Source organism: Oncorhynchus nerka, linkage group LG18 (genome assembly GCF_034236695.1).
Source record: "Oncorhynchus nerka isolate Pitt River linkage group LG18, Oner_Uvic_2.0, whole genome shotgun sequence".
Classification (NCBI taxonomy): Eukaryota; Metazoa; Chordata; class Actinopteri; order Salmoniformes; family Salmonidae; genus Oncorhynchus; species Oncorhynchus nerka.
Window position 1 is genome coordinate 56,632,712 of NC_088413.1, and position 266,512 is coordinate 56,899,223.

General features: G+C 42.9%; 13 protein-coding genes, 2 long non-coding RNA genes and 1 pseudogene across 21 annotated transcripts in view; 10 read left to right on the forward strand and 6 right to left on the reverse strand.

The window, feature by feature from the left end:
• LOC115146176 (sushi, von Willebrand factor type A, EGF and pentraxin domain-containing protein 1-like) overlaps positions 1 to 7,755 on the forward strand; it is an 8,337-nt gene extending 582 nt beyond the window's left edge. The window contains exons 2-9 of the mRNA XM_029688080.1: positions 3,508 to 3,756; positions 4,241 to 4,379; positions 4,467 to 4,555; positions 4,865 to 4,928; positions 5,270 to 5,358; positions 5,643 to 5,755; positions 5,865 to 6,021; positions 6,424 to 7,755. Coding sequence (XP_029543940.1) covers positions 3,508 to 3,756; positions 4,241 to 4,379; positions 4,467 to 4,555; positions 4,865 to 4,928; positions 5,270 to 5,358; positions 5,643 to 5,755; positions 5,865 to 6,021; positions 6,424 to 6,581 — 1,058 coding nt within the window. The 3' untranslated portion in view covers positions 6,582 to 7,755. The remainder of the gene's footprint in view (positions 1 to 3,507; positions 3,757 to 4,240; positions 4,380 to 4,466; positions 4,556 to 4,864; positions 4,929 to 5,269; positions 5,359 to 5,642; positions 5,756 to 5,864; positions 6,022 to 6,423) is intronic.
• Positions 7,756 to 9,134: 1,379 nt separating this feature from the next.
• On the forward strand, positions 9,135 to 10,622 carry mrpl35 (mitochondrial ribosomal protein L35). The gene is made up of 4 exons (XM_029688084.2): positions 9,135 to 9,235; positions 9,503 to 9,665; positions 9,942 to 10,086; positions 10,204 to 10,622. Exons 1-4 carry the CDS (start codon positions 9,205 to 9,207, stop codon positions 10,390 to 10,392), a joined length of 528 nt encoding a protein of 175 aa, XP_029543944.1. The 5' UTR covers positions 9,135 to 9,204; the 3' UTR covers positions 10,393 to 10,622.
• Positions 10,623 to 11,916: 1,294 nt separating this feature from the next.
• On the reverse strand, positions 11,917 to 20,112 carry LOC115146177 (receptor expression-enhancing protein 1). Its single transcript, XM_029688081.2, has 9 exons — positions 19,453 to 20,112; positions 19,199 to 19,347; positions 17,417 to 17,489; positions 17,153 to 17,229; positions 16,810 to 16,930; positions 16,181 to 16,294; positions 15,890 to 16,061; positions 13,788 to 14,029; positions 11,917 to 13,223 (listed from the first exon to the last, which is right to left on the reverse strand). The coding sequence occupies exons 2-9, from the start codon at positions 19,228 to 19,230 to the stop codon at positions 13,149 to 13,151; spliced, it is 906 nt and encodes a 301-aa protein (XP_029543941.2). The 5' UTR covers positions 19,231 to 19,347; positions 19,453 to 20,112; the 3' UTR covers positions 11,917 to 13,148.
• Positions 20,113 to 20,144: 32 nt separating this feature from the next.
• Positions 20,145 to 23,976, reverse strand: LOC115146178 (charged multivesicular body protein 3-like). The gene is made up of 6 exons (XM_029688082.2): positions 23,784 to 23,976; positions 23,080 to 23,140; positions 22,698 to 22,877; positions 22,328 to 22,449; positions 21,918 to 22,029; positions 20,145 to 21,779 (listed from the first exon to the last, which is right to left on the reverse strand). Exons 1-6 carry the CDS (start codon positions 23,832 to 23,834, stop codon positions 21,646 to 21,648), a joined length of 660 nt encoding a protein of 219 aa, XP_029543942.1. The 5' UTR covers positions 23,835 to 23,976; the 3' UTR covers positions 20,145 to 21,645.
• An 8,997-nt stretch (positions 23,977 to 32,973) lies between these two features.
• Positions 32,974 to 45,661, forward strand: LOC115146180 (heat shock 70 kDa protein 4L-like). The gene is made up of 19 exons (XM_029688086.2): positions 32,974 to 33,346; positions 34,773 to 34,830; positions 34,971 to 35,111; positions 35,373 to 35,495; positions 35,656 to 35,755; positions 37,175 to 37,308; positions 37,585 to 37,829; positions 37,926 to 38,002; positions 38,144 to 38,295; positions 38,459 to 38,565; positions 38,693 to 38,826; positions 39,386 to 39,582; positions 40,359 to 40,433; positions 40,521 to 40,664; positions 41,248 to 41,373; positions 41,504 to 41,611; positions 41,808 to 41,927; positions 44,168 to 44,329; positions 44,448 to 45,661. Exons 1-19 carry the CDS (start codon positions 33,240 to 33,242, stop codon positions 44,628 to 44,630), a joined length of 2,493 nt encoding a protein of 830 aa, XP_029543946.1. The 5' UTR covers positions 32,974 to 33,239; the 3' UTR covers positions 44,631 to 45,661.
• Positions 45,662 to 45,897: 236 nt separating this feature from the next.
• Positions 45,898 to 55,451, forward strand: LOC115146181 (serine/threonine-protein kinase PLK4-like). 3 transcript variants are annotated; one of them, XM_029688088.1, is made up of 14 exons: positions 45,898 to 46,089; positions 46,833 to 46,928; positions 47,360 to 47,455; positions 47,610 to 47,724; positions 49,360 to 50,338; positions 50,451 to 50,542; positions 50,670 to 50,980; positions 51,083 to 51,187; positions 51,300 to 51,402; positions 51,957 to 52,106; positions 52,249 to 52,477; positions 54,416 to 54,509; positions 54,642 to 54,892; positions 55,059 to 55,451. In XM_029688088.1, exons 1-14 carry the CDS (start codon positions 46,060 to 46,062, stop codon positions 55,156 to 55,158), a joined length of 2,751 nt encoding a protein of 916 aa, XP_029543948.1. In that variant the 5' UTR covers positions 45,898 to 46,059; the 3' UTR covers positions 55,159 to 55,451. The 3 variants fall into 3 exon arrangements, with proteins under 3 accessions (XP_029543948.1, XP_029543949.1, XP_029543947.1); XM_029688087.2 differs by lacking the exon at positions 45,898 to 46,089 and adding an exon at positions 46,425 to 46,656; XM_029688089.2 differs by lacking the exons at positions 45,898 to 46,089; positions 55,059 to 55,451 and adding an exon at positions 46,292 to 46,656 and having other exon boundaries at positions 52,249 to 52,325; positions 54,642 to 54,757.
• A 2,219-nt stretch (positions 55,452 to 57,670) lies between these two features.
• Positions 57,671 to 97,147, reverse strand: LOC115146182 (inositol-tetrakisphosphate 1-kinase-like). 2 transcript variants are annotated; one of them, XM_029688091.2, is made up of 11 exons: positions 96,866 to 97,147; positions 96,151 to 96,339; positions 87,318 to 87,342; positions 74,256 to 74,381; positions 70,745 to 70,862; positions 63,702 to 63,800; positions 63,132 to 63,172; positions 62,403 to 62,568; positions 59,984 to 60,051; positions 59,718 to 59,880; positions 57,671 to 59,126 (listed from the first exon to the last, which is right to left on the reverse strand). In XM_029688091.2, exons 2-11 carry the CDS (start codon positions 96,243 to 96,245, stop codon positions 58,792 to 58,794), a joined length of 1,236 nt encoding a protein of 411 aa, XP_029543951.1. In that variant the 5' UTR covers positions 96,246 to 96,339; positions 96,866 to 97,147; the 3' UTR covers positions 57,671 to 58,791. The 2 variants fall into 2 exon arrangements, with proteins under 2 accessions (XP_029543951.1, XP_029543950.1); XM_029688090.2 differs by having other exon boundaries at positions 96,811 to 97,147.
• A 2,836-nt stretch (positions 97,148 to 99,983) lies between these two features.
• Positions 99,984 to 109,950, forward strand: LOC115146183 (putative E3 ubiquitin-protein ligase UBR7). Of its 2 annotated transcripts, XM_029688093.2 has the most exons (13): positions 99,984 to 100,017; positions 102,585 to 102,689; positions 105,816 to 105,933; positions 106,176 to 106,309; positions 106,456 to 106,516; positions 106,613 to 106,708; positions 106,911 to 106,964; positions 107,102 to 107,207; positions 107,488 to 107,621; positions 108,518 to 108,715; positions 108,934 to 109,099; positions 109,227 to 109,288; positions 109,509 to 109,950. In XM_029688093.2, exons 3-13 carry the CDS (start codon positions 105,817 to 105,819, stop codon positions 109,581 to 109,583), a joined length of 1,203 nt encoding a protein of 400 aa, XP_029543953.1. In that variant the 5' UTR covers positions 99,984 to 100,017; positions 102,585 to 102,689; position 105,816; the 3' UTR covers positions 109,584 to 109,950. The 2 variants fall into 2 exon arrangements, with proteins under 2 accessions (XP_029543953.1, XP_029543952.1); XM_029688092.2 differs by lacking the exons at positions 99,984 to 100,017; positions 102,585 to 102,689 and adding an exon at positions 105,308 to 105,430.
• Positions 109,951 to 110,047: 97 nt separating this feature from the next.
• LOC115146184 (BTB/POZ domain-containing protein 7-like) lies at positions 110,048 to 144,331 on the reverse strand (annotated as a pseudogene).
• A 4,079-nt stretch (positions 144,332 to 148,410) lies between these two features.
• LOC115146634 (uncharacterized) lies at positions 148,411 to 150,045 on the forward strand. Its single transcript, XR_003866188.2, has 2 exons — positions 148,411 to 148,652; positions 149,590 to 150,045. It is a non-coding gene; the product is annotated as an uncharacterized LOC115146634 (long non-coding RNA).
• A 1,076-nt stretch (positions 150,046 to 151,121) lies between these two features.
• Positions 151,122 to 201,231, forward strand: LOC115146185 (protein unc-79 homolog). Its single transcript, XM_029688102.2, has 51 exons — positions 151,122 to 151,214; positions 152,660 to 152,780; positions 156,466 to 156,770; positions 157,444 to 157,614; positions 157,862 to 157,957; positions 158,113 to 158,168; positions 158,304 to 158,433; positions 158,563 to 158,627; positions 163,506 to 163,594; positions 163,981 to 164,021; positions 164,868 to 164,896; positions 170,098 to 170,327; positions 170,492 to 170,663; positions 170,862 to 171,092; positions 171,337 to 171,527; positions 171,808 to 171,931; positions 172,457 to 172,600; positions 173,043 to 173,258; positions 173,526 to 173,753; positions 173,888 to 174,038; positions 174,359 to 174,438; positions 174,582 to 174,730; positions 174,952 to 175,109; positions 182,914 to 183,095; positions 183,344 to 183,545; positions 183,755 to 183,934; positions 184,448 to 184,516; positions 184,962 to 185,299; positions 185,466 to 185,648; positions 185,864 to 186,026; positions 186,131 to 186,280; positions 186,428 to 187,705; positions 188,408 to 188,524; positions 188,953 to 189,069; positions 189,186 to 189,288; positions 189,406 to 189,546; positions 189,669 to 189,707; positions 189,894 to 190,006; positions 190,109 to 190,194; positions 190,680 to 190,853; positions 190,947 to 191,015; positions 194,412 to 194,522; positions 198,160 to 198,264; positions 198,372 to 198,449; positions 198,560 to 198,649; positions 198,906 to 199,081; positions 199,255 to 199,438; positions 199,564 to 199,767; positions 200,227 to 200,304; positions 200,397 to 200,438; positions 200,548 to 201,231. The coding sequence occupies exons 1-51, from the start codon at positions 151,193 to 151,195 to the stop codon at positions 200,734 to 200,736; spliced, it is 8,160 nt and encodes a 2,719-aa protein (XP_029543962.2). The 5' UTR covers positions 151,122 to 151,192; the 3' UTR covers positions 200,737 to 201,231.
• Positions 201,232 to 207,874: 6,643 nt separating this feature from the next.
• On the reverse strand, positions 207,875 to 227,268 carry LOC115146186 (proline-rich membrane anchor 1-like). Its single transcript, XM_029688103.2, has 4 exons — positions 226,290 to 227,268; positions 225,176 to 225,317; positions 221,727 to 221,853; positions 207,875 to 210,120 (listed from the first exon to the last, which is right to left on the reverse strand). The coding sequence occupies exons 1-4, from the start codon at positions 226,470 to 226,472 to the stop codon at positions 210,021 to 210,023; spliced, it is 552 nt and encodes a 183-aa protein (XP_029543963.1). The 5' UTR covers positions 226,473 to 227,268; the 3' UTR covers positions 207,875 to 210,020.
• A 9,649-nt stretch (positions 227,269 to 236,917) lies between these two features.
• On the forward strand, positions 236,918 to 238,030 carry LOC135561899 (protein FAM181A-like). The gene has a single exon (XM_065004212.1). The coding sequence runs from the start codon at positions 236,923 to 236,925 to the stop codon at positions 237,754 to 237,756; it is 834 nt and encodes a 277-aa protein (XP_064860284.1). The 5' UTR covers positions 236,918 to 236,922; the 3' UTR covers positions 237,757 to 238,030.
• On the reverse strand, positions 237,845 to 243,245 carry LOC115146188 (ankyrin repeat and SOCS box protein 2-like). Of its 2 annotated transcripts, XM_029688104.2 has the most exons (9): positions 243,163 to 243,245; positions 242,763 to 242,988; positions 241,311 to 241,480; positions 240,953 to 241,108; positions 240,578 to 240,823; positions 240,213 to 240,384; positions 239,533 to 240,127; positions 239,266 to 239,419; positions 237,845 to 239,089 (listed from the first exon to the last, which is right to left on the reverse strand). In XM_029688104.2, the coding sequence occupies exons 1-9, from the start codon at positions 243,179 to 243,181 to the stop codon at positions 238,926 to 238,928; spliced, it is 1,902 nt and encodes a 633-aa protein (XP_029543964.1). In that variant the 5' UTR covers positions 243,182 to 243,245; the 3' UTR covers positions 237,845 to 238,925. The 2 variants fall into 2 exon arrangements, with proteins under 2 accessions (XP_029543964.1, XP_029543965.1); XM_029688105.2 differs by lacking the exons at positions 242,763 to 242,988; positions 243,163 to 243,245 and adding an exon at positions 241,816 to 242,195 and having other exon boundaries at positions 237,846 to 239,089.
• A 5,445-nt stretch (positions 243,246 to 248,690) lies between these two features.
• LOC115146635 (uncharacterized) lies at positions 248,691 to 250,820 on the forward strand. Its single transcript, XR_003866189.2, has 3 exons — positions 248,691 to 248,872; positions 249,164 to 249,198; positions 250,672 to 250,820. It is a non-coding gene; the product is annotated as an uncharacterized LOC115146635 (long non-coding RNA).
• A 2,016-nt stretch (positions 250,821 to 252,836) lies between these two features.
• LOC115146636 (ubiquitin thioesterase OTUB2-like) lies at positions 252,837 to 255,876 on the forward strand. Of its 2 annotated transcripts, none has more exons than XM_029688700.2 (6): positions 252,837 to 253,121; positions 253,246 to 253,323; positions 254,444 to 254,562; positions 254,679 to 254,763; positions 254,905 to 255,096; positions 255,390 to 255,876. In XM_029688700.2, exons 1-6 carry the CDS (start codon positions 253,119 to 253,121, stop codon positions 255,594 to 255,596), a joined length of 684 nt encoding a protein of 227 aa, XP_029544560.1. In that variant the 5' UTR covers positions 252,837 to 253,118; the 3' UTR covers positions 255,597 to 255,876. The 2 variants fall into 2 exon arrangements, with proteins under 2 accessions (XP_029544560.1, XP_064860285.1); XM_065004213.1 differs by having other exon boundaries at positions 252,837 to 253,116.
• The last annotated feature ends 10,636 nt before the right edge of the window (positions 255,877 to 266,512 follow it).

A 266,512-nucleotide genomic window follows, 5' to 3' on the forward strand; every position in this document is an offset into this window, starting at 1 on the left:
GGCAAACAACACTGACTGCTTTTTAGCAACCTATGACTGAAGACAGTTCTACATGGGATTGTTTGAGGTACTCACCCACTAGTGCAACTGTGTAGATCTTTTTCTGTTTATGAACTTAGGCTAGACTTTTTCCTTAGGCACGTCATTCAATTTATCATTCACAATTCTGATTTGATTTTTAAAAGTTTTACACACCGTGGTATCCATGGTTTATTCTCTGATTCAAAACATTCTTAAATGACTGAATGCAACATTAACATTACACACTGCTTTGCAACAATGCTGCATAAGTGCAGCATTTAAAGTTAATGTTAATCAACATTCAACTGTTATTGTAAGGTGACATTTGTTGGCCTTTAGGACCTATTCATCAAGCCCTGCAGTTCATTCTAGTAGTCAATTAACACACATTACCCAAGCAGTTCCCCATGCTCTGGCAATCTAAACTCAATAGAATATACGGTACAGTATAAACAGAGGGCCCTGGCCAACTCTGAGCATTTTGGAGTATAAACCAGGTGAAATCTCATGACCTGTTTTTGAATAATTGCATTTCTTGAAGAGGGTGTCGTTCTCTCAGTAAAGCAGCTCGGCTCACTGCTAATGTGATTACTGCCACAATAACGTCTCTGTGTGCTGCTGCTCTCTTTCCCCAACTCACTGTAGGTCAGACACCATGATATCTTGTGTTAAAGGTGTTTAATAGTGTCACATTACACACTCCACAAATGGCTACATATCCTAAAGAAGACTTACTTTGAAATACTTTTTGTGAAACATTGGCTACCTCATTGTGAAATAGATCAGGTGGGTGTGATTCAGAATGGCAACATTGTTGTAAGATATCAGAGGAATGAGCAAGTAGACATCTAAAATCTTTCATGCTGGAACGTTTTGCCATTCTTTGATCAGGAACAAGGCTTTTCATTTATACTCCTGCCACAAAGGCCTATTACTGGATTTTCCTCAAACACTAAGGGTTGAAATCTGTGGATGTCTACTGAAAGATAATCTGATTGTAGTGAGGGGAAGGTTAGGTGTCACATGATGTCTGCAATAGGTTACGCCATCAAATACCAATCACTGATTAACTTTTGGTCTTCTGAACCATACTAATCAGTGTTTTGACCCATTAGGCTATATGGGTTCTGAATATCTAGCTTCCCAGGTCATGTGCTCTATTTCAGGGGAGTCAGGAACCAATACACACAGTCAGTTAGGAAGGCAACGGCTAGCTTTTTCAAACAGAAATTTGCATCCTGTAGCTCTAACTCCCAAAAGTTCTGGGACAATGTAAAGTCCATGGAGAATAAAAGCACCTCCTCCCAGCTGCCCACTGCACTGAGGCTAGGAAACACTGTCACCACTGATAAATCCACGATAATCGAGAATTTCAATAAGCATTTCTCTACAGCTGACCATGCTTTCCTCCTGGCTACCCCAACCCCGGCCAACATCCCGCACCCCCCGCAGCGACTTGCCCAAGCCTCCCCAGCTTCTCCTTCACCCAAATCCAGATAGCAGATATTCTAAAAGAGCTGCAAAACCTGGACCTGTACAAATAAGCTGGGCTAGAAAATCTGGATCCTCTCTTTCTAAAATTATCCGCCGCCATTGTTGCAACCTCTATTACTAGTCTATTCAACCTCTCTTTCGTATCGTCCGAGATTCCTAAAGATTGGAAAGATGCCGCGGTCATACCCCTCTTCAAAGGGGGTGACACACTAGACCCAAACTGTTACAGAACTATATCCATCCTGTCCTGCCTATCTAAAGTCTTCGAAAGCCAAGTTAACAAACAAATCACTGACCATTTTGACCATCTTCTGACCATCTTCTCCGCTGTGCAATCCGGTTTACGAGCTGGTCACGAGTGCACTTCAGCCACGCTCAAGGTCCTAAACGATATCATAACCGTCATCGATAAAAGACAGTACTGTGCAGCCGTCTTCATCGACCTGGCCAAGGCTTTTGACTCTGGCAATCACCGTATTCTTATTGGCAGACTCAACAGCCTTGGTTTCTCAAATGACTGCCTCACCTGGTTCCCCAACTACTTCTCAGACAGAGTTCAGTGTGTCAAATCGGAGGGCCTGTTGTCCGGACATCTGGCAGTCTCTATGGGGAAACCGCAAGGTTAAATTCTCGGGCCGACTCTTTTCTCTGTATATTTCAATGATGTTGCTCTTGCTGCGGGTGATTCCTTGATCCACCTCTACGCAGACGACACCATTCTGTATACATCTGGCCCTTCTTTGGACACTGTGTTAACAAACCTCCAGGCGAACTTCAATGCCATTACAACACTCCTTCCGTGGCCTCCAACTGCTCTTAAATGCTAGTAAAACTAAATGCATGCTCTTCAACCGATCGCCTGCATCGCTACTCTGGATGGGTCTGACTTAGAATATGTGGACAACTACAAATACCTAGGTGTCTGGCTAGACTGTAAACTCCCCTTCCAGACTCATATTAAGCATCTGCAATCCAAAATTACATTTAGAATCGGCTTCCTATTTCACAACAAAGCATCCTTCACTCACGCTGCCAAACATACCCTCGATAAACTGACTATCCTACCGATCCTCGACTTCGGCGATGTCATTTACACAATAGCCTCCAACACTCTACTCAGCAAACTGCATGCAGTCTATCACAGTCCTTTATCACAGTGAAAAGCCCCATATACCACCCACCACTCTCGTCGGCTGGCCCTCGCTACATATACGTCGCCAGACCTACTGGCTCCAGGTCATCTATAAGTCTTTGCTAGGTACAGCTCCGCCTTATCTCAGCTCACTGGTCACCATAACAACACCCACCCGTAGCATGGCCTCCAGAAGGTATATCTCACTGGTCATCCCCAAAGCAAACACCTCCTTTTGCTGCCTTTCCTTCCAGTTCTCTGCTCCCAATGACCGGAATGAATTGCAAAAATCGCTGAAGTTGGAGACTTCTCTCCCTCACTAACTTTAAACATCAGCTATCTGAGCAGCTTACCGATCACTGCAGCTGTACACAGCCCATATGTAAATAGCCCACCCACTCTACCTACCTCATCCCCATATTGTTTTTAATTACTTTCTTGCTCTTTTGCACACCAGTATTTCTACTTGCACATCATCATCTGCACATCTATCACTCCAGTGTTAATTTGCAGAATTGTAATTACTTCGCTACTCTTGGCCTATTTATTGCCTTACCTCCTTATTCCATTTGCACACATTGTATATAGATTGTTCTATTGTGTTATTGACTGTACTTTTGTTTTTCACGTGTAACTGCGTTGTTTTTTGTCGCACTGCTTTGCTTTATCTTGGCCAGGTCACAGTTGTAAATGAGAACTTGTTCTCAACTGGCCTACCTGGTTAAATAAAGGTGAATAAATAAAAGATCCACTGTAGCATTTGCATATCTAACACATTGCTACTTAGAGAGAGGCTGGGAATGTTTAATTTTCTCCTGTTTCTAGAACTATTTCTCTGAAGGTCTGTCTTGTTAGAACAGGTGTGGTGGTGAGCACGACGACGGCTCCGAAGCTCGCTCTTTCTGTGATGAACACCACATTCATTGAGAATGTGACAGAAACAACCACATTCAGTGAGACCCCTACAGTCAGTGAGACCCCTACAGTCAGTGAGACCCCTACATTCAATGAGAAAGTGACAGCATCCCCCCATATGATCCTCAGCACCACGTCCCCAGGCTGCTCTGCCCTCTGTGAGGCCTGTGTCCCAGGGTCCTACTCCGACAAAGGTGAGTCTGAACTATGGGCCTGCTTACCCAGGCCTGGCAGAGAGAGGGAGACTGAGAATTAAATAAACCTCCTCAAAAGCTTTTTATTGTCATTGTGTTTTGCCGTAGTAGAGAACAAAATGTTAGCTCACTGCTTTGAAAAGTGCTCTTTTTGTTAGCTACAACATTTCAATAATTTTCCTGTGTAGACTTTTATATTTATCACCACAACCTATAAATTAGGTAGAAACACACCACAGGCAATTGATGCAGCACTGTAATGTAGTTTTTACCCATGTGACATCTATTTTTAACACCAAGGATGTTTGTTCTTATGGTATGCTAAGTGGACAGCTTTGCTGTATTATTTGACTACTGCCATTTGTCTGGCCTGTGGCCTCTACAGAGTACGTGAAAGATAATATGGCTAAACTGTAAAATTAAGATGGTAAATCTTGCAAACAGCGCAGCCTGTTCAATAATAGACTTCTGATCCATCCCCCAGACACCTTCCTGTGTTCCTGCTGCCGTGAGCCAGGGTTGTGTCTGTTCACTGGGGCTTGCCTCCCATGTTCCAGAGGGTTCTTTCAGAGTCTGGCTGGACAACAGCGATGTCTGCCCTGCAGCCAGGGTTTTTACACCAAGTAAGTCTCTGTCGACTGAGGGCACAGCCGATTCACAAACATTCTGTAGACCACTGTTGCATTGATCCTCTTCCTCTTCTCTTGCAGTTCCACCGGCAGCCCTGTGTGTCAGTCCTGCCCTGCAGGCTCCTACAGCAACAACACAGGCTCCGACTCCTGCCAAAGTTGTTCTCCAGGTATTTATATCAATATTTGTTCTGTTTTGGTTGTATAAGCATTTCAATAATTACTTACTTGTAACTATTACTGTGATTATATTATAGTGTTGTGAATTTTTGTTTGTTTTGAACAGCCATGCACATAGGCAGAGAGAAAGTTAAAGGAGTGAATACAAAATGTGTACCAACTGATGAAAACAATCAGCTCTACTGCATAAGAGCTGGACTTCAGTTATTTGTTGCACATTTAAACAAACCAAGACCTTAGAAATATTTCATTTCCTGTGTTTAAAAAAAAAAAGAAGAAATGGAACGTTTTATTTTCAGGTTTCTATATGTCTCAACAAAATGCCACATTGTGCAGTCCATGTCAACGAGGAACATTCTGCAAGTATGTTGCCCTTCATGGTCACCTTAGATCTGTGGTTCCTAAACTAATGTGGTTATGCACTGCAGCGGGATCTGCATGAACTCTTGATAATCCACACAAACTGTTGCTTGTCTGCAGATCTAACATCGCATGCTCCCCTCTCATGCTAACGGTCTTACTTCCCAAAACACCTACAGACACACAGACTGACAGACTCATAGGTTTATTAATGGGCATTGAATATATTATTATTGTAATAGTTCAGTGATCAGACACGGGTGGTGATAGCCAGCGGTATGAAACAGTATTTCTAAATAAGTTCTTCCCTATTCATTGCAACCTTGTGGCTGTCACTCCCACAGCGCCTCCAGTTGTGCTCTGTGTCAGATCTGTCCTGCTGGTACAGAGTCCCTCCAGGCTGCTGCCAAGGAGTGCACACCTTGTCGTCCAGGTAACTGCCAGTGCCAGCCAAAAATATCAACTGTGCTATTCAGTGTGTTAAAATATTAAAATTGTGGCTGAGAATGTTCCATTCAATCTAATATCAAGTAAATCTTTAACTATGTCTGTATAGTCTATGACTGAAGTAGCTCTATTTACAGAAGGGTTATCTGGCACTAAATGGATTACATCTATAAACAGACTAAAGGAAGGCATGCATGTTCTAATTTGTGAAGGTAGTACACCGTAATAGCAGACTCAGACAGTTTTAAATGGATGATTGGTTTTGGACAGGCCTGCACAAGGCTCCCCGTCAGAGTATGTGTCAAATCTGCAGCAGCGGCTTCTTCCAGATCCACTGGGGCCAGGAGACCTGTAACCTCTGCCCCGAAAACCACTACTGCCCAGTCAGTACCACATCCCTTACTCCCAGTAAACACCTCTAATACTGAAACTATCCCCAAGGGATTTCCTGACCAACTTTAATGACCAGGGCTCACTTCATCTGTTCCACAGAGTCCAGACGTGAACCCCATCCGGTGCCCTGGCGTTGCCTTCTGTCCTGAAGGCAGCACTGCTCCAGGTTACTGCATGGAGACCTTCTTCCGCAAGGCAGGGGAGGACTGCGAGCTGGCCCCTATCACCATTGCTCTACTTGTCATTGGAGGAGGGGGTATGTCTGAAGACACGTTAACATTTTGGTGTAGTGGGAGGAAAGTGGTTTGAACTTTAGGCTACCAGTTAGATGTTGAAAACCCTTGTCAAGCTGTCATAATGAAATTCACATATTTACTTGGGGTTTTAGTGACCCTTTAATCAAGAAAAGTTGTTCATTGACATGAACATTGTTTATTTCTTCCAATTACACTACTTTTATGCACTTTCTCTGCACTACAAATATCAAAATATTATTTAATTATGCTTATAGGTCATTTGATCTCGAGGCCACATCCTGTAGAAAAAAACTAGGTGAAATATATAAATCATGCTGAAGTAATCGAGTAGTAGTAAGTGACCTTTTTAGTATTTTTGCATACACTATTGATGTGTTGTTTCTCTCTTTTCTCTGGTCCAGTGGCCCTACTCTTTGTCATCCTACTGGTGTTGTGTCGAATGCGAGACACAGGTGGAGAGCTTTCCCTCGCGCGACAATTTCTGTTAACCAAAGAGAGGCCGCAAGGTGTATACTACGGGATCCCATGTGATGCCGAGCCAGTATATGCTGGTTGGTGAACATGTCCCCACCCTCATCTGATACTTCCTATTATTGGGGTGAAATGTCTGGCTTTTAGAGCAGAATCAAGGGAAGTCTATGTGTCTCAGTTGTGGACTAATGGACCATAAGAGAAAGCAGAAACCAAATCCTAGCCATGGTTTACCGAATGTCCATTTGAGTACTTTTGATAACTCACCAGCTTTCCTGCGATTTATATCTTCTAGATGTATTTTTAACAAGCAGAAGTGTTTTTCATCTGTATTCTGTGCCTTAGTGATGGTGGATCCCGTTACATTTGTTAAAAATAAGAAAAAATGTCATCAATTGAATTGACCTTTGCATTCCTTTAGATGAATTAGGTAAATGGTTTAAAGAGGCACACACTGGATGGTTTAGGAGGGTTGAAAATGGAGCTCGCGGGCCTCTATAAGGACTTGGTGGAGACCTTGTGTTATGAAAATCACTTTTGTTGACGTTTGTAAATGCATTCAGTCATGGTACATCGATGGGTGTTTAACTTATGCTTTGAAGATTGTTTTAAGTAAATGTTCCCCTCTGTCACAGAAATAATCTATTTGCTGGTTATACATATGAATCATTTTGGTGATCTGAGGTACTATGTGTTATATTTTATTTTCTGTTTGAATGGCATCACATCTATGTTCATCAATAGAAATGTTTTTGACCTATGCTATTTAAAAGAAAATTATATTTGTATGTTTTAGAGAAAAACACTGACTCTGACTGGAATAAAGCATAGCCATGCACTACTCTCAAGTGAAATTCTGTTATGATATAATTACTAGCGTATAAAACAGGATACAGACCGAAGTTTTAGCTTTCCCGACTTCAATGATCTTTTAAAAATTGGTGGTGTCATCAGCCAATTGTAAAATTTGATCTCTTTATCTTGTATCAGAATAGCCCTAAAGCGATCCTTATTGATGTGAAGTGCCATTACTTGTGTGACCAATAAAAATAAGATAGGAGAAGTTGGGAATCCTTGTTTAATTATGCGTCTAATATTTATTCTCTGTGAGGTTCCATGGGATAATTGAACAGAGCTATTACTATTATTATAAAGTGTCTAAATTACACTTTGAAAATATTGACCAAAACCAAATAATTGTGTTCAACTGTATCAAAAGCTTTGTAAAAGTCTACAAATAAAATAAAGCTATCTTCTAATAATGTGCTCACTGTAGTCTATCAAGTCCAATACTAGTCGGATATTATTACATGTCTGCCCTTCATAAAACCAGACTGGGTCCTCTGGGTGTAAACTCTGTGGATTTGTTAAGTAGAAGTGCTCCTGAGTAGAATGGACCCCCTTTTTACTTTGAATTGTTTTTAAATAAACAAATAATTCACATATCTCATAGAAATACTTTACATTATTTTATAACTAGTAAAAATATATCAATAATTGTGCACATTTTCCATTATTTTCACCCTAATTATTCATGATTGGCTGAGAGAAATGTATGATATAACGATTGTGGGGGCTGTTTTGTTAGACTTCATACATCATTGCCTGCTGCTGGATAAACGTATGTGTTATTATGGCTTTACACCCCGTGCTATATTGTGGATAAAGACTTACTTGTCTATCAGAACACAGAGGGTGTTCTTTAATGGAAGCCTCTTCAACATAATCCAGTTAGAATCAGGAATTCCCCAGGGCAGCTGTCTAGGCCCCCCTTTTCAATCTTTACTAATGACATGCCACTGGCTTTGAGTAAACCGAGTGTGTCAATGTATTGGGATAACTCAACACTATACACATCACCTACTACAGCGTGTGAAATAACTGCAACACTTAACAGTTGAGTCAAGGAATACTTTTGTTTTGTTGCACTTGGACTACTGTTCAGTTGTGTGGTCAGGTGCCACAAAGAGGGACGTAGGAAATTTACAATTGGCTCAGAACAGGCAGCACAGCTGGCCCTTAAATGTACACGGAGAGCTAACATTAATAATGTGCATGTCAATCTCTCATGGCTCAAAGTGGAGAAGAGATTGACTTCATCACTACTTGTTTTTGTAAGTGTTGACAAGCTGAATGCACCGAGCTGTCTGGTGGAATGTCTTGTGCATATCCCACAAGACATGCCACCAGAGGTCTCTTCACTGTCCCGAAGTCCAGAACAGACCACGGGAGGCGCACAGTACTACATAGAGCCATGACTACATGGAACTCTTTTCCACATCAGATAACTGATACAAGCAGTAGAATCAGTTTGGAAAAAAAAGAAGATAAAATACACCTTATAGAACAGCGGAGACTGTGAAGAGACACACACACACACACACAAACACAGGTATAGACACACGCTAGCACACGCACTCAACACACACGTACATTGTAATATTGTTGTATGGTTGTATTTTGTATTGTAGTGATGTAATAATAATAATATGATGTACAGTTTTATATTTTGTTTAATGTGTGATTGTACGTGCCTTAATGCGTTTGGACCCCTGAAAGACTAGCTGCTGCCTTGTGGGGATCCCTAATAAATACAAATAAAGTACAAAGTATACAGGTTGGAACTCTTATTCTGAAGGATTCCCCAAAAAAAACGTGACCCGGAAGTGCTTTGTTATTATTGCCTGCTTCACAGCGGCATTACAAGAAACATGGCAGCCATCATGGCCAGGAACGTCCCTGGTATGTAATGTGTTGCTACATCATTGAGCTTTTACCTGTAAGGAATTCAAAGTTTTGTGTAGATTCTATTGATTATATACCTAGCTAATTGCTTGCCTAACGAGTCGTCATTCGTGGTTATTATTAGCGCAGCGCAGGCTAAGGTTATCCAATGCCAGCACATACTCATGGTGCTAGCTGTGTAACTAGCTATGTAGCTAGTGTGGTGATACTGAACAAGATATAGCTTACCTAATTTTAGAAATGTATTTATTTTTGCATGGACAGGCTTGATGAGGCCGTTGACTCTGTTTGCCAGGGGGCAGCAGATATGTCGGTTCTCCACCATAATCAATCGTCAAACTGTCCAGAGGTCTCTGGTCACTACTCCTGCATGGGCTTCTCTGTCCGCCAAAGGCTTCCAGACACCCAAGCAGAGCATCCTGCAACGGTGAGGGCTAGGCATACATACTGCTCATCAGATTCAGAAAAGTCATATCGTGCTGATTCAATTCCATCAAGTGCGATTAGCTTTTTTCTAAACTATTAATTTAGCTAGCTAGACAGCTTTTGTTTCAATTGTTTTTGAAAGATGCATTAATCAATTAAATTAATAAGATGAGAGTAATATCCCCAAGCTTTGTTTGTTTGAATGACATGAAACATTAAAACATTTTTAAAAAACAACAATTGTATTACTAATTTGGGTGGGGCTTGATTCTTGCAGGGTTGCACCTCTCATTCCCAGCCTGGTCCAGCAACCAAGCAGAAACCTCACGTACATCAGTGTGAAAAAAGGGAAGAGGAAATCTGTGAAGTCAGTGGTGAAGAGGTTCATGCGTCTGCACTGTGGCCTGTGGATTAGACGCAAGGTAATGTACAAGTCTCTCATTCTGTTTTCCTTAGGTTCTGAAACGATAAAGGTTGTGGCGTTGGCGATCTGTTTCTCCTCTGTCTTCAAATTGACACTTACTGCTGATTCTCAATAGGCTGGATACAAGAAAAAACTGTGGAAGAAGTTGCCTGCCAGAAAGAAGCGTTTAAGGGAGCATGTGTTTTGTAACAAAACACAGAATAAGCTCTTGGACAAAATGACCACAAAATTCTGGAAGAGGAGGAACTGGTTTGTCAATGATCCCTACAAGAAATATCATGAACGTGTCAACCTAAATGTCTAATGGCTAGAATTGTCCTTCCCACTCTGAGATGTGTGTACATTTGCAATTGATTAATCAAATTTCATTGTACACAAGAACATTGTTCACAGCATCATTTTGGTCAATGTAGAGTGAAATGCAGATTTGGGCAATTGATGAATAAAATGATCACTGTATTGTTTGTTGTTGAATAAATTAACTCAAATGTATTGAAATCTATTACATTTAAATATAATACAAAATACATAAGCCATGGTGTCACATTGTCTCATATTTATTGGCTGTTATCAATTCACCAACAGAAACACTGATGATGCAGAGAAAGCACATGTCATTTTAGCTCATCCCGGTCTGTCATCTTTTTTCAGAAATTCACAAAGGTTTGAGCATCATGGGAGATTCTGGTCTGCCAGAAGGTACTTTTTACTCTGAGGCCATCAGTCAGACATGTTTCTCATGTAATTTATTTGACTCAAGGTTGTGGAAACATGTATTTTGTCCATGAGAATAACTCTCCTGACCTTGCCACAAAGTGCTTCAAAAGAATATTGAAAAAAATATTCAGCACTTCAGAATCATTGTAAAATCGGCAAGGCAATCACTGAAGCAAATAAAAACTAAACTAATTCACCCAATGCTCTGTAGTAAATCATTTTCATATGATGACTTTCATTTATTGATCTGTGTGCTGCTAGATAGCAACAAACATGATTAACTTTATTTTGATCCATTTTATTTGAAAGGGCAATCACATTCCAACACAAAAACGACTAAAGTTGCAACAAAGATTTTAAAAAATTGTGCCACATGAAAACTGCCCATTAGAAGGAACCTCTTTCTGATAATTCCATGTGCAAACAAGTGTATACCAAAATCTTTTTTTTACCAGAAAGTGATTGAATTTGATGTAAACTAAACACACACCTGAGAAGCCTTAATTTATGTATTGAGAACAGTGAACTAAAATGAATTCTGCCCAAACCCCAAGTATAATTCACAGATTCAGTGATGTATTGTGTAATAGCCAAGAGGGTTCAATCTAAGTGAATTCACATACCTACAGTGCAGAAACGTTCATTTAAAGACCATATGTCACTCACCTTTGTTACTACTATTGGCAAAAACACTCCCGATATTCATGTAATTTACAAAAGGTTAGGAACCTGCCCAACTATAGTGTAATTGCTATGCCCTCATAGATATAGGCAACAGGCAGGTCGTAGAGAATAATTAGTCATCTGTTCATAATGGCTGGGAAAAGACAGGTCGACAGTTGTGGCTACATTGAGAAATGAGGTTTGAGTAAGAAGTGTGAGTTGACAATTTCTCAGTGAAAGCAGAGTATTGCACAGTGTTTTTAGACTCTGAGAAGGACCAGAGTATATAGCTCTCGCCACTGGCTATCTTTTGTTATACAATAGCTATACACTTCAAATCATGTTTTGTGTGCTAAACCGGAAAATACTCAAATGTATAGTGATGTCTATAAGGCATGAATAACACAAACTTTTACAAAACAATTGAATGACAGACTTGAATGCCAGATAAGTTATAATGAGATTGAAAAGTCGATTGCCAACATTTCTACCCCATAGAGCAATATCTTTATTTGAATACTAACTAATCCCATATAATAATCATTTTGGTAATGATAAATAACATGGTGATCAGTGAACTAAAAAGGAAAACATTTTTTTTACATTTCTGAAGTTCTTTTTTGTTGCCATTTCATGGTACTGGAACAGTTGCAGTAACTCTGAACATAGTGGATAGTGCCAATAGTCAATGACAGTCATAGTTATGTTTTTCATGATGTTTTAGTGCTCTTTGCAAGAAATACAAGTACTGATATTACTGTTTCTGTAGTACCAGGTACTCAATGTTTTATTTGAATGATTTAAGGCTTTATAATCAAATGTAAAGAGCTCTATTCAATCTGTATCGTGGAAGTTCAGCGTTACAGCGTGATTTAAATTTAAAGACAATGTTCCCACGTTAGTCAAGACTTTATTCGGCTCAATCAGATATTCCCTTCACATTTCTATCGCACAATCTGTAATGCTTCAGCGATACAGACTGAATAGAGCCCTTACATGCATTTGATGAATAATAATCAGCATTTTTAAAGTCCTACCACTGCTATTTTATCTCATAAAAATAAATACCACCTTTGAGGAGTTATACTAACCTGACAGGACAATTCATTTCAATATTCTGTGTCCTGTTAAATTGTCAGTACAGATTGTGTTTGCCAGGTTAAAGCTCTTCCTACAAACCCAAGAGAGGGAGTGGACAACCATATCCTTCATTACGGAGTATTTCACCCTGCTACGCTCCTGATGACTGATGCTACCTCAAACAGTGACCAAGTAGCCACAAAAAGATGTAAGTAACAATACATTCTGTTTTATGACACTAATGACCAGAGACACATACATGCATTTGTCTTTAAACATAGTATATAAAAAAAACTATTAATGATAAATACACACACTTTACATACATACAAAAACATATTCAATGACCGACAAGTCAATCCAAATGTCTGTAAGGTATGGAGCCCACTCTTGAGTGCTACCTTGATGGCACCCACCATCTGTCTCCTTTACAGTACAGTATGTGCCAGATGTCATATATATTAAGATAGAGGGTCACAAGTCACTTTGGTTTCCTTATTCTAAAACAAGGCTGCTTTATGCATTTAGCTTTTAGCCACATTTCCTTATTTACCCTCTTCTCCTTGCAGCTAAAGTGGTCTTGGGAGCGTTCACACAACATCACATGGCTTCTCTGTTTGAAGGCAGCTCGGCAGTCCTGGATCTTGTGAGAGGTCGTATGTCCCTAGGAGGAGGCTAGAAAGACAGATGGAAAAAAAGAGAGATGGGGCACGGATTAACCATAACGGTTCTGAAAGCAATAAATGACACATTATTCCTGATTTGTGGTCTGACAATGTTTGTCTTGTCTGTCTGATATGCATGCTCTGTATATCTATACTGTCAGTTTGGGCACAAGATTAACACTTAGTACATATGAGTTGACACATGGTAAAGAAAGCAATCCTGGAATGTTCTTTTCAGAGGCCTGTTCCAGCTTGTTTTCTATGGAAATTGGGAAATCAATACATGCAATCAAATCAATACTTCCATTACATTCAACAGCAAAGTCATATCAGCAGTGAAACAATACTGCAAAACAACATCAATTCATACAATTATCAGTCCACTAAAAATAGAAATGCATATTAGAAACTAATTTGTATCATAACGGTACAACTAATTTCAGCCAGAAAATGATCTTCCGTCCTCATTTTTGCAATGGTACCGTGCCACGAGGACCCAGTGTGTTAGTCACCACAGTCCAGTTCAGGGAAGTTAGAATCACATGCCAGTAGGCCAGCCAGTTTAAAGGAGTACCTCAGGCGCCTTCCTCTTAATCAGCCTGAGCTGTGGGGTGCTTGTTGACGTCCCCCCCCCCATGTCCTCAGTCTGCTCTGGTGCTGGGGGTGCAAGGGATGGAGGTGGAGAGGGCTGGGGGGTCAGGGAGGGTGAAGGAGGGAGTGTGGGTTTGGGGGGCGTAATAGCGTGGGACAGCAGCTCCTTGGTGTCACACTGGTCGAATCTCAACACCTCATACTCAGTCATGTCCAAATCCTGCCCTGCACCGTGAGAAGCAACGGTGGTGAAACATTAACAGACACACATCCGAATGTACACTGAAAGCAGCAGTGAAATGTTGTACTATAATTATTGAAGTGCTGTAGCTTCACTACAGAGAGGTTGTTATGAGGTCTAAGGGGCAGAGTAGGGTGGTTGTTGTTCTCTACACAGAGCACCGGAGCAGACATCAAAAGGACCATGTGTGCAGGCAGGGGAATAAGGACTAGAATAACGCTGAAAGATATGGGATTCCCTCTCTCACAGGGCAAACAAGCATAACAATGCTATACGGACGAGCACTCCTCTTCACGGCCCTTCATTTAGTCTCTGCAGAATCATGTTGAGTACACTGGATTTCCATCTCATCATTCAATATGCCATGGAAATGGAAAACAAAAGGCCAAAATAGCCTTTCATAAACCAGCTCTTTCAATATGAAGGATGCTGGTTGACCTATCAGCTAATATCATGTTGTTTTCATGAAAACACAGATAATCACGTTGTAAATATTCCACAATAAGTGTGTGGTAAGTAAACAAAACACGTTTTTCAAACATAATTTGAAAATGTGTTAATGATCCACACAGTACAGCCACTTACAGGAATAGTTACAGTCCTCCACAACAACATTTTTTAACAGAGCCATGGTGCAAAAGCATTCTTTTTCACCTTGTGGTTATTATTAACCTCTTGGAAGGTTAATAGACTAATCAATCCAAACAAAGTGAATCTCAACGAAACTTTGGGACTGTACAACACATACTGTATAATGAGACATGGACCACTGAACTGGTATGGCCACCGGAGAGCAGGCTCTGGTCATTCAATGATAAAAGCTAAACGTGAAGCATTCTCAGGTGAGTCTAGAACATTGATATTCAAAGTCGGGGGAATTGCAGTGGGGTTGCAAATTTTTTTTTTTCCATGGAACAATATCATTTTGTTGTTGTTGAGAAAAATCATTTGAAAAATACAATTTCAGTGAGTAAATGTATTTATTGGTTCTCTTCATTTTGATAGGAGAGAAAATGTAATGAATTGAAGGTTATTTGTTGATGTGAAAAGGTAAATGGACTGATTTTAATGTTGTGTGGTCAGATTTGGGATGGGGTCCCAAATGGTAAAGGTTTGAATAGCACTGGTCCAGAGCCTGCCTGGCAGCCATGTGGAGACTTACCTGCAGTCAGATACCACAAACAGGATATGTGGGATTAGGGGGACTAAGGAAAGTCAGGGCACAGAACTATTATCTCCAGGCTTAAACAGGAAAGAGGCCATATGATCATGTTTGTTTAAGCAGAGGAAACAGACCTGTTTTCAGGAGTGTCAACATTTCTAATGCCTTTCATTTGAAGCAATGAGCGATACTAAGCAGTAAGGTATTTAAGTTACTAACTATGGAGTTAAACTGTACTCATTGTTTTCACTAGTGCTGTGGTAAAACCATTATTTGCCCAATATACCATAATATGGAAACAATGAGTACAGTTTAACTCCCTAGTCAGTAACTTAAATACCTTACTGCATCATATTGCTCACTGCTTCAAATTAAAGGCAAATTAGATACGATTGGCAATGTGTATACCTCTAGCATGTGTACTAGTAAATATTTACTCTATTAGTCCGTACTAGTAGACATGCTAGAGGTGTACACAAATTGCCTATTGTACAGTATATACCCTTTTCAGTGTTACCATATTGCTACTTAGCTACTACATGGTAGTTACCTAAGAGGTGATCAAATTGTATTATGGAAAAATTATGTGCAATAGGATAATCACATCCCGAACCTGGCTGTGTCATTCATTCTGTCTGTATCCTGGTTAGTGATGTAAGTGTATGTGGCAGTATAGTCTCACCCTTGGTGTAGCCACTCTCTGACTTGCTGCGCATCATGTTCCTGGCCCTCTGTTGTCCAGCTGCAGACTGACTCGGGACAGATCCAGAGTCCACCTCAGTTGGGTCGGACTGGTAGGCAGACAAGTCATGCATGCTGAAACTTCGTAGTCTATCTGACAGTACTCCTTGGCTCTGGGGTGGGAGACAAAATACACGAACACTATGAATTATACATATATGTACACAGAAAAACATCACTTCACCCCACCATTCCCCCAGGACACATCAGAAATGGAAATAGTCAGCATTACCTTTGTCGCTGCCAGGACTGCAGCTGTGGCTGCTACATTCAAACCTTTCCTCCCAAAAGTCACCAGAGTATCGTAGCTTTTGTCCTTTGCTTGGCAGAGATAGTCATCAATATCCTGGACAGAGAGAAAAACACACATATTAATTGTGTTTTTATTGGCAGGCCATGTGAAAAACACACTCACAGATTTGATGTACTGTATGCAAACAATACATGTTGTGACTATTTGTAATGAACATGGTCGCTATCTGTCTTGAGATTGCTCTTTAGCAACACACGTTTCTTCACACATAAAGAGTGGACATGTTGATTGTCTTTTGGAATCAGTGCTATTGTTCATTTTCATCTGACACTGGGTCCGATGGTCCCCTCTCAACTCAGATGTGTTTCCTGACCCCAAAATAAAGTCAAAAGGAAAGGAACAGAAGGAAAAACCATGCCGTTTCCTTATGCCCCTCCACCCAAAACATGACCAGCTTGGACAATCCAACCTCTCCTTCGGATAATAGATCACAGCAAATCCTGTCATTAAAATGATTAGCAGCGCATTTAAAACATATATAGTATAGAAGACACCTTATAAAACATTTCAAGAGGACAAAGAAAAAAGTACTAATGCACTGGTCTCACCTTCTCTTTTGAAGATAGTGTCGGGTGAACAAACTTCCTGTATAGAACACTGGACCCCTTTGTGTAAGGAGACAGTAACCATACCACAAAGGCAATCTTCAGCTCATAATAGAAAGGAACCCTACAGTGAAGGGAAGAATAATACAGTGATCAGAGCATTCAAAAAATCTACTCCCCATTACAATACCATCATCAGTCGTGACTATCCTATGTAGGCCAATGTTATGTGACTCAGTACTATTGCAGAACAATATTTTGGACTTCATAACAAATTATATGAAAACAAGTGAAATAATACTATACATAAACAAAACAGGTATTTTATAATACAGCATTAACTTACCAACAGATAAATATATCCGTGATGGTTTCCATGGTGGTGAATAGTGCAAATATGATCCAGTACATCATCCATTTCACCTTTAAAAGCAAAATAACTGTCACAGTTAGTCTGATACATAATAGTTCAGGAATATTAAACTCAATTCTTATTAATCCTGGTTCATGTAATTCAGTCCACGATTTGGCTGGGTCTGTGAAACTGGCCCATAATAAACCCAGACTATGGTTTCATTGTCGCTTTTTTCATAATGTTGCTAATACTCACATATTCCTTCACATCCTTTGACTTGACAGCTTTGTATGAGGAGTATGCAGGATATAGTGTGCCAAATACAAGCCTGGAAAACACAAAACACGTCATTAGCTTATGCAATAAGTGCTTGTCCAGCACATCCACACACATTTATGGGGCTAAAAGCAAATAAAACTCACTGGTAACAACTGTCCAAAAAACAAACAACTCTCTATTTGTATAACTTTGATGTATAAGCTATACTATCTTGGCCTGGTCTCAATTGTAAATGAGAACTTATTCTCAACTTGCCTACCTGGTTAAATAAAGGTGAAATAAAATAAAACAATATGTCATCCAACTCCGCAGTAATGGGTATTGGGTTTCTGACGAATTTACTGTGTTAAAACTGTTTTAGATTTGATTGAATGCATAATGTTTATATAAACAAATAATACATCAACAGGGAGTGGCTCATATTCCAAGAAATGAGGAGAATCTGAGAACAGTCCCATGCGCACTTCCTTTGCGCCAAAGTCCCATTGCAATCAAAGAGGCCCCGCTAGACAAGTCAGAGTTTTACGTGCGCAACTATTTTCCAATTCCGCTCATATTGTTGAATGTGTAATTGACATGAAGACACTCATATTTTCAACAACAATTAAAACTAATGAGTGAGCAGAAAAAGGTGCACATTTAAAATTCGAATTTACTAAACAAGGCCACATGAGGACTACACCTGTGTATGACTATAACAGACAGGGGGACCCCTTGGCTTGAAGCAACAGTATGGCAACAGTTGTGAGTGTGACCTGCTCAAATTACTGACCTACATAGGCCTGTATAACCATACAGTTGTTACACACACAAGGTCACTCAAAACAAAATGCACTCAGTGTTTCTGCTTAAGACCTCAGAACAACAAATAAAATGTGTTGGATAGTCTATATAGAGCTTTGAACGCCAAGTCAGAAGACACTTGGAGCCTCACGTCTGAAACAGCAATGTAATATGATATTGTAACCTAAATTTAATTGACGTGCTATTTTGAGATTTGGCTAACTCCAAGTCTAAATGTTGTGAACACGTTTAACCATTTCGCCATATTACAACACAATAGAAATGACCAGTGGAGTCTATAATTCTGCTTCCATACATTAACGTGCTTAAATATTCGGATGACTCAGAACATTTGCGGCAATTGTCTTAGAAATATATACAACACTTTTATTGTAACCTGAGAGGGGTGACCCATCCCTTTGTTTTCCAAATAAAGGACATCAAGTATCATAAAATAGCTCTGCTTACCACTGCTCTGTGCTTTATAAAAGCATTTTATTATATAGTTATATTTGAATTTACTGTATGAAATCCCCTATCGATTACAGCATTATTGTTGCTTGATCATTTTCAACATGCATAGCTCTGCATGAGCAGACATAGAAATATACATATTTAATTTGGGCAATCACGTAATTCTTTGTCTGGAATTCAATGAAAACGCATGTAAATACATAATAGTCTAAATAAAATATTCACCGACCCTTTAAATGTGTTATGACTATTAAATTTAAAAAAAAAATGCCTTATTGAAATAAGGAATCAATCATAAACAGAGCACAATATTCTGTCTCGCCTCAAACCCCAGAGTCACCGTCTCTGCTCAGAAATAAGACGTAGCCTACATAGGCTATAAAGCGGCCACTGCGGTCATGCATCTTGTGTCACGGAAAAACGCATATTTACAGCAAACGGCATTATCTCGAGGTGGGATTTTTTTATGAAAGAAGAATGTGATTTAAAAAAAATACTTACACCACAAGTCTAGAGATTATCCAAGAAACCATTGCGCTGAGAAGGGGACGGAACGTGCTGTCAACAGGGAGGAGTTTCCTTCTTGAGCGTTGGCAGTTGCCATTTGACAGCAGCGTCAGCAAGGACCAACCACGGCGTCAAACGTTGCGCTGCACGCAGACATGAACGTGATACAGAATATTTTTTGTCTATTTAAATAGTTACTGGCCTAACTAACTGATGTGGATGTTCATTTTTAAAAATAGAACACTAACTAGGAAGATTGTGAGGTTGTAGTGACAACACCAACACCTTCTGTGAAATAGAGGGCCTGGATCTGGAAAAAAAAAAGGTGAGCAGACCAGGCAGGGTAAATGCTATTCAGAATCATTGGGAAGTCACTAGCCTAAAGTCACTAGCACCATTTAACATTTAAACTTCAATCAGGTTAACTTCAGAGTTGAAACATCTCAAGGATTCCTGATAGCATGGAGGAGGCAGTCTGGATTAAACATCTCAATAGTATACTATGATTGCAATACACCTGTAAATGCTCAGTTTCAGAAACAATAGTAATTCAATATAATCCACTGCCATTAGTTGAGGCTTGTAAATCATTTTGGGAAGTTTTTCCTAAAACATGAGACCGCTACAGTGCTTTTTTGGACTGGTAACATACATCAACAGAGGACAGAGATAGGGTTTGGTTACATTTGGTTATAAAGCTAATCCCTTTGAAGCCAAGGGAAAAGCAACCCAGACGAAAGATGCACTGTTTCGCTCTAAGACTCTCTCTCCTGAATGTGTTTTCACAGATGTTGCCCTTTCCCATAAAATAAAGCAACAAAAGTAAAGTGACCTACCAACCGAACGAAACACACATTTGTTCACTTTTTCCCTTTCATTCTACTCATCCATTTTCCTGAACTTTCAGGTAACATTCAAGTATTGAGAGGCCAGGCAACAGTAAAATCATTCATTTTTATTTCCATAATTTCCTGGCCACATAAAAAACAAAAGTATGCACAGAAAAAAAAAACCCCATAACACACAGGATCTGAAATGAGACTAACCAATCAGATTTTTTACTGAATAAGCAGAACAAATTTAAGAATTTAACAATAGTTAAAGAAGCACGATTTCAACATCCAAAATCGGTTAGAATTTGCATTCCTTTTTTTACCCCTCCAAACAACATTATATAAAGAAAATAGATATATGCACTGTACAGATAACTTTGCTTTTTACATCCTGTGTTTCAAATGCTGAAAGTAAATGAAATACATTGATTGTACAAAACATTAAGAACACCTGCTTTTCCATGACAGACTGACAACGTGAATCTAGGTGAACGCTATGATCCCTTATTGATGTCACTTGTTAAATCTACTTCAATCAGTGCCGATTAAGCGAGGAGACAAGATAAATAAGGATTTTTAAGCCTTAAGACAATTGAGACATGGATTGTGTATGTACGCCATTAAGAGGGTGAATGGGAAAGACAAAATATTGAAGTGCCTTTGAACAGGGTATGGTAGTAGGTGCCAGGCACACCAGTTTGTGTCAAGAACTGCAATGCTGCTAGGTTTTTCATGCTCAACCGTTTCCCGTGTGAATCAAGAATAGTCCAGCAACCAAAGGACATCCAGCTAACTTGACACTACTGTGGGAAGCATGGAATGTTTTCAACACCTTGTGGAGTCCATGCCCCGACAAATTGAGGCTGTTCTGAGGGCAAAAGGGGGGTGTAACTCCTTATTAGGAAGGTGTTGCTAATGTTTGCTATACTATTGTTTTACATTTTAGATTTCAGAACTAGATCAGAGTAGTGATGGATTAAAGTTTCATGAACACTAAAATTTGATGAGTCACTCATTTAATGTCGCAATGTAGAGCAAGACATTTCCATTACGGATTAGATATGTCAGTGACCGGCTCAGAGTAAGTCTCCGCCCACTGGGCACAGATGTCAGCTCGACTATCTATTCTATGTTGGTTCATCGTAATTTCATTGATTAGATCTAGAAACAACGTTGATTCAACCGGTTTTCACCCAGTGGGTGGTTAATCCACCCTATTGCAGGATGAAGCCTCAGCTTCCCCAAAATAATCAGACCATGCTCATCACTTTAGATAGGCATGAGCATTCTTTCAGCGATCTTGGGATTAATATAGATTTTCGCAACATTGGGTAGGTATACAGTCACCACACTTTGGGTGATTTCTGGGTTTACCCAGATTATATGCAAGGTCATAAAAGCCAACTTTCATAAGAACAGATCTGATATGTTATTTAGCCCTAAGCATTCAAAAGTTCTCAGCCCAAAGCGAATCATAAACAATAATGTGAAAGAAAGAGACAATATGTTTGAGAAGAGACTAGATTAACCCTAGACCAAAATTGTCTTTGTTCATACTTGAGCAGGCAAAAATACTTTAATGGGACTAAAAGCGGTCAAAGCTCAATCTTAGCTCCTTAAGGCTGCCAGTCTAGACTGCATCTCCTCAATGTCCTCCTCCGACTCATCCTCTGAGGCTGCGGCAGGAGGCTCCATTTCAGGTAGGGCGTCTGTGACTTTGCTAGGCGCTTTGCCAAGGGCGCCTAATATGGAACAAACCACCAGGGGTCAGCATGTACAACATTACATTTTTTACCATCAGCCCCCACCAGACAGGTGAACATTTACAGTCCCAAACAACTTTTTGAGACCAGTTTCATTGCCAGAAGGGCCATCTTTACCTGCTGTGATCTCAAAGAGGATCCTATCAACTTCTGCCTCTGCTGCCTCCTCCATCTCATCATCCTCCATGCTTTCAAAGGTATCCTCCAGCATCTCCTCTATGATACCAGCCTGTGGGACATACATGGCACCAAAAGGTTTTATCAATAATCAAACAATATTTACTAATTTATTCTTCAATATAAATTTGAACATAGTGCATAATATTGTTGGTTATATGAATTGTATGCTTGTAGCTTCGGATCGTAGCAGTGGTTCAAAACTGGACGGCTTCCCTGAGTCTCTCTAAAGAGGGTTTCACACCGGTATGTGACGCAGCAGCAATAGAGCAATGCACATGAGCAATGATGGATTTATGTACCCAACAGTAACACAGAGGCCACAGTGTGTCAGCGGATATGTGACTGACCTTCATCATCTCCTTGGACAACTCCCTCATGGTGCCCTGGATCTCTGGGATCTTCACTAAGCTCTGCATGGCTTTCATGACCTCTGTGCTCTTCTGAAGGGCGCCAGCTACACGCAATACAGCTGGACAAATAACAGCAGAGTCACATACCAGACACCACCCCTTTGTAATGTAACACGCAGCATATTACATGTGCAGTACATATTCATATTAGGGCCATGACTTGACCACTTGGCCTGACCAGGAAAAACTCTGCACCCCTACTAGCTTCCAGTGTTACAAAGCATTTCTATTCATTTGTCATCAAATTAACTTATCCTGGGCATTTTGTAACTGGTGATGCTACATCAGTAGTTTCCTTCACACTCACAAAGCTGATTCTTCATGCTGAGGAGTACAGAGTTCATTTGGGCTTTGGAGGCATAAAGTTTGCTGACTGCACGCTTCGACTGGACCATCTCTTTTGCAAGAACCACACATACATCCCTGTGTCCCTTTTTAGCAGCATCTTTGATGGATCTCTTTACCTTCTCCTCCTCCCTCTGAATGTCTGAGATAGAAGAGGAACAATGAGAGAGCACTAATATAATGTAATAGAACAAACTAATGTAGAACATGACAGAAGTTTGACAGCAGCTTTCCTTGGTGTTTATATTATTATAGTCTATTGTTTTTGCTCTCTGACATTCTTAAACCAATATTGGACTAGGCTTCACATAGCCTTAAAGTAGCCTTAAAGTACTTCTTCTCACCTCGAATTTGTCTGTCAATCACTCTCATCTCTTTCCTGATTTTGAGTGACCATTCATTTACCTTAATAAATGACAGAAAAAAGTGAATTAAGCTTCAACAAATCACTAGTAAAATATTACACTCAGATGTGTCATTCACTGTCAAGCTTAAGGGAATGACGTGTAAACAATGTTTTCTTCTTTCGTGTGAATTTGAAGCATGTACAGTGACGTTAGATTGATGGTCGTTTGTTTACATCCAAAGATAGTGCTGGCTGCTAGTGTGTAAATGAGCAACAGGCCAGCAGCCATAGGATTTGGGGGAATAAAGTTTGTAAATATAGGCTACAAATGATTCCAATGCAAGTAACTAGCAAACAAGCACGACTTATATTGAAGGCCATAAACTAGCTAGCAAGTTAGCTACTGTGTAGCTAACAATCAAACTGAAACGGTAATGTTAGCAACAATTGGCTTACGTTAGCTAACTCGTAAACTGCCGTAGTAAACGTTAGCTAGCTACATTAAAATATGATATTATTCGATTCAAGTTTAAATAAGACGGAGATCGTGATGAAAGGTATTGGATAAACGTCGCCATTGTTACAGTGCCATAAATAAACAGAGCAAGCTAGCCTAGCTGTTAGGTTCTGTACCTAGCTTAGAATGAGTTGTTTAGCTAGCTGTCAAGCTCGTGTCGCCCCTCACCAGAAGCCTTCACTTACCAAGTCTTTTGGTGGTTTATCTTGTGTTTTCCCGAACAGTCCCATTTTCATTACAACGATTACGTCAGCTAACCTAGCTAAACTGGTAATACAGAACACAACATAAACATTAGCATACACCTTCTACCACTTTCGGATCCCAAGCTACGCCACTTCGCCTCCCAGGCCACGTTCCAATACGTCAATGCTCCACCCTACTGAAGTGATGGGGAAAAGTACCCAACTGTCATACTTGAGTAAAAAAATACCTTAAGATACCTTAATAGAAAATGACTCAAGTAAAAGTCAATCAGTAAAATCTACTTGACTAAAAGTCTAAAAGTATTGGGTTTAAAATATACTTAAGTATCAGATGTAAAAATATAAATAATTTCAAATTCCTTATATTAAGCAAACCAGCTGCCATTTGGCAAAGCATTTGGCATATAGTGAGTCCGCCAGATCAGAGGCATGACCAGAGATATTCGGTTGAAGTGCGAGAATTTGAGTATTTTCCTGTCCTGATAAGCATTCAAAATGTATCAAGTACTTTTGGGTGTCAAGGAAAATGTATGTAGTAAAAAGTACAATCTTTTCTTAAGGAATGTAGTGAAGTAAAAGTAGTTCAAAATATATATAGTAAAGATATATATTTTAAAAACTACTTAAATTGTACTTTGAAGTATTTTTACACCACTGCCCTACGATGTCAATCAGATGCATCAAACTCTTTACGTACTTGGCGGAAGTCATTCATTTTCAATAGAGCAGTCCGGAACGCTACGTTGGGGTGCCGCGGTCGGCTACGGTGCGTTATGTGTACCATATGCGTTCAATATGTTCTACCTGTGCATTGTTTCACTGTGGCGAGGTACAAACAAAAGTACACACACAGACTCCAACTAGTTCGTTTTTAGCAAGTTGAAAAGCGAAGCACATACATACGCCAAGTACGGGGAAATGCGGTCAAAACGTATATGCGTCCTGTGGGCATGAAACTTGTTGCGCTAGTTTATTAAATATTTCCAAATTATGAATAAAAGGATAAGGTCGTACGTCTACTTAAATCAATAGACCCTGGCCAAAGCATATAACTAAATCAGAGATAGGCGAGGTAGATGTACGCCAATTGTCACACGCTGATCTTTACTTGTTACTTTTATTACTTATCCGTATTTTTTTTAACTGCATTGTTGGTTAGAGGCTCGTAAGTAAGCATTTCACTGTAAAGTCTACTACACCTCTTGTATTCGGCGCTTGTGACTAATACGATTTGTTTTGTTTCACATGTCTTGTGCTTGTCTCCACCCCCCGCCAGGTGTCTCCTATTTTCCCAATTATCCCCTGTGTATTTATACTGCGTTTTCTGTCTTGTCAAATTGTCCTAGCGTGGTTTCCGTGTGAAACAAGTTCTTGTTTTCGAGTCTTCCCGGTTCCGACCTTTCGGCCTGCGTTTCTGTTTCTTTTAGACTCTGCCTTGTACTACGAGCCTCTACCTGCCCTATTACCTGCTCCTTTGTTATAATAAATATTCTGAGAACCGAACCATCCGCCTCCTGTGTCTGCGTCTGTGTCATATCCTGAGTCGTGATTCTGTGTCAAATCTAATTTTATTTGTCACACGAGCAGAATACAACAGGTGTAGATTTGAGTGAAATGCCTACTTACAAGCCCTTAACCAACAACGCAGTTTTAAGAAAAAGAAGTGTTAGGCAAAAAATATAAAATTAAAGTAACAAATAATTAAACAGCAACAGTCAAGTAACAATAACGAGGCTATATAAAGGGGATACCGGTACAGAGTCAAGTTGCAGGGGCACCGGTTAGTGGTAATTGAGGTAATATGTACATGTAGGTAGAGTAGCAGCAGCGTGAAAGAGGGGTATGGGTAGCCCTTTGACTAGTTGTTCAGGAGTCTTATGGCCAAATCTTTTCAGTCTCCTGAGGGGTAATAGGCTTTGTCATGCCCTCTTCATGACTGTCTTGGTGTGCTTGGACCATGTTAGTTTTTTGGTGATGTGGACGCCAAGGAACTTAAAGCTCTCAACCTGCTCCACTACAGCCCAGTCGATGAGAATGGGGGCAGTCCGGGATTCCTCCGATGGCATTGAGGAGTACACCACATCAGTCACTGGCTTCATCAATAAGTGCACTGATGACGTCGTCCCCACAGTGACGGTACGCACATACCCCAACCAGAAGCCATAGATTACAGGTGTCCAAGAGGCTTCTAAACAGCTTCTACCCCCAAGCCATAAGACTCCTGCACATCTAATCAAATGGTTGCCCAGACTGTTGCACTGACCTCAACCCCATCAAACACCTTTGGGATGAATTGGAACACCAAATGCAAGTCAGGCCTAATCGCCCAACATCAGTGCCCGACATCACTAATGGTCTTGTGGCTGAATGGAAGCAAGTCCCTGCAGCAATGTTCCAACATCTAGTGGAAAGCCTTCCCAGAAGAGTGGAGGCTGTTATTACAGCAAAGGGGGGACCAACTCCACAAAGTGAGGACCAACTCCATATTAATGCCCATGATTTTGGAATGACAAGTTCGACAAGCAGGTGTCCACATACTTTTGGTAGAAACCGCAGGTACACATTCAGCACCATGGACAGTGACATGATGAGCGCAAACTAAAACTAAGGACTGGGGCGTATTCATTAATCCGATTCTGTTGCAAACAGATCTTTGGAAATACTGTTCTCTCTTTGGTACCAGTTGCATACCTTGTGTACCTAAAGGCTGCACCTGTTCAATTTAGGCCAGAACACATTTTGCTCAACGCATATTCTCTAGTCCACTACAGTGTTCTTGAGCTTTGATTGATTTGTTTACAGCCTCCATAATACTTTTGGCTTTGGTATGTATGAACATTGAGGCATGCTAGGCTAGGCTTATGTAACCAATGTGAAATGGCTAGCTAGTTAGCGGTGGTGTGCGCTAATAGTGTTTGAGTTGGTGACGTCACTAGCTCTGAGACCTTGAAGTAGTTGTTCCCCTTGCTCTGCAAGGGCCGTGGCTTTTGTGGCGCGATGGGTAACGATGCTTTGAGGGTGGCGGTTGTTGATGTGTGCAGAGGGTCCCTGGTTCGAGCCCAGGTAGGGGTGAGGAGAGGGACGGAAGCTATACTGTTACACCTACATATTTGTATCATGAATGATGACATGACACTAGGGGCTCTATACAATCCGTAATCGTGGAAGTTCTGCGTTACAGCGTGATTGAAATTTAAAGGCAAAGGCAAAGTCACGCGTTAGCAGAGAATGCATGAAAGAGAGGGACCCACCTCTACTATTTTACTGGTTTGTGACCCACTGACACCACTCCCAGTTAGAGGGGAATAAGGCAACCCAAGAGTTGACACACACAGACGCCTTACAAGTCCTCAACTGGCAGCTACATTAAATAGTACCCGCAAAACACCAGTCTCAACATCAACAGTGAAGAGGCGACTCCGGGCCTCTGGCCTTCTAGTCAGAGTTGCAAAGAAAAAGCCATATCTCAGACTGGCCAATAAAAAGAAAAGATTAAGATGGGCAAAAGAACACAGACACTGGGCAGAGGAACTCTGCCTAGAAGGCCAGCATCCCGGAGTCGCTTCTTCACTGTTGACGTTGAGACTGGTGTTTGCGGGTACTATTTAATGAAGCTGCCAGTTGAGGACTTGTGAGGCGTCTGTTTCTCAAACTAGACACTCTAATGTACTTGTCCTCTTGCTCAGTTGTGCCACCGGGGACTCCCACTCATGATGATGCTGATGCTCCAGATACTCAACTAGTATAAAGAAGGCCAGTTGTATTGCTTCTTTAATCAGAACAACAGTTTTCAGCTGTGCTAACATAATTGCAAAAGGGTTTTCTAATGATCAATTAGCCTTCTAAAATTATAAACTTGGATTAGCTAACACAACGTTCCATTGGAACACAGGAGTGAGGGTTGCTGATAATGGGCCTCTGTACGCCGATGTAGATATTCCATTAAAAATCTACCGTTTCCAGCTACAATAGTCATTTACAACATTAACAATGTCTACACTGTATTTCTGATCAATTTTATGTTATTTTAATGGACAAAGATATTTGCTTTCATTACAGTCCCAACGGTGTGATTTGTTTGATCGTAGCTAGCTACATAGCTAGCTACATAGCCGTCTTTGTTTCAAAGATAATTGTGTAGTCTAGAGCGATTTTCTAGGTTAGCTAGCCAGCTATTGTCGTTCTCCTAACGCAACGTAACGTAACCAACACTGCTAGCTAGCCAGCTAGCCCCCGAATAGCAGCATTGTAGAAACTTCACACTCAACGGAACGACTTGATTAGGGTAGTGTCAACAACGCAGCTAGCCTACCTCAGCAGTACTGTATCATTTTAATCATTTTAGTCAATTAGATTCTTGCTACGTAAACTTAACTTTCTGAACATTCGAGACGTGTAGTCCACTTGTCATTCCAATTTCCTCTGCATTAGCGTAGCCTCTTCTCTAGCCTGTCAACTATGTGTCTGTCTATCCCTGTTCTCTCCTCTCTGCACAGACCATACAAACGCTCCACACCACATGGCCGCGGCCACCCTAATCTGGTGGTCCCAGCGCGCACGACCCACGTGGAGTTCCAGGTCTCCGGTAGCCTCTGGAACTGCCGATCTGCGGCCAACAAGGCAGAGTTCATCTCAGCCTATGCCCCCCTCCAGTCCCTCGACTTCTTGGCACTGACGGAAACATGGATCACCACAGACAACACCGCTACTCCTACTGCTCTCTCTTCGTCCGCCCACGTGCTCTCGCACACCCGAGAGCTTCTGGTCAGCGGGGTGGTGGCACCGGGATCCTCATCTCTCCCAAGTGGTCATTCTCTCTTTCTCCCCTTACCCATCTGTCTATCGCCTCCTTTGAATTCCATGCTGTCACAGTTACCAGCCCTTTCAAGCTTAACATCCTTATCATTTATCGCCCTCCAGGTTCCCTCGGAGAGTTCATCAATAAGCTTGATGCCTTGATAAGCTCCTTTCCTGAGGACGGCTCACCTCTCACAGTTCTGGGCGACTTTAACCTCCCCACGTCTACCTTTGACTCATTCCTCTCTGCCTCCTTCTTTCCACTCCTCTCCTCTTTTGACCTCACCCTCTCACCTTCCCCCTACTCACAAGGCAGGCAATACGCTCGACCTCATCTTTACTAGATGCTGTTCTTCCACTAACCTCATTGCAACTCCCCTCCAAGTCTCCGACCACTACCTTGTATCCTTTTCCCTCTCGCTCTCATCCAACACTTCCCACACTGCCCCTACTCGGATGGTATCGCGCCGTCCCAACCTTCGCTCTCTCTCCCCGCTACTCTCTCCTCTTCCATCCTATCATCTCTTCCCTCTGCTCAAACCTTCTCCAACCTATCTCCTGATTCTGCCTCCTCAACCCTCCTCTCCTCCCTTTCTGCATCCTTTGACTCTCTATGTCCCCTATCCTCCAGGCCGGCTCGGTCCTCCCCTCCCGCTCCGTGGCTCGACGACTCATTGCGAGCTCACAGAACAGGGCTCCGGGCAGCCGAGCGGAAATGGAGGAAAACCGCCTCCCTGCGGACCTGGCATCCTTTCACACCCTCCTCTCTACATTTTCCTCCTCTGTCTCTGCTGCTAAAGCCACTTTCTACCACTCTAAATTCCAAGCATCTGCCTCTAACCCTAGGAAGCTCTTTGCCACCTTCTCCTCCCTCTTGAATCCTCCTCCCCCTCCCCCTCCTCCGTCTCTGCAGATGACTTCGTCAACCATTTTGAAAAGAAGGTCGACGACATCCGATCCTCGTTTGCTAAGTCAAACGACACCGCTGGTTCTGCTCACACTGCCCTACCCTGTGCTCTGACCTCTTTCTCCCCTCTCTCTCCAGATGACATCTCGCGTCTTGTGACGGCCGGCCGCCCAACAACCTGCCCGCTTGACCCTATCCCCTCCTCTCTTCTCCAGACCATCTCCGGTGACCTTCTCCCTTACCTCACCTCGCTCATCAACTCATCCCTGACCGCTGGCTACGTCCCTCCCGTCTTCAAGAGAGCGAGAGTTGCACCCCTTCTGAAAAAACCTACACTCGATCCCTCCGATGTCAACAACTACAGACCAGTATCCCTTCTTTCTTTTCTCTCCAAAACTCTTGAACGTGCCGTCCTTGGCCAGCTCTCCCGCTATCTCTCTCAGAATGACCTTCTTGATCCAAATCAGTCAGGTTTCAAGACTAGTCATTCAACTGAGACTGCTCTTCTCTGTATCACGGAGGCACTCCGCACTGCTAAAGCTAACTCTCTCTCCTCTGCTCTCATCCTTCTAGACCTATCGGCTGCCTTCGATACTGTGAACCATCAGATCCTCCTCTCCACCCTCTCCGAGTTGGGCATCTCGGCGCGGCCCACGCTTGGATTGCGTCCTACCTGACAGGTCGCTCCTACCAGGTGGCGTGGCGAGAATCTGTCTCCTCACCACGCTCTCACCACTGGTGTCCCCAGGGCTCTGTTCTAGGCCCTCTCCTATTCTCGCTATACACCAAGTCACTTGGCTCTGTCATAACCTCACATGGTCTCTCCTATCATTGCTATGCAGACGACACACAATTAATCTTCTCCTTTCCCCCTCTGATGACCAGGTGGCGAATCGCATCTCTGCATGTCTGGCAGACATATCAGTGTGGATGACGGATCACCACCTCAAGCTGAACCTCGGCAAGACGGAGCTGCTCTTCCTCCCGGGAAGGACTGCCCGTTCCATGATCTCGCCATCACGGTTGACAACTCCATCGTGTCCTCCTCCCAGAGCGCTAAGAACCTTGGCGTGATCCTGGACAACACCCTGTCGTTCTCAACTAACATCAAGGCGGTGGCCCGTTCCTGTAGGTTCATGCTCTACAACATCCGCAGAGTACGACCCTGCCTCACACAGGAAGCGGCGCAGGTCCTAATCCAGGCACTTGTCATCTCCCGTCTGGATTACTGCAACTCGCTGTTGGCTGGGCTCCCTGCCTGTGCCATTATACCCCTACAACTCATCCAGAACGCCGCAGCCCGTCTGGTGTTCAACCTTCCCAAGTTCTCTCACGTCACCCCGCTCCTCCGCTCTCTCCACTGGCTTCCAGTTGCTGAAGCTCGCATCCGCTACAAGACCATGGTGCTTGCCTACGGAGCTGTGAGGGGAACGGCACCTCAGTACCTCCAGGCTCTGATCAGGCCCTACACCCAAACAAGGGCACTGCGTTCATCCACCTCTGGCCTGCTCGCCTCCCTACCACTGAGGAAGTACAGTTCCCGCTCAGCCCAGTCAAAACTGTTCGCTGCTCTGGCCCCCCAATGGTGGAACAAACTCCCTCACGACGCCAGGACAGCGGAGTCAATCACCACCTTCCGGAGACACCTGAAACCCCACCTCTTTAAGGAATACCTAGGATAGGATAAAGTAATCCTTCTCACCCCCCTTAAAAGACCTAGATGCACTATTGTAAAGTGGCTGTTCCACTGGATGTCATAAGGTGAAAGCACCAATTTGTAAGTCGCTCTGGATAAGAGCGTCTGCTAAATGACTTAAATGTAAAAAAAATGTAAAATGTATGCTTTTTTATCGAAAACAATGACATTTCTAAGTGACACCAAACTTTTGAACGGTAGTGTACATGGGGGTGAAAAGTGAGAAAGGTCGTGGTTTTTGGGCATGCACACTGTCCCACAAGTCCAGAGATATGAATGAGTCCAGTTGTTGACAGGCAGAGAAAACAATATTGCTCTCCGCCACTGCATGAGGAAGACTGCAAGTATATTGTGACCTGTATAATCAAGACAATTGGTAGATGTCTGGGCCCCTAGTAACCTTCCTAGAAACATATCAGGTCACACAGGTCAGAGAGAGTTTGAGAGGCAGGTTTATGGTACCGCCTAGACTCTGAGGCTCAGGTCATGGGAGATGGGGAGTGGAGTGTGCAGCTCATGGTTGTGAGGTGCTGATGTAACAGTATAACTTTAGTCCGTCCCCTCGCCCCGACCCGGGCGCAAACCAGGGACCCTCTGCACACAGACAACAGTCACCAACGAAGCATCGTTACCCATCGCTCCACAAAAGCCGTGGCCCTTGCAGAGCAAGGGGAACCACTACTTCAAGGTCTCAGATCAAGTGATGTCACCGATTGAAATGCTATTTAGCGCGCTAACTAGCTAGCCATTTCACATCCGTTACACTCACCCCCCTTTTGACCTCCTCCTTTTCCGCAGCAACCAGTGATCCGGGCCAACAGCATCAATGTAACAGTGTAGACTTTATGTCCGTCCCCTCGCCTCGACCTGGGCGCGAATCAGGGACGCTCTGCACACGTCAACAGTCACCCTCAAAGCATCGTTACCCATCGCTCCACAAAAGCCGCGGCCCTTGCAGAGCAAGGGGAACCACTACTTCAAGGTCTCAGAGCAAGTGACGTCACCGATTGAAACGCTATTTAGCGCGCACCACCGCTAACTAGCTAGCTGTTTCACATCCGTTACACTGATAACAGTCATCGACAGGGACTTCGTAACGCTGCATTCACGGTGAACTCTGCATATGTGGGTTTAATCGGAAATGATCTTTACATTTCTATTGTGCAATCTGTAATCTGGACATGTCCTCCCCACATACTGAAATTGTGTTTTATCCGCCACAGTGTTATCATTGGAATGTGATACAAAACGAGGCAACAGTGTGCTTTAGAACCATGTTGATGCCTTGGAGCTGTATGGTAGTCTGTTTGGAGTGTATATCCAATTGGATAAAAAATATATAATCATAATATTATGTCCCCCCCACTTCTAAAACCAAAATTGCGCCCCTGATATTAAGGACAGGTAGTGGAAATAATTCTTATACTGTAATAATTTACACCAGTAGCCAAACTATATGTAGTGGTCTGCAAATTGCATTTACATTTTGCCTAATGGCATGCTTCTCATGGAAACTTCACTTATCCCTATACCAGCAGACAATGCCCTACCTACACTGTCACTCATGATGTAAAGGCTGGTTCTCTTTCTAGGATTTCTAGATTTTTCTTTCAAGGATTTCTAGATTTTTCTTTCGTAGATGCTCTGTCGCACCAATCAAATTCACCTTTGGTGACATGTAACCAATAACAGATAGCAGAGGGCGGGTTCTATAGAGGCCTTCGCGACTGCTCTTTGCGCATGTTTGCTTGGATTACCGGTTGTTACGATTGAAATTGAGAGAATCCTCTGGACATTTTTCCTCCCTGGGATTAGGTTGAGTGAGTTGGCTATAAAGATTTGCCTTACATAATAGCTAGTAGCCTAATTCAGTTAGAACTGTAAGAGCAAACTGTCTCAAATATATGCTGAAAACGAAATAAATAATTTAAAATAGCCTACAGTCTCGCATAGTGGAATATTTTATTTTCTCATTGGAAAGGTGTCAAGTGTCAATCGTTACGGAAAATTGCGCAAACTAACAGCTACACTCATTATGTCAGTAGTAGGTATTGATGTGGGTTTCCAAAATTGTTACATTGCTGTTGCGAGAAGCGGCGGGATTGAAACCATTGCCAATGAATACAGCGACAGATGTACACCGTAAGTATACCATTGACATCGATATATAGAATGTGATTTTGCTACATAATGTTTGTGACTGGATGCTCGCTGTAGCATACCCTGATGGCGTAGTGATAAAAAATGCTCCAACAATGGATGCTTCATGTGTTATGATGAATATTTTACATTGGATGACATTACATTGGATTGTAATTTTTTCTTCCATGTAAATTTTTAGTAAAATTTGCAGTTTTGGTTATTACTACGTTATAACGTCTCCATTGTCAGAAGTCTTTGTTGCATGTTCATTTACCTAATGACCTCTTAATAATTGCAGCCGTCTACGTAGTGCATGGAATGTGGCCTTTTTAGTTTCATTTGACACTTTTCTATCATATTCTGTGATATGATATTTAATGCATCGTCATAGCCTATATCGACATTGACCAAATTGTTCAGTATTAAAATATATTGTATTAAATCTCATGTCATATAGTTTTTTATAAATGAATATCCCTGCATTACTCTAGTTTTCAAGTAAGCTTTGTTGTGTTGTACTTTTTTATTCAAAGCGCATCAGCTAAATGTATAGCTCATTTTATTTCTTGCGTGTGTCATTGAATTTGCTGGGAATTGACTGCTGTCATACATTTTTTGCTCTCAGACTTAAAAGTACTGTGTTACAAATTCCCATATCGACAGAATCATTTGTACAATATAAATATAGACTATAGATGGGCTGCTTGTAGGCCTACTGTATGTAGCGTATGTGAATATGACTATCACACACAAATGTTTTGACATTGGATTAGGTGACTGTGAATACATGGGCATTTAGTTTACACCAATTCCTCTCAAAACTGCAATCTTCCCCTGCTCCTCCTAACAGGCCACTATGCAAGGTGCACCAATACTCTGCGTGAGTGAGAGGGAATGTAATGACCTGGGTTTTTATTACAGGATGTTCTTGCTCAGCCTCATTCACAACTCATTTTCCAAATAACTTAACATCTGACATCAGACCAACTGCATAGCCCACAATCACAATGCCAATTGGGCATAACCTCAGACATAACATAGCATTGCAGTGTACAGCTCTTATAAAATTAATTTGATGAGGAGGAGAAGGAGGGGGAAGATGGGTAGGTGGAGCAGAGTAAGACCTTCAATACCAGTTGACGGAATTGAGCCTTCCATTCAAGGAACCTGGATCACTCTGTGTCAGCAAGACAATGCAATGAGCTGATGGAGGAAGTGAGTCAGTTAAATTAGTTTAAAAAGTGATATTTTAAATGCAGATCTTCCTTACACTTTGAAGGTGAACTGTTCTGTCTTACTGTCCTAATTTGTCGTTTCTTCATAGAAATTCACTTAATAATCTGCAGATGTTCAACCTCCATTGCCTACTCTTAACCATTAGGCCTATATTATATTTTTGATGTGTTTATTTGTTTTGGTTCCCCAGGGCTTGGGTGTCTCTGGCCTCCAAAAACCGAACCATTGGAAATGCAGCCAAGGGTCAAGTAAGATGATCAAATGAGAACAGTTTTTATAATGTAGTAGTATTATTGTGCAAATGTAATTTTGCAGATCACTACTTTTTTGGAAATGGTCAAATTGGTCAGCATCGGATCACATGACTAAAAAAAACGATTTATTTCAGATTATAACCAATTTTAAAAACACAGTCCATGGCTTCAAGAAGTTCCATGGCAGAGCGTTTGACGACCCATATGTCCAGGAGGAGAAGCCCAAGTTGCCTTACAGCTTGCACAAGCTGGCCAGTGGCAACACTGGAATCAAGGTAACACCACTGTAGACTTTTCCACTGTGTTCCCTTTTCACTGCACTCCATTTTTAACATGTTCCCTTTAGCTCCATCACCCCAAGCTCCATTGTCATCATGTAAATTACTGTTGTTATTTTGCTCAATTGTTTGTATTTTCCAATGTGTTTGACCTCCAAACCATCTTTTTTAACCAGCACTGACACCATCAAACCTCTGGTTTCAGCTGGTTTTCATATTGTCTAAATAGTCTCAACTAAAACTGTGTCCTATTCATAGGTCCGTTACCTGGATGAGGACAAAGTGTTCACAATTGAGCAGGTAACAGCAATGTTGCTGACCAAGCTGAAGGAAACTTCTGAGAGCTCCCTGAAGAAGCCAGTTGTGGACTGTGTGATCTCTGTGAGTGACAACAATATATATATCCTGGAAAACACTGCAAATGAAACTAGTCAACGTAGTATCAATATGCTACACGTGAATATACCTTGATATTAGCCAAAGTTGTTTTTTTCATCCCATTGCAAATGTATAATTTTCTAACAAGAGTTTTGTTTCACAGGTCCCAAGTTTTTTCACCGATGCAGAGAGGAGGTCTGTGATGGACTCCACCCAAATTGCAGGGTTGAACTGTCTGCGTCTGATCAATGACACCACGGCAGGTCAGTGATTCCCACAGAGTCATCAAGGTCATATTCTGTGATGGATATGTCTATAGCACAGGAGGTTGGTAGCACCTTAGTTTGGGAGGAGGGGCTCGTGTTAATGGCTGGAGCGGAATTAGTGGAATGGTATCAAATACATAAAAAACATAGTTTCCATGTGTTTGATTCCATTCCATTTGCTTGTTCCAGCCATTATTATGAGCCGTCCTCCCCTCAGAAGCCTCCACTGGAGATTTATTGGTGGGAGTTGGAGTTCCCTAGAGACAGCTGTTTTTCAAGTCGTTGTTTTCTCACCTGTAATCAGCAGGCACTGACATTCACAAAGTGTACTTGAAAATGCCCTTTGTAGGAGCAATGTATAGGCCTATAAGCTGCACAGACATATCATTGTATAAAAAATATATATATTTTATTGTCACATACACTGGGCAAGTGCATTGAAATGTGTTGTTTTACAGGGTTACCGTAGTAGTACAGCACCTCTAGAGCAAATTAGGGTTAAGTGCCTTGCTCAAGGGCACATTGCCAAATTTTCCACCTTGACAGCTTGGGGATTCGAACCACTCTAACCACTAGGTAACCTATTATGTTATATTAGGTTTAGGCGACCAAAATGACTTGATAACACATACATTGCTTCTAGTAATTTCCATCCACTAAAATGCTCTTATTCATGCAGTGGTGTAGGGTTAGAGCAGGTGTCCCCAATTACATTCAGCCGCTGGCCGATTCTTTTCTTGAGCGGATGGTCGGGGGGCCGGAACATAATTATAAATTATTTGTACACTGCAAATTGACTGCAAGAAACTCCAAACAGATATAATATTTGACAAAAACATAATAATTTCAAATCTTGATTACATTGGGATACGATCACATGTAATAATAATAATAAAACAAATACATTTCATTTGTATAGCGCTTTTCATTAGTGTTCTCAAAGCTCAAAACAAATAATGATAATAAAACAAAATACAATAAAAACATCCTACATTTAGAATCAGGGCATAGCAATAGTAGGCTAGGTGCTAAAATGACTTTGCAGATTAGGACTATAAAATAGTCTGTAGAAATGTGTTTCAAGACCCGTTTTAGAAGTTCAAGTTGATGGAGCGGCTCACAGATGGTCAGGGAGAGCAATCCATAGAGGAGGGGCAAGGGAGTAGAAGCCTCACTCCCCATAGTACAAAGACGTGTCTTGCGGACTCAAAGTAGTATGCCTCTATTTATGCATGGGAATACTTAGGAAAATATTTCCTCAATTAAAATCCCTTTACGCTCATTTCCTGGTGATTGTACAGTCTTTTATGTCCAAGAACATTGTTTTTATTTGATGGATTTTTTTACAAAGTTTGCCTCTTTTTGAGGAACCCTGCATTAGAGTGTCTGTCTCAATTTGTTGTTTCTAAATGGCAGTGGCCCTGGCATATGGGATCTACAAGCAGGACCTGCCCACCCCAGAGGAGAAGCCACGCAATGTGGTGTTCGTGGACCTGGGACATTCATCATTCCAGGTCTCCATATCAGCCTTCAACAAAGGCAAACTTAAGGTGGGTTCTTCTTCCTAAAGTAGCAGAGGCAGTCTATCACTATTTATCACTATTTCTCACCTGTATTTTTCTTTATCTCTTTTTTTTCTACTGTGTTATTGACTTGTTAATTGTTTACTCCATGTGTAACTCTGTGTTGTCTGTTCACACTGCTATGCTTTATCTTGGCCAGGTCGCAGTTGCAAATGAGAACTTGTTCTCAACTAGCCTACCTGGTTAAATAAAGGTGAAATAAATAAAAAAATGTAACCCCTAATTGTCTGGTCAATTAACCAGGTACTGGCCACAGCCTTTGACCCCTACCTGGGCGGGCGTAACTTTGATGAGGTACTTGTGGAGCACTTCTGCGAGGAGTTCAAGGCAAGGTACAAGCTGAACGTGAGGGAGAACCCCAGGGCTATTCTGCGGCTGTCTCAGGAGTGCGAGAAACTGAAGAAGTTGATGAGTGCCAACTGCTCTGACCTTCCCATTAACATTGAGTGCTTCATGAATGACATTGATGTGACAGGCAAGATGAACAGGTACACATATGGATTTGTGACTCCTTTGTTTAGCTTCCTATCGAGATGTATATGCAATAATAATCATTCCACTTTCCCCCTTCTTTTCTTTTTCAGAGTCCAGTTTGAAGAACTGTGTGCCCCATTCTTGACGAGAGTAGAGGCGCCATTGAAAGCAGTTATTGAACAATCAAGTATGTCATTTTTATCAAATCTAATTTGATTTAGTTGATGAACATTCAGTGATAGAGGCAGTACATTTTAATTCAATAGTAAAACTGAAAATGTATTATTTGACCCTCTCTGTGTCTGTGTGTGTGTGTGTTTTGTGTCAGAGCTGAGCCGGGATGAGATCTATGCAGTGGAGGTGGTAGGAGGAGCCACCAGGATCCCTTCCATTAAAGAGAGAATCTCCAAGTTCTTTGGCAAAGATGTCAGCACCACACTCAACGCAGATGAGGCTGTGGCACGGGGCTGTGCTCTTCAGGTGCTCACCTCCCTCTCCTCTTACAGTGTTTGAAACCTCAGCCATCAATTTTATATGCAGCTGATGAATAATTTGCTGGAATATTTGGTGTGTAACAAAGTGATTGTGTGTTTGTGTCCTTGTTTTGGTGTGTGTTTGTTTATGTGTGTGTGTGTGTGTGTAGTGTGCAATTCTGTCCCCAGCGTTTAAGGTGCGTGAATTCTCCATCACTGATGTGGTTCCCTTTCCCATAACCCTACGCTGGAAGTCCCCCACAGAAGATGGAGTCGGGTAAGGGCACATACTGAGCTGGCTCTATAGAAAGAAACGTTCATTTGTGGGTACTGTGTTGTTTGTAATAAGATGCGAAGACATTACAACACAGGGTCCTCATTCAACACCACTGTCTGTTCTACAGAGAATGTGAGGTGTACAGTAAGAACCATGCAGCACCCTTCTCCAAAGTCATCACCTTCCACAAGGACGAGCCCTTTGACTTGGAAGCATTCTACAGCCTCCCACAAGAGCTGCCTTACCCAGACATCAGGATAGGTACACCTGCTTATTCAACTAAGCCCTCTGCAGTTCATAGAGGTCTTCTTTCATCTTTGATGTACCTGTTCAAGGAATTGGAAGGCGGTCTCACTGAACGTAAAATATTTAGCTGTTACACCCTGGCTGGCACTTACTGTAGCTATTCTGCCGTGAGATCCCCTTACAAGACAGCTACTATATGTCTGTCCTGTGGTTGGCCATTTGCAATTGTTTCTTGGTGGCCTACCTGATGACGAACATTTAAACCATATAGTGGGGGTCTCCTACCTGGCTGATAATTAGGACAGGCTTAAATTTCCCATGGAACACTGCGTCCCTATGACTCACGGGAGTCATTTACAGGGCAGAGCTGTGTGTGTGTGTGAGAGTATGTGTGTATTATAAGGGGGTCTCTCAGGTGCGATTTCAGTTTGAAAGAAGCTCAATGACTAGCTAATCAGATCTCATCATCCTTCCCCTGTCAATTCTCCAGTGTGTTTGTGTCATTTCATGTGACTCCATCAGGTGTGACATTTGAATGTCTCTCCACCTGCCTCCTCCTCTCTGGCTTTCTCAGGGCATTTTTCTGTTCAGAATGTGGTGCCCCAGCCTGATGGAAACAGCTCCAAAGTGAAGGTCAAAGTGCGCATAAACGTGCATGGCATCTTCAGTGTTTCCAGCGCCTCCCTGATCGAGAAGCAGAAGGGTGAAGGAGAGGATGTTCAGATGGACATGGAAGCCACTGTGCAGAATGAAGGAAGGCCAGAGGACCAGGTAACAGAAAGAGAATGAGTGTGAAGTTTTCACCTGAATTTCACACTCTATTTTAAGATTTAAGAACGCATGTCAAAGAAGCCGTTGTTTAATCTTCCCATTTGAATGTCTTATGTCTAAGACATAGAGCACTGATATGACTTCATGTCTTTACCTGTGTGGTTATTTTTACTCAAGTCCATTTTCTCTCTATTCCTGGCTCTTGAAGCTGCATCCCTTTCCTCCCATTGAAGATGACATCTATAACGATATGAACTATATGTGGGAGGTTTTGTGGTCTGGTCTCATCTGTGGAGCACTGGTCTCATTAAGGTTCATCACATTGAGCCTGAGAGAATGTGTATGTTTGTATAACCGGGCTTGGCAGTGTGTGACGCCAAAGGATACATGGAGCCAGTGGAATAGCTATTAAGTTGAAAATACTTTCCACGTCTTCATAGCTCTATCCTTCATAGGCTGTGCTGTGCCTGTGTCTGCTATAAAAATCATCCTCCACTCCTTTGATATGATCAGTATGTCAGTGTATTTGAATGTGTTACTCATACAGATTATAACATTCTAATTGGCATCCTTGAATAGTAGATCGTTTGATTACGTTAACAGGAGGGGTGTGCTGCTTGAAGTAAGCTGATTTATATAGACGTAGGTGTAACATTATTAATTACATTACTAAGGTGTTCCATAAGTCAAAGCTACTGTAATTAGAGCAGGAGAGCAGCCAAGCGTTGATTTTAAGATTCAGATGATGTTGCTGTGAGAGTGTCCTACTGTCGCAGACTAAAATGCAGGTAGACCAGGAGGGTCAAGGCCAGGGGGACCAGCTGAATGAGGACGCCAGCTCCTGCAGTAAGGTGAGTACGTGAATCATAAGAAAATATAATTACACTTCAACTTTTATGTCTTGTGAAGCATAACACATTTTACATTTCCCAACAAAGAACGGAGTCCCTGGTGAGAAGCAGGACCCAGCATCAGGGGGAAGCAAGCCTAAAGTAAAAGTGAAAAGCACTGACCTTCCGATTCTGGCCAATACCATCAGACAGCTGGACAGGGGGGTGCTCAATGACTTTGTGGAGTATGAGGTAAGTCACTCTGAAGGCCCCGACTCCCCAGCAGCTGAGTCAGATTCTCATCGAACCAAGAGAAAAGACTTGCTGTAATGTAAAACTTACCTGCCTTGTTTAGTTCAAAGACATAAAACACAAGTAGTAAGGGTTTCTGTAGGAAGATGAATCATCTGCAGCTTTGGAACTGTAAAGGCATGTTCTACATTAGTTGTCTCATTCACGTTTTATCTATGTTGTATACTTCTACAAAACTGGCAGATGATGTAGCTAACGTGCCCTATATTTATGTGTGGCCGCCTGGGAGTGGGTATTAGAGGAAGCGGAAGGCTGATTTTGGCTCTCATTGTTGCCGACGTCAGTGTGCTGCTAACAGTTTAGCCTCCTTCACTGTCCCTGTCCCCATACCGGGCTTGATCCTCTGCTTCACAGCACACATGACAGCCCTCCTTTAAAAGATGCTAATCATTTGAGCTATACAAAAGGTACCCATTGGACATTTCAAGCTAGCTGTGTTGTGAGCTTATGGCATGTGAGAGTGTCCTACTGTGTCCTCTGTTACACGTGTCTCACTTTGTCTCTTCCTCTCTGTGTCCCTCAGGGCCAGATGATCGTCCAGGATAAGCTGGAGAAAGAGAGGAATGATGCTAAGAATGCTGTGGAGGAGTATGTGTACGACCTGCGGGACAAACTGTGTGGCATCTATGAGAAGTACACCACAGAGGAGGTAAGAACCTAGATGAACAGTTTCCTTTTAACAAAGAAATAAATACGGCCACATTGAACACAGAATAAGTCTTTGCAATACATTATGTGTTTGCTGATACCTGTTTTGGCCTTTCTCACCTTTCAAAAAGGACAGTAATCGTCTGACACTGATGCTCGAGGACACAGAGAACTGGCTTTATGAGGATGGAGAGGACCAAGACAAACAGGTCTATGTGGACAAACTGGAAGATCTCAAGGTTAGTGTTCATTTAGCATAAAGGATTTATATTTCTAGCCTCTGCCTGCACCAGTCTGCTATTATAGCAGTTCTGAAATCAGGAGAAAGAAACATGAATAATAAACAAATATATTTGGGGCATTTAGGTGAACAGCCTGAAGGTTTAGGAACGTGACTTGATTTGAGCGATTTATTTGACTGATGTCCTTTTCCAGAGGTTTGCCCAGCCCGTTCATGACAGGCACAGGGAGCAGGAAGACAGGCCGAGGGCATTTGAAGAGATGGGCAAGAAGATCCAACTTTATATGAAGGCTGTGGAGCTTTATAAACAGAAGGTAAAAACTGGAATCTTTTTATCTTATAGTTCAGCATCCTTTCATCCTTGAGCATCTTTGAGATCTCTTCGGTTTTTGGATAGTACTGAAAGGCATTGAGGGAGTTATTTTACGCTGCCCGTGTTGAACTGGGCAATGGCCCGTCATCAGGCGATAGCGGGGAGGGAGGAATGCGCTTCTCAAATGGAACAGTAATATGTGCTGCTTGGTCATGTTGTCAACAAGGCAGTATGGTGCAACTTCCAGAAACATACACCTCTTTTCCATAAAATAAATGTTTGCATTTTCAAATTCGTTTTTCAATGAGAAGACAGATAAACTGTTTTTCTCAAAAACAATCACTTTTGTGTGGGAAAACAAAGAATCCTATTAAGTAGTGCACGTGCTTAATTACATCAATTTTGTTTTAAGCCGACTTCACCATCAGACAGAGCGGGGCACCTGGCTCGCGCCCAGGAGGCAGCCTGGTTCCAAATCTAACGCAATCAACTTTCAGCCATTGCATAATACATCTACACAGGCGCCTGGGTGGGATTAATCGAACCCCCTCCCACTTTAGAAACATTTAACCCATTCTATGATTAAAATGGTTTTGCTCCTCATTGGGAACATGGTTTCTGTGGAGTGATGTCATTACAGCTCAGTATAAGACACTAAGAGACAATTTATGCTTGATCAGAAAATGTGGTCAGAGGCATCATATGGATGGTGTGACGCAGTTGCGGAGCCTCCAGAGGTACGCAGTACTGCATCGCCGTGAGCCTCTCAGATCTTGTAACAATGCGGAGGGCTCCGTATAGCTCCTCATTGTCTTGACCGGTTGACCGTAGGTGAGGGCGCGAGTTCCTGTATAAACACAAACTCACTTCCTTGACAACTTCCTTCACCACAGCTCTGCACTGCTCGGCGAAGCACAAGAAATATGAATGCCCTGACTTCTGCACAGACCATATCACCGTAAATGCTGCATGACCAATGCAGACGTCAGATTGACCATGCAGCGCCTTTAAAGCTCAGTGTGAGATGCAGTGAAATGAAGCTGAGCCCATTTACAATACCTCTATTTCTCTGTGAACTACTACAGTCAAGTTTTAAGAATGACACAAATATACATTTTCACAAAGTTTGCTGCTTCAGTGTCTTTAGATATTTTTTGTCAGATGTTACTATGGAATACTGAAGTATAATTACAAGCATTTCATAAATGTCAAAGGCTTTTATTGACAATTACATGAAGTTGATGCAAAGAGTCAATATTTGCAGCGTTGACCCTTCTTTTTCAAGACCTCTGCAATCTGCCCTGGCATGCTGTCAATTAATTTCTGGGCCACATCCTGACTGATGGCAGCCCATTCTTGCATAATCAATGCTTGGAGTTTGTCAGAATTTGGCTTCTTTGCTGCCCTTCTTGACACCAGGCCATCCTCCAAAAGTCTTCGCCTCACTGTGCATGCAGATGCACTCACACCTGCCTGCTGCCATTCCTGAGCAAGCTCTGTACTGGTGGTGCCCCGATCCCGCAGCTGAATCAACTTTAGGAGACGGTCCTGGCGCTTGCTGGACTTTCTTGGGCGCCATGAAGCCTTCTTCACCTTGGCGCTTCTTCGAACTCAATCATTATAACAGAGTGATCTCCAGCCTTGTCCTCGTCAACACTCACACCTGTGTTAACTAGAGAATCACAGACATGATGTCAGCTGGTCCTTTTGTGGCAGGGCTGAAATGCAGTGGAAATGTTTTTGGGGGATTCAGTTCATTTGCATGGCAAAGAGGAACTTTGCAATTAATTGCAATTCATCTGATCACTCTTCATAACATTCTGGAGTATATGCAAATTGCCATCATACAAACTGAGGCAGCAGACTTTGTGAAAATTAATATTTGTGTCATTCTCAAAACTTTTGGCCACGACTGTACACCGCTGCTCTGTTGGGATTGTGCTAATTACTTTCCTATTCCATATTCAGGACACCTCTGATTTCCTTGTTTAGTCTTATCAGTCCCCTGGGGCCTGTACACACTTTTCAAAGCTAGTTAGGTCATTGTCATAGTAAAGTAATTGAGCAATTGTAACACTATTGTGACTTAGTCTGTCTCTGGGTTTAACCCAGGATGTATGTAATAAACCATCTGTGACATTTTTATTAATTGATTTGTTTGTGAGGGCATAGACAAGGTGATTTACTTAATGAGACAGAGGTGTGCTATCTCTAATTGTTTTGTTTCCTATCTACACTCAGGATGAGCGTTACCAGCATCTGAATGCTGAGGAGATGAGAAACGTGGAGAAGTGTTTAAATGAAAGCATGGCCTGGATAAACAGCAAGATGAATGCCCAGAGCCAACTCACCATCGCCCAGGACCCAGTCGTCAAAGTAGCAGACATAATTTCTAAAATACAGGTGTGTGATAAGTGTGAATGATTTGACCATATTACATACTATTGGCCCATCGTCACCAGGTACTGATTATTTGACTAATACTGCATCCACCTATCTTCCACATATACCTATACTTTAGGAACTGGATGAAGTATGCAACCCAGTTGTCAACCGGCCGAAGCCCAAAGCAGATGACGTGTCAGAGGAGAATGACGAGAGCAACGGGGCCCATAACAGCCCAAGGCAAGGAGCTGGCGGGAGGGGAGTGGCAAAGGGTAGCAACCAGACCAAGCCTCCTTCAGCAGAGATGGAGATTGACTGAGCCCCTTTGCCAAATATCCTCTGCTACCAGCACTCTAGCTCCCATCAGACCATTTTGACAAGGTCTACCCAAACATACAGTACAAAGTGTATCCGGGACCATTTTTCCATGTCCACCACCACTCAATGGACTGTTTTGTGCATTTGTGTTCAGAGTCCCCCTGTTCGATTTAAAAAAAACTTTCTCTACTATGTTACAACTGTGTGCTCCTCCCTCAGAGGTTAGAAAATACCTTATATAGTCATTAACTGTAAGATTAGATATAGATGAAAACAATTCTGGCTCTCCTGAAAACAGTTTTTCCCTAACCATACGTGTTTGCATTTCAAAAGGCCCATAAGCATCAGATCTCTAAGGTGACTCTTACTGCACATAAGCTTGTAGTGGAACATAAGTAGAATTACTGTCTGAACAATCGCTATGGCTAATTAAACTATTAGTAAAATATGTATGCAATAATACATATTATATATATTTGTATTTAATATATGAATTTGAAAGGATGTCTGTATGCCTAGATACTGTAAATATTATTTTAGTAATTTAAACTGGCCAGTGCCTATAGTTGTGTATATAGAGGATACATTCCTAGTGTTGTTAGCAAAGAGAGAAGAGCAATGGGCTGGATGCCTATTCCTTTACTTATTTTCATGCATTTCCATATTTTGAGTCATGAGATTTAAAGATGAAAGTAATAAATGTATAAATAAATAAATGTATGCACTCACTAATGTAATTCGCTCTGTATAAGAGTGTCTGCTAAATGACTAAAATGTAAATGCATTATTTGTCTTTAAGACAAACATTGTACTATTTCATTCCCGAGAGGCGCAGCGGTCTAAGGAAATGCACCTCAGTGCTAGAGGTGTCACTACAGACCCCTGGTTTGATTCCAGGCAGTATCACAACCGGCTGTGATTGGGAGTCCCATAGAGCGGTGCACAATTGGCCCAGCGTCGTCCGGGTTAGCGTCATTGTAAATAAGAATTTGTTCTTAACTGACTTGCCTAGTTAAATAAAAAATATACATGTATTTGACTAAAGTGCTAAAAAAGTGTACTCAATGATCTTCATATTATTTAAGACTTTTATGATACAAAGCAACTTTAAATGTCAAGTTACTAGATGAGAAAGTTGTTTCCACAGGAGGACCCCATGTTATTTTAAGGCATCTAGGTGCTTTTTGTTCCCGAAAGCTCTCCTTAGCTCGAGAAGGCAACATTTGCGTGTTTTTATATGACGTGTATAGTCACGTGACCATGAGGGTAACGGGCGGATATTTTCAAAATGGAAGAAATACTAAAGTTTTGGAGGGGCAACATTCATTTGATTTTATCAAAGGTCGTTTATGGCCGCTGATGAGTTTACCTGGATGAACATGTTTTGAATAGGAATTTTGTATCGATTGGGAAGACAAATAATAAGCAAGATGAGTGTTTCAATCGGCGATAAAATCGAGGTGAGTTGTCGACCTAGCTAACGTTAGCTGGCTAACCCGCAGCTAGCAAGCGAACGTCAGTTGTCTGTAAACGTTACCAACTTTGCATAATTCGTAGTCGGCAACGTAGACGAGTAACTGTTATTTAGCTAGCTGGTGGCTAACGCTAGTAGCACTGGCTACTACAGCCGAGTTGTTGTTGATTATTTTGACTGAGACATGTCCCCTGCGATTTACCGCAACAGTTTATTGTTGCCAGGTGACGGGTACCACAACGCCTGCTCATTAGCGGGAAGAGAGCCGGGATAATTAAAGGTTTTGGTTGGCTATATGACAGAGACAGGTGTTTTGATGTTTTACTTCTGACGGTTGGCTAGCCATAACGACCAAATGGTAACGTTAACATTAGCCACAGTTGGTGTAGTCTAGTACTCAGTCACTGTATGTCTAGTCGGCTACATGACACATATCAGAGAGAAGGTGTTCGACAAAGTTTTAAATTATTTATTTCAAAACCTGACAACTAAATGCAAAGTCAGTGAAGATGAGGAGCGAATCTTATTTACAGCTGGGGACCTAAAGATTGAGGTATCACATTAGAATCATCCTCTGTCAAAAACAGCTGACAGCCAAATCCATTTCTAGGACATCGGCATAGCTATATGACATATTCTAGTCATATTTGTTGCAATGTAAATATTAGTTTATTGATTTTGGATTTATATATTGCATATATGTAAAAATGTTTTCATTCTCTTTTTCAGGATTTCAAAGTTCTCACCCTCCTTGGTAAGGGCTCCTTTGCATGTGTTTACCGGGCAAAGTCAGTGAACACTGGCTTGGAGGTGGCGATCAAAATGGTAAGAACGTATAATAAATTTAAAAAAGGTGCTATACAGTCCACATCCAAATACTTTTATGATGTAAGCTTGTTTCATGCTGTTCCTGTATCATGTGTTAAAAACACATGTAAGAGCTCAATCAGCACACTTTTTGTCAAGCGCAAGCAGCCAAATCACAGGTTTAGAAATGTTGACAGGCTACACAGTGAAGACTTAACTGCTCATCATCACCATCTCACTACCAGATGGTGTTTAGCAGTTTTGTATTTTTTCTAAGCCCCCCTCCCAGGGGTCACCTGGGGACTGTTGGAAGTGTAGACAGTCTGTTCTGTTCCTGGATAGCTCTCACTCTCTTTGTGGAAGACTAATCGTTTGTTTACCACAAGACTAAAGCAGTGTATTATAATGCTCACTGTATAATTATCTCCATCGTTCCCCTCTCTGCTCAGATTGACAAAAAAGCCATGCATAAATCTGGTATGGTCCAGCGCGTGAATAACGAAGTGGAGATTCAGTGTCGATTGAAGCATCCGTCAATACTAGAGGTAAGCATGGTTGAACTTTGTTGGGCCTGTTTTGGCATATCTGATCATTGTTGTGCTGAAATTGGTGCTACTTTAATAAGGTCTTATTTACTAATTTACATAACTGCGTTAACCCCGATATAACATTTTGGCTTGTAATTTTGCTATTTTGCAGCTATACAACTACTTTGAAGACAGTAACTATGTGTACTTGGTGTTGGAGATGTGCCATAATGGAGAGATGAGTCGATACCTGAAAGACAGGAAGATGCCCTTCTCAGAGGATGATGGTCAGTCTCATTGTTTACCTGAGAGTGCATTAGGCTTGGGCAATCTACAGTTTATACTGGGGTATTTTGAAAAGTATGATTTTCAATTCTGTTTAAAAATATACAATAATAAAAAAGATATACTTTTTTTGTTGGGGACTTTGCGTTAAGTATAACTAAAAGAAATCTTACACCGAACATCAAACCGGCTGCACGCCATCGTGCACAAATTGATTTTGTCCCCCCACACCAAACGCGATCACGACACGCAGGTTGAAATATCAAAACAAACTCTGAACTAATTATATTAATTTGGGGACAGGTCAAAAAGCATACATTTTCTGGCAATTTAACTAGCTAGCTTGCAGTTGCTAGCTAATTTGTCCTGTTTAACTAGCTTACTGTTGCTAGCTAATTTGTCCTGGGATAAAAACTTTGAGTTCTTATTTTCTGTACAGCACTTTGAGATATCAGCTGATGTAAGACGGGCTATATAAATACATTTGATTTTACCTGAAATGCACAAGGTCCTCTACTCAGACAATCAATCCACACATAAAACGGTAACCAAATTGTTTCTAGTCATCTCTCCTCCTTCCAGGCTTCTTCTTGGGACTTTATGGCAATTGGCATCTAACTTTCTTAGTTACCATGACCACCGACCAAATTCAGTTAATCTTTCAATCACCCACATGGGTATCTCCTTCTATACACCAATGAGGAGATGGGAGAGGCAGGACTTGCACTGCATTCAGCGTCACACATAGAACTGACTTCTATTTTAACGCTTGGCAACGCATTTCGCTCGTTGGCGCATGCACGAGCAGTGTGGGTGCAATAATTGAATAACATGTAAGTTTAAATTTATTTTGCAATGCGAGCGGTGTGGTCAGCATGTAAGATGTGTAAAATAAATTCTATACAGCTCAGGACGCTAAGTGGCTGTTGCCTAAATTGTTTTGTGCGCCAAGGTAATTGTTAATTAGATTTTTTTTTACTTCATTTTGTAAAATTAGCATAACCTTTCAAACCATACCCTGGTTAACTTCTCCTCTATTACAGTAACATTATGTCTCTGTGAGTTTTGGTATCCATATGACTCAAATGCAAATAGCGAGTTGAAACTGTTTGTCAGAGAGGAAGAAGTGATCTCTCATCTTTGTTGTTTTGAGTGGTAGGGTTCTAATAAGCCCTGTGCGTTTCTATGCGCTTATTTTGAACCTAAGCTTGTCGCCTGCCTTCCCGCCTTTGGGACAATGACACCCATTGTTAGGGCGGAAACATGAGCATCTCGTCATTATATACAGATCTCTGGTGTAAATGGGAAGGTGCACAGCACAGATGGAGCAGACAAGACCAAAAAGCGGACATAAACGGTCATAAAAAATGTATTTACAAAAAAACTTGATTCTACAATTCAGGCATTTGGAATATTGCTCAAAAACATAAATTAGAATTAATGAAATGAATTTGATATATTGCCCACCCTACCCCGGTATGGTACCAAAACGGTATGACAATCTGGATACCGCCCAACCCTAGAGTGCGTCAGTGATACATCTCTTAACTTATGAAATCTACATTAACATGTCTTGACACCTGTCCTCATTTCCTTTTATAACAGTTGCTTTCATTTTTTTTTTTTTCATGTTACAGCGCAGCACTTCATGCATCAAATAGTGAAAGGTATGCTGTACTTGCATACACATGGCATCATGCATCGGGACCTGACCTTGTCCAACCTGCTGCTGACGAGCAATATGAACCTTAAAATAGCTGACTTTGGCCTGGCCACCCAGCTGAAGCTCCCCAGCGAGAAGCACTTCACCATGTGTGGCACACCCAACTACATCTCCCCAGAGGTGGCCACCCACAGTGCCCATGGCCTGGAGTCTGATGTCTGGTCTCTGGGCTGTATGTTCTACGCCTTCCTGATGGGCCGGCCCCCATTTGACACAGACACAGTGAAGCACACCCTCAACAAGGTGGTTCTGGGGGAGTATGACATGCCCAGCCATGTGTCCCAGGAGGCCCAGGACCTTATCCATCAGCTGCTGAGGAAGGACCCTGCGCAGCGGCCCAGCCTGTCTGCCGTGCTTGACCACCCCTTCATGACCCAAAGCCTGCTTGCCAGGACCAAGGAGCTGAGCCTTGGTGAGCCAGGCTCCATGGACAGCGGCATCGCCACCATCTCGACAGCCTGCACCTCATCCACCTCAGGCAGCAGCCGTCTCCAGAAGAGAGCAGCCAGGCATGTGATCGGACCTGCCCTGCCCAACCGCATGGCACATATCCCCACATTGCCCCGGCCGCCAAGCAGCGCCTACTTTGAGGGGGTTGAGCAGTGGCAGCAGCACTCCGACAGAGTAGGGAGGAGCAGGGCAGTTCTGGGCTGGGAGAGTGGACGGCCCCACTCCCGGTACCTACGGAGGACTCACTCCTCAGACCGGTCTAGCTCCTCTGTCACTCCAGCCCAGGGGATGGGGCAGGCAGAGCTGGAGAGATGCCACTCTGAGGAGATGCTGACTGGGTCGGAGAGACTGGCCTTTCCCATGTCCTCCAGCTACAAGGACACTCCACAACCCTTCACAGAGCATGGAAGGCTCCCATCGGTGCCTGTCAAACAGACAGCCAGGTAAGATGTGACCCCAGTGTGATGTAATTAATATATAATGTTTATTTTTATTTTTAAGATGGCTGCGTCTGTCTGACTAACTGATACATGTATGTACCCTTTATTTCCTCAGCTCAGGATGTTCATATTCCATACAATCACCACATCCACTAAACCTGCAGTTACAAGAGTCAGAAGGTGTACAGAATTGGTTCAGTAAAGAAGGTATAGTACACCTACATGTGTCTTTGCTGTATCTTAATCTTATATCCCAATGTAAAGATTTAAAAGCTCTAAAATAAAGATTTTCTCACAAGCTTGACCACATTGTTTGTTCATCCTGCCTCACTAGGCCAGTTTCCGAGGCCCACGGATGTCACCTCTCACAGCAGCAGTGTCAGTTTCCATAGTGGCAGGGATCCTCTAGGTGTACACAACACCTGGAGTGACAAACCGGCAGGCAGAGGCACCAGTCCTCACCTCCACTGCAACACCTCAAACACTGACTCCTACAGGGAGAATGGGCAACCCGGTCATGGGGAAGAGCTGCAGAGTCTATCCAAACCAAGTGTAGAAAAGGAGAAAAAGTCCCTGAGAAATGTGCTCCCTCCTTTGTGTGCCTCAAGACTGAAATCCATCAGACAGAAGACTAAAAACGCTGTGGTAAGACAGACGTACACCCTAGTTATCCCCCTGTCTATTCAACTGATCTGCTTTCAATGCCTGCCTGCCCTACAGCTGTGGCTTCCGTCTCCTTCTCCCCAGGTGAGCATTCTGGATACAGGAGAGGTGTGTATGGAGCTTCTCAAGGGCCAGGGCCCCCAGGAGAGGGGCAAAGAGGTCCTCAGGATATCCTGTGATGGTTTGATGGTGAGTTTTAGGAATAACACAACACTTCATAACCTTCAGAGAAGATGTATCATGGTATGTCTGTGAAATAATGGCAAAACACTAATGTCACCCTTTGACCATGATCCTGTAGGTCACTATTTACCAGCCCAATGAGGGGAAGGGTTTTCCTGTGCTAGACCGCCCCCCTGCTCCCCCTGAAGACATCTTGATCTGCAGCTATGAGGACCTACCGGGTACACCTCAATACCAGACAGTGACATCTCGCAGTGACATGATTTAAAAAACACAATTTGGGGTCTCCTGAGTGGCACACCAGTTTAAGGCACTGCAACGCATGCAGTGCTAGATCCATTACTACAGACCTGGGTTCATTCCTGGGCTGTGCCACAACCAGCATTGGCCGGGAGTCCCATAGGACAGCGCACAATTGGCCCAGCGTCGTCCGGGTTGGGGGAGGGTTTGGCAGGTGGGGCTTTCCTTGGCTCATCGCGCTCGACTCCTTGTGGCGGGCCGGGTGCCTGCGGGCTGACTCCGGTCTCCAGTTGAACTGTGTTTTCTCAGACACATTGGTGCGGCTGGCTTCTGGGTTAAGCTGGCGGGTGTTAAGGAGCGCGGTTAGGCGGGTCATGTTTCGGAGGACGCATGCCTCTCCCGAGCCCGTTGGAAAGTTGCAGCGATGAGACAAGATCGAAAAAAGGGGGTAAAATAAAAAAAGATCTAAAACCACAATTCGATAAATATGTTAGAAATCTGATTTCAACTAACCTTTGTCCTCTGTCTTCAATAGAGAAGTACTGGAAGAAATACCAGTATGCCTCCAAGTTTGTGCAGCTGGTAAAATCCAAGACTCCCAAAGTTACCCTCTATACCAAGTATGGTAAATGTATGCTGATGGAGAACTCCCCTAATGCAGACCTTGAGATGTGCTTCTACGATGGTGAGGATCATTTAGAAAGCATCAATTATATGAAACATAATGACCTTGAAGGATAAGGTGTATTTTCCTTCTGAGATTGAAAAGTTGTTGTTGCACAGTTAAACTAGATAATCCTGACCTGTGGTCCTCTATGCTGTGACAGGAGCAAAAACCCACAAGACGTCAGAGCTGGTCCGTGTGGTGGAGAAGAGTGGGAAGTCGTACACGGTGAAGGGAGAGGTGGGTCTGAGTGGCCTCAGTCCAGAGAGCAGGCTGTACGTGAAGCTGTCTGACGAGGGCCACAGTATGTGTCTGTCTCTAGAGACGGCAATCACTGCAGAGGAGCAGCGCTGTGCCATGAGCACTCCCTTCTTCCCCATCACCCTCGGCCGGTGAGCAAGAGAGCCATGACTGTCTGTTAATGCAGGACATTGTCATGTTTGGAAGCACTTAATTTCTAAAATGTTCAACTTCATATTGATCTCCAGTACCACCCCAACATCAACATATGTGAAAATGGTGCATTTCTATGTTTTGTAGTAAAAAAGAGAGGAAGATGAGTGTTTCCAATGACATCATCAACCAATTAGACAATTAGTTGGTTAAAATTACATGAAGCTCATTGATGTAATTGGAAACACTTATCTTCCTCTCTTTTTTTACTACAAAACATATAAACGTTCCATTTTCACATACATATGTTGATGTTGTGGTAGTGCTGGAAGTGATGAATATGAAGCTACATTCTTTTGACATTTCCCTTTAAAGAAAGCACCATGTTGCAGAATGCAGACACTATTTCAGTTCTAATCAGTCAGCCATACTTTGCCTCCTAATCAGTCAGTTTGTTGAGATATCCAGTCACCTGTCAGTCAAATCAAATCCAATTTAATTTTTCACATACACATGGTTAGCAGATGTTAATTCGAGTGTAGCGAAATGCTTGTGCTTCTAGTTCCGACAATGCAGTAATAACCAACGAGTAATCTAACCTAACAATTTCACAACTACCTTATACACACAAGTGTGAAGGGATGAAGAATATGTACATATAAATATATGGATGAGTGATGGTACAGAACGGCATAGGCATGATGCAGTAGATGGTATCGAGTACAGTATGAGATGAGTAATGTAGGGTATGTAAACATTATATTAAGTGGCATTGTTTAAAGTGGCTAGTGATACATTTTTACATACATTTTTCCATAATTAAAGTGGCTGGTGTTGAGTCAGTATGTTGGCAGCAGCCACAGAATCTTAGTGGTGGCTGTTTAACAGTCTGATGGCCTTGAGATAGAAGCTGTTTTTCAGTCTCTCGGTCCCAGCTTTGATGCACCTGTACTGACCTCGCCTTCTGGATGATAGCGGGGTGAACAGGCAGTGGCTCGGGTGGTTGTTGTCCTTGATGATCTTTGTGGCCTTCCTGTGACATCGGGTTGTGTAGGTGTCCTGGAGGGCAGGTAGTTTGCCCCCGGTGATGCGTTGTGCAGACCTCACTACCCTCTGGAGAGCCTTACAGTTGTGGGCGGAGCAGTTGCCATACCAGGCGGTGATACAGCCCGACAGGATGCTCTCGATTGTGCATCTGTAAAAGTTTGAGTGCTTTTGATGACAAGCCGAATTTCTTCAGCCTCCTGAGGTTGAAGAGGCGCTGCTGCGCCTTCTTCACCACGCTGTCTGTGTGGGTGGACCAATTCAGTTTATCCGTGATGTGTACGCCGAGGAACCTAAAACTTTCCACCTTCTCCACTACTGTCCCGTCGATGTGGATAGGGGGGTGCTCCCTCTGCTGTTTCCTGAAGTCCACGATCATCTCCTTTGTTTTGTTGACGTTGAGTGTGAGGTTATTTTCCTGACACCACACTCCGAGGGCCCTCACCGCAAACTTGATGATTGAGTTGGAGGCGTGCATGGCCACGCAGTCGTGGGTGAACAGGGAGTACAGGAGAGGGCTCAGAACGCACCCTTGTGGGGCCCCAGTGTTGAGGATCAGCGGGGTGGAGATGTTGTTACCTACCCTCACCACCTGGGGGCATCCCGTCAGAAAGTCCAGGACCCAGTTGCACAGGGTGGGGTCGAGGTCCAGGGTCTCGAGCTTGATGACGAGTTTGGAGGGTACAATGGTGTTAAATGCTGAGCTGTAGTCGATGAACAGCATTCTCACATAGGTATTCCTTTTGTCCAGATGGGTTAGGGCAGTGTGCAGTGTGGTTGCGATTGCGTCGTCTGTGGACCTATTTGGGCAGTAAACAAAATGGAGTGGGTCTAGGGTGTCAGGTAGTCCCAGTCCTTGTCACTAATCTTGCACCTCTGTTTATCCCTCCCAGAAGACCTGCCAACCCAGACTCCCCCTGCCCCTTGGGCGGTGTTGCCCCTGTAGATGTGGCATCACCGCCCAAGCACCTACACATTACTCCCTCTGTGAGTTTCTCCTGAAGCAACATTTCACATTCTATCAACTAAGCTATTTATTCCATCCATTTTTATTTAGGAAGTGTAAGATATTTCTGTTTTTTTTTTTTGTTGAATCTTTTTCTCTTCTCTAATCTTCAGATGATCTCATATGATGGGTCTGACTTCACCTCGGCTAGCGTGAACAAAAACTGCTCTCCGCTGTCGGTCAAACAAGACCACACAACCAACACAGGGAAAGTGCTTAAGTCCGTCTTTGTGCCAAACATTGGTTGGGCCTCACAGCTGACCAGTGGAGAGGTGTGGGTGCAGTTCAACGATGGCTCCCAGCTGGTGGTGCAGGCAGGGGTCTCTTGTATTGCCTACACGTCCCCAGAGGGACGGACCACCAGGTACTGAACACTTACACAGCACACTGACCCATGACTTCACCACCCTTTCATACAGTGCTATGTCAATGTCCATCTTTTGTCATTTTGATATAAAATGATTCTCTGTATTTGAGAAATGGTAGTTGTCAACCCCTTTTTGCTGACATGTTCCTGCTTGTTGCTCCAGGTATAAAGAGAATGAGAAGTTGCCAGAGCTTGTGAAGGAGAAGCTGCACTGTCTCTCCACCATCCTGGGCCTGTTAGCCAGTCCAGCAGCACGCCGCTGAATCAAACAACCTCAGCAGCATTGCAACGTCCCAGTACAATGCTGTTACAGGGAGGAGACACTATTATAGGCTTTATACCATGACATACATACCTCTCAAGTGTGCTTGTAAATAGTGTTTTTATGTACAGATGACAAAATTATGAAAATATATATTTTATAAAGTGCCCATGTTGTACAGTATAATCTTGTAATTGTAATTTTCTACGTTGTCAAACCATAGTCTCCATGAAATGTCAGATGCATAAAAGCTGAAGCAATAAACATCTGCAGGCTGGGTAGAGTTCAGTCGCACTTTGGTGTTCAGGGGTCTTTTATTTCTCACTTGCAACAGCATGACTGGGTAAATGTTTACAACAAACTAAAATATTAAAGGATGAGCTGTTATGTTAGCATACCTTACTGGTGTATGGTATTGATATGCAGGACATGAGGCCTATCAAGTGTGAGAAACCCAATACAACATTGTGGGAATGAATTTAATAACTTAGACTGTTTCTCATTATCTGGGCTGAAGTACTAGAATAGTAATGGCAATTTCTCAACGATATTGGTTATTTAAAAAAGGGGATTATTTTTTCCCCTGTTGGTTTAGACATTTAATAAAGTAATTGTTTTGAATTAGTTTCTTTAAAGAACTGATACATAACATTTTTAAATGAAAGCACAATGACATTGTCAGGGTGAAAAAATGATAAAGGTTGTAAGTAGGGGTAATATTTATTTCCCATTTAGAAGCACAATGAAAAACAATGTGAGACACAGTATAGTTGTGTACAGAAATGTCAGTGTTTTCACAACATACTGGGCATGGCTTGGTTAAGACATCCTCTCCTTTGTCACTGTTTACAGGGTTGAGGATCTGTGTCTTCACTAGGAAAGGCTTTAGGAGCATTGCTACTCAACGTTAGTCCCGGAGGGCTGCAGGTGGAATGGCTAAACGGTTTAGATTGTCAGTCGGCCATTGGGGCTAAGTAACCTCTGTGTCGATTCAATTTGCTAGCCTACTTATTCTATGTACATGCTGAAGGACTAGGAGCCTGTGCTCAAGTAAATGCCCTATTGTTTTTACATAGAGTTGGCAGCCCTGTACTCTTTTCCTTGCACTTCAACTGGATGCTTACTAAGGGTGACGACAGTGGCAACTAAGCTGCTTGGTCTCGAAGTTCTGAAGATAGTTTCATTTGCCAACCAACTATTTCACTACTCATCTGACAAACATCCATTGTTTGTTCAACTTGCTCACTCTCCATTTAATAAAAAAATAATTTCCCCCCATAAAATCGCTAAATAAATTGTTCTTAGGAAATCATGACAAAGATGTTAACATTTACATTTCAGTCAAATAGAAGTAAAAACTAAATGGTTCTCTCACAGTGAACATTAGGAGCAAATGAGATGTTCTCTCTTATTTTGTGTCACCTCAAAAGGACACAGTAGCTGGACAATAGGATTCATACAGGGAGTTTGGCGTCTGTCGATACCAGTTATACAAGAGAGCGCAGCAGGTGGACTACAGGGTGTTTCACTGTTTAATAGGTGCAGGAGTCTGCTGTCAATAAGGCTGAAAGTAAAAACAAAAATATCCTTAGCATTGTAATCAAGAACAATTAATTTAATGGTCACAAAAATAAACTTGCCGATTTAGTGTGTTCAATACCAATTGAACATACCGTTTTTAAAGAGGCCCAGACGTTCCATTGAGTCGTAATGGAGGGAGAGTTTCCTGTGTCCAGTCATTTCAAGTCCATAAAACAGTACTGTGTGACAGTCAGGTTATTTTCACTAAAGCATTGGAATTCTTCTCGAAAACACCCACATATACAAACGGAATGTGATCCTCATCTTTCAGCTGGAGGAACGCAAATCAAGTTGAGAAGCAGGGACATGGACTTCTTAGTACTTGCATAAAACACCTGTATAAACCTCAACCACATCTGACATAAACACTCAAAGGCCTTTATAAACATTCCATATTTAACTTGGTCACATGAAGAGATTTCTTTTTTCCCCCTTTTACTGCTGACAAATGTTTATAATCAGGTGTGATCAAAAGGATTATTCAGGCATTTTCAGACTTTCGTGCTACATATATCTTGATATAAAATCTTTTCTGTTTTCTGTAGTTGTGAAGACTATGAAATTGACATGACAAGAGCCTTGCCAATAAGATGGCACACAAGAAAGTAAACAGCGTTCAATTTAAATTGTAAATTGTATCTAATGTAGGGCTGGGCAACTTGGCCAAATCCCGATTTTGATGCTATGGCGGTATTTGGCAGAATTTTAGTTTCTGAATAATGAAAGTTCTGAATATGTTTTATGAGTAGTGCATGACCCTAGGATGGCAACCAACAAAAACATTTCTCCATGCTGATTGTTATATAGACAACCAAACTAGGACAACACTGATAGTGAAGTAGTCCCAAATTTTCATTTATATAGCACTGTATCAACAGTTCGTTATAGACCTTCGGTGTCAAACTCATTCCACAGAGGGCCAAATGTCTGCCGGTTTTTCCTTTCAATTAAGACCTAGAAAACCAGGTGAGGGGAGTTCCTCACAAGGGGAAAGGGGGATACCTAGTCAGTTGTAGAACTGAATGCCTTCAACTGAAATGTGTCTTCCGCATTTAACCCAACTCCCCTGAATCAGAAAGGTGTGTGGGGGGGGCTGCCTTAATCGACATCCACGTCTTTGGCTTCCGGGGAACAGTGAATTAACAGCCCTGCTCAGAGGCAGAATGACAGATTTTTTACCTTGTCAGCTCTGGGATTCAATCCAGCAACCTTTCGGTTACTGACCCAACACTCTAACCACTAGGCTACCTGCCACCCCACTACTAATTAGTGACCTTAATTAATCAATCAAGTAAGTACAAGGGAAGAGCAAAAACCTGCAGACACTCGGCCCTCCGTAGAATGAGTTTGACGGTTTTGTAAAAATCCATACTGGTATGAGGATCCATACCGGTATACCTTAAAAGACGATAGATATCGCCCTAATCTAATGTCCACCAAGATCCCAATGACTTTCTTGCAACTTTGGAAATGACAGAGTGGGCTCTTCTGCTTTAAGTCAGTTAGCACAGGCAGCTGGTCCAAACCAGTGGAGGAGTATTAGAATACAGACAAACCTCTAACCATACATCCCTTCTACCCTAACCACACATGACAGAGTGGCATTCAGACACACATCACTAGTGAGTTTAAATGCAGGAAATGTGTGAACGTGCCTGTGTGCCTGGAGCATATGTTTAATTGCCCTTTTCTTTACTGCTGCAGTCAAAGGTCAGACATGGCTAGTCCCCCAACCACCTCATGTGGACCACTTGATTACAGAGATTTCACAGAGAGAAACTAAATCAGCAACTAAGCAAGCAGAGTTCCCAAAAGTTCACATTACTGTAAGTCTTATTAAACCAAACAAAAAAAATCCAAAAGGCAGAAAAGAAAAGATCAAAGACCCAATCACCATCAAGATCTACATAGAAAAAGTTGGTTTTAGATTACAGATATATTATACTTAATATCATAATTATTATGATTATTATTCATTATCGTCACCATTATCATCATCTGTTTTTGTTCGTGGTTAGAACAGGGTGGGGGCTAAGGGGGAAGAGGATGGCAGTCATTGGGAGGAAGCCTTGGTGGCTATCGTGGACACACAGTGTTGCTGGAAGTTGGGGGACATGGCTGAGTTACAGCCCAGTCTCTGGCGGGGGCCCTTCAGGTTCCCATCCCCCTCCACGATCCAGGGGTTGCTGCTGGCGTCCTTCCCCAGCATGCTGCAGCAGCCTGGGGAGTCCGGGGTCGGGGCTGTGGGCACCGTAGCGATGGGGGTATGACTGGATGCCAGGCTTTTGGGCTGCCCGCTGGCTGGGGGGCTGTCGGGGGAGTGAGCCTGAAGCACACTGGTTATGTGGGTCAGGAGGTCGTTGAAGAACTCTGGGACACCCTCGTAACCTGGAGAGAAGAGGGTGAGCCTTGAGACATGGCTTACCGATGCTTATATCCCACCTCCAATACAGAGGGCAGCTGATGGTAACAGTACAGTAGAGGTAAATGAATGAAAGACTAAAGAATAAAATGGTCTTGTAGTTATTTTAGGACTTCTTGCTTGTATTTTGACTGCCTAGCTTCTGTCCTTGAGGCACAAAGGGTGAATGTTTGTGAGAGTAGGGATTAGCTCAGTACCATTCTCCTCACACTCCAACCGTCAAAGGTGGCAACAGAGTGCAACCCGAGAACAGTGTTACCATAGCGACGGCCCTAGTCAAGAGAGGCATGCTAGACTCGCCTCTGAGCGTGCTCAATGCTCATTTAAGACTGCTGATGACATCATTGTTGAGCTTACTCTCTCCGAGACACCTAGTCTCCGTCTCCAAGCAAGACCATGTCACGTAGGCTATCAATGCCTTAAAGCAATCTCTCAAAGACTTGAGATGACATACTGGTAGAGATGGTAAAACTGAGTATGAATCCCCATCCATCGTAGACTTCAACAGAAACACACATCTACTCCTACTCCCTACGGCAGAGGAACAAACCACTCACCAGGGAATGCATTGATGTCGATGACGGCGTGTTGGCCCGTGAGGTTGTTGATGATGACGTCGATGCCAAACAAGGACACGCCCAGCGCCTGTCGCAAAGACCTGGACAGCTCTCTGATGACATCATCACTGGGTGGCTGGGACACCCCCTCCACGTTGTCCCTCTGTGGCAGGAAGAAAATTAAGTCTGAGTCTACTGAACTAGATAACTGGTTTTAAACAGATATAGGTGATTTGATTTTAAGTATGTTAATGTATTGTACTTACAGAGGTCAGGTCTGAAGAGGACTCTGGCTTTGATACATTATGACTGTTGAAGAAAATTGCTTTTCTGTCTGTAATGGAGAAAACATGTACTTTAGTCAGATGACACATTACCTCTACTGAACTATTTGTTATGGGTGTACAGTTCTCATCTCAGGCACTAGGAGGTAGCAAAAACCCATTTGAGCGACAAATGTCCAGCAAAGTCCACTGGTTGATGGAAACAAAGGCACAGGAGCAGCCATAAACAATGAATGAAGTGGTACCAGTATCACATTCAAGTTCAAGTGCACTAATGGGAAGATACCGCGCAATAAAAAAATTGACAGCGATGTTAACATCAAATAAATTCTAGGCTTGCGTATATTAGCTGCCGTTGGCCTTGCGTGCATGTGTCCTTAAGATTACTTTACCAGAAATCCCATGAATAATATTTTTGTTTGAGTGTTAGAGGGGTGCTCTATTCCCTCCAACAAGCATGCAAGATCCTCACATGTATCCACATGTGCTGCTCAATTATCTTAACCATCTCTAATCATTATAAAAACAAACACTAAAGCCAAAGTAAAGCCTAATGAAGAATTTGGATAATTTAACACATGAAAATAAACTAAATGGTCTGGCAAAAAAATACATATCTTACGCACACAACTCCTACTTGGAGTGATGTATGACCATTACATCACTCCATTTCAATGGCCTTAATAAACTGAGTGTACTAAACGTTACAGACTCGTTCCATGACAGACTGACCAGGTGACAGCTATGAACCCTTAGAGGTCACTTTTTAAATCCACTTCAAACCGCAATGCTTCTGGGTTATTCTCGCTCAACAGTTTCCTGTGTGTTTCAACAATGTTTTGTACACAATGTATATCCCCATTACCGGTCATGTAGCTGGTAATAGGGATATGGCTGGTAATTTGGTCTGACTCAGCGCAGGGGTTTCCCTCAAGCAAAAACAGACAATGATTACAAATGTGTGCCTTGTAGCAAAGGTTCTAACAAGACAAATGGATTACTCCCTTTACATTGGGTAGGGCTGGAAATCAATCTAACACCAAGCGATGGCTTTATAAAGAAGGAGAGGAAGGATTGAAGTAAAGCAGGACTTTGTCCGAAACGAGCCCAGGGCCTCGGACTACCAGGGTGTGGTAATACTGGAAGTGTTAGCTACACAAATCATTCCCAGGAAAGCTGAAGGAAAGACCCCTAGGCACATATCACCTCTGCTGGGAGCGTGGGCAGTGGGATGGGACCTTATCTTCTGACACCAGGCCCTCTTTCACAACACTGAGGTGCTTAAACACCCAACCCCTCTCTCCTTACCTAACACAGTCCTCCCTTCTCTACCTCCCTTTGGTCTGCTCTATATATAGTGCGGGTTCGTTTTAAATCCGGCCAACGCCCTGGACGGCACTCTGTGTATACAGTAGCATAGGTGTGGTGCGTGTGTGGCAGGTCGAGTCACTTTACTGCATGTTTCACTGTGCTGCAGCACACAGGGATGACCCTAGTCTCTTTCAGAATGTCACTTTACTGCATGTTTCACTGTGCTGCAGCACACAGGGATGACCCTAGTCTCTTTCAGAAGGTCACTTTACTGCATGTTTCACTGTGCTGCATCACACAGGGATGACCCTAGTCTCTTTCAGAAGGTCACTTTACTGCATGTTTCACTGTGCTGCAGCACACAGGGATGACCCTAGTCTCTTTCAGAAGGTCACTTTACTGCATGTTTCACTGTGCTGCAGCACACAGGGATGACCCTAGTCTCTTTCAGAAGGTCACTTTACTGCATGTTTCACTGTGCTGCAGCACACAGGGATGACCCTAGTCTCTTTCAGAAGGTCACTTTACTGCATGTTTCACTGTGCTGCAGCACACAGGGATGACCCTAGTCTCTTTCAGAAGGTCACTTTACTGCATGTTTCACTGTGCTGCAGCACACAGGGATGACCCTAGTCTCTTTCAGAAGGTAAAAGCCGACGATTCCACTGAAGCCCAGACTGGTTTGCATGAGGGCTTTTACTGTAGTGGATGCAAATGGTGCAGCTTATTCTGTCACAGAAAAGGGCCACATTCAGATTACTTCAGCCTAATCAATGTTCTGATTGCCTCATGACGTTTGGTATCGAAAACAACTGGTTGCCATACAGGAATAAGATATGACTGTACACCATGCTCTTCCTCTAGAGAATGAAATCAAATAAAGAAAAAACAAGTTGACCAACATTTATAAACAACCAAATCCACTGCACTCCCTTTTTTCCAAGAGAGTGGGAGTCCAGTCTTGAAGATGTTTAAAAGCCTTTATGAGGTATTTTATTGGGCCTGTTAGGAGGACAGCAGTGCTGTAGGCTTTCCTCAGAAACGGCACGCTGTGTGCCCATAAATAGACAGTCTCCTGGGTCCTCCTCACCTGCTGGTCCAGCGGGGAAGTTCTTGAGGGAGGGTCTCTCCACCAGTGTGTAGGACTCCCCCACCACAAACACCTTGTAGAGCACCGCGTTGTGGTTGATGAAGCTCTGGATCACACACGGAGGCTTCACATCCTTCAGGTCCTCCTCACTGAAGATGATGGCCATCTGTGGAGAGGGAGAAGAGGTCATCAATACAGTTCATCTCATTTAATTCATAAACTTGTCCATATACCATAACATCCATCTAACCCGTTTCCACTGACTTGACTGGTTCAATGACAGAAACATGTATGAATGTTAACCATATGGGCGGACGGAGAAGCGGCTATTGATTGGATTGACAGAACTGTAGAGTGTTTGATGTGTTAAATGATTATCTAGTTCGAGACACTAATGGATTACAGGGATTTAGCTAACGATCGAGGGTGTGATTAATCTGTGACCCTAAGCGCAGGTTGCCTAGCGATTAAGAGGGGCTAGTAACCGAAAGGTCTGGTTCGAATCCCTGAGCTGGCAAGGTGTAAAAACATATCTGCCCCTGAGCAACACAGTTAACCAACAACTGTTCCCCAGGCGATGATGACGTGGAGGTCGATTAAGGCAGCCCCCCCGCACCTCTGATTCAGAGGGATTGGGTTAAATGCGGAAGACACATTTCAGTTGAATACATTCAGTTGTGCAACTGACTAGGTATCCCCCTTCCCCACCATGACCCTGGTGGCTCTTACCTCGTGGGAGTTGGTTCCATGGGCTACTCGTGTTTTGCAAACTGAGAGATGGAGAGAGAGGAAGAAGAACAGGTTGAAAATGTTTGTGAGGAAACCACACTTCCCCAATGGCATCCGTAGAGAAAAAACATGACCGTCACAAGATGACAGCGGGTTATTTTTACATTGACCACAACTTTCAAAAGCCCCTCTCCATAAATGGCTGTCTGCAGACAAGAAAGCTAGGTAAATTGGACATACAAGGTGGCTTAAAAATAGAGGGTTTGAAAATAATTAAGCTAAAAATTAACCTCGAGAAGTTAAACCAAGATATTTATAGTTCAACACTGAAAAGTAACATCAGGATTAAACCACACCACTCTCCTAAATAATAAACTAATTGCGGTGTAGCTAATGTGTGGATACTAAAACCAGGTTGTTGTTTTTTTAGAGTGTTTGGCAGTTTCCCCCTCACTACAAATTGTTTCCTAATGTCAACCCCTACAAAGCTAGGAGGACGGACCCTGTGTAATCATCTGGGTCAAGTGACAATTCCTCTTCCTCTATCAAACAGGAAAGGGAGGGACTTACTAAATGGGAAAGTGAGTCCATGCTTCTCAATCTTCTCCAGTGTATCTGGACCACACTCTGTGTTCAGAACCATGAACGGGGGAGAGCAGATTCTCTCATCTAGTGAGGAAGGGAGATGAAGAGAGGGAGGGGAGACAGAGGAAGGAAAGGAGATGAGTAAGAGAGTAGGAACTAGGAAGGAAACCCCCATCTTAATATCAGAGAATCTGTTGAAGGAAAATAATATATAAGCATGTCATTCAGAAGTCCTTCTTTGTTTCAGCCTGACTATCCAAGAACAGACTCTCACGCACACAGAAACTCAAAACACACTGACTGACGTATTCTCTCAGATGGCTAGTTTTTTTATATATATTTTTTTACCTGTGACACCAAACATACCCTACTCACACAGCCAAAACACCGACAAGAAAGCTACTTGTCATCTGATAACAGAGGCAGAAGGCCATCTAATTTTAGACACAAACACTGGATTAGGGAACCCCAAAACACACAGCTGCCACCTGAGGGAGGAGCAGAGGAGGTAGAGAGGAGAACAGGCTCCTGTTCAAATCAATAAACAATAAAGCTGCCAACTCTGTCTGGCCTGCTCCGCCCAGAGACGCCACAGCACCAGACAACACATAGATCAGGACCAGACAGAAAACAAGAAAGACTACTAGACCGACAGACAACATACAACAGACAAGTCCACAGCTCTTCCAAAACCAGACAGGTGTACATACAGTACATGCACAGTACACATACTCAGGATGGGAGTGCTTGTCACCCAGACTGTGTAGCACTTTGGAGAATTGAATCAGAGCATCATTCTCATTGTTTACATAGTGGCCTGCAGCGGTGGCTGTTTCTCCATCTCCTCTCATAAGACTTGAAGTAAGAGGTTCTGCCATCCCAGGAAGTGACGGACAAACATCCTGCAGGTAGAACACAGTAAATCTGCCCTCGTGTGAGCCGATACAGCGATCCAGACTAACGTTTTCCCCTGGTGGCACCAGTACATTATTTGGAAGCACCTAAAAACATTCTCCTGGCGTAACGCAATAGATCAAATTAGTCATAACATTTTTAAAAAGTAATCCATGGTGCTTTATTGAAAAAAATACTACGGAGTGATTATAGTATGATTAAATAAATAAATAAAATTGTCAAACACATCCCAGGAGGAATGTATGATTGAAGTATTTTTATGTGCAACATAAACCAGTGATTGACATGAATTTTGGGTTGACAATTAGGCTTTTGTTGCTATATTTTTCTGTCAAAAAGGGCTCCAGAATTTTCTGATTTTGCAAATGGCCAATGTGCAGCTTGCGTGCGCCACATCTCAAAGACATACCAGAAACATCCGTTATTTAAAAAAAGGTGTTCATAATATGATTATAATAATACCCCTAATAAAGCTGAAACCCTCCTCTCTTCAGCTAGAAAACAGCATACCTGTTTTCAAAACTGTGTTAGTGTTTTACCCACAACTTATTTCTAAATAACGCATTTCTCTCACCCTTTTAATAGAGTCCACAGCTGGAGGGAGAGGGAGTGAGCCACAGCAGCCGGCCGGCCGACCACGGCAAAACGGGCACTGCAGGGGCAGGGTAGGCTCTTTCATAGCAGAAATTAAAGCACTTTATTTTAGGTGTACTGTTTGACCAAAATCATAGTTTTAACTTGCACAGCCAAGTCAAAGGGTCGCAAAATGTGACTAAATGGTCGCAGTCTGGAGCTCTGCTATATTAAAGTTCTGGGGCTCTGCAGTAATTTCCTGGCTATCGGAGATAAGGCAGCTCGTTTGACACAGAAAATCAGTGTCCGGGCCAAACCAAGCGCTGGCATATTGCTGCTGATGCCAAAAACACAATAGAAACACTACAGTGTTTGTGTTGTGTGGGCAATGTGATGTCGGTGCTTCCGGTGAGTTGTGCTGAGGTCAGGAGAAGCCCACAGGACTGTATTACACTGGCTAGTGGCTATACCACTGAATGCTGCTGAGCTGTGGTCGCAGATAGGCTGCATAGACACACAGCTCAATGATCACATTGTGGATGTGGAGAGCATACATCAAATACAGAAAAGGTAGACAAATCTCACACTTTTCTGGTTCATACACAGTCAATGAACTATATTTTTTTCAACAGTAAACAACTTAATTTATCCACCATCTTTACATACACTACACAAGATAACTTGCGCTTCAGACCAGTCAGGGAGTGATCACCCAGGTAGTCAAGAGCAGCTGACTCAGGAGGGGTGGAGTGATTGGAGGAAGTAGGGGGATCACCAAGGTGTCAAAGCCATGGGTCTGCTTCCCATTTTGCCAGCATGCGATTTGACCAATATGTAATGTAGCCAATCACAATCCCCTAATACGGATAGGGTAGGTTCTTATCAAAACAAAACCTTAAAAACAGGCTGTCTTTTGTTAGAATAATCAACAAAAAGGAAGCAATAAATTACCAACAGAACATTTAATAACAATAGAAGGATCAACTTAATGAAATACAAGTTAAAAGAAATGCGTAAGTATAGAACGCTTTCAGACTGATTTTAAGGTAGCTAAACATACATTAAAAAATTACCTAGGCACAAACAAACATCACTTGATTGTTAATACAAGACAAAATGTGATTGTACTCTGTGCTCCTTAACTTGTATTTGTCTGTGGTGCTCCTGTTCTGTCAGTGACCATCAATGGAGACGTGGCAGCAGCCTAGGAGTGTGGCGTGATGAGTGAGACAGAGGCCTGGAGGGTTTACCCATCACCCCACTGAGCTGAGCTCAGAATTCACACTCACACTGCTGTTGTTGTGGGAGGGGATAGTAATGTCGGACTAACGTCACTCAAAAGCAATCCAAAGACCCAACATGTGTTTTATCTGTGAGAACAAAAACGGACTTTAAATCCAAAAAGAGCGCCATCACATGTTCCCATACCTGTGGATCGTGACTTGAGCAAAAAAAAAAAAAAAAAAGGCCCATTTGAAAGCATCAGGCCCAGATACAGAGAGATGAGAGGAGATATGAGGATGGTGAGTGAAGCACAACGGTCTGTGTGTTATGCGTTGGCGTCGTGCTTGGCCCTGGCCGTTTGGCTCTGAGTGCAGGGGATCAATCTCCTCCTCTGTCTAAACACTGTGTGCACTCAGCAGACGTTTACGGGACGTCAGTCCGACTCGAGGCAGACAGCATACACTACTGGCTGGCCTGACGCTATGGAACCGCTCAGAGTTTGGGGATCTGGAGTAGGACAGTACTATACCAGACCCAGTACTACCATGACAAAACACCCAATTAAAATGAGAGATTCTCATCTTAAAAGGATGTTATCAATAGGGTTTGATCCTTAAAGGAAAAAACAGGACAGTCTTAAGGAGGCCTGGCTGATTGGAATGCTCATACCGGACACTGGTGAACTCTTTCTATAAAGGCAAGCAGCCACAGGTGAAACTGACCTTCACATTTTCTTTGCAAAAGTTATCAGCAGCATTATCAAAGGATTACCAAGTAGACCTATACTGGTACAAATCCAGTGTTAACAGTAGATTGAAATCTAAATGTTGCTATTTAAGGCTACATTACTAGTATTACCAGCTCCTCTTCTATTCCCTTGCTCAGAGCCAAACCAGGGATGTTTTCAATATTTCAAATTGAACTCCAAACTCTGTGTGCCCTGCAAGTAAACCCATAATTCTCCATATCCCGCTGTAAGGAGTTTACAGTGAAAATAAAATGAGCCATTAATCTTTGTGAGAGAACAACATCTTCAACTCGGCGTCGTAGAGCACCTCCGCTGACGTCTTGATTAACTTCATCAGATCAATCGAACAGAACAGGTCCATAAAGTAACAGTGAACTGCTTTAAAGGCAGTCTATGTAAGCAAGGCAATCAATCTCAGTGGTTTTTATTCAGCCCATGCTGACTATTCTGTGCTGGGGATGGGCCTGGATGTGTCTGTGCGGTCCTCAGCAGTCCCTCCACAGCTCTTTTTCTTTCATCTGATGAGCCTTTGTATAAAGATTGACTTATTGCATCAGCAGGACACTTGTTATTGTTGGTCGCGTTTGAACCACAGAAACATTAGATTTATGTGGACACCAAATACTCCCCACATAACAAAGCACTACCATAATCTGGTTAAACAAATACCTCAAGAGTCTGGTTCAGTTTGATTCCACAAAAACATCTGTTCATTTAAGGTTGTCCTAGTCCCAGTCCCTTTCTTTTGAAGTGGAAAAGAAATACCAAGACGAAGAGCACCCTGAATGAGATCCTTCACGTTGTACAGCCTGACGACTGTTGCCATCTTTACAAACACCAAGTGAAATATCGAGGCAGCAAGGCTGACTTCTAAACGGGAAAAGAGTGGATTCCACCACCTAAAGTAAACAACCGCCCTGCCAAAACAGACTTCGACAACACTCTGGAAAGCTGATGAGCGGAACAATGAGTCATGTGGTGTAGAGGAGACTAATGGGACCAGGAAGACTAACCCCTGTGTAGTTAGGCAACCCCTGTGTAGTTAGGCAACCCCTGTGTTCTTAGGCAAACATTTCACAGGGCTGTCTACTGATCTCCAAGTACAGTTATAGAAGTTTAACATGTATCAGCTTACACACAAACAAGCACAAAGCTCTAGTGTTTCCTCCCATTGAGTACTATTCTCAGCCACTCAGGCAGCCCTCTGACCATGGCAGGCTCTCCGCAGCCTCTGGTACTGGGCAGCCAGCACTGCACTGGGGCTACATGGTCTCCACTGATAAGGAGGAGGAAGTGGCCGTGCCAGAGTGTGCACTTTGGACTTTCCACTCTCATTACAACCAAACAGGAAGAGGAGAAGAGGTTTCACGCCAGACAAAATCTGTCTACGAAAATAAGATCACAAAGTGAGGAATTTTTTGTAGAGGTCCATGAGTGTCCAATTTGGTAAACAAAAAAATGTAATTTCTAATTTGCTACGTGAGGCTTATTTGGTCAAACAGAAGTTCCGTAATGGTTTGGTTGTTACGAATGCATTGATAAGTAGACGCACCAACTGTACATCAGCGTTGTGCTTGTTGTTCACATGCGCATCTGCCCTCTCATTGGCTAGAATGGTCCCACCTGATCTTGCCTCCACCTTCGAGGACATGCATTTCATTTCCATTGTTAGAGCGGTCACAACTATCTTGTCAATATAATAGAAAATCTTTGCTACAACAACCCTCCCCTCCCTCCTCTCCTCTCCATGCTCCCACCAGCACCAGCCACGGTTGTTGACGACCAGAGCGGAGTCATTTTAGGTCACTGGTTTTGGCTCGATTATAAAATAAATAAATCACGGTTTTCTGTAAAAAAATGTGTTACATTAATTGCACTGTGCATTATGTGGGTTAAATGTTGTAATACTGAATAAAACAATAAAAGTCCCATGGTGGTAATGACTGACCATTACGGCATAATGTATTCACATTACTTAATCAAAAATGTGTTTTATTTGATGACTTTTATGACTGCTGAATACCAACTACCAATCACTTAGCTCATGTATTTTCGGGCTCGCGAAGCAACTGCTTTCTATCCCTCTCGATTAAGTGTTCACTCTTCTCTCAGTATCTGCTCCTCACAGAGCGGACAAGTTAAAGCAGCCACGCGAAGGATTATGGTCATTGTAGTTAATTACCACTTTTATGCACTAAACTATGTAGAATATTGGCCTGTTGGAAACTACAATTCCCTACATCGCACAGTTCAGACTAACTGATTTCTCTAAATAAACTGCATATCGAGCTAAATGGAATTCTAATAACTTAACCGATGGTCAATTAGTAAAAAAACTAAAGAATAACCTACATTTCGGTCAATCGCTCAGCACTATTGACTACAGAAACGAACACTTTAATTCACGAGTTTTCTTCTTGTCATGTTGTAATGCGATCTGACGGTTTACATTTCAACATCCCAGTCCAACCTTCCAGAATCTTCTGGGTGAAAACCACAGCATCAGAGTATTCAAAAGGTTCACCACTTCAGTCACTCAATAGCAGATGCATCACATCATTATAGCAGGCCCCTTATCCAACCATGTCCGATGTGTAAGACCCCCCCCCCCCCCAGACAGCTTACAGACCTTGTTACATAACCACCAACATGTCTATTTGGGAGAGAAAGAGCTGCAATTTTCGGTGTTATATTTTATGCAACTGACACCACTTTACATTTGGAGACATCTCTGATCTATTCCTCTGACCCAGGGTTACACTGAATCGTACCATGTAGCTGAACATGCCACCCACAAGCACTGCACAACTACACACGTGTACAGTACACGTCACACACACAAAAATCTGTACTCAAGTGGGCACACATGCATACACACACTCTTTCGGTCTCTGTCTCTCTCTCCACCTGGTGCGTGCGAGTACAGAAGGGTTTTCATGTAATGGCTCCAGGTTTATGTCCCATGCCATGTTCTCAGTAAATGAACAGCAGATGAGTCACATGTGTGTTTACAGTAGAGAAAAGCTTTGTTGTTAATGTGCCATCATTCCACTGCTCTGCTCCAGTCTCTGGACCCAGACAGGCTACACAGGCAGCCCACTGGGGACCATATGGTTCCTGTGACAGAAGATCTAGGTGCTGCTGGCCTGCTGGATGACAGCCTCCTCTAGCTAATACAGCTTTAGTCCATCACTGGAACCAATACACACTCTGGTAGAGGCAGGAGCCAGGTTCACCAGGGGTTCACAGAGGGGAGAGAAGAGGGATGGTGCTGTCGTAGTGAGAGTTATGTGCCTGCATAAACCACCTGGTAGGAAGCACAACTACAGGGTGACACGATCCACCGCTGAAATACGTCACACCACCATCTCCTGGTCACTTTCTCAGAAATCAAATCCAAACGATTTGTTATCACAACCAATCCTTGACAACAGATAACTCACTCAAAAATTCCCACGTAGACACTCCTATGGGATCTTTTGCGGTCTAGGACTGGCAGTGGCACTGGGTATATTAAGAGTTAAATCATACCAGTGCGAGGCAGTGCCAGTGCTGCATGTGTGGCTACCTTGCATGCAGTCCTCTATCCTGTGGATGAGCTGGTAGGACTTGCAGCGGTCCAGCAGGGTCCTGATGGCTGGGAGGGGATCCAGCACGATGGTCTCAGGGTGGGCCTCAATGTAGTCCTGAAAGGAGGCGCCACACACACACACACACGGGAGATTATGAGGGAGCACACATCACAGCTAATGTAGGCAGTCTGGACACTGTGCAACACTTACACCTCACAGTAGGACAGGGCTCATGTGTATTTCCATTTTGGTACCCTGCTCATTCCTTCATGCCCACTGTGTTGTGGTGTGTCATCATCACTGTGCCCTGCATGGCAGGCTGTTAGGTCAGCGTGAGGTTTCCTGATTTATATAACCACACCCCCATCTCTCTATCCTCCTCGTCTCTACACTCCATCCTCTTCTCCAAGCCATCTCACACTCTCTCCACTTTCACCTCTCTGCACAGTCCTTCTTCCTGCCAGCCTGTCATGTCAGTATTTTAGCTACTCTTCAACACTGGCAGATGCTTTGGCCTAAACATTATGCAAAACAGTCAACCCCCCCCCCAAGTGAAATCTATTTTTTCCGTAAATACATTTTTAGACATAGGCAAAGAGGTCTAATGTAGCCTAACAAACACACACACACACACAAAAATGCCTGCCTACACACAATCTATTTTCCTAGAGACTGAACATCCATCTGTGTTGAGTATGACTCCTGCCAGCTCTGATCAAAACGGTAGTGTGGTTACATAAGACAAACATGTTGCCATCAAAAACTAAAGCCAAACCAATCTTCCAGTGGTTTAAAAGAACTGACAATTCCTCTGAATTTTGGCCATCAATTTGCTTAAAAAAAATATATAAAAAATGTTCTACAAATGTGTGTGAGAGAAAAAAAGAGTGGGACAGACAGTGGATTCCTCCATGGGGATGTGGGTGTGGCAGAGTGTGCTAGGTAATAATGGAGAAAGACGTCAACCTATAGGTAGCTGCCATAATAAAAGTTTCGTAAATGAGGGTTCTGGCGGCTCTTATGGTGTGGGGTGCATTTCCTGGCATGGTTTAGGTCCTCTCAACCCATTAAGGCGACCGCATGCTTCCCAGCTGAAACAGCTCTGAAGGCTTTGTCCATATATGACGACATTCGTGTACACATTTTGTTTTCTTCAAGGCAAGCCAAAAATCGGTAGCCGAAGTCTATGCCACTTCGTTTGTAATTGGTCAACAGTAAGGATTCTTCATAAAAGTCTGTTGTCATTCAACGAGACTGCTCGTTTACATGCACATTTTTTCACTGAGAAATACCTCACCAAACAGCTCAGCTAGAGGTAAAAATTGCACGACTAAGATCTCATCAGCAAAAATAGTCCAAATTAAATGACAGATTTCTTGAGTCATTTTAGATCAATTTCGACTATTATGAGGAAGTGTATACTGTATACTATGGTGTCTCAAAATGGACAAATGGTACTATTGCCGCTTTTTAAAAGTTGTTCAAGCGAAGGTCTTAAGGGAGTATGTGAGCACACTCGTTGGTTTAGGCACCAGAGGGCAAGGGAAACACCAATAAATACACAGCCATTCTGAGCGATCACTTTCACCCTATGGTAAAGCATTTCTATCCTGATAGGAGTGGTCTCTTCCAGGATGAAAATGCCCCCATCCACAGGGTACAAGTGGTCACTAAATGATTTGATGAGCATGAAAACAATGCAAAGCATATGCCATGGACGCCCAGCCACCAGATCTCAACCCAATTGAATACTTAAGAGAGATTCTGGAGTGGCGCCTAAGACAGTGTTTTCCACCACCAACAGAACATTTTCTGGTGGAAAATGGTGTCGCATCCATCCAGTAGAGTTGCAGACTCTATGGCAAGGTGCAGTAAAGCTGTTCTGGCTCGTGGTGGCCCAACACCCTATTAAAACACTATGTTGGTGTTTCCTTTGTTTTGGCAGTTAACTGTACATATGCAAATGAAACGGACCAACATATTAATTATGTATAACCCAATTCATAGGCCTATACTTGAAGGCCATGCAAGTCCAAGTGTTTATTGATGGTATTCTTCACAATCAACAAGCACTAGCTGTGGTTGCCTGTTATGCAATAGAAGGCGGTTGTGGTATTTCCCCCTAGAAGTCCTCTAAAGAAAATAATACCACATTCACCTAAATCCACAGGATATGGTTGATGCCCATTAAGATGTAAACAAAGCCTTGCACAGTTAGAGAACATCTAATTCAGTTATAGTCAAAAGAAGGTATGCAAACTATTGGGCAATGTTTCCACAATGAAGTCCTCTTTCCCTAAACTACAGGATGCAGTAACAGGTCTGATCATTAATGCTGTTTATTTCCATGCCACAGAATGGCGGACTGACTAAATGCAAGGCTATATGTGACGTTCAGTGGCAGGGTCAAAGTTCAATTCTAATCACCCTGAAAGAAAACCTGCCCGCCAACTGCTTGTAATATTGCTGCGTAGCGTAATTACTATAGCAATAATTACTATGCCTTCACACAGCAAGATGGGGATATTCTGAGTCATAAAATACCTACAGGAGGGAGTGGAGATCAAAATCAACAGTTGTTAACCAACCCTCCCTTTCAACTATCCTAGTCATCTGCAGCCAAGATCGATATCATTTCAAGAGGTGGGGTCCTTGACGGGCTCTATTGACAGGTACAATAGGCTTGAAGAAGAGGACTGGCCACCCCTCACAGCCTGGTTCCTCTAGGTTTCTTCCTAGGTTCCTGCCTTTCTAGGGAGTTTATTCTAGCCACTGTGCTTTTACATCTGCATTGCTTGCTATTTGGGATTTTAGGCTGGGTTTCTGTATATCACTTTGTGAAATCAGCTGATGTAAAACATATATATATTTTTTAAAGGCTTTAAATAAATTAAATTGATTGATCCCCACTTTTAAATTGGCATAAAAGAAAGGAACTGAACATTGCGTGTTGATGTGACATTAAGATTAATATATACAAAAATCTGAGAAGCATTTTGTTCTGTTGATTATCTGTCCCTTTTGAACATCCCCATCTTTCCTTTCCAAATAAGCAGTCAGCAGCAGCGTAGTCTCAGTCCCTGGCAGTGAGGATGGCGTGACTGCGTGACTCTGCACACGATAACAGCAGAGCCCTCTGAGTCATCCAGAAACAGAGGAGGAGGGGGAGGGCGAGAGAAGGGTGGCATGGATGGAGACCGCATCTAACACCTTTTAAAGCACTGCCAGATCGATCCACACAAGAACAAACACACAGCAACCATCACCACACACCTCACACTTCAAAACACATTCATTTCAAACTGTTCCCACTCAGATGAGAAACAAAATGAGTGCACAACATTCACAACACAGGCTGTTCCTGTGAGATACAGAAATACATGACCACTTCCCCCTCTAATTAGCAAAACCACTAATTACCAGACGTGTTGTAGTGGTGAAATCTGTTAGTGGTGTTGTGGAATCATAGACTGTTGGCTGTTGTAACTCAGGCCCTCCCTCCCTCACCTGCACTCTCTGCACCAGCAGGACTGACTGGGTGTCGTTCTGGTCGGCCTCCAGGATCAGGTCGGTCAGCTTGTGGATGATGACGTCTAGGGGACCTTGCTCCTCCAGGGGCTGGCTCAGGTCCAGCTGGGAAGACACAGGAAAGGTCAGGGGTTAGAGGTCAACAAGGAAACATTAACAAGGAAAGCTCCTGTACTACCACTATAGCCATAACCACTGTCTTTTTGTTTTGTATGTTTTTGGTAACACTCTTGCTAAACAATGTAAAATGATGCCGCAGGGGGTGTTTCCTTCCTGCAGAGATACAGAACTAGCTCTGCCTCAACAGGCATAGAGTTATAGGATAGGTCTGGCTGCTGTGGTCAGTAGTGTACTGTAGGTCGGTACTGGTGTTGTGTGGGTCAGTACATATACCCAGAGGACAGACACCCAAGCACACACACACAATCTCCAGAAGAAGTGACAGGCTTTGGGGCACAACGGTCACTCTTCTACTGGGCTACATGATGTGTCCAAATCACAATGAGCCTCTATTGTGATCTAAGCTGAATGGATCCACTGTGGTGTGAGGGAGGGAGGGGTAAATGTGTGTGGAAGAAACCGTATGTACGGGTGTGTATTCTGATTCTCTAAATCTCTGGGTTTGTGTGCTTTAGACCGTACCCTTTTCTAAGACCCTTTTGTCAGCATGTCTGAGTCCCCATTATGTTTGTATGCAACTGTATGCCTGCTTGTGTGTGTACTTCAGTAGGCTCGTCTCCAGCAGAGGGGCCATGCATTTCTGACCTGAAGAAACGGCTCACTGATAGTGAAGGGCTATTTTGATACACACAAATCAGCAAAAAACTAAAAGTCAGACTGAGTCCAGAACTGTCTAATACAGCAAGGCCGAGCATGCTTATCCTTTCCTATAATTAACGATAGGCATATACAGACTAACAGCAATACTTGCTAAATGCAAAAATGACATGCAAATAAATAGGCCTACATGATATGGAATGACCGTTTGTTACACTTTATTAAATCTATTAGTACAGTAAAATGGATGTAAGGCAATGGCCTTACACAGAAGGAGGATTTTCCCCCAGGTACCGGACTGGTCAAGCATTCTGCACTCGACAAGAACACTTCTATATCTGCGTGTACACAGGTAGCACATTTGTGATAAGGAAACATTGGAAGGCATTGAGTGGGTTGAAAGCATTATGAGGGCTAGATGTTTTTAAAAAGGAGCATTAGACCGTTAATACTCATTATCAGCCACTTTTTCAGTAAGATGGAGATGTGTTATTAAAATAACATTTAGCTAGCAGAGCTAGTTCAAGTAGCTGGTTCATCTGAGTCATTTGTGTTCAGTATGGGAGCCAAATAAAGACACCTTAAGAGCACACAGTGGATCAGTCAGACAGGACAGGTGAACAATAACGTTCAGCACAGAGAGATGTGAACATTGAAAAGCTGCTGAACACGAGCATGGTCTGGCAGTGTAGGGAAGAGGACAGGTCTTATACTTGGATTACACCGGCAGCGTTTCTGCGCAAAATAGTACGCAGCATCATCTGGATATGGACGCAACAAAAATTCAACTTCTGATACCATTTCTGTCAAGCTGTCTACGCATACATTCGACAAATCCAACATATGCACCACACTGAACGCACTGCAACGATGCTGCAAAGCTAATCCCATTTTATTTGTCACATGCACCGAATACAACAGGTGTAAACCTTACAGTGAAATGCTTATTTACAAGCCCTTAACCAACAATTCAATTTGAAGAAAACAGCAACAAACAAAAAAAACATTAACATAAGAATAACAAATAATTAAAGTGCACCAGTAAATGACAGCGGGGCTATATTGTCAAGTACCATTGTCAAGTTAATTGAGGTAATATGTACATGTAGGTAGAGTTATTAAAGTGACTATGCATAGATAATAACAGAGTAGCAGCAGTGTTTCCGGGGGGGGGGGGGGGGCAATGCAAAGAGAACAGTCTATAACTAGTGTGGCTGGAGTCTGACAAGTCTTAGGGCCTTCCTCTGATACTGCCTGGTATAGAGGTCCTGTATGGCAGGAAGCTTGGCCCCTGTGATGTACTGGGCCGTATGCACTACCCTCTGTATTGCCTTGCGGTTGGAGGCAGAGCAGTTGCCATACCAGGCAGTGATGCAACCTGTCAGGATGCTCTCGATGGTGCGGCTGTAGAACCTTTTGAGGATCTGAGGACCCATGCCAAATCTTTTGTCTCCTGAGGGGCAATAGGTTTTTGTCGTGCCCTCTTCACGACTGTCTTGGTGTTTTTGGAGCATGTTAGTTTGATGGTGATGTGGACGCCAAGGAACTTGAAACTCTCAACCTGCTCCACTACAGCCCAGTCAATGAGAATGGGGGAGTGCTCGGTCCTCCATTCCTGTAGTCCACAATAATCTCAAATGCAGAGATTCATTGGAAATTAATGTAATTCTGGTGTACCAAAATGCAATGATACAGTCAGTGTGATCGAAGCGTTAGTGCTGGGCAGAGCCTGTCAGTCACAGTACAGGGCAGGCTGTTTAATAATTTTAGGAAAAGTAATGGATAGATGACTCATTAGCCTAACCTTGGTCCTGCTCTTGTAAATGCTTACAAATTAAATTTAAAAAAAAAAATCATCTAATCTAAGAAAGACAAACCTGTACTGTACCAATCGACACACCTATCCAAATTTGGTTCCAGATTATGAACTAACTTTTTGTCAGTAACACTAACCAGGCAATGGTTTACTGTATATTATGTCATCATGTATGTAAAGGTGACACTCCTTTCCATTATGTTAGGGATTAACTAGAATCTCATACATACAGTAGATCTACATTGTATTGTCTGAGAACCTTTATGCAGAGCAGGGAACAATAATCTCTGTTAATCCAGAAGTGAAATCTAGCATCATTTGGGTCAGATCCGTGATTAAATTCTGTGTTCATACGGGTTAGAAATTGAAAGATCTGGCAAAAACGAAGTATTCACCCTCGGAAACTCAGCCCCCCTCCTCCAATCGACGCACTGGAGCAGTTTAAGCACTACCTTCGCCCAAACCTGATACGTCCAAATAACCAGTGATGAAAACCCCCAAAAACGTAACTAATGCAGCTCGTTATCTCATGCATCCCATTCAGTCCTTTGGTCTACACGCAGAATCTGCCCATGGGAGATTGAGGGCACACACACACACACACACACACACACACACGCCTGGGTGTTCCTCTTATTTACAATTACATTTGAGTAATTTAGCAAACGCTCTTATCCAGAGTGATTTAAAGTTAGTGTTTATTTTAAGATAGCGAGGTGGAACAACCATGTTTTATAACCTTCCCCTCAAGATCTATTATCTTACATTACCCCCACCTCTGTGGTGAGTCCCTGAGCGTCCTCCTCGAACTCTTGCCGTGCCCAATTCCAGTCCTTACCGGTGACTTAAGGGCTGAATAACATTGTAAAATTCCCGTGACATAAGGATATATAGTAGAGGTCGACCAATTAATCGAAATGGTCGATTAATAAGGGCCGATCTCAAGTTTTCATAACAATCGGAAATCTGTATTTTTGGGCGCCGATTTGCCGTTTTATTTTTACACCTTTATTCAACTAGGCAAGTCAGTTAAGAACACATTCTTATTTTCAGAGACGGCCTAGGAACCGTGGGTTAACTGCCTTGTTCAGGGGCAGAACGACAGACTTTCACCTTGTCAGCTCGGGAGATCCAATCTTGCAACCTTACAGTTAACTAGTCCAACACGATAACGACCTGCCTCTCTCGCCTGTTACGCGAATGCAGTAAGCCAAGGTAAGTTGCTAGCTAGCATTAAATTTATCTTATAAAAAAATCAATCATAATCACTAGTTAACTACACATGGTTGATGACATTACTAGAAATGATCTAGCGTGTCCTGCGTTGCATATAATCTGACTGAGCATACAAGTATCTGACTGAGCGGTGGTAGGCAGAAGCAGGTGCGCCAACATTCATTCAAACAGCACTTTCGTGCGTTTTGCCAGCAGTTCTTTGTTGTGCGTCAAGCATTGCGCTGTTTATGACTTCAAGCCTATCAAATCCCGAGATGAGGCTCGTGTAACCGAAGTGAAATGGCTAGCTAGTTAGCGCGCACGAATTGTCATTTTGTTGCGGGTTTGAGCCCAGGGAGGAGCGAGGAGAGGGACGGAAGCTATACTGTTACACTGGCAATAAAGTGCCCATAAGAACATCCAATAGTCAAAGGTTAATGAAATACAAATGGTAGAGAGAGAAATAGCCCTATAATTCCTATAATAACTACAACCTAAAACTTCTTACCTGGGAATATTGAAGACTCATGTTAAAAGGAACCACCAGCTTCCATATGTTCTCATGTTCTGAGCAAGGAACTGAAACGTTAGCTTTCTTACATGGCACATATTTTACATGGAACATATTGCACTTTTACTTTCTTCCCACAACACTTTGTTTTTGCATTATTTAAACCAAATTGAACATGTTTCATTATTTATTTGAGGCTAAATTGATTTTATTGATGTATTATATTAAGTTAAAAATGTTCATTCAGTATTGTTGTAATTGTCATTATTACAAATAAATAAAAAAAATCTGATTAATCGGCATTGGCTTTTATGGTCCTCCAAGAAATCGGTGTTGAAAAATCATAAAATCGGTCGACCTCTAATATATAGGCACTGTATATACACTATACTGAAACAAACCATTAAAAAGACAGGGCACACAACACTAAAGGAGTAGTCGAAGCACACAGGGACATTTTAGTCAGTACTGAGACGGAGGTAGCTAGAGAGGACACGCTGCACCACTGCTTCCAGGGCTCGCCCTCCAACCAGTCTCCTTCTCTTGCTCGCCGTCTCTTTGGTATGGGTTGGAGAGCAGGCAGAGGGGATTTGGCTGTGCACCACTGAGGCGCAGTTTCTAATCTCCTAAATCCACAACAGAGAGGTCCTGTCAACAGCCTGCCCCCACCTCACACACACAGGACTTCACACCATACACCGGAAAGCAGTAGTGTAAAGTACTTAAGTAAAAGGACTACTTACAGTGGGGCAAAAAAGTATTTAGTCAGCCACCAATTGTGCAAGTTCTCCCACTTAAAAAGATGAGGCCTGTAATTTTCATCATAGGTACACTTCAACTATGACAGACAAAATGAGAAAAAGAAATCCAGAAAATCACATTGTAGGATTTTTTAATGAATTTGCAAATTATGGTGGAAAATAAGTATTTGGTCACCTACAAACAAGATTGATGTCTGGCTCTCACAGACCTGTAAGAGGCTCCTCTGTCCTCCACTCGTTACCTGTATTAATGGCACCCGTTTGAACTTGTTATCAGTATAAAAGACACCTGTCCACAACCTCAAAACAGTCACACCCCAAACTCCACTATGGCCAAGACCAAAGAGCTGTCAAAGGACACCAGAAACAAAATTGTAGACCTGCACCAGGCTGGGAAGACTGAATTTGCAATAGGTAAGCAGCTTGGTTTGAAGAAATCAACTGTGGGAGCAATTATTAGGAAATGGAAGACATACAAGACACTGATAATCTCCCTCGATCTGGGGCTCCACGCAATATCTCACCCCGTGGGGTCAAAATGATCACAAGAACGGTGAGCAAAAATCCCAGAACCACACGGGGGGACCTAGTGAATGACCTGTAGAGAGCTGGGACCAAAGTAACAAAGCCTACCATCAGTAACACACTACGCCGCCAGGGACTCAAATCTTGCAGTGCCAGACGTGTCCCCCTGCTTAAGCCAGTACATGTCCAGGCCCGTCTGAAGTTTGCTAGAGAACATTTGGATGATCCAGAAGAAGATTGGGAGAATGTCATATGGTCAGATGAAACCAAAATATCACTTTTTGGTAAAAACTAAACTCGTCGTGTTTGGAGGACAAAGAATGCTGAGTTGCATCCAAAGAAGACCATACCTACTGTGAAGCATGGGGGTGGAAACATCATGCTTTGGGGCTGTTTTTCTGCAAAGGGACCAGGACGAATGATCTGTGTAAAGGAAAGAATGAATGGGGCCATGTATCGTGAGATTTTGAGTGAAAACCTCCTTCCATCAGCAAGGGCATTGAAGATGAAACGTGGCTGGGTCTTTCAGCATGACAATGATCCCAAACACACCGCCTGGGCAACGAAGGAGTAGCTTCGTAAGAAGCATTTCAAGGTCCTGGAGTGGCCTAGCCAGTCTCCAGATCTCAACACCATAGAAAATCTTTGGAGTTGAAAGTCTGTGTGGCCCAGCAACAGCCCCAAAACATCACTGCTCTAGAGGAGATCTGCATGGAGGAATGGGCCAAAATACCACCAATGGTGCAAAAACCTTGAAGACTTACAGGAAACATTGTCATTGTCAACAAAGGGTATATAACAAAGTATATAACAAAGTATTGAGATACACTTTTGTTATTGACCAAATACTTATTTTCCACCATCATTTGCAAATAAATTCATTATGTGATGTGATTTTCTGGATTTTTTCACCCTCAATTTGTCTGTCATAGTTGAAGTGTACCTATGATGAAAATTACAGGCCTCTCATCTTTTTAAGTGGGAGAACTTGCACAAATTGGTGGCTGACTAAATACTTTTTTGCCCCACTGTATGTCATTTTTAGGGGTCTGTACTTTACCATTTATATTTCTGCAAACTTTTACTTCACTAGATTCCTAAAGAAAAGAACATACTTTTTCCCTGACACCCAAAAGTACTCACCACATTGACAGGAAAATGGTCCAATTCACACACTTAAAGAGAACATCCCTGGTCATCCCTACTGCCTTTGATCTGGCAGACTCACTAAACACACATGCTTCGTTTGTAAATTATGTCTGAGTGTTGGAGTGTTCCCCTGGCGATCCGTCAATAAAAAAAATAAAGTGTGCCATCTGGTTTGCTTAATATACATTTAAAATAGTTTATACTTTTACTTTTGATACTTAAGTACATTTTAGCAATTCGATTTACTTTTGATGGTCCATTTAAAACCAAATACTTTTAGACTTTGTCAAGTAGTATTTTACTGGGTGACTTTCACTTGAGTCATTTTCTGTGAAGGCATCTTTACCTTCTCAAATATGACAATTGAGTACTTTTCCCACCACTGCCAGAAAGAACAGGTCTGTCCCATGCAGCTACTCACGTCATGGCTGTAGCATGATCTTGCTCCAGAGTAACCACAGAACTCAGTGCGAAGCCACTGATGTTATGCTAAACACTCAAATCAGAAAATGGCATCTGACGTCTTTTGGAGCCCCCCAGGGACAGGAGTACAGGCCATGCCTGTGACAGACATCACAGAAAATACCTACAATAGAGAACCGTTCAAGGGCAGAATGTTGAGCTTTCATGAGATTAAGGGAGCTACGTAGCGCCAATGAAGCTACGTAGCGCCAGGCTCCTGAATCTCCCTGGAGTACATAGGGCAGTGTCCTTCTCCCTCCTCACTGGGAGTGTGGAGGCACCCCACCAGGCTATCCGCACTGCTTCGAGTCCACTACTCATTTCTCTTCACTGTAGGTTTGAGATCACTGAGAAGTATAGAGGATATGATCTCCATGGCGAAGATGACAGCTGCTGAGCCTATGCTCTAGTGACTCTGAAAGCCTGGGAGAGAAAGAATGGAGGACGCTACTGCTGAGCTACTCTCATCTGAGGCTTCATTAGTGAAGGCCTGCTGCTCCCAGCCTCCTCTCACGCCAATTCCATCATACCAACTCCAGATGGCTGGGGTGATACCATGCTCTAGAGATCGGAGAGATGAGCATCTCTGTCAGAGATATAGATAACACTCCCAAGATCATGCTACAGAGGGCTAGGACTGGGGGGAGGAACACAGAATGATCTTCCCTGAAGTGATGTAATACTTAATGTTCTGTGCTCATACAATATTGACGAGAGCTGCAGACTTACTCATTATGCATTCTTTATCTTGGCTTTGAGGTAGAGTCATTTACAAAATAAAACTTTATTTTTTTTTTTACATGAAAATGCATTATGAAATGACATTAAAATTAGTGTTTTAATGAAAATGCCAGCCTAAAATAGTGAACGTTCAAAATATTCCTGTCTGTCGGGTCCACATAAAAATATATATACACATTTCAGGTGTGTGTATTACTTGCTTTTATTTAATTACTTTATCAAATAAAGAATTTGAGGCAGTAACAGCCAGGCAGCAAATCTAACATTCTCTGTTCTCCCCATACGGAACGGTCTTTAGTCATACTATTTAGCTAGAATAGCCTGCCTACGTACAGTGCATTCGGAAAGTATTTAGACCCTTTGACTTTTTCCACATTACACCCTTATTCTAAAAATGGATTAATACATTTCAAAAAATCCTCCCCATAATGACAAACAAGTTGACATTTTTGCAAATTTATTCAGTACCAGTCAAAAGTTGACAAATACTCATTCCAGGGTTCTCTTTATTTTTAAAACTATTTTCTACATTGCAGAATAATAGTGAATACATCAAAACATGTGGAATCATGGTAAACAAACAAGGGAAAACAATCCATTTTAGAATAAGGCTGTAACGTAACAAAATTTGGAAAAAGGGGTCCAAATACACTGTCAGACAGAGCTGCAGCAATCAATTTACTAGTTCTTTAAAGATAATGCATACTTTCACAAACTGTCACTCGCGCTCGTCATTGGGTTGTCTGCATTCCTCTATCATGCAGTGGCCTATGTCGTCTGTGTATTTAACCTAACATAGGCGTAAGTCTTAATTACCATGTTTCTTAGATAAACTATAAAGAACAAAAATATGAAAACGCAACTTACAACTATTTCAAAAATGTAACCGAGTTACAGTTCATAAGGAAATTTAAAGAAAATCGTCAGGCCCTAATCTAAGGATTTCACATGACTTGGCAGTGGTGCAGCCATGGTGGACATAGGCCCACCCACTGGGGAGCCAGGCCCAGCCAGTTAGAATGATTTATCCCCACAGACCATCCTGCAGGTGAAGAAGCCGGATGTGGAGGTCCTGGGCTAGCATGGTAACACGTGATCTGCGGTTGGGTCCAGTTGGACATACCGTCCAGAGAAATGAACATTAAATTCTCTGGCAACAGCTTTGGTGGACATTCCTGCAGTCACCATTCCAATTGCACACTCCCTCAAAACTTGACATTTGTAACATTGTGTTGTGTCAAAACTGTACATTTTAAAGTGGCCTTTTGTCTATAGCACAAGGTTCACCTGTGTAATGATCAGCTGCATGATATGCCACACCTGTCAGGTGGATGGATTGTAATGGCAAAGGAGAAATGCTCACTAACAGGGATGTAACCAAATTTGAGAGAAATAACCTTTTTATGCATATGGAACATCTGATGTTTTATTTCAACGCATGACACCAACACTTTACATTTTTGTTCAGTGTAGGTAGAATATCTACTTAATGAAAACTACAACTCCCTTCAGCTCAGCATCCGATTAAGTCAGGCCCCCGCACCTCTGATTCAGAGGGATTTGGGTTAAATGTGGAAGACACATTTTAGTTGAATACATTGTTGGACAACTAGGTATCCCCCTTTCCCATATAGTTCTTGACTTACTTGCTCGTGAATTATTTGATTTCTCGCTAGAGAAACTGCACGTTGGGCTCAAAAAAAGCAGAAGTAAATGGAATGCAAGTAATTGAACAGACGTTGGTCAATCAGTTGTTTAACAACCCCCACACACACACGATTTTTAATAGTAAATTGGTTAAGTCGTTCAGCACTAGTAAACACCCAATGGGTGGGCTGAATATACAATATAAATCAATAAAATCCCGCTGACTCAGTATTCCAAATAACCCTACAGGTATTGTTCAATCACTGCAATGGGTATCAAACTGGTTGAGTCAAGTAGGCAGTCAATCGCCTCAGTCAGGAATCCCTGAATTAAGCTGCAAAATGAAATCCAAAAGATTACCCCCACTAGGATGTTGGATTCCTATGGCTAGTAGCTACTCCCAATGGACTAGAAGAGCAGTCAACTACGTAATGCTTCTTGGAGTGAGTATTATCAATCTTCAATTTTTTTCTTTTTTTTAAAGATCAGTGGGAGAGATACAGTAGCAACCAGGAAATGAACTTGAAATTCCCTAGCACTAACCGCATGATACATTTAATTATATTTTTCCTGGACAGCAATGGCCATTTTCCTTGATCAGTTCTGGCAAAGAACATCGGTGTCCCAAGTCTAGTGGGTTCATTTGATCAGCTCTGAATAATAAGGACAGACTAATGTATGGATCTCTAAGAGACGGCCGCTCGCTCATAAGCTCAGGGCAAATGTGTCAATATTGATGAGGTTGTGGAAATCGCTTAGAGGAGGATCAGCATGAATGGAGGGAGTACCACAACAGGGAGTGTATACATGAAAAGGATGATGATTGAGGTGGAACAAAAGGTTCCTCTGACTTTTCCCTCTCTCCCAACCAGGCAGGCTAAAGTTTTTCCCACACTAGAAATATGAAATGAGCTCCCTTAGGGTCGACCGATTTAGGTCTGTTCACAGAGCATGATGTCACAACTGCTGCCATGCTCTATAGTGCTACATCTGTCATTGACATTAGTAAACTTCGATTTCCAAGAGGGACATTAATGTTACTTTATTGCAAGCTCTGCTCCAGTAAATGAGTGATAGAGATTAATGGACCTAAGGAGGAAACGGTCCATCATGGCCCCAGAAAGGTTCTTAGCAAAAATACTAATTCCCTTTGCTTAAAATACAACAACGTTCTACGGCCATTTTTTGTCCGCATTTAAAATCAGTGAGGTAAGTCCCATGAATTAGGTATTAACATAATTTTTTTTTTTAAATACCCAGACTGCATCAAAGTGAACCAAAAAGCCATGTTCAAAGGAAAGTAAACTTCCCAAATGTTTATGCAAGGAATGATTGAATTTAGAACATTATTATTTTGGTTGCCATTATTGACCTTGTTTACCACCAGATAGAGACTTGGACATTATCAACAGGATCAGCTTGAAGACTACAAGGACATAAGTGAAGGCTGCGAGCCTGAAGCTTATCTGGAACAGGAGGTGTGGTGGAGTGGGTTTTAACCTTGATCAGACAACAGCCTCAGAGATTCACCACAAATTCAGACCGACATAGTAAAATAGTTCTCCTTGTACAGTCACACACACCCCTCCAAATAGTGTAGAAGACAACATCCCAATCAAAACATAGGCATATCACGACCAGACTGGCTCGCTATTGTGACTGATTCCTCTGGGAAGCACACAGACCTGTAAGAGAACATTGTCATGTTTCACTGGCTCAGGCTAGTGTGTCACATTTCATTTGAAAGGGTTAATTGCATCAAACTGTCCCTAAAATGTTTGCAAATATCAGGATCAGAAGTCAGTATTAAACAGCACATAAAACAGGGGATTTAGCTAAATTTATGTGAAATGTGTTCTTTATCCTGTAAACAATGTGAAAAGACTGTTTGGGAACCTCCATGACCCTCTGTGCCCCACTCTCCCAACAGAGCATCTCAGTCCCTCCTTATAATAGGGGGTGACAGCTTTATACATATACAACGTAACAACGCCAGAGCATGTCAATGGATACCATCGTCTCCCATGCGAGGAGGTCGTGCCACAAGAAAACCTGACTGGCACAGCCCTCACCTTCCAGGGAGCCCACAGACTAAAACATAAAATAAAAACTTGCAGGTGTGTTTACATTGTGCTCTCCCAATTGGCATTGACAGCACAGCTAAAAGTCTGAGCATGGGAGAGGCCAGAGATAGCCCTGGGGGTTGTAGACCTGTGTGTGTGGAGGAGAGGGGTGGGGGTGCCACAGGGTCTGGGCTGTAAGGAACTGCTGGCCTTTTGGGAGAGATGAGAGCACTGTTTACTTTGGGATCATTCCATGTACGTCTTTCTGTCTGGGTGTGCTGGAGATATCTCCAGAAAAAAAGGAGAAAGAACATAAGACTACATAGAAAGAGTGAAATACACCACAAAAACGAGGCAGGGAAATGAATGGCTCAATTTCCTCCTCCAGATTTTCAGTTCATTAACAGATTGCAGAGAGCTATTCAGAGCCCTGGGACACAGTCACTCATACTACACAACCTGCACATGACAAACGGTCACTAGCGTTTCAATGAAAGACAAAAGATAACGTCTTGCCGGATGTGAACACACATTTGGTTGTTGAAATCACCTGAGAAGTAATGCCCCAAGCAGGAAGCCCATTATTGGTGGTGCTCATGTTACTCTTGCCTCCTCACAGACATACAGAACAGGGGCCTGGGGAGCATCTACATGAGGCATCTATGAGGAGACGGTGGAAACATGCACACTGTTTCCACCACCGGCCGTTTACAGTAGAATATCTGGGAAATATCTGGGAGTAGGGAGACATGAAGGGCTGTGTCATATCCTAAAGAAGCCGAAACGTCCACACTGACAGGCCAGGCTACTGGATGGATGAGTGGACGAAGGGGATGGGGCTGACGGTGCTCATCAATCATTCTTCCTCCAGTATTTCCTTTCTCCCCATCCACTCGTGATATGAAGCATGCATGCTCTGCCTCAACGTACAAACCCAGGTAACATGTACACATTCTCTGGATTTCAACAGCTTTAGACCGGTGTTGCTCAATACAATATTCAATTTTAAAGCATGGACATAGTGGGCACAAACACCAGATCTCGGTCAGGCAACAGGAACAAACTGGAATCAAACAGTGTGTTCAAACATAGATCAAAGTTCATAGGGATTAGAACTAGGGATAGGCTATTCATCTGCATTATTTTCTGGATAACTGCTAAACCAATGATGCATGTTCTTTACAACCCATGACAACATCTGAAGAACTGCAGGAAATAATCTTCAGACCTGCAAAATTCTCTCCACCAACAACAGGGGTATGAACAGTGCTTGTGTGAGCAGGATATTCCCCAATTAATGTTTTAATCTCAATTTTAAAAAAGGGCACAAATGAATGTGTTTGGGTAATTGAGTTAATGTCTTATTGAACTTACCTGGACCACTTCTATTCCTCTTTTCCTGAAAGGCAGATAAGAAAAAAACCAAATCAGAATGTGTACAATCATTCATTATTCTAATATCCTGAAAATGTAGAGGTTGGGGGAAGAGACACAGCAATGCCTTAACTCCAACAGATTACCCTGACAAATCTGCAGACATTAAAACAAAATTGACTACAATTCTCCAGTGTATTTTCAAGCTCTCTGTAGTGGTGAACCAAAATGGCTACCAATCATAAGGGGAATCTCACACCATTACAACTGTTATGGCTGTTTTGAAAGGGCAGCGAGATGGTTGGCAAAGAAACCAAGATAGCGCATGCACCTCGCCACTTCAAGGGTCCGGAGTCTGTCTCGCATAAAACATTGACAGTGATATACTTAAGTGCCAACAGACTTTGGCATCAGTGTTTAAATTCAGAACACACAAATCTTATGAAATTCTGGGAATGGAAACCAGTGGCATAACACTCAAGAATAGAATGTGAATTTGTTCTAGGAATTCATAAATAAATGGCCATCAAGTCTAAATTAAATCATCTCTGAATGCTTAGTCTGGGAGTCCAGGGCCAGGGAATGCCTTTACTTTTCAAAGACACAGCGATGGAGCTTTCGGTATAAAAAATTATATATATATATATATAAAAGGAAGGGTTGCTTGGCAACGCACCAACCTACAAGAGCGAAGTCCTTAGTAGCGTTTGTGTAAGCTGCTCTAACGTAATAAACCACAACGCTGTCCGACGACCACTGAAGGACTTGACGGTCTTTCATATCCACCCCAGTCTGCCCAAACAAACAGAAGTAGTATAAAGGCCGTTCACACTGCACCTTAGCTCAGGGTTAAGAGCGTCCTTAGCCCTGAGCTAAGGGAGAGCTTAGCCCGGGGCTAAGCGAGTCTTCATACTTGCATATTCTAAAGTCGGCTAGCACCAACCTTAGCCCAGGGCTAGCTGGCCCTGCACCAGAGCAGGGTTCGCACAGACTTTGGGGTTAGCCCCAGAAACACAGTGCTAAAATATTACGTGTGAAATGCGTAGACTGCCCAATCACAAGCGGCACATTCACTTAACTGACATATGAAAATAAAACACATAACAAGTCATTTCAAACTATTTAATCCAAAAACATTGGTTGCTAGGCCAAACAAAAATGGTTGCAATGCAGGATGGCTAAAGTCTTCACTTCGCCAAGTAAAGCTACTAACTCCACAGCTGGAATGGTAGAAAACTCCATTTCTCTGTTTTCATAGATTTCTATTGACATTTAATTGCATATATCCATGACAGTAATTGTGTTGCATTAATTCCCCTGAATCAGAAAAGTTGAGGTCTCATTCGTTCACAGCATTCGCGTGATAGAATTTCAAAAGTGAAACATTGTTTACGAGGATGCCAACAGGAAAACAGCAAGGTTTATGCAAACCATGACTGTTGGAAGTAAAATGCTAGGCTAGAAGCAACATTTAATAGTGTGTTAATAAATGTCCTGTTTATAACATTGGTTGCATGTCAGATATAGAATGTTGGTTGCATGTTGTGTTTGTCCATTGTCCCAGGGCTTTGGAATACAAGTGTGAATCTTTAGCCCAGGGCTAAAGCTTAGTCTAGGGCCAGCCTAGCCTGGGGCTAAGAGCCTGGAGCTAAGACAGCCTGGAGCTAAGACAAAAGCAGTATGAAATGGCCTTAAGTGGCTGAGTTCAAGTTGGAGTGTTTTCCGTACTATAAAAACAGTGATCAAAACAAATGTTAGAGGTCATCAAGTAGTGAGGACATGCAGGTCCTACTCATCTGAACATACAGACAAATATGGATGGAGGACGGAATGAACACTAAGCTAGGGTATGTGGAAAAACAGTGAACTTTCAGTGGGCACCATGTCAGAATGCTTGAGGGTATTTTTGTTTCAATAGAAGCTGTTCAAACTTCTTAGAAATCTGTCAAGGCAGTGAGAGGGATGGGACATGTAGAAACCTGCTGGTTCTATGGGAGCGGTTGTCTAGATCAGATATTTCCTCATTATGAAAGCATGAGGTCCAAACGCAAACACGGAAGAGATGGCATCTTCCACAGAGCTGTAGATTTTAATGGTGATTAGCGGCCTCAATGAGACCGGGCTTTCTGATGACTAAACATAATTACATGCTTAGTTAGACACAGAAGGAGATGACAATTGTCACGAGATTAGGTATTTTCGGAGTAAGGCATAAAAATGTATTATATGAGTAAAACATTTTACTGAGCCGGCAATTCATAACGTTTGAATTCTGCTTTCTTACCAATGCATGTTGCATTTGGATCAGTTTGGACTCCCAGACTGATGCACTCATCTTACACATTTGAACCAGGGACCAATGCCTATGGGTGAATTGTTACATCCCTAGTGACCACATAATGCAATCAGAAAGGAAGTCCTACTATAGTGGACATTTTCTCTTTGTGAAACTGAAATGATACTTCAGACTATTGACAGCAATATAACCTACAGCTAGAAATCATGGTGTGTGTGTGTGTGTGTGTTAGGCCAATGGCACCATGCACACTCCAAACAAACCTTTGACCTTAGTGCAGTAAAATAGGTGACAAGTGGAGTACATGTTACAGCAAGGAATAACCTGCTACTTAGTACTAGGCGAAATGACGCCCCCTTCAAAAGGGATGGGCACAGTTATTCCAATAGCTAAACGCACGTTAGCATTTGATTACCTCGGAGAGCATTCATAGTAAAAGAAAATGTAAGGTTTAGTCAAAAATGTAATCAAATTATCTATGCAACATAGCCTACAAGTATAGACCATTACATTTGAAATGTTAAAGTTTAATGACAGTGCCCCCCATTTAAAAAAAAACAAATCCGTTTCACATGTGTAGCTTCTTAATGTCGGTCAAAGAAAAGTGACTATAGTCAGACACTCCATGTGTAGCAAGTGAAGTGGGAGATTTCTAAATCAATGCAAAATGTAATTAAAATGACAGAATTACATTGGCTAAATGATCAACCAATAGGTAGGTGGTTGTTTCATATGAATGGAGATTTAGACATTGGACAGAGAGCGCAGCAAAATAGCCTCAATTAGCCTTGCTACTTTAGCTAGCTAGTTAGTTGGCTGGCTACTGTAGCTAGCTTCTTTACAACAATTTGATGCAGTCAAGCCCGGCACTACCAGATGGTATGATAGGTAACCTATGGCAGCAACAAGTTTGTCTAACTTGCGAGTCAGTTTGGCTACTTTCTATCCCCATCTCCTTGCCATAGACTGAGACAGAGCAGCGCACCGGCTTTTTAAAAAACAAGATTTAAACCATCTTAAAATAAAAAAATAAAAAAGATAGTATATGAATACTGAAAATCATTTAAAAATGCCCATCCCTATTCCTTAACTATATTTTCCAAGAGTAGGCAAAACACAGAAGATTTGATTGTTCAAACTGATCCCTAACCACCCTATAACCTATATACTACACGCCGAGCCATCCTCCAGAGGGAGTCATTTGGTTGGAGGGTTATGAAGAGATTTAAAATATTTGGAGGATTACATTGTCATAATCTGTGCTGGCTCAATCAGGTTGCTTTGAGTCAACAGCTCCCTTGGCAAGGTGAAAATCACTCACCACTGCCATCAGCAGAGAGAATCCACTCTGAAAAAATATCCTACCTAACACACAGACCTGCCCTAGTTGAATGGTTTTTGGTCATTACACATTGTCTGCCCTTTAGGCGTTTTCACACGGGCTGAGTGTGACACTCCTAAAACACAGGCAACAGAGAGAAAGGATTGATTAAAGCCAGTTTGCCTGAGTGTTGTGGGTCCCATCCCTGCTTGTTGATACCAAATACAGCACTATTTAGCCATCAGCAGGCAGGGTTTACAGTCAGTTCTGCTGAGGAAATCCAATGCAATCCCTGCCCCACTTTACATCGCCTTATATAACCATTCACTCTGCTGGAGACTGATACAGCAAGACACAATGTAAGGTAAGAGATACCGTCTCCCTCTACTCGAGAGTCAAGCACATTGCACATACACCTACTAGGTGCTTTAGTAAAGCCTCTTTTCCAAATTCCAGTTGCTCAGGTTTCACAAACCTAACACACCCATGTTATAAGAGAGGCACCTGGAGCCATAAACCGCACCCACATACCCCCATCTTACACACACACGTATGTGTGGTAGTAGAGTAGTGGCCTGAAGGCACACACTTAATGTGTTGTGAAATTGGTTGGGAATGTATTGCAATGCTGTTTAAAAAAAAAATGTTTTAACTGCCTTAATTGTGCTGGACCCCAGGAAGAGTAGCTGCTGCCTTGGCAGTAGCTATTGGGGATCCATAATAAATACAAATACACAACAAACAATTGCTCCTCCCCCCCCTCATCTTTTTTTCAGTGAAATCATTAGACTAGACAAATTCATACATTTCTCTCAATGAGGACTCAAACAGTAATGGTGAGAGCCTCCTCCACACTAGTGCCACAACTCTTGTGCCCACACATACAGAACTCAGCATCACGCAGAGAGCAATTATCACGTCACAGGAGACCAATCAAAGGTCTAATTAACTATGCTTCAAGTCATTTCCTCGCCATCTTAAATAAGCATGCCCCTCTCAAAAAATGTAGAACAAACAGATATAGCCCTTGTTGGGTCACTCCAGACCGGACTGCCCCCGACCAGCACAAAAACATAATGTGGCATACTGCACTAGCATGGAATAGTCTCCGCGATATGAAACTTTTCAGGGAAGTCAGGAACCAATACACACAGTTAGGAAAGCAAAGGCTAGCTTTTGCAAACAGAAATTTGCATCCTGCAGCTCTAACTCCAAAAAGTTCTGGAACACTGTAAAGTCCATGGAGAATTAGAGCACCTCCTCCCAGCTGCCCACTGCACTGAGGCTAGGAAACACTGTCACCACTGATAAATTGAACATTTCAATAAGCATGGCTAACCCAACCAACAGCTCCGCACCCCCCGCAGCTACTTGCCCAAGCCTCCCCAGCTTCTCCTTCACCCTAATCCAGATAGCTGATGTTGTGAAAGAGCTTCAAAACCTGGACCCATACCTATCATCACGGTTGACAACTCCATTGTGTCCTCCTCCCAGAGCGCTAAGAACCTTGGCGTGATCCTGGACAACACCCTGTCGTTCTCAACTAACATCAAGGCGGTGGCCCGTTCCTGTAGGTTCATGCTCTACAACATCCGCAGAGTACGACCCTGCCTCACACAGGAAGCGGCGCAGGTCCTAATCCAGGCACTTGTCATCTCCCGTCTGGATTACTGCAACTCGCTGTTGGCTGGGCTCCCTGCCTGTGCCATTAAACCCCTACAACTCATCCAGAACGCCGCAGCCCGTCTGGTGTTCAACCTTCCCAAGTTCTCTCACGTCACCCCGCTCCTCCGCTCTCTCCACTGGCTTCCAGTTGAAGCTCGCATCCGCTACAAGACCATGGTGCTTGCCTACGGAGCTGTGAGGGGAACGGCACCTCAGTACCTCCAGGCTCTGATCAGGCCCTACACCCAAACAAGGGCACTGCGTTCATCCACCTCTGGCCTGCTCGCCTCCCTACCACTGAGGAAGTACAGTTCCCGCTCAGCCCAGTCAAAACTGTTCGCTGCTCTGGCCCCCCAATGGTGGAACAAACTCCCTCACGACGCCAGGACAGCGGAGTCAATCACCACCTTCCGGAGACACCTGAAACCCCACCTCTTTCAGGAATACCTAGGATAGGATGAAGTAATCCTTCTCACCCCCCTTAAAAGATTTAGATGCACTACTGTTCCACTGGATGTCATAAGGTGAATGCACCAATTTGTAAGTCGCTCTGGATAAGAGCGTCTGCTAAATGACTTAAAAAAAAAAAAAAATATCAGCTGGGCAAGACAATCTGGACGCTCGCTTTCTAAAATTATCCACCACCATTGTTGCAACCCCAATTACTAGTCTGGTCAACCTCTCGTATCATTTGAGATCCCCAAGGATTGGAAAGCTGCCGCGGTCATCCCCCTCTTCAAAGGGGGATACAGTCTAGACCCAAACTGTTACAGACCTATATCCAGCCTGCCCTGTCTATCTAAAGTCTTCAAAAGCCAAGTTAACAAACAGATCACTGACCATTTCGATTCCCACCATAACTTCTCCGCTGTGCAATCCGGTTTCCGAGCTGGTCACGGGTGCACCTCAGCCACGCTCAAGGTACTAAACGATATCATAACAACCATCGATAAAAGACAGCACTGTGCAGCAGTCTTCATCCACCTGGCCAAGGCTTTTGGCTCTGTCAACCACCGTATTCTTATCGGCAGACTCAGCCTTTTAAATTTTTTTTTTTTTTAACCTTTATTTAACTAGGCAAGTCAGTTACTTAAGAACAAATTCTTATTTTCAAAGACGGCCTAGGAACAGTGGGTTAACTGCCTGTTCAGGGGCAGAACGACAGATTTGTACCTTGACAGCTCGGGGGTTTGAACTTGCAACCTTCCGGTTACTAGTCCAACACTCTAACCGCTAGGCTACCCTGCCGCCCTCGGTTTGTCAAATGACTGCCTCGCCTGGTTCACCAACTACTTCTCAGACAGTTCAGCGTGTCAAATCAGAGGGCCTCTGGCAGTCTCTATGTTGCTCTTGCTGCGGGTGATTCCTTGATCCACCTCTACGGAGACAACACCATTCAGGATACATCTGGCCCTTCTTTGGACGCTGTGTTAACAAACCTCCAGACGAACTTCAATGCCATACAACACTCTTTCCGTGGCCTCCAACTGCTCTTAAATGCAAGTAACACTAAATGCATGTTCTTCAACCGATTGCTGCCAGAACCCACCCACCAAACATCAAAACTCTGGAAGGTTCTGACTTAGGTATTTGTAGTTGTCCACATATTCTAGGTGTCTGATTAGACTGTAAACTCTCCTTCCAGACATTAAGCATCTACAAACCAAAACTAAATCTAGAGTCGGCTTCCTATTTCGCAACAAAGCCTCCTTCACTCACGCTGCCAAACACACCCTCATTAAACTGACTATCCTACCAATCCTAGACTTCTGCGATGTCATTTACAAAATAACCTCCAAAACTCCACTCAGCAAACTGGATGCAGTGCCAGCCGTTTTGTCACCAAAGCCCCATACACCCACCACTGCAACCTGTATCCTCTCGTCAGATGGCACTCACTACATATTCGTCGCCAGACCCACTGGCTCCAGGTCACCTATAAGTCTTTGCTAGGTAAAGCGCCGCCTTCTCAGCTCACTGGTCACCATAACACCCACCCATAGCACGCGCTCCAGCAGGAATATCTCACCGGTCATCCCCAAAGCAAACACCCCCTTTGGCCGCCTTTCCTTCCAGTTCTCTGCTGCCAATGACTGGAACGATGTGCAAAAATCAATGAAGTTGGAGACTTCTCTCCCTCACTAACTTTAAGCATCAGCTATCTGAGCAGCACACCGATCGCTGCACACAGCCCATCTGTAAATAGGCCATCCAGCTACCTACCTCATCCCCATATTGTTTTAATTAACTTTTTTGCACACCATTATTTCTACTTGCACATCATCATCTGCACATCTATCACTCGTGTTAATTTGCTGAATTGTAATTATTTCACTACTATGGCCTATTTATTGCCTTACCTCCTTACTCCATTTGCACACACTGTATATAGATTTTTCTATTGCTATTGACTATACTTTTGTTAATCCCATGTGTAACTGTTGTTTTTTGTTGCACTGCTTTGCTTCATCTTGGCCAGGTTGCAGTTGTAAATGAGAACGTGTTCTCAACTGGCCTAACTGGTTAAATAAAGGTTAAATAAAAAATGTCTGCGCTCTATGGACAATTCCTTCGACCTCATGGCTTGGTTTTTGCTCTGACATGCACTGTCAACTGTGGAACCTTAGACAGGCCTTTCCCTTTCATGTCTCAAGGATGATCAATGGAAACAGGATGCACCTGATCTCAATTTTGCATCTCATAGTAAAGGTTCTGAATACTTGTGTAAGTAAGGTATTTTTGTTTTTCTAAAAACCTGTTTTCGCTTTGTCATTATGGGCTATTGTGTGTAGATTGCTGAGGATAAAAAAGTTTTAATCCATTTCAGAGTAAGGCTGTAACATAACAAAATGTGGACAAAGTCAAAGGGTCTGAATACTTTATAAGCGCTTGCCCCAAAAATGTAAATGCATCAGTTTCAACTTTACACTGGGGAGGAACAAGAAAAAACAGAGTTATTTGCATTTTGGTTATTGCCAGTAACAACAAATCACCTGCCCAATGAGAAACTGCTTGCACAAGGCAATAGGGAAACCCTTTTATGTCAATCGCTGTAATTCTGTTTCATATATAAAAAGGCTGTCTATTCAGAGACATTGAGAAATTAACATGGCCCAGAAACAGTTACATGATAGATGCAAATTGAGCTCACGTTGGTTCCATTATTTGAATGCGTGTGAAATTTACCACAGATTCTGGGGCTTAGCCTACCCAATGTAAGCAAGTAAAGTGTTCTCTACAGACCACAGAATTTGTCAGCCTCTTCAAATAATGTTCAAAATGTGTATTCCAAAATATATCAGTTAAGAAAAGATGGATCAATTTTTGGTTCTTGAGGTCATTAAATGGAGTGGACATTGGTCACAGTTAAAGAGATGATTACCTAGCAATATTTTCGAGACTGGATACAACAAATAGCTACATACTGTAGCTACACTGCTACAGCTACAATGCATATCTTCAATAGTGCTGTCTATATCCCTTCACGACTAACTACTGTACAGTGGACTGAAAATGTAACCACCAGTAGCTGCATTGTTCTCACCACATACCTGCACAAATCAGCGAAGGCCTGAAAATTCAGCTTCTTCATCTTCTTCTCGCTGAGCCAGTAGCCCACTCTCCTGCCTTTCAAAAAAGTCTGCATCTCTCCACCTCACCTAACGTATGTTCTTAATCCAGATGTTAACAGTTACTTTCGATTCAACCTGGAAAACAGGAAACCGTCGTCTCACACGAACCTAGAGGGAAGGGATGAATTACTTAGCTAGCTAGCATTTCGTATTATGTGAGGAAACCAGATAGGTTGATTCTCCTCAAATCTTCCAACTACTTTAGTTCGCTAGCAAACTAACGTTAGTCAGCCATAACAACAATGTTCAGTTTATGACAGTGCTAGCGTACGTTAACTATACAGCCAACTTTACTTAATGTCAAATAACTATTAGCTACCTACATTAATGTTAACCAGATAAAACAAATGTGTCCCGGAGATAAATAGTCTTCCCCCCTGATTGCCTAGCTGCATTTCCCGAATAGAGACTAATTTCTACAGATGCGCCACAACATAAACCAAATTATTACTAATAATATACATAGCTAGCTATACAAGGTGGTTTCTGGATACATTCGCGAGCATAATGACAAAGCTCGAGGAGAAGCAGAAATGTACAGCTAATAAATATCAGAAGTTCAATAAAATGTATAGCTACCAGCTAGCTAGCACATTTCCTCCCTAAATGTCGTTGTCCTAGTAAGGATAGCCACCTAGCTAGCCTGATAGCTGTCCATTCTCCGTTCCGCTGGATGTTGAAGCTGAAGTTATGACTGCGCGGAGGTCTTCTCTTCAATCTAGACTGGTCGAAATGGGACCCTAACTGACAGTACACACACACTCTCTCGAGTCGTGCTCATTTAGGTAGCCCTAGCGCGTACCCCCTAAACAACTATGCATACCGCTAGCTACCTTGCTGTCAAACAGGGCAGAGTTTTTCACCCTCATTAGAAAATAAAAGCACGTCAGCACAGCTTCAAAGCCATACTGTAATGTCTTTGACGTCAGTTTAAACAACAGCTCCCCTATGTGGCAGCAATAAATACTTAACCCTTAAAGGGAACGTGGTCTTGTTTTTTTGGTAAGATGTGTGGATTCCATTAAAAAAATGTTTTTACTTCATCGGAAAAAACAACTACACTTTTGAAATGAAACCCAACATATTCGAACTGCATGCCTCAACTCCCCCTAACACCTGCCTTTAAACCTAATGATACAGAAGGGACACATTATCATTCAAACTGGTGAATGTTTCTAGGAACTACCATTGCGCCATCTGCTGGTAAAATATTTTGAATGTTGAAGTTGGTTTTGTCTCAGAAGTCCTCAAGCAGAGTTGACCAAACTCAGTCCTGATTTTTTGTGTGTCTGCTGCCCAGAGGGCGAGGGTGCTACATGTTTTGTGACTCGGACGATAGATGTGTTCTGCTTTGCTCTCTGGAGCAGAGCCCTGCTGAAAGGAGTGATAACTGGGGTGACGTTGAGTGTTGAGGTGGATCGATTGAAGTTGAGGATCCCCAGTGTCTGGGATGCACACTGTTCGGTGTGACAAATACCCACTGGCGAGTACGAGACTGAGGAGACCCTGCCTGTCCTTCTCAATTTTGATGCAGAGTGTTTGCCGGATTACGTTATGCTAGGGTATATCCGTTTTCCTGTGAGAGCTATTGTTTCGGAGCCCACTACGGTGTTTTAGGTGCCAATATTACGGTAATGTTGCAGCAGTATGTAGGAGGGAGATTCCGAGGTGTGAGAAGTGTGCAGGAGGGCATGGGACAAAGGAATGTGTAATTCTGGTGGAAAAAGTTAGGTGTTTTAATTGTGGGGGTGGCTATGTTGCTGGGGATCAGAAATGTCCTGTGAGAGTGAGACAGGTTGAAGTTTCCAGGGTAAGAGCAGTGCAGAAAGTGTCATATGCTGAGGCAGTGAGGACAGTTGAGAATGGAGGGCAAATGGTGAGGGAGCCTGAGAGGATCCCTGTGAGTAGTAGGCCAGGGTCATTAATTGTACCGCTGTTGTGACTTTTGGTTAATTAAAATTCAAGATAATTAATGGATTAATTCCTGGAATAATTAATTAACCGTTTTCCCATTCATTCTAAATCAACAATATTTTCCGTCTGAGTAGGATAGGAAAAGTCTATCAGTGTTTGGTTTCCAAGGAACTGGGATAATTCAGTTCAATTTGCTGTGGCTGCAGCTCGAATAAACTTGGGTTTCAATGGCCGAGCAGCTGCACACAAGCCTAAGATCCCCATGCGCAATGCCGAGCGTCGGCTGGAGTGGTGAATCATGCTTTACCATCTGGCAATCCGACTGATGAATCTGGGTTTGGCGGATGCCAGGAGAATGCTACCTGCCCGAATGCAAAGTTCCAACTGTAAGGTTTGGTGGAGTTATAATGGTCTGGGGCTGTTTTTCATGGTTCGGGGTGGGCCCCTTAGTTCCAGTGAAGGGAAATCTTAACGCTACAGCATACAATGACAATCTAGACGATTCTGTGCTTCCAACTTTGTGGCAACAGTTTGGGGTAGGCCCTTTCCTGTTTCAGCATGACAATGCCCCCGTGCACAAAACGAGGTTCATACAGAAATGGTTTGTCGAGATCGGTGAGAAAGAACTTGACTGGCCTGCACAGTGCCCTGACCTCAACCCCATTGCACATCTTTGGGATGAATTGGAATGTCGACTGCGAGCCAGACCTAGTCACCCATGGTTTTAGGGGTGTTATGTTTGTTCCATATATAATGACAAACCGGGGCGTAGGTTTAATTACTTTTAATGAACATATACTTCAGCTAGAAAACTCCATGTTTAGCCATGCAAGGCATCCTTTAACCATCTACCTAGCCTGCTGGGTAACGTAGTCTAAATGTTATGAACACATAACAACACAATAACAACACAAGGTTAGGGGAGGGTTTGTTCGAAATTATTAGGGATTTTTATTTTATTTTTATTAGTAGTACAGAATTAGGCAAACCATGAACGCTCGCAGACTTCAGCACAGTAGGTGGCGGCATGCGCCTTAAACGTTTGTTTTCTGACCGCCATTATACCAGGGACGTAAGTGGGCATTTCATATCAGTGTCGGTTGTTGAACGACAGGGAACGCAGGTCGAGCTGGCTGACTGTTTGGAAAGCTGTGACTAGCGATCAATCGTTCATAAACAAACAATCAAACTTGACTCGGTGTGGCACGGCTGTGCTGTGACTGGGTCAGAGATGGTAGGAGATAGTGATGGAGAAGAAAGTGAAGCAAGTATGGAGCATAGTGGTACAAATAAAGGAGGGGGTAAGAAAGAGAAAGAAAGTGGGAGAGAAAGGGAGCAAGGGTTTGAAGGGGACCGAGAAGTCTATGGAGGCAGAAAAGGAAGTTTGAGGAGACCAACAGTTTCCAACGCTAGCGGCAGTTCGGAGTTAGAAAGTGCCGAGGAAGGGTAAGATAAGACACGAGGGGAGCAGGGAGATGAGGAAGAGCAGAAAAGGATTCTGAAGTTTAGGGAGGAAATGGGAGTTGGGGCGAAGAGTCCAATAAGATTGACGGCTGTGATAAAAGTTGATTGGGGAAGTTGTCATTGCTAAAGTGCTAAGAGATGGAAGCGTGTTGGTATTCTGGAAGGACATGGCGCAGAGGGAAAAAGCTCTGAGTGAAGCAACTAGGGAAGTGTAAGGTGGTGTCGAGCAGCTGGAATGATCAATCAGTGGATTAAAGGGGTGATAACAGGAGGGCCTGTGAGTGACGACACTAAAGAGGTAAGGGACTATTTGAGAGGAGGCGTTCTAGTGGATGTTCAAAGATTGCAAGCAACAAGGGTGGAGTTAGAATAGATAGCATGTCTATTATGTTACACTTCAAGGACCAGGTACCGCCAAATATGCTATCAATAGCACTGCTTAAGTAGAGTCTAGAACAGAGAGGGAAGGATGTGGCAGTAACAGATGAGAAGGCAGAGATGATGGCCAAAGTGTTTGTGGAAGTGCATAGCTTGGCAAATTTGTTAGAGGGGCAGAGGGGGAGAGAGAGAACGAGAGAGGAGCATCCTGGAGTGCTGGATAGAAAGGAGGAGGTAAATTATGCATTGAATGCACCATTTACAATGGTAGAGAGGAAAAGGGCAATAGGTAAGGCTGGTTTAACTTCACCTGGGAAAGATGTGGTGTGCTTTGTTTTGTTGGCCCATCTTAGTGATGAGGCACTGGATAAGGTTTTGGTTTTGTACAACACAGTGTGGGAGGGAGGCACGGAAGGACCCAACGAGGCCAACAAGTTATCGGCCAATAGCTTTAACATCACATGTATGTAATATTATGGAACATATGATTACGGAGAGGGTAACTTACTTCCTGGAGAGCAGGGGACTGGTATCGCCACATCAGAGTGGGTTCAGGAAGGAAAGGGGGACTATGGACCCAGTGCTCTGTTTAGAAGCAGATGTCAGGAAGGCTCAGGTGAACAAGGAGACTGTTGTAACTGTCTTTTTTTGATGTGCCTATGATATGATGTGGAAGGAGGGATTGTTAATTAATCAAGCTTGATATTATCGGGTAGGAGGAAGAACGTAAAGGATTTCCTGTTTGGAAGGTCTATCCAGGTGAGGGTAGGAAAGTCACTATCAGGCAGATACCTGGTGGATAATGGTACACCACAGGGGAGTGTGATTAGTCCTCTGTCTTTCTCAATCATGATCAATGATGTTTACTCTCAGGTACAGCCGGATATTGGGAGGTCGTTATTTGCAGATGTTGGGGCCTTATGGAAGAGGGGAAGAAATGTGCCATACGTAGTCAGGAAGGTACAGGAAGCAATTGATGAAGTAGAGCGGTGGGCATTAATGTGGGGATTCAGGTTCTCTGTAGAGAACTCAGTGTTCTTTACCAGGGTGAAGGTGGGAGATGAGGTACGCTTGAAGTTATATAGGAGAAACTTGGAGAGGGTGGGGGCCTTCATGTTTCTTGGGGTATACTTTGACACTAGACTGACCTGTGCAGAACACATTGAGAGAGTGGTGGGAAAGTGTAAGATGCTAAATGTGATGTGCTGTCTGATGGGGAAGGAGTTGGGGGGCTGGGCGTTCTTCATTGAGGACCATGTATGTTGCATTGATCCAATCTATAATAGACTATGGCAGCATAGCGTATGGTTCGAAAGCCCGACCTCATTGGAAAGGCTAGATGTAATACAGGGATAAGGACTCTAATGTAATGGGGCATTTCAGGCGGCACTATAGGTAGAGATGGGGGATATGCCATTGCAGATTAGGCGACAGCAGCTGGCAATTAATTATTGGGTCAACCTACAAGGACATGTGGTGCCACATCCTGCAAAATGGATTTTATAGACATGCTGGGACCATGGCTGGGTAATATCCAGGCGAAGGAGATGGAACTGTATGGAAGGGAGTTTAGTCCAACGGTAGCTATTCTTGTAAATCCACCATGGCTACTCCCGCCTCCAGTAGTTGATCTAGAAGTGTAGAGAGACTACAGACAGATATGGAGGGTGTTGATCCATCTGATTTGTTTAAGAAATGTCTGGAAACTGTGTATCAGGATTTTGTGGCCATTTACACAGATGGCTCAAAAGACATACCGGGTCAGCATTTGTAGTGCAGGAACGTGGGGTGGAAGTCAGAAAACGTATTACAATAATCTGTCTGTATATACGGCAGAGCTGATGGCCATACCGTTGGCCTTGCAGTGGGTGGAGGAAGTCAAGCCAGACAGAGTAGTTATTTGCTCTGATTAATGTGCAGTGTTAATGAGTCTCAAGTCCTTTAGCTCATGGAGCAGACAAGACCTGATTTATGAGGTGCTACAAACCCATGGCAGGATTAGACAGATGGGTATACAGATAACATTTACTTGGGTCCCAGCCGATGTGGGGGTGGAGGGGAACAAGGCAGTTGATGTACTGGCTAAACAAGCACTTAGAAGTGGGGATGTTGATGTTGTAGTTTCAATGAGCAAGGCCGAGGCAAAAAGCCTGATATGAACAGTGGTGCAGAGAGGGCAGGAGCAGTGGAAGAGAGATACTAAAGGGCAGGCATTTATTTCAAGTACAAAGGAAAGTCGGGGAGGACAGCAGGACGGTACAGAAGAGAGGTGGCTATTTTTACAAGTTAAGGGTGGGACTCAGCCAGTTGAATAAGTCCTTACATGTGATAGGACAGCATCCAACAGGAAAGTGTGATTATTGCCAGGAAACAGAGACCGTGGAGCATGTTTTGCTACGGTGTGGGCAGTATCAGAGGGAAAGTGAGAGGCTGAGATCTAGTATGAGGGAGAAGGGGATATAGGACATTAGTTTAAAGAGTATATTGAGTAGAACGTCATTAGATATAGTCTAAAATATTTTCTTTTTTTTAAAGAGCAACAGGGTTGGCAGGTATGATTTAGTTTATCCCTGTCTCTGGCCCACACTACACTCTAGGACAGTATGTGGTGGTAATGCACCATAATGTTGGATGCCAACCGCCGATAAACCCCCCCGAAGAAGAAGAAGCCATTATACCATAGAAGAATAGTGCATCTACAGGTGAGACACATTTCCGTTTAACCGAAGGGTGAAAAGGTTCCCGGCTGTCAATCAGAGACTGGCATGATCCATTGTTGACAAAAGGTATAATGTATTCATCACATGCTTCGTAAACAACAGGTGTGGACTAACAGTGAAATGCTTACTTACGGGCCCTTCCCAACAATGCAAAGAGAAAGAAAATTGAGAAATAATAGAAAAGTAAAACGCATAATAAAAGTAACAATAGATACACAATGAGTAATGATAACTTAGCTATATTCAAGAGGTACCAGTACCGAGTCCATGTGCTGAGGTATGAGGTAATTGAGGTCGATATCTACATGTAACTAGGAAAGTCAGTAGCAGCAGCATATGTGATGAGTTAAAACATTTAATTGCAAAAAGGGTCAATGCAAATAGTCTGGGTAGCTATTTGGTTAACTATTTAGCAGTCTTACGGCTTAGGGGTAGAACCTGTTCAGGGTCCTGTTGTATCCGGACTTGGTGCATCGGTACCGCTTGCCGTGCGGTAGCAGAGAGAACAGTTTATGACTTGGGTGGCTGGAGTCTTTGATCATTTTTAAGGCCTTCCTCTGACACCGCCTGGTATATCAATTTATAAAGCCCTTTTTACATCAGCCGATGTCACAAAGTGCTATACAGAATAGAGGTCCTAGATGGCAGGGAACTCTGTCCCAGTGATGTACTGAGCTGTCCGCAATACCCTCTGTAGTGCCTTGCGGTCGGATGCCAAGCAGTTGCCATACCAAGCAGTGATGCAGTGTCGAGATGCTCTCAATTGTGCAGCTGTAAGAAAGAGGTCAGATGAAGCAGATGCTAAGCTACAGGACTGTTTTGCTAGCACAGACTGGAATATGGTCTGGGATTCTTCTGATGGCATTGAGGAGTACACCACATCAGTCACTGACTTCATCAATAAGTGCATCGATGACGTCGTCCCCACAGTGACCGTACGTACATGCCCCAACCAGAAGCTATGGATTACAGGCACCATCCACACTGAGTTCAAGGGTTGCTTTCAAGGAGCGGGACTCTAACCCTGAAGCCTATAAGAAATCCCGCTATACCCTCCGACGGACCATCAAACAGGCAAAGCGTCAACACAGGACTAAGATTGAATCATACTACACCGGCTCTGATGCTCGTCAGATGTGGCAGGGCTTGCAAACTATTACAGACTACAAAGGGAAGAGCTGCCGAGTGACACGAACCTACCAGACAAGCTTAATTACTTCTATGCTCGCTTCGAGGCAAGTAACACTGAAATGCATGAGAGCACCAGCCACTCCGGACGACTGTGTGATCACGCTCTCCGTAGCCGATGTGAGTAAGACCTTCAAACAGGTCAAAATTCACAAGGGAGCAGGGCCATACGGATTACCAAGACGTGTACTCCGAGCATGCGCTGACCAACTGGCAAGTGTCTTCACTGACATTTTCAACATGTCCCTGACTGAATCTGTAAAACCAACATGTTTCAAGCAGAACACCTTAGTCTCTGTGCCCAAGAACACTCAAGTAAGCTACCATGAAGTGCTTTGAAAGGTTGGTAATGGCTCACATCAACACCATTATCCCAGAAATCCTTAACCCACTCAAATTTGCATACTGCCCCAACAGATCCACAGATGATGTAATCTCTATTGCACCCAACACTGCCCTTTCCCACCTGGACAAAAGGAACACCTATGTGAGAATGCTATTCATTGACTACAGCTCAGCGTTCAACACCATAGTAGTTCCCTCAATGCTCATCACTAAGCTAAGGGACTAAACACCTCCCTCTGCAACTGGATCCTGGACTTCCTGATGGGCAGCCCCCAGGTGGTAAGGCTAGGGAACAACACATCCACCACGCTGATGCTCAACACGGGGGCCCCTCAGGGGTGCGTGCTCAGTCCCCTCCTGTAGTCCCGGTTCACTCATGACTGCATGGCCGGGCACGTGAAGAGGGCACGACAAAGCCTATTCCCCCTCAGGAGACTGAAAAGATTTGGCATGGGTCCTCAGATCCTCAAAAGGTTCTATAGCTGCACAATCGAGAGCATCCTGACGGGTTGCATCAATGCCTGGTATGGCAACTGCTCGGCCTCTGACCGCTAGGCACTACAGAGGGTAGTGCGTACGGCCCAGTACATCACTGGGGCCAAGCTTCCTGCCATACAGGACCTCTATATAAGGCGGTGTCAGAGGAAGGCCCTAAGAATTGTCAGACTCCAGCCACCCTAGTCATAGGTCCTAAAGGCTCCTTAACAGCTTCTACCATAAGACTGCTGAAAAACTAATCAAATGGCCACCAGACTATTACATTGACCCCCCCCCATTTGTTGTGTACACTGCTTCTACTCGCTGTTTATTATCTATGCACAGTCACTTCACCCCTACCTACATGTACAAATTACCTCTAACCTGTACCCGCACACTGACTCGGTACAGGACCCCCTGTATTTAGTCTCGTTATTTTGTTACTTTTTATTATTTTGTAAATATTTTATTGACTCTTCTTGAACTGCACTGTTGGTTAATGGCTTGTAAGTCTACAGGTCGGTCTACAGTTGTTGTATTCGGCGCATGTGACAAATAAAGTTTGATTTGATTTGATACTAAATCATTACGTTTCTCTTTGACGTCACAATTGCGTGACTTCACTTGGCCAAAGTCGCAGTCACAATACAGCCTGAAAAATCTTTGTTCTGTCGCAGACTCGCAAGTGTCTGTCTAGCCATTTCGCTCACCAGGTAAGGCTACTTGCAAGTAATTAGCGATATAATTCAAATAGTTATCCGCAAGTACTACTATAAAGATGACAACGAAGCATGCTTCTAGTCGAAATATTGAACGTTAGCTAGCATAATCTGTTGTTAGCTAGCTTATCTGACGGAATGTTTTGAATATGCCAGCAGACCGTTGGAAATTATTTTGTTGCAATCAGTCAAGGTGAGATGACTAGCAAATCGGCTACAAATGTGGCAGAATTCAAATGTATTTACACTACATTGTTTGACTTTGGCCGTAGTGTTGTTTTCCTTACTCCCCCACGTGGTAGGAGTAGGGGACCGAAGAATGTAGTTGTGTGCATATGTACATCCATCCATTTGAGTGGGTGTTTTATTTTGTTCCAAGAATGTCTGTGAACGAGGAGCGCACCGTGACCGTACAGGACATTCTGGAAGACGAGGAGCTGCAAGAGGCGTATGCTGTGTTGGCTGGAAGTGATCCAGATAATTGTTCCTATCCCCAGGTAAAGATGCTGCCTGCCCACATCTGTATCGCCACACCCAGAGAACAGCCACTGACCCCAGATTCAGTGTGGCCTTTTGTGTCTTCTTTATGTTACTACATACAATATGTCATCAGGGACATCAACCAACCGAGCCACGACCTGTTCTCCCCGCTTTAGAAGCAAGCGGTACAGGAGCATTGTGACTAAAACTAACAGACTGGCAAATAACTACATATAATATCTATTCTATTGTGTTACAGGGATATGTGAAGAGACAGGCTGTTTTTGCCTGCAACACTTGCACACCCAGAGGGGTAGAACCTGCTGGGCTCTGCCTTGCCTGCACCAACCATTGCCATGATGGGCATGACATATTTGAGCTCTACACAAAAAGGTATGAACCTGATGTAAAGGGACATTCACAAATTCCAGGAGTACAAACAACACTAAGGTTTAGGTAGCTGTTTACATTTCCATACTCATTGTAGTACTTGTTGAGGTCTTGAAATTGCTTATTTGCATCTATTTGTTTGCATGTAGGAATTTCCGCTGTGATTGTGGAAACAGCAAGTTTGGCGTGTTTAGGTGCCAGCTGAGTCCTGTAAGTGTTCTAATATCCTATCTACCCCTCAGTCATGTCATCCTGACAGCTGAAAACATTGATGCCTGATTTCCATTGTTCCTTTTCTCTTTGCAGGGCAAAGACCAACTAAACGCAAAAAATCATTATAATCACAACTTCCATGGCTGTTACTGTACCTGTGACAGACCTTACCCAGACACTGAAGATCAGGTATGGATTTGATTCCAGCATTACGCCATCCATCCCTTCACATTTTGCTATTGATGAATGAATACATGTTTTAGTTCTGTCTGAATCATAGGCTTTGTTGATATGCTAGGTCTCTAGGATTCAGTACGTGTTGTTGAAAGAATGATGGATATGTCATTCCTCATAACAAAAACACCCTCTCATGCATCCTCCCTCCCATAAGGTTAATGAGGATATGATTCAGTGCATCATCTGTGAGGACTGGTATCATCCCAGGGTATGTATCAAGGGGCAACATCATGATTGTTTTCAGGTGTGTTTTGAGATTTAATCTTTGTTAGCTGGGATAATGGTTTTGATACAAAGACCAGCATGATTACTTCTCCTTGACCATGTGGTCCTTCTCTGTGACAGCACCTGGGTTGTACGGTGGAAGACTCTGAGGAGCTGCAGGAGATGGTGTGTGAGACCTGCATGAACAAAGCCCCCTTCCTCTGGACATACTCCACCCACATTGCAGGTGTGTTATTCCTCCCACTAACAAAGAGCGAGAGCTAGGGATCCAGAGCTCTGGGCTTGGGTTATAACCCACCCCATACTACTTATGAAAATACATATCTTTCCATTTTGAACTAGTTAAAGATGGAAGATGTCAGTCTTCTTCATCTAGAGGTAATTTGGGCTAGGTTTTTAGTGCACAGACAGTGACGATGAATTAAACCTGATCGCTATACAATGTCATGCCCTTTATGTACATTCTGCAGTTAAAACAATAGTAATGTATATTGTTGTTTTTCAAGAACCTCCTGTGGTCAAAGTGAGCCCCTGTAAAGGGGAGGTTGAAGTCAATAAGGAGCCAGAGGACAAGAGGAGTGATGAGCCCTGTAAGAACGGGGGCGAGGGGTCCTCTACCAGCCCCAGCTGTCAAGAGAAGGTAAGGAGAGCCAAGCTTTGACTTTTACAATTGCGTTTGAAACCTAGACTCCTAAATGCATGACTCACCACTTGCACCAAGCAAATGGGAATGACATCAGGGTGAGGAGAGGAACTCTTGGCTGTGTTTTCATTGAAGGCAGACATAAACACACATCTATACTTAAGTAGACATTTGGTTAATACTGCCTGCTAAACCAATTCATACATTCTTCAAAACTCATTCGGCTCCCGAGTGGCGCAGCGGTCTAAGGCACTGCATCTCAGTGCTACAGGCGTCACCACAGACCCTGGATTGATCCCGGGCTGTATCACAACCGGTCGTGATCGGGAGTCCCATAGGGCGGCACACAATTGGCCCAGTGTCGTCCGCTTTAGGGGAGGTTTGGCCAGGGTATAGGCTGTCATTGTAAAATAAGAATTTGTTCTTAACTGACTTGCCTAGTTAAATAAAAATCCACTCAGCTATTTGGTGTGATTTGCGGTGTGTCACCTGACTCCCAGCAGATGGCAGTGGAGGGTAATGTATTGTGCGGATGCAAACAGTGGACTCCTGTTCTTGTTGTGCTGCCTGGCTGCCCTCCCCTTTGGGTAATTAAGGAAGAAATTATCCATGGGACACAGATTCCCCTGCTCTGGGGACTGGCTTGGCCAGGCTTCACAGTTCAGCTTACTGTAAACAAGACTGATTTCATCAGCCCACCCTCTCATTGTGTCAACTCCTATTAGAGAGCTTGTGTGTGTTGCTTCCGCGGGATGTTGTATTTATTTATTTTAAAATTAAACAAGCCCCCTGGATTATGGGATCGGTCCCTCTTCCTCTTCGTTCTCCACTAACACAATCCTGAAAAGCCTAAAATATAATGCATGTTTCCTCCCTTGCTGTCTTGTGTCCAGAATGAGGCTACGAATGGGAGGACTGCCTGCAAACGGACTCACCAGGAGATGACAGGCCTTCCTGTGAAGAGCCAGGACAAGACTGTGTATTGCAGGCTGAGGGAGCTGAAGACACAGGGCCTGGAGAGAGCTAGGGAAGGGGCTGTGTTCTGGCCTTACCACTGGAGAGCCACGCTGTGCACCTGCGTCAGCTGCAAGGTGGGTCACTAAAGATTCTTCTCTCTTGAGATTATGTATTTTGCCATGACTGATTTCAAGCACAGTGCAGCAACTGTGTTGTTTTTAGCTATTTGATGTGGAACAAATAGATTGCTGTATATACTTTACTGGTCATTCAGCACATTGTAGTGTCAGCCCTTTTAGATTGGATAAAGGTGTAGAGCGGTTTCCATTGTATGTTTGTTGTTTCTGCTCAGAGGGCCTACGTCGACGCGGGAGTGCAGTTCCTGCTGGATGAGTCAGACACTGTCCTGGCCTATGAGAACAGAGGCACTGTAGAGCAAGGACCTGCTAGTCTTGACAGTCTGCTCATGTCAAGCCTGAGTACTCTGGACCGCGTGCAGCAACTGGAGATTGTTTACCGTAAGGATGGGGACTGTCTTTTTCATTCCCTTGTTTGGCAGTTATTACCTGTAGATGAAACCAAACACGGTGTGTTTCTTACCATTTGATGAACTGGGTTGATGAAGTAAAATGTTCCCTCATTCAGAGTTCAATGAGATGCAGACTGAACTGATGACATTCCTACGGCAGATAGCTGATGAAGGAAAGGTGAGGAGCTGTATGTTTGTTTACTGAAGACAAAATGTCTGGTGGTAGTTTCCAAGAGGGCACATGAACACAGCATAGGAAACCAATATATGAGCAGTAGTCCATAGGTTACTTGTCATGTCAGCACTTGTTTGTCATTGATCTGCTTGTGTCCAAACAATAGCTGAAGAACACTGTGGTCATTCACCTCTAATCCCCATTGAACCACTCCTCCCCTCAGGTTGTCACAGCAGAGGCCATCCACCAGTTCTTTGGGGAGCTGATGTCCAGGAAGAGGCGGCAAATGAACAGCTGATGTCATTCTGCCCCTCAGTGGCGTTGTCTACTTGTTTTTTAATGTTACTTTGGGTTCATAGCAAAACAGTTCGATGTCCCTCAAACGCCTTCTGCTTTAAATAAAAGATGCTGTTGCTGAGGTTTGAAGTTGAACATTTTGCTAAAAGGTTATTGAATGGGTCTCCATGAATTTCAAATGACATTCCTTGTCTTATGAGAAACTGACAGTTAGCATGCTGGGAGAGATGCTAATGATTTTAATCATGGACATGAAGTCTAAGTTGTCGTTAGACTTTCATTATGTGACACCCGACTATGCACTGCCATTCATATTGAAGCGTGACAATTTGATGGTGTCACTGGTATTAAATGAAACAGTTCATTCAGCATTCTGTGTGAAGTGATTCCACGGCTACTTGTCATCGAAATACCAGAAGGTACTGCTTTACTCGAGGTTGAACTAAATGACTAGACAGTCCAGAATTATATTGTAGCAGTTTATTTCGAAGATGCCCAAGTTCCACACTGTTATGCACCATTTGAGTTAACAGTAGAAAAATAGAACACGTAAAACCAAATACAGGGATCTACAAAAGTGTTTTACATACAGCGTACCTGTTCAATTATCAAACACAGTTCCAGAGGGTTACATTTTAAAAAGGTACCTAAACAAAAAAACATGTACACTAATAACTAGCTACATGAGTTTTACAAAGGGCTTTTTGATACAAGCTGGTAGAAAAGGCTTGCATAGGACAGTCACTTCTCAAATAACAGCCCAGCCTCTTGGCAGGGGAAGGCACTGACTTCTACAGTATAGAGCAAACAGGATGTGGAGGGTTTTTATTCATGGGGAAACTGTCCTGGAAAATAAAGCAACTAACCAACATGGGGAGGAATCTAAAGTTTTGCATTTTTTCCCCGTGAAGCAAATTGGATGGAAAAGGGTTCTCTGCCCGGCAACTTCATTATCACAATGCAGAGTGAATATCTACATGTCCATGTGCTACTTAAGTAACTGCCCAGTGAAAATTTAACTTTAAAAAAGTTAATATCCAAATGTTGCAAAAGCATGAATTGGATTAAAAAATGTAAAAAATCCTTAGGACATGTCATCTCTGAGAAGGATGAGCTGTCCAATCAGCAGTCTACTTGCGCATATATTTAATGACCGGTATATGCCCACACCATTCCACCACAAAGCTGCTTCTGTAACAATTCTTTTCTGGAAGGAAAACTATTTAAACTCATTGTAAGTAACTATAGGTCATATTTCATAGAAATCTGGAAACACTGGGCAGTTTAAAAAACCAAATGGTATAAAACCTACAACTTCATGGTATTCCACACCATTAACAATATTAAAAACATTTCCCTAAAAGAAAACATTTTAATGAACAAAAATAAGTTTGAGTCTGACCATCTTTCAGACTATCCTTTCTTGGTGAAATGTGATGCTGAACACAACCTCACAGTGTAGTCCACCACAGCTACAAAACAGCTGAATAATTCATTTACAGTACCACCACTAAGATGTAATAAGGATCTGTTGTACAATATATTAAAATATTACATGAATAATTATGATTTATGCTCAGGATTACTGAATGGTAGAAATGCATGGTTTAATTTAAGAATTATGCAGTTGTTCTGGAGCTCTTTTGTTCTAAAATAATTTATCCCCCTGCTCCCATGTGAAATGGATCATTTCTACAGTGCAATGTTGCCTGTATCATGAGTTTGTCAGTTTGTGTTAGAGGAGACATGTGTGGCTGATCTTACAGGATCTGATGGGTGCACTTTGGTTTCTGTAGCAACAGCCCCAGTAGCTCTCATACAGTATGCCGTAACCTCCGACGACAGCGAGCAGGTCTTCGCAGGTCCAGGATTAGCCAAAAGGTGGAGTGACAGTGGTTACATTGTACATGGGAACAACACAAATGAACAGACTGAGGACATGTGAATGGATAGTGTTCGAGGGTGAACATTAGATTCACACAAACAACTAGTAGAGCCAGTGGTGGCGTCACGCTTGTGATGGATCCCTTATGGTCACTTCAAAAAGTGGATTAAGACTTCTAATTGTTTATGCCGTTAAAAGAACAAGGTGGTTTCAAGCATATTGACCACAGCATTCTATGGTCGGTCTCTGGTTAACCATTTCAGATCAGAGCCTTGTGTTTTATAGGTAAATACAGACCTGATTAAAAATGGAGTGTGTACAGTACTGAGATTATTTACAGTTACCTGGAATTATTAAACTACACACACATATTCAGCTGAAATAAAACATCTCCTGACTAGCGTGTTCATTGCACCATTATTTTTCCCAGTGTACCTCAGTCCTTAACCTCTGCCCCCTCCCTCCCGTCTTGTTCCAAAAACCCCCAGGCTCATGTTTTTGAAAATACATAGTGGCAAGAAAAATTATGTGAACCCTTTGGAATTACCTGGACTTCTGCATAAATTGGTCATCAAATTTGATCCGATCTTCATCTAAGTCACAACAATAGACAATGTGCTTAAACTAATAACACACATTATTGTATTTTTCTTGTCTATATTGAATACATAATTTACAATTTATAATACATAATTTAAACACAGTGTAGGTTGGAAAAAGTATGAACACCTAAGCTAATGACTTCTCCAAAAGCTAATTGGAGTAAGGAGTCAGCTAACCTGGATGTTGATGAGAGCTGCCTTGCCCTATTAAAAAAACATCCACAAAATTTGAGTTTGCTATTCACAAGAAGCATTGCCTGATGTGAACCATGCCTCGAACAAAAGAGATCTCAGAAGACCTAAGATTACGAATTGTTGACTTGAATAAAGCTGAAAGGGGTTACAAAAGTATCTCTAAAAGCCTCGATGTTAATCAGTCTACGATAAGACAAATTGTCTATAAATGGAGAAAGTTCAGCACTGTTGCTACTCTCCCTAGGAGTGGCCGTCCTGCAAAGATGACTGACTGCAAGAGCACAGAGCAGAATGCTCAATGTTAAGAAGAATCCTAATGTCAACTAATAGATTACAGAAATTTCTGGAACATGCTAACATCTCTGTTGACGAGTCTACAATACGTAAAACACTAAACAAGAATGGTGTTCATGGGAGGACACCATGGAAGAAGCCACTGCTTCTCCCCCCCCAAAAAGCATTGCTCTACGTCTGAAGTTTGCAAAAGTGCACCTGGATGTTCCACAGCTCTACTGGCAAAATATTCTGTGGACAGATGAAACTACAGTTGAGTTGTCAGGAAGGAACACACAACACTACGTGTGAAAAAAAGGCACAGCAACATCAAAACCTATGGTTGAGGGAGCATCATGGCTTGGGGCTGCCTCAGGGCCTGGGCAATTCTTCTTAACATTGAGCATTCTGCTCTGTGCTCTTGCAGTCATCTTTGCTATGGTTGACGGAAAAATGAATCCCCAAGTGAATTAATACATTGTGCAGGAGAATGTTAGGCTATCTGTCTGAAAATTGAAGCTCAACAGAAGTTGGGTGACGCAATAGGACAACGACCCACAACACCGAAGTTAATCAACAACAGAATGGCTTCAACAGCAGAAAAAAAAAAGAGTCCTGACCTCAACCCGATTTTAGATGCTGTGGCATGACCTCAAGAGAGCAGTTCACACCAGACATCCCAAGAATATTGCTGAACTGAGACAGTTTGGTAAAGAAGAACGGTCTAAAATTCCTCCTGACCGTTGTGCAGGTATGATCTTCAACTACAGAAAAACGTTTGGTTGAGGTTATTGCTGCCAAAAGGAGGGTTAACCAGTTATTAAATCCAAGTGTTCATACACTTTTTTCCACCCTGCACTGAATGTTCACACGGTGTGCTCAATAAGACATGAAAACGTATAATTGTTTGTGTGTTATTAGTTTAAGCAGACTGAGTTTGTCTATTGTTGTGACCTAGATGATCGGATCAAATTATGAACAATTCATGCAGAAATCCAGGTGTTTCCAAAGGGTTCACATACTTTTTCTTGCCTTCGGGAAAGTATTCAGAACCCTTGACTTTTTCAATATTTTGTTACCTTACAGCCTTATTCTAAAACGGATTCAATAAAACAATCTCAGCAATCTACACTCATTACCCCACAATGACATTGGAAAAAACAGGTTTCGAATTTTTGCAAATGTATTACATGTATTTACATAAGTATTTGGAACCCTTTGCTGTGAGACTTGAAATTGAGTTCAGGTGCATCCTGTTTCCATTGATTATCCTTTAGATGTTTCTACAACATGATTACCAACTGTGGTAGATTGCATTGATTAGACATGATTTGGAAAGGCACACACCTGTCTATATTTAAAGGTCCCACAGTTGACAGTGCATGTCAGAGTAAAAATCAAGCCATGAGGTCGAAGGAATTGTCCGTAAAGCTCCAAGACAGGATAGCGTTGAGGTACAGATATGGGGAAGGGCACCAAAAAATGTCTACAGCATTGAAGATCCCCAAGAACACAGTGGCCTCAATCATTCTTAAATGGAAGACGTTCGGAACCACCAAGACTCTTCCTAGAGCTGGCCGCATTGGCAAAACTGAGCAATCGGAGGAGAAGGGCCTTGGTCAGGGAGGTGACCAAGAACCTGATGGTCACTCTGACAGAGCTCCAGAGGTCCTCTGTGGAGATGGGAGAATCTTCCAGAAGGACAACCATCTCTGCAGCACTCTACCAATCAGGCCTTTATGGTAGAGTGGCCAAACATAAGCCACTACTCAGTAAAAGGCACACGACAGCCCGCTTGGAGTTTGTTAAAAGGCACCCAAAGACACTCAGACCATGAGAAACAAGATTATCTGCTCTGATGAAACCAAGATTGAACTCTTTGGCCTGAATGCCAAGAATCACGTCTGGAGGAAACCTGGCACAGTCCCTACGGTGAAGCATGGTGGCTTCGGGACACGTCTCTGAATGTCCTTGAGTGGCCCAGCCAGAGCCCGGACTTGAACACAGATTGAACATCTCTGGAGACCTGAAAATAGCTGTGCAGCGATGCTCCCCATTCAACCTGGCAAGCTTGTAGCGTCATTCCCAAGAAGACTCAAAGCTGTAATCGCTGCCAAAGGTGCTTCAACAAAGTACTGAGTAAAGGGTCTGCAAATATTTGTTTTTGCTTTGTCATTATGGGTTATTGTGTGTAGATTGACAAGGGGAAAAAATCTATTTAATCAATTTTAGAATAAGCCTGTAACATAACAAAATGTAGAAAAAGTCAAGGGGGCTGAGTACATTCTGAATGCTCTGTATATCAGAGACTGAAGAGGCAGCACAATGACAGCCTCAACAGACCTACTTCCTGCCTGATCTGAACTAGCCTGAGCCTTTTACTCATCAGCATTTCTGTGTAACATGCAGCACTAGAAAGGGGAAATCAAATGTAACCAGTCAGGTGAGGTACGTACTGGAGGAATGCTACAGGAAGAGAGAGGAAATAAAAATGAGAGGAGCAAGAAAATGTTTTTACACGATTTTATCATGAAGATAACGCTGATTGAAGCTATGTGCTGGTGTTAACTAGTTTATACTGAGATCCTATTTATACATCTCCCAGTTAAAATATATCCTGAGGACTACAGTCCATATGTATATTATACATCCTCAGCACATCTGAACTACATTTCATGGTTACGATCATAGTAACGTCTTTGTTATGATCTTCTTTATGATAAGATCTTTGTTCCTGATTCCCACAACTTTGAGGTCACAACAAACCTGTGGTGCAACAAGGCTCAAGGGATATAGGCAAAACCCCTCCCAAACAGTACTGCTGGAGTTATATTGTAAAACTGCAGCATTGAGGTTGGCTTCACCAAGCTTCAATACAACAGTCTGACAGTCACTGCTGTTTCTCTAACTAACCTACAGTCCTGATGCTGCTTCTCTGTAGCACTCAGAGGAGACGTGAGGTGAAGACAGCACTATGTCATGGAGAAAGGCCTGGAGGAGGTAGGGTACTTACACACACACACACACACACACACACACACACACACAATAAATAGAAATCATTAGCCACCCCTTCACACACTCATTAGTGCTTTGCTGTCCATGACAGAGGGTTGTTTCCCTCACTTTCCCTTTTGACGACTCAACCCCAGGTCCTCCCCGAGGGTTATAGTGCAGACTTCTTGTAAGGGTAGTCAGGGTTGTTGGGTGACCTGCGTTCTCTGCTAGTCTCCTCGCTAATACTGTTCCTATGTGGCTGCTGGGCCCCTGAACCTGGGGACTCGCCAGTAACCGCCATCTCCTTCGGGCCTTCCCTGTGGGCCGACGACCGCTCCTCATACCCGTCTAGGTTTCCACTGGGGGAGCCACACAAGTTGCCAAGACCGTGAGTAAGGTCGGTCTCATTGTTTGATCGTCCTCTGGAGATGTGTCCTTCCCCAGCCTGGGGACCAGAGGGGTTAGCCAGAGCTCCATCCTGCCACTGGGGGCAGGCCTAGGACGTCCAGGCGCAGGGGGTCAGAGCGTGCCTCAGCTGCCCTTCCCTGGCTGTCAGACATGTAGGAGGGAGGGTGGCTGGAGGAGCTGTGGCTGTAGAGGTCTGGCCCTGCGTAGGGGGGCAGGGGGTGGCTGGATGTTGCGGTGGTTGGTCGGCAGGAGAAGTCATACAGATCAGGGAACTCTGCCTGGGCCTCCAGCTTTGGCTCTGGAGCGTGCCTCTTACAGGAGTGACCATGACTGAGGCTGAGGCGAGTGGAGGGACAGGGGCCGGGGGGGAGGTGTGGGGCCGGGTGGGCCATGGGGCCATGACCGTCCCTGTCCCCCATATGGTGCTCCCTCAGGGTCATGACAGAGACACCCAGAGCGATGTCAGGCATGAACTCCCTCATCACAGGCTCCATGCTCAGCTGGAGAGACAGAGAGAAGCACACCAACACGGCTAGTTATACATGATTATACATGATCACAGCACAATACACTTCTACAGCTACAATGACCAAAAGCAACAAACACAGCATGACATGTGGTCCTTCACCTGTGGTTCTGGGAGCAGGGCTCGGCCCTTGGCCTGGGGGTTGCCGCAGTCTGGAGGTGGAGGCCTGGGGGCGGAGGGGTAGTCTGGGCTGCCATGTTTGGCTGTGGTGTGGAGCTGGAGCAGAGTGTGGTTACAGGGGTAGGAGAAAGAGCGGGTGGGGGTGGGATGGGCACACGAGGCCTCCAGGCCCCCTTCAGCTGGGCACGGCTGGGGGTGGCAGGGGGGTGGTATGGGGGTGGTGGGGGAGGCAGTGGGGGGTGAAACCCAGCCAGGCCCTCCAGGTCTGAGAACATGCTGTCCATCGCTGGGCTGCTGTTGACCCGACAACGACCTGCCTGGCGCAGGGCCAGAACAGGACTCTCGTCTCCAAAACGCTCCTCTGGGAAGAACTTGTAAGGGTTCTGACAATAAACAAACAAAACATTTAGCATCCCAAAAACCTTCTACTATAACACACACACACGTTATTACGTAGTACACTAAGTGAGTGATCCTTTTGTCTTTCAGGGAGGTCCTTAGGACAGAGGTCTCCCTCTAACAAGTCGACAGCCTGGTCCTCCATGTACCCTACGGGGCTTCCCCCTCACCTGCAGTAGCTCAGTAGCCCCGTCCGCCAGGCCAAACTCCCTCAGCACACGCAGCTGCAGCTCATAGCTGACGGCGGGCCCCTCGCCACAGTTGAGGGCGTAGGCCCTCTGGACCTGGTCAGTGTGACTCAGCTCCTGCAGCCTCTGGACCATCTCCTTAACCACCACCAGTCTGGGTACTGACAGGACACACCGAGGGTTGGTGGGCCATGTCAACGTTTCTAATATGTTATACTAAATGGCTTCCTTATTGGCACCAGTCTTGTCCTCTTACCTGGGATCTCATTGGCTACCACGGACGGAGCGGTGGTCTGGCTGCTGGCCATCTGCTGATGGTTGATCATGTGACAGCACTGTGGCACGGCGTTGTTGACCATGTAGAGGGTGTCTGGCACGTTGGACATGCGCACCAAACGTAGACGCACCAGATCGGTCTGTTCCACCATCATCTCATCCAGCACAGACTGAGTGGAGGAGGAGACGGGTTAGGAGTCGGTCATACCCTGGCCTGACCCAAACCCTCTCACAGAGATGAGAGATAAAATACTCTCCGTTAACCATCAACCCCTCGATGCGGAGTGTCCTACCTTGGCCTCCTCCACGTATGGAGAGAAGAGACGTGGTCGCACATAGATGCCAGCGTTCTTCTGCCGTAACCACGAGTTGGCCTTGCCCCCCTCAGTCGTGGGCAGCATGTCCGAGGGAGGGGTGCTGATCAGACCCCTCTTCGTCTGTGAATGGAAAGAGGGTCATTTAAAGAGAACACACCAAGAAGGTCCGGTCAATCAACAACTAAGCCATTAATAGGGCATAAATGATAGATTGCACGATATGTATTGGCAGCAATCAGAAACTGTATTGAAACATCCATATGATGCGTCATCCATGACTACTAACCGCGTCAGAGAGGACGTCGCTGTTGGCAGGGAGGATGTGCTCAGTGCGGATGAAGGGAAGCAGGGGGGACAGGATCTCCTTCAGCTCCTCCACATCCAGGTCCTTCCTCTTCACCCCCCGCTTGTTCACGCTGTGGGCTGTTCCGCTCAGCACGTTAGGCTCTGGGAAAAGAACCCGCCCACAAAACACACACAGTTAGTAGTGATTTTATTTATAACTATGTGGTTAGTAAGGCCAACACACACTCGTTATTTTTTAACGATACAGTATTTTTCCAGTCGGGTTCAGAGCCACACACAAAAAAAAAGAATCCATTTTTTTTTCCATTTTCCATTTTTAAGGATAAAACTTGGAAAACTAAATGATTTTATAGTCTTTTAGTGTATTTTGGAGGCGCTGGTACTGTAGGTGGGTGCTTTTCAGCCATTAGAAGGCCTGCTCGGAGGGTAATTATAGAGTGTATCATCTTACCCCTGTCTGCCATCCTCTTAATAAGCTGCTGCTCGCCCCACTTCACAACGTACTTGAGAATGTCCTGCTCACTCGCCTGTGAAAGAGAGAGAGAGAGAGAAGAGGGCAGGGGAGGAGTGCGAGAGAGAAAAAGATAGCGTGATGAGAGGGGGATGGTGATAGGGAAGGAAAGGTGTAAGGACAAGGTTAAACATCGTAGTGTGGAGCAACATCTGAAGAGGCGGTTCAGTGAGGAGACTTGAATATGTGTTTGATGGTGTGACACGGTGTAGTGGTGGCGAGTTGTACAGTATTTGTCTGATTGGATTACAGCGTTTCACCTCAGCCGTCCTGTGCGACACCCAGGGAGCTTGGCACAGCAGAGCAGACCAAAGCTCAGTTTCAATTAGTGGCCATGTCAGAAGGCAATGCCTCCAGGGAACGTTCTCACTCCGTCTGTACTCCAGACGCTGTGTGTTTGGGTTTGTGTTTATGCAGCCGTGTGCGTGTTGCCACTCTTCACCAAATAATTGTCAACCCAATCATGCCCTAGCTGCCTCGCAGACGGGAGGAACTCTGGGGAGGTGAAAAAGGGTGATTCTAAAAAGACAGTTACATTTTTGTAACCAAAGCACTGACTACAGAGTCATTTGGACAGGATTAAGGATGGGCATTTTAAATGATTTGACTCTTCAAGTACTTGCATAGTACTAGTGGAAAAATATATGTTAACATTTATCTATATTCCAACAGTGCGCAACAATGCCTAATTTATCATAACCATTACAGATAAATTACAAATTGCCCCATACAGTACATACATAGTCAATAAATAAAAATAAAAACTATTTAGGATTAATTTATTGAAACTGTAATATCAACTAGTTATATTATAATGGAACAGAATCTTCTGGAAGGCAGTAACCTCAGCATTGGCGCTTGTAGAAACCTATGGTTCAATGGCATAACATTGTTCAGTTCATTTAGCAGACAAGAGGCTCTTATTTCCAGAGCCCTATTCACAGTCAAGACACACCTATGTTATAGTCAAAAAAACATGTAATATAACAGACTAAAATAGAACAGAATATTTTTCAAAAAGTTGCCAGTGCGAAGTGATGCGCATTTTGCTTCTGGAACAGGTACTCCCCAATGAGTGATCATTTGAAACAGGGCTCAATTTGGTAATTGTTTCATGGTTACGAACCAAAAATTGGTCTACTTTTCGATATACAGACGTTCGATTTAGTTCTTTGGAATTTTCCAAATGGATGAATAATTCCACCCGGAACACTGCATGGTGATGAATTATGGCTACGGCATCAGATTGGTGAGAAGCCTACGCTCAGTCTTTATCAAACTCACGCGTTTGCACATTTTCAGTGTGGAACCGGTCTGTCTGTGTTCAGGGGGTTATAGCCTAGGCTAACCAATTCTAAATGACACTAGCAGTTCGCAAAGTAGCGTAAGTGGAGAATAGACGGGATGCAATTTTTCCAAAACGGCAACTCGTTGTTGAAACACATTTTCCCAACATCAATCAACCAGTCCATTTTAAATTTGTGAAAGGTGACATCATTTGGCAAAGAATGTAGCTTGTGTATCCCATCATTTAGATGTGGTTTTTATAGCCATTTATTTCTGTAGGCCTAATGGGAGCTTGCATGCAAACTCAGCACACGTGTGTTGAGGGAGCAGTCAGAACGCATTTGAGTGATTGAGAAACAGAGGGGAAAGGGAATTTAAGGAGAATAACTGTGTGATACTTGGCTTGGTTTCTTTTTTGTTGTGCCCCGAAAATACACATGCACAACTGGAACACTTGAGTCGAACCAAAAATAACGTAATCTTCAAGTCAACATTAAAACAATGAGACTTAAATTTAGCTTGTCCAGACAGGCAGTCACGAAAACCATTCCACCAAATAGTTTTACAGTATTAAAGAAATAAAAATCTCTGATAGATAGTTTTGTAAGTCTGTTCGAGTACTCGATTACACATGCCCATCCATGACAGGATACGATCTTATGAGTCTGTGGAGATGCATCCAGTTCAATCACACACACAGCGGCGTGGGTATCTCACCTGTAGGTAGTCTGACTGGATAGCGGTGAGCAGGTGCTCCTTGCTGAGCTCGTAGAGTACGTCAGAGGTCACGACCTGGCTGAAGTCCTCACACAGGAAGTGTAGGGCCTGGCGGTGGACCCACTTAGAGCCGTAGGGCTGAGAACTCCATTTCAGGATGGGAACCAGGCAGTCCAGGGACAGGCTCTCCACCACAATGTCCTCACAGCCTGGGTGAGGAGACAGGAACACAGAGCACAGGGGTCACGTACCTCTAACACTCATATCACGGAGTGAACAGCACCTTTAATAGCCTGGTGGTCCAGTCAGTCTGTGCTTCAGCCAACCCCTCTCTGTGTCATGCCAAATATGTATTGCTTGAGTTGGCTACAGCACAGTATGGGCCCAGGCTACATTTTTGTAAATCTATTGTATGGGAAATCATACCCTGTCAGAACATTAGTAAGAGAATTAATGGGTGACTTAATTGAACCATAAATATCCCGCCACACAGTCACACAGTGGTCACTTCTGGAGCCATTCAGAAGCCTCCAGTAGTTTCCCTCCTATTCATCACTACAGGGAGCACTCCCCCCCTTTCCCCCGGCACCCCCCTCCATGCGTTTCCTAAATCAGAGCACATACCAGAACAGCAGGCAGTGGTTCAACCCCACAGAAATGCCTTTGATACCTTCACGTGTTCCAGTCACTCTACCTCCCGTTCACCACACTAACACAGCAGCCAGAGGGAAGTATGCCGCACACACACACACACACAGTATACACACACACAGAAAACACATGCACAAACACGCACGCTCTCATGCACTCGTATGCATATGCACACACACACACACACACACTAATCAAAAACGAATTAAAAGTTGCAGAGGGTTATTAATTATTACTTGATATACTGTAGCCATTTGAACACATCTTGGGTGAAATGGAATTTCAGAAATGGCTATAGTGGCAGTCATAGTGGCAGTAGCAATTGAGATAGAACTAAAATAAACATCAAACAATCAAATTACATCAACTTGGATAGGAAACTAGTGCATGTCCACAAGGGTACATAAATAATTTGGCTTCACGTTTTGACAGTCAACTCAGTGGAAAATGAGAGCAGGCAGTGCGATGCCAGTGATAGAGGCACACAGTGTGAGGCACTGAGGCAGACGGAGATACTGGTCTGCTTTGAAGTGGCCCATGCCCAGGCCCCATACTGCTGGCTCTGTCTTTAGCTTGTGGAGAAGAGCGGAGCAGGCTGCCCTGCCCTAGGCTTAGCTGGGTTATGAGCTCCAGTACCAGTGCTCCTCTGGGACTCTTATCTGTGGGCTGCGTGAGATCTGCTGCACTGCCTTTCCCTTTGAAACTGCACTCTGGGAAATTGGACACTGACGCCCAGGGAGATGACGCCTGCCCTCCTCTTTAAAAAAAATGTTTTTTTTCCCTCCTTCAACCGACACACACAGTTAAAGATACATTTTCCTAGATTTTTGGTCCCTTCCTTTACTTTTATTAGCTAGTCAGAGCGATGCAAAGCAGACCCCAACAGTGTTAAACGCAGGATGGAAATCCTGTGTCGTTAAGAGGACAGATGAGGTTGAAATGTGGACGCAGACATTTAGCCTTTTTATCTTCCATAAGCAGCCTGAAGTGGGAATAGATTCCACACTTCCTTCCTTCCTTCCTTCCTTCCTTCCCTCCCTGTATCTCTTCTCTCTGTATTCCGCTCATTCTATCCTACTTTCTCGCACTCTCTGAGCAGGGGTAGACACGTAGAGAGAGACACACACACACACACACAGACACAGACAGACACAACTTCCTTTGAAAAGGTAAAGCTTCCCTAGTGGAGACCAGCAGCACATGAAAGCAGACAGCTCTGTTCTCTATTAGCCCATTAGAATGCATAGCACCATTCAGCCTTTTAAAGCTTTGCACCCTTATTATGAGCCGGAGATTAGACTGGGCATTATATCTAATACTTAAGCCATTTCCCCTTCCTCTCTCTCTCTCTCTCTCTCTCTGGCACTATACATTCACTGCAGCCTAGCAGACTGATTAGAATATCAACACAATGAGCATTATGGCAACTGCATCTGTGAGACGGCAATAACTGAGGATGTGGGCTTGCTGTTTTTTTTAGCTCCATGTTTATGAAACAACGTTTCCAAACCCACTTAAGACATCAGCAGCACTCAGGACCAGTAAACACTGTGGTGGACTTGAATCACGTCTGATTACTCAAGTAACTAGAGCTTAATTTTTAGCGGAGGTCTCAAACAAAACAAAAAGGAACGAGGAGAGACTAAAGAAGAATGATTGGCTTCACTCCGACTGCCTGAGGTCTAAGGCCAACTTCCAAGCAAACCGTTTGCCGAGGAGCAACTGGAAATCCCCCTCTGCTTGGAACAATTAGGGTTCACTCGTGTAATAGGTCAAGTTCTGCCTGTAACCAAAGATATGATTGATCAGACAGCAATACCAAGACTCCTTAAACGTAACAGGAGAAAGTTGAACGGCTGACAGATTTCTCCTAATGGAAGGTGCTATGACAGAACTAAGGCTGTTAGTCACACAGGGCCTATCAATAGCCTCTTAAATGCAATGGCAAGTTTAGATATCAATTCTGATCCCATTCATTACCACTCAAACACTTTCACATCAGCAAGCAACTCTGAAGACTGACTGACTAACGTTATTTATTGCCCACCCAAGGTGTGGTCATTCATGGTATTAGTCAATGACTAAAACTTACCGCACAGGAATCATGATTGTAAGGGCACGCATGTCTCCACAGATGAGTCATTACTCTCCCGCTGTCTGTCTGTCTGTGTGTATATATATATATATGTGTAGAAAGGAAAATCTGCATTGGTATGCTGATCTACTCATTATCAACGCTCTCACTGTGTTTGAAAAATGAATAAGGCTTTTAATATCGGCCAGGGTAAGTGAGAGTAAGTAAAAGAGTGAGTGAGCGATCTCTGGCTAGGGAGCTAATAGGGTTGATAACTGCTGATGGAGACGACAGGCTCTCAGATTGAATCCTACCACCAGTGAGTGCACCCCGGCCTGGACACAGCTCAATCAGATGGAGGGGGAGCAGATGAGGCACAGAGAGGAGGAGAAGGAAGGGACTGCTAGCCCGGAGATAACCCGATGCACATGACAGCTACCCCAGGTCTCTGACAGGAGGCTGAGGTCACTCAAGGTTGTCACATAGAAATTAAATCATGGGCCTTCTCAGCTCATTTGACACTTGGGTGAGCAAGAGTTTTGGCAGCCAACGGCGTGTCAGTGGAGGCTCCTCACAGGAGGGTAGGGGGGACCATCCTACTCAGTGAATTTCAGAAAGATAGTTTTTTTAGGTGTTTCACAATTTCTAACATTTTTAGATAAAACTATACTAATTATATTCACGTCACCAAATAATTGAATAAAACACACAGTTTTGGAATAAAGGTCTATAGTTGCCTAAACAGCACTCTGTTAGGAGCACCCCCCCTCCTTGTGGTACATTGACTTCAATACAAAACTTAGGAGGCTCATGGTTCTCACCCCTTTCCATAGACGTACACAGTACACTTCCGGAGGACATCCTCCAGAGCTCTTGCAGCATGAACTGACAGTTGAACAGTTTTGAACAAATTAATTTCTTTAAAAAATTGAGAAGCAGCAGAGAGAGAGCTATATTTTGTTGTATTTTTTTCAATAACTTAGCTAGCTAATGCCGCTAATTTAGCCTACTCAACAACCTGACTCAAACAGATAGGAATGCAATGTATGTTAGCTAGCTGGCTAAGGCTTTCCAACACTCCAACTCTTCCAAGTTAGGGTACGCTTTCGGTTTTATTAAATTTATTGCCACCATGGCCCACTGATGTAACTACTAAACTGCTTGCTGTACTCTGTACTGCATGATGGTACACATGGATTTAATTGTGGGTTTACTAATGCGTTAGTTTTAGTAGCTATGTTGACTATGACGTTAGCTAATACTGTGACAACGTAGACTGTGTGTGAAGCGGTTAGCATTTATGTTATGAAGGTTTGGCTTGAAGAGGTTTGTTCACCTGGTCACAGACAGCTGTTTGTGGAGCACTGAAGTCCACAAGCTAAAGGAAATGTGAGAGGAGAGCACGTAAATGCAAGAAGGAACTATACAACAAGGAAAGTGATGCTGTTTGTATGTGGCTGCTGAAATGTATCGGTGATCTTCCGATTGTGTTGCAAAATGCTTCTTAAAAACGGATAAAAAAACGGGAATGGACCTACCTGAATTTGTCCAATAGGAACTCTCATTTAGTTTGTAACTGTTTGGAATAATGGTTACACTGTCTGTCACCTTGTTCACTCCAATTTGTCTCTCGACCTGTGCACCTACATTATATAAACTTTCATTTGTAGGCTAGGTTGGAGCAACCTCACGATGGTATAGGGAAAATGTGAGTATCATGTAGTTGCCCAAACCTATCAATGTTACATTGGGCTGGGTGACTGGAGTATGAGTGACAGCCATCCAATATGCTGTAATGGCCACGATCTTAAAAATAAATAATTGTCCTCCCTAATCTTAAACGGCACTGACCACCAGGTGCGTGTGTGTGTGTGTGTGTGTGTGTGTGTGTGTGACTGAGCGTGCAGGCATGTTAAAAAGGTTAGGGGCGTCTTTGAGAGGAGGATAACTAACAGAGGAAAGAGAAGAAAAAAAACTGGAGAGATGGAAATGTAATTAACTAAATAAGACAGCTATCGTACAGACGAAATGAGAGGTCCTTGATACACACCACAACATGGGGTTTCATGGGAACTGATGAGATTGTTGCTTCTCTGTGGTCAAGAGAGGGAATATAAATACCGTATAGTAAAGGCTTGGAGGAGGGGGGGGGGATTTGAGAGGATGAGAGTTTGCCTGGTGCAAAGCTGCCGTGGCAACCCTGAGAGACATGATGGTGTAGGGAGTAGTTTGGAAATCGATAATGTGAACGGGACAATATTGCAATATTATTTTTGCGCTAGTCAGCTCTACCTGCACCAAAACTTCAGTGTTTTTCCTTCATAGCTTGTAAATAGTATTTTTCCTTCATCTTCTTTGAAAAGAGAGCCAATTTGTTTAACACTTCATTTTCATGACTGATCAAAACTTGTTTTTTTTCTTCATGTCTCTCTCTTGTCCCTCTGCATTGTCATGTCTCTCTCTTGTCCCTCTGCATTGTCATGTCTCTCTCTTGTCCCTCTGCATTGTCATGTCTCTCTCTTGTCCCTCTGCATTGTCATGTCTCTCTCTTGTCCCTCTGCATTGTCATGTCCCTCTGCATTGTCATGTCCCTCTGCATTGTCATGTCCCTCCGCATTGTCATGTCCCTCCGCATTGTCATGTCCCTCTCTTGTCCCTCTGCATTGTCATGTCTCTCTCTTGTCCCTCTGCATTGTCATGTCTCTCTCTTGTCCCTCTGCATTGTCATGTCTCTCTCTTGTCCCTCTGCATTGTCATGTCTGCTCTCTTGTCCCTCTGTTGTCATCTCTCTCTTGTCCCTCATTGTCATGTCTCTCTCTTGTCCCTCTGCATTGTCATGTCTCTCTCATTGTCCCTCTGCATTGTCATGTCCCTCTGCATTGTCATGTCCCTCCGCATTGTCATGTCCCTCTCTTGTCCCTCTGCATTGTCATGTCTTGTCTCTGCATTCTCTTGTCCCTCTGCATTGTCATGTCTCTCTCTTGTCCCTCTGCATTGTCATGTCTCTCTCTTGTCCCTCTGCATTGTCATGTCCCTCTCATGTCCCTCTGCATTGTCATGTCTCTCTCTTGTCCCTCTGCATTGTCATGTCTCTCTCTTGTCCCTCTGCATTGTCATGTCTCTCTCTTGTCCCTCTGCATTGTCATGTCCTCTCTTGTCCCTCTGCATTGTCATCTCTCTCTTGTCCCTCTTGTCCCTCTCTTGTCCCTCTGCATTGTCATGTCTCTCTCTTGTCCCTCTGCATTGTCATGTCTCTCTCTTGTCCCTCTGCATTGTCATGTCTCTCTTGTCCCTCTGCATTGTCATGTCTCTCTCTTGTCCCTCTGCATTGTCATGTCTCTCTCTTGTCCCTCTGCATTGTCATGTCTCTCTCTTGTCCCTCTGCATTGTCATGTCTCTCTCTTGTCCCTCTGCATTGTCCCTCTCATGTCATGTCTCTCTTGTCCCTCTGCATTGTCATGTCTCTCTCTTGTCCCTCTGCATTGTCATGTCTCTCTCTTGTCCCTCTGCATTGTCATGTCTCTCTCTTGTCCCTCTGCATTGTCATGTCCCTCTGCATTGTCATGTCTCTCTTGTCCCTCTGCATTGTCATGTCTCTCTCGTCCCTCTGCATTGTCATGTCTCTCTCTCGTCCCTCTGCATTGTCATGTCTCTCTCTCGTCCCTCTGCATTGTCATGTCTCTCTCTCGTCCCTCTGCATTGTCATGTCTCTCTCTCGTCCCTCTGCATTGTCATGTCTCTCTCTCGTCCCTCTGCATTGTCATGTCTCTCTCGTGTCCCTCTGCATTGTCATGTCCCTCTGCATTGTCATGTCTCTCTCGTCCCTCTAAATTTGTCATGTCTCTCTCTTCTCCCTCTGCATTGTCATGTCTCTGTCTTGTCCCGCTGCATTGTCATGTCCCTCTCTCCCCTCTGCATCGTCATGTCTCTCTCTCGTCCCTCTGCATCGTCATGTCTCTCTCTCGTCCCTCTGCATCGTCATGTCTCTCTCTCGTCCCTCTGCATCGTCATGTCTCTCTCTCGTCCCTCTGCATCGTCATGTCTCTCTCTCGTCCCTCTGCATTGTCATGTCTCTCTCTCGTCCCTCTGCATTGTCATGTCTCTCTCTCGTCCCTCTGCATTGTCATGTCTCTCTCTCGTCCCTCTGCATTGTCATGTCTCTCTCTCGTCCCTCTGCATTGTCATGTCTCTCTCTCGTCCCTCTGCATTGTCATGTCTCTCTCGTCCCTCTGCATTGTCATGTCTCTCTCTCGTCCCTCTGCATTGTCATGTCTCTCTCTCGTCCCTCTGCATTGTCATGTCTCTCTCTCGTCCCTCTGCATTGTCATGTCTCTCTCTCGTCCCTCTGCATTGTCATGTCTCTCTCTCCCCTCTGCATTGTCATGTCTCTCTCTTGTCCCTCTGCATTGTCATGTCTCTCTCTTGTCCCTCTGCATTGTCATGTCTCTCTCTTGTCCCTCTGCATTGTCATGTCTCTCTCTTGTCCTTCTGCATTGTCATGTCTCTCTCTTGTCCTTCTGCATTGTCATGTCTCTCTCTTGTCCTTCTGCATTGTCATGTCTCTCTCTTGTCCCTCTGCATTGTCATGTCTCTCTCGTCCCTCTGCATTGTCATGTCTCTCTCTTGTCCCTCTGCAGCAATATGTTTGGAACATCGAATCGCAAAATAAAATCGCAATACATATAAATCGAGTGTACAAAGCATTAGGAACACCTTCCTAATGTTGAGTTGCACCGCCTTTAGCCCCCAGAAATGCTTCAATTTGTCAGGAAATGGACTCTACAAGGTGTCGAAAGCGTTCCACAGGGATGTTGGCCCATGCTGACGCCAATGCTTCCCACAGTTGTGTCAAGTTGGCTGTAAGTCCTTTGGGTGCCGGTCCATCCTTGATACACATTGGAAACTGTTGAGCATGAAAAACCCAGCAGCGTTGCAGTTCTTGACACACTCAAACCGGTGCGCCTGCCATCTATTACCATAATCCGTTCAAAGGCAGTTAAATGCATGTCTCAATTGTCTCAAGGCCTAAAAGGATCATAGCGTTCAGCTGGATTCACCTGTTCAGTCAGTCATGGAAAGAGCAGGTGTTCCTAATGTTTTGTACACCCAGTGTAGCGTCGTGAGACATATTGTATCAGCACCTAAGTACAGTGACATCGTATCTTGAGGTCCCTGGCAATTCCCAGCCCTCGTACAGGTGTGAGGAAGATCTAGCCAGCTGTGTGTGTGTGTGTGTGAGAGCCATCTTTTCTACTGTGCCTTTATAGCATGCAAACATGGAGTTGTGCTCCCCATGCTCTTTTAACTGCAACAGCACTTTGAGATTTACAAGAAAAGCATTAAAAAAAAAAAGTTCTTGTTAATAACATTGGGTTTTTGTTGTAGGACAGACAAAGGTTATAATCTTCCCACTGTCCCGACAGCCCAGTAGTACATTGTTTCCTGTCTGTGATGCAGCTAGTGACAAGAGTCACTAATCCCTGTGTCTGTATGTATTTGATGGAGTGGGTGGGCAACAGCTATGATCGGTGTCTTCTTTACTACCAAATATGTAATACTGTCAAAACCCCACTGATCTCCAGCAGAGATGGAATGTAGCTGTTAAAGACAGAAGGGCAAATGGACGCTATTCTTTGACACATCAACCACAGTATGTATGGTTGATATATATATAAAAATTCAAGGATTTTTTTTTTTTAATGGAGTTTCTCAAATATCTTAACCCACCAATCAGCTGTCAGAAAATGGTGTGAGTGGTTTCTGTTAGTAGCACACCTCACATCCTGATCCCTGCCTAGCGGATGTGAGAAACACCTTCATATTAAAATGAACCTTGCAGGCATGAAGAGAGCACCCCCCCCCCCCCCCACAGGTTTAAAATCTCATCACTCATTGGAATGGGAGGTGACGGTAATAAACTGACAATATCTACGCTCTTGGCTCCATCTGACCTTCTAGGGGGGGGCTTCTGGGTGAACTCCACTACTCAGAGTGACAGCAGCCAGAGAGAGAGGGAGAGCAATGGGGAGAGGGCTGCGGTCTTGTGATAAATAAAAGGAGTGATGGGGCCCTGACAGGAGCGCTCGCTGGCTCTGCAGAGATGTGTGTATCAATAAAACTGTCTGTCACTGGAGACCTTCCTGGAACAGGGAGGGAGGACAGAGGAACAGTCCTGAACCGGACATGCTTTTTCCATTTACATTGGCCTAACGTCTGCAGCTGAGACAAACACAATTTGTACTAAAACAAGCTATCAATATAGGGATTCTGTTCAGAGAGATGTCACCCCCTGGTTACCTTTTGCTCTTTCTTGCATGGACTAATTTAGTTACATTGTTGCATGGGGGACATATTTTGGAGATGGACCTATTGCTAGGCAACAGTCTGAGGCGTGAGAAGGTTAACCCCCTGAATTCTGTGACCTGTCAAGACGGCTAGTTACAGTGCCTTCAGAAAGTATTCACACCCTTCCACATTTTCTGCATTTTGTTGTGTTAACAGGGTGGGATTCAAATGGAATGAATTGCCATTTTTGGTCAACAATCTAAACTGAACAAAAATATAAAATGCAACAATTTCAAAGATTTTACTGAGTTACAGTTTATAAGGAAATCAGTCAGTCAATTGAAATAAATTCATTAGGCCATAATCTATGGATTTCACACGACTGGGAACACAGATATGCATCGGTTGGTCAGATACATTACATGACCAGAAGTATGTGGACACCTGCTCATCGAACGTCTCATTTCAAAATCATGGGCATTAATATGGAGTTGGTCCCTCCTTTGCTGCTATAACAACCTCCACTCTTCAGGGAAGGCTTTCCACTAGATGTTGGAACATTACTGCAGGGACTTGCTTCCATTCATCCACAAGAGCATTAGTGAGGCCGGGCACTGATGTTGGGCGATTAGGCCTGGCCCGCAGTCGGCGTTCCAATTCATCCCAAAGATGTTCGATGGGGTTGAGGTCAGAGCACTGTGCAGACCAGTCAAGTTCTTCCACACGATCTTGAAAAAACATTTCTGTATGGACCTCGCTTTGTGCTCGGGGGCATTGTCATGCTGAAACAGGAAAGGGCCTTCCCCAAACTGTTGCCACAAAGTTAGAAGCACATAATCGTCTAGAATGTCATTGTATGCTGTAGCGTTAAGATTTCCCTTTAATAGAACTAAGGGGCCCAGCCCGAACCATGAAAAACAGCCCTAGATTATTATTCCTCCATCAAACTTTACAGTTGGCACTATGCATTTGGACAGGTAGCATTCTACTGGCATCCGCCAAACCCAGATTTGTCAATCGGACAGCAAGATGGAGAAGCGTGACTCATCACTCCAGAGATCGCGTTTCCACTGCTCTAGAGTCCAATGGCGGCGAGCTTTACACCACTCCAGACGACGCTTGGCATTTTACATGGTGACATTAGGCTTATGGAAACCCATTTCATGAAGCTCCAGATGAACAGTTCTTGTGCTGACGTTGCTTCCAGAGGCAGTTTGGAACTCGGTAATGAGTGTTGCAACCGAGGAAAGACGATTGTTCTGTGAGTTTGTGTGGCCTACCACTTTGCAGCGTAGCCCTTGTTCCTAGACGTTTCCACTTCACAATAACAACACTTACAGTTGACCGGTGCAGCTCTAGCAGGGTAGAAATTTGTCTAACAGACTTTTTGGAAAGGTGGCTTCCTATGACAGTGCCACGTTGAATGTCAGAGCTCTTCAGTACGGGCAATTCTACTGCCAGTGTTTGTCTATGGAGATTGCATGGCTGTATGCTCGATTTCATACACCTGTCAGTAACTGGTGTGGCTGAAATAGCCAAATCCACTAATTTGAAGGGGTGTCCACATACTTTTGGCCATGTAGTGTATCTTGATTACATAAGCATTCAACATTTTAGAATCACTTTTAGCAGCGATTGCAGCTGTGAGTCTTTCTGGGTAAGTCTCTAAGAGCTTTGCACAGCTTGATTGTACAATATTTGCCCATCATTATCAAGTTGCTTGTTGATCATTGGTAGATGGCCATTTTCAAGTTGAGCCATAGATTTTCAAGACAATTTTAGTCAAACCTGTAACTAGGCAACTCAGGAACATTCCGTGTCGTCTTGGTAAGCAACTCCAGTGTATATTTGGCCTTGTGTTTTAGGTTATTGTCCTGAGGAAAGGGGAAAGCAGACAATCAAGTCTTCCTCTAGGATTTCTCCTGTGCTTTCCATTTCTTTCTATCCCCCCCAAAAAACCAAAGTCTTCCCTAGTTAATTTCTTTGACACAATTTTTTAAGTTTTACTTTAGTGTGTTGTTGCAAACAGGATGTATGTTTTGGAATATTTTTTATTCTGTATAGGCTTCCTTCTTTTTACTCTGTCATTTAGGTTGGTATTGTCATGTAACTACAATGTTGTTGATCCATCCTCAGTTGTTTTCCCTCCCATCACAGCATTAAACTAACTATTTTAAAGTCACCATTGGCCTCATGGTGAAATCCCTAACCAGTTTCCTTCCTCTCTGGCAACTGAGTTAGGAAGGACGCCTGTATCTTTGTAGTGACTGGGTGTATTGATACACCATACAAAGTGTAATTAATAACTTCACCATGCTCAAAGGGATATTCAATGTCTGCTCTTTTCTGTTTTACCCATCTACCAATAGGCACCCTTCTTTGCGAGGTCTTTCTGTATTTAAAATATATCTGTATTTTAAATTCACTGCTCGACTGAGGGACTTTACAGATAATTGTATGTGTGGGGTACAGAGATGAGGTAGTCATTAAAAAATCATGTTAAAACACTATTATTGCACACAGAGTGAGTTCATGCAAATGATTGACCTGTGAAGTACATTTTTACTCCTTCATTTATTTAGGCTTTGCCAGAACAAAGGGGTTGAATACGTATTGACTCAACACATTCCAGCTTTTCATATTCTATTCATTTGTAAAAATGTATAAAAATACAATTTCACTTTGACATTATGGGGTATTGTGTGTAGGCCAGTGACACTAAATATAAATTTAATTCATTTTAAATTCAGCCTGTAACACAACAAAATGTGGAAAAAGTCAAAGGGTGTGAATACTTTCTGAAGGCACTGTAATGGTTTTATTTAGTTGGACTCGGTCTGAGTAACCCCAGTAATGAACTGTTAGCCCCGCATCCCAGACCAAGTGAGGACGGCGTAAAAAATTTTTTTTTTTTGAGGGTTCTACTGGCGCCGGAAGACATCTGCGTTTGCTCTCCTCCCGCTCGGAGGCTCGACCGTTGGAGAGATGTTGTGAGAGACTAAGCTCCGAGTGACAGGCCCAATGGACTGTTTGCACTCTTGCGCTTCTCAGTCACGCACAGGTGACCTGGATTCCGGACCGTGAGTGTCATTGGATTGGGGACTAATTTGGTTTGAAGGGGATCCCCTCTGTATAAAATGAACACTTTTAGGTATTAAACCCTGGTACCAGGTCCTTCCTAAATAAGTGTATATCTGTGATTTGAGTATTGAAAGGTGTTAAATAATAACTGTTGGGTTACACATGATTCCAGTTTGAGCTTTCTATTGAGACTCATTTTATTGCGATTACACCGACATGTCTTCATAATTCTGTATTACTCTTATTCTTTGATTTAGTTAAGGTTAGTCACTACTTTATGGTTAGACCTACACATACATCTTCACATGCCCGCCTACTTATCGTTGCCACACACCTAGATACTAGGTCCAAACTGATAGGTACACAGGTTCCTCAGAAGAGGGGGCTACAGAGATTATAGGGATGGAAAGAGACACGGAGATAGCTTTTAGCAGTTGTGCCAATACTCAGTCTACATTAAAGTCTTGATGTTGGCTCACACTCCTGCCCTGTCTAACCTTTGATAGATTTCAGTATGCAGAGATGCAGTTATATGAGGATATCTATCCTCAGTCAGACCCATACCGTCACAGAGCTAAGGGCAATATCACATTAAAATAGCACTCTTAGCATGAAAGATTGACTTTCAAATTCATGATGCGGCCCATTTATCTACCTTGGCTGACCTGATTTAAAGGATTTAAACCATTGAAGCATATTCTCACTAGCTGATACAGGCAGCCTCCCAGATTACCATTCATCCACACACACTGAGCAGATTATAAAGGGATCTGGGAAGAACTGGACATGCAGCCCCAGGTTGAGTGTGAACACCAGCTCTCTGTGAACCATTCATTCATATCCGCTCTGAGCTGGAGTGTGACTGGACAGGACAGACAGACAGGACAGGGATGGTTGGTACTGTAACTTACCTTGTGCCAGCATGCTGAACTCAAGGAAGAGCGCGATGTGGTAGAGCTCCATGGCCTCCTCAGTGCGGGTGCTAGCTCCTCCCCTGCCCCCGGCCACCAGGACCTGCACCTCCCCAGGCTCCCGGCCGAGGGGCTCCCCCTCAGCACCAGCCCCAGCTCCACCGCATCCGTGTACATGCAGTGAAGGATGACTCGCACGTACTTCCGCGGGATGATGGACTCGTCCAGCACGATGCGTGTGGGTGTCTGCAGCGTGCGCTCCGTCATCTCCTCCCCTGTGCGGATGCGCCGCTGCAGAAGGTTCCGGAAAAAGGGTGAGCGGGCCGAGAGCACGGCCTTGTGGGCCCTCAGGTCCTTGTCTGGGGAACCCAGCCCCCGGCAACCTCCTGTGGCCACGCCCCCTCCAGCCCCCCCACTGCTGTAGGCCTCCACCAGCTCCGCGTCGGAGGAGAAGCTGAGCAGGGCGTCATAGTAACACATGTAGTCAAACAGCCCTCTCATGTCTGCCTCCAGGGAGTTGGGCGTGCCGAACTCCTCGCTCAGCTGCACCAGCACGTCCACGTTCTGCAGCCTGGAGTCCTCCACCCCGCCCACCCCAAACTCCCCCGTGTACAGGTAGTGCAGTAGTGCAGAGAACATGGGCACATCGATACCCGCCGTCTCAATGTCCATAAGGACCTCAGCTCCGTACCCCGGAGAGGAGGACAGTAGGGTCTTGAAGAAGGGGCAGCGGGAAGCCAGCACGGCGCGGTGGGCGGGGAAACAGGTGTCCTGGAAGATGAGGTCCACGTCGGTGCAGTACTTGTGCTGGTAAAGGGCAGCCAGGTCACGCTGCAGGCTGGGTGCCTTGGCCCGCGCCAAGCTGGCATGGAAGCTCAGCTCCTTGAGGGAGGCTGTGCCCTCATACTCCTCCACCAGGGCGTTGGCATCACGCACATCCCACCCCGACAGGAGCTCCTTCATCTGGCGGGCATGGTCCGCTGAACGGCTGGACTTACGGCGCTTGATGAACCTCCTCTTGAGGGTGGCCAGGCCCAGGCTCTTCTTCTTCCTGTCATGGGGCTTGTCGTGACCCTGCTCCAGGCTGTACAGCTTGGACTCCCAGCCATAGCCCTGCTGGGAGTATGACGACGTCCCTGCAACACACACATAACATAACACAGAGGTCAGCTGGTTCAAATGTCCTGGTTATTTTTGAACAGGGAAATAATTTACGAGTAAAATCCTAGCATATGATACATGTATCTTGTTTTCCACAGCTGTTTTTTAAATGCGGTCAATTCCTCTGGCTTGGTAGCATTTAGAGTTTGCCATTTCTAGTCTGAAAGCATGACCCTAGGAAACACAATCTGTCTTTTCTCCTAGCCCGGTCATGTGACCTGTTCAGGCTGTCCAGACACACCACTCTGCTCTAGCTCCCTCACAGCGTGCTTGGCACTCCCTTGATCTAGGGCCTCAGGTCTCTCATTTCACAGATAATTCAACGTTCTGTGTTAAGAAAGGAACAGGCCCTCATTATCAAAATGAATCAAAAGCATCAATGGGTCTATCTGCTAATAAAGCTGACTTTGATTAAGGCATGGTTGGAATTAGACGGCAACAGGAAGTACAACATGGACTACATCGTTGTGTGTAAGTTTGGGGGGGGTAGGAAAATCCCCTCTTCCTCTGTAGTCTTTTGCAATGCACTTGTCCACCTATACTTGCGTCACCACTGCCCACTGCCAAATAGAAAAGTCTCTCTGCCCTTCCTTCCCTGAGCATCCATCACTGTGACCCACATAGTAGTCATTCTAATACTGTGAATCATCCTCTGTCTACGCCGGCACAGCGAAGCTTACAACCAACAAACATTAGAACCGCAAAGAACATCCAGTTATTTTTTTGCAATCTACAGGGCTTTTCAACCCAATCAAATCTCCCTGAGCATGGACCTGTCTCTAGAACTACAGACAAGAAACGTGTAACAGGAAAATTACTATAAAAGCCTGTTTTTTTTTCGTTAAGCTGACAAAAAAAATAAAAATACACACAAAAAATGAATAAGCAGCCACTCCTAAAAAGCCATCAATAAGGCCCTGCAGTGATATATAATGAATGAGGAATTGATGCTTGGAGTCTGGAATGGGAATTAACAGAGACAGCGGTGGATGACTGAACACTTCTCTGCAAGAGCAGTCAGATCAAATACAAGTTGAATAGAATGCAGCTCGAACACTTCCAGCCCAGCAACGCAGACAGATGACATTCATTTCATAAGTCAAGAAAAAATAAATACTTCTGACTGACAGAACTCTTGCAAAAAAAATGGTAAGGCTCTCCAGAGGGTAGTGAGGTCTGCACAACGCATCACCGGGGGCAAACTATCTGCCCTCCAGGACACCTACACCACCCGATGTCATAGGAAGGCCATAAAGATCATCAAGGACAACAACCACCCGGGCCACTGCCTGTTCACCCCGCTATCATCCAGAAGGCGAGGTCAGTACAGGTGCATCAAAGCTGGGACCGAGAGACTGAAAAACAGCTTCCATCTCAAGGCCATCAGACTGTTAAACAGCCACCACTAACACAGAGTGGCTGCTGCCAACATACTGACTCAACTCCAGCCACTTTAATAATGGACAAATTGAGGGAATTTTTTTTATCACTAGCCACTTTAAACAATGCCACTTAATATAATGTTTACATACCCTACCCTACATTGCTCATCTCATCTCATACTGTACTCTATACCATCTACTGCATCTTGCCTATGCTGTTCGGCCATCGCTCATCCATATATTTATATGTACATATTCTTATTCATTCCTTTACACTTGTGTGTAAAAGGTAGTTGTTGGGAAACTGTTAGATTACTTGTTAGATATTAGTGCACTTTCGGAACTAGAAGCACAAGCATTTCGCTACACTCGCATTAACATCTGCTAAGCATGTGACCAATACAATTGGATTTGATTTGAAATCTGAGCCTAAAATCAGTTGCTGATTGAAATGTTACACTGGAAGTGAAAAGATCAACTCCAACCTCCCTCCCTCCACAATGACCTGTACATTCCTGTATCATGCATCACATTTAAGTATATAATTTTTCTATGTTCATATCCTTGCCGCGAAGGTCTGTTGAGGTCACTGATAATCAACACTTTGAAGATACACTACGGGTATTATAGTAAAGTATGTAAGAACATTGAGAACCTACCTATGAAGGTCTGCTGTATCTGTGTGTTTCCTCCTATACGAGGGGAGCATGAGTGTGAGTAGCTGGATGCATTGGCACCCATTGTGACTCTTCTTCACTTGTTGTTCTGGGATCTCCCCTCCTGCATCTTCATTCTGCCCGGGCGAAGCACTTCATTCCTCAGCCATCGGCTCCCTCTCTCAGGGCCGGGTCCTCTGGAGCCTCCTCTGACACCCAAGCCCAACCTGCCATGCCTGAGAAGGGGAGATCGAGGGGGGGGGGGGGGGGGGGATAGCTATGGAGTGATTAGATTGTTTTTGAGTAACTTTGTTACTGAGTAAAGTGCCATGTGGATTAAGCCCCGATGAGACTGTTAATACAACTCAAACAGACCAGTCTTAATGCATAACCATACATCCTGTCCAGGGGTGAAGGAATCTGTTACTCCAACTGATCTCAACCTCACATTACTAAAAAATAATAATAATACTTTTTCAGACAGAGGATGGACACAGTTTTTTGCCCCTGAAATTCCTTTCGAAAATCTAAATCATGAACTTCCTCTTGTATAACACTGCATATATTTGCTATACGTGCAGAGGCTATATGAGGAATAAAAACATCAAAATGTTGATATCATTTAATATCTAGATTCTAAACCATCCAAAGCTGCTCAACAGTGGCTTAAGGTTAGCACCACTTGAGACTGTTGCACTCTCTCGGCCTGTTGATTGGCAGGTAATCATAAATGCAATACAGATGTATGGCGATCTTTGTAGGAAACCAGACCCCAGCCCTGTCCAGCCTACCTCTTTTAGACAAAAAGCCCCATACAAACCCCAGCTCAACCACTCTCTCTCTGCAGGCCCAGCCCTAGCCCCAGTTCGCTCCTGCACCCAACCTCCCTCTCTCGGTTAGCTCCTCCATTGACCCAACCTGGACGTAACCCTACTCTGAACTGCGTTGGTCGGCAGTTTCTTTGGTTTGAGCTCTGAAATAGTAAGTTAACTGTCTGCAAGTCTTTATGCATGTGAGCAAATACAAGTGACAGCTGTTAGTCATGGTGGTCTGCTACGGTCTACTGTCAAAAGATAACACATACATTTATATTTTAGCAGATCATAGCTTGAAGCAAAACAATGTTTGATACAAATGTAAAGATTATATGACCATCAACAAACCCATCCCCCTAACCCCAACAAAGACACGTCCTGACCCTCTGGGAGGCTGGAGGGGAGCTCCAATGCGATGGGAGATCTGCTTTATCTCAGATGGATGTCGTCCCCCCCGGCATGCTAATAAATCACTGTGTTTTCCCCCATAGAGCAGCACTATAACCATCCTCCCAGAGGCCCACTGTAAAACCACAAGCTCTTACTCAACACTCACACAATGGGAAACCAAACATTCACACGAATACACTCAAAACCACTAAAACTGTTTCACATATACTAAGTTATGGTTGATCTTTGTTTCATCCGAAGGATTTTTTTTAGTTAACCTTTATTTAACTAGGCAAGTCAGTTAAGAACAAATTCTTATTTACAATGATGGCCTACCCCGGACGACGCTGGGTCAATTGTGCGCCACCCTATGGGACTCCCAATCACAGCCGGTTGTGATACAGCCTGGAATCAAACCAGGGTCTGTAGTGACGCCTCAAGCACTGAGCTGCAGTGCCTTAGACCGCTGCGCCACTCGAGAGCCCAAATGGTGACGTAAAATAAGCCAGGCTTCAGGGAGAATATGGATTGGATTTGTGTAGAGAATTTTTATATCTAGGATAGAGGAAAAAACCCAGATGTGCTGTCTTGTTTACGAAAGGTCCTCTGAGGTGCAGTAGAAAGCAGAGCAGCAATGCATCCATCACATCAGCCAAACAACACAGTCTCAACGTTACAGCCAGAGTCCAAAACAATCATCTTCAAGAACCACATTTTCCACTAGGATCCTGGAAGCATATCTTCATGTTTGGAAAACAACCATTTCCTTGAGACCTGGACACCTCAGCATCCCAAGTCTAACTCCACTCTCTCACTCTGATGTTGAATAGGCAGAGGAATGATGTCTGGGGTGTGGGGGAGGGACACAGATGGGCTGGAGCAGGGTGCTGGGACGGGCCGGAGTTGCGTTTAGGGAGGGGAGTGGCAAGATGAAAGGCAAGGTGAGCTGGGCTATGTGTCACTAATGAGAGGTGACAGGGGAAAGGCCTCACGCCATGGCCCTCCCCATGCCCTCTCTTCCACTCTGTAGCTTGCAAACACTCACCACAGTGGACTGGGTCACTGTATTTAATCTGCCACTTACACTCTAAGAATAAAAGGTTCTGCATAGAACCAAAAATGGTTATTTTGTTTGCTTCATATATGACACCCCTTCGTAGGATTCTTTCATCGGGAACCCAGGGGTTCTTCTTCACTGAACCAGAATTAGTTCCATATAGAACCTTGGATTCCATATAAGATTCTAAATAGAACCTTAAGGGGTGCCATATGTGAAGCAAGCATAGAACCCTTTTTTGATCTATCCAGAACCTTTTTTTCTAAGAGTGTACAGAGCATCTCAGCCTCCCACAGCACATTACCATACAAAACACCAGGCGGGAATAGGACCAATCTATTATTCAAATGACAGTCAAGTCATTTTATCAATAATTGATATGGATTTCCTTATCAGAGCGCGTAGGAATAGAAAAAACGAGACAGGCATATCTCTGGGTTCTACTCATATCTTCCTAAAAATTCCAGCTCTCCCAAACCCCTCCTGTTCAGCCTTTATCAGATCACCAACAGTGGCTGTCATCCCACAGAGTCCAGCTCACACGTGCGCACAGCCATGAATTTGTATAAGGGAGACAGTAACAATTGGGATGATTTGACCTACTAAGTACTCTATAGTCAAAGCAGATGCAAAATGCCCATTTGACTTCTGTTTATACAATCCCCCTATAGTCCAGAGTTGCAGATTGGTCTAGTTTTTCAAATGGTCACTGCGCAAATTCGTTCTGATCCAAAAAGGCACTGCACATTGACCAATCACAATGCAATTGACACCAAAGATAGACAGTGGATGACTGAAACACCAGCAGCAGAAAAGAGACACACATTCACTTCATGGTAGCATATTTTATCCTCTTTGAAAAGCGTCAACATCTTAGCAAAATTGATGCTATGTTATATGCATTTCCCTGGCATCAATAAAGCACCAAGGCCATGAACTAATAGTAAACTATATCAGTTCAATCATTCACAAGGCAATATATTAGCCTTTAGCGCTCCATGCCCCACAGGGAGTTTCTCTTCATTTACTTACAATGAAGATGTAGAAGGCTATTGATTTCTAAAGCATTCTATATTCATTTGGGTTGCACTACCAGTTTATAGCTCAAACATCCATCCAATCACCATTACCATAAAACAAAGCAGTCCCAAGATCCCATCAAAAAGGTCAGGATGTGTGACTCCCTGACCTGGAAATTGAGGTTTGGGACATCACAATGCTATTCTAATAATAATAATGGTCTTTTACCAAGACACGTCAGCCAATTGTTGAACAGGAGAGTGAAGGGGGAATAACAAGCAGGCTCTCTCTGCATCATTTTCATTGTGTGCTTTACTACTGTGCTAACTAATGAGCCGGACTCACACTGTCTGAGACAGCATGTCCCCTCCCCTGCATGTCCCTATATCTGGGGCCTTTGCTACTGTATCAGAGAGGTTTAATAAGCCTTCTAATGAAGGGCTGGGATAGCTTGGGGGGGTGGGGGTTACTATAGAGCGGGACACAGTGCTTGTTAGTATGATGACCACAGGGTCGGCCGTGAAATTGATGTGTCTCGGCACCTTCTGCTGAGCTTACACCTGACCAAGACATCTTTACCCGAACTGACAGAATGGATCAATCACCATTCAGTGACAGGATACACTCTTTCACTCATTTTGTGACCATTTCCAGTACATCTTGACATGTGGCTAGTTTCCTCGTCGTTCTGAAACATTGCCATAAAATGTCTGTTTCACTATGTTGGACAGATTTGGGCCAGAGCTCAGCACAGTCTATTCTAAAGAAAGATGTGAGAGCTGACCTGGATTTGATTATTTTCCCTACTTTTTCCTCAGGTTTATGGTCTTTCGTTAGACGTTCTGCTGAGTCGACAGGCCTAAATGTTTTTGCAGCATAAACTCACTAATCAGGAACAGAACTCTATACATTTTACTCTAAAAAGGGCAGTAAGAAACAGCCAGCGATGTGTATTTATAGAGTCTGTGAGTCACTGGGACAGACTTACAGGGCCATGTCACAAACTGCTTAGCTCTGCAGTGCTCTGGTCCATCAGGCCAATCAGGTGAGCAGCGCAGCCGTTCATTCTACTGATTACACCCTCTGTTAGGACAGCTACCATAAACGCCCAGAACAGACCAGAAAACAGAAGCACACTGGAGTGGTGCGCAGGGTCAGCTGTTTGTTCACCCGCACGCAATTGCTAATAACGCATCCGCACCCACCAACTATATGCGATAAAGTGAAAATCTGAGGCCCACACCCAACCCACTAATATAGGAATTGTGCTATAGGCTAAAGTCAAAGACTGCATAATGATTTGACAGGGGATGCAGGATTTTGTTTTGCCTGATTTAGATATGTTTCTGCTTATAATTTCAGACATTTTGATAGGCTATTTGTTAGTCAACTTGTCTATAATTAGATACATGTAGCTTCCCTTTTGTCATTACATGTTGCCCTAGAAGACTAAATAAAACCTTGCTCAACAGAATCCTGTAATAGATCGATAGAATGAACGCTACAATCTGGTTGACGTCGGTAAAGTTCTCGGTCATCTTTCGAGGAAGCAAGGATGTTCAGGTACTGGGAAGGAAATACAATAAAGCAAAAACAACAGGAAAGATTTTCTGTACAACGTGTACAGCTTGACCGGTTGTCAGGAAAAAGAAAGCAGTGAAAACGACCCAATGTGTTTCTGATAAAATGTCAGTTCGGCTTCAATACATATTTTACGTGGTCGAAATACTATCAGCATTTATGGTGATGACAGCACCTCTACAGACCGTATCTAACTGAGCATTGCATTCCCTTAAGATGCAGGAAGAAAGAAATCATATTTCTCCACTGTTCCCACTTCCAAATTATGCCTATATTTGGTGTATAACTGTTATTATTAAGACTTTAGCCCTATTTGCCCAGAAGTAGTATTACTAGAAAACGGGATGTATTTATTACCCCAAAATGTCCGTTATTCCAGAGGACAATTCGGATGGGATAAGTTTTCCAAACTGCCCCCTGTAATTGACAGTTATGACAGAAGCCTGGAGTTTTTTTTCTAGGTGTGCAGATATTTCAAGTCCAGGCGGTAACAGGCTACACTGATAACTGAGGTTGGTTCCCAAGTTTCTAAACCATACCAAACCATCTTTGGTATAGTGTCATCATAATATTTAAATTGAGGATGTGTGATCATAAACTAGCACCCTGACAAAACAAATAAACTAAGGACACAAAAGGTGGTCTTCATGTCAAAGCAACTCGTGGAAGCTAGTGAGACTCTGTTATGCTGTGTGTGCAAATGAATGACCTCATCATTCAACAGTCTACCTTGGCATTACAAACAATGAAGGAACTGGATATCTATGGTAAACAGGCCTGAGCCTGAGTCTTCAGCCAGACTCTCAGGGTGACATTCAACATCTTGGGAAACAAAGCACTGACCTGCTTTTCCCAAATTTGGGTCAGCGTTCAACAGGAACTTTATTTGAGAATACATCCACTGTTAATAACTTACCACCTTCAGCTCAATCTCTCCAATTCAGATGACTTACTTTGGCTCATTTCCTTGTGACAGAAGATATGTGGACCATGCACTTCAATATTGTGGGATATTTCTCAGGTTATGCAATAGTTGTCATTTCTGAGTAACTGTCTACATTTTACTCTGTTGCCCAGATAAAATAATACATGTCTTTATCTAGAAGGAAGGAAAGCAGGCACCTCAAGGACACAAATCTATGGAAGCAGATAAATTATAACATGACAAAGGCCATTAGTTATATTGGCTTTAGGCCACAGAGTAGAGTAAACATAGTTTTCATTGATATCTAGGCTCTACACATTCATCCTCACATTGCAAGAAGGATGCATGTGCCTTACTCAATTTAAAAAAAATTTTTTTTTTAAATGTCCCAGCTTTCTTAGGACAATATAAGGCAAACCAGTCATGGCATCATTCTAATCAGATGCCTGTGTGAGCCATTCTGATTCATCTCAATTACATAGTGGTGGATTTCACACTCCATAGGCTCCTATAACCTAAACATCCTATAGTTATAGGATACAGACAACTAAACATTCTGCTGCCTGAGGTATGCCCTAACAGACTAAATTCGAGTTGCCATAGTATAGGTTCTTAAAATGTTGTTACTGTTGCAGTCAAATTCAAGTTTAATACATTGATCTGCCAAGGACGGCAAAAAAAAACAACATTCGATTTTTTGACATTGCCAGAAATGGGGAAACCTCTCATTTCAACGCCGCATCAGTCACTTCAACAGTAGGCTAAAGAGGAAATGTAGCTAGGCTACATTATTGCTATAGCGCGATCCGCCAACAACTAATTGGATAGGCCTACAGTGTCGATACTGTAGCAATAAATAGCAACAAATGTATAACTATTTGTTAAATTAGTTCGTTTTTTTGGTGTTTTTTTGACAATTTAACAAATGCTCTTGTTAGAGGAATAGCATATGGATCGGACCTTTCAGGGTAGCTGCATCGTAGCCTACAAATAAGATACCTAACTTAAGCCATAACATGAATGTCGTGGAAAGGCTTTGTTAGTATCGTAAGCCATACCACGGAGCCATTGTTGCCTTGCTGACAGCATTTCGATTATTCCTGCTAAACCCGTCGCATGCCAGCGTCGTATCATGGAATAGCCTACGCTCGACTGAATCGGAAACAATGACTCACAGTAAAAATGGACACTATAGCAAACAAGTTGAGTGATAAAAATAAACATGTCGGTAGCATGTTAGCCATGTTCATAACCCTGTAATTAGCCTACATGTCGGTTTCTACGTCCGCTTTGAGTTGCTCTTTGGAGACTTGACAAGTTCTGTAAAAATAAATATCTGGTCAAAAAGGCATATGGACCTGCGATAGATCGTTGATTGAATAGTTTAAGGTGTCACTGTACCTTGAGCAGACTTAGCTTCTTTCCGAAATTATTCTCCCTTTTAAGTGGATTCCCGAATGAAGTTATGATGATTTCCTTGTAGAATTTTTTTTTGTCTTAACCTACCGCACAACTCCCCTTTGTAACACCGATCATTAAGCATAAATCGACGCCAAATACACAGAGAGAATCCTACATGTGCCTTTAGATCCACTTTGCCTCGACTTTTCAGCTAATTGCAAGTCCTTTTTCCGAGAATAGAAACTCAAGACGTGTTCCTTAGCTTGGATTGATTTTCCTTAAAAACACTCATCCTTGCGCGGCGCCTGGTTGGGTGGGTGGTGGTGTGGCCTATCCAGACGCTGGTTGCTGACTGGTTCGAATCTGGAATTGTCAGCTTGCGAGCGCCGTCTAGCTGTATGTGCAAGCAACACAGGCCAATATGATGATAGGCCTCCGCTCCAGTTTTCATGATATACATTTTTTTAAAGTTAATTTCCATACAGAATTGACCCCATTGTTTTGCCCAGAAGGCTCAGACTTTTCTGTTTCCAAACTCTGGCCGGCACCCTAGTCTCACTGGGCCATGGCTCCGGCAGACTTGCACTTGGGCCAAAGCCAGGACATCAGAGTGGCGCAGCAGTCTAGGAACTGCTTCGAAAGCCAAGTTAACAAATAGATCACTGACCATTTCGAATCCCACCTTACCTTCCCCACTGTGCAATCCGGTTTCCGAGCTGGTCACTGGTGCACTTCAGCCAAGCTCAAGGTACTAAACGATATCATAACCGTCATCGATAAAAGACAGTACTGTGCAGCCGTCTTCATTGACCTGGCTAAGGCTTTCGACTCTGTCAATCACTATTCTTATCGGCAGACTCGACAGCCTTGGTTTCTCAAATGACTGCCTCGCCTGGTTCACCAAATACTTCTCAGATAGAGTTCAGTGTGTCAAATCGGAGGACCTGTTGTCCGGACCTCCGGCAGTCTCTATGGGGGTGCCACAGGGTTCAATTCTCGGGCCGACTCTTTTCTCTGTATATATCAACGATGTCGCTCTTGCTGCGGGTGATTCCCTGATCCACCTCTACGCAGACAACACCATTCTGTATACATCTGGCCCTTCTTTGGACACTGTGTTAACAAACCTCCAAACGAGCTTCAATGCCATACAACTCTCCTTCCGTGGCCTCCAACTGCTCTTAAACGCTAGTAAAACCAAATGCATGCTTTTCAACTGATCGCTGGCCGCACCCGCCCGCCCGACTAGCATCACTTCTCTGGACGGTTCTGACTTAGAATATGTGGACAACTACAAATACCTCGGTGTCTGGCTAGAGTAGACTGTAAACTCTCCTTCCAGACTCATATTAAACATCTCTAATCCAAAATCACATCTAGAATCGGCTTCCTATTTCGCAAAACAAAGCCTCCTTCACTCACGCTGCCAAGCATACCCTCGTAAAACTGACTATCCTACCGATCCTCGACTTCGGCGATGTAATTTACAAAATAGCCTCCAACACTACTCAGCAGCAAACTGGATGCAGCCTATCACAGTGCCATCCGTTTTGTCACCAAAGCCCCATATACCACCCACCACTGCGACCTGTATGCTCTCGTTAGCTGGCCCTCGCTTCATATTCGTCGCCACACCCACTGGCTCCAGGTCATCTACAAATCTTTGCTAGGTAAAGCTCCGCCTTATCTCAGCTCACTGGTCACCATAACAACACCCACCCGTAGCACGTGCTCCAGCAGGTATATTTCACTGGTCATCCCCAAAGCCAACACCTCCTTTTGCCGCCTTTCCTTCCAGTTCTCTGCTGCCAATGACTGGAACGAATTGCAAAAATCGCTGAAGTTGGAGACTTATATCTCCCTCATTAACTTTAAGCATCAGCTATCTGAGCAGCATACAGATCACTGCAGCTGTACACAGCCCATATGTAAATAGCCCATCCAACTACCTACCTCATCCCCATATTGTTTTTATTTACTTTTTTGCTCTTTTGCACACCAGTATTTCTACTTGCACATCATCATCTGCACATCTATCACTCCAGTGTTAATTTGCTAAATTGTGATTACTTCGCTACTATGGGCTATTTATTGCCTTACCTCCTCACACCATTTGCACACACTGTATATAGACTTTTTCTATTGTGTTATTGACTGTTGTTAATTCCATGTGTAACTCTTTGTTGTTATTTGTGCCGCACTGCTTTGTTTTATCTTGACCAGGTCGCAGTTGTAAATGAGAACTTGTCCTCAACTGGCCTACGTGGTTAAATAAAGGTTCAAAAAAACTTTAGTTTTCGACCTTCATTTGCATAACACTTACTAACTGTGAACTTTAACACCTTCTCAAAAAAGCATAGGTTGTTGATTCTGCTCTTCACAAGTCCTCACTGTCAGCCCTAGCTATGGAAACACATTTCCCCTAACATAAGGGTGTGTATACACTACTGTTATACTGGTGTTACAGTAAAAAAGCAGCAAAAGTGCAGTTTATTAATATTTTAAAGTCTGTAAGATGTGCAAAGGCTACCATCAAAGAATGCGTCACAAAAATGTAAACAATGGAGCAATGGAGCATCTTATGATGACATCTATACATGCACATTTTTATTTGATTTCTAAGCCAACCCAATCTGTTTTGCTCCATAGATCGTCAGTTTTGTTGCTCAACAACCAACCCACCTAGATGATTTACCGACATGCAGCTGTGGAATGAAGATAGTTTAACAAATGATCTATACTCAATCAAGCCTATAATCAATAAAACAAATAGGCTATATACCTAATCAATTAGGCTATTTTCTGGTGTGTTTGGTCTTATGTGTATTATTAGGCTACAAAAGAAGTAGGCTAGATTGATAGTTGATTGCACTGTCGGTTAGGCCAGAGTTTCCCAAAGTCAATCCTGGGGCCACTCTGGGTGCATGTTTCAGTTATTGCCCTTGCACTATACACCTGATTCAAATAACCAAAGCTGGTTGATGAGTTGGTTATTTGAATCAGTAGTGTAGTGCTAGGGCAAAAACCAAACTGTGCATCCAGGGGGCCCCCAGGCTTGACTTTGGGAAACCCTGGGCTAGGCTGTGGTCTTTGGTGTGGCGTTCAGTCATCATTGAAGTACCAATGTCCTCCAACGGAGGGCGATATGTTATATAAAATGCATTCAAGCCATTAGCATAGATTGTCGTGGAATTTCTTTTGTAAATATGATTTTTCCCCCTGATTACTTTAATTCACTTGTTATCATAGTAGCCTATGTGATTATTCAAATAGGACATATTTACAATGATTCTCATGTGGTTGGTATAGGCCATAAGTTCCTAAATCTTGTAGGCCTATTTCTCTTTTGCACTTTTCTATTTACACTAGCATCCTATAAACATTTCCTGAATGACAATATTAATGTGCATTGAGAGTAATCCACTCTGGTCAAATCTGTTGTCATGGATGTCCCGTCTTTCATTTGGACCTCACAAACTGTAGCATACGCCCTGAGAACAGAGCTCTCTAACTGGAGTGCATCACACTAGACCTTTAGATAAGTATGTTCACAGTAACCAGACAGTAACCATATTTACTCTTTCTGAGTCTTAGATAAGGAATATCTGTTTCAGCAATACCCATAACCCCCTGCTTCCTAGTGACTTATGACACGACATCGCTTGCTGTTACTTTTGTTGTGTGGTTGGTTATTTGAATGTTTGGTGCTGACCTTATGTCACGCACTGACCATAGAAAGCTTTTCATTCTCTATGTTGGTTAGGTCGGGGTGTGACTAGTGTGGGTCATCTAGGTGATTTATATTTCTATGTTGGCCTGGTATGGTTCCCAATCAGAGGCAGCTGTTTATCGTTGTCTCTGATTGGGGATCATATTAGACAGCCATTTCTCCGTTGTGTTTTGTGGGATCTTGTTTTTGTGTAGCTGCCTGTGAGCAGCCCAGAACGTCACGTTTTGTTTTCCTTCTGTTTTGTTTGGTGAGTTTATTAATTATTAAACATGTGGAATTCTACGCACGCTGCGCCTTGGTCCAATCATTATAACGATCGTGACACCTTATTGCCTCCCATGTAATCTGATAATACATTACAAATGTGATATGGCTGATTCTACACCGATAAATATTAACGTAGAATTCATCATCTGTGAATAAACCTTTGTCATAGTGGGCTACAGTCAGTGTCACTGGTTTTATTTTCTCAAGGTGTCATGCAAGAATGATTCATTTTGTGTTGAAACATTTCCATATCATTTTTCTATATCATTTGATTGCAATTAAACCCAATCATATAAAGCCCAATCATACCAGTCCTCAATACATTTGGCCAGCCTCTATGATTGCATGTATACTAAGTTTTTTGACAATGGTGTGTTTTGGAGTCTGGACCCTGTTGTAGTGACTCCTCCCTTTGGATGATAATGATGGGAAGGCTTGATGAAAGCCCAGTGTCTCTATCTCAGAGGATGTGCTGCTGGGAAGTTTTCCAGTGATACTCAGATAGGGCCTGCTGTTCAGAAGCTGTGAACCTGACGTTAGCCACACAGGATTAAGTAGAGTGATGTTTGCTCTTTTTAGGGGACCCACAGGGTTCCTTGTTCGGACAAAGGCGGTTCTGCAGGACCACATATCAAATATCTACAGCAAGCCACCCAAGGACAAGATTGGGCCTGGGGTAGGAACCAACACTCCTCATCTCTCTGTCCTTATTAACTTATTTCTTCCAACCAGAAAAATATTGTTTTGGAAGTGTCCCATTTGGTAATCGTTTCGTTTTGTCCATATTACCAATTTCGTTATAATTTTTGCATTCTTTATTCTGTTGCCTGCAAATGTTTGAAAGTCTATGTTATCTTATATTACCATTCAATGTCAGAATTGAATGGTCAAGCTGGTCCATGCAAAGCTCATATGAATTGAACTAAAACAAAGCTATTTCTGACGAATTGCGGCCCACTGAACTCCTAAAATGACACAAGCATCAGACAAGAAACTACAACACTACAACAAAGTTACAGTCTGAGGCAGCCATATCTTTAACACGTTACTTTACATTCTCTAATGTGGTGAATTCAAGTGAATGGGGGTTTTCCAGCTAAAAGAGAAGGATGGTTTATTAATAAATGTATTTGTATTTATTTAAGTTAGTAGTGCCAAGCTTTCCCCTCGGAAAAGAGATCTGATGACAGAGTTGTGAGACAGAACCTAGTGTTGGTGCAGCCGTCCGCTCATCTTTCCTCAGGGTTTTTAACTGATCATTTATGGGTGTAGCTATGAAGCCCAACAGTGCCAGGGGAGGATGTTGTGGAGGCAGGGGGATGGAGACTGTGCGAGGGAGACCATGATGTAATATAATCACAGCAAAGGATCATGACCCTCTGGGGGGCAGGTCAATTGGTCGGCCCAGCTGTAAGCCTACAGCACGAAGGAGAGAGAGGGCTTGATAAACAGGGAGAGACAGAAAGTTGGGTTTTACACAAATGCATAAAAACCTGACCCAGGTAATTACAGTGTTATTACATGACCAAGGAGTTACATTCAGCTGTTGCCTGTTGGCCTTTTGATTGTTTTATATTCTAAATGTGTATGTGGTCTCTTTGTTTCCCTCACAGCAATCTCTCTTCACAATGTCAGTGTTTGCATTCGCTCTCCTGGCTCCAGCTGGATGGATCATGCACCGTATACCAGTTTACCGCCAAAGACCCCCTCCAGAACCCTGACTGGGCTACACCACCATGCATAGTATGACATCAGTGAAACATCAGCGAAAGATAAAAACATTGCCTAAATGTATCTTGTCTTAATAATGTATAAGATTAATAAATATATAAACAGATGAATGAAACCACAATAATTTACCAGGTGAATGGTATACTGTTTCATATTTTCAAAAAACATTTTATTCTAAAGAGGTGGGATCATGACATGTAATATTTCAGTTGATGGCACTGTAAATGCATTATGGATTCGTCCCTTAAATGACCACTGCTTCTATTTGTAATCATACATCTGCAGTAAGTGCCATCCTATCTGACTCAGATCAATAAAGACACAGTTGGCACACTGTTGCATTGTTGTTTGTCTTTATTGCAGACATTAAATATTGTTTCAGCAGGCTGGCCCACGGCCAACTATGTTTTCGGCTTCAGAATTCCAATCTATATGTGACTTCCGTTGAATCCGTGATTTTCTTCTCGTGGACAAGAAGTACCAGGAACCAGTGCGTCAGCCCAGGCTCCAGAGACAGGATGTTGTTACTTTATCAGCTGGAGATGGGAATACTTTAGTCTGGGTTCTTGGCACACACCGAGATCCGTTGAGAAGGCTAGTTAAGCTCATAGTGTCCATTCTCTTAGACTCAGAACTGAAAATCTTGTTTATCTTTGGAAAATCTTGTTTATCTTATTTTAACTGGGGTGAACTTGGAAGAATTACAATTACTTTCTGTAAAGAAAAGAAAACCATTCATAATGTAAATAGTCAGTTGTCATAACCCCCCAGTGATGAAAGCAAGAAACTATAGGAGCAATTCTCTCTCACCCCTAACTAATGTGGATCAAATGGCCTATGTTTACCACAAAGAAGTACAGTAGTTTGATAGTATATTTTCAAAACATTGTTTTTGTGAATACTGTCACAATACATTGTTTAAAAATGGAACGCCTGATGCTTTATAAGTTACAGTTACAAAATCTCTGATAACCATCTGTTGCTTGATTATAAATTAGCCTATATAAAATAGTGATATATACCCTAAAAGGAGTAAGTATGCCACCACGTTCGAACTTCTCACTTTGATTCTCAGTTGATGCAGAATTGCGAAATGAGCATTAACAGTCTCATGTTGAGGCGGGTGTTAAAAATCACTTTCTTGAATGACACTTTGTCATAGTCGGAGCAGTCCATTTGGAAAAGTATGTTCTGATTTGGGTCCGGCTTTTTCTATCAGCACATTGACATATACATATAAAATGAAATATATATAACATATCCACGAAACACACCACATGCATTTAAATTACTTACATGTCCAATGCAATAGATTTCAATTGCTGTTAACCTGCTTTCATGGCAGCAGTGGTACAACCAAAGCGAGCCTGTGGGCGAGGGTGTTTATTCACTTTTCTTAAGACTAAGGGGGAACAACACCGTAGGGGAGAAAAAACATTTGACATTTGACAGTGTTTGTTTTATGATTCGTGAATTATTTCCACAATGTCTACGAAAGCAGAGCAATGTAAGTACTATTATTTAAAATATTCCTATTATATCCTCCCATTTTTTCGTGTAATTTTCTAGTAAGAAAGCGAATGAGAGGAGCTGTCCTTGGTGATGAAACCGCGGTTGCTAAGGCAGGTTGCAACACGTTCTCGCGTCGCAGAGGATGGCTCGAGGGGCTGGTGTCTAGGGGATGCTCTATGTTCTGACGGTTGTCAACAAAAATATATGAACATAACATTCTAACCGATATTAAGCATTCATTTTTGATTGACACGCTGTATTGGTATCACGGTCGATTTGATACGTTTTCCACTGAACAATATGGTGGCATTGTTGATCAATAATGTGGTTGATTTGCTTGTTCATATCATATCTTTTACGTTCATAACATAAATACGATTTTTTTCTTCATCATTTACCTCTGAACAGGTGGATAAACAGACTGTGGTTACATTATTTGATAAACTATCAGATTATTTACTCTAGAAAAGGAGAGTGAATAAATGCATAGTGTAATAAACAATTGGTGGTTTGTTGTTGTTGTCAATCAACACACCTTGAAAGAACTCAACATTTCACAAAAAGGCATATAATGCATGGAATAAACAAAGTTCCTATATATACATTTATCTGTAATAAACCCTGCTTAAACAATTTTACATCTATTTGGCCATGTTTGGGGCATCTTAGAAGGTACTACATGCTATTCTATGGTACCATGTATAAACACCCACTAGGTAGCTTATAGAGATGTGTGTTGTTTCTCTTGCATTCTGTAGGCGACATTGACATTACTGAATTGGTCAGACATTAGCTTGCACAAGTATCACACGTTTTAGCCCTTAAAAACAAGAGTTGATATTTGGTTTTGGCAGGCAAAAAATGAGAGTTTTTAGCCCTTGCTAAGTGTTTCCACCCTGTTGGCTCTAGCAAATGAGCCTGTGGACGAGGTGCATTTCTGGTTTTACAAAGTGTGTCTGAAGGGAGCCCTGCTGATTCTATTTACAGAACCACTGTGTTGTAGCCAACCGTGTTTTCCTTGGTATGAAATTTGCAGAAAATGAACACACTCCTACACCCATGTATATAGCCTGTACACAGTCATTTAATTACACATACACCCACACCCTGCCCCACACAAACACAAAGCCTGTGGGTGTTATTGTTATTTTTGGGACTTGTCATTTGCAGGTCAGCGAACACTAAACACTACCAGTGTGAGTCACAAAATGGCACCAAAACAACCCACTCCAGGGCTGGTTGTGACCTAGCTGGACAAACACAAAGGTCACTTAAAGAGAGACCGACAGGATGCCACAAGGACAATGACCCGTTGCCATGCTTGGGGCAGACTATCAATAACCAGGCTTATACTGTACCAACCATAACCTATTGCCCCCACCTCCCTTGAGGCTTCATCAGACTTCTTTTGTTTGTTACTCTGCTCTTTATCTTATTTAGTTGCCTCTAAGATACGATACTTGCAAGAGTATCACAACCGTGTGCAACACAATATTTACCCCGTGCCCTCCGGAACAGACATTGCAAACACACTGAAATACTTTTCCCAAACCCTGCTCAGGTAAGTACCCTGCGCTGGAACCACAGGTGAAGTAACGCAACGTTACAGTATTTGATGTTTAGTTTCAGAGGAGAGGTGACTGGGGTTTAGCCTAATTCTAATACATGCACAGCAATAAAACAGGATTATTGCTGGTAGGAAGTCAGTTGAAATTAGAAGATATACATGTAAGTGGAAATATGGGAAACGGTTTCCAACAGTGCAAGTGTATCATCATTTAAGAATCCTAGTTGATAACCACCCAGGTCCTTTTTAGAGAGGGAATTGAGATGCTCCGTCCTCTGCCTTTGTGATACCGTATGTTTCATGTTGCTGTATGAGGACCATGATCCTACATTATATCAACAACAAGAGTCAACAACACGATCCCCTCATATCGTCCCATGGCTGTCTGATATTGTAGTACGCTCTTTTTAAATAAAATAGAGAAGGTTTGTTGGGTTCCAAACAATAAATCAAATCTGCCAAGATTGCCATTACTGAGTCTTTCCAATGTGGGTGTGCCTCAAGGGGATATGAATTGTGTTGATGTTGTAAGTAGGCGGTTATGAATAATAATGTGAATAATTATGTTATTTTGCAGAGTGTACCTGGTATGGTTGGTATTATATTGGAGAAAAAGTACCAAAAAGAAATAGCAATTTCAACCCCTCTGTCGGTTCAGTAGTAGCTTTGCAGATGCACATGTTCCTAGGATGGCCTGTAGTCTCACTCCCAGAGGGGCTAAGGGAGGTCTGGTCCTCTGGCTCCTTGGGTCTGACAGTCCCCAGTGTGCAGTGACAGAGAGCCTGTGGAGGGAACAACACGTCCCCTCAGAACAGGTCAAGAAGCCAGGGCAGCCATTATGGCCACAACCAGTATGTGACATTTATTTGTTGAGTTTGAGCAGAGCTCTCTGTGAGAATCAGTTGTGCTTTGATCATTGGCTACAGAAATCATCATCAATAGGCACAGTTATCTAAAAGGATGGGGATTAGGGAGACAGAACTTTCATGTTTCACTTATGAAAATTACAGGATTATGACAATCATTTTCATTTCATCACACAGTGGACACAGTAGTGCATTTTTTTCAAGTCAATATTGGTAAACTATCTTGGATCTTTCTGACTTTGCTGAGAGAATGATCTAGCTAGATGTGCTTGCTAGTGTATCGTTACAATCCTGGCATCCTATTGGTCCTTGGCACAGATGGAGCGTGACAAGGGCTGTGATTGTATGAGCCTATGTTGTGGCAGCATGTTAACTCTAATGACAATTGTGTCTGTGAGGCTCAGTATCGCTGGAGTGTGAAGGGAATCACACTGGTATCATACTGTAACATTCGCCTCGTGTTTTCCTTGAGCCAAATCTCCTCCCTCCCAATTCACACAACAAACCATGCCTCCCACATTGAAACCACTCTGCACTGCTCAGTAGACTCTCAGACATTCTGACAGACACCTGTGTTTCATTGGCCTGGGGTGAAGAGAGGGAGAGAGAGAGAGTGTGAGAGAGGGAGCACTGAGGCTTGCATATGTCAGGTTCCTGGGAAAAAAAGAGTTCCGCACAGACAGAGGATGGAGCGCCAAATTAATATTTCATTAATTCTGCAGCATAGAGCGATATCAGTGCAAGACTATTATGATATTAGTGTAAAGGGGTGCGGCTACCTGGGCTCATTTTAAGGGGCTTTACTCCAAGGGGTGCTATGTAACATGTCATATATTAGTCAAGTAATGTAGTTGCCACATTTTCCTCTCAGCCAGTCATCTAGGAAGTAACACCCACCAGCCAAGCTATCTAGCTCTCTGCATCAGTGAACCATGGATTCACAGTCGCCCTGACCATGCCAAATTCCATTATCATTTGAGTGACTGTGAGGAACCAAGATGCAGTCTGATACTGAATCAAGATAATTTCATGTATCATATTATAATGTGATTTCCTTCATTCCTAGTTCCTCTTGAACCTTGCCTGGCATGAACAAGTCACACTCAAAGGAAATGAAATATCTCACATCTAGCTAAGAAACAGTGGTTATTACGGTATTATAACCCCTAGTTAATGCTTATTTACAGCAATGTAATTTATAGTCAGTGGCTCACTCAAGCTTTAGAGAAACTAGATATTGCCACAGTTAGCGACAACATTTAGAAGATAGTGACAGTGTAGGTTGTTTTATCGGATCTAAGATGTGTTTTACTGTGTGTGCATAACGTGCGTCTGTGTATTATTGTATGTGTGTTTGTTTGTCTGTGTGTCTCTGTGCGTCTGTGTGTGTGTTCAATTCAATGCTGCAGTTGAGTATTTGCAAAGAGGGCAGTGATATTAAGTCATACTCCGCAAGATATAAAGCTAATCTCCCCCATTGTGGAAAACTGACTATCCCTTCCAACTCACTGAGAGAATGTTTTTTACACTTTGGTTTCCGGTATCGTCCAACTTGAGGCCAAATTCTTACGGAGTATAACTTTCAGGGGAATAGTCAGAGTATGATGATGTTAATCTTGAAAAATGTCATAATAGTAGGCTATTCTGTATTGCTACACTAAAATCCCCTTACTCACTGCCCCTGTAGAAATGCTATACCTCTACCTCTATGAAAAACAAAACATCAGAATTTGTCATCTGGGCTCTCATGCTAAGTACCTCCATGTCATTTTACTGACAGAACAGCTTAGTTCTTTAACATCGTGTTTAGTAAAAGAGCAAGGCTCTCTGTCCCCCCGCCTCCCCACCCCTAGAATCCCCACACACAAACCAACCAACTAGTTCTTTCCTCTCTGTAAATGGTGAGATATCCACCTTCCCAGGGGACAGCAAACACAAATGTTCATCCCCCATTTAGCTCACAAACATAATGCTACCTGTCATCCCGTTTGAAACAACCTATTCCTTTGTCATTATAGTTTCTCCCCTACCGTAGATTAGTTCTTACATTTATTTTAGAGACTTAAATCCATATGCCTGTTGGATCCCATTATTTCTCCTGATGATACTGATACAGTATCATAATGAATGCATATGGACATTTTTTCTCTGGTGCAATAAACATGTGCTGTGACCCAGGAATTCTTATCTAACCTCACACACATGTTTATTACTAGCTGAAGCATGTTTCCAAAGTGTCACCTCCGTATTTTCCCGAACCGATTTGGTGTCATTCCCATCCTCGACGACAGCCCTACAAAACAGGATAATTGTCCCTGAGAAACATCATGGCCCATTGGCCTCTCGGTATGATTGCTGCTGAATTGATCTGATTGGAATATGGCAGCCACAGAGGGAAAACCATTTGCAGTTTCCCCTTCAGAGAAGTATGGGGTTGCCACTGAAAACATGCATTTTATTTCTCCTTGTCGCCAGATACGCATGAGATGCAGTGATCATTGCAGTTTTTGCAAACATTTCTGTTCATGTTTTTTTGTTTTCAGAAGACAGAGATGTACAAAAAGTGAAATAGAAAATTAAAGTAATTCTACGTCACACTGAACAGATAAAGCAGGGAACAATTCCCAATGCCTTCAGTGAAATACTACAGACACTGCATCCTATGTGGGGTCTATCTGGGTTGGTTTTTTTCTATTTACGCTGTCTCTGTAGTGCCATTTCAATGTAATGTGCTGTTTCTTTGTGTCTTTGTTGTCTCTTTTTTTCCCTTGTTCCCCCCTATCCCTTCCCTCCTCCCCCCACCCCCGGAGCAGCATTCTGTCCCGCACAGGCAGGAAGGAGAACCAGGAAGCTTCCAATTTGGCCGTGCCCATGACCATGTGTCTTTTTCCTGTGCCATTCCCACTCACCCCATCTCTAAGACCACAAGTCAGTTCCATCAACCCTACAGTTACTCGCTCCCTCCTTTACAGCGTTCTGCGTGATGCCCCGTCAGACCGCGGGGGGCAGAGTCGGGACGCTCAGCTCTCAGAGTACCCCTCTCTGGACTATCAGGGGCTCTATGCCACCCTCGTGACCCTGCTTGACCTGGTGCCCCTGCTGCAGCACGGTCAGCATGGTGAGTGAAACCAGGACATACCTCTGTACGTGTCCAATCGCCCTACGACCCGTTTTGACCACATGAAGCTGCCTTTTCTGGCCTCATTCGCTCCAGGAGACGAGTCCCACAGAAGACCTAAAGGGATGCATGGGGTGATGGGGAACATGCTGGATCCTGCCAGCTAACTTTGTTGATAACTTATTTCTAGACATACTGTAGTACTGTACACATGTATTAACTGTTTGCGATCTCTTTTTCAAAAATGTATTGAAAATGGAAATGTATCTATAAAAAAAGCTATTTTAAAGGGTAAATTGCTATGGCTGGCATATGTTGTGTATATATTAACTGCACCAGGTAATCGTAATCTGCAAATAGCAAGTCTGTGAATATATATGTTTATATGGAATAAGCATGAAAGCGCATCTCCTTGACTAGAAAGCACAACCCTTTGCTGAGGGAAACACCAGTGCAGTATTAATAGGTTTTACTGAAACCGACCTAAACTGAGTCTCACAATACTCTCTCAGGATTTTGTTGTATTTATACACATTGTATATTTATCCATTTTCTTTAAGTTGTAATGCCAAATGTTTATTTACTTACATATGTTTGCAACATATGTACATTTCATTGAATTACTGTCTCTCTCTCTGTGTCTGTGCGTCTTGGCTCTCCCTTCTCCCATCAGATCTGGGACAGTCCATATTTTACACAACAACTTGCCTCCTGCCCTTTCTCAGTGACGATATTCTCAGCACTTTACCCTACACTATGATCTCCACTTTAGCTACATTCCCCCCATTCCTGCACAAAGACATCATTGAGTACCTGAGCACCTCTTTCCTCCCCATGGCTGTATGTGAGTACAGCCACTCTGTATCTAACATCCATCTACTTGCATGTGAAAAAGAACCCCTTTTCAATTCAACATGAAGTTAACAAGTCATTAAGTGGGATAAGTCTCATTCAATATCAGTAGTCATACACGTTTACCAGACATTTCAGTATGCATCACCATATCAAAGGAACTGCCAGGTTGGTGTCCCACAGTACGCAGTTCTTCATGAGGTTAAGGTTCTTCATTTGTCTTTTCTGTCCTTCTTTAGTGGGTTCCACTAGAAGAGAAGGGGGCGTTCCAGCATATGTCAATCTCTCTGCCTCCTCTATGCTAATGATTGCTATGCAGTACACCTCCAACCCAGGTAAACCTTGAACTCAGGTTATCCCAAACCAGTACAATACAGTACATCACAGTGTCTATGTCCAGTGTAGCACAGCCTGTCTTTTGATTAATGTACTGTACACAATGTTATACCTGCCACCTGCCTGACTTTAGCCTCTGCCTTTTTGTTTCCAGTATACCACTGTCAGTTGTTGGAGTGTCTTATGAAGCACAAGCAGGAAGTGTGGAAGGTATATGTTTGTAAAATGCATGTGCCATATTCACATAGGTTAGATGTCTCTCTCATAGATCTGGAAAGTGTCAGTGAATAGCTTTGAGAGGTTCTTATATTTTAGTTCACTATGGCGTGTGTTGTGTTGTGGCAGGACCTGCTGTATGTCATATCCTACGGACCATCCCAAGTAAAGCCTCCAGCCGTGCAGATGCTCTTTCATTACTGGCCAAACCTAAAGCCCCCAGGAGCCATTAGTGAATACAGAGGCCTGCAGTACACTGGTGAGGGGCTTATGGTCTGCCTGTCAGGTTGGTCTTCTGTGCAACAAACCTTTAGATTGCAGGTCTAATCCTCCTTCCACTTCTGCATCTCTCCCCTCTCCTTTTTTCCCTACATTCTATTTTCCACAGCCTGGAACCCCATCCACTGCCAGCACATTGAGTGTCACAATGCCATCAATAAACCTGCCGTCAAGGTAATATCTGACTAACTACTGTACACTGTACACAAACATAAAGTGAATACACAAAGTAGGTGCCAGATTGCCATGGTGTGTAAAAGCGTCTTGGTGTTTTCTGCTGGAAGCACAACATTAAAGCAACCAGCGAATGCTTGAGTGACTTTTGTCGTTCGGTCGTGTAATGATATCACTGGCCACGCAACTCAAGGCCTGTTTGCGCTGCTCTGCGTGTCTCTGCTCAACTGTGCTCAAAACTGACAAGTAGAGCGGAGAAAGGAACAGGGGCAGGGACAGGGGCAAGATTTCAATTACCCAGGAGCACAGAGGGTGTGTGTGTGTGTGTGGGGGGGGGGGGGTCCTAATTGGAAGCCATGACCCCATACTGCCCCTGAGGATAGTACGCCTGTAAACAAGAGCAGTAAATTACAGAACATCATCTGAGCATCTCGGCCATTAGCACTATGGTCTAATACAGGGTCATGTACAGATCATAGATAACAGAACAGAGACATATGCATGCAGCCAGCCACAGACTAAAGGCAAGCAGAGACAGATAGAGGGGACATTATATATATATATATATATATAATATATATTACCAGTCACAATTTTTGTCACACCTACTCATTCCAGGGTGTTTCTTTATTTATACTATTTTCTACATTGTAGAATAATAGTGAGGACATCAAAACTATGAAATAACACATATGGAATCATGTAGTAACCGAAGTGTTAAACAAATGAAAATATATTTTATATTTGAGATTCTTCAAAGTAGCCACCGTTTGCCTTGATGACAGCTTTGCAAACTGTTGGCATTCTCTCAACCAGCTTCATGAGGTAGTCACCTGGAATGCATTTCAATTAACAGGTGTGCCTTGTTAAAAGTTAATTTCCTTCTTAATGCGTTTGAGCCAATCAGTTGTGTTGTAAAAAGGCAGGGGTGGTATACAGAAGATAGCCCTATTTGGTAAAAGACCAAGTCCATATTATGGCAAGAACAGCTCAAATAAGCAAAAAGAAAAGACAGTCCATCAGTACTTTAAGACGTGAAGGTCAGTCAATCCGGAAAATGTCTATAACTTTGAAAGTTTCTTCAACAGCAGTCGCAAAAACCATCAAGAGCTATGATGAAACTGGCTCTCATGAAGACCGCCACAGGAAAGGAAGACCAAGAGTTACCTCTGCTGCAGATCATTAGTTCATTAGAGTTGTCAGCCTTAGAAATCGGCAATAAACTGCACCTAAGATTGCAGCCCAAATAAATGCTTCACAGAGTTCAAATAACAGACACATCTCAACATCAACTGTTCAGATGATACCTTCATGGTCGAATTGCTGCAAAGAAACCACTACTAAAGGACAATAATAATAAGAGACTTGCTTGGGCCAAGAAACACGAGCAATGGACCGGTGCAGTCTGTGCAAGGACGTCTGTCGGGAGCTGGCCTGCAGAGACACCACCCTCACGTTTGACCAGCTGGTGGACCTGTCCATCCGGCTGGACAACCTGCTGGCTACTCGCGATACCCATGGAGCTGGTAGGGGCGGTGCGCAGGGAGACCAGAGGGGGTTCCCGCTCGTGCACCATCTGTGGCCACAGAGGTCACACTGCCGTTCGGTGCTGGGTTGGTTCCTCTAGGAATCGAGGCAGCAGGCAGGGCGTCACCCCAGGTGAGCTGGCACCAATCCTACCCAGAGCCCTCTGTTGCACATATGTTTGTGTTTGTCACGTTCCCTGAGTTTTCCCAGCATTCCCAGCATAAGGCGCTCGTCGATTCATGCGCGGCTGGGAGTTTTATTGATAGGGCTTTAGCCCATAGTTTAGGGATCCCCATCGTTCTCGTGGTTGTGCCCTTCCCCGTTCACGCCTTAGATAGTTGACCATTAGGGTCAGGGTTGATTAGGGAGGTCACCGCGCCTTTCGGCATGATGACGCAGGTGGGTCATACGGAGAGAATTAGTCTCTTCCCTATTGACTATAATGCATTTCCCGTGGTGCTGGGCCTACCCTGGTTAGCATGTCATAACCCCACTGTTTCTTGGCCACAGAGGGCTCTCACGGGGTGGTCACGAGAGTGCTCACGAGAGTGCTCAAGTAGGTGTTTAGGGGTTTCCGTTGGTGCTACTATGGTGGAGAGTCCAGGTTCCCAGAATGCGAAGGCAGACACACTGTCCCGGATGTATGACACAGAGGAGCGGCCCATGGATCCCACTCCCATACTCCCGGCCTCTTGCCTGGTGGCACCGGTAGTGTGGGAGCTAGACGCAGACATTGAGCAGGCGTTGCATACAGAGCCCGCTCCCCTTCAGTGTCCGGCTAGGCGTCTGTACGTTTCGTCTGCTGTCCGCGACCGGCTGATCTATTGGGCTCATACGTCACCCTCCTCTGGTCATCCTGGTATCGGTCGGACGGTGCTCTGTCTTACTGGAAAGTACTGGTGGCCCACTTTAGCTAAGGACGTGAGGATTTATGTTTCCTCCTGCTCAGTGTGCTCCCAGTACAAGGCTCCTAGACACCTGCCCAGAGGTAAGTTACAACCCTTACCCGTTCCACAACGGCCGTGGTTGCAGCTGTCGGTGGATTTCCTGACTGATCTTCACCTTCACAGGGCAACACCACGATCCTGGTCGTTGTGGATTGTTTTCCTAAGTCCTGTCGTCTCCTCCCTTTGCCCGGGTCTCCCTACGGCCCTACAGACTGCGGAGGCTCTGTTTACACATGTCTTCTACGGGGTGCCTGAGGATATAGTGTCTGATCGGGGTCCCCAGTTCACGTCGAGGGTCTGGAGGGCCTTCATGGAACGTCTAGGGGTCTCTGTCAGCCTTACCTCAGGTTTTCACCCCGAGAGTAACTGGCATGTGGAGAGAGTTAACCAGGATGTGGGTAGGTTTCTGAGGTCTTATTGCCAGAACCGGCCTGGGGAGTGGGCAACGTTTGTGCCCTGGGCAGAGATGGCCTAGAACTCGCTCCGCCACTCCTCCACTAACCTCTCTAACACTTTTTTTGGTTACTTCATGACTCCATATGTTTTATTTCATAGTTTTGATGTCGTCACTATTATTATACAAAATAGAAAATAGTCCAAATAAACAAATCCCTTGAATGAGTAGGTGTGTCCAAACTTTTGACTGGTAATGTATATATGTATATACAGTACATTCAGAAAGGGTTCAGACCCCTAGACTTTTTCCACATTTTGTTATGTTACAGCCTTTTTCTAAAATTGATTAAATTATATATATTTTCCTATTCAATCTGCACACAATACCCTATAATGACAAAGTGAAAACAGGTTTTTAGACATTTTTGCAAATGTATATCATTAAAAAAAATATATATACCTTATTTATATAAGTATTCAGACTCTTTGCTATGCGACATGAAATTGAGCTCAGGTGCATGTTGTTTCCATTGATCAACCTTGATTGGAGTCCACCTGTGGTAAATTCAATTCATTGGACATGATTTGGAAAGGCAAACACCTGTCTATATAAGGTCCCACAGTTGACAGTACATGTCAGAGCAAAAACCAAGCCATGAGGTCAAACGAAATGTCCGTAGAGCTCCGAGACAGGATTGTGTCGAGACACAGATCTAGGGAAGGGTACCAAAACATTTCTGCAGCTTTGAAGGGCCCCAGGAACACAGTGGCCTCCACCATTCTTAAATGGAAGACGTTTGGAACCACCAAGACTCTTCCTAGAGCTGGCCACCCGGCCAAACTTAGCAATCAGGGGAGAAGTGCCTTGGTCAGGGAGATGACCAAGAACCCAATGGTCACTCTGAAAGAGCTCCAGACTTCCACTGTGGAAATGGGAGAATCTTCCAGAAGGACAGCAATCTCTGCAGCACTCCAACAATCAGGCCCTTTATGGTAGAGTGGCCAGACGTAAGCCAATCCTCAGTAAAAGGCACATGACAGCCCTCTTGGAGTTTGCCAAAAGACACTAAAAGAACTCTCAGACCATGAGAAACAAGATTCTCTGGTCTGATTAAACCAAGATTGAACTCTTTGGCCTGAATACCAAGAGCCACGTCTGGAGGGAACTGGCACAATCCCTATGGTGAAGCATGGTGGTGGCAGCATCATGCTGTGGAGATGTTTTTCAGTGGCAGGGACTGGGAGACTAGTCAGGATCAAGGGAATGATGAACGGAGCAAAGTGCAGAGAGATCCTTGATGAAAACCTGCTCCAGAGCACTCAGGTCCTCAGACTGGGGCGAAGGTTCACCTTCCAACAGGACAACGACCCTAAGCACACAGCCAAGACAATGCAGGAGTGGCTTCAGGACAAGACTCTGAATGTCCTTTTGTGGCCCAGCCAGAGCCCAGACTTGAACTCAATGGAACATATCTGTAGAGACCTGAAAATAGCTGGCAGAGCTTGAGAGGATCTGCAGAGGAGAATGGGAGAAACTCCCCAAATACAGGTGTGCCAAGCTTGTAGCGTCATACCCAAGAAGACTCGAAGGTGTAATCGCGGCCAAAGGTGCTTCAACAAAGTACTGAGTAAAGGCTCTGAATACTTATGTAAATGTGATATTTCTGTTGTTTACTTTTAATACATTTGCACACAAAAAAGTAATCTGTTTTTGCTTTGTCATTATGGGGTATTGTTTGTAGATTGATGAATTTTTATTTTATTTAATCAATTTTAGGCTAAGGCTGTAACGTGACATGTGGAAAAAGTCTGAAGGGTTTGAATACTTTCTGAATGCACTGTACACAGACTTATTTGAGTTTGAGGTGTTATCACGTGTCATGGCACAAGCATTGAAGAAATAGGGTGTGGTATGCACTTCTTAGGACCCCTTACAATCCTATATCACTGCTACTATTGTACTGTATATTCCTTCTGGATCCTGTAACTGTCTGTTGTCGCCCTATAGATGTGCATCGATCCCACCCTCTCCGTTGCCCTGGGAGAGAAGCCCCCTCCTCTGTACATCTGTGAAGAGTGCAGCCAAAGGATATCAGGGTCTGTTGTTGTAAAACCTTACTCTCCACCAAGATGCCATTCCGAACATACGTCACCTGCTGTCTGCTTCATTATTCCGGTCTTTATCCTGAGGGAGAGGCATCACCATAGTTGCATAATTCCATTGAGCAGATAATGAGATTGCCATCACTAAACAACTTGATCTCATTTCCTCTGACTTATGGCATACTGTATACACTGTCTATGTCTAGCTCTTAAAGAATACAATGTCTCTTCTTGGATCCTCATTAAAGACTCACAATATAACATGAAGCAGTCATGCAGACTACTGTATATGTTTGTGTATCTGCTAGAAGTGTATTTATAAGGTAGTCTCAGCTAACTATAATTTGATTTATGATTTATATATTTGTGTGACTTTACAGAGATCATGCAGAATGGCTTGTTGATGTGCTCTTGCCCCAAGGTGAGTGTTAGCAAATTAATCTCTCTCTCTCTCTCTCTCTCTCTAGAGTCAATCAAAGGGGAGTTTTAGTTATGACTGTAGGGAGGGAGGTGGAAGTTAGGCTGAGTGCCCACATGAAAACAATTACAGTTTACAATAGAAAACTACAGTAATTACTATAGAATTCTGTAGTAAACTGTAGTATACTGTAGAATACTATACTACACGCTGTAGTATCCCTCAATCATGTGTAGTACTTACTATAGAATGTTGTAGTATACTGTTGAATACTATAGTAATAACTACAGTATTATCCCAAAAATGACGCTGTAGTAAATACTACAGTAATGTTAGCAAAAACACTATAGTTTTTTAACTATAGTAAACACTACAGTATTTAATTTGCATATACCCTGCCCACTCCCCTCTCCCATATCCCAGTTTGTGCCACCCGTAAGTGAGAAACCTACCAACTACCTGCCAAATATAGACCAACTATTGTGTTCCCTACAGGTTACAGAAAAGAGCAGAAGCACTGTTCTTGAGGTTATGTGCTCTTTTAGTACTTCTCCAGTAGGTTCTCTTAAGGACAAAGCGTCCGATTTCATGTCAAATATAATAAAACAAAAGCGCTATAGTAAATACTACAGCAAGGTCTGCAAAAACACTACAGTAAATACTACAGTATACTACAGTCCTCAAAAAACACAAAGTAATTATAGTATATACTACAGTTTTCTTTTACTACAGTATTTCTACTATAGTTAGTCCAGTATTTCTACCATGGCATACTACAGTATTTTTGTGTGGGTGAATCCAATGTCTGTCTGTATGTTATGTTGAATATCTCTGGCCTCGTCTTTACAGCTGAGATATCTGCTATTTGTCAAAAGAAGGTAAGGCCTGAATGTTGGTGCATTCATATGTGTTTGTGTTTGCTTGGGTTTGTATTTGTTTGTGCTCTCATCAGTTTATGCTGAATTCATAGTAGTATATTTGATGGCTAAAAATACATGGCTAAAAATGAGTACCCCTTTTTTCTACATATTAGACCAACAAGGGAAGTAGAGTTAAATAAAGGTTAAATAAAATTTAAAAAATAAAGAGTGATGGATTGGAATTGTTTGCTAGTTTGTTTGCATTTTTGGATGGCTTTGCTTACCTAATCATGGACAGTGGCTGTGCCGCCCTTGCTATGTCATTGCTGGTTAATGTGTTGGTTAATGCCTAGGACCTTGGGAAAGTATTCAGACCCCTTGACCTTTTCCACATTTTGTTAGGTTACAGCTTTATTCAAAAAATTATTTAAAAAAAAAATCCTCATCAATGCATACCCCATAATCACAAAGTCAAAACAGGTTTTTCAAAATTTTTGCAAATGTATTAAAAATGAATAACTGAAATATCACATTTACAAAAGTATTGGAATGCATTTCAATTAACAGGTGTGCCTTAATTTGTGGAATTTATTTCCTTCTTAATTGAGACAATCAGTTGTGTTGTGACAAGGTAGGGGGGTATACAGAAGATAGCCCTGATTGGTAAAATACCAAGTCCATAGTATGGCAAGAACAGCTCAAATAAGTAAAGAGAAATTACAGTCCATCATTACTTTAAGACATGAAGGTCAGTCAATGAGGACAATTTCAAGAACTTTGAAAGTTTCTTCAAGTGCAGTTGCAAAAACCATCAAGTGCTATGATGGAACTAGCTCTCATGACGATTGCCACAGGAAAGGAAGACCCAGAGTTACCTCTGCTGCAGAGGATACGTTCATTAGAGTTAACGGCACATCAGATTGCAGCACAAATAATTGCTTCACAGAGTTCAAGTAATGGACACATCTCAACATCAACTGTTCAGAGGAGACTGCGTGAATCAGGCCGTCATGGTCAAATTGCTGCAAAGAAACCACTACCAAAGGACACCAATAAGAGACTTGCTTGGGCCAAGCAATGGACATTAGACCGGTGTAAATCTGTCCTTTGGTCTGATGAGTCCAAATTTGAGAATTTTGGTTCCAACCGCCGTGTCTTTGTGAGACGCAGAGTAGGTGAACGGATGATCTCTGCGTGTGCGGTTCCCACCATAAAGCATGGCGGAGGAGGTGTGATGTGTGGGGGTGCTTTGCTTGTGATACTGTTGGTGATTTATTATGAATTCAAGGCACACTTAACCAGCATGGCTACCACAGCCTTCTGCAGCGATACGCCGTCCCATCTGGTTTGTGCATAGTGGAAGTATCATTGTTTTTAAACAGGACAATGACGAAAAACACACCTCCAGGTGGTGTAAGGGCTATTTGACCAAGAAGGAGACTGATGTAGTGCTGCATCAGATGACCTGGCCTCCACAATGAGTTGGAGCAAAAAGTGAAGGAAAAGCAGCCAGCAAGTGCTCAGCATATGTGGGAACTCCTTCAAGACTGTTGGAAAAGCATTCCTCATTAAGCTGGTTGAGGGAATGCCAAGAGTGTGCAAAGCTGTCATCAAGGAAAAGGGTGATTACTTTGAAGAATCAAAAATATTGAATATTTTAAGCTTTTTTGGTTATTACATGTTTCCATATGTGTTATTTCATAGTTTTGATGTATTCACTATTACACTAAAATACTAAGATTCAAGAAAAAACCCTTGAATGAGTAGGTGTGTCCAAACTTTTGACTGGTACTGTATGTATATATATATATATACAGTGGGGCAAAAAAGTATTTAGTCAGCCACCAATTGTGCAATTTCTCCCACTTAAAAACACATTGTAGGATTTTTTATGTATTTATTTGCAAATTATGGTGGAAAATAAGTATTTGGTCAATAACAAAAGTTTATCTCAATAGTTTGTTATATACCCTTTGTTGGCAATGACAGAGGTCAAACATTTTCTGTAAGTCTTCACAAGGTTTTCACACACTGTTGCTGGTATTTTGGCCCATTCCTCCATGCAGATCTCCTCTAGAGCAGTGATGTTTTGGGGCTGTTGCTGGGCAACACGGACTTTCAACTCCAAAGATTTTCTATGGTGTTGAGATCTGGAGACTGGCTAGGCCACTCCAGGACCTTGAAATGCTTCTTACGAAGCCACTCCTTCTTGCCCGGGCGGTGTGTTTGGGATCATTGTCATGCTGAAAGACCCAGCCACGTTTCATCTTCAATGCCCTTGCTGATGGAAGGAGGTTTTCACTCAAAATCTCACGATACATGGCCCCATTCATTCTTTCCTTTACACGGATCAGTCGTCCTGGTCCCTTTGCAGAAAAACAGCCCCAAAGCATGATGTTTACACCCCCATGCTTCACAGTAGGTATGGTGTTCTTTGGATGCAACTCAGCATTCTTTGTCCTCCAAACACGACGAGTTGAGTTTTTACCAAAAAGTTATATTTTGGTTTCATCTGACCATATGACATTCTCCCAATCTTCTTCTGGATCATCCAAATGCTCTCTAGCAAACTTCAGACGGGCCTGGACATGTACTGGCTTAAGCAGTGGGACACGTCTGGCACTGCAGGATTTGAGTCCCTGGCGGCGTAGTGTGTTACTGATGGTAGGCTTTGTTACTTTAGTCCCAGCTCGCTGCAGGTCATTCACTAGGTCCCCCCGTGTGGTTCTGGGATTTTCGCTCACCGTTCTTGTGATCATTTTGACCCCACGGGGTGAGATCTTGCGTGGAGCCCCAGATCGAGGGAGATTATCAGTGGTCTTGTATGTCTTCCATTTCCTAATAATTGCTCCCACAGTTGATTTTTTCAAACCAAGCTGCTTACCTATTGCAGATTCAGTCTTCCCAGCCTGGTGCAGGTCTACAATTTTGTTTCTGGTGTCCTTTGACAGCTCTTTGGCCATAGTGGAGTTTGGAGTGTGACTGTTCGAGGTTGTGGACAGGTGTCTTTTATACTGATAACAAGTTCAAACAGGTGCCATTAATACAGGTAACGAGTGGAGGACAGAGGAGCCTCTTAAATAAGAAGTTACAGGTCTGTGAGAGACAGAAATCTTGCTTGTTTGTAAGTGACCAAATACTTATTTTCCACCATAATTTGCAAATAAATTCATTAAAAATCCTACAATGTGATTTTCAGAGTTTTTTTTCTCATTTTGTCTGTCATAGTTGAAGTGTACCTATGATGAAAATTACAGGCCTCTCTCATCTTTTTAAGTGGGAGAACTTGCACAATTGGTGGCTGACTAAATACTTTTTTGCCCCACTGTATATAAACTGTATATATATATATATCATGCCATCATGCCAACATCCATCCAGTGTTTATTTACCAATGACTAGTAAAAGTGCTTGATTTGATGAAAGAGGTAACCACTTGTGTCATTCAAGTGCTGTAGAAAGAAACACTATACTAGCCTGCTACAGGCTACAGGGACCTAAAGTGGAACACTCCCTTCATTACTTGTCCGATGGATGGCCCAGTCTTAATGGAACTGGCAGGGCATGATGTTTGTTCCGGAGCACAGTCCCAAGGGCATAAAAGTTCCCCCTTGTTTCCCACGGAGACTGACACACAATTCACAAAGCTCAGGTAGTGTATCAAGCTGAGCAGCCGGCCAACAACTGTCCTCCATCCCAGTTCATCCAGCAGCAGTTTCAATTCTCCCACAGCCTTTTCAATAGGCTTTGTCCCACAGCAGAAAGCTCTTTAAACTCTTACCTGGACCCACGCCAGCTCTCTCATTACCAGCATATTGTTGTTCTGAGAGGTGATTGCTAGTTACAGCTAGACAAGGGGTTGCTTTCACAGTGTTCTGTAGTTACAGTATTAAACACTCATATACTGTGTAGAGTATAGTGCATTAACCAAGTTTTCAGCATAATGTAACAAGAAGTTATGGATTGCGTGCAGCTGTGGTTCTTCGTTGAAAGAAAGAATTGTCCGTTTTATGTTTTTGCGAAGAACAGAGAAAGGGGGGAGGGAGGAAGAAAACAGAGATAATGGCCAAAGCTTTTAGTGGCTGATCAGATTAAGCCAGTCCACAATTGCCACCATTTTTTTGTTGAGAAATGAGACACCATAGGGACATGTGCAGTACCTATCTAAGAATGTTGCTATCTGTCCCATGGCAGCGTACACATTAGTATACACACACACACAAATATACTCAAAAGTGAAAGAACATTCATTTAATTTGGGATGTCTAAACATCAGTGTATTTATTGAGGCATAAGAGCATTTTATCTTATTTCACTTAAAGGGAAATTTAACAATTGTTCAACTTCAACTTCATATTGATCTCCAGCACCACCCCAACATCAACATATGTGAAAATGGTGCGTTTCTATGTTTTGGAGTAAAACATATACACTGAGTATACAAAACATTAAGACCACCTGCTCTTTCCATGACAAAGACTGACCAGGTGAATTCAGGTGAAAGCTATTATCCCTTATTGATGTCTGTTGTTAAATCCACTTCAATCAGTGTAGGGGAAGGGGAGGAGATAGGTTAAAGAATGATTTTTAAGCCTTGAGACAATTTACATGGATTTTGTACATGTGCCATTCAGAGGGTGAATGTGCTGTTGAACAGGGTGTGGCAGTAGGTGCCAGGCGCACGGTTTGTGTCAAGAATTGCAACACTACTGGGTTTATCACACTCAACAGTTTCCCATGTGTGTATCAAGAATGGTCCACGACCCAAAGGACATCCAGCCAACTTGACACAACTGTGGGAAGCATTGGAATCAACATGGGCCAGCATCCCTGTGGAACGCTTTCGACACCTTGTCCATGCCACAACGCATTGAGGCTGTTCTGTGGGCAAAGGTGGTATATTCAGTGTAAGTGTTTCCAATGACATCATCAGTGTGCATTATGTGATTTTAACCAATTATGAGAAGGTTTTTCCTACTAATTGGTTGATGATGTCATTGGAAACACTTATCTTCCTCTGTCTTTTTTACTACAAAACATAAAAACACGCAATTTTCTTATGTTGATGTTACAGTGGAGCTGGAGATGTTGAAAATGTTAGTTAAATTTCCCTTTAAATGGTGCAAACAGTTTAGATTTCTGTAACCAAAATAATTAACATTTTTATATTAAAATGATACGAGGAGTTGTCCTCTCATTGTCCCCTCTCTGTCTTGTAGAACTGTAGCTCTCATGTCAGGAGGGCGGTTGTCACCTGCTTCTCAGCTGGCTGCTGTGGGCGCCATGGCAACCGGCCTGTCCGCTACTGCAAGCGTTGCCATGTCAACCACCACAGCAGCGAGACGGGGGCTGCGGCGGAGACCCATCTCTACCAAACCTCTCCCCCTCCCATCAACACCCGCGAGTGTGGGGCAGAGGAGTTGGTGTGCACTGTGGAGGCTGTTATCAGGTGAGCATCACAGACAACACAGGCAAATAACCGTATGCTTCACAATTGCACTGATTTAAACCAGTTATCTACCTCTCTATCACTATCCATCTATCTTTCTCTGTCTTTCTGTCTGTCTCATTCTTGATTCCCCCTCTCTCCATCTATCCATCTATCAACATCAGCCTACTGAAAGAGGCAGAGATCCACGCGGAGCTGCGTGAGTTTGAGCTGAACAGGCGTCGTCAGATGGGCCTGTCTGCCTCTCACCACTCCCTTGACAACATCGACTTCGATAACAAAGAGGACGACCAGCACGACCAGAGGCTCCTCAGTCAGTTTGGCATCTGGTTCCTGGTGCGTGGCTCGCTGGTCTATCACTCACTATCGCAGTAGTGAGATTAGGATGTTGACACACCTGTCTGGGCTCTTATTACCAGCCCGGGCTGTACTCTCTTCATAGTGCAACATTATATGCTTTAACCGTATCTCTCTCCAATCTTGGAAGCCCCTGATTGACCATGATACCCTACATCCTTGCCCCCATCCCTGTAGGTGAGCCTGTGCACCCCCAGTGAGAACACGCCCACAGAGAGCCTGGCGCGGCTGGTGAGCATGGTGTTCCAGTGGTTCCACTCCACAGCCTACATGATGGACGATGAGGTGGGCTCCCTGGTGGAGAAGCTCAAGCCACAGTTTGTCACCAAGTGGCTGAAGACCGTGTGTGACGTGCGATTCGATGTCATGGTGATGTGCCTGCTGCCCAAGCCTGTGGAGTTTGCCAGAGTGAGGAGGAGCGGGGGAGGGGTGGAGGAGGAGAGGTGTTGGAGGGTTAAGGTGGTTGAGCTTCAGGGGGTGATCGTGAGGGGTTGTAGGGTGTAATGGTGGGTGTAGGATAGTATGAGGTTAGGACTGTTTTTCTAGAGGCAATGCACATTGTAGGGACAGCAAGTGATGGTTGTGTTCCTTGGTGAATACCCTCCATGGTTATACCTGAACTGTGTATGTGTCTATGCACCCATATCCCCAGGTGGGGGGTTACTGGGATAAGTCTTGCAACACGGTGACCCAGCTGAAAGAGGGGCTGAACAGGATCCTGAGCCTGATCCCCTACAACGTGATCAGCCAGCCGCTGTGGGAGTGCTTCATGCCAGAATGGCTGGAGGCCATCCGCACTGAGGTGCCTGACCAGCAGCTCAAGGAGTTCAGAGAGGTGCTCAGGTACTGTATACTGAACTTCCTCCAAGTCGCCCAGTTCACTGTACTACCTCCTCTACGTCAATGGGTTCCTATGGTTACTGTTGACGCAGAAATAATTTTCTCTCTCATGAGAAAGTTTGAATGCTATGTGAAATGTAATGTGACTATGTGAAACACACAGTCATGGGTAGACAGTGAAAACAGACTTGCTTAGTTTCCATTGTTACACCTGAGAGAGACGCAATACTAAGCCTCAGCTCTAAAAGCATTTCCCCACCTCTCCCCTCTGTTCTCCCTGCAGCAAGATGTTTGACATTGAGCTGTGCCCTCTGCCCTTCTCCATGGAGGAGATGTTTGGGTTCATTAGCTGCAGGTTCTCAGGCTACCCAGCCTCTGTGCAGGAGCAGGCTCTGCTCTGGCTGCATGTGAGTATAAGGCCTGTGGCTTTTTACGAGTGTCCATTTCATATTGAGTGGTTAATTTCATGTGTGAAATGGACAGGTTGTCATGATGTGTGAGTGCCTGGGCAGGGGCTTTACTGAATATCGAACTGGGTCACACGGCTAGCATGAGACCAGAGTTCTGAGGGGGAGAGAGGAGGGATTTTGCTTTTGATTCCATATGCACTCACAGCCTGCTGTCCTATTTATACGTGGATGGATTTTCACGTTTTCTGTCATGACTGTGATTACAGACACCAAAGTAATTCAATCTGACTATATAGGTCACACTCAAAGCAGCACTACAGGAGTATGTGTACTACATTCTAGTGTCTTTTGCCTCTCTTAACATCTGTTTGTTTGTGTGTTTCATATGTGCGTGTGTAAACCTGTTTTTGTCATTAATGTGTCTTGTGGGTGCGTATGAGTTTGGTCTGCATCTTTGTGTGTGTGTGTATGTGTGTGTGTAACTGTTGGTGTGTTTGTTTGTATGTGTCTGGATGGACCCAGGTGTTGTCAGAGCTGGACATTGTGGTGCCTCTGCAGCTGTTGGTTGGGATGTTCTCTGATGGGGTGAACTCTGTGAAGGAACTGGCCAATCAGAGGAAGGCTCACGTCTCAAATCTAACTGGGGAAAATACTGAGGCTCGGAGGGTGAGATGTCATACTATGTCATCAACTCCCATGCAAAACAACCTCAATGCCAAAGAAAAAAGCTCTTATCGCTCAGATATTTCCTTTCTATCAATGAACAGTAACAGAAGAACAAATGAGCTCAGGACAGATACAGTTTACATCCACAATAGGAAAATTATTGTTATCTAGCTACCCTCTATTGTCAACCATCCACGGCCCGTGCGTTGTCATGGTAACTGCTGAAGTCTAAATATAGTCCTGTTTAAGGGGCTTAATTGAGTTTTACCATCATTCAGATTTATCATTGAAAGTTAAAGCCTTCGGCTCATCTATCGACAGTATATTTGCAGTATATTTCTACACTTGAACACACCTTGATAACTTGGAGGGTAATTCTAAGGATAGTACAAATATGAAACAATTACACGTTTGTGTGTGTGTGGGTGCGTGATGTTCCTAGGAAAGCGTGGTTTCAGAACCAGGCCGTCTTGGGCAGCACAACACCCTGAGCCCATTCCCCAGTCCGTTCCGAAGCCCATTCCGGAGCCCCCTGCACTGCAGTCCCTTTAAGAACCTAGGCCATGCTACAGGACACTGTGCCCTGGACCTGGACTGTGACGATGATGACATGAACCTGAGCTGCTTCATCCTCATGTTTGACCTCATCCTCAAACAGGTGGCCAAATCTTTGAGCATGAATGTGCCTTTTGTTTGTGTGCTGAATGGGTGTGTTTGTTTGCATGTGAGCAAGGAAGTGTGTGCTGTATAATAATGTATTATTTTGAAGCTCGGAAGGCACATTCCAGACATGGGTTCAGTTATACAGTACTGTTTGCTGCATTTTACAATGCCTCATTGAATATGTCACAGCCACCAAGTTGAATTCCGTCCCACTTTCTATTGGGTTCTCCTGTTCAACCTGTTGTGTTGGTTCCTTGTCCAGATGGAGCTCCAGGATGACGGCGTGATTCTGGTTCTGGAAAGCAGCCTGGGGAAAGACATCGTGGGCATCATCAACAACGTCTTCCAGGCCCCGTGGGGGGGCTCCCACACCTGTCAGAAGGATGAGAAGGCCCTGGAGTGCAGCCTATGCCAGTCTAGCATCTTATGCTACCAGCTGGGCTGTGAGCTCCTGGAAAGACTCACCCCCAGGGAGGAGATACATCTGGTGGTGAGACACACATGCACACACACTCCTGTAAAAACAACATGAAGGATGTCCTGAAGCGTCCCAATTGTTTTTCAGTGGTTGGTAATTCTTACTGCATTTGGTTGTCAATAGACATGATTGTGTCTTCCCTATAGGAGCCAACAGATGGCTTGGAGGACACATTGCTGTTGCCTCAAGTGTTTGGACCTGAAAAAGGGACAAAGGGAGGGACAGAGGAAGGGGACCACCCTACCAGCACACACACTGACAACCCTACCAATCAAAGTGACTCTCCTGACAACCCATGTATGTATCCATGGTGACCTAAGGCTTGGGTTGGAAGGGTTTTAAAATGAGCACAGAATGTCTCAATGCATGGATATAGATCTGACGAAACACAAGCAGAACAATGCTCAGTTGTGTCGGTGCAAACACCTCATTATTATAAAAATGTAATCCCAAATGTATCGTTTGACCTGAAGCCAACGAATGTGAAAAATATGAAATGAACACTTCTCTGTAACAGTTCAGAGGCAGTGTGCAACATGAAAAGGAAACACTGCATAGTTTCTCCTTTGCTAGGCAGTGTTAGGCTTTGTTTTATATCAAAGCTTTCTGTTCTACAGCAATGAAGAATAATCCCGACAAGACGTTTTCCTACCAGCAGCTCCCTGTGTCTCTCAAGCTAATATACACCATTCTGCAGGTACCTGCTAGTCCACCTGTATCTAAGTGTTAAAGTATCTTGTAATGTACAGATATAAACTGATGCGTAATCAAAGAAAATAATCCCCTCATTAGAAAAGATTGAGTGAGGAAATGAACTCTACCTTCTGTTCATCAATGTAGGAAATGTCCAAGTTTGAGGAGCCTAATATCCTGTTCAACATGCTGAACTGTCTGAAGATCCTGTGTCTCCACGGAGAGTGTCTGTACCTGGCCCGTAAGGACCACCCCCAGTTCCTGGCCTACATCCAGGAAAAGATGCTTATTCCCAGGTCATCACAGTCACCATCACCGCATGGGGCCCCTCCTGCAGTTTCACACATAGCTTGTTGGTTTTCTACAGATATCTTTGCTAGTACTTTCTTTAAACATGACTTGAGCCATGAGATGTAGCTACATGTAGCAACTGAAATTGTCGATCATCATCTTAATGAAAGACATGTGAAGAGCAGCCAGATGTGTGTGCGTCTAATGTGATACCTGTATGTTCTAGACTGTGGACCATGCTGAAGTCTGAGTTCTGCCAGCTGGCCTCCCTGGCCGTGCCCCAGCTCCTGCATGCCCTCTCCCTCTCCCATGGAGCAGACATCTTCTGGAACCTGGTGGACAGCAATTTCAACAGCAAGGACTGGAAGATACGCTTTGAAGCAGGTGAATGATATAGGAGGCTTCACTGTATGTGTGTGTGTCTCTGTGTGTGTGTGTTTACGTACAGTAGCAGTCAAAGGTTTGGACACAGCTGCTCATTCAAGGGGTTTTCTTTATTTTTACTATTTTCTACATTGTAGAATAATAGTGAAGACATCAAAACTATGAAATAACACATATGGAATCATGTAGTAACCAAAGAATTGTTCAATTTGATTTGAAGGCCTCCCGGATGGCGCAGTGACTGTATTGCAGCGCCAGCTGTGCCACCAGAGACTCTGGGTTCGCGCCCAGGCTCTGTCGTAACCGGCCGTGACCGTCCATGGGGCGACACACAATTGGCCTAGTGTCGTCCGGGTTAGGGAGGGTTTGGCCAGTAGGGATATCCTTGTCTCATCGTGCACCAGCGACTCCTGTGGCGGGCCGGGCGCAGTGCGCGCTAACCAAGGTTGCCAGGTGTACGGTGTTTCCTCCGACACATTGGTGCGGCTGGCTTCCGGATTGGATGCGCACTGTGTTAAGAAGCAGTGCGGCTTGGTTGGGTTGTGTATCGGAGGACGCATGACTTTCAACCTTCGTTTCACCCGAGCCCGTACAGGAGTTGTAGTGATGAGACAAGATAGTAGCTACTAAACAATTGGATACCACGAAATTGAGGAGAAAAAGGGGTAAAAAAATATATATATATATATATATATAAAAAAAATTGGGGATTTTTTAGAGTAGCCACCCTTTGCCTTGATGACATCTTTGCACACTCTTGGCATTCTCTCAACCAGCTTAATGAGGTAGTCACCTGGAATACATTTAAATTAAAAGGTGTGCCTTGTTAAAAGTTATTAATTTCTTTCCTTCTTAATGCATTTGAGCCAATCAGTTGTGTTGTGACAAGGTATGGGTGGTATACAGAAGATAGCCCTATTTGGTAAAAGACCAAGTCCATATTATAGCAAGAACAGCTCAAATAAGCAAAGAGAAACAACAGTCCATCATTACTTTAAGACATGAAGGTCAGTCAATCCAGAAAATGTCAAGAACTTTGAAAGTTTCTTCAAGTACAGTCGCAAAAACCATCAAGAGCTATGATGAAGCTGGCTCTCATGAGGACCGCCACAGGAAAGGAAGACCAATTGTTACCACAGCATTCTACAGCGGTACCCCAACCCATCTGGTTGTGCTTAGTGGGACTATCATTTGTTCTCAACAGGACAATGACCCAAAATACACATCCAAGCTGTGTAAGGGCAATTTGACCAAGAAGGAGAGTGATGGAGTTCTGCATCAGATGTCCTGGCCTCCGCAATCACCCAACCTCAACCCAATTGAGGGTTTAGGATGAGTTGGACCGCAGAGTGAAGGAAAAGCAGCCAACAAGTGCTCAGCATATGTGGGAACTGCTTCAAGACTGTTACGTTTCGCTGGTTGAGAGAATGCCAAGAGTGTGCAAGGCAAAGAAATATTTTGTTTAACACTTTTTTTGTTACTACATGATTCCATATGTGTTATTTCATAGTTTTGATGTCTTCACTATTATTCTACAATGTAGAAAATAGTATAAATAAAGAAACTCTTGAATGAGTAGGTGTGTCCAAACTTTTGACTGGTACTGTATATATTTTAAGTTAGATCCAAATGTTTTATTGTGGCATTGTCACAGAGCACCAATTAGTATATAATATAATAATATCAGTATGCTACATTCACATTTAATTGAACATACTCTGACCATAAACATCATTAGAAGTAGATATTGATTACATAAGCAAAGGAACATTGAGAAATAACAAGAACAATTGCTAAGGGAAATGATGTGTCATGAGTACAGATCATTATAGGATAATGATGATCATGAATTCAAATGATCTAATTTTGGCCCCATATTATCTGTACTGAAACGTATGGTAATTTACTTTTCTGTGTAAATCAACAACAAAAAAAGACACCAGTTGGGTGCCAAAGCAGTACTATGACCCACATCATAGATTATCCATTATATTGACCAGGTACTCTAGTGGCCACTCTAACAATGAAAAGAAATGTCATCAAAAAATGGAAGGCAGTCAGGAGGCAGGATCAGGTGGGACCATTCTAGTAAATGAGATGGCCGATACGCGTGTGAACAACAGGCACATGGTTTCCACTAGTTACCGCAGCCACTATGGCAAAATTGGCTATATCGTAAGATTTCATGAAAACAAGCATTTGCTTTTTGGTCCTAATTTAAGGTTAGGGTTAGACATAAGGTTCGCAGTGTGGTTAAGGTTAGGTATAAAATCCCATTTTAATCAAATAAATGGTAGAAATAGGTGGGGTTTATGACTTTGTGGCTGTGGTATCTAGTGGAAACCAGGCACAACGCCGATATAATGTATTGTTTTCTCCCAGTTGCCGGGATGTCCCGAGGCCTATCTGTCCTACACTTGTAACAACCTAATCATTATGAAGCTTCTATTCCATAAAATAAGCCACACGTAGAAAATAAGCCATTACATTTTGGGGTTAACCAATTTCCAGTGTGTGGGCGTATAACACAAACATTTAGTAACCCAAAGGTCACACATTCAAATCTCATCACGGACATCTTTAGCTAATTAGCAACTTTGCAACTATTTATTACTTTTTAGTTATTTTGCAACCACTTAGCATGTTAGCTAACCGTAACCCCAACCTTAACCCTTTAATCTAACTCCTAACCGTAACCTTAACCCTAAACTTATCTCCTAAACCTAATCCCAAGCCTAGCTAACGTTAGCCACAACAAATTGGAATTTGTAACATACTGTATCATGCGTTTGGTAAATATCATAGAACTTGTCATTCGGAACTTAACATACAAAATGTATAATGGACATCCATAACTGAATTACATAACATACGAAACGTAACATATCATACTAATTGTGAAGTGTCCCAGATATATATTTACTATGATATACAACTTAGCGAAATACATTTAAACTCAGTGTTTCACAATTCCGGACATTTAATCAGAGTAAAAAATCTCTGTTTTAGGTCAGTTAGAATCACCACTTTATTTTAAGAATGTGAAATGTCAGAATAATAGTAGAGAATGATTTATTTCAGCTTTTATTTCTTTCATCACATTCCCAGTGGGTCAGAAGTTTACATGCACTCAATTAGTATTTGGTAGCATTGCCTTTAAATTGTTTAACTTGGGTCAAACATTTAGGGTAGCCTTCCACAAGCTTCCCACAATAAATTGGGGGAATTTTGTCCCATTCCTCCTGACAGAGCTGGTGTAACTGAGTCAGGTTTGTAGGCCTCCTTGCTCGCACATGCTTTTTCAGTTCTGCCCACAAATGTTCTATAGGATTGAGGTCAGGGCATTGTGATGGCCACTCCAATACCTTGACTTTGTTGTCCTTAAGCCATTTTTCCACAACTTTGAAAGTATGCTTGGGGTCATTGTCCATTTGGAAGACCAATTTGCCACCAAGCTTTAACTTTCTGACTGATGTCTTGAGATGTTGCTTCAATATATCCACATAATTTTCCGTAATCATGATGCCATCTATTTTGTGAAGTGTGCCAGTCCCTCCTGCAGCAAAGCACCCCCACAACATGATGCTGCCACCCCCGTGCTTCATGGTTGGGATGATGGTGTTCTTCGGCTTGCAAGCCTCCAGAGGACATTTCTCCAAAAAGTATGATCTTTGTCCCCATGTGCAGTTGCAAACCGTAGTCAGTTTTTTTATGGTGTTTTTGGAGCAGTGGCTTCTTCTTTGGTGAGCGATATCGATATCGATGTCGATATAGGACTTACTGTGGATATAGATACTTTTGTACCTGCTTCCTCCAGCATCTTCACAAGGTCCTTTGCTGTTGTTCTGGGATTGATTTGCACTTCTCGCACCAAAGTACGTTCATCTCTAGGAGACAGAACGCGTCTCCTTCCTGAGCGGTATGACGGCTGTGTGGTCCCATGGTGTTTATACTTGCGTACTATAGTTTGTACAGATGAACGTGGTACCTTCAGGAGTTTGGAAATTGCTCCCAAGGATGAACCAGACTTGTGGAGGTCTACAATTTTTTTTCTGAGGTCTTGGCTGATTTCTTTTGATTTTCCCATGATGTCAAGCAAAGAGACACTGAGTTTGAAGGTAGGCCTTGAAATACATCCACAGGTACACCTCCAATGGACTCAAATTATATTAATTTTTTTTTTTTTTAATTTAAAAAAAATATATATTTTTTTTATTAACAACAAATCAATACATAAAGCACATGAGGGAACACAAGCATACATAGATTACAAACAATGGACAATCGAGCTAGGGGGTACAATATCACATTACAATTACACAAGGACCTTAAGGGACATGCATATACTTACAATTCTAACAGCTTTTTTGTTAGTAGAGCATTTAACCGTCTTAAAATACAGTTCAATTTCTTTTTGTAGGGTACGAAAATGTGGTTTTCTGTTTGTAAATTTACATTTGTGCATATGAAATTTGGCCAAAAGAATAATGAAATTAATTACATAAAAATGATTCCGCTTATTTCTATTGTATGTAAAGAATCCAAACAGTACATCTCTCCACAATAGTGTCAAATCTTCATAAATGTGTTCAATTATAAACCTACTGATGTCTTGCCACAGTTTTCTTACATGCATACAATGCCAAAAAAGATGCAAAACTGTTTCTGGGTGGTCATTACAAAAGGAGCAATTTGAGTTGATGTTTTCCTTAAACTTCTTCATATAGTGGTTGGCAGGATAATATTTATGAATAATTTTAAAGGAAACTTCCTTAATTTTGTTAACAAGTATGTATGTTTGTGGCAACATCCAAACTTTTTTCCAACAGATATTATCAATAAATCCATTCCAATAAGGCATGACATAAGGTATAGATACAACATCCTGCTGAAACAAAGATCGTATCGCTCTGTTGTTGAATGGACCAAAAGAGAAACAAATCTTTCCTACTGATGAGTCAACAGGGTCAATAGAAGGTAGGTTCTGAGGGTCAGGTCTTGACATGTTCCTGAATAACATAGCAACACCTGAGGGAATGGCATCTAAAACGATTGCAAAATCTTTAGGTGTTACAGGGACATTGTAAAGTGATAAGAATTCTTTATAACTGAGTAAAAAACCCTCTGCATTTACCAGTTGGCTCACCAATAGGATATTATTTCAGAACCAATATTCTAAAAACAGAGAGGTATTTTTATACAATATATCCCGATTATTCCATATATAATATCTGTGTGGAGAAAAATTGTGTTTATAAATTAAGGACCATGACAAGAAAACCTGCCGATGAAAAGCAGAAAGTTTCACTGGAACTTTGTCAATATTATAATTGCAAAACAACATGAAGTTAAGGCCACCAAAAGTAGAGAAGACATGATGAGGAATACAATTCCAGATAGAAGTGGGTCTTCTTAGGAATTGATTTATCCAATTGATCTTGAAAGTATTATTTAAAGTAGTAAAATCCAGAAAATTCAGTCCACCATTCTCATAAGTGTTCATTACAACAGTTTTCCTAATGTAATGGGTACGGTTTCTCCAAAGAAAGTTGAAAAGCATCTGGTCTATCTCCTTGCTTATTTTACAGTCAAGATATAAAGATAGAGCACCATATGTTAGTCTAGAGATACCTTCAGCCTTGGTTATTAGGACTCTACCTTTTAAAGATAAGTCCCTCTGTAGCCATTGATTTAGTTTATTCTGGTTTTTTTTAATAAGAGGGTTAAAATTTAGTAAGCCTCTAGACTTCTGATCCTTTGTAATGGTTATGCCTAAATATGTAAGTTATTCTTTTACTGGAATACCATAATATGAAGGTGTCACACAATCTTTGACAGCCATGAGTTCACATTTCTTAATGTTAAGATATAGACCAGACGCTTTGGAAAAGGATTGTATCACATTGATCGATATGGGAATTTGGTTAGCGTCTTTCAGAAAAAGTGTAGTATCGTCAGCCAGCTGGCTTATAATAATTTCTTTACCAGCTATGGAAATACCTTGTACAGGACTATTATTTAAAGAATTTGCAAGAAGTTGGGTGATTAATAAAAACAGGTACGGAGAGATAGGACAACCTTGCCTAATTCCTCTCTTTAACTCAAATCTAGGTGAGGTGCCATATTTCAATTTGATAGAGCTGTTACCATTTGCATAGAGAGTCTTAATAGCCTTACAGAAAAAATCCCCAAAGCCAAGTCTCTCAAGGGAGTGGAAGAGAAACTGATGCTCTACTGTGTCAAATGCTTTATAAAAATCTAAAAATAATATGAAGCTATCCTCAGTTATTAGGTCTGAGTAGTCAAGTACGTCTCAAATTATATAATTTAGCCTATCAGAAGCTTCTAAAGCCATGACATAATTTTCTGGAATTTTCCAAGCTGTTTAAAGGCACAGTCAACTTAGTGTATGTACACTTCTGACCCACTGGATTTGTGATGCAGTGAATTATAAGTGAAATAAATTGTCTGTAAACAATTCTTGGTAAAATGACTTGTGTCATGCATAAAGTAGATGTCCTAACCAACTTGCCAAAACTATAGTTTGTTAAACAAGAAATTTGTGGAGTGGTTGAAAAAACGAGTTTTAATGACTCCAACCTAAGTGCATGTAAACTTCCGACTTCAACTGTACGTCTAGCCCCTGATTCCAGGCCTACGGTCCTAACACTGAAAAGACACACGTATCCCCTCAGCCGTCAAATTAGTTGGACACTTTTGATGACGTATCATGACGTCTGACTTGTATACACTTGCATGTTTTATTACTACAATTTCCAAAAGATAACCAAACAGCAACATGTTTACTTTTTACGAGACGTGTTTGTGCCGTCATGTGCATTAGTAGCACAATTTAACTTATTTGCATTCGTTTTTACTTACACTTGTATGTTGACTCCTCCATTGATGTTAAGTTTTTGCAGACTTTTCTTAGCGTATGTACAATCGTCTCGAAGTGAATTGTGGGGAGTGTCAGGCCCCGGAGGTAACATAATTGTACATTCGCAAAGCCGACTAAAAATGAGGGCTGAGGGGCTTACGTTGCAAACTAACCTTGCTTGGCGAATCATTTAGACCGCCCATCAAGATGGCGACGGGGATTCCCCCAAGGGCATAAGGCGAGGGTAAGTGAATGAGGGTGTATCTTTTAAGTGTTTGGACTGCAGCCCTCTGACTTTGCCTCTTCCTCTCTGCCCACAGGCAATCTGGCTAGGATAATGCTGGCTCGCCTCCTCCACAGTGCCATCTAGTGACAGACACTGTACATTGCCCATCAGCATTAGAGTGATGCTTATTTTAAGACTATCCTTTGCAATGAAAATAATGAATAGACCAGACATTTGCTTGATTTATTATTTCCCCCCATAATGAAATCGGGGAGGATACTGTGGATCTCCATCCGTACGTTCTTTCATCACACGTGATATCTCATACATCACTGGCCCAATTTTGAGAAACTTGGGCGAATGATGCGTCTTGCCATAGAGATCCGGAATTGACAAAATGGTGTTATTTTTATGGGGGATTGGAAATGATGCAGACAATTACATTGATATAAGCTACAATCTATCTCCAATATTAAAGCTGATCTACACCTTAATTAATTCATTTTTTACAAAATGGCATTATTCTTAGAGATGACATGTTTACTGAAAAGTAAGGTTTACAAGAGAAAAAAATCAGATTAGATTGTAGAACGTGGTGTTCTCATTATACCTTTTACTTAGTGTTCTATCTACCTCTATGTGTCATGGCGCTGAGATACTGTCTTATGCTCTGTCTGTGTTGTCATGGTAACTCCCAGTGGAGAAGGTAGCAGTGCTCTGTCGGTTCCTAGACATTGGTTCTGTGACGAAAAATCACCTGCTGAAGTACTCCCTGGCCCATGCCTTCTGCTGCTTCCTGGCCTCTGTGGAGGATGTCAACCCGGCTGTGGCCACACGCGCCAGGCTGCTGCTGGACACCATCAAGAGCCCAGCACTACAGGTGACTAACAGAGCTCTATCTAGGCCAAGATAAATACTCTTATTCAACTACCATACAACCACTTTCCTTATATCAATTGAACACGTGTATAGAGTCTTTTTTTGTCCCGGAGGATAAATTGCTTCGCATCATGTCAGCAAATAATTCCGGATTGACAAATAACACATAAACATGTAAGTGCAGTGCTAACACTTGTGTCTCTGTCTGTATCTGTGTGTGTCTGTGTCTGTATCTGTGTGTGCCTTTAGGGCTTGTGTCTGTGCCTGGACTTCCAGTTCGACACAGTGGTGAGGGACCGGCCCATCATCCTCAGCAAGCTGCTGATGCTGCACCACCTGAAGCAGGAGGTCCCTGCCCTCAGCTGGGAGTTCTTTGTCAACCGCTTCGAGACGCTCTCCCTGGAGGCCCAGCTCCACTTGGACTGCAACAAGGAGTTCCCTTTCCCCACCAGTACGCCCAGCTGGAGGATTCTCTCTGTTACATAGTCTGCATAGTAGAAGTTGTGCTATGACATGTTCAACACAACAAACAAAGCATGTACTGTAGGGAAATATAAACCTGTGAAATAAGAACACAACTGTTCCAGTTGAGGTGTGTTATGAGGCACAGTCACAGTGGTGTATGTTATTTATCTTTCCTTCCTTGCATCTCCCTGTCAGCCATCACAGCTGTGCGCACCAACGTGGCCAACCTTAGTGATGCAGCGATGTGGAAAATCAGACGGGCGCGCTTTGCCAGGAATCGCCAGAAGAGTGTGCGTTCCCTCCGTGACAGCGTCAAGGGCCCGTCCGAGTCCAAGAGGGCCTTCTCCCTCCCAGAGACTCTGTGTAACCGTCTACGTAAGTGTCCAGTTGGTAGAGTGTCCATTGGTTGGTTAGGCTACTAGTCTGTGGGTCTCAGCTTTTGTCTGTCCCATGCTCCTACTGTTTCTCTCCTAATCCATTCATCTCTCTGTTCTGTTAGTCCACCTACAAACAGTATCTGTGTTCCTGTTTGTTTTATTCAATTGTTTTCTGTGATTCGTTCTCTTGCTGGATGTAAGAGTTCTGTTTTATCTGTGATTTCCTCATTGACTCTGCACAGGATGCTGTCTGAGTTTCTGGGTGAAGGGGTTGGCTTTAGACTGTGTGTGGTTGTTAAGCTTGAGTGCTTCACATTATTTTTCATGTAAGCAAGTGGAAGCTAAATTATTAATAGAATTACTAGTCTTAGGATCCACATACATCTTGGGATCACTTTGTGTGAATGGTGTGAGACATTGGGATGTATAGGGTTGTCTGGAAGCTCAGACGTGTCCTTTGCTACTTCCCCAGAACATTCTCCTAAATTGTGTTCTCATGTATGGTTTTTAGCTCTAAGACTTACGAGGCAAGAGCACTCTGCCCCGACTCTGGGAGATATGATAGAGAAAGTCCTGCCAGGTAAATAACAACCCAAATCTGACTCACCTTATTACAACTGAACCAGATCAACATTCCCTTCAGCATAATCACATCATAGTGGGAGAAATAAATACCTTATGGCAATTGGTAAAGTTGATGGGCATCAGGAAACTTGAAAAAACAATGTTTGCTCTTCACTGACATTCATTGCTTTTCATCCAGAGTTCATAGATTGTGCATTCTATTTTAGTCTCAGGCAAAAACTAATTATACTGTTGGAATGAGAGAACTGTTACTCTTGCTATCTTGATAGCTTTTCACATTTTCTGTTTGCGTTTGACATATGCCATGAATATGTTAGTGGTGTCCATATATGTAATCACCCTGCTGAATGTAGACCAAACGAGATGACTGTCGTACTATCTCCCTCTCTGTTCACCTGCTTCACCGCCCCTCTCCACTTCATCCGCTCCCCTGTCTGCAGCACGCTTCCTCCCACCCTTTAACCCCGACGCTTCAGCCCCTCTCCTAGGCCACAGCCCCTCACCGGAGGACGACTCGGTCATCAGGGACCTGCTCCCAGAGGATGCTGGGATAGATCACCAGACGGTGCACCAGCTCATCATGGTGCTGATGAAGTTCATGGCCAAAGACAAGAGCAGTGCCGAGGCAGACATTGGCAGTGCCAAGGCCTTCAACACGGTGAAGCGCCACCTGTATCTACTGCTGGGCTTTGACCAGCAGGAGGGTTGCTTCATGATCGCACCCCAAAAGATGAGGACCTCAACCTCCTTCAATGCTTTCATCGCTGGCATCGCACAGGTCAGAGAATATCAAGTAACCTTATGAATGACGGCGAGTTGACGCTGTAAAAATAGTTTGAATGATTATCCTTGAATACATTTAGAGTTTAATCCCCTGCTGCTGCTGATTATGAAAATCTGTCAAGCTTCAAGAAGAACGTAGCGTGATGTGATATCTCCTGCAGGTGATGGACTACAACATTGGGCTTGGGAAGCAGCTGCTCCCCCTGGTGGTCCAGGTGTTGAAGTACTGCACATGCCCCCAGCTCAGACACTACTTCCAGCAGCCCCCACGCTGCTCTCTCTGGGCCCTGCAGCCACACATCAGACAGATGTGGCTCAAAGCCCTGCTGGTCATCCTCTACAAGGTACACACTACCCATGTTTGGAATATAATGAAACTTTATCCACTATGTGAATGTGTTTACATTGAAAACTGTATACAGTGTGTGTATAATTGATTACCGGCACTTAAGTCTGGTTGTGAATTATTTTTACTGGGAACAACAGCTAATTTATTAATATTGGTGTTGCTTTCTACTCTCCTACACTCCACTCCTACCGATCCTGTGTGTGGTCCCAGTACCCCTACAGGGACATGGATGTGAGTAAAGGGGTTCTGCACCTGATCCACATCACCATCAACACCCTGAATGCCCAGTACCACAGCTGTAGACCCCATGCCACTGCCGGACCCCTCTACAGTGACAACTCCAACATCAGCCGCTATAGCGAGAAAGAGAAAGGTAGCACCAGAAAGATGATTACATTACTGGACTGGGCTTGAAATTAATCTGGAGTAAGACTTGAGAGTTTTGGATATAATGTGTGTGGGTTTTTTTTTCTCCAGAGGAGGACAGTGTATTTGATGAGTCTGATGTCCATGACACCCCAACTGGAGCAGGCAACAAGGAGTCCCAGACCTTCTTCGCCCGTCTGAAGAGGATCGGTGGCAGCAAGTCTGTCAAGTACCAGCCAGTGGAGCTGAATGCACAGAAAAGTATAAAAATAGTTTCAAAGGATGACTTATTTTATCCAAAAAAGAAAGACATTGAACTTAAATGCTTTTGCTGATATGAATTTAGCTTTTACTGATTTTTATAATCAGATATAAGCTATCTTTTGATCCTCTCTCCGTCTGTGTCAGGTGAAATTGAGCTGTCTGAGTACCGCGAGGCCAGTGCGCTACAGGACAGCATCCTGCACTGTGTGAGGGAGGAGAGCACCAGGAAGAAGCGTCTTCAGGCCATGCACAAGCAGAAGTCCTTAGACATTGCCAACACTGACTCCATCCTCTACAACCTGGACGAGCACCGACGCAAGTCCTGCATTGACCGCTGTGACCTGCAGCATGGTCTCCCCGCACCCCCCTCCTCCACCACCTCCCACCCCAGGCAGAAGGGGGGCCATGGGAAGGGCTCGTCAGACGGTTCCTCAGGCCGTGCGGAGGGCAGCGACCGCCAGGACCGTCGAGGATCCAGGGGGGGCCACTCAGACTGCTCCAGGCCTGTCATCCCAGAGGTGCGTCTCAGCTGCATGGGGATGTTTGAGGACAAGGCCGACCTGGACTCCCCTCTTACAGGGGGCTCATCAGCAGAGAAGGAGGACCCGGACCTCATTGACCTCTCCTCTGACTGTACTTCCATCCCAGAGAAACACTCCATCCTCTCCATGTCCGACAGCGACTCCCTGGTGTTTGAGCCCCTGCCGCCACTGAGGATCGTGGAGAGTGACGAGGAATTTGACCTCAACACAGTGATGGGCAACAGGCTGAATGGGAGTGCCAGGCCCCCAGCCTCCCCTGCCAGGCCCGCTGCCTCCCCTGCCAGCAGTAGCACCCTGCACCTGTCTCGGGTGGTGCAAGTGAGCATGGAGGACTGCTCTATGGACAAGAAGACCACAGACTCCCCAGCAAAAGAAATCCCTCAACAGCGTTTACAGAGGAGGCCACGCTATGCAACCCCCACCACCTCCCTGGAGCTGCCTGACCAGCCGGAGCACCCTGGCCTGGAGAGCCCCATGACCCTCAGTTTACAACAGAAGAGGGACCTGCTGAGGAAGACCCCTGCTGTCCCTGACACCTCCCTGGATGACTTTGTGCACCCTGAGGACCTGAAGGCAGCGGTGGGTGTGGGGACCAGTCCCTCTGGTAGGACAGTCTTCCTGGACATTCCTGAAGACACAGCCGAGCCCCTCACCTCTCTGGAGGGGAACAATGATGAAGAGGAAGATTATGAAGATGATGACCTTGATGACAGCGACCTGAAACCTGATGATGATGACAATGACGAGGCAGAGTTTAAGATCCAGATAGTTCCCCGGCAACGCAAGCAGAGGAAGATAGCTGTGAGCGCCATCCAGAGAGAGTATCTGGACATCTCCTTCAACACCCTGGACAAGCTGGGTGAGCAGCCCACTGAGACAGGTAAGAGAGACCTCTGGACTGAAGCTTCTCTTTCTCCCCTCACCCTGATCTCCCTCTGTATGGACCTACGGCTGCTGTATCCTTCACCTACGCTGATTTCATGCACAATATGTATTTTTGATGTGTGTTTCAGTGGCGACATCTCTTAAGATCTTTCTAGAACACATTTTCTAGAATAGTAACGGAAGTGTCTGCTTAGAAGGGCCGAACCACATGAACATACTTTAAATTGTCTAGTTGGATATCCATGCTACTTCAAATCTTCAGTCAACTGGTCACCACTGCTGTCTCCTGTCCTGTGGTGTGGCTTTGTACGTGTTTCTTCCGTTTCCCATTCCTACCCATGGTAAACACCTGAAAAACAAAACATGCTGTGAAGTGAAGTCCTAGAAGCCGATAAGTAAATATCAATACAACATCTTCAAATTGCTGCAACACAATGTCCATAAATAGCTGTCCATCTAAGAACAAGCAATAACATAGAATGATAAGGCAAATTCGTTTTTTTACTAAATAGGGCATCAATAACCAATTGTAATTTCTTCACAAAATATTCATTTTAGATTGCTGTTGCACTAGGACTTGCTCTATACTTGTAGTTAACCACTTGTAGCTCTACACTACATTTGTTTTGGCGTTGGGTGTCTGCAGCATCTCATGCTCTAAACAGTTGTCCACATGTGAGGTTATAAGGTGGCTGAGAGCTGAAGCAGCCACCATTGCGCCCCATCCCTCACGCACACCACCCTGGACAATCCGCCTCAGCCACCACCCTCGCAGCTGCTATCCCAGAAACAAGCAACCACTCTTCAGTATCAAGTAGGATCCAAATACTTTCTCATTGTCATCTGTTTAAATTCACCAATAAAACAGGGTGTGGTCATCACACCCAGAACATCAAAACCTTTCAAACATTTGGCCTTCTTTTTTTCAATGTGTAAAATAGTTTTTCTTCAGTCGTTCTTTCTCAGCGTTATGTTTTTGACACCAATGCAGTTATTTCATGGTTCTTTCGTTTTTCTTATCAATAGATCAGGGATTATATCTATTCCGACAATATATCAAATATTGAATATATGCAACTAAGCCATTCCATTTTTTAAATATTTTTTTTTACCTCTGTGAGGGTTTTCCACTCCCCATTTTCATGAGTTTGTTTTAGTAAACCAGTCATTGAAATGAAAGTGGAGATAGAGGGAAAGTACCAGGCAACTCAATCCTCTGTATGTGTGTGTGTCGCACCCCAGCTCAGTACCGTCAGGCGAAGCGGGGCTCGTTGGGAGCTCTAACCATTAGCCAGCTGATGAAGAGACAGTTGGAGCACCAGTCCAGCGCCCCTCACAACATCAGCACCTGGGAGACAGGTCAGTCACTGGCTACCTCTGGTCCACCCCTTCAGATTTGTAAATATCAAAACACCTTTTAAATACTGTAATGACTTTGTTTGACTGTGCTGATTTTCGTGTTGCTCTCTAAACAGGCCCCACCAAGACCAGCCTCCTATCTGCCCCCAGTACAGTCAGCATGTTTGTGCCCGCCCCCGAGGAGTTCATTGATGATCAGCCTACCACCATGACTGACAGGTGAGTGAACCTACCGCCAACCATCAACACTGACTGGTGTGTCATTCTGGACAGTGGATACTGTATGTATTAATGGTAATTTGTTGTTATTAATACTAATACTGTGTGGTCTCTCAGGTGTCGTGACTGTGGTGCGGTGCTAGAGGAGTATGATGAGGAGACCCTGGGCCTGGCAGTGGTGGTGCTCTCCATGTTCATCCACCTCAGCCCTGACCAGGCCGCTCCACTGCTGCTGGACATCATGCAGTCTGTGGGCAGGTCTGGCAACTACAGCAGCTCCTGCATCAACCCCCCATCCCATACACAAGCCTAATTGTTCAGTAAAGTTTTGGCACACTCTGTCATGCCTCTGATCTTGAATTCAGATGTTTTTCTTACAGGCTGGCGTCTAGTGCTAATTTCTCTGGGCAAGCTGAGAGGTATGACACATCACAACTAGACATACTGAATATATTCTTATTTGGTATGTGTTAAACTCAGGTGTACTGTGGATGCTGATGACTAGTTCACGCTGGCTGTATTCTTGTACACAAATGAGAGAATGGGCCAACATGAGGTGCAGACGCTCTGTGTGTGAGTTGATGTTGATGTCTCTGTTGGTGTAGCATGCTGATCCCTGGCAACGCAGCAGGTGTGGCTAAGCAGTTCCTCCGCTGTGTGTTCCACCAGCTGGCCCCCAATGGCATCCTGCCTCAGCTCTTCCAGAGCAACATCAAAGGTCTACTCAGACAAACATATAAAACACAATATGGCTCCTGTTAAGAGCAGCATTCTGAGGGATATGGTTTGATCTTTACTGTCAATTTCTGTGTATTTCCAGATGGAGGTTTTCTGAGAACATTGGCTTCTTCCCTGATTGATTTTAATGAACTGAGTTCTGTGGCTGCGCTGAACCAGCTGCTGGAGGTGGGACTTTTACTTGCTTGGTGTAATGATTAAAGCTCAGCACTCGGCTGATGGAACTATGCGGGTGTTTGTGTATGTCTTGAATCTCAAGCAAAATGTCCACTTTCGTCATGTGTCCAGCAGGTGGAGCTCTTGTAAAAGTTGACGACACTACAGCACTGCTGTTAGGATAGCGTGATAACAAACCCAATTAAGAATGCTGCTGAAGAGTATGCCTCTGCATGGTTGTTCACCATATTCACTTATTCTCTATTAACTTGGTGTCTTCTCTTTAGCAATCTTACACTGTTACAATGTTCAAGGAATAGCACTTGTGATAGTCCACATCAGTTCACTCCTTTGACTCATAACATCACTAGTCCAAACCACTTTTAGAATATCATTTTAAAACTATTGAACAATTGATAATGGAACAGTTGGTAATGGCTCTATGGCAATAAATGTGTATTATGTAACCCTGTTGTCATTTATACCATCGTCCTCAGGGTCTGAACAACAAGAGGAGTCTACCAGCCGGGGGCACCATGCTGCATTGCCTGGAAAACATCGCCACCTTCATGGAGGCCCTGCCCATGGACTCCCCCAGCAACCTGTGGATCACCATCTGCAATCAGTTCCAGACCTTCCTCACTAAACTACCTTCTGTTCTGCCTCTGAAGGTACTGGATCTCACACTGCATGTAGGCTGCATTGACTGTGACCAATATAGAGCTATAAGCCTTATGAAGAATTGTATGATGTCTCTCTCACAGTGTCCCCTGGACTCCAGTTTGAGGATTATCATTTGTTTGTTGAAGATCCCCACCACAAGTGCAACCCGGGTGAGTCTGTCTGTGTGTGCTTTACAACTGCGACCTGGCCAAGGTAAAGCAAAGCGACACAAACAACACAGAGTTACACATGGAATAAACAAACATACAGTCAATGATACAATAGAAAAAGTATATATACAGTGTGTGCAAATGAGGTAGGATAAGGGAGATAAGGCAATAAATAGGCCATAGTGGCGAAATAATTACAATATAGCAATTAAACACTGGAGTGATAGATGTGCAGAAGCTGAATGTGCAAGTAGAGATGGGGTGCAAAGGAGCAAAATAAATAAATAACAGTATGGGGATGAGGTAGTTGGATGGGCTATTTACAGATGGGCTATGTACAGGTGCAGTGATCTGTGAGCTGCTCTGACACCTGGTGCTTAAAGTTAGTGAGGGAGATATGAGTCTCCAGCTTCAGTGATTTTTGCAGTTCGTTCCAGTCATTGGCAGCAGAGAACTGGAAGGAGAGGCGGCCAAAGGAGGAATTGGCTTTGGGGGTGACCAGTGAAATATAACTGCTGGAGTGTGTGCTGCGGGTGGGTGCTGCTATGGTGACCAGTGAGCTGAGATAAGGCGGGGCTTTACCTAGCAAAGACTTATAGATGACCTGGAGCCAGTGGGTTTGGCGACGAATATGAAGCGAGTGCCAGCCAGCGAGAGCATACAGGTCGCAGTGGTGGGTAGTATATGGGGCTTTGGTGACAAAACAGATGGCACTGTGATAGACTGCATCCAATTTGCTGAGTAGAGTGTTGGAGGCTATTTTGTAAATGACAAGTCAAGGATCGGTAGGATAGTCAGTTTTACGAGGGTATGTTTGGCAGCATGAGTGAAGGATGCTTTGTTGCAAAATAGGAAGCTGATTCTAGATTTAATTTTGGATTGGAGATGCTTAATGTGAGTCTGGAAGGAGAGTTTACAGTCTAGCCAGACACCTAGCTGTAGTTTTCCATATATTCTTAGTCAGAACCGTCCAGAGTAGTGATGATGGACGAGCGGGCAGATGTGGGCAGCGATCGGTTGAAGAGCATGCACTTGCGTCCCACCTGGCCAACAGCCAGGGAAAATGCAGAGCGCCAAATTAAAATAAATTACTATAAAAATCTAAATTTCATTAAATCACACATGCAAGATAGAAAATTAAAGCTACACTCATTGTGAATCCAGCCAACATGTCAGATTTCAAAAAGGCTTTTCGGCGAAAGCATAAGATGTCTGTTAAATGACTTAAATGTAAATGTAAATGCTATTATCTGATGAGAGCACAACAGTAAACAATGAGAGAGTAGCATATTTCAACCCTGCAGGCGCAACACAAAACACAGAAATAAAATATAAATCATGCCTTACGTTTGCGATCTTCTTGTGTTGGCACTCCAATATGTCGCATAAACATCACAAATGTTCCTTTTGTTAGATTAATTCCGTCCATATATATCCAAAATGTCCATTTATTTGGCGCTTTTCATCCAGAAAAACACTGGTTCCAACTTGACCAACGTCACTACAAAATATCTCAAGTTACCTGTAAACTTTTCCAAAACATTTCAAACTACTTTTGTAATACAACTTTAGGTATTTTTAAACGTAAATAATCGATAAAATTGAAGACGGGATGATCTGTGTTCAATACAAAAAGAAAACAAACTGATGCTACTTTTCTAGTCACGCGCCTCTTTCAAACAGTCCACTTCAAGTGACTCTCATTCAAGATGGCCGTAATTCTTCATTACACAAAGGAAAAACCTCAAACAATTTCTAAAGACTGGTGACATCCAGTGGAAGCGGTTGGTTTCCCAATGAAAACATATTGAAAAGACAGTGACCTCAAAAAACCAAACAAATCTGAATGGTTTGTCCTCGGGGTTTTGCCTGCTACATAAGTTCTGTTATACTCACAGACATGATTCAAACCGTTTTAGAAACTCCAGAGTGTTTTCTATCCATATCTACTAATAATATGCATATCTTATATTCTGGGGATGAGTAGCAGGCAGTTGAATTTGGGCATGCTATTCATCCAAAAGTGAAAATGCTGCCCCCTATCCTGAAGAAGTGAGCAGTTGGAGGCCACGGAAGGAGAGTTGTATGGCATTGAAGCTCACCTGGAGATTAGTTAACACAGTGTCCAAAGAAGGGCCAGATGTATGCAGAATGGTGTCGTCTGCATAGAGGTGGATCAGAGAATCACCAGCAGCAAAAACGACATAATTGATGTTTACAGAGAAAGTTGGCCCGAGAATTTAACCCTGTGGCACCCCCATAGAGACTGCAAAAGGTCTGGACAACAGGCCCTCCGATTTGACACACTGAAGTCTGTCTGAGAAGTAGTTGGTGAACCAGGTGAGGCATTCATTTGAGAAACCAAGGATGTTGAGTCTGCCGATAAGAATGTGGTGATTGACAGAGTCGAAAGCCTTGGCCAGGCCGATGAATACAGCTGCACAGTATTGTCTCTTATTGATGGAGGTTATGATATCGTTTAGGACCTTTAGCGTGGCTGAGGTGCACCCATGACCAGCTCGGAAACCAGATTGCATAGCGGAGAAGATACGGTGGGATTCAAAATGGTCGGTGATCTGTTTGTTAACTTGCCTTTCAAAGACTTTAGAAAGGCAGGGTAGGATAGATATGGGTCTGTCGCAGTTTGGGTCTAGAGCGTCTCCTCCTTTGAAGATGGAGATGACCGTGGCAGCTTTCCAATCTTTGGGGATCTCAGACGATACGAAAGAGAGGTTGAACAGGCTAGTAATAGAGGTTGCAACAATTTCGACTGATAATTTTAGAATGAGAGAGTCCAGATTGTCTAGCCCAGCTGATTTGTAGGGTTCCATATTTTGCAGGTCTTTCAGAACATCGGCTATCTGGATTTGGAGAAATGGGGAGGCTTGGGCAAGTTGCTGTGGGGGTTGCAGGGCTGTCGACCAGGTTAGGGGTAGCCAGGTGGAAAGCATGGCCAGCCGTAGAAAAATGCTTATTGAAATTCTCATTTATCGTGGATTTATCGGTGGTGACAGTGTTTCCTATCCTCAGTGCAGTGGGCAGCTGGGATGAGGTGCTCTTATTCTCCATGGACTTTACAGTGTCACATAACTTTTTGGAGATTGTGCTACAGGATGCATTAGGCCTACTAACCAAATGGTGAGCACAGTCTTCAATCGAGTGTCATATAGCACACTATCCCAGCCCTTCTCTGATATGGGCCTGAGCAGGTTATATGACTGGTTACATTCTGACTCTTTAAATCAAAGGATTTACACCTGATAGCATTCAGTTTAGTCACATTTGCATGAGTGAACGTATAAGTCCTACAAAATCCCTGTTGTGTTAAAATCCCCTTGGCCTCCCACCAGCAGGCAGGACCCAGCTGTTACTGTCTCTTTTTCTCCCCTTCCCCAGAGCTTACTGGAGCCCTTCTCCAAACTGCTGAGCTTTGTCATGCAGTATGGAGTGTTCAGCCTCTCTTACCTGGTGGAGCTGTGTGGCCTCTGTTACAAAGCCTTCAACAAGGTAGATATGTATAGTTTTGCTTACATTTGCTAGCATATTTGTTTATGTTTGTTTGTAAAAAAATTGAAATAACACTGTTAGCATTGCAATGATCTCATGTGAAATAGAGGTCGACCGATTAATCGCTATGGCCGATTAATTAGGGCCGATTTCAATTTTCATAACAACTGGAAATCTGTATATTTTTTTTACACCTTTATTTAACTAGGCAAGTCAGTTAAGAACTCATTCTTATTTTCACTGACGGCCTAGGAACAGTGGGTTAACTGCCTTTTTCAGGGGCAGAACGACATATTTTTACCTTGTCAGCTCGGGGATTCAATCTTGCAACCTTACAGTTAACTAGTCCAACGCTCTAATCACCTGCCTTACATTGCACTCCACGAGGAGACTGCCTGTTACGCGAATGCAGTAAGAAGCCAAGGTAAGTTGCTAGCTAGCATTAAACTTATCTTATAAAAAACAATCAATCAATCACAATCACTAGTTAACTACACATGGTTGATATTACAAGTTTATCTAGCGTGTCCTGCGCTGCATATAATCGATGTGCATTCGCGAAAAAGGACTGTCATTGCTCCAACGTGTACCTAACCATAAACATCAATGCCTTTCTTAAAATCAATACACAAGTATATATTTTTAAACCTGCATATTTAGTTAATATTGCCTGCTAACATTAATTTCTTTTAACTAGGGAAATGGTGTCACTTCTCTTGCAACAGAGTCAGCGTATATGCAGCAGTTTGGGCCGCCTGGCTCGTTGCAAACTGTGTGAAGAATATTTCTTCCTAACAAAGACAGCCAACTTCGCTAAACGGGGGAGGATTTAACAAAAGCGCATTTGCGAAAAAAGCACAATAGTTGGCACGACTGTACCTAACCATAAACATCAATGGCTTTATTAAAATCAATACACAGAAGTATATATTTTTAAACCTGCATATTTAGCTACATTTTGTTATTTAATTAATTTATTTCACCTTTATTTAACCAGGTAGGCAAGCTGAGAACAAGTTTGCGACCTGGCCAAGATAAAGCAAAGCAGTTCGACACATACAACGACAGAGTTACACATGAAGTAAAACAAACATACAGTCAATAATACAGTAGAAACAGGTCTATATACGATGTGAGCAAATGAGGTGAGATAAGGGAGGTAAAGGCAAAAAAGGCCATGGTGGCAAAGTAAATACAATATAGCAAGTAAAACACTGGAATGGTAGATTTGCAGTGGAAGAATGTGCAAAGTAGAAATAAAAAATAATGGGGTGCAAAGGAGCAAAATAAATAAATAAAATAAAATAAATACAGTAGGGAAAGAGGTAGTTGTTTGGGCTAAATTATAGGTGGGCTATGTACAGGTGCAGTAATCTGTGAGCTGCTAAATAAATCCAGGTTAGCAGGCAATATTATCCAGGTGAAATTGTGTCACTTTTCTTGCGTTCATTGCACGCAAGAGTAAATATGATATGTGTATATTATATATTATATTTGTGTATATGCAACAGTTTGGGCCGCCTGGCTCGTTGCGAACTAATTTGCCAGAATTTTACGTAATTATGACATAACATTGAAGGTTGTACAATGTAACAGGAATATTTAGACTTATGGATGCCACCCGTTAGATAAAATACAGAACGGTTCCGTATTTCACTGAAAGAATACATGTTTGATTTTCGAGATGATTGTTTCCGGATTCGACCATATTAATGACCTAAGGCTCGTATTTTTGTGTGTTACTATGTTATAATTGAGTCTATGATTTGATAGAGCAGTCTTGACTGAGCGGTGGTAGGCAGCAGCAGGCTCGTAAGCATTCATTCAAACAGCACTTTTGTGTGTTTGCCAGCATCTCTTGGCTGTGCTTCAAGCATTGCGCTGTTTATGACTTCAAGCCTATCAACTCCCGAGATTAGGCTGGTGTAACCGATGTGAAATGGCTAGCTAGTTAGCGGGGTGCGTGCTAATAGCGTTTCAAATGTCACTCGCTCTGAGACTTGGAGTAGTTGTTCCCCTTGCTCTGCATGGGCTGTGGATTTTGTTGAGTGATGGGTAACGCTGCTTCGAGGGTGGCTGTTGTCGATGTGTTCCTGGTTCGAGCCCAGGTAGAGGCGAGGAGAGGGACGGAAGCTATACTGTTACACTGGCAATACTAAAGTGCCTATAAGAACATCCAATAGTCAAAGGTATATGAAATACAAATGGTATAGAGAGAAATAGTCCTATAATTCCAATAATAACCTCAACCTAAAACTTCTTACCTGGGAATATTGAAGACTCATGTTGAAAGGAACCACCAGCTTTCATATGTTCTCATGTTCTGAGCAAGGAACTAAAACGTTAGCTTTCTTACATGGCACATATTGCACTTTTACTTTCTTCTCCAACACTTTGTTTTTGAATTATTTGTTTCATGTTTCATTATTTATTTGAGGCTAAATTATTTTATTGATGTATTATATTAAGTTAAAACAAGTGTTCATTCAGTATTGTTGTAATTGTCATTATTACAAAAACATTTTTAAATCGTCCGATTAATTGGTGTCGGCTTTTTTTGGTCCTCCAATATTCGGTATTAGTATTGGCGTTGAAAAATCATAATCGGTCGACCTCTAATGTGAAAGGCCCAATTTGAAAAGGGATACGGAAATATGACTTTGTCCCGCATTGTTAAACATGAATCTATGTCTGCAGACCTCTGTATATTGTAGTTCTTGGTGATAATACTTATCCCCAGCCACTCCTGCTAGACAGGAAGGTGGCTGTGTGTCACAGATAGTTAAGTAAACAATCAGCCAGTATTGATTTACATGGTTAGTTGGGGCTCTGGGCTGAGGATGTATGTGTCCTGGGCTGTCTCCTGCTGCAGGACAGATGGATCCTTACCACACCACTGCTGTCACAGCACCATGCTTTATGTCTCCAGCTCTATTGATTTCCTCCAGCCTGGTTAATCCCCGCTATATAACATCCGTTTCTCAAAACACGAGTCAATATGACTGATTACGTCTATTTAAATGTTTCCTGTGCAGTAAGTCTTATGAGGTGAGCTGTCTCAAACAGACGTTTAAGGAGGATTTTTCAGTGCTTGGGTTATTGTAGATGTACGGATGTTTGGGAAGTTATGTTTATCACTACTGCACTACGCATAGAACATTTGAACAAATATGACCCCAAATCAACTATACTCGATATATTTTGGTTTCATGCTGATGAGAAGGGAATGATTTCTTTGGTTGAAAAGAGAGAGAGATGTAGCAGGGCTTTGTATTGAGGGCAGTGGCTCTCCAGGCTGACAGCCTCATCTGAACTGGGACCCTGGGAGAGCGGAGATCTGGACTGGGTGCCATGCTAATCAGATCCTCTGTCTCTATTCAGACCACAGACAACCTTTATTCTCCAGTACACATACACACAGGCAGCGCTGGAGAGGGAGAGAGAAACGGTTCACAGCCCTGAAATATGAAATAAGACAGCTTAGAGAAAACATCCACCAGGCAAACCTTTTTCCCCAGTATGCCTATCTCACTTGGTTCCTCTAAAATCATTCCAACATTTGTACACAGTTATTTTCGATATTCTCTTTCCACTATCCTCATTTGTCCTCATCCTGAGCTATTTTGTGTTTTCACAGGAGAGAGATAAGTTCTATATGTCTCGTATTGTGGTGCTGGAGCTTCTACAGGCTCTGAAGTTCAAGTCTCCTCTACCCGATACTAACCTGCTACTGCTGGTCCAGGTAAACAATAGTACAATCAGAACTACTTGTGGAAAGGATTTCAACCCAAAAGTACCAAAGATAACTTTACAAATGTCTTTATGTTAACTATGTGTGGATGTTGTCAGTTTGTTTGTTCAGATATTGGTACGAGGCTAGCAGAGTCTACTATTCTCTCAAAGCACATGATCTCATCACTTCCAGGGGTAAGACAGTATATAATACAGTACATTGGTTATCTGTGTTCCTTTATGATGACCTATTGAAATAAACATATGGGTTGTTTGATTGTTGCACTATTCTCTGTCTTTCTCAGTGCACGACAGCAGCAATGGAATGCATGAGGCAATACATCAGTGAGCTTCTTGACTTCATAGCGGACATGCACACACTGACCAAACTGAAAGTGAGTTTCCTCCTTACTCTGCCTTAACTCATGTAAGATGGGTGGATAAGTCTCATCTCTAACCATCTTGTCATGTGGAGGGTCCTGAGTTTCTCCTGATCAAGTGATCAGGGAAGTAACTGGAAGGGTTCAAACCCCGAGCTGTAGTCAAATGTGATCATGTGACAGTTCTGTCCAGAACCATGAAAATAAGAATGTGTTCTTAACTGACTTGCCTGGTTAAATAAAGGTAAAATAAAAAAGCGACTCTGTCCAGAACCATATGAAAGCGTGTTGTCAGCCGCTGCACGAGGACACGTTTGGAGGAAACCTGAAAGTGGGCCTGGCACAGGTGGCTGCCATGGAGATCAGCAAAGGCAATCACCGTGACAATAAGGCAGTGATCCGTTATCTTCCCTGGCTCTACCATCCCCCATCCACCATGCAGCAGGGGTGAGAGGCACCGACAGTCACAGCACTGATGTTACTTTCAGTGATCTCACTGTCTGTAATCATGAAGACATTCTATTACCAGAATTACTTTTATCAGGCATTAGAATGAATGGTGACTCTAATAACACTGTAATTTTTGCTCAACAAGCGTTTAACCTTTGTCTCCTCCTCAGACCTAAGGAGTTCATCGAGTGTGTGTCCCACATCCGCCAGCTGTCCTGGCTGCTCCTGGGCTCCCTGACCCACTATGCCCTGTACCAGGGCTCCACCTCCTGTATGCCCATCCCCCTGGACGCTGGCTCACACATCGCTGACCACCTCATCATCATTCTCATCGGCTTCCCTGAGCAATCCAAGGTCAGGAAAATGTCTAAGTGCTATATGCATAAATGTTGAAGGAACTGCTACGGAAACCTATGAAGATTTCACATGAAAACCAAAGTGTCACTAACCTCTCTCTTCCTCGCCATCTCTGTCTGCAGACGTCAGTGCTGCACATGTGCTCCCTGTTCCATGCCTTCATGTTTGCCCAGCTGTGGACCATCTACTGTGAGCAGGCGGCGGCCGCCTCGGCCCTGCAAAACCAGAACCAGACAGAGTTCTCTTCCAATGCCATACTGACGGGCCTGGAGTTCTGGAGCCGCGTCACACCCAGCATCTTGCAGCTCATGGCCCATAACAAAGTGGTAAGGAAGATCCACATGCTTATCTCTCCATCAGCTTCAAGAGGGGGTGGGCTGGAAAGAGGATGTGCTTGGAGACGTGCAACAGTTAAATGTGAACTACTCCTCTGACTGTTGTGAATGTGACAGAGGAATTGGTTAACTCACCAACATATCGTTGTTATGTCTGACAGGACATTGATGTTTTGTAAGACTGAGATTCAATCTGATCGCGCTTTATCCACAATGCAGGTTTTCAAGGAAATGTTCCTGCGTTCACAGAGACCATATTCTCAGTCAATGCTGGCTCTATTGGAAATCATCTTTAAATGGCGCATTGTTCAAACCTGCGGTCGGATTGAATCCCGGCCTGAGACTGCTTTTCTACCATACATTTTGTTTCATATTTGGGTGGGGGGGTAATCATAAATCAAGTTATGATCCCTTGCAGTAATAAAAATGTGTTCTCTTCAACTTTCCAAGATGGTGGAGATGGTGTGTCTACATGTCATTAGCCTGATGGAGGCTCTACAAGAATGCAACTCCACTATCTTCGTGAAGGTACATTTTTCCTAAACACTTGATTTTACACTTCATGTTGCTTTCTATTTCAACAAAAAATTCCCCTCTTCTCTCCATCTTCTCTCCATCAGTTAATACCTATGTGGTTGCCCATGATTCAATCCAACCTAAAGGTAAGAATTAAATTGCAATTCAAATATGATTTGTATTATGTTCTTATATGGATATAGATGCTTGGGTTTTCAGAACATCCAGTGAAAAAACTCCCCCTGTCCCATGCAGCATCTGTCTGCAGGGCTCCAGCTGCGACTGCAGGCTATCCAGAACAGGGTGAACCACCAGTGTCTGCAAGGCCAGGCAGCCGGGGCCCTGCCCTTTGCCCTGCGCAAGTGGCTGCAGTGCACCCAGTTCAAGATGGCCCAGGTGGAGATCCAGTCATCAGAGGCAGCCTCACAGTTCTACCCTATGTGACCTGCCCACCTCCCACGAGATCCACCAAGACCCAGGCCACCTCAGGACCAGCGTGCATCTGTTTAATGCCTGCCTGCCTGACCATTAACATCAGGAAGTTGACTCCTGCATAAATTGATTCTCACCGTCTTAAGACTCTGCTTCTGACGTTATCCTCTTCAGCACCGTCTAAACTTTGAATATCTATACTACTCTTTTGTGCAATGAGAGTGATAGGTGAGTACAGGTCGGGCAGGTGTGCAGATGCAGGGGGATAACAGTACAGTAAATAACAGTTTAGGTGCCCAACATGCTGTGTGCAGCATCAGAGGTCAAACTAGATGGAGAGAATATCTAGCAGCACTGCAGATGACTGGAGTGGATGGATGGAGAAGGCTGTATGCTGAAGCTCAGACTTGTTTACTTGGTGATACTCATGTTCTATATTGTTATTTTCAGTTGCTTGGTTGCAAGCCTGACAAAATAATAAAAATCAAGCCACATGTTCTAAATATACAGTATGTCTCAGTCTCTTTGTCATCTCTACAGAGAGCAGTTAAAAGTGCACAAAGTGTGATGTGATTGTACATCTGCACAGTAAATAAAGTCAACTAAATGACTGCTAAAGCCAAAGGCTGTATCGGGAACCACCCATACATATCCTAGCTCAGGACAAACCAACATCAATCACATTTTATTATCAGTAAAGACAATTGGACTTTAGGGCACCTGTCTCACCCTCTACCCAGTTCAGACAGGTTGCCTCTAGCCAACAGAGCCCAGATCGATCTGACACAATATGGGATACAGCAGGAGCACTGTAACTCGATCAGGGTGAAGCCAGACGGCGGAGTAAACAAGACAAGTGAGTCTGTGTCTACCGCCCCCTGTAGAGCCTAGAACCAGTTACCTCTAGTTTAATGTTGTTTGTCATGATAAAGCATTGTTGTGGGATCTAATCACATTATGGAAAGGGCACTTCCCACTGGGCACAGACGTCAACTCAACGACTAATCCACGTTGGTTTCACGTTTCAAATGTAATTGTAAACAACATTGTTTACAGCGGCTGACAACACGCATTGTTTACATTGTAAACAACATTGTTTTTTGATTCAACCAGTGAGTGCCCAGTGGGTTGTCTGGGAATATCACACCACATGATAGTTGGACGAAACATTTCAATCCAAGCTTGGGGCTCTATTCAATCCGTATCGGAGAAGTTAACAGTGCCTCTTAACTGAAGACGATGTGGGCAATGTAACTACGGAAAGCCATATATTTCCAATGGAAGAGAAGCGAAGTGGGAGGGTGACCGTTGGGCGATGCGAGCATGGGTGAGGGATGTGAACAGGGTGGGACCAAAGTTGGGGAAAGCTGAACTTAATGCAAATACTCCACTAAATCATGACGCGCTTGACCAATCGAAGCTCACTATAGCTTCCAGCCCCTACTGGATTGGATGTTGATATCTAGAACTACCTAGCTTGCTTGCTAGCGTCCACACGAGGGTGAAGCTAGCGTGGAATATTTCATAACTTCTTTACACTGCACTTTGTAAAATGATCTTCTACGAGAGGTGTGTGTCAAATGAGTCACCAGCTTTGAGTGCTGTCTAATAAAATCACACTCTGACACACACACACACACAGTATCCTAGTATCCTTGTGGATACTAAATTAATGAATTCCCATTCGAAATCGTATTTTCCCTAACCCTATCCAGACCCTAACCGTAAACCTAAACCTAACCCTAAAACTAACCCTAAACCTAACCCTAAAACTAACCCTGAAGCCTAAAATTTCCTTTTTCCTTTTGGGGAATGGTGAAATTGAGAATGTTTTATTTGTTTGACTATCTTTGTGAGGACATTTGGTCCCCACAAAAGTACATTTGGATCCCACAAAAGGACATTTGGTCCCCACAAAAGGACTTATGGTTCCCACAAGGAAAGTAAAACCAAACGCACACACACACAGAGCAGCAAGGATATGCATGGGCTTTCCCTGATTTTTACTGCTTGAGAGCAAACAGTTCAGCCGTGCAGCTAACAGCCACAGACAAGAGACATACAGAAGCACTCACTGTACAGTATACTCATAAAACCAATAGTGTGTCTTCTGATTGGCCATAATCATTCAATAGCACATAAGCAACCTAAAATCTTCTAATTACAGAAATAATCAAATTTATACCACAGTGGCTATGTTACTGTAAACAAATAAGGTGATTATTTTCCCATTCAGCCCTGTGAAATACCTTGTATTTTATCTGGGCGAGCCACACAGAGCTTTTTGAGATAGAGAGGCTCCGTGGCCTTCCTGTTCAGGCCTGTCAGATCTTCTTTATTACAGAGCAACCCAGAGTGCCCTGACTGGACAATGCATGAATGTTTAAATTGCCCGGAGTGTCCCATTGCATTATCATCAAGTGGCACATCTAAAGCAGGAAAGGCAGACTACTGTATAGTCTCTCATTCACATTCCTCTGCGGTGCTCTCCCTCCCTCTCTACATGGCTCAGCTTGGACCCTGATGGACTTCTCCCCCTCTGAAGTCTCAAAATAGGGCTACTTAATGTTAGATCCCTTACTTCAAAGGCAGTTATAGTCAATGAACTAATCACTGATCATAATCTTGATGTGATTGGCCTGACAAACATGGCTTAAGCCTGATGAATTTACTGTGTTATATGAGGCCTCACCTCCTGGTTACACTAGTGACCATATCCCCCGTGCATCCCGCAAAGGCGGAGGTGTTGCTAACTAACATTTACAATAGCAAATTTTAATTTACAAAAAAAAAGACGTTTTCATCTTTTGAGCTTCTAGTCATGAAATCTATGCAGCCTACTCAATCACTTTTTATAGATACTGTTTACAGGCCTCCTGGGCCATATACAGCGTTCTTCATTGAGTTCCCTGAATTCCTATCGGACCTTGTAGTCATAGCAGATAATATTCAAATTTTTGGTGACTTTAATATTCACATGGAAAAGTCCACAGACCCACTCCAAAAGGCTTTCGGAGCCATCATCGACTCAGTGGGCAACAAATAATCTGTTCAGACCCCAACCAAGGAGCATCAAAAGTCATGCTATAAATTCCCAGACAACACAAAGATTCCTTGATGACCTTCCAGACTCCCTCTGCCTACCCAAGGACGTCAGAGGACAAAAATCAGTTAACCACCTAACTGAGGAACTCAATTTAACCTTGCACTATACCCTAGATGCAGTTGCACCCCTAAAAACGAAAAACTTTTGTCATAAGAAACTAGCTCCCTGATATACAGAAAATACCCGAGCTCTGAAGCAAGCTTCCAGAAAATTGGAACGGAAATGGCGTCACACCAAACTGGAAGTCTTCCGACTAGCTTGGAAAGACAGTACCGTGCAGTATCGAAGAGCCCTCACTGCTGCTCCATCATCCTATTTTTCCAACTTAATTGAGGAAAATAAGAACAACCCGAAATGTATTTTTGATACAGTCGCAAAGCTAACTAAAAAGCAGCATTCCCCAAGTGAGGATAGCTTTCACTTTAGCAGTGATAAATTCATGAACTTCTTTGAGGAAAAGATCAAGATCATTAGAAAGCAAATTACGGACTCCTCTTTAAATCTGCGTATTTCTTCAAAACTCAGTTGTCCTGAATCTGCACAACTCTGCCAGGACCTAGGATCAAGAGAGACACTCAAGTGTTTTAGTACTATATCTCTTGACACAATGATGAAAATAATCATGGCCTCTAAACCTTCAAGCTGCATACTGGACCCTATTCCAACTAAACTACTGAAAGAGCTGCTTCCTGTGCTTGAACATAATAAACGGATCTCTATCCAACGGATGTGTACCAAACTCACTAAAAGAAGCAGTAATAAGGCCTCTCTTGAAAAAGCCAAACCTTGACCCAGAAAATATAAAAAAACTATTGGCCTAAATCGAATCTTCCATTCCTCTCAAAAAGCGGTTGCGCAGCAACTCACTGCCTACCTGAAGACAAACAATGTATTCGAAATGCTTCAGTCTGGTTTTAGACCCCATCATAGCACTGAGACTGCACTTGTTAAGGTGGTAAATTACCTTTTAATGGCATCAGACCAAGGCTCTGCATCTGTCCTCGTGCTCCTAGACCTTAGTACTGCTTTTGATACCATCGATCACCACATTCTTTTGGAGAGATTGGAAACCCAAATTGGTCTACACGGACAAGTTCTTGGCCTGGTTTAGATCTTATCTGTCGGAAAGATATCAGTTTGTTTCTGTGAATGGTTTGTCCTCTGACAAATCAACTGTACATTTCGGTGTTCCTCAAGGTTCCGTTTTAGGACCACTTTTGTTTTCACTATATATTTTATGTTCGAAAACATAATGTTAACTTTCACTGCTATGCGGATGACACACAGCTGTACATTTCAATGAAACATGGTGAAGCCCCAAAATTGCCCTCGCTAGAAGCCTGTGTTTCAGACATAAGGAAGTGCATGGCTGCAAACTTTCTACTTTTAAACTCGGACAAAACAGAGGTGCTTGTTCTAGGTCCCAAGAAACAAAGAGATCTTCTGTTGAATCTGACAATTAATCTTGATGGCTGTACAGTCGTCTCAAATACAACTGTGAAGGACCTCGGCGTGACTCTGGACCCTGATCTCTCTTTTGACGAACATATCAAGACTGTTTCAAGGACAGCTGTTTTCCATCTACGTAACATTGCAAAAATCTGAAACTTTCTGTCCAAAAATGATGCAAAAAAATTAATCCATGCTTTTGTTACTTCTAGGTTAGACTACTGCAATGCTCTACTTTCCGGCTACCCAGATAAAGCACTAAATAAACTTCAGTTTGTGCTAAATACGGCTGCTAGAATCCTGACTAGAACCAAAAAATGTATCATATTACTCCAGTGCTAGCCTCCCTAAACTGGCTTCCTGTTAAGGCAAGGGCTGATTTCAAGGTTTTACTGCTAACCTACAAAGCATTACATTGGCTTGCTCCTACCTATCTTTCTGATTTGGTCCTGCCGTACATACCTACACGTACGCTACGGACACAAGACGCAGGCCTCCTAATTGTCCCTAGAATTTCTAAGCAAACAGCTGGAGGCAGGGCTTTCTCCTATAGAGCTCCATTTTTATGGAATGGTCTGCCTAGCCATGTGAGAGACGCAGACTCGGTCTCAACCTGTAAGTCTTTAGTGAAGACTCATCTCTTCAGTAGGTCCTATGATTGAGTGTAGTCTGGCCCAGGAGTGTGAAGGTGAACGGAAAAGGCTCTGGAGCAACGAACCGCCCTTGCTGTCTCTGCCTGGCCAGTGCCCCTCTCTCCACTGGGATTCTCTGCCTCTAACCCTATTACAGGGGCTGAATCACTGGCTTACTGGTGCTCTTTCATGCTGTCCCTAGTAGGAGTGAGTCACTTGAGTGGGTTGAGTCACTGACGTGATCTTCCTGTCTGGGTTGGCGCCCCCTTGGGTTGTGCCATGGTGGAGATCTTTGTGGGCTATACTCGGCCTTGTCTCAGGATGGTAAGTTGGTGGTTGAAGGTATCCCTCTAGTGGTGTGGGAGCTGTGCTTTGGCAAAGTGGGCGGGGTTATATCCTTCCTGTTTGGCCCTGTCCGGGGGTATCATCGGATGGGGCCAGTGTCTCCTGCTGCAGTAGTTTGTATCGGGGGGCTAGGGTCAGTTTGTTATATCTGGAGTACTTCTCCAGTCTTATCCGGTGTCCTGTGTGAATTTAAGTATGCTCTCTCTAATTCTCTCTTTCTCTCGGAGGACCTGAGCCCTAGGACCACGCCTCAGGACTACCTGGCATGATGACTCCTTGCTGTCCCCAGTCCACCTGGCCGTGCTGCTGCTCCAGTTTCAAATGTTCTGCCTGCGGCTATGGAATCCTGACCTGTTCCCCAGACGTGCTACCTGTCCCAGACCTGCTGTTTTCAACTCTCTAGAGACAACAGGTGTGGTAGAGATACGCTTAATAATCGGCTATGAAAAGCCAACTAACATTTACTCCTGAGGTGCTGACTTGCTGCACCCTCGACTACTACTGTGATTATTATTATTTGACCATGCTGGTCATTTATGAACATTTGAACATCTTGGCCATGTTCTGTTATAATCTCCACCCGGCACAGCCAGAAGAGGACTGGCCACCCCTCATAGCCTGGTTCCTCTCTAGGTTTCTTCCTAGGTTTTGGCCTTTCTAGGGAGTTTTTCCTAGCCACCGTGCTTCTACACCTGCATTGCTTGCTGTTTGGGGTTTTAGGCTGGGTTTCTGTACAGCACTTTGAGATATCAGCTGATGTACAAAGGGCTATATAAATAAATGTGATTTGATTTGAAGTGGTTGTGCTTCAAATGGTCTCCCTTTTAAAATGTCCTACAGAATGTGCAAGGAGAAAATCCTCAAGAATATTGACCAATTGATTCCTTTATGACCTAGCTACCAGAGCCCATAGCTTTTTCCAATTCTATTATTATCTATTGAGGTGGGAATGTTGCACATATTCCCAGATTGTTGATCGATTTGGGTTTGTCAGCTGTTCTATTCAGTCACGCATGTGGGTCACAGTGGTCAGAGTGGTAGCAGAGCAGAAGTGGTTAACCAGTCCTATGTACGTAGTCTGTATGCACAGAGAATGTCCGTGCCAAGACCTGACACCAAAGGAACCCCAGTGGCCCACAAGTTGTCCCGTTAGCATGATCAAGCCCCAGGGGGATGGCTGTGTTTGATAATAGCTGTTCATTAAAAATGAACAGTGTGAGACAGACTGAGAACACGTCCTGCGCCCAGGGGGAGCCCCAGGAGAAGACCAGTACGGAGCTCTCTGAGACACAGAAAGGAGAGGCACCATGGGTACAGGCTAAAAATAACACCTTTATCATTAACACGCAGTGGATTTATCAATGTTGTACCGTATGCCATTCAATTAAAACATGTTCTCATTTTGTCTCTACTTTTTTTGCTTATGTGATAGATAAGACTATAGGCCTATCTTTCTATAGACCTATTTACAACTGAAAAAGTCAGCAACTTAATCAACTGAATGTACATTATTGAATTTATGTCTCCTTTGGTATATAATGAATAAATTGTGCAATAACTTTTCATTGCCAAATATACATGAATGGTTTGCTCCATAAACATGACACCATTGATTCAATTCTAATTGGTAGCACATTGTTTAATTTCTACTATGTATAAACATATTTTCTGTTACACTGTACATGTAATTACAGTCCAGAAGGCAGATATTTTTAAATATCAATATTTACATTCATGCATCCATGATCATTTCCCTCAATGTACAGTATTAGTGACGCATCTTCAGTATCTGGGTACATTATAGGGTATATGGTAATACCTATGCATTCAGGGGTGGACTGACCGACCATCTGGCATTTCAGGCAAATGCCAGATGGGCTGCTCCATTTTTTGACACGTGATTATTGCACAAAATTGGATTTTTTTGGTCTAATAATGGGGTCCTCAGGGAAGACAATGGGCAAATGTGGGGGCCCCGAGGAAAGAAATGGGCTGGTGTGTTAGAAATGACAGGGCCAATTTTTGGTCCCAGTCCACCCCTGTATGCAAATCACAATGCAAGGTCTGTGTTTACAAAATTCAACAGTAATGGAACATTTCAGAGATACTGCCAGACATCCATCTATTGTGCTCTCTCTCACACTCAAATACACATTATATACAGATGAACTGCACCTATGCCAAAAAGTAGCTTAATAATTGATTGATGCTTTAAATCAACTGTTTACTGCTTATAGCAGAAGGATGTTGAGGATGCCTGTGAGTGTGAGTCACATGTCCCTTTTGAGGCCATCCTCTCTGCAACTTAATATCCGGATTAGCCTCTGTTTAGAATCCTGTCCTCCACCACACAGCACTTGAGCCCTGGGCTCATGTGCACTGTTTCTATAGTGATGGGTTCTCCCCTTGCTGAAAGGTGGAACAATTAAAGACTGCAAAATCACATCAGAACATGGCAAAGGGCTTCTCACTGTCCGCCACTGCCTCCCCTGGTTGTCTAACCATTGAGATGTGACGAAACAAAATGTAATATGACGTTAGTATTGTCGGGGGCATTCACCTGTGATAAGACTCGAGGGTAGTACAGAACAAGCTGCTAAAAGCATGGTCCGACAGCACACATTCACAAACTCAAAACACAGAAATCCCCATCATATTCGCTGAAGTCACAGGGGAAGAGAAAAAGGCATGTCAAACAGCAAGAGATGAACAATTGATACCCAAAACTCATTGCAGAGCAAGCTGAAGTGTTTACTGTGTCAGTAGCAAATGAACAGTGGGCTTCAGTGGAGGCTGACTCATAATAATGGCTGGAACGGAGAAGATGGAATGGCATTAAAAAAAATGGAAATCATGTGTTTGATGTATTTGATTCCAATCCACTGATTCCGCTCCAGCCGTTACCATGAGCCCCTCCTCCCCAATGAAGGTGCCACCAACCTCCTGTGGTGTGCTTAAAGCATCAAAGCATTACAAATTAATGGTATGATTATTCAATAATTCATAAAAAATAACACGTTTCAAATCATTAAAATGGAATTCATACGCAGACAATAAATACATAAATGAACAAATAACTAAAATCCAGTTCTCAGCTGTGTTGTTGGTATGGAACATAGGAACTGACTTGATCCCCTTCTTTTACTTCACTCTTGGTATGACCTGTATATATTTTTTTAATTGCATAGTCAGATAATCACTATACATCCCAAACCACACCTGCAACTGTGACAGTGTTGTACAAATTATGCTTTAAATATGAAAAAGGGTCTGAGGTGCATAGATGAGAGACAGCACAAAGAGTAAAACCTGCATGCACAATTTCTTCATGATTTGGTCCTCGCAACCTCCTATCCCATTGCCGCCCTTCAACGTCTGTTCCTACATTATAGTTGCCTGTAAGAATTGCGGAGCTGTATAGATTGGTAGCCTAGCAGTCAACCATCCTCCTGTCAATGACACTTCGTGTTGACAACATGATGTTCAGTCAGTTTGGTGAAGTCCTCAATTCACTTTATTACTAGTTCTCTGAATCCACTTCAATGTTTTGTTTTTATGTTATTTTCACTACTTTCCTTTATCTGGAAGTTTCCTTTCATCCAGGTAACCTGCTAAGAGAGAAGGAAAGGCGTTAATGTGTTTTAAACAGGTCAACCCCTGTGGCGTTCTAGGTAAGAGGGAATTGTTGCATTTTGGGTAGGATGGATGGTGGTGGTGGTGGGGGGTTATGGTTATGCCAATTCCTCTTCCTGACAGTGAACAGTCTACACCACAGTGTTGTTGGGGCCCATGGCTTTCTTGTTGCGTGCACTCATGGCATACTCTCCACGACTCATCCCGTTCTCCTCTTTCCGTTGTGGTTTCCTGCAAACAAACACAACTTATATTGACTGAAACTGGACAGTTTCATCTCCATCTCTTCATTCAAAGACTCAATCATAGATACTCATACTGACAGTTGTGGCTGCTTTGCGTGATGTATTGTTGTCTCTACCTTCTTGCCCTTTGTGCTTTTGTCTGTGCCCAATAATGTTTGTACCACGTTTTGTGCTTCTACCATGTTGTTTTGTTACCATATTGTTGTCATGTTGTGTTGCTACCACGCTGTGTTGTCATGTGTTTCTGCCATGCTATGTTGTTGTCTTAGGTCTCTCTTTATGTAGTGTTGTCTCTCTTGTCGTGATGTGTGTTTTGTCCTATATTACATTTTTTATTTTTAATCCCAGCCCCTGTCCCCGCAGGAGGCCTTTTGCCTTTTGGTAGGCCGTCATTGTAAATAAGAATTTGTGCTTAAATCAAATCAATCAAAGTTTATTTTTTTCAAAGTTTGTCACATGCGCCGAATACAACAGATGTAGACCTTACAGTGAAATGCTTACTTACAGGCTCTAACCAATAGTGCAAAAAAGGTATTAGGTGAACAACAGGTAAGTAAAGAAATAAAAACAACAGTAAAAAGACAGTGAAAAATAACAGCAGCGAGGCAATATACAGTAGCAAGGCTATAACAGTAGTGAGGCTATATACAGACACCGGTAAGAAAGGCTAATTGAGGTAGTATGTACATGTAGATATGGTTAAAGTGACTATGCATATATGATGAACAGAGAGTAGCAGTAGTGTAAAAGAGGGGTTGGGGGGGCACACAATGCAGATAGTCCGGGTAGCCATTTGATTACCTGTTCAGGAGTCTTATGGCTTGGGGATAAAAACTGTTGAGAAGCCTTTTGTCCTAGACTTGGCACTCCGGTACAGCTTGCCATGCGGTAGTAAAGAGAACAGTTTATAACTGGGGTGGCTGGGGTCTTTGACAATTTTTTAGGGCCTTCCTCTGACACCGCCTGGTGTAGAGGTCCTGGATGGCATGCAGCTAAGCCCCAGTTATATACTGAGCCGTACACACTACCCTCTGTAGTGCCTTGCGGTCAGAGGCCGAGCAATTGCCACACCCAGCAGTGATTTAACCATGCTCTCGATGTTGCAGCTGTAGAACCTTTTGAGGATCTCAGGACCCATGCCTAATCTTTTTAGAAGGCTGCGTTTAGCCCTGCAGCCTTGTGAATGTTGACCTGTTTAAAGGTCTTACTCACGTCGGCTACGGAGAGCGTGATCACACAGTCGTCCAGATCAGCTGATGCTCTCATGCATGCCTCAGTGTTGCTTGCCTCGAAGCGAGCATAGAAGTTATTTAGTTTAGCTCGTCTGGTAGGCTCGTGTTACTGGGCAGCTCACGGCTGTGCTTCCCTTTGTAGTCTGTAATAGTTTGCAAGCCCTGCCACATAAGATGACCATCGGAGCCGGTGTAGTATGATTCAAACTTAGCCCTGTATTGACGCTTTGCCTGATGGTTTGTCACAGGACATAGCAGGATTTCTTATAAGCTTCCGGGTTAGAGTCCCGCACCTTGAATGCGGCAGCTCTACTCTTTAGCTCAGTGCGAACTGACTTGCCTAGTTAAATTAAGGTTCAATAAAAAATAAATACAAATGTAACGACAGTAGAGGTGCTTTATTTAACTTAAGAAAATACATAAATCATTCTACTCCTTAAGCCTGTGGTTGTTTACCTACGGAGAGATTGGATTTCATAGGCTGTTGTGGCTGGATGCACTGGTCAGTCATGCTCTCTAATAAGCTGAACAATAAAAAGTCACGTCGCTCTCAGAGCCACGAAAGGAGAAGATAAATCAAACAGAAGAGATGCTGGATGTGGCAATTAGACACACTCCATTGATATATTCGATAACATTTTATTTTACCTCAGAGAAGAGCTTATGTATACATAGAACATCAAATAAATACTAATACTGTAATACTCTATGTGAGTGAGATCCCCTCTCTTGGTTATGTTGGTTATGCTGTAATGCTACTCTTTCTGTGAGCCACATTCTGATGCAAAACAAGCCGAAGCACATAATCCTCCGCTATTATTGGTCTGTGAAAAGCAGTATCCTTCAATGCAAGCCTTTTTCATGCATCCCTCAGTGCTTTTGTGGTTATTATATTTGTCCAGTGTACTGTGTCTTCTATGCCGACCCCTTCAGCTGCTCTCCTCTGCACAGGCTTATGTAACCCAGAGACAGATCGGAATACATTTAGTACAGTCATTGTCCTACTCAATACTGTACACTGCCTTCAGTGGCACAGGGGGCCCTTAAGCTACATCTTAGCTCAGTGTCTCCTTCCCTCTCCTCTTAAAGCCACTGCTGGCCAGTCTGACCTGACGGACAGTCGTTCAGTCTAATCCAGACCAAGACTTTGCCCTGCCATGGGATCTTACTGGGATGACATTTAAATATTCAATAAAATATATTGTTCACTCTTAGGCATCATCCACAAATGCTATTTTTACAATTACTAATGCGATATCTTCTTGCATAAAGAGAGTATTTACATCTCCATGGATGTTACAAGCCTTACTGTAGTACTAACTTGGAGAACTTAGAGTCCACTCATTAGTATAACAGAATGGTCACTAATGAGTACTCAGTAGCTTCCTGACTAGCTTCCTGTCTGGGGGTGACAGTTGGCTTCCTAGGTCTCAGGCAAGGTTACCCATCAGGGTTTCAATGCACTTCCTGTGTTGTGCTATCCGTAAATGTAATCTGTAGGAGTGTGTCCTGTAGTGGGCCAGACAGTGGTGGTGGTGGTATTGATGTCTACCCACAGACAGCGGCAGCCCTGCTGATAAACAGATGCTGTGTTCTCCTTCTGGGACCTAGGACAGCCTGGGAGAGGAAACTGCCGGGCCCAAGGGTACCAACACATCCTGTTGGGAAATGATTGGCTAGTGCTGGTGTGTGTGCATGTGCGTGTGCATGCGCGTGTGTGTGTGTGTGTTTGCTTTCCCAAAAACCTTGTTGGTGATGGCTACCCACAGACAGTGGCAGCCCGGATGATAAACAGATGCTGTGTTCTCCTTCTGAGACCTGGGACAACCTGCCAGGAGAGGAAACTGCCAGGCCCAAGGGTACCATGGAACATTTTATTTTGCAACGTGACCCAAATGAACTACACTCCAGTGCATGCATTATGACATTGGCTGAAATAGTATTCACACGTAACTATTTCATGTTTCAAAACAATTTTTTTATCCAGAGGAAGGGTACTGCTATGGGATCCCCTATGGCTCCTAACTATGCTAATTTATATGTGGGTTACATGGAGAGACAGGCAATTCTCAATACTCTCAAAAATGTTATTATTTGGAAATGTTACATTGATGATAATTTTTGTTTGATGGAGGGGTGATGCAAAACAGCTCCAGGGGTTCCATGTTTTCTGAACTCTTGTTCTGAGCACCTGAAATTTCCTATGCAATCTGACACACGACAAATCAGTTTCCTTGATCTTCTGATTTTGTGTGAGGATAACAGTTTGTTGAGGGATGATAGCTGTTACCCGCTTCCCTTGAAAAACAGTTTGCCCTACAACCAATTCTGTCCAATCAAAAGATTTTGCAAAAAAACATCATATTGACAGAAACATGGCTGAGATGCAAAGAAAATTCAAGGAAAGGGGATACAAAAATGGTCAGATAAATACTGCCGATTAGGAAATCCAAAACAAATCTCGTAAAAAGAAACATTCTTGCGTTCTTACTACTCGCTATTCAAAGTGCTCTGAATGTATTAAGGGAATCGTTCACAAACATTGGCACATTTTAAGATCTGATGACAGTATAGGTATAGGGCTCCCAAGTGGAGCAGGGGTCTAAGGCACTGCATCTCAGTGCAAAAGGTGTCACTACAGTCCCTGGTTCAAATCCAGGCTGTATCACAACCGGCCGTGGTTAGGAGTCTCATAGGGCGGCGCACAATTGGCCCAACGTCATCCAGGTTTGGCCGGTGTAGGCAGTCATTGTACAGTAAATAAGAATTTGTTCTTAACTGACTTGCCTAGTTAAATACATTTAAAAAAAATAGGTAATGTGCTTTCAGACCCTACCTTGTTTGTATTCTCACGGGGCAGAAATCTCTGAGATCAATTGGTAAACATTGATTTACCATCCCAAAATAACCCCACACAAAGTCTGTCTGAGCTCAATGCTCACTTACAGTGCCATTGCAGAAAGAAAAAGTATGTGAACCCTTTGGAATTACCTGGATTTCTGCATAAATTGGTCATCAAATTTGATCTGATCTTCAAGTCACAACAATAGACAAACATAATGTGCTTAAACTAATAACACACAAATTATGGTATTTTTCTTGTCTATATTGAATACATAATTTAAACATTCACAGTGTAGGTTGGTGATAAAAATAATTTAAATTATGTGCGTAGGATACCTACTGTTTGTGTGTAAGTATGTGCGCAGCTATAAAATGGATGTCTTTATATAATGGACTTCAGAACATTCTCGTGAATAAACACTTTTATTTTTGTAAACTGGGACTCTTGTCTGCTTCATTCAACCAGAATCTTACAAACACTGGGTTGCAGACTGACTAAATTAATTGAAGTTTATGAACATTGATAACAAAATTCTCCTAACAGTTTGAAAAAGTATGTGAACCCCTAGGCCAAGGACTTCTCCAAAAGCTAATTGGAGTCAAGAGTCAGCTAACCTGGAGTCCAATCAATGAGATGAGATTGGAGATGTTGGTTAGAGCTGCCTTGCCCTATAAAAAATAGTTTTAGTTTGCTATTCACAAGAGATCTCACAAGACCTAAGATTAAGAATTGTTAACTTGCATAAAAGCTGGAAAGGGTTACAAAAGTATCTCTAAAAGCCTTGATGTTTATCAGTCCACGGTTAAACAAATTGTCTATAAATGGAGAAAGTTCAGCACTGTTGCTACTCTCCCTAGAAGTGGCCATCCTGCAAAGATGACTGCAAGAGCATAGTGCAGCATGCTCAATGAGGTTAAGAAGAAACCTAGAGTGTCAGCTAAAGACTTATAGAAATCTTTGGAACATGCTAACATCTCTGTTGACGAGTCAACGATACGTAAAACAGTAAACAAGAATGGTGTTCATGGGAGGCCACCACGGATGAAACATCAAAACCTTATTTCAACTGTAAAGTATTGTGGAGGGAGCATCATGGTTTGGGTCTGCATTGCTGCCTCAGGGCCTGGACAGCTTGCTATCATCGACGGAAAAATGAATTCCCAAGTTTATCAAGACATTTTGCAAGAGAATGTTAGGTAATCTGTCCGCCAATTGAAGCTCAACAGAAGTTGGGTGCTGCAACAGGACAACGACCCAAAACACAAAAGTAAATCAACAACAGAATGGCTTCAACAGAAGAAAATACACGTTCTGGAGTGGTCGAGTCCTGACCTCAACCCAATTGAGATGCTGTGGCATGACCTCAGGAGAGCAGTTCACATCAGTCATCCAAACAATATTGCTGAACTGAAAACGTTTTGTGAAGAGGAATGGTCCAAAATTCCTCCTGACCGTTGTGCAGGTCTAATCCGCATCTACGGAATGTTTGGTTAAGGTTATTGCTGCCAAAGGAGGGTCAACCAGTTATTAAATCCAAGCGTTCACATACTTCTTCCACCCTGCAAAGGGAATGTTTACACGGTGTGTTCATTAAAGACATGAAAACGTATAATTGTTTGTGTGTTATTAGTTTAATCTCTCTGGGATATGTGGGACGCTAGCGAGAGAAAATGCAGAACGCCAAATTCATGTAAGATACCAAATTAAAGCTACACGTGTTGTGAATCCAGCCAACATGTCAGATTTCAAAAAGTATTTTCGGCGAAAGCAAACGATGCTATTATCTGACGATAGCACCACCGTAAACAAAGAAAGAGAAGCATATTTCAACCCTGCAGGCGCAACACAAAACGCAGAAATAAAAATATAAATCATGCCTTAACTTTGACGAGCTTCTTCTGTTGGCACTCCAATATGTCCCATAAACATCACAAATGGTCCTTTTGTTCGATTAATTCCGTCGATATACATCCAAAATGTCCATTTATTTGGCGCGTTTGATCCAGAAAAACACCGGTTCCAACTTGCGCAACGTGACTACAAAATATCTCAAAAGTTACCTGTAAACTTTGCCAAAACATTTCAAACTACTTTTGTAATTCAACTTTAGGTATTTTTTAAAGTAAATAACCGATCAAATTGAAGACGGGATGATCTGTGTTCAATACAGGAAGAAAACAAACTGACGATACCTTTCTGGTCATGCGCCTCTAACAAACAGTACACTTGAAGTGACCCTCGTTTTGAACAGGGCTACTTCTTCATTACACAAAGGAAAAACCTCAACCATTTTTTAAAGACTGGTGACATCCAGTGGAAGCAGTAGGAACTGCAAGAAGGTCCCTTAAAATCTGGATTCCCAATGAAAACCTATTAAAAAGAGAGTGACCTCAAAAAAACAACAATCCAAATGTTTTTTTGTCAGGGTTTCGCCTGCTACATATGTTCTGCTTTACTCACAGACATGATTCAAACAGTTTTAGAAACTTCAGGGTGTTTTATATCCAAATCTACTAATAATATGCATATCTTATCTTCTGGGGATGAGTAGCAGGCAGTTAACTTTGGGCATGCATTTCATCCGGACGTGAAAATACTGCCCCGTCACCAAGAAATTAAGCAGACTGTGTGTTTGTCTATTGTCGTGACCAAGATGAAGATCAGATAAAATTGTATGACCAATTTATGCAGAAATCCAGGTCTTTCCAAAGGGTTCACATACTTTTTCTTGCCACTGTACAAATCTAGATCCTTCAAACACTCCCAAACAGGGAAAGAGATCCCAATCAAAGGTGTTATCACATGCTCCACTAAGGCAGTTATTTATCTTATAATTTGTCCTTGTGGAAAAAATTATGTTGGCAAAACAAAGCGCAAATTAAAAGTAAGAATCTCTGAGCATCGTAGCACCATTATGTGCAAAAACTGGACGTACCCAGTTGCGGCCCACTTTTTGGAAGCAAACCACTCTATTTCATCCCTTTGCTATATCGGAATCGAAAACGTCACCCTCCATAGGAGAGGGGGTGACCTTGACAATGTATTGTTAAAATTAAAATGAAAGGCCACTTGGATCTTTAATTTAGAGACCATTACTCTATTCGGGCTCAAAGTAGAGTTTGATCTCCTGAGGTGCTGACCTGTTGAACCCTCTACAACCTCTGTGATTATTATTATCTGACTTTTCTGGTCATCTATGAACGTTTGAATATCTTGGCCATGTTCTGTTATAATCTCCACCCGGCACAGCCAGAAGAGGACTGGCCACCCCTCAGAGCCTGGTTCCTCTCTAGGTTTCTTCCTAGGTTCTGGCCGTTCTAGGGAGTTTTTCCTAGCCACAGTGCTTCTCCACCTGCATTGCTTGCTGTTTGGGGTTTTAGGCTGGGTTTCTGTACAGCACGTTGTGACATCGGCTGATGTAAAAAGGACTATATAAATACATTTGATTGATTGATCTGAAGCCATTCTTGTGATTATTGTGTTTTTGCTAGCCATTGTAAATCATGTTTGTAGGACTATGTAGTCAAATTGTATCTATGATCGTAAGTTATTCATTCATGCTTTTTTATATGTTCTATCTATACCTCTAAATCAACCAATGAAATCAAGTCACAGCTGGCCATGATTACAGACACCTGTGTGTCCTTTCAAACTATTTAAACCTGCAGTGTTTGTCATTATACCCTGATGAAGACAGCCTGTCGAAAAACGTTGGCTATTAAGCTCCTAGAATGTGCAGCTCTCCTTTTCTTTTTCAAGGGCCCAAGGGTACCAACACATCCTACTGGGACAGTATTGGCTGGTGTGTGTGTGTGTGTGTGTGTGTGTGTGTGTGTGTGTGTGTGTGTGTGTGTGTGTGTGTGTGTGTGTGTGTGTGTGTGTGTGTGTGTGCATACTTTTATGATTGGAGATTGGTAGGGGAGTTGGGATACACCAGACTTTCCCACTGAAGTCTCCATGGACCACTGAAAAGGTGTTTAAAGCCCCATAACTTTCTCCACTGGCACTGACCTAGTCTCAAGTCAATGATCATCAATGTTTTTCTAGCAGGCCACCATAGAGGGCAGGGTGTTCGGGCCTCACAGCGACCTCTACCCAGCCCTTCAATAATAGATGTCATGCTGTTGACACGTGGCAGGTGGCTACACAACACTTCACAGGTCAGATTAATATTTCATATCAAAGCTGTGCAATCGCAGCACACGTCCGTTTGAAGTTTGGGGAAGGGATAATGTTGAGGTTGGGACATGTGTTGAGCTGTTTACAGTTATTCTCATACCATCTGGACATTAGAGGAACATGCTACTGTTTAAAGACCCCTCATAAAGTGTTTTCACTTTTCACTGTATCGGAAGTGTAGTAATGAAATATCATAAAACCAGAATATTATATATGCTTTGTAATAAATTCATTAAAGATACAGTATATTTTGCTTCCTCGTGAAATCTTTAACTGAATGGTTATGCTGGATTTACCCTGAACATAAACTGTCGTGATTTGTCCTCCTTGCTGGACAGAAATCCCAGAGGAGCGAGTAATTGAGAAAAACAGGCACAGTGTGTTGTCTTGTTTTGTTGTGGTGTTTAGATTCCCTGCATTGCTGACAGCATGGACTGCAGCATCATGTCTGCTGTTTGGATAGCACAGCACTGTCACACAGCACGTCTGAATCATGCTCTCCATGCTCACAAACATCAACTCCCTTGATGCTATGAACTGAATTGAATGGAATTGGATGAAATGGGTTTCGTCCAACCTCTTTGCCTCTGACAAATGACTGGTGGAATAAGATTATGAGACAACAAAACAACAGGCCAAATGTGTGCAACCCAGCTAAGGGACAGTCGGGGCTTGCAGAGATAGCTCCTCTAGTGTCTGTGCTGCTGGGGCCTTGGCCACACTCCAGCTGATTTTCATTGGGAAAGCCTTGAGCACTGAGGGGCTGGACGGGCTATATATAACTGTTTCTGTTTTTGTCACTGACAAAACCTCTCTCACGTTGTTATTGACTAAGACACCCAATTACTGCTGTTTCCCAGCTTTGGTAGACAACATTCATCTGTCTCTGTTTCTCTGACTCTTTTTCTCTCTACATTCTTTCTCTCCCTCTCGGTCAGAGAGGATCCATGACAATTTTCAAATCAATATTTTAGATTTTTTCATTACCTCTGTTTCCTCAGACTGATTTGTTATTGGCTCAGGGCTAATGTGGGCAGTCAGACTGGACCTTAGCATTTCTCCCCCCTCACTCAGTCACCGGGGATCGAGGCACAAAGTCTGCAGTCACAGAGCCCACCTCCATAAGAACTTCAGGACACGACCCGCTTGCATGTATAAAAGATGTAGCCTGCGACTGAATGACTGTGCAAATTAATTCATAAATAATGACTTGAGTTTGGGGCTACAGCGGCCCTTATTGCAACAACACTTTCCTGCTATAGCTGCATTAAACAGGTGCCCCTTGGCTACAGAGGGGGCTGGTGAAGTCTCCAGCTGTATATCTTCTTTAGTCACACTGTGCCTGTTAGTGTGTGTGTGTGTGTGTGTGTGTGTGTGTGTGTGTGTGTGTGTGTGTGTGTGTGTGTGTGTGTGTGTGTGTGTGTGTCTGTGTGCACAGTATGTGGGTGTTTAAGTGTCTGAACATGTGTGTCTGAGTGCCTGTGTGACACTGCCTGAATGTCAGACAAGGAATTAGGTCTTGGTTGTGCTGCAGGCTAAAACCCCACATGCAGTGGTGGAAAAAGTACTAAATTGTCATACTTGAGTAAAAGTAATGATACCTTAATAGAAAATGACTCAAGTAAAAGTGAAAGTCACCCAGTAAAATACTACTTGAGTAGAAGTCTAAAAGTATTTGGTTTTAAATATACTTAAGTATCAAAAGTAAATGGAATTGCTCAAATGTACTTAAGTATCAAAAGTAAAAGTATAAACCATTTCAAATGTCTTAAATTAAGCAAACCAGACGGATAAGCAGGGGCACACACATAATTTACAAACGAAGCATGTGTGTTTAGTGAGTCCGCCACATCAGAGGCAGTGGGGATGACCAGGGATGTTCACTTGATAAGTGTGTGAATTGGACCATTTTCCTGTCAAAATTTAACGAGGACTTTTGAGTGTCAGGGAAAATGTATGGAGTGAAAAGTACATTATTTTCTTTAGAATCATAGTAAAGTAAATGTAGGAAAAAATATAAATAGTAAAGTACAGATTCCCCCCAAAAATGACTTTAGTAGTACTTTAAAGTATTTTTACTGAAGTACTTTACACCACTGTCCACATGGCCTTTCCTCCGATGAGCCAATCCAAACAGAGGAAAATAGTTAACATCGTCACTACGGCGACAGGGTCATGGGCTTTCCTCCGATGAGCCAATCCAAACAGGGGGAAATAGTTCACATCGTCACTACAGCGACAGGGTCATGGGCTTTCCTCCGATGAGCCAATCCAAACAGGGGGAAATAGTTCACATCGTCACTACGGCGACAGGGTCATGGGCTTTCCTCCGATGAGCCAATCCAAACAGGGGGAAATAGTTCACATCGTCACTACGGCGACAAGGGTCATGGGCTTTCCTCCGATGAGCCAATCCAAACAGGGGGAAATAGTTCACATCGTCACTACGGCGACAAGGGTCATGGGCTTTCCTCCGATGAGCCAATCCAAACAGGGGGAAATAGTTCACATCGTCACTACGGTGACAGGGTCATGGGCTTTCCTCCGATGAGCCAATCCAAACAGGGGGAAATAGTTCACATCGTCACTACGGCGACAAGGGTCATGGGCTTTCCTCCGATGAGCCAATCCAAACAGGGGAAAATAGTTCACATCGTCACTACGGCGACAGGGTCATGGGCTTTCTCCAGTAACCCATCTTGGCTTTACATTCACATCGATTCAGTTGCTAGTCTAAAAAGCTCTGTACAATTATGCAATTCAAAATCAGCCCACGCCAAGAAATAAAACAGGGAAGTATTTCAATGTCTAGAACACTGCTGACAGGAACTGCTGACTATAGCGCAGGTCTTTCAGATCATTGGGTTATTCCCAGTAAGATTATAGATATCATTTCCATCTAACTTGCTTTATGGAGAAAGCTGCATTGTGTAACATTATGTATGATATCCAGTATTAACGAGTGACAGTGTAATGACTTGCTGTAGGTAGAGCTTTCCAGATGATCCCTGTGACCTGTTCCATTACTGTGACCTCTGAACACCCTCTGACCCATAACACAGGCCACGTGTCCTTCTTTAGAGCAATAACAACATGGCAATGACATAGCAACAACCCCCAGAATCAAATCTTTTTCACAGTCACTAATTATTGTTGTAACCTGAGCAATGTTTCAGGTTGTGATGAAAGCTTAATAAAATGCAGAATAATTGAATTGGAAAGGAATATATATGTTTTTTTGTTTAGATTGATGTATTCCGAATGGATGTCGGCTATACGAATGACAAGACGCAATCTTTTCCATGCCAATCTTGTTGACATAGGTAACTGACATACCTCTTTATGGCCTTGTAGCAGATGATCATGGCTGAAAGGAGGAAAACAGCCGAGGCACAGCCCACTGTTCCAAGCACTAGGATCTCCATCCACCATGGCCTCAACAGCGGCAGAGGGGACTCAACCACTGGGAGTGATGAGGAGAGGGGGATGGATAAAGAGAGAAAAATACAGTTTCATTTTCAAACATAATTAGCCTTCTAACACAGCCCTAGCACTTGAACGCTAATCGAGATTAGGTTATCATGCAAACTGCTTTAGCCTAGATCCTGTGTTTGTCCTACAGTATGTATTACATCATAAATGCTTCATAGACAGCCATTCTGTCTTAGGACGGCATGATGAAAGCTCATCATTAATGCAGCAACACCACACCCCATGTTGTAAATCAACTTGCCAGTGATCTGCTTAAAAATAGATTGATTCTCAACCTTCTATTACTATACTATTACACCATAAAACTCTGGGCCTGATTTGCTTCCTTACTCTGGATAGCAGGGTAATGCTCACCTGTTCATCAAATTCTTAGGTTAAATGTTCAGAGATATCTAACCCTGCTCCATGAATCATTTAAAATGCAGTCAACCTTTATTACACAAGCACTCCATGTCCAAACTGATTCCACCTACAGGAGCACCATGTTATGGTCACATGTCTGACTGAGGGTTAGGCTATGTACAAGTACAAGGACACACACCAGGGAACTTATATTACACTCAGTGCAGCTTAGCAACGAACAGTATCTGAATAGTGTACTCCATGCCCTCACCATCTCTCTAGACCTTCCACTGTTCTCTCTCTCAACATGTTTTTTTCTCTAGCCACGTGCTGTTTTCGCTCTCTCTCCCTTTCAGTCTCCTCTTTTTTTCAAAGGTGAATAGCCTTCCATAGAGATAGTTAAAAGCTTTGTGGCACTGACAATACTGCTCAGTTTGACAGGAGGGAGATCTTAGGGGTCCCCAGCAATAAGCATGTCTCACTCTGTCTGAGCCGGAATCCATTTGACTATATCTAAGTATTAAAACATGAACTGAATATAGCTCCCCAACCCACTGCCAAGTGTAATGATGGCTGGGTTTAATAATGTAGGTTTATCATCCAGGTTTATCATGCAAAAAAACACATCCCATGCATTCAGAGTATAGTTTTGTTGTGAATGAGAGGGAGGAATTGACTCCATGGTAACGCACAACCCGCAGCAATGCTGTGGAATATTTAAACACTTTAGATTTATCCAGAGCAAATGACATGGCACGTTTCTCCCCAGCACACCACGTCATAAGTCAATTTGAATGTAAAATCTCCTTTGAGCCTAACTTCAGTTCTAATCCTGCATTTTGGATTCAATTCAGTCAGGGGTACGGATCTACTTCAGCGTGATAAAGCTCTCTCTTTTGAAGGGACTTCTGAGCCATTTTTTAGAGCACATACTTACTCAACACTGCCAATTTGCCTCATTTAAAACTTTTTGTCAATACAATCTCTCTCATTGTCCCACTTCTTCATGCATATTCATGTCTGATTTTGGGACCAGTCCAATCAGCTCCCTCATGCATCTGGCACACACCAAAACAAACAGATTTTACAGCAGCAATGATTACAGTTCAATCCTTTACTTTGAAGTTTGCCTCTGTTATTTATTCACAAAGTTCTCGCTGAGGCCAGAAGACCAATGTTTTGCCTCCTTCCCAATACATGAACAGCATAAATATGTGCCTTCTTCCCAACCTTCCATAGACTATGATTTAAAAATGCTATTTTCACATTTTACTCCAAGAAATGAATGCTTTTTTGCCAAGCCAAGAGGTTTTGCTCTGCCATTGTAATGGTTCTCTTCTTTTCAAACCACATAATACAGAACGACATGCTGAATTCAGAGAATTCAGAGAATCTCATAGAATCATTCAGGGAACCTTCCATGCAGTGGCCTTGACAGTAGTCACAGAAAGATCTAGAAGCATAGAAAAAGAACAACAGACATGCATAAACATACACACATATTGTGCATCTATTTGTATTACGCTTTAGATTCATAAACGGGGAATTAGAATATGGTGACACAATACCCAGCCAATAAACTTTAGACCACGTTTACAGTTAAGACCCGATGGAAGAGTCCTGCGCTCATGATCGACGACATTGTGGACTTATACATCAACAGGTGGCCGATAGGTTAGGTAAGTTAGAGTCACAGTGGTCACTGACAGCCCTATCTTCTATTCATAGATGCCTCACTTGGTCATTTAGGAGGAAAGAAGGCCTATCTGAATTGACCAGACAGAGGAAATCGTTTAATCTGATTGATTGAACCCTTTCCACAGCTGTCTGTTGAGCATTTAACGATGAAGTGCCCCTGCACACTCTCAGTATGAAGTGTTTCAGCTGACTGATTTTCAACAGTCTCAGTGTTAACCTGGGCTGAGTGCACAATCAGCAATGCCTGTCCCATATTTCATAGGACTGCTCATTACAGTATTCATGACAACATACACCAGTTGTATTGACAAACTATCCTCTTTCCACCATCGCAATGTCATACATTGATTCATATAGTTGATACAACTAATTTGTCAATGACAAGAATGTCCCCGTATCAGATCAGAAACATATCTGATCATTAGTTAAGCACTGAAATATGTTGAAGGAGACATTGAAACCAGTAAGGCAAGAAACTCAGGAAGAATACAGAAAACTGTGTGGCAACGCACACACGCGCACACACACACACAGTCAGTGGTCCCATCTTGACTTACAAAATGAAGACGGGACTGCCGGGACAGTTCATTAGCCTTCTTATCTGTACCAAAACCCTAATTTAATGAACTCATCTGTGTTTTAACAAGGGGGTCCTCGAGGGGAAACCAAACCACTGAGCCTGGCAGGACAAGAGGCAGAGATTCCACAGGCAACTGTGTACTCCCGAAGGTAAAGCCAGGCACAAATGATCCCTCTATTCTGCTGTGAACATCCTGCCGGCTCTAGTATCAGGCACTTGTAGTCTTCTCAGAAAAAGCCTTTCTCCGTCCACACACACCACACTCTTCCACTACTCAGAAACCTCATGTGAGAAGATGCAAACACTTCATTCCACTACAGATGGTCTGGTAGAAAATCAGAGTAGCAAGACACTTCAAGTGAAAAGGTTTAGATAGATACAGGCACTGGAAGTGAGCCAGGTGTGAGTGAAACAGGTGACAGTGAGACAGGATAGTGAGACAGGAGAGTGAAACGGCAGAGGCTGGTTGGTGTGCTGTGAGACAGGTGTGAGTGAAACAGGTGACAGTGAGACAGGATAGTGAGACAGGAGAGTGAAACGGCAGAGGCTGGTTGGTGTGTTGTGAGACAGGTGTGAGTGAAACAGGTGACAGTGAGACAGGATAGTGAGACAGGAGAGTGAAACGGCAGAGGCTGGTTGGTGTGGTGTGAGACAGGTGTGAGTTGAGCCTTACCTGTGGCCAACAGTAGCCGTGGGGGAGGTGGGGGCGGAGGCGGGGGAGGAAGGGGAGGGTAGCTTCTACACTGGCATGCCAACTGGCAGTGTTCGCTCACTTTCTCAGCTACAGTCTGTGAGCATGCCCTCTGGAGTTCACCCTTATGGACACAGAGAGAGAGAGAGAGAGAGAGAGAAAGAGTTTCACTATTCATTATGCATTCAATCATATTTACTTTCATTATCCACCCCCAAAAGACATATTTCTGAAAAAGTCTGCCTTTTTAATGATTAAATATGATTGCGAGATGAGGGCTTAGAATGTTGATATATGCCTACTGTAGCCTACTTACTGAAATGTCCTGCACCATTAGTGCTAGTGCATCAGCAACTAAACCATCCGGGTTTGTGGTTTGGAAACCTCTGGATTTCCACTCAGTAGTACCCAAGATCATATCCCTCTACTATACTGCTTCCCCAGAAGCTGTATTCATAGACATACTGGATGGTACCATGCCTACGGCTGCAACCTTCTCCCTCAGAGAAACCACCCACCACCAGTGGGCAGTAGGCTGCCCTGAGGAGTGTGTGTGGGTGGACTTGGAAACTCGAGCAGATCACATTACACATGAACCTTGGCAACATCCCGTGCCTGCACAGCCGGCTCACTGCTCTCTGTAGGCAGCAACAAGGGCCAGGGGTTAGAATGCTCATCCTCAACATCATATTCCAGATGGGAATCTATAGCTCTCTATGTGCTACTTTCCAGGAGCCTACCACTTTCTGCCTGCCTTCCTGTGTGTATGCTTGTGTGGGTGCGTGTGTAACAAATCACTGTTAATAGTATATTTCACATGAAAATATTGCATCAACTGACTGGGAACTACAGCTGATTACCACTCAAAACTTCTCCATAGCTGGTGCAATAGTGTGAGAGTGCAAAGGCAAGAGGCACATCAATAAACATAGCGTGTTTTTTTAAAGTATATATTTGATATAACATAAAAATGTGACAAGAGCAGGATCAAAAGCTGCTAATACCAAAATCACCCTAAAATAGAGCTCCACTTACGTTTGTGTAATAACTCGCCATGCGTAAAATTACAATAGGCGCGCACGAACATAATACCTACCTGGCATGAGAGTAAAACCAACGATAGAATGCAATGACCGAAAAGAAGAGGCCAAAAACTTAAAATAAATGGTATTCGATCTTGGACCAGCATTCCTCCTGAGCTCTTCTCGAAGACACTAGACAGCGTAGCGAGTAAACAAGCACGGTATGCATAGGATTGGACCGCTTGGGAAATTCTCATTCACCCTATCCAAGTCGTCGGCGATATCTGTGACTGGCGTCTCCAGAAATAGTTTATGCCATATTAATTTTGCTCTTGAATTTCCGTTGTCGTTGGCATATGACAGGCAAGGAAAGCAGGTGACCAGGCAATCCCAATAATTCATATATCTAAAGTTATTTATCTGGGCACTCAAACCCAATCCGAATAAATGCCCTATAGGTCGATGTCCAGCGCTGTGAATCCAACCGATGCTCCGTTACTCCGTGTGATGTGAGAGCGGTAAACGGGACATAGGCTACCTTACATTCTTGCCTGTCAGCATGCATGTATGCAAATACTCAAGCCATCGAAGTTTGAGCAAATTATGAAAAAAATATCCTTTGAATTATTGTCCAACACAACTCCCCAAAAAAGCTGCAGCCCCGTAACACATTTCCTCAGCTTATTTAATAAATCTTACTGTATTTACAAATATATGCAACTCTGGAGAGCAGAGCAAAGGGTTAAACTGATGCATCCCTCTGCATAAAGACTATAGATTAGGCGGAGAGCCTCACGGTACCATCGCGCATTCAGTGCAAGTGTAACTCGCACTTGACGTCCTCGCGTAGTGCCCTTCCTTTCAGCTCATACTTGACTGCGAGTAGGCTCCGACCTATTCTCGAATACCACGAATGGTAGGAAAAGTTGATCAGACGAGAGAGGTTTATCGAGACACGTAGTTCGAAATGTCCAGTATGCAAGAAAATAACATTTATGAATGGTAAGAATCATGTTCACACCGGTCTATCCCGTTAAGCGGCTAGAAGACGATGAGAGCGGGTAGGAGGGATGAAGCCATCTGAGGAAACCACTCAGAAGACTGGATGGAAGTCAGGATTCAGATGTGGGCACATAATACACACAATAATAGCATATTGTAGAATATTGTATAACCCATATATGTATATACAAAACAATTAGTGTAAAATACAGAAACATGTTGCCTTTACAGTAGTCCAGGCTATATACTGCGGTTTGAAATGTGGACATCAAGACTCAAGCTTAGAAACCATCAAGACTCAAGCTTAGAAACCATCAAGACTCAAGCTTAGAAACCATCAAGACTCAAGCTTAGAAAACAAAATGTGATTTTTTCAAAGTTTGCGTGAAAAAGTATAGTAGGCTAAATAATGTTTATTCCCCATCTGTGGATGGGACGCACTAACATTGGGGCCAATTGCAGACCCTACAGAGGGAACGGTAGGAGAGGAAAGTTACATAACAATTTCGACGTGCATGCAGACCTCTGTAAATAACAGACACCGTTATCCATAGTCCATGTTTACGGTCTCTCTCTCACGACCTCAGTTGACAAGCCAATGTGGTGCTCTCAAAACATGAAGCCTAAGCAGCTCTCTCCATATAATTATCCTCTTCCTCCCTGATCATCACAGAGTGGAGAGGGTTTCTGCACACTAAAGGTCAATTACTTCCTTTAACTAGAAAACTGCTCTTAACACTTTGGAGTGGAAAACACAAGACTCTTTAAAAGGTTAATTGCAGCTGTTACTTACTGTGATTGTTTTTGATTAAAATGGTAAAAAAAAAGATGTAATAGCTTCTTAGCAAAGGGCAATTTCTATCACTGTCTGGGAGTGGTCTGAGTGGGGAGGGGAAAACTGAAAAATTGCCATTATTGGCAGAGATATTTGGAACTTTTTTGTCAATGGTCTATTACAACCTCTACAGCTTCTGTGGGTCCCCTGCGGGACGGTTGAGCTAACGTAGGCTAATGTGATTAGCATGAGGTTCTAAGTAACAAGAACATTTTCCAGGTCATAGACATATCCGATATTTCCAATTTACAGTAGCTATTACAGTAAAATAATACCATGCTATTGTTTGAGAAGAGTGCACAGTTATGAACTTGAAAATGTATTAATAAACCAATTAGGCACATTTGGACCATCTTGATAAAAAAATGTTGAACAGGAATACAATGGTTCATTGGATCAGCCTAAAACTTTGCACATACCCTGCTGCCACCTAGTGGCCAAAATATAAATTGCACATGGGCTGGAATAATACATTATGGCCTTTTTCTTGCATCTCAAAGATGATGGTACAAAATTTAAAAAAAAAACACGTTTTTTTTCTTTGTGTTATGTTTTACCAGATCTAATGTGGTATATTCTACTACATTAATTTAGCATTTCCACAAACTTCAAAGTGTTTCCTTTCAAATGGTATCAAGAATATGACATCATTGCTTCAGGTCCTGAGCTACAGGCAGTTAGATTTGGGAATGTCATTTTAGATGAAAATTGAAAAAAGGGGGCGGATCCTTAAGAGGTTTAAACTAATTTGCAGCATGCTGATGATACCACTGAAGGCCAAAACTCCATCCCACTAAAACTGATTAAAAAAACAGACAGTCTTTTCAAACAGAACTTACACTAAAAGGGCATTATCATCATTTTCACAATTACACAGTATTATTCCAACCTCAGTGTGGAAATATATATACATCACAGGAAAATCACATTTTGGGGATTCATTTTTATTTCTGGATAGTTGCTGGTTGAAAATACAGTCTACACAGGATCTTCTAATCAGCAGGTTTGAACGGGTGGGAGTTTTGGCTTCTCATAGTGACATTACATTGCGGTAAATTGGTTAATAGTTCAGCCCTCGCTGCCAAAAACAGCTAGTTTTCAGTTTTCCTCTCCCCACTCAGAACACTCCCAGACAATTCTAGCAAGAGTCTTGCTTGATTAATATTTTTTTGCAATGGAAATCTATTACAGTAAGGTACTTAATTGTTGCCCAGAAATGATTTGATATTGATTTTTTTTTTTAAACGGCTGTATTGGGCCTTTGATGATGTCTAATCTATTATCCTCACACCAGCATCCATTCCTGTGCCAACTAAACATTATGGGAAAAAGACTACTTATGGTAATAAAGGAATGTTGACTTTAATTTATGAACCATGACGGTATGACTATTTGCACAGCACATCAAACTCTATTGCTTTTTTCTGTTGCAGTGGCAAAGGGGAATTATTTTTGATGCAGTATTTAATTTAAAATATTAACATCCAATTTCAGGCTTAATATTTCCTTCATGGTATTTAAAAACAATCCAATCAGGTCAAAGCACGGTTGTTATATGCCTATATTACCAGCAATCTGCTCATTATAAGGAGGTGGCCAGAGGGAAGGGTTGGCATTTCAAGCTCTACTGACTAGTGCAGTATAAATAACAGAGCTCGCAGCCCTTTCTGTCATGAGCGATAAGTTAGACACAAGACCTGGCATTTAAGAATGCTGTTGGCTTCATGAAATTTAACTGGCATCCACACCAATTATCCATGTTATTTTTGAGGAAGATAAATTCAGTCAACAAGTATACTGCAGCAATGCAATGCATTCTGTCTTCTGGGGAACAAAACATTTTTGTTTTCACACGTTTGTCTTTTATATACAGTTGAAGTTGGAAGTTTACATACACTTAGGTTGGAGTCATTAAAACTCGTTTTTCAACCACTCCACACATTTCTTGTTAACAAACTATAGTTTTGGCAAGTTGGTTAGGACATCTACTTTGTGCATGACACAAGTAATTTTTCAAAAAATTGTTTACGGACAAGATTATTTCACTCATAACTCACTGTATCACAATTCCAGTGGGTCAGAAGTTTACATACACTAAGTTGACTGTGCCTTTAATCAGCTTGGAAAATTCCAGAAAATTATGTAATGGCTTTAGAAGCTTCTGAAATCCTAAATGATATAATATGAGTCAATTGTAGGTGTATCTGTGGATGTATTTTAAGGCCTACCTTCAAAATCAGTGCCTCTTTGCTTGACATCATCGGAAAATTAAAAGAAATCAGCCAAGACCTCAGAAAAAAAATTGTAGACCTCCACTAGTCTGGTTCCTCCTTGGGAGCAATTTCCAAACGAATGAAAGCACCACGTTCATCTGTACAAACAATATTATTCAAGTATAAACACCATGGGACCACGCAGCTGTCACACCGATCAGGAAGGAGACGCGTTCTGTCTCCTAGAGATGAACGTACTTTGGTGCGAAAAGTGCAAATTAATCCAAGAACAACAGCAAAGGACTTTGTGAAGATGTTGGAGGAAACAGGTACAAAAGTATCTATATCCACAGTAAAACGAGTCCTATATCAACATAACCTGAAAGGCCGCTCAGCAAGGAAGAAACCACTGCTCCAAAAATGCCATAAAAAAATCCAGACTACGGTTTGCAACTGTACATAGGGACAAAGTTCGTACTTCTTGGAGAAATGTCCTCTGGTCTGATGAAACAAAAATAGAACTGTTTGGCCATAATGACCATCGTTATGTTTGGAGGAAAAAGGGGGATGCTTGCAAGCCGAAGAACACCATCATCCCAACCGTGAAGCACGGGGGTGGCAGCATCATGTTGTGGGGGTGCTTTGCTGCAGGAGGGACTGGCGCACTTCATAAAATAGATGGCATCATGAGGTAGGAAAATTATGTGGATATATTGAAGCAACATCTCAAGACATCAGTCAGGAAGTTAAAGCTTGGTCGCAAATAGGTCTTCCAAATGGACAATGACCTCAATATACTTCCAAAGTTGTGGCAAAATGGCTTAAGGACAACAAAGTCAAGATATTGGAGTGGCCATCACAAAGCCCTGACCTCGACCCTATAGAAAATTTGTGGGCAGAACTGAAAAGCGTGTGCGAGCAAGGAGGCCTACAGGCCTGACTCAATTACACCAGCTCTGTCAGGAGAAATGGGCCAAAATTCACCCAACTTATTGTGGGAAGCTTGTAGAAGGCTTCCTGACGTGTTTGACCCAAGTTAAACAATTTAAAGGCAATGTTGACAAATACTAATTGAGTGTATGTAAACTTCTGACCCACTGGGAATGTGATGAAAGTAAATAAATCACTCTCTCTACTATTATTCTGACATTTCACATTCTTAAAATAAAGTGGTGATCCTAACTGACCTAAGACAGGGATTTTTTACTAGGAATAAATGTCAGGAATTGTGAAAAACTGAGTTTAAATGTATTTTGCTAAGGTGTATGTAAACTTCCGACTTCAACTGTAGCCTACAGTATGTAACTGTGTTTTGCTACTATTAAGAGGCATGTCCAGAGAGGATTACATTTAAGCTGAAGTCTTAAGTGCTGGCATAACCTGTCTTCTCTGGATGGTTAGAGTTCTCCTGAGGGAGCTGTTTAGTAGTTTTGCTCCTCTATCCTCTCCTCCAGTCTATCCTACCCCTGTATCGATTAACTGACAAGAAGGAAGCTGTACATCATCCACTTCCTGTCCAGCTGACGCCACTTGATTGCAGCAACCATAGAACACCTGCCATAACACCATCATTCACATCCTCATGCTCCATAGAGACAAACATCACACAGACTTCGGGATAAGACCCTCTTGCTGTCTTTTGCTAATCAGGATAGATTGGTTATCATTATCTTATAACAGTGCCATAGAGTGTAGTCTACAGTGTAGACTATAGAATGAATTACTTATACCCACTAAAGACTGGTCATCTTGTGACAGGTCTTTCTTGTAAAATTGATTTTTAATCATTTTTAATCATTTGTGCATAACAAAAACTAAGGATACATAAACTTAAGTAATTATAACACTTTCAAAAGTAACCATGGTTCCCCAATGTGTTATTGTTTTAAACAAAGCTTTTTTACAGCCTTGACTTGTTTGTCCTCATTACAGTGTTCTAGACTGTGTAGAGGTGTATTGCCATCTAGTGGCAAAGAGATGATAATGTAAGGATAATGGAATTTATATTTACCTGTATTTAACTAGGCAAGTCAGTTAAGAAAAAATGCTCATTTATAATGATGGCCTACGAACAGTGGGTTAACTGCGTTGTTCAGGGGCAGAATGACAGATTTTTACCTCAATTTCGCAACCTTTCGGTTACTGGTCCTATGCTCTACTAACCACTAGGCTACCTGCCGCCCCAATTTACCACTATGAATACTTGAGCATCAACACATGAAAATGATGGGGCTAAGTGGTTAGAGCCTTGAATACGAAAAACACCATATTAATATGATACAATATGTGTTTGGATTTGATATCATGAACATAAATAACAAGTGATTACAATGTCAGTACTAAAGTAATTGTGTCATAACGTGTCATAATGTAAACTGTTACCATAATATGTTAGCAATTTTGGGGTGTAGAAGTACCTCAGTCTGGAGTGTGTGACGTGGATGTGCCGTATGCTAATGAGAGTGCTGGTGGGAGTCCCAGAGAGACAGCTGCTGGGTCTGGGGGCAGAGCTGGATGGGGGTCAGAGGGCAAAGGGGAGACTTGTGCTGTCAACACAGTGGCTTATTGGCAACCAAGAACCAGGGAGGTTGAAGTGGTTACAATGGTGTGTGTGTTTAAGATCTGACTACTAACATCTGGAGTTATTAGGGTAATAACATTGTTATTATTCAAGGATAAGTGCAACAGTGTTTCACAGTGATTCAGACTTTGATTTGATTAGTGCGTCCTTTCCAGTTAAATGTTATTTATTTATTTATTTTATTGAACCTTTATAAAAATAGGCAAGTCAGTTAACCTCTACGGAATGGGTGTCCCTAAACCGGGACGGTTGTTTTCAAAGTGTGCGAAAGTGACTAGAATGATGTTGTATACAACAGCCAACTTTCCGGGACATCATATATCTTATATGGGCAGAAAGCTTAAACTATTGTTTATCTAACTGCAGTGTCAAATGAACAGTAGCTCTTACAGTGAACAAATACCATGCTATTGTTTGTGGAGAGTGTACAACAACAAAAAACTTTTACCATGGCAACTGGTTTGATACATTACATTTACATTTACATTTAAGTCATTTAGCAGACGCTCTTATCCAGAGCGACTTACAAATTGGTGCGTTCACCTTAAGACATCCAGTGGAACAGCCACTTTACAATAGTGCATCTAAAATTTTAAGGGGGGTGAGAAGGATTACTTTATCCTATCCTAGGTATTCCTGAAAGAGGTGGGGTTTCAGGTGTCTCCGGAAGGTGGTGATTGACTCCGCTGTCCTGGCGTCGTGAGGGAGTTTGTTCCACCATTGGGGGGCCAGAGCAGCGAACAGTTTTGACTGGGCTGCGCGGGAACTGTACTTCCTCAGTGGTAGGGAGGCGAGCAGGCCAGAGGTGGATGAACGCAGTGCCCTTGTTTGGGTGTAGGGCCTGATCAGAGCCTGAGGTACTGAGGTGCCGTTCCCTCACAGCTCCGTAGGCAAGCACCATGGTCTTGTAGCGATGCGAGCTTCAACTGGAAGCCAGTGGAGAGAGTGGAGGAGCGGGGTGACGTGAGAGAACTTGGGAAGGTTGAACACCAGACGGGCTGCGGCGTTCTGGATGAGTTGTAGGGGTTTAATGGCACAGGCAGGGAGCCCAGCCAACAGCGAGTTGCAGTAATCCAGACGGCAGATGACAAGTGCCTGGATTAGGACCTGCGCTGCTTCCTGTGTGAGGCAGGGTCGTACTCTGCGGATGTTGTAGAGCATGAACCTACAAGAACGGGCCACCGCCTTGATGTTAGTTGAGAACGACAGGGTGTTGTCCAGGATCACGCCAAGGTTCTTAGCGCTCTGGGATTCACCTCTGAAGGTAAATAACATACTTACATTCAGTAATCTTGCTCTGATTTGTCATCCTGGGGATCCCAGAGATAAAATGTTGCATAGTTTTTCTTGATAAATCCATTTTTATGTTCAAATGTAGGAACTGGGGTCTACAGTTCGACCCCCACTGCTGTATCTGGCTCCACACCCACCCTGCCCAGCCATCGAGATGTGTGAAAGTTAGTGTATAAGCTAATGATCCATCATGTATGACATTCCTGGGAGTGTGTAAACATTTTTTTAAATTTATTGCCATAGCGTTTTTATATACTTGAAAATGAATCAATTGACCAATTCGGCACATTTTGGCAAACTCCTGACAGACTTGATACAAAATATTGTGCAGTAAGGTAATTCTTCCCTGGATCAGTCTGAAACGTTGCACACATACTGTTGCCATCTGGTGGCCAAACTAAACTACACCTAGACCTCTGAAAGTGTGGCCTTGCTTTTGCATTTCAAAGATGAAGGAACAACAACAACAAAAATGTTTTGTTTGTATTATCTTTTACCAGATCTAATGTGTTATATTCTCCTACATTCATTTCACATTTCCACAAACTTCAAAGTGTTTCTTTTCAAATGGTATCAAGAACATGCATATCCTTACTTCATGTCCCGAGATACAGGTAGTTAGATTTGGGTATGTCATTTTTGGCGAAAGTTTTAAAAAAGGGTACTATCCTTGAGAGAACAAATTCTTATTTTACAACGACGGCCTACCCTGGCCAAGCCCTCCCCTGACCCGGACAACCCTGGGCCATTTGTGCGCCGCCCTATGGGTTCTCCCGATCACGGCCGGTTGTGATACAGCCCGGGATCGAACCAGGGTCTGTAGTGACACCTCTAGAACTGAGATGCAGTGCCTTAGACTGCTGCGCTCCCGGGAGCCCTAAACCTTATGTCTGATGGGGTTCAGAACTTTATTATTCTACAATCTACCCTTGCCTGTGTCCCATTACACATCACATACAATCTGAAAATACAAACCTCGCCTTCATCTTTTTTATTCAAACTGGCATGGATACAGGGACACAGTAGGATTTATTGGTGCCACTATACTTCCTCTTTCTCTCTCATTCTCAGTCACTTCAAAAGCACAGGAGTAGGTCGACAGGGCAGGGGAGGGGTGAACCATTGTTAATTAACAGAAAGGTGAACGAAGAAGAGGAGAGATGGAAAATAGGGTCCTGTTGCCTCCAAGTGCCGACAGCATGAGCAGCTCAACCCTTCATACCAGGGGCTGGACAAGTTAAAATATATGTAATTCAGACATGTAGTTCGGGCTACATATTCTGAGAGAAATAACACGTTAGTAAATTATTAGTTATAAAACATGATACGCCTATAACATGTAATAGATACACAGTGCATTTGACTCTGAAAAGTCAATAAATATGAATATTATCGTCCTTTACAGGTGCGCTTAAACAACGTCTTGCGGTCAGGGCTGAGGGCAGCGAAGCGGTATGGTGGATATAGGCGTGTGGTGTAGGTTACTTACCAGACAAACGGTTTCCTCACATCTCATGCCACACTGCTGCCAAGAGGAGCTAGTTCAATGGAACGAAAGGTACTATTTTTTCTTCAATAGGGGGATGGAGCTCAATTAGCATTTCACAAGTCCCTTTTTCCTCCTCTATTGCAACCTTCCCCGCGGAGCCTGCTTTCTCTGGGGATTGTCCTGTTTTGGGCGCTTGTTGCCGTTGGCAGGGTGACAGTATTCGAGTGTGCAAACTTGTGCTATTGTCCGCCGGCCAGAAGGAGCTATGGAGACCCACTAATATGACACAGGAAAATGTTTGCTGATGGCAATTCTATGGGCTTTGTCCAACTCTTTCTCCTTCATGACGACTCGATTTAAGTCTCTAAATGTTTGACTACAAATGCAGGAGTGCTATCCAGCTCCTTTCCCTTTGTCCCGCGAGGTTTGAATGAGTAATTCAGCTTTTGTGTCGCTCAATTGAGGGGGAAAATAGAAAGACAAGATTCTTGAGCGCTCAAGCCCCCTTTCCATGGATATGTGCTCTTTAGATCACCCCCCAACCAAATCCTACATCTGACATCACTCTAGTAGGGGGGAGTCTAGAACAAAACAGTTGAATGTAACAAATGTTGTCTCGCAGTGATGAAGCATGTCCATTTCAGCCTAGTCAGAATAATAAATCTACGGGAAATATGTAAACTTTTGGATAAACTATTGTATGTGTGTTCCATGAGCGCGCGGAAGACCGGGCAGAAATATTGCATATATTAGCTGCTTTTCTTGAGGGATCTCCATGACAACAATTTGTGATGGCAAAGAATTCAATACTGGGGCGCTTGGAGGCTGATTGGGGAGCATTGTGAGGGGCCTGGGGTCGCTGATTGGTTCAAGGAAAGCACCATAACTACAAGCAGTTTATATTCATTCAACTTGTTGAAGCAGTCAGACTGCGTCTGGGATAGAGACAGGAATGGGAATCCTCTACAGGGGACATGGTACGTTCTATTTGTGGATATGAATGGATAACTTGCAACCGATGTTTTTTTAGGCTATGCGCAATTGTGTAGGCGAATTATTGTTTTATCATGCGTAATTGTGTAATTGTTGAGGGATTCTTCATGAACAACGAATAATGTAAGTAGGCTACATTAAGTTCTTAATATGTTTTCCATTTATCCTAACAAATTTGGTTGCGCATGCTTCTCAATGATGCCATTCACTTTTTCCTCAGATTTTTAAGATGAAGAATATCATTTGCATGGACTTTTTTGGTAGTATGGATTAAACCATTTACACTTTCACACTGTTTAAAATGGCAAGTGCAGACAGTGAAGTGAAAACGTTACTGAACTTTGTAAACTTGGCATCCAGTGACATCAAAGCAGCTCTAGACAAATCAGCCCCTTGCAGGCGCTCTGTGGACCACAGGAAATACCTGCAGAAACAGCTCAAGCGTTTTTCTCAGAAATACTCTCGGATGCCCAGATGCCACACACACAGGTCCGCGGAGTCTGGCATCGTCAAAGCCCTGGTGGACAAGTCTAGCGCATATTCTTTGGAGACAATTCACCAGAGCATGACGCCCATCAATGAAAAAGGGGGTTCGGGTGCGCAAGACGAGATGAACGTAAGGATGGGTCAGAACCCAATTGCAGACAGTGCTAACAGCAAGCAAGATCAGGTACCCATGAGGAAACGTCAACTCCCTGCATCGTTTTGGGAGGAACCCCGGTTAGCCCAAACCAATACAGAACCTTCACTGTATGGATGGAAAAAGAGCCAAGGTGTGACCCGAATCAATAGGGTTGAAAAAAAAATCAAAAATCACCAGGAACCAAAACCGACCTTGTTTCAATCCAATCGACTTGGCTCTATCGAAAAAGAACCGCTCAACGTGGACTTGGTCTCTCACAACGTCAGTGTGTGCGGTTGCTGTCCGTTTCAGTACCATGGACACCACGTCTTCCAGAGTCACATAGTTGTTCCCCACTCAACTGTGGGACTCTGGGGAAAAGCCTCAGTGGCTGAAATTGAAACGCCTGATATGGCACACGGACATAATAACCAAACGCATGTCGTGGTCAAACCCATACCGACTAAACCCACGGTCCCCTCATCGATTTTCAGCGTGTTTGGCTTCATTTAAACACAATTATGCACGTATAAAAAAAAAATTTAATACGCAATTCTTCATTTAAATAAGCAACAATGAAGATGTAAATATGAATTAGTTGACTTTGCAATGCCATATGTTTTTATTTAAAACTTGGTATTTCTCTTTTTTTTAAGAGTACTCAGTCATTGACCAAATAGGCTATTTCTGCTCAGAAGACCTGCAACGTTAGCCTACCTACCACTTGGCTTCCATATAATCTAAGAGGAATTCATGATAAAATCATAGCACTGTATAAAACTGAAAAATGTAGACTATACTTCATCATCCTTCTCTCTAATTCTATACTTCACATGTGTTGGTATAGGATTGGAGTGACATTCGAAGTTGTCCATTCTTTGATTATTTGTGATCAGCTATACTGAAGGAAAGGTCTGCTTGTGTGTTGATTACTTCATGGTGTTTGTGTAGGCTATATATTTCTAAAATACACTGATTTAAAAACTAATTGATCGAAATGACTTCACTGATATTTTTCCACAAAAGGTAAACAGACTGACAGTGACGTTTCCCCCCCCCCCAGAATTTCTGGATATTTTCTGTTTGTAAATAATACTTGTTAAATGGAGAATTTACATTTATTTTTTAAAATAAAATGCAGATGTTTCGATTTCTTTCTTTGGTTCCAGCACCTTTTCCAATCATACAATCATACAGGATCATACATTTTGGCACTGACATTTACAGTACATTACAACAACAACTGGACTATTATATAGGCCTACACTCATTGCAAAAACACACTTTAAAAGCATATTACAAAATTAGTGCTGAATATACAAGTACATTCCATAAACCATCAAACTGATTGTCTGCATTTGTTTGCCTGGGCCTAAACATCTAAATGACACAGGTATTTTAAAAGCTTACCTTGAGTTTCATTTAAGCTCAGTTTTGTTGCACTTCTTCAGAGATTATCAACTGCTGTGGCTTTAGGCTGTTGTCATTTGTCAACCCATCCACTCAGAACTGCAGCTCACTTCCATACACACATGCTATGTGCAAACAACACACACACACACATAGTTTGCCATTACACACATTTTACCCTATCAAGTAATAATTACTAACCCATAAATACAGCTCAAACTCCTGTAAACAGGTAATATACTATAAGGCACAACACAGGACACTGATAAGCCTTATTTGCCATCAGGGCAGAAGTCATCAAAGCTGTGTCTGGGCAAGCTGAGGTACTGCAGCAGTCTGTCTGGGAGGGGTAGTCTGTCCAAAGACCTTAGTCTGGACACACCCACCTGCTCACGGATCCTTAACCTACATAGGTGCATCAGTGGACGGGATGACACTGAGGAAACAGCATGGGAAATTGTGTTAGATTGTCCCTCCTGTTTGAGTGTGTGTGTGTGTGTGTGTGTGTGTGTGTGTGTGTGTGTGTGTGTGTGTGTGTGTGTGTGTGTGTGTGTGTGTGTGTGTGTGTGTGTGTGTGTGTGTGTGTGTGTATATATGTCTAGATGTACTCACATGACTTGGCCTTGATGCTGGGCCATTCTCGCCGGCCGCCCAGGACCTCGGTGAGTCTGGCACACAGTTGAACATTACCAACATAGTCCAGCAGCAAGTCTATGATGGGCCCTTCCCAGTTACACATGGATGGTGGTGAGATCAACTCACAAAACTAAGGGATATTAGGATGAACAGAAAGAAAAGATAATGAGCATCATGCCTTCTTGAAAAATCAAGTTCCCATAATAATTGTGATCACGGCAATAGGAGCCTACTTTGCCTTACCTGTACTTTGCTGACAGCAGGTTCTGTGCAGGTTAGAAGAGACATGTCATTGGTGCATTTGCTGATGTCAACACCTATGCTGCTCATGCTGTCCTGTGCTGGATGTGGGCCGCAACCATAAGCACATCTGAAGCAGGCCTGGGCATCACAGCCCTTATCCAAAAGGCACTTGAGAAGAGGTAGGTTATTCAGGCAGAGTACAATAGCACCAGGGAAGGTGGTAGGACAGGCTGGGATACTTGTGTTAATATCGGCCCCATGCTCCAGCAGTAAAGAGACAATCCTGGCACAACCGTGTCTTACAGCTGCTAGTAGAGGGTTGACTGGATCCAGGCTCAGATTAGCACCAGCTTTCAGTAACATTTCTACTGTCTTACTGCTCCCATTGGCAATGGCAAAGTAAAGTGGTGTGGTGCGGTGATCCGAATACCGCATGGAGCGATTGTGGGATAGTGTGGCATTGACGTCGGCTCCTGTCTTGAGCAGTATGGCTGTGACCATGTCCCTGTTGTGCTCTGCAGCCAGGTGGAGGGGGCTGATTCCACTGTGGCGAACTCTGGCCCGACTGGTGACCGGGACAAGCAGGGACACAATCCTGTAACAAGTGGACATTAGTACTGTACATAAGAGTAATACAAAATACAGACATGACAAGAGCCATATAGTGCATTCTAACTTACTCATGGTGTCCATACTGAGCAGCAATGTGTAGAGGTAGGAGTCCTGTCTTGGTGGGTTTGTTGGCGTCTGTGTTGTGAGATAGTAGCAGCTCCACTATCTCCATGTGGCCATCTTTACTGGCCTCATACAGGGCTGTAGCACCGTCACATGTCTGCATGTTAATGTCAGCACCTGGGGAAAAGAACACAACGTCAGAGACATCGCAAAGAACTGACCCGCTGTTATAAGAACACATCACTTAATCACTTTAAGAGGCCATTGTCTGTCTCAATAAGGTGATAATTAACAGCCATATAGCATGGATGCATTATGTGGCCATACATGTCATGTCAGACATTACAGAACTACATACAGTGAACCCTACCTTTCCTAATGAGGTACCGTAGGGCATCTACACGTCCTTGCTGGACTGCTACTATTAGTGGTGTGATGCTGTAGGTATTAGGAGGATTAATGGTGGCTCCTGCCCTAACCAGCATCTCACAGATCTCCATGTTGTCCCTGCACACTGCCTCATGGAGTGCTGTCCAGCCCCGGTGACACCTCTGGTTCACTGTGGCCCCGAATGACAGGATGAGACTCACTATTTCCACGTTCTCCCGCTCACATGCTGGAAGGCATCAGATGACATTAGGTTAGCCTGGCAGAAGATACCATGCTTTAGAATAGGCCATCTATTTAAAAACAGAGGTATCATTATCTTCCACTCTCAGGCTATAGCCTATGTGGAGAGATGTACCTTTGTATAGGGGGGTCTCTTTGTTCTTGCAGCTGATGTCGGGGTCTGCCCCTGCCTGTAGAAGGCACTGCACACAGGACAAGTGCTGACCGGAAACTGACAGGAGCAGAGCAGTCTGTTCCTGGAGGGTGCGCTTGTCAACTGACCCTGGTTGGGCTGGAGGAGAAATATATGCATAGGCTACAATGCACGAATGTAAACACACAATGCTTAAACATCATTTACAACTTTGATAATATATAAAGTATGTTGTCTTCTTTTCACCATTTCATGATCCTCAGTCTATTTAATTCAACCGCAACAATAAAGGCAAGGCTTTACATTGATAGACTGTAAAAATGATGCTTTCAACATGTACCTTTCATCAGTGCCTTAATGCATTCAGCTTGGCCATAATATGCAGCCTCATGCAAAGGTATCCATCCGTCTTTGTTCTCTTTCATCAGGCTGAGTGGTGCAGCCACTGACAGCTCATTCACAGTTTGAGCATCTCCTCTCTGGATGGCAAACACTATTGGCTCTACATCCCTACAACAGAGGGAAGGCATATTACTTGAAGAGACAATGCAGAATCTAGGCTAATAGATGCAGGTTTATGATACCAAGCTCTCTCATAAAAATCGTTTTTAATGTTTTTAAATAATGAGTAGAATCCCCGTGGGCTAAATTTGAGAAGTCTGTTTCAGTGTATAAAAAAGACAACGAGGAAAAATGTCGGTCTTATATAATCAATGATAACATATTTTCATTTACAAGGACACATTATGGCCATTACATCTAACCATATATCTAACCACTGGCAACTAAAATAAAATCACCGATAGGCGGATTGCCCAGCGCTTCACAAGTAACAAAATACTCACTCCGCTGACTCTGACGTAATGTCGTTCTGCCGTCGCCGCTCAACGCATCGTTTCTCATCGCTCGATAATTTGCTTAAAGATGTGTTGCCCTTGTTCCCACCATAACAAAATTGCGATAGATACTCAGAATAACTAAATCTCGTCATTATTTTAGCGGATCCACACGCGTTGTAGAGAACACACGGGGCAGAGCAGCGGTCGAAGCAATGACAACAGCGGGGGGAGGAACGCCAGGGCTCAGCTGTGCTTTCAGAGATTATTTTAGGACTGCATTGACATGTGTGTGTTGGGGGTGGTGGCTACTATACTATATATGTCAAGGCACTCCAGAATCAGTCGCTCAAAGATAAAAAGCTAATTGCATCAGGATACCTTGGCCATCTGTTCTCCACCCCATTCGTTTTTTATTATGGCATTTCCTAACTGAACTGGCAGGTGTTTTTAGATTATGATACATTTCAAAAAAGGTATTGTTTTAATGCTACTGGAATTGTCAATAACGTGAGAATGTTAAAAAAAAATGCAAGGGTTATTATAACAAAATGATAAACCCACCCCCATTTGGTAAATAAGTCAAATGGCACCTTCTTTACCATGTGGCTTTTGTGCAAAAAATGCTGACAGCATGGAAATCTTAACAATATGAGCATAAGTGACTATTGTCTAAGGTTTGAACACTGCAGCTTTAGAATACAACATAATGCCCTTCAGAGTTTTATGCCTACAGCTGTTGTATAACCCACCATATTATAGTGACATGGGGTTCAGAATTTTACTTCCTTTATCTTTGATGTAACTACGTGAATTTAAAAATTGTATTTAACCTTTATTTAACTAGAAATAACATGTACCTGACCCTGCAGATTGTTACACATCTGATATAGTATAATGCACTCAATTATTTTGAACAGAGGCATTAAAAAGACATCTTCATTTTCTGGGCTCACCTCAAAGAGTTGAAGGATGAGTGGATTGCAGTGGGGTGAGTCCGAGAGTTAGAGGTATCCGTGTTATCAATATTTTGTCTTTGGCATAGTGTTCTGGACAGGCTGGCTGGGATGGTCCCATTGGTGGTCACCATGTTGCACTCAACAACTAGGTTATGCAACACTTCCCCGTTATCCTCGTAGCCCAGTGATGTTCCTGTTGGTCCTGGAGTTGCAACACAGGGACCTGGAAGGTAGTTAACAGCATGAATCAATTCATCATTAAACAAAATATTCCACTCAGTCATCAAACATAGAAGTGAGAATTTCCCTTTAAAATCCTACAGTCACGAAATAAGATGGGAGAGATAGAGCTCACAACAAACGTATGCAGTATCAAACTTAAGCAGCATCAACATACAGTCATACGTTTTCCGCATGTGGAGTAAACTCAGGGCCAGTCACTCCTGTGTTGATGTGAGAGAAAAGAGCTATCTGTGCTGCTAGACGACAGCGAGCAAGCAGCCCTAGCAGTGGTGATGCCTTTTAAGGACATGTTTAGCTTTGTTTGGTTCTACTTGATTCTGCTGCACTAAAAAGCCTCTCTCTGTCTTGAAGGCTTGCATGGTTACGGCAGAGGTTATGAAGGAGTATTACAATCACCCATAGAACAGCTTGGATTACAGTCCCCGGTGATATACATCAACTTTTGTGACATAAGATAAATCACTCAATCTTAAGAAAATAAACAGTCACCATCCAAAAATAACAAGATTAACTCTGCCAAAATGAAATGACTTTGATTAGACATTTTACAAATCTATCTATGGGGAAGTCAAAAGCCTTCTACAGTATATTTAAAAAAGCATATAGGCTAAAACATATTTATGGCTAAACATAAGTATTATGCAGGTAATGCAGAATTTTTCCATCAATGTAATTCCCAAAGCTCTTTCTGACAGTCTCAGTACACTATTTCTACTCTGCTCGGTTTCCAGAGCACCCAAAGCATATTTCCAAGATCTGTTATTATTAGACAATAACACTGGTTGAGGCTGTGGGTTCATTTTAGATTGATTGCTATTTTCTGTCTAACTTTACAGTCAAGTAAATGTAATCCAATCTCATACCATTACCACTGGGCCTACGTCCTAAAACATACCACCACCACCACCACGGTAACTAGCATAATGTTCACTTGATTGGGAAAATCCTAAATGTCACATGTACAGCCTTTCTGAACAACAGGTTTATCAACATATCTCCTTACAACAGGATTAGCAACTTGCTAAATTATATTTGCTGAAAATTGCAGAGCATCAGCTGGGACCGAGAGACTGAAAAACATCTTCTATCTCAAGGCCATCAGAGTGTTAAATAGCCATCACTAGCCGGCTTTCACCCGGTTACGCAATCCTGCACCATTTTCATTTTTATTAATTTTATTTTTATTTAACCTTTATTTAACTAGGCAAGTCAGTTAAGAACAAATTCTCACTTACAATGATGCCCTACACTGGTCAAACCAGGACGATGCTGGGCCAATTGTGCGCTCTGGGACCAATCACGGCCGGATGTGATACAGCCTGGAACCTTAGAGGCTGCTGCCCTATATACACTACCGGTCAAAAGTTTTTGAACATTAACTCATTCAAGGGTTTTTATTTATTTTTACTATTTTCTACATTGTATAATAATAGTGAAGACATTAAAACTATGAAATAACCCATATGGAATCATGTAGTAACCAAAAATGTGTGAAACAAATCAAAATCTATTTTATATTTGAGATTCTTTTTCCAACCGTCTTGAAGAAGTTCCCACATATGCTGAGCAATTGTTGTCTGCTTTTCCTTCATTCTGCGGTCTGACTCATCCCAAACCATCTCAATTTGGTTGAGGTTGGGGGATTGTGGAGTCCAGGTCATCTGATGCAGCACTCCATCACTCTCCTTCTTGGTAAAATAGCACATACACAGCCTGGAGGTGTGTTGGGTCATTGTCCTGTTGAAAAACAAATGATAGTCCCACTAAGCCTAAACCAGATGGGATGGCATATCACTGCAGAATGCTGTGGTAGCCATGCTGGCTAAGTGTGCCTTGAATTCTAAATAAATCACAGACAGGGTCACTAGCAAAGCACCCCACACTATAATACCTCCTCCTCCATGCTTTACGGTGGGAAATACATATGTGGAGATCATCTGTTCACCCGGACTATGTCTTACAAAAGACACAGCAGTTGGAACCAAACATCTCCAATTTGGACTCCAGACCAAAGGACAAATTTCCACTAATGTCTAATGTCCATTGCTGGTGTTTCTTGGCCCAAGCAAGCCTCTTCTTATTATTGGTGTCCTTTAGTAGTGGTTTCTTTGCAGGAATTCGACCATGAAGGCCTGATTCACACAGTCTCCCCTGAACAGTTGATGTTGAGAAGTTACTTGAACTCCGTGAAGCATTAATTTGGGCTGCAATTTCTGAGGCTCGTAACTCTAATGAACTTATCCTCTGCAGCAGAGGTAACTCTGGGTCTTCCATTCCTGTGGCGGTCCTCATGAGAGCCAGTTTCATCATAGCGCTTGATGGTTTATGCGACTGCACTTGAAGAAATGTTCAAAGTTCTCGAAATGTTCCGTATTAACTGACCTTCATGTCTTAAAGTAATGATGGACTGTCGTTTCTCTTTGCTATTTGAGCTGTTCTTGCCCCAATATGGACTTGGTATTTTACTAAATGTCTGTCTATCAAGTCAAATCAAATGTTATTGGTCACTGTCACGCCCTGACCTTGGTATTCTTTGTTTTCTTTATTATTTTGGTTAGGTCAGGGTGTGACATGGGTGATATGTGTGTTTTTGTCTCATCTAGGGTGTTTGTACTGTCTAGGGGTTTTGTAGATTTATGGGGTTGTTTCCATCTAGGTGTTTATGTAGGTCTATGGTTGCATGGAGTGGTTCTCAATCAGAGGCAGGTGTTTATCGTTGTCTCTGATTGGGAACCATATTTAGGCAGCCATCTTCTTTGGGTATTTCGGGGGTTGTTGTCTATGTTATGTTGCACGTTAGCACATTGTTTATATAGCGGTCACGTTTGTTGTAGTGTTCTTCCTGAAATAAAGAAGAATGTATTCTAACCACGCTGTAACGGTTTTCTTCCTGGGAAGGAGAGGCAGACCAAAATGCAGCATGGTTATTTTTAAACATCTTTAATGAAAGATGAAAACGTGAACACTATACAAAATAAGAAAACGTGGAAAAACCGAAACAGTTCTAACTGGTGCAAAACACAGAGACAGGAACAATCACCCACAAAATACCTAAAGAATATGGCTGCCTAAATATGGTTCCCAATCAGAGACAACGATAAACACCTGCCTCTGATTGAGAACCACTCCAGGCAACCATAGACTTACCTAGAACACTCAACTGAACACAACCCCATAGACTACAAAACCCCTAGACAAAACAAGACACATAAATCACCCATGTCACACCCTGGCCTAACCAACATAATAAAGAAAACACCGAATACTAAGGCCAGGGCGTGACACACGCTGCGCTTTGGTCCCCTCCATACGATGATCGTGACAGTCACATACACATACTTAGCAGATGTTATTGTGGGTGTAGCAAAATGCTTGTGTTTCTAGCTCCAACAGTGCAGTAGTATCAAACAATTCCCACATCTAAAAGTAAAAGAATGGAATGAAGAAATATATAAATATTAGATCAAGCAATGTCAGAGAAGCATTGACTAAAATACAGTAGAATAGAATACATTATATACATATGAGATGAGTAATGAGTATGTTAACATTATATAACATATAAAGTGACTAGTGTTATATTATTAAAGTGGCCAGTGATTCCAAGTCTATGTACACTACCGGTGCCTTCTTAAAAGTTCATTTGTATAATTTATTTCCTTCCTAATGCATTTGAGCCAATCAGTTGTGTTGTGACAAGGCAAGGGGGTGGGGGTATACAGAAGATAGCCCTAAGTCCATATTATGGCAGGAACAGCTCAAATAAGCAATGAGAAATGACAGTCCATTACTTTAAGACATGAAGGCCAGTCAATACGGAACATTTCAAGAACTTTGAAGGTTTCTTCAAGTGCAGTCACATAAACCATCAAGCGTTATGATGAAACTGGCTCTCATGAGGATCGCCACAGGAATGGTAGACCCAGTTACCTCTGCTGCAGAGGATAAGTTCACTAGAGTTACCAGCCTCAAAAATTGCAGCCCAAATGAATGCTTCACAGAGTTCAAGTAACAGACATCTCAACATCAACTGTTCAGAAGAGACTGTGTGAATCAGGCCTTCATGGTCGAATTGCTGCAAAGAAACCACTACTTAAGGACACCAATAAGAAGAGACTTCCTTGGGCTGAGAAACACGAGCAATGGACATTAGACTGGTGGAAATGTGTCTTTTGGTCTGGAGTCCCTAATTGGAGATTTTTCCTTCCAACCGCCATGTCTTTGTGAGACGCATGTGTATTTCCCACCGTAATGCATGGAGGAGGTGGTGTTATGGTGTGGGGGTGCTTTGCTGGTGACAATGTCTGTGATTTTTTTAGAACTCAAGGCACACTTAACCAGCATGTCTACCACAGCATTCTGCAGCAATTTGCCATCCCATATGTTTTGGGCTTTAAAAAAAAAAAAGTGTTATTTTATTTAACTAGGCAAGTCAGTTAAGAACAAATTATTATTTACAATGACAACCTAGGAACAGTGGGCATTACGACAGATTTTTACCTTGTCAGCTCTGGGATTCGATCCCCACCAACCTTTCAGTTACTGGCCCAATGGTCTAACCACTAGGCTACCTACCGCCCCCATGGGACTATCATTTGTTTTTCAACAGGACAATGACCCAACAAACCTCCACGCTGTGTAAGGGTTGTTTTCCCCAGAAGGAGAGTGATGGAGTGCTGCATCAGATGACCAGGCCTCCAGAATCCCCCTGACCTCAACCAAATTGAGATAGTTTGGGATGAGTCGGACTGCAGAGTGAAGGAATAGCAGCCAGCAAGTGCCCAGCATATGTGGGAACTTCTTCAAGACTGTTGTAAAAGCATTCCAGGTGAAGCTGGTTGAGAAAATTCCCAGAGTGTGCAAATATGTCATCAAGACAAAATGGGGCTATTTGAAGAATTTCAAATATAAAAAATATTTGTATACTTTTTTGGTTACTACATGATTCCATATGTGTTATTTCATAGTTTTGATGTCTTCACTATTATTCTGCAATGTAGAAAATAGTAAAAATAAAGAAAAACCCTTGAATAAGTAGGTGTTCTTAAACTTTTGACCGGTGGTGTAGCTTCCAAAATCGTATATATTTGTTATTACAATGGAGAGTACCAAAATGGCTGTGTGGTGGCTTCAAAACAGCGCCCCTAGTCATCTAGGTGTATTACATATCATTGGTTGCAACCCAAATTGATATTCAGTTGATACTTTGTTTCATTGAAACTTAAGCCTACTGACATAAATTAAATGCGTCTCATTTTCTTAGTGTCAAATGAACTAGACCCATACCTACTGTATCTGGAAAAGTATCTGAAGTCAAAACAGGATCAAGAAAATGCTGGTGCTGATCAAGCTGGTTGGATACCTAACAATTATTGACCATGCATGCGGACGTCTATATTTTCAAAATGAAATGTATAATAATTGTTCTATCTAGATTGCAAACACAAACTATTGCTCAATGTCAGTCAACAACTTATCAAGGCAAGTATGCATTTTATGGAGTACATTTAACTTGCTTTCCATCTGTGAAATTGAACGCCTCCCCGCAGTTGCTATGACAACGGAGAACGCTCCCCTCGCATTCCCTCTTGCCTCCCCTCTGGTTCCCGGGCAACATGTAACACAAGTTCAGTTGTACACCCAAATCCGGAAAGACCTTTGTCGCTCTCTTGTTCGTGTGCATGGAACCATTCTTTCAGGAACACAACAAGTGCAAGTGCTAAGTTTTATAAACGTAACGGAGTTCAGTTGCAACACCTACAAATACGGACTCTTCCTTTTATAAATAAAAACTACCCTCCGATTAAACTGCAAGTGGAAAACAGAATGAAAAACATTTTTGTAACGCAATTTGAGTAAACTAGGTATGTAACAATCAACTTTTATAATCGTATGCATTATGCATGATAGCTCATCTGTTTAGCTTTGCAAATCCCTTAGAGGTTTGCCTACCATTGGGCCACAATCCTTATGTCATGATTAACTTTTATTGATAGGTCTAATCATATCGTAGGCCCATGAGAATTGGATGCATCATGATTAGCATTTAAATTATATTGCACAGTTATGCAGCTTAAGTTAAGTTTGTAATGGAATAAGAATTTTAGCACTACACTGCCATTAAACGCTTGAATTATATATTCCCCCTGAAATAGAGATGAAAATGCCAATCACACACCTGTTATAAGAGGTAAGTATTTCTAATTAGATCTTATTTGCACACAAAACATAAGTCAGTGCCATGAAACAGTATTTGCCCTTTTGTGATTTTCTCTATTTTTGCATATTTTGGATACTGAATGGTATCAGATCTTCAACCAAAGCCTATTATTAGAGAAATGGAACCTGAGTTTACAAATAAAAACAAAATGCATACTTATTTTATTAATTTAATTAACAAAGTTATGCAACACCCAATTCCCCTGTGTAAAGAAATAATTGCCCCTTACAATAACTGGTTGTGCCATATTTAGCTGCAATGACTGCAACCAAATGCTTCCTGTAGTTGTTGATCAGTCTCTCACATCACTGTGGAGGAATTTTGGCCCACTCTTGCATGCAGAACTATTTTAACTCAGCAAAGTTTTCAAGCATAAACTGCTCGTTTCAAGTCCTGACACATCTCAATTGGGATTAGGTCAGGAATGTGACTAGGCCATTCCAAAACTTCAAATGTGTTGCTTTTTAACAATTTTCATGTAGACTTGATTGTATGTTTTTGATCATTGTATTGCTGCATGACCCAGCTGCGCATCAGCTTCAGCTCACAGTCGAATGGCCTGAAATTCTCCTGTAGAATACTCTGATACAGAGCAGCATGGTTCATTCTAGTAAGGCTAGTCGTCCAGGTCCTGAGGCAGAAAAGTATCCCCAAACCATCTCACTACCACCACCATGCTTAACCGTTGGTATCAGGTTCTTTCTGTGGAATGCAGTGTTTGGTTTTTGCCAGATATAACGGCACCCATCTCATCCAAAAAGTTGATTGAAGTTTTCAAAAAGCACATGGAAGCACCTGGATGATCATCAAGACTCCTGGAAGAATGTTATGGACAGATGAGTCAAAATTATACCTTTTTGGATGAGATGGGTCCCATTATGCCTGGCAAAGTCCAGACCTGCTGTAATCCCAAATGAAATGTGGCAAGAGTTGAAACAAGCAGTTCATGTGTGAAAACTCACACATCGCTAAGATAAAGCACTTCTGCATGGAAGAGTGGGCCAAAATTCCTTCACAGCGATGTGAGAGACTGATCAACAACTACAGGAAGCATTTGGTTGAAGTAATTTCAGCTAAAGTTGGCACAACCAGTTATTGAGTGTAAGGGGGCCATTACTTTTTACACACAGGGGCATTGGGTGTTGCATAACTTTGTTTATGAGATAAATGAAATAAGTATGTCATTTTTGTGTTATTTGTTCACTCAGTCTCCATTTGTCTAAAATTAGGTTTTGGTTGAAGATCTGATTACATTCAGTATCAAAAATATGCAAAAGTAGAGAAAATTAGAAAGGGGGCAAATCTTTTTTTCACAGTCCTGTACATTTGATGTGCATAGTTCTTATGGCCAGTATTGGTGAAATGCAGTGGGATCATAATGCATAAATAAAAGTTTAAAAGTATTAATTACACAGCTAATTTAACTACTAATTTCCCATGTAGGCCGCTAGCAGAGTCCTGGAGACAGGAATGAACTCATTACAGAGGACCTCCACCTGCTTGAAGAAGCAGGTGGAGGTGGATGAAGTGGATTGTCAGCTGGCACAGAAACAGCAGGAATTCAAAGCCCTTGCACAGAGGAGGGCAGGGCTATAGCTGAAACAGTAGGCGGTGAGTTACATTACACCACTCACCATGAGCGAAGGAATTTCAATACCATGGACAGGTGAAATTATACAGATATTGTATAGGTTTAAAATAGAACCTAAAATAGAAAGAGAGCCGAATCCTTATCAGCAATATATACAGTAGTAACCTGCTTATGTGTACATCATCTCTTGAATTTTTCCCCTAGGTTTATGATCTCAACTGCGCTGGCGGGCCCTGAAGAAGTACCAGGCAGCGAGGAAGCAGAACAATCTGAAACAGAAAGAGGAGCTCACTGAAAAGCTGGAGAGACATTGGACATATCATTCTCACCTGAAATCTTGGACCCTCTTTACCTGACATATTTCCCCCCAACCCCTACAGGCAGCAGTATTTAAAGGATAAGGTGACCAAGCACAAAATGTACGAAGACTACATGATGAACATTTTAGATTTCCTCCCAGAGACTAAGTTGTTGTCAATTATACCTGGATCTGGAAATCTAATGTTTGGCAGAAATATTGAGACATTTGAGTGCTCTTTCCAATTAATTAACAAAGTATACAGTGTATGTTGTGAGTGAGGTACAATACAATACGTATATTTGTTTCCTTATCTGACTGTGAATGTAGATCACCTGGAGTAAGGGGCAGACTCCCTGGTGATGACCATCATCCATCGCCTTGAGACCCTGTCCCTCACCCATCATGATCTGGTGGAGCACCTGGGCCAGCTGGTGGAGGAGCTGGAGCAGGGCCAGCACAGCCTGGACAGTCTGAAGCAGGAGCACAACACCAACAAGCTGGTCAGACATACAAATACATGCTTAGAAATGCATGTACATTGTGCTCTATATGTGTTAATGATAAACCGTTTTGTTTTGGTTCATGAATTGTCTGGGGCCAGGTTAGACTGTGTTGTCTTCTTTCCCTCTGAGGCAGATGAGATGAGGAACAGGGAGCTGTCTGAACTGTTTACCCAGTGGGATAGAGCCAAGGAGAAAAACAAACAGACTGAGATTAACCTGATGATGCACCAAGGCCAGTCCCGAGACCAGGTCTGAGCACCACCACCATTTGACATTAACCCAATAGTAACCAATAATAATGTCACAATAACCTCCACTCCACCTCTCTTGTCAGGTTGAGGAAGTGGGTAGCATGCTTATAGCTGTGAAAAACCTTGCAGAACAGTGCTACTTACACCACTACGGGCCTCTGGAAGAAATGGGCATGCTGACAATGATGGATATGGTAAAGGTAATGTAAAATTGCATTGTTATGTATTAGTAATTACCTTGACCGAGATCCCATTTGTTCTCATTTATAAAGTATACTTTATTTAGAATTTATTATTATCCATGGTTTCTTCCAAAATAAAGATTTTGTATAATCATATTATATTTCCCAAAGCAAGATTGCAACTAACAATTTATTTTATTACTTACCATATTTACAGGAATACATTCAGGAGAGGGCAGACAGAGAAGAGAGCAACATGACTGATAGACGAGTGATAGACGAGGATCACTGAAAAACATTAACAGTAAAACACAACTAAAAAGTTATTTTACATTTATATTTAAGGTTGTTGTAATACTGTTATAATAGTATAGTTTGTGGTGATAAGTTGCTGATGAAGGAAATTGTTGGGGTTATACCATGCAGTTGTACATGCATTACTCAGATACCCTAATCAAAGATTGACGTTCAAAAATTGTTAGGATGAATTCCAATGTTCATTAGTTTGCTTTATTCATTAAAAAAATATATAAAAAAATATTCATCTGACAAAATGTCTTTGAAATGAATAAAACAGATAAATATGAGTTGTGGTTGCTGTTTTAAAAATGAAGACTACTGAATGGACTAACTATGGCACTTCTAAATATCCGGTTGTTAATGTTAATGTTGCTCAAATATTAATTTATTCTTATTATTTATTGTTTAAGCAAAGTATAAGGGAGTTTTACTCCAGTCTAGTAGGTGGCGGTAATGCAAACATTTTTGGATGCCTATCGCAGTTAAACCTCATCGAAGAAGAATGATGCTCGAAAATGAAAGAATTTTAGAATGTCTCTCGATGTTACTTTCCATTCCATTGTCTCTTTGTTGCGCACAACTGTCGTGTTCTGTCTTATCACGCGATTAGCCCGCGAGACAGGATGACAATTCTGAAAACAATTACATCTGTTTCTACTTAGCTAGCTAGCTCTCTAACCATGTTTATCTTTGTAGTATGCTAACCTAGCCTCATCAAGGTGGAAAGAAAATAATTCGACTATTCTTTGAGACGCCTCAAGTATGGTAATGTTATCTTTAAGCAACAACAAAAATGATTTAACGTAGGAATTAACAAAGTATTATGTTTTACTATTGTCACTACACGATTTATATTAGATTTAATTTAGCCAATGACTGTTCTTCACAGACGGAACCAGGACAGTTTGTTTCAAGTAGAGAAGAAATATCTACATATCTGCTGGAGGTGGAAGCTGCAAAGTATCGGGTAATAATGCCTATTCATATAGCTATTGAAAAAGGCTCACAAGAGCATGTGAATTCAAGTTTGGACTAAATTAGGCTATTAAACACAAATCTCAACGTTACATGTCTGCTGTGGGATCTCTGACATTTTTTGATAGATATTCCTTGGATATTTCAAAACAAATAGAATTATACTGAACTAAAATATAAAAACACAACATGCAACCATTTCAATGATTTTACTGAGTTGTATTTCAATTTCCTTATAATACGCTGTCATACGCGTCGATCCAGAGCATCCCAAACGTGCTCATTGGGTGACGTGTGATGAGTGTGCAGGTCATGGAAAAACTGGGACATTTTCAGCTTCCAGGAATTGCGTACAGATCCTTTCGACATGGGGCTGTGTATTATCATACTGAAACATGAGGTGATGGATGAATGGCATAACAAGGGGCCTCTCGTAACGGTATCTCTGTGCATTCAAATTGCCATCAATATAATGCAATTGTGTTTGTTGTCGGTAGCTTATGACTGCTCATACCATACCCCACCGCCAACATGGGGCACTGTGTTCACAACGACACCATACAGATGGTCTGCATTCTCTGGCAACAGATGTGGACATTCCTGCTGTCAGCATGCCAATTACGCGCTCCCTCAAAACTTGAGACATCTGTGGCATTGTGTTGTGTGACAAAACTGCACGTTTTAGTGTGGCCTTTTGTCCCCAGCACAAGGTGCACCTGTGTAATGATCATTCTATTTAATCAGCTTTTTAATATACCACACCTGTCAGGTGCCTGTATTATTTTAGCAAATGAGAAATGCTCACAAAGAGGCATGTCAACAAATGTGTGCTCAATTTGAGAGAAATAAGCTATTTGTGCATATGATGGTTTTATTTTGGGGGGGGGGGTCTTTAATATCAGCTCATGAAACATGGGACCAACACTTTACATGTTGCGTTTATATATTTGTTTAGTGTAAATTACATTGTTAAGTAAACTGTAAAGTAGTGTTAACAAATTGCATAATGGACTAACTAGTTACTCAAATACATAGTAATGTAAGATCGTTTAACTAGCCTAAAGTACTTGAATTTGTCAAATTCACCAACACATCTCTCATTTGTTTTGCAGGAGATTTGCAGCCAGTATAAGTACATGAGGAAAATCAGGGGCGATGGTAATTGCTTTTACAGAGCCCTCTGCTTTGGACACCTGGAATCATTGTTACAAAATGATAGAGCTTTGCAAAGGTAAATTCCTTCCTAGTATGCATACATTTTTCCATGTGTTGGACCCTTTACCTGTGTGTGGCATGGCCACTTCAAAATAATGGATGAAAATGTATACTTTTCTCTCCATATCTCAGATTCAAAGAAACAGTGAAACAAAGTAGCAAAGAATTATTGGCTGCAGGCTTTGATGAGAGCTCTTTCAAAGACATGCTTGACATGGTAAGTTTACATTGAACTTTGTACCGTTTTAAAAATAATCTAATAATGCACCTTCACAATAAAGATGACTAGTCACATTTTCTTTAACTGTCAGACATGTAATTGAAGCCTGTTTTAATTATTGGACAATTCATATTTTAGTTTGTAGGTGTCCTAGAACGATGTGAAGCTGATGAGCAGGGTGACGCGTTGCTCCAGCTCTTTAATGAGCAAACTACCTCCGACAGTATGGTTCAATACCTCAGGCTGCTCACCTCAGCCTACCTGCAAAACCATGCCGACTTCTTCAGCCACTTTGTGGAGGCACCCAGTCTCAAGGTTTACTGCACTCGGGTCAGTATGAGTTGCGCTCAAGACCATATTGCAGTTAACTTCTGTTTTATTAATGTGCTATGGAAGTATGCCAGATGCTGCTGATACTTTTCTCCAAAGACAATCAGACCTCTTGTCAAAGAGTCTCACCACTCAAAACTAATTTCTGAATGTATTCTGCTGCTCTCTAGTGGTGGTGCAATTAATGGAAAATAATTGGTGTTTTAGGGACCAATCAAGGACATGACAATTTTTTGGTAGCCTCTGTTTCTGCTTGGGTATATACTTACAATGTCCATTCTTGCCTTATCCAGGAAGTGGAAACCATGGCGATGGAGTGTGATCACGTAGATATTCTGGCTCTGTCGGAGGCCTTAGGAGTTAGCATCCACATTGCTTCCGTGGAGGGGGGAGACGGACACCGCCTGGCCCACCACACGATTCCAGAGGGAGCGGAGCCCTGCCTACACCTCCTATACAAAACAGCCCACTATGACATTCTCTACCCACATTGCCATTGAGGTGCTTGATGAAGGCCTCCACTTATCTCAGGTTTACCGGTAGTTAAGTGTTCAAATAAATGTACATTGTGATTAAGAAGTTTCTCAAACAAAAATGTTTCTAGCATTGTTTTGTAATTTACAGTGAACGCATATGCGGTAGACTCCGCTCGACTTTCTTGAATGTCCAAAAAAAAGTATTTATTCAAAAACACGACTGATATCTTCTAAAATCATTTGTGAAAATGTTAATAATTGCACTGTATTTCCATTTATATAAATTCAATCTCAAACATTCTAATTGAGACTACAATCATTTTTAACACGGCTGCTGCTGCTGCTTTTTCTTTTGTTTCCATCTTTTCTTCTGATTGGAGACACTGGTCAAGGCCGTTTCCTAAGCATGTATTGGCATGTTGGGCAGGGAGAGCTTACCCATCTGTGTGGGGTACTTGGTCTTCATCACATTCTTGAATACAGGCTGAGAAATCGGGTGTTTCAGGCGCATCTTCATGACCTTCACCATCTTTTGCTGCTGCCCGTCATCCTCCTCATCCTTCCTCCCCCCTAAAAAAAACGAAATGTCAGTTTACTCTGATCTATTTATGCAAGGCCCTCTTATTTCTGTGTTTCTCATGGGGCAACCTCCCACTCCTAGATAACTCATTTAATGATGTAGCCTTACCAAGCAAAACATCATCCAGGTCCACCTCCAGAGCTTCTGCTGCTTGCTTAAACCAAGAGTTGTGCTGCTTCTCTGCTGTTGTGGAATTCAATCTTCTCTACCTTCCTGGCCATGTTGACTCGCTCCTGTCAAGGCAGATATGAAATATGGTACAATGTTGTTTTATGATATGAAAGATGAGTAAGTCTGTGGAGCTCCTAGCTTAGATCGACCATTGTGATCAAATACAGGAGCCTATGAAATCTATTAATTTGCTTGTCATTTCCGGTCACAACTTGCAGACTTGTTTACGTGCTGCTGTGCATCTTGTTGCAAAGCTTACTTTATTACCTGACAACTTTACGTTTTTTACTTTTTAATTACTGTTTATATTTTTAGTTTTTCCCTCACTCAACTTTTTTTCAGTCAACTTTTTCACTCTGGACGTTTTATCTGGACATGGTTTGTCAGGACTTCCAACAGCCAAAGCAAATTGTAACATTAACATGATGCCTTCTAATTGCAGTCGCTGTATTCATAATATACAGGAGAACGATCGCCTTAAGGCGAGGATGGCTGTGCTGCAAGCCCAGCTTCAGACGCAATCGTTAGGCAAGGGTAATTTCAGTGTAGGAAAGGATGAAACAGCTTCTGTGCCACCAGTAAGTACAGATAGTAACGATAGTATAAATCCCCTCGCACAGTCCCTGCAGCCAGACAAGTTTCTCATGGCTTTTGGAGTGAAATGCTGTAGGTATGCTCAACCGGTGTCATTCATTCAGCCGACAGAAACGTTCAACCGGTTCTCCCCATTGAGCCTTCTATGGTCTCTTCTCCTCCCGTTACGGGGTCTGAGACACCGAAGGCTCCCACCATTAGCTCTGACAAATTGAAAACCCTAGTCATTGGCAACTCCATTACCCGCAGTATTAGACTTAAAACGAATCATCCAGCGATCATACACTGTTTACCAGGGGGCAGGGCTACCGACGTTAAGCCTAATCTGAAGATGGTGCTGGCTAAAGCTAAAACTGGCGAGTGTAGAGAGTATAGAGAGATTGTTATCCATGTCGGCACCAACGATGTTAGGATGAAACAGTCAGAGGTCACCAAGCGCAACATAGCTTCAGCGTGTAAATCAGCTAGAAAGATGTGTCGGCATCTAGTAATTGTCTCTGGCCCCCTCCCAGTTAGGGGGAGTGATGAGTCTCACAACTCAATCGCTGGTTGAAAACTGTTTTCTGCCCCTCCCAAAAGATAGAATTTGTAGATAATTGGCCCTCTTTCTGGGACTCACCCACAAACAGGACCAAGCATAGCCTGCTGAGGAGTGACGGACTCCATCCTAGCTGGAGGGGTGCTCTCATCTTCTCTACCAACATAGACAGGGCTCTAACTCCTCTAGCTCCACAATGAAATAGGGTGTAGGCCAGGCAGCAGGCTGTTAGCCAGCCTGCCAGCTTAGTGGAGTCTGCCACTAGCACAGTCAGTGGAGTCAGCTCAGCTATCCCATTGAGACCGTGTCTGTACCTCGACCTAGGTTGGGCAAAACTAAACATGTCGGTGTTCGCCTTAGCAATCACTAGGATAAAGAACTCCTCCATTCCTGCCATTATTGAAAGAGATCGTGATACCTCACATCTCAAAATAGGGCTACTTAATGTTAGATCCCTCATGTCCAAGGCAGTTATAGTCAATGAACTAATCACTGATCATAATCTTGATGTGATTGGCCTGACGAACATGGCTTAAGCCTGATGAATTTACTGTGTTATATGAGGCCTCACCTCCTGGTTACACTAGTGACCATATCCCCCGTGCATCCCGCAAAGGCGGAGGTGTTGCTAACATTTACGATAGCAAATTTCAATTTACAAAATAAAAAACGACGTTTTCGTCTTTTGAGCTTCTAGTCATGAATTCTATGCAGCCTACTCAATCACTTTTTATAGCTACTGTTTACAGGCCTCCTGGGCCATATACAGTGTTCCTCACTGAGTTCCCTGAATTCCTATCGGACCTTGTAGTCATAGCAGATAATATTCTAATTTTTGGTGACTTTAATATTCACATGGAAAAGTCCACAGACCCACTCCAAAAGTCTTTCGGAGCCCTCATCGACTCAGTGGGTTTTGTCCAACATGTCTCTGGACCTACTCACTGCCACAGTCATACTCTGAACCTAGTTTTGTCCCATGGAATAAATGTTGTGGATCTTAATGTTTTTCCTCATAATCCTGGACTATCGGACCACCATTTTATTAAGTTTGCAATCGCAACAAATAATCTGCTCAGACCCCAACCAAGGAGCATCAAAAGTCGTGCTATAAATTCTCAGACAACCCAAAGATTCCTTGATGCCCTTCCAGACTCCCTCTGCCTACCCAAGGACATTTGAAGAACTCAATTTAACCTTGCACAATACCCTAGATGCAGTTGCACCCCTAAAAACATTTGTCATAAGAAACTAGCTCCCTGGTATAGAGAAAACACCCGAGCTCTGAAGAAAGCTTCCAGAAAATTGGAACGGAAATGGTGCCACACCAAACTGGAAGTCTTCCGAGTAGCTTGGAAAGACAGTACCGTGCAGTATCGAAGAGCCCTCACTGCTGCTTGATCATCCTATTTTTCCAACTTAATTGAGGAGGATAAGAACAATACTACATTTATTTTTGATACTGTCGCAAAGCTAAATAAAAAGCAGCATTCCCCAAGAGAGGATGGCTTTCACTTCAGCAGTAATAAATTAATGAACTTCGAGGAAAAGATCTTGATCACTAGAAAGCAAATTACGGACTCCCCTTTAAATCTGCGTATTCCTCCAAAGCTCAGTTGTCCTGAGTCTGCACAACTCTGTCAGGACCTAGGATCAAGGGAGACACTCAAGTGTTTTAGTACTATATCTCTTGACATAATGATGAAAATAATCATGGCCTCTAAACCTTCAAGCTGCATACTGGACCCTATTCCAACTAAACTACTGAAAGAGCTGCTTCCTGTTCTTAGCCCTCCTATGTTGAACATAATAAATGGCCCTCAATCCACCGGATGTGTACCAAACTCACTAAAAGTGGTAGTAATAAAGCCTCTCTTGAAAAAGCCAAACCTTGACCCAGAAAATATAAAAAACTATCGGCCTAAATCGAATCTTCCATTCAGCACGGTTGCTAGGAAAAACTCCCTAGAAAGGCCAAAACCTAGGAAGAAACCTAGAGAGGAACCAGGCAGCACCTCAGGAGTAAATGTCAGTTGGCTTTTCATAGCTGATCATAAAGAGTATCTCTACCGCTCCTGCTGTCTCTAGAGAGTTGAAAACAGCAGGTCTGGGACGGGTAGCACGTCCGGTGAACAGGTCAGGATTCCATAGCCTCAGGCAGAACAGTTGAAACTGGAGCAGCAGCACGGCCAGGTGGACTGGGGACAGAAAGGAGTCATCATGCCAGGTGGTCCTAGGGCTCAGGTCCTCCGAGAGAGAGAAAGAAAGAGAGAATTAGAGAGAGCATACTTAAATTCACACAGGACACCGGGTAAGACAGGAGAAGTACTCCAGATATAACAAACTGACCCTAGCCCCCCGACACATAAACTACTGCAGCATAAATACTGGAGGCTGAGACAGGAGGGGTCAGGAGACACTGTGGCCCCATCTAATGATATCCCCGGACACTGCCAACCATGCAGGATATAAACCCACCCACTTTGCCAAAGCACAGCCCCCACACCACTAGAGGGATATCTTCAACCACCAACTTACCATCCTGAGACAAGGCTGAGTATAGCCCACAAAGATCTCTGCCACGGCACAACCCAAGGGGGGGGGGGGGGCGCCAACCCAGACAGGAAGATCACATCACATCAGGATCATGGGGATGGCGAAAGAATGTGTCTTACCACTACCCGTCTCGGCGGCCCCAACAATGTCCATATGGTCTCTGATAGCAGGTGGCAATGCCAGAGCTTGAATGGCCGTCGGTGAGACTGGGGTCCAGCTCAACTGCTTTCCAGCTGCCCTTCACATGGATCCCCCGTTTGGCTGACTTCGGCCAGGTGAAAAAGTTTAATTTTTAGAATTGTACCCCTTTTTTCTCCCCAATTTCGTGGTATCCAATTGTTAGTAGCTACTATCTTGTCTCATCGCTACAACTCGAGAGAGACAAAGGTTGAAAGTCATGCGTCCTCCGATACACAACCCAACCAAGCCGCACTGCTTCTTCACACAGCGCGCATCCAACCCGGAAGCCAGCCACACCAACGTGTCGGAGGATACACCGTGCACCTGGCAACCTTGGTTAGCGCGCACTGCGCCCGTCCCGCCACAGGGGTCGCTGGTGCGCGATGAGACAAGGATATCCCTACCGACCAAACCCTCCCTAACCCGGACGACGGTAGGCCAATTGTGTGTCGCCCCACGGACCTCCCGGTCGCGGCCGGTTACGACAGAGCCTGGGCGCAAATTTTTAATCGGACTCCTGTTGGACTTAATTTTCCTATGAATAGATAAGAACAATTCCACTGTTAACATGATGATGACTACATTAATGATGAACAGTACAATGTAAATAATTGCGGTGTATTCCAATTAGATATTTTGATCTTAGTTCAGTACTTGGAACAGGCTAGATTGTTCCAAAACGTGTCTATACATTTCAGTCATTAAGCACACTCCATGACCGGGAGTTACAGGTTTGCCTATGCAAAACATCACCAGAGATGTTTTACCTTCTTAGGGTTAGCCCCCTTTTTTCAATTTTCACCTAAATGACATGACAACCAAATCGAACTGCCTGTAGCTCAGGCCCTGAAGCAAGGATATGCATATCCTTGGTACCATTTGAAAGGAAACACTTTGAAATTTGTGTAAATGTGAATTGAATGTAGGAGAATATAACACAATAGATCTGGTAGATGAAAATACAAAGATAAAAAACAACCTGTGTTTTTTTACCACCATCTTTGAAATGCAAGAGAAAGTTCACTTATAGCCATCACTCTGGTTGTAATTCCAATAGTGTCCTCAAGATGGCAGCAGTGTATGTACAAAGTTTCAGATGGATAACTTGGAGTATGACTGATCCTCAAGCCTTTTAGTGTGAAGTCCCCAGTTACATTTGAGCAAATCGTGAAGGAGACGTTCGCATTCATATTAAATTTTTCTGCAAGAATATTGTAAAATCTGTATACTTGGACTTTGACTTAGCTCCCAAGTATTAGCAGCCCTATTATAAGTTCAACATTTGCAAAGCAACCAGTTTTCATAACTCCGAATATCCTTATAATTTTTGTTTGAAAAGGCATGCTATCACACAAGGTTAGAAGCTACATTTGACGACATATACATGATGTGGCAATGAGTTAGTAGACAACATGTATCAGATAGAGATGATGTGATGATCAGTTTCCACCATTATTTGGGGGGATTATTTTAGCTGTTAAAGGACTATTTGTTTAATTATACACAGGTTATGAAATGACTACATGTGTTTTATTAAATTGTATTTTAAAACTAGATTAGTTATTTTCATCAATGATGATGAGTATGTGTAGGTTACTGTATTGAAGCCAACTTAATTGACATTCCAATAAAAAATAAATAAATAAATGAAATTGTAAAACAAAAACAAAACATATATACATGATTTCTGGATACTCCCATAAAGCCCAGCTCATTGGCTATCTATCTAGCTTTGTTTGACCCCGATTGGTGCTTATTTGACAAAGATAGTCGTTCAAGTGATGGCCGCCCGCGTCATCGGCGTGCCATGAAGGCGTCGCTCTCTGATCAAATATGGTGTCCTATAGGATACACTACACCCCTAATGAAATAGTGAAGTCTTGTTAACTTCTAGGATCTCTGAGGAATAGATACGAATGTGATTTGACTCCTTGAAACAACGTTTAGGGTGAGGTTTTCACAGAAACCTTTCATTGCAAATTGAACGAGTGGAAATACAAAATCAATCATTCATGCTATATGGACCTTTTTAGGATATGAAAAATGATTTTATCTAACAAAACGACACTTCATGTTATCTCTGGGACCATTTGGATGATAAATCAGAGCAAGATTTCAGAATGTAAGAACACATTTCACTTTCAGAAGTGAATGTATCAAACCTATCGTGGTGAAAAAACTTTTGTTGTTAGGAGCTCTCCTCAAACAATAGCATGGCATTTTTTCACAGTAATAGCTACTGTAAAATTGGACAGTGCAGTTATATTAACAAGAATTTAAGCTTTCAGCCAATATAAGAGACTTCTATGTACAGACATTTGTTGTTTCTCTAAAATCTACGATCTTGACATAAGAAGCTGAATGATTTACAACTGTCCCGTTGACGTGACGCCAAACTTAACTATCCTGGTATTGGCGATACTATCTTCATTCTCGATTCAGCCAAACATGTATCTCCTAAAATGTACATGTCCAGTTGCAAGTGGTGCGTTTTAATTTAGAAAATGCTCCTTTAAAATAAATAATTGTTTTTCTACATGAAGTATGCCACCATCTTCTCTATTTCAAATCTTCTCTCGTTGATTGAGACAGGTGGGGTCCACCCCAAAGGGCCCCATGTCATGATGAAACTCACCTGTCTTGAGCATTGAGAGAAGCTTTGAAATAGAATTATGGTGGCGTACACATTGTGGACAGACATTTTAGATACATGTTTGGCTGAAGCAAGAATGAAGTTAGTGTAACGACTCTGGCTGCTGCTCAGCACGCTTTTGGTGCACAGTCGATAGCGCGCTGGATTTCGGGTTAGAAGGTCGAGGGTTCGAGACCTGCTCCCTGCCTGTTTAATTACAATAGTATCACCAATACCGGGTTAGTTAAAATCTCTGGCAACGTTTAGTATAGGCAAACCTGTAATGCTTTGTAGGTTAAAAGTAAAACCTTGGCTCTAGCCTTAACAGGAAGCCAGTGTGCAGAGGCTAGCACTGGAGTCATATGATCGAATTTTGGGGTTCTAGTCAAGATCCTAGCAGCCTATCCGATTTGGTCCTGCCGTACATACCTACACTTTCGCAAGATATTCTTATTGTCCCTAGACTTTTTAAGCAAAGAGCTGGAGGCAGGGCACTGGAGTAACAAATCTCCCTTGCTGTCTCCCCTCTCTTCACTGGATTTTCTGCCTATTAGGGGGACTGTCCCTAGGAGGCGTGAGTCACATAATGCCAGGCTTTTGTCACTATACTCAACTTGGTTGAGTCACTGAAGTGGTTTTGCACCCCCTTCGGGCTCATGCAGTGGAGGAGATATTTTGTATTTATTTTACCTTTATTTAACTAGGCAAGTCAGTTAAGAACAAATGTTTATTTTCAATGATCAAAAATCAAATCAAATCAAATCACATTTTATTTGTCACATACACATGGTTAGCAGATGTTAATGCGAGTGTAGCGAAATGCTTGTGCTTCTAGTTCCGACAATGCAGTGATAACCAACAAGTAATCTAACTAACAATTCCAAAACTACTGTCTTATACACAGTGTAAGGGGATAAGGAATATGTACATAAGGATATATGAATGAGTGATGGTACAGAGCAGCATACAGTAGATGGTATCGAGTACAGTATATACATATGAGATGAGTATGTAGACAAAGTAAACAAAGTGGCATAGTTAAAGTGGCTAGTGACATAAGAATGCAGTCGATGATCTAGAGTACAGTATATACATATGCATATGAGATGAATAATGTAGGGTAAGTAACATTATATAAGGTAGCATTGTTTAAAGTGGCTAGTGATATATTTACATCATTTCCCATCAATTCCCATTATTAAAGTGGCTGGAGTTGGGTCAGTGTCAATGACAGTGTGTTGGCAGCAGCCACTCAATGTTAGTGATTGCTGTTTAACAGTCTGATGGCCTTGAGATAGAAGCTGTTTTTCAGTCTCTCGGTCCCAGCTTTGATGCACCTGTACTGACCTCGCCTTCTGGATGATAGCGGGGTGAACAGGCAGTGGTTCGGGTGGTTGATGTCCTTGATGATCTTTATGGCCTTCCTGTAACATCGGGTGGTGTAGGTGTCCTGGAGGGCAGGTAGTTTGCCCCCGGTGATGCGTTGTGCAGACCTCACTACCCTCTGGAGAGCCTTACGGTTGAGGGCGGAGCAGTTGCCGTACCAGGCGGTGATACAGCCCGCCAGGATGCTCTCGATTGTGCATCTGTAGAAGTTTGTGAGTGCTTTTGGTGACAAGCCGAATTTCTTCAGCCTCCTGAGGTTGAAGAGGCGCTGCTGCGTGGTGACCTAGGAACAGTGGCTTAACTGCGTTGTTCAGGAGTAGAATGACAGATTTATACCTTCTCAGCTCGGGGATTTGAACTTTAGGTCCAATGCTCTAACCACTAGGCTACGCTGCTGCCCCTAGGCTACGCTGCCTCCCCATTTTTGTGGGCTATACCCAGCCTTGTCTCAGGGTAGTAAGTTGGTGGTCTGTTGATATCCCTTTAGTGGTCTGGGAGCTCTGCTTTGGCAAAGTGGGTGGGGTTATATCCTGCCTGGTTGGCCCTGTCCGGGGGTATCGTCAGACAGGGCCACAGTGTCCCTCGACCACCCCCCCTCCCCCTGTCTCGGCTTACAGTATCTATGCTGCAATAGTTTATGTGCCGGGGGTTAGGGTCAGTCTGTTATATCTGGTGAAATTCTCCAGTCTTACCTGGTGTCCTGTGTGAATTTCAGTGTGCTCCCTCTAATTATTCCATCTCTCTCTCTCCATCTCTCCCCTCCCGGAGGACCTGAGTCCTTGGACCATGCTTCAGGACTACCTGGCCTGATGACTCTCGGATGTCCCCGTCAACAGTCCACCTGGTCGTGCTACTGCTCCAGTTTTTTCTGTTTTGCCTGTGGCTATGGAACACTGACCTGTTCATCAGACGTGCTACCTTGTCGTGCTTCTGCTCCAGTTTCAACTGTTCTGCCTGCGGCTATGGAACCCTGTCCTGTTTACTGGACGTGCTACCTTGTCCTGGACCTGATGTTTTCAACCCTCTCCTGCTCTCTCTCGCTCTCTACCGCAACTGCTGTCTCGACCTCTGAACACTCGGCTATGAAAAACAGACATTTACTCCTGAGGTGCCGACTTGTTGCACCCTCTACAACCACTGTGATTATTATTTGACCCTGCTGGTCGTCTATGAACGTTTGAACATCTTGGAGAACGATCTGGCCTTAATGGCCATGCACTCTTCTAATCTCCACCCAGCACAGCCAGAGAGAACTGGCCACCCCTCAGAGTCTGGTACCTCTCTAGGTTTCTTCGTTGGTTCCTGCCTTTTCTAGGGAGTTATTCCTAGCCACCTTGCTTCTATATCGGCATTTCTTGCTGTTTGGGGTTTTAGGCTGGGTTTCTGTATAAGCACTTTGTGACATCTGCTTATGTAAAAAGGGTTTTATAAATACATTTGATTGATTGATTGAGATATAATTACTTTTTCAGCCATCTGTGTCCCACCCTAAGTCTAGTAAAGGTGTCTTCCTCCCACAACTAATGTGAATTTAACGTGAAATCAACAAAAACATGTCACAATGCCAATAGATTAGGTTAAAAAAAGGGCCTTTTTGTAAATCCAATCAGTTTTCCACATTGATTCAATGTCATCATATTGCATTTTTTAAAATTTAAATGACATGGAAACAACGTTGACTCAACCAGTTTTTTCCCAGTGGGAAGTGTTATTGTTGCATTTTAGGCAATACAATTACATTTTGAAAGTGAAATGTAAAACACAACATCTTGAAATAAGATATACTGATGGGATGCAATTATGGTAGACACAAGTGAAAACTAAAAGTAAACAAGTCAAATGTAACGTTTTTTAAGTGTTACAGTGGAACTGCTAAAATCAGAGAATGCGTGACATAGCTGCTCACCCCGAAAGAAAATGGTGTTGATGAGCATAAGTTGGGTAAGTGGATCCAAGTCAGACACCATCTACTTGACTCTGTTATCAGTCTTTCTCATTATGTAGTCATTGATCATGGCAACGCTAGCTTTTGTATTTGCAAAGTCCACACTGTTGACATCAGCGTTGAAGAATTTCTTGATCTGGTCACTGTAGTCACTCTCTACCTCAAACTTTAGGCAAACAAAGGTGGTGCTCTGGTCCAGTTTCAATGATTCATCTTGTGTGAGATTCCCTTGGAGTTGTTGGAAGAGTTCTGGAATGATGTCTGGTTGCTTGTCCCGATCTAGGTGGGCTAGGTTGAGCCCCTTCAGTATCTGGTCTCGTGTGTTTCATAACCCACCCCCAAAATTCAAACATCCCAT

Bases quoted from the DNA above. Each gene is read 5' to 3' on its own strand.
- LOC115146178 (XM_029688082.2), bottom strand. From the start codon at position 23,834: ATGAAAATGGGACTGTTCGGGAAAACACAAGATAAACCACCAAAAGAC. The intron at 22,878-23,079 runs GTGAGAAGAAGT...CTTCTATCTCAG, and splicing joins GATTGACAGACAAATTCGAG to ACATTCAGAGGGAGGAGGAG. The intron at 22,450-22,697 runs GTGAGTGTGAAG...TTATTTGTCCAG, and splicing joins CAGCATGAAGAATCAGCTTT to CTGTATTGCGTGTAGCTGGC.
- LOC115146188 (XM_029688104.2), bottom strand. The intron at 241,109-241,310 runs GTACATGTTGAA...TTTCTCCTCCAG, and splicing joins CATTAAGGCACTGATGAAAG to CCCAACCAGGGTCAGTTGAC. The intron at 240,128-240,212 runs GTAAGTTAGAAT...CACTTGTTACAG, and splicing joins GCTCAGTATGGACACCATGA to GATTGTGTCCCTGCTTGTCC.
- LOC115146182 (XM_029688091.2), bottom strand. From the start codon at position 96,245: ATGCAGACTTTTTTGAAAGGCAGGAGAGTGGGCTACTGGCTCAGCGAG. The intron at 74,382-87,317 runs GTAAGTTCAATA...GTGTCTTCCCAG, and splicing joins GAGGAATAGAAGTGGTCCAG to CTGGACCTGAGCCAGCCCCT. The intron at 63,173-63,701 runs GTAAGTCCCTCC...TCCATCTCTCAG, and splicing joins TGGACTCACTTTCCCATTTA to TTTGCAAAACACGAGTAGCC.
- mrpl35 (XM_029688084.2), top strand. From the start codon at position 9,205: ATGGCAGCCATCATGGCCAGGAACGTCCCTG. The intron at 9,666-9,941 runs GTGAGGGCTAGG...TGATTCTTGCAG, and splicing joins AAGCAGAGCATCCTGCAACG to GGTTGCACCTCTCATTCCCA. The intron at 10,087-10,203 runs GTAATGTACAAG...GATTCTCAATAG, and splicing joins GCCTGTGGATTAGACGCAAG to GCTGGATACAAGAAAAAACT.
- LOC115146185 (XM_029688102.2), top strand. From the start codon at position 151,193: ATGTCTACGAAAGCAGAGCAAT. The intron at 189,708-189,893 runs GTATGACACATC...CTGTTGGTGTAG, and splicing joins TTCTCTGGGCAAGCTGAGAG to CATGCTGATCCCTGGCAACG. The intron at 190,007-190,108 runs GTCTACTCAGAC...GTGTATTTCCAG, and splicing joins CTTCCAGAGCAACATCAAAG to ATGGAGGTTTTCTGAGAACA.
- LOC115146636 (XM_029688700.2), top strand. The intron at 254,563-254,678 runs GTAAATTCCTTC...TCCATATCTCAG, and splicing joins AATGATAGAGCTTTGCAAAG to ATTCAAAGAAACAGTGAAAC. The intron at 255,097-255,389 runs GTCAGTATGAGT...TGCCTTATCCAG, and splicing joins TCAAGGTTTACTGCACTCGG to GAAGTGGAAACCATGGCGAT.
- LOC115146180 (XM_029688086.2), top strand. From the start codon at position 33,240: ATGTCAGTAGTAGGTATTGATGTGGGTTTCCAAAATTGTTACATTGCT. The intron at 40,665-41,247 runs GTAAGTCACTCT...TGTGTCCCTCAG, and splicing joins ATGACTTTGTGGAGTATGAG to GGCCAGATGATCGTCCAGGA. The intron at 41,374-41,503 runs GTAAGAACCTAG...CCTTTCAAAAAG, and splicing joins AGAAGTACACCACAGAGGAG to GACAGTAATCGTCTGACACT.
- LOC115146183 (XM_029688093.2), top strand. From the start codon at position 105,817: ATGTCTGTGAACGAGGAGCGCACCGTGACCGTACAGGACATTCTGGAA. The intron at 106,965-107,101 runs GTATGTATCAAG...TCTCTGTGACAG, and splicing joins AGGACTGGTATCATCCCAGG to CACCTGGGTTGTACGGTGGA. The intron at 107,622-108,517 runs GTAAGGAGAGCC...TCTTGTGTCCAG, and splicing joins GCCCCAGCTGTCAAGAGAAG to AATGAGGCTACGAATGGGAG.
- LOC115146186 (XM_029688103.2), bottom strand. From the start codon at position 226,472: ATGAGAATTTCCCAAGCGGTCCAATCCTATGCATACCGTGCTTGTTTA. The intron at 225,318-226,289 runs GTAGGTATTATG...TGTGTCCATAAG, and splicing joins TGGTTTTACTCTCATGCCAG to GGTGAACTCCAGAGGGCATG. The intron at 221,854-225,175 runs GTAAGGCTCAAC...CATCACTCCCAG, and splicing joins ACGGCTACTGTTGGCCACAG to TGGTTGAGTCCCCTCTGCCG.
- LOC135561899 (XM_065004212.1), top strand. From the start codon at position 236,923: ATGGCAAGTGCAGACAGTGAAGTGAAAACGTTACTGAACTTTGTAAAC.
- LOC115146177 (XM_029688081.2), bottom strand. From the start codon at position 19,230: ATGGTTTCTTGGATAATCTCTAGACTTGTGGT. The intron at 16,931-17,152 runs GTAAGTTAATGC...CCTTCACTGTAG, and splicing joins ACGGATATATTTATCTGTTG to GGTTCCTTTCTATTATGAGC. The intron at 14,030-15,889 runs GTGAGACTATAC...CTCACGGTGCAG, and splicing joins AGAGAGTGGCTACACCAAGG to GGCAGGATTTGGACATGACT.
- LOC115146181 (XM_029688087.2), top strand. From the start codon at position 46,528: ATGACACATATCAGAGAGAAGGTGTTCGACAAAGTTTTAAATTATTTA. The intron at 50,543-50,669 runs GTATAGTACACC...CTGCCTCACTAG, and splicing joins GAATTGGTTCAGTAAAGAAG to GCCAGTTTCCGAGGCCCACG. The intron at 54,510-54,641 runs GTGAGTTTCTCC...TCTAATCTTCAG, and splicing joins ACCTACACATTACTCCCTCT to ATGATCTCATATGATGGGTC.